Source organism: Salvelinus alpinus, chromosome 28 (assembly GCF_045679555.1).
Source record: "Salvelinus alpinus chromosome 28, SLU_Salpinus.1, whole genome shotgun sequence".
Classification (NCBI taxonomy): Eukaryota; Metazoa; Chordata; class Actinopteri; order Salmoniformes; family Salmonidae; genus Salvelinus; species Salvelinus alpinus.
Window position 1 is genome coordinate 33,270,225 of NC_092113.1, and position 288,358 is coordinate 33,558,582.

Sequence of the window (288,358 nt, forward strand, 5' to 3'; positions counted from 1 at the left end):
TGACACCACCAGGCTCCTGAACAGCTTCTATCTCCAAGCCATAAGACTGCTAAATAGCTAACTAAATAGCTAACAAAATGGCTACAATGGCTGCACTCTGACAGGGCCCAACACATTTTACACTGACTGACACTCCACCAAACACACAAACACTCACTCCATCATTTGCTCACACACACATAACACGCACATACATTTATACTGACTCTACACACCCGCACACCCACTCACATACAATCATTATATACTCTGCTGCTACTCTGTTTATTGTACACTGAGTGTACAAAACATTAGGAAGACCTTGTTAATATAGAGTTACCCCCCCCCTTTTCCCCCTCAGAACAGTCTCAATTCGTCGGGGCATGGACTCTACAAGGTCTCCACAGGGATGCTGGCCCATGTTGACTGGCCCAATGCTTCCCACAGTTGTGTCAAATTGGCTGGTAGTGGATCTCTACTCCGAATAGCTTGTTCCACCTCCTCCCACAGATGCTCAATTGGATTGAGATGTGGTGACTGGGCAGGCCACTGCAGTAAACTGAATTCTTGTGGCATTATCCTGCTGAAAAAATAAATGTGCAGATGTATACACTGCTGCCATGAAGGGATGCACCACCACCTCCAGCCTGCAATATTGACATGCGGCATGATGGATGCATGTACAGTACTCATCTCCATACCCTAGTCCTCCCATTAGCGTGAAACAGCAGGAACCAAGATTCATCAAACCAGGCAATATTTTTCCAATTCTCCAGTGTCCAATGTTTTCGCTCCTTAGCCCACTGCAAGCGCAGTTTCTTGTTTTTTGCTGAAAGAACTAGAACTATGTGAGGTGGTCGGCTGCCACACCCCCTTCGTGTCAAGGTACAACGAGTTTATTCTTTTATGGGTCTTTGGGCACCAACGTTGTACTGGACCGTCAGTTGACTAACTGTAGCCCGTCTGTTGCTCTGCACAATTAGTGTCAGCGTGCTTTATCCTCTTTCATCAATGACCCATTTTCAACTACTAGCCTGCCGTTGGCTGGATGTCCTTTGTGTGGTGGACCATTCCTGATGCACACAGGAAACTGTTGAGCACGAAAAACACAGCAGCATTGCAGTTCTTGACACACTCAAATCGTTGTGCCTGGCACCTACTACCATACCCCTTTCAAAGGTACTTAAATCTGTTGTCTTGCCCATTCACTCTCTGAATAGCACACATACACATAGCACACACACACATAGCACACACACACATAGCACACACACACATAGCACACATACACATAGCAAACATACACATAGCACACACACACATAGCACACACACACATAGCACACACACACATAGCACACACACACATAGCACACACACACATAGCACACACACACATAGCACACACACACATAGCACACACACACATAGCACACACACACATAGCACACACACACATAGCACACACACACATAGCACACATACACATAGCACACACACACATAGCACACACACACATAGCACACACACACATAGCACACATACACATAGCACACACACACATAGCACACACACACATGTTTCAATTGCCTCAATCATCTACAATGATTGAAGTGGATTTAACAGGTGACATCAATAAGGAATCATAGCTTTCACCTGGATTCACCTGGTCAGTCTTTGTCATGTAAAGACACCTGTCACCTTACACCTATGCAGTGCTTTCAGAAAGAATTCGGACCCCTTGACTTTTTACACATTTTGTTACGTTACAGCCTTATTCTAAAACTGATTAAATAAAAAAAATCCTCAGCAATCTACACACAATACCCCAAAGCGACAAAGCAAAAGCAGGTTTTTAGCAATTTTTGCAAATGTATTAAATATAAAAAGGAAATACCTTATTTACATAAGTATTCAGACACTTTGCTATGAGAATCGAAATTGAGCTCAGGTGCATTCTGTGTCCATTGATCGTCATTGAGATGTTTCTACAACTTGATTGGAGTCCACCTGTAGTAAATGAAATTGATTGGACATGATTTGGAAAGGCACACACCTGTCGTATATAAGGTCCCACAGTTGACAGTGCATGTCAGAGCAAAAACCAGGCCATGAGGTCGAAGGAATTGTCCAAAGAGCTCCAAGACAGGATTGTGTCGAGGCACAGATCTGGGGAAGGGTACCAAAAAATGTCTGCAGCATTGAAGGTCCCCAAGAACACAGTGGCCTCCATCATTCTTAAATGGAAAAGTTTGGAACCACCAAGACTCTTCCTAAAGCTGGCTGCCCGGCCAAACTGAACAATCGGGGGAGAAGGTCGTTGGTCAGGGAGGTGACCAAGAACCCGATGGTCACTCAGACACCTCACAAGTCCTCAACTGGCAGCTTCATTAAATAGTACCCGCAAAACACCAGTCTCAACGTCAAAAGTGAAGAGGCGACTCCGGGATCCTGACCTTGTAAATGTGGTACTGGAACTGACCCCGTATATAGACGTACTTACTTACTTACCTTCTTGTGTTTTTCTTATTTCGTTTTTAAATTTCTTATGTGTTTTTGTTCTACCTTGTGTTATTTTTAGTATTATATTGTTATTGATTATTGCATTGTTGAATTTAGCGCTGGCAAGATAGGCATTTCACTGTACTTGTGCATGTGGCATTAAAACGTTCAACTTGAACCAAATGACCTGGATGGTAGTTGAGATTACATTAAAAGTACATGGTTCAAATGATCAATGCCGTTCTAGATTCTGCACAGATTATTGTGAAGATCTCCACAAACTTGCGATGACCTATGCATGCTATCTTGAATATGCGTGCTTTATATGAATACATAAGAAGAAATGTATAGTTACAGTAACCTCAAAATGTGGTCATTGATGTGCGGAATTAAATGGCTAGGTGCGCAATTAAAGGGGAATTATACTCAAAAATTACATTGAAAGAAATGTGTTCATTTTCTTCCAGACCTAAAAAATTGTCTTCTGATGTGATTTAAGCATTGATGTCACATCCTGACCATAGAGAGTCCTTATTTTCTATGGTGGAGTAGGTCAGGGCGTGACTGGGGGGTTAGTCTAGTTATTATTACTATGTGGGGTTCTAGTTTTGTTTTTCTATGTTGGTGATTTTGTATGATTCCCAATTAGAGGCACCTGGTAATCGTTGTCTCTAATTGGGGATCATATTTAGGTAGCCTTTTTTCCACCTGTGTTTTGTGGGATATTGTATTTTGTATTTTGAGTTAGTGTATGTAGCACCTCTGTAGTCACGGTTCGTTATTTGTTTCTTGTTTTGTTTTATAGTTTCACTTGAATAAATTATGTGGCACTGTAATCCCGCTGCGCCTTGGTCCTTCTCTAATAACGACCATGACAATTGACATGGGCTCAGAACATCCAACTGTGTTTTTTCTCTATAAACAATTGTAATTTTGAGAGTGAAAAAATCTAAGAACAGGAAAAAATAAAACTGCGAGAACATAATTTGGGAAAATATAAAAGAGAGTTTAGGGGGGGGGAAAGCACACATTTTAATAGGGCACACCTTAGTCATTTATTAACCATTATTTTACCAGGCATATTGGCAGAAAACATAGTGCACTACATTCTCTTGTGCACTAAGGACCAGGGGAAGAGTTGACAACATAGTGCACTACTTTCTCTTGTACACTAAGGACCAGGGGAAGAGTTGACAACATAGTGCACTACTTTCTCTTGTACACTAAGGACCAGGGGAAGAGTTGCGGGGGAGAGGAGGAGAAAGTGCCTATTTAATAGAAAAAAAAAGAAAAACAATTGTAGCTTGTGACATGTTTCATTTTTCTTTAGTAGCTCTCATGCTAGAAAAGGCTGGAGACTCCTGATGCAGACAGATCCACTCTCCATTAAGAGGTGCTTCCCAGCATATCGTTTTTTTACTGATGTTGTTTTAAAGGTACTTTTTTCAAATCAACTGTATTTTCCACATAGATTCCACGTCACAATATGTTGACAAATTACGTTGAAACAATGTTAATTCAACCAGTTTGTTCCAAGTGGGTTATGCCCAATCCCTCCAACCCTCCCACACCTCACCCCACCTTACCATCAGCTCCCTAATCCAGGTCATGGGAATAGAGCATGCCTTGCCTGGGTTTGATATACTCAATCCATGTGTGCCAATTCTCTACCTTTCTCTCAAAGTGGGCACTCATACACTCCTTCCCACACGTTTCATAGCATTGAAACGTATCAGAAATGCAGAGACCTATAATCACCGCTGTTCTCACAATGGAATGAGACAATTTCCGTGCGGCAACAATAAGTAGAGGCATATTTGTGACATAATAATTATATTGATTCACTAAATAAAACATAATCACAAAACAAAAGAAACAGCAATAATACAGTGTGTGTGGTCATTTCCTGGTTATGAGTGTTACAGTTCTAGGTGCAGTATTCCCTAAATGACCTGCAGTTCAGTATGGAGAGAGATCAAAAACATCCCTCAACCAAGAGCCAGACATGGGTTTCCTTCTCCAAGAAAATCCATGGACAGAAAAAAACTGTCCCCACTAGATGACTTGTGGTTCTGATTCCGTTGGTAGTGGAAACACGTTGAGGAACTATCATGCCTGGTTCTCTTTAGTTCTGTTTCCTTAGTTCCTCCTGGTTCATGCAATGAAGAATTGGAATTAAAGAATTGAAACCCATTGGTCTTGAGGTGCAGGTGCAAAATATTCAATGAGTATAATCGTCCTCTGGAGTTCATTACCACATTCCATATCAGAACACGTGACATGACTTGTCTGTTTTCCAGCGTCCCACTGTTGTGTTCAGGCTTTGCTGACTATTACGACTTCAGCTCAATTTCACCATCCTGAGCAGAGAAACACTCAGTCATTGGGCCTCATATGTTCCTCTCATAAACTGGTGCCACACAGCAGATGCCAAGCAACGGAGTCTAAATAAATTCACACACCAAAATAATATACATTTTTCATGTACACAAAAACTGTACACTGTAATAGTAGCCTAGGCATTAGTTAGTTGAAATAGTAATGCCTTACTGCTGTTTGAGTGTTCTTTGTTTCTGAACAGAGACCAGGGGAGCGCAGAACAGAACAGCAGATGGGGTCCAGGGCATTCTGATTATCATGGCTGAAAGAGCTGCATCCAAACAGACCGAGGAAAGAAAGACAAATGACATGAGTCACCTCGTCTTCAATCTCTGACTTGGCATTTTGAGAATAACAACAGGCAACAAAGGGAAAATAGATCCCAGATGATGGAAAGAAGAAAAAAAAGAGGAGAAGAAGAAGAAGCGGGGGATAAACCGATTCTGTGGGAGACTTAACTGACGCAAAGAGAAACACAAACACTGAAATGAAAGGTTTGGTTGGGTGAATGTGTGTACATTGGACAGAGTTAAAGGGTGGATTTCGATTTTGCCATCCTGTGTCCTGAAAATGTCCAGGAGAAACCTGGAGGACAGTTGAGAAGAACATCAAAGACTGTGGTCTGACCAGGAACCCTTACCAAGATGGCTGCTAGTGCTGACTTGAAATAGTAGCACTCTTTCTCTCTTGTGGAGGCCCCATGCGTCCCAAAGCATTAAGATGATTAAGTAAGTAAGAGTCCTGGATGGGCCTCGTCTACCCATATACCAAATGAAAGGTTTAGTTGTGTCGGTTTATGTGTACAGGAGGCTACTGGTCTACTTACAAACGTTGACCCACTCAGTGACTCGACACTCCTCACAGAGCACGTAGCAGCACCAGTGGAAGCGGCAGTGGCACCTCTCACTACGTGTCTGCTTCAGGATATTGTGCCCTCTCCCGCAGCACAGGGACCCGCAGCTGTCCATGCTGTGGCTGGTCTTGTTGCAGATCCGTCCCTGGGTGCCCAAGGAGTCCAGGGACGGCTCCCGCTCACAGAAGTCTGGAGACTTCTCAAAGTAGACCAGCTCCCGTGACACACTCGGCTTCCGCCGACCCACATTGTTTGGGCTACCCACGCCCCCAGACCCAGATCTGGACCCCACTCCGGCCCCGTTCCTAACCCCATTCAAGGCTCCATTGCCAGCTGCGACCCGGGGGTTGAACACCCCGCTGTTCTTGTTCTGGGAGTTGATGAAGATGGCGGAGAGGAACTTATCCCTCAGCAGAGAACCCAGCAGCCTGAACTCAGGAGACACGTACCAGCAGGTCTTGAACTGGCAGCTGCCTGACGTGCCGTGGCACTTACACCTCCGCTTCATGTTGTCAGTCACAAGCTGTGCAGGGGGAAACAATCATGTCACTATCCATAGAAGTATAGAAGGCTTTTGATTGCAATGTACTAGGGTAACAATTATAAATGTATTTAAAGATACACTATGCCGAAATCGCTGAGCCATTTCCTGGTTGCTAAAATTCTAATAGTTTGCCTTATTTCAGTTTCTGTGACAAAACAAGCAAGAATAGCATAGAGAATCATTGTACCATCTAAACTGCTGTGAAACATATGTTCCATAACCAAAAACATTGTATTTTAAGCTGTTTGAAGCTGGTGTACAAAACCGAAAGTACATTTCGAAAAAAATCGAACTGAAAAACGGGAAGCATAGAAATAGCAGACATAGAACAGATCTACCAATTCTTAGACTCACTTTCAATGAAAATAACAGATCTATAACACACATTTCTATGTGGATTTGGTCAGGTCACCTAAAAAGTTACATATTGCAGCTTTAAAATGGTTCATACGTGTTTAATAAATATTTTATTGATTGTTTATGAATCTGTAATAAACATTTATAACTAATTCATTCAATTCATTATTAAATTACATGAATGTTAGAAAACTTGATGAATTCTATTGCGAAACCTTCACCAAATGAGAGCCTGAATCCTATCTGCAGTTATCATCTTGATAAAAATACAACAGATGAATCCTATCTGTCAGAGTCTCTGCTCACCTGTCGGCCCACCCTGTTGTTGTGGATCCTCATGCGGGCGTGGATATCCCTCGGAGTCCCCCGGGAGTCCAACCAATCTCTGGAGAATCTCTCACCGAAGCGGGTGTCATGGCTACAGCCCCCCCACTCCCAGGTTTCCTGCTGGGGGCTGAAGTCCTCTGGCAGGGGATTGAGGAGGGAGGTGGGGTGGGTAGAACCAGAACGCTGGCTGGCTGGCACATCTCTGAAATCCTGGGGGGCGGGGGGGCCTCCTCCCCCGCCCCCTCCCATGCCCGCTCTGGCCCCGCCTCTCTGTAGGGTCTGCAGCTGCAGTTGGGTGAGTTTGAGACGGATCTTGTCATCGTCCAGGCGACGCTTGGCCTCGCAGCCGCAGTCACGGAGTTTGCCCAGGCTGCAGGCAGAAGCCACGGAGTGTGCCACACCCGCTGCCAACAGGGACAGAGAGAAGGCAGTCTCCCTGAAGCCTGTGGGAGAGCGGAGAGAGACACATCAGAGTCATGATGTTATCATACTGGGTATAATCTAGATACCACAGGGAAGCTTCATATCCTTTAATTATTTTTATTCTATAAAAGAAAACATGCAAAGAAATGCTTTTATGTCAGCATCCTTTTTTTGTCCACTATCCCCACCTATAGGGCCTAAAAGTCTTCCTGACCAGGGACCTGGAGTTTTTTCTGGTCAGATCACATGGACAATATCCTGTCTGCATGTCCACCCTCCATCTTTCTCTGCCCCTGTGTCTCTCTCACCCCTGTTGAGGATTGCGCTCTGGTGGGGCAGCTTGTTGAGGCTCTCCAGGGCAGAACAGTTCCACCGCTGGTCTCTGAGCTGGTGCTGGCACTCGTGGATGGCCACCTGGGATGCACAGAAATAAATACCCCACCAGAATGGACATTGGCATTTTCAAATCAAATCAAATCAAAGTGTATTTGTACGTGCGCCGAGTACAACAGGTGTAGACCTTACAGTGAAATGCTTACTTACAGACTCTAACCAATAGTGCAAAAAAGGTATTAGGTGAACAATAGGTAGGTAAAGTAATAAAACAACAGTAAAAAGACAGGCTATATACAGCAGCGAGGCTATAAAAGTAGCGAGGCTACATACAGACACCGGTTAATCAGGCTGATTGAGGTAGTATGTACATGTAGATATGGTTAAAGTGACTATGCATATATGATGAACAGAGAGTCGCAGTAAAAGAGGGGTTGGCGGGTGGTGGGTGGTGGGTGGGACACAATACAGATAGCCCGGTTTGGCAACATGACTAAAATGAATCTTCATTCCAGGCCCTGATAAAATATGGTCAAATATTGTATAAAACAATTCATTGTATTATATATATATCTATCTATGACCTGTATGCCCTGCAGGGCTGAAGCCGTCACGTCGGGGCTCCGAACACACAGACGCATCTGACGCTTGCTCAGGCCCGCCAGCCGCAGGCAGACAGAGGTAGGGGTCAGCACTGGATCTCCTGCCACCTTCAGACCCAGGATGTCATTACACAGCACCCTGAGGTGAGGATACAGTGGAGGTGGCACAGGGTTCATCAGTCAACTCTAGAGCAATATCTATCTGTGAAGTGCCTGCTCCGACCCTCAGTCTAAGAATGAAAGTGTCATGTAATGAAATGAACATTCACAGAAAAGTATTTGCTGACGCAGCTTAACGCTAAATTCTGGGAAAATATGTATTTTCAAGGAAATAGAATGTTGATTATTATCTCTGGGATTACCATCATACTGTATCTACAGTAGGCCTATTTACATATATTCACTACTTACATTTAAGTTACACAAGTTCCAGTGAAGCACAGTATTGTAAAAAAGTGTGCAGTAGAAACCTGGATGGCATTGTTACTAAACCATCTCTGTTTTGCATGTCCTTAATCATTCAGTCTTCCAACTGTTGGTTCTGATTAGCGTGTGTGTGTGTGTGTGTGTGTGTGTGTGTGTGTGTGTGTGTGTGCGCGCGCGTGTGTGCGTGTGCGCGTGCGCGTGTGTGTGTGCGCGTGTGCGTGTGTGTGTGTGTGTGTGTGTGTGTGTGTGTGTGTGTGTGTGTGTCATTACACGGTTACAAACAAAGAAACATTTTGAAATCGTGATGTCAGCGGTAACAGCAGGCAGCAATAGGCATGTTAGTGAGACAGAGTTGAACGCAGACATCAAGGCATTGTAACATGTGCACCAACAAGTTATTTAACTAAAATATAATATTAGATCAACCTCAAGGAAATATCAGTAACTTTAACAAAATCTTCCTCTGACTTAACTTTTCGTTTTAATTATTTCTCATCCCCGGAATGCTCATAGAACATCATCAGCCCTTTATCAACTTCTCATCACTCTCTCAGGCTACTTACGTGATTGCAGGTGACGTAAGTGCCGCTGCCAAAATCAGGACAAGGTCCCAACTGAATTTATGTGATGTCTCCATTTTGGTAAGCGTCTTTCCCGACGTGACATTAAAACACTGGTGTGAAAATCGATTAAAAGAAAAATTGGACAAGAGTGGAGTAGATTATCGATGTGCCTCCAACAGAACGAGGAATGAAGAAAGAGAGCAGAATAGTTTGGGGCGAACGTGAAGGGGAGGGGGAGAGAAAATAAGGGAGGGGAGATGTCGCTACAGGCGGTTGTTTTCGAAGTATTGAGCTTCTGAGAAAAGCATCAACAGTTGACAAACCATTATGTGAATTTGACCGATAGCCAATAAGTGTCACAACATATCCAAAGATTTTTCGTGCAGGTACCATTTTCCTCACCAGCATCACCATCTGTGAGTGAGAAATTGTACTACCATATAATAATAGAACACACTTGTATATGTATCATCACTGATATGGATGTTTACTATTTTGTTGGATACAACTGACAGAAAACGGATGTATTCAGATGAAACCCAAGAGAAAAATTATTCCAGATATGTCTAGGAAATAAATGACTATAGTGTTGGGGGGAGGGGATTGGTTGGTTGCTGCTGGTTCCACTGTACGACAGGGAGCTAGAGGCAGCAGCAGGCAGGCGCGCGGCTCTCTTCGCAGCGCTCCAATGATACTTGGGTAAACAGTCATCTGTTACCCCTCTTCCTTCTCCCTTCCTCCACCTCAATCAGCTCGTCTGTTCTTTATTGTTGTGTTTGAAACAACTTCATCATTCCATAACAGTTTGATATTTTTTTTTCAGCGAATGAAATAAAACCCTTTCCATACAGTAAGGAGAGGCTATCTTTAAAGTAATTTGCAAACAAGTCATCAAAGTTTGAGTACAATTGACTTAAAGTTCAAATAAGTTATTGTTTATTGTCACACTTCATCAGTTTTCGACTTGTTTGATAAACTGATATTTTCACGCTTCATAACTTTTCCTAGAGGAAAGTGTCGCACAATACCAAAAATGTTTTCTCTCTGTCTTTTACGTTTGGCAAGTTTCCTTTAACATGTCTGTGCCAAAATAACACCCATCCTCTTGTCTGTCTTTTAGCCTTTGGAGACTATAGCTTCCCAAGAAATGACAAACGCACCAGATGAGATGCTGTGGCCTCTGATAAAGGTTTCCACCCAGCTGGTTTAGGGTGTTTGATATGTACTGCCCATGGGATATCCCTCAGGTTGACTCAAATGGAAATGAAGTCAAATAGGCTTTATATATCATGCACATAATTAGTTACTTGGCATAATACAATTATAATTTAATCAACAGGTACATCCAGATAAACTATCGAATTCCATTTCATCCTTGTTCACCATTCCAAATAACTAGGTATTATAACATAAAATTGTGTGATGTAGTTTCATTAAATGTAGTTAAAACCCCCCTTAACCGCCGCCGGTTCACATAGTGACACCAATTCTTCATTTAATCTCCTTCTATTCCCTAAACTCCGGCAATGAAAAGTGCATTAGCATTCTAGCTTGTCATGTATATCTAAGTGGCTTAAAATGTGATTTGAAGTTGATTTGTGCATAAAAGGCGTCGCTTTATCCGGATTGCGGGCTCTAATCTGCTCGGTGTCGCATGAGCGCCCCAGGAAGCCTGTTTGAGCAGCAACTTTAAGAAGCGGGAGTATAAATGACGTAGGATACCCCTCATTAAATCCTCTCGACAAAATAACCCTTCCTTCTGCTATCATGTCCTTAAACCATGAGGGGGGGGGGGGGGGGGGGGGGTTAGGCACGTTTGGTTCTTTGGGAGTTGTGGGAACGTGTGTTTTGGTTTCAAAGTTTGTGGGAACAAAGTCATATGTTTCCTTTAACAGAACGTTAAAGTAATGAATTAAGAACAAAATAATGTTTGTTTTTTGTCAAGTACAATGCCTTGTGCTGAGAATGTTCCAAAGACGGGCAACTATCTTGTACCATTCCCGAGAAAGTTGTGGGCAGATTTTATGCAAAATAACCATAGGACAACCATGCTCTCACCAAGCTCTCTAAGAAACATATGGTTCTCAGAATGTTATGTGCTAGCTGGGAGAGAATTATCAAATGCCATAATTCCTTGTGGCTGATCCTAGATACCTAAACAAGAAACTTAACTCCAACCACATACAGAAACAGATAGGACAGAATAAGGACACTATGTAGCCTGATTTCAATTAACTGTCTGTCTATGGGCCTATGGGGCATATTTGCTCATATTCCACCCAGTCTGTAGTAGATGAGGAGACGCCGCAATGTGGCTGACGATTACAAGCCACATGCGTCGAGGGCGGTCTGCAAGCCAGATGTTTTGGGAATTAGCTTTTCTTCTTGGGTGACATTTATGAAACCTTCTAAATCATTCAAAAATATGATTAATTTCAAATGTGAATAATTAAGAAAAATTCCCAAATTGATGAATCATCTTGAGGAATCAACTTTGGTCTTATTCATTTATAATGAATGGCACACATACACAATCCACGTCTTTATTGTCTCAAGGCTTAAAAAGCCTTCTTTAACCTGTCTCCTCCCCTTCATCTACACTGATTCAAGTGGATTTAACAAGTGCCATCATTAAGGGATCATAGATTGACCAGGTGAATCCAGGTGAAAGCTATGTCATGGAAAGAGCAGGTTTACTTCATGTTTTGTACACTCGGTGTATGATATCGGCTGATGGAAGGAGAAGGCAGAGAAATGTGACAAGCCACTGAAAACATCTTGAGAATGTAGGCTATACGAGAGTTTGATAAAGAAGGAGGAGACGCGGTTAAGGGAGTAATCCAACCAGCGGGTAAAAAGTGCTGTTTAGATGGCTCATATTCCGCTGTAACTGTACTGTACAGTAACACCGACCAACCTCGCGCATGCATCATAAATGGGAGGAGAAAACCAGGCTATGCGCACTCACAGCCACAGCACATCTCCACACACAGACACATACATCTCAGTGTTTTGACTTAATTCATGAAGACTGGATGTGGAAGACAGAGCATGAGCCTGTGGGAAAATACTACAAGCATTAATAGCCATAATTTCTTAAGAATCGGTGGATTATTTGATTACCGTGAGATTCCGTTAGTAATATGTGCAATTTACACTGGTGGATTGCCTTGGCTATTTTTTATTTTCCTTTCTCCTCCTTTCTGTCCGTTTTTGTTTTCTTTATTCATTGTGCCCTATGAAGGCAATTAACTATCCCTCCTTCCAATCCTATTGAAAAGAGGGCAGAAAAAAGGGACATGAGAGCAGCAAATCCCTTTTGATTCCTCTTGTAGCGCTCAATAAGAAAAGAATGTGTTGCCTATCACTCATGGAGGGGATCAAGTCTTCCGGACTGTCCCACGCGCTCAATGAGCTGCTGTTGTCCAGAGCATCCCTACAGAGATAGACGTAGAGCGCGTAAAGAGAACAGCCGCAGCATCCTGCAGCCGAGCCTGGAAAGACACTTCAGCTGCACTAGACAAGGACCCATTGAGCAACCTGTCTCCTCTGTCTGACTGTCTCCTCACCAGATTCATTATTATAGGAAAGGCTCCTCGTTGCTTTTTCCCCTCTAAAGTCCCGTTCTTTGGAATGTGGTGTGGTGAGTACACGTTGATACATTACCTGCTCGTTGATAACCTGCATGGGAGAATGACAGGGTATCAGAGAGATGAATAAACCTGTTGCCTATAGATCACTTTTATAATAGAGGGACTTCTGTAATACGAGATCTCATTATTCATTCTAAAAATAATTGGTTTATTTCCATGATCAATTCTTATGATGAGTTTTATTTATGGGTCATGGTTGGGGAGCAGGAGGCAAACAGATGTATATCTAGTAGACCTAGATTTATTTGTGCTTCAAAATAGAATTGTTATCATAATTAGAACCAGATATACAAAGTGCTTGGAAATCAGATGCGGAATTTTGACATTTGCCTGCTCTGTTTTCATATTCTAATTGAAGACATAATGAGGATCCTCGCACTGCTTCTGGGGATGAAAGCCGCGTGCATCCTGCTGGTTTCCTCGCGCTCAGGCACGGGGGCAGTCAACAACAGCGGCCGGTGGTGGTAAGTAGTTCAGTTAATGTGTGAGGTATTCATTCAATTAAATGCGCCTCCTAATGAACAATGCTCATTTCAACGAAGCCTGCAGCAAAGCAGTCAATGCGTGGTATGATGGTGTATTGCCTGGAATATGCAGTGCTCTGCTTCCAAATCAACTGAATCGACACTAAACCGTTAGGCCTGTTCCATGCTCGGAATAATCATGTGTTATTGTTGGCTCCAGCTTCATCATTTCTGTTCATTTCTGCTAGAAAACCAAGCATTAACCACAAGCCATTAAGATTTGAGGGTTTTAGGATGACACCTTCCTATTTAGAGCGAGTAGGTTAACTAACTCGATTTAGCCAGTTTTCAATCGAAAGGAATTACTTTCTCCATTAAATCTTTTGATATAAAGGAAGTATTATTTTTCAATATGATAACGATTTCGTTTTTTTGGGAACGGTTGCAGCCCATATTTATTCAATTTACTACCCCCCCCCCCCCCCCCCCTCTCCCTCTCTCTGTCGCTTGTAATTTTAATAGTGTGGCTTGAACGGGAGACAAAAAAATTCTGTCCCAATGTGGGATAAATTAAATATGGATTTATTTCATGGCAGAGAGCAGTTCCATTCCAGGTCGTATTCAGGGTCCTATATATTGTCATGGTCGTATTTTCCAAGTATGCTCAACATTCCACTCTATATAGGATAAACTATAGGATAAATATACATTCCCTCGCCAATGTCTGCATACATTTGTTATAAACTAGAAAGCCAGCATGCGAAATAGTGTGCCTTACACTAGCTTAAGTGGACAAATATAAATCACATTTTAAGTAGGCTTATAGACCATGGCATACTACGCATTCTGTCACTGCAAAGACATTAAGAGAGAACAGCTGCATGAATAATATTTAACTGAATAATCAAAATGATAACGCAGACCGCAATATAATTCGTTATGGAATATAGCAGCCTTGCAATGCCACTGGGGTAAGCTATACTTTTTATTTATTTTTGACATGGGTCTGACTTCTAAACCAATCCTTATCACTACAATAAGACAAGAACATAAAGAAAGAAGATACTCAGCGAGAGAGAAGAAAACTGGATTGAAATATTTATCTGAAGATGGGATAATAACGTTCCAAATCCTGGACCGAGCGCGTTATACTGTCTGCCCCGTGCACTCTTAGAACACAATATTCTGGATAGAACCAAAAAGGGTTCTATGCTTGCTTCATATATGGCACCCCTTAAGGTTCTATATAGAACCTAAATTGGTTCCATACAGAACCCTATATGGAACCCAAGGTTTCTATATGGAACCAATTTTGGTTCAGTAAAGAAGAACCCCTGGGGTTCTGATCAAATAACCCTACAGAAAGTTCTGTATAGAACCTTTAGGGGTGCCATATGAAAGGCATGCAATATAACCCTTTTTGGTTCTATCCAGAACTTTTTTTCTAAGAGTGTGGTCAGTCAGTTAAATAATGATGTGTCTTTCTGATTGCCAAGGGGTTGCAGGAGACACAACAATTAGGCTAAGTAACTGAAACCATAAATATAGTAGGCTGGCAATGCAATATGGCAGTCATACTGCAGCCAATAAATCGCAGCCATAATCACATCAGATAAAATAGACTGTATTGAAGTTGTTTGTTATTACTTATGTGGCTGATACTCAAATTCCAATGAAATGTTTCCATCACCCATTATGATCAGAATCCTATATTAATAAATATATTTGAACCGAATAGTTTTTGTTAAAGGTCAATACAATTTTTAAAGGTCAATGAAAGAAGAAAATGCACGAGCTTGTCTCTCTCTGACTAACTGATTCCACCCTCTCTTCTCTCTCTCCGACTAACTGATTCCACCCTCTCTTCTCTCTCTCTGACTAACTGATTCCACCCTCTCTTCTCTCTCTCCGACTAACTGATTCCACCCTCTCTTCTCTCTCTCCGACTAACTGATTCCACCCTCTCTTCTCTCTCTCTGACTAACTGATTCCACCCTCTCTTCTCTTTCTCTGACTAACTGATTCCACCCTCTCTTCTCTCTCTCCGACTAACTGATTCCACCCTCTCTTCTCTCTCTCTGACTAACTGATTCCACCCTCTCTTCTCTCTCTCTGATTAACTGATTCCACCCTCTCTTCTCTCTCTCTGACTAACTGATTCCACCCTCTCTTCTCTCTCTCCGACTAACTGATTCCACCCTCTCTTCTCTCTCTCTGACTAACTGATTCCACCCTCTCTTCTCTCTCTCTGACTAACTGATTCCACCCTCTCTTCTCTCTCTCTGACTAACTGATTCCACCCTCTTTCCTCTCTCTCTGACTAACTGATTCCACCCTCTCTTCTCTCTCTCTGACTAACTGATTCCACCCTCTCTTCTCTTTCTCTGACTAACTGATCCCACCCTCTCTTCTCTTTCTCTGACTAACTGATCCCACCCTCTCTTCTCTTTCTCTGACTAACTGATTCCACCCTCCCTTCTCTTAATCTCTGCCAGGGGCATTGTGAACGTTGCCTCCTCTGCAAACCTCCTCACCAACTCTAAGGACGTCCAGTTGGTACTGGATCCCAGCTTGGGCCAGCTGAACCGTCGCCAGCGTCGCCTCATCCGCCAGAACCCTGGGATCCTCCACGCCATCACAGCCGGCCTGCACACCGCCATCAAGGAGTGCAAGTGGCAGTTCAGAAACCGCCGCTGGAACTGCCCGACCACCCACAGCCTGGCAATATTTGGCAAAATCGTCAACCGTGGTGAGTTGTCTGTTGTCCTTCTGGGCCTCCTCACTAAGGCAACAGGTGGACTGTTTTGGTACAGAATGTCATGGAATCTTGGATTCTCTAGTAGGCCATTTGGGAAGGGAAAAGTCTATCTTAACATATCTTGAGATTTTGACATTTAAAATCGTAATTCAAAAATGCTCTGTATTCTATAGCGCTGAAGAGAATTTCTACTGTTGTTGTGTCAGGTTGCCGAGAGACAGCGTTTGTGTTTGCGATCACGAGTGCAGGGGTGACCCATGCGGTGGCCCGCTCCTGCTCCGAGGGGGCCATAGAGTCATGCACCTGTGACTACCGTCGTCGGGGGCCCGGGGGCCCTGACTGGCACTGGGGTGGCTGCAGCGACAACGTGGACTTTGGGCGGATGTTCAGTCGGGAGTTTGTGGACTCCAGTGAGAGAGGAAGGGATCTCCGATACCTCATTAACCTACACAACAACGAGGCAGGGAGAATGGTGAAGGAGACATTGTTGATTCACAAATAGCACTTCATGCTGTATGTTCACTCTCTCACTCTTTAGTGATTATCCGTTATCAACCTATTTTTTGAATTTCATCCATTTTCTTTCATGTTTATTCTCTTCATGTTCTTCCAAGATTTCTTTCCTCTTCCCTTTCCTCCATGTTTTATTTGCTCTTGATGTTCTTCCACCTTTTCTTTGCTCACCGTCTTCCACATTTTAATTTCTTCATCTGTAATCCTTTCTGCCTTCTCTCTCCAGACAGTGTCATCAGAGATGCATCAGGAGTGTAAGTGCCATGGCATGTCAGGGTCATGCACTGTGCGTACCTGCTGGATGCGTCTACCAAGCTTCCGCGCTGTGGGGGACTACTTGAAAGACCGCTTCGACGGAGCGTCCCGGGTCGTCTATGCCAACAAGGGTTCCAACCGCGCCTCTCACCGTGCCGATCCAAGCCATCTCGAACCCGAGAACCCCTCCCACAAACCCCCATCATCCAGAGACCTGGTATACTTTGAGAAGTCACCCAACTTCTGCACCTACCACGGCAAGACGGGTACCCACGGAACTTCAGGGAGGACCTGTAACAGCTCGTCTCCGGCGCTGGATGGGTGTGAGCTGCTGTGTTGTGGTAGAGGGTTCCAAACTCAGACTGAGAAGGTCACTGAGAGGTGTCACTGTACGTTCCACTGGTGCTGCCATGTCAGCTGCCTCAACTGCACCAGCACACAGACATTACACCAGTGCCTCTGATCACAGGAGAACCAGGACAGGGGCTCAGAGATGGAAACGGACAGGCTCTTTGGGCAGGTGGTGTGTAAATAGAGGAATGGTGTGGTAGAGAAGGGAAGGACTAACTCCTTAAAGGGGTAATTGGGGGGTTGAAAAGTGAATACAGGGAGTACTAGAGCTTAATCAATGTTTTTTTGTGAGGAAAGAAAAGAGAAAAGCACAACATTGATTACAGGGTGTAGAAGGAGGGTTTGTGTGTTTTGTGTGTGTGTGCTTCTGACGCCCTGCTGTAACAGAGTATGTTAGTGTGCTTACTGGGTATTTCAATGCTGTAGCTATCCAACCGTGTAGAATGGAATGGAAACCAATCCTCACTATGGCTTCCCAACACCAGTAACAAGACCAGAGGCAGATTGAGTTAAAGGAAGTACTTACAAAGGAAATAGATTTGTGGCTAGAGATAAACAACCAAAATTAGTCTGAGAGAGACGCTGGGATTTGAGTCTTTCACCCTCTCTGACCTTACAAGATACAACTAGTGTCTCTGTCCCCTCTCCATCTCTCCCCTCCACGGCAGAGAGATGTGATGGCAGAGGAGGAGAGGGGAGGGAGGAGAGTAACGGTTGCTGAACACAATGTCAGACAGATGTCTCTGTGGCGGGAGAACCACAAGCATGGTCTCTCATAAACCGGTGAAGAACTGTAACAAGAGGGAGGTTATTTTAAACATCACTGTTTTGTTTTCTTTTGCTGCAGTTCTACTTTTCTCACATACAATTGTGTGAAGTACATCTCCCAGGATGTGCTGTCTTCTCCCCCAATTGCTATGTACTTTGGTCCTGGACGTGGACCAAGCCGTTATGATTTCCTCTCTAACTCACCACACATGCCCTCTTTGTTTAGATTGCTCTGGAATCCGCTATACCTCAACCCGGAGTTACCGCGGTGATTTACTGCACCATGGTTACTGACGTTAAAGGACTGGACGTTATCCAAGGATAACACAAAAATATTCTACAGTTTTATAACAAACTGGAATTCACTATGGGAATCATATGTATGAATCATTTGACTGCAGTATCAATACACTGAATATTGGAGAGTATAACTAGATGTATGTGTAGGAGATAGATAGGGGTGCTTCTACATCCGCATTGCTTGCTGTTTGGGGTTTTAGGCTGGGTGTCTGTACAGCACTTCGAGATATTAGCTGATGTACGAAGGGCTATATAAAATAAACTTGATTGATTGATTGATAGGGGTGCTGCAAGAAACTGGGGTGACCTGCCAAATAGTGAGATCTGTAATATGGCAACCCTGTTGCTAAAATGGCAATGACCAGAGCAAAATTGTGAGACTAAACACATTGCCCTGCTGTGGAAAACTTGATAAGTGTGTAAAGATAATCCAACATCTTCCTTTCCAAGTTTACAGTGGACAGACAGAGGGTTTTACCATTCAATAGGAGCTGCATCTAGCTGTGAACTAGACTTTGAGGGAAAAACCTTGACTATACAGTCACTACTAAGGGAAACGTATTGTATATCAGCTCAGAGAATCAAAATGTTGTAAATAATATATATAGAAATATATATTTATGCTGAAGTTACTCGCAATTTTAGGGAAGAATGACTTGCGCACCTGTCGTACATAAGCCAATTGATGGAAGGAGAGAAAATATGCTATCATTAGTCCTACGTCAGGTCATGTTTTATTGTTAAACTGATATTCTGTTTATTTCCTTAATTTTTGTGGAGGGCAGGAAACCTGGCAGAGCATTCTGCTTTATTTCGTACTCATTTTCTCTTAACACTAATGTTTGTCATGTTTGTCATGCACTGAATATTACCATTTATGTAAATACAAACATATTTATTACTGTGAATGTTTGATACTGTTATAGAGAGAGAAGTAAAATAGTAAAACAAAGCATTTGAGATCTTTTTCCCTCAAAAATATAGCTTTAGCTTGTTTTGTATTGTATAATAGAACAATAAAGTTAATATTTTCAATGAAGTTGGCATGGAAATCAGCTCCTGACTGCCGGGTATTATACTGGCAGGGTATTATACTGGCAGGGTATTATACTGCAGGGTATTATACTGGCAGGGTATTATACTGGCAGGGTATTACACTGACAGGGTATTATACTGGCCGGGTATTATACTGGCAGGGTATTATACTGGCAGGGTATTATACTGGCAGGGTATTATACTGGCAGGGTATTATACTGCAGGGTATTATACTGGCAGGGTATTATACTGGCAGGGTACATTACTGGCAGGGTATTATACTGGCAGGGTATTATACTGGCAGGGTATTATATTGGATCTTAACTCCTTTCATTTCATCAGTTGATGTTATATGATGGTCATATCATTTCTGTGTTTGGGACGCTATGTGAGAATGAAGGCACCATCCTTGGGTTTCCCAGTATGAATCCCATTACTTAGAAAACACAGCAACAGGCACACACACTCTAACATACAGCCCTGCAACAATGCCTATCTACTCCCAAACTCCACTCCACACCACAGAAGGATCCCGATTCCCAGAGACCAGGCCACATAGCTTAACTATTACATAGGATTTTAACAGCACCACATTTTTTTGCTTCATTTACTTAAAGCAGGAGAAAAAAAAATGAAATAATAGAATAAATAATGAAAGCCTGCAGTCGTCCCTAAACCCTCGAGCCTCCCCAAACCCCCTGGCAGTCAGGCCTTTGCTCAACCACAGGAGTTTGGAAGGCACGCTGCTAGTTCCCCTTAGCCTAACCCAGCTCACCGCAGCACAGCTAGGAGCTACCAAGGGTCAGCCAGGCTGAGCGGCACTCAGCTGCACTCAGCCTGCAAACACAGACCCGCAGCCTAAAGGTCCAGCCATGAGAACACAGACCCGCAGCCTAAAGGTCCAGCCATGAGAACACAGACCCGCAGCCTAAAGGTCCAGCCATGAGAACACAGACCCGCAGCCTAAAGGTCCAGCCATGAGAACACAGACCCGCAGCCTAAAGGTCCAGCCATGAGAACACAGACCCGCAGCCTAAAGGTCCAGCCATGAGAACACAGACCCGCAGCCTAAAGGTCCAGCCATGAGAACACAGACCCGCAGCCTAAAGGTCCAGCCATGAGAACACAGACCCGCAGCCTGAAGGTTCAGCCATGAGAACACAGACAGTGTCACTGGAGGGACAGTCAAAGAGCGAGAGAGAGAGAAAGATAGAGAGAGCAAGAAAGAGAGAAAGAGAAAGAGAGAAAGAGAGAAAGAGAGAGAGAGAGGGCGAGAGAGAAAGATAGAGAGAGAGAGCGAGCGAGAGATACAGAGACAGACAGGGAGATACAGACAGACAGAAAAAGAAAGACAGAGAGAGAGAAAGAAAGAGAGAGCGAGAGAAAGAGAGCGAGAGAGAGAGACAGACAGAGAGATACAGACAGACAGAGAAAGAAAGACAGAGAGAGAGAAAGAGAGCGAGAGAGAAAGAGAGCGAGAGCAAGAGAGAGAAAGAGAGCGAGAGAGAAAGAGAGCGAGAGCAAGAGAGAGAAAGAGAGCGAGAGAGAAAGAGAGCGAGAGCAAGAGAGAGAAAGAGAGCGAGAGAGAGAAAGAGAGTGAGAGAAAGAGAGAGCGAGAGAAAGAGAGCGAGAGAGAAAGAGAGAGAGCGAGATAGAGAGCGAGAGAGAGAAAGAGAGAGAGAGAAAGAGAGCGAGCGAGAGAGAGAAAGATTTATAACAAAACATTGCACGACTGATCATATTTACACCCTACACAAATAAACATAGATAAACATGTCCACCAAAATAATACCAAAATATACGCTTGCTTTATCGACTTCCAAAAAGCATTTGATTCTATTTGGCATACAGGACTGTTCTACAAAGTTATTGAAAGTGGTGTAGGGGGTAAAACATATGACATAATTAAATCAATGTATACTGGCAATACGTGCAGCATTAAAATTGGCAAGAAAATAACAGAATTCTTTAACCAGGGGCGGGGCTTTCGCCAGGGTTGCATTCTGAGCCCTGCACTCTTCAATATTTACATCAACGAATTAGCCACTATTCTAGAAAAAAAACACAACCCCTGGTGTTAGTCTCCACAATTCAGAGGTTAAATGCCTACTCTTTGCAGATGACCTATGCCTGCTGTCACCCACAGCACATGGCCTACAGCAGAGCCTGGACCTGCTAGAGCAGTACTGCCAGACCTGGGCCCTGGCAGTAAACCCCAAAAATACTAAAATAATGATTTTCCAGAGAAGATCCAGATCTCAGGGAATTAGACCAAAGTTCTCAATTGGTACAAAATATATAGAGTACTGCACACACTACAATTACTTAAGTTTAAAAATAAGCTCAACTGGACACCTTAATGAGGCAGTGAATGAACTGAGAAAGAACGCAGGGCATTCTATGGCATTAGAAAACAAATTCAAATTGAAATACCTAAAATTAAAATTTGTCTAAAACTAATTGAATGTGTCATTGAACCAATTGCACTTTATGGCAGCGAGGTGTGGGGTCCACTTGCGAAACAAAATTTCATAAAATGGGACAAACAACCCATTGAAACCCTGCATGCAGAGTTCTCTAAGATTCTCCTACATGTCCAGAGGAAAACTACAAACAATGCATGCAGGGCAAAATATCCCAATATCCACTAATAATAAAAACTCAAAAAAGAGCAATTAAGTTTTGGAAACATCTAAAATACAGTGACCCCCTCTCATATCATTTCCAAGCCCTGCAATGCCAAGAGCTGAGCAAAGAAAAGAGTCCCCTCATCCAGCTGGTCCTGGGGCTGAGTTCACAAACTTGTTCTACTAACACACCTCAGGACCAGAACATCCAATCAATCAGAATAAACCAAATTATAACACAGTCAAAACAAAACTACATTGCTTATTGGGAAGCACAAGCACAAAGCAAAATGCAGTGCTATCTGGCCCTAAATCGACAGTACACCGTGGCTAACTATTTGACCATGGTTACTAACCAAAACCTTAGAAAAACCTTGACAAAGTACAGGCTCAGTGAGCACAGCCTTGCCATTGAGAAGGGTAGACACAGGAAAACCTGACTCACTGTAGAGAAAAGGCTGTGCAACCACTGCACAACAGCAGAACCTGAGACAGAGCTGCATATAAATATAAAACAATTAGAGAGTGTCGTTTCCCCAAATTTGAAACCCTTATTCAAGGTTTCAAAGACCTCTCCGATGAGAGTAGGCTACCCGTCCTGTTGGGGGAGGATGCAGAGAGCTGTGGGTTGGCAGCGCACTACATTGCTGCCTGCCATAAGATGAGGGGCAGTGTCTGACAGACCAATCAACCTGCACATGTCCTCTACTGTATGCTTATTGTTATTGTTCAATGTATGGTTATTTTGACCCTTGGTTATTGTTGTTACTGTTGTCCCGTTGACAATTTTGATTCTTATTATTTTCATATTGTAAATATCCAAAGTAAGCTTTGACAATATGTACATTGTTACGTCATGCCAATAAAGCAAATTGAATTGAATTGAGAGAAAGAGAGAGAGAAAGAGAGAGATAGAGCAAGAGAGAGAAAGATAGAGAGTGAGAGAGAGAAAGATAGAGAGAGGAGAGAGAGAGAGAGAGAGAGAGAGAGAGAGAGAGAGAGAGAGAGAGAGAGAGAGAGAGAAAGAGAGACAAACAGAGAGATAGACAGAGATAGACAGAGAGACAGACAGACAGACAGACAGACAGACAAACAGACAGACAGACAGACAGACAGACAGACAGACAGACTCCCATATCTATTGGATGGAATACCACAGTGTGCAATCACAGCAGCAAGATTTTTGACCTGTTGCCACAAGAAAAGGGCAACCAGTGAAGAACAAACACCATTGTCAATACAACCTATATTTATGTTTATTTATTTTCCCTTTTGCACTTTAACAATTTGCACATCATTACAGCACAATATACAGACATAATATGACATTTGAAATATTCTATTGGAACTTTTGTATGTGTAATGTTTATTTTTTATTGTTTATTTCACTTTTGTTTATCTAATTCACTTGCTTTGGCAATGTAAACATATGTTTCCCATGCCAATAAAGCATGGAAAATTGAATTGACACAGAGAGAGAGCGACAGAGAGAGAGCGACAAAGACAGAGAAAGATAGATAGATAAAGATAGAAAATAGAGAGAGAGAGAGAGAGCGAAAGATAAAGAGAGAGAGAGCAAGAAAGAACAAGAAATAGAGAGAGAGAGCAGGAAATAGAGAGAGAGAGAGAGAGAGAGAAAAAAAAAATGCCAGAAAAAAAGGCAGGCAGGGCTTAACTCCCAGGCCAGTTGTGAGATGGGAGGTGGTGGGAGAAGTAGTGGTGGGTAGGGGTCTGTCATTGTGCGAGTGCTGAGGAGTCAGTGGTAATTAGCTCAATTAGTGACAAAGGCAGTGTAATAAATAGCGACTTAGTGTCTGGGTCCCTGCTGGCCTCTCCCCGCTCCGCCTGCCATGCCGCCCTGGCCTGACTGACAATTCATTAAACCGACAAAATACCCCAGCGTCCAGGCGTGACGCAGCGAGTTAGCCCCCTACCGGCCCGACCCATTGTTCTAATTGTCTAGGCTGGAGTCACTTTGTGGTTCTCCTCCTCCTCATCGCACTCTCCCTAACACGCTACCTCTCTCCCCTTCAGAAAACCCATAGTTAATGCCCTCTACCTAACTCTCTAGATGTACGTGATCGGCAGGTTGTGAAAAAAAGAGGAGTTTCTGTGGATCTGCTGGGAGGGAGTGGGGGAGTGGGGGGAACAGGGGGTGGAGGGGTGGAGGGAGGTTGCCTGGGATTGCTGGGAGCAGCAGCGATCGGAATGCAGGAGAGATGAGTCCAGGAGCCTCGGATGCGGGACAAAGCGAGAGTTAATAAGGAAAGATTGAAGGGGTTTGACGACAATGGGCCGCCACCCGAGTCGAGATAAAATTGCTTCCGCGGATTATTGGGGAGAGGGTGTGAGCGTTGAGGGTTGATCGTTTGTGTTGTGTTGTGTGTGTTTGTGTGCGTGTGTTCCTGTGTGTGCATGCGTGTTTGTTTGTGTTTTATTCAGAGTGTCTTGGATTGATGGCTGCCCCTCTGGTTGGGTGGGGACCCGGGGACCCGGGAGAGGATAGCCGGCTGTTCCCACAGTCTGTTCTGCTCTAACCACCTTTGACACATGACTCAGGGCTGTGCCAGGCGGGCGGCGAGGAGAGAGCATGGTGGGAAACCAACACTCTTCTCAGGCACAAACAACAACAACAGCTTAACAGCTGCTTGCACAATATGCAGCTGAACAGACCAGGCAGCCAGGGTAGGAAAGGCAAGAACACTGGTTCAGCACAAACAACAACAACTCAACAACTTCACAATATTAGTGGACTAGCATCTCTCTAAACTCAAGAGAGAGGAAGGAGGGGGAAAGGCTTGAGGGGAGAAAAGAAAGAGTAACAGGAATACGGAAGGTAGAGAAGGGATAAAGGACACAGGGTAGAGGAGTGTATCAGAGCAATTTACATGTACCCATGATCCTCTTGATGGAAGTAACTCCTTTTTTGACTGTCACTTCAATTAGTGTCCCAATACCTGAGGTTAACTAATGACTTTAGTGTCCCAATACCTGAAGTTAACTAATGCATTTCCTGTCTGAATTAATCTATTTCCCATTTTATCCATAACTTAATTCAAACAATGTGCTAAAATGCCTTTACTGTATATGACCCTCAACTCCGGGGAACAACTTAACCGACAACACTAGGGCCAAGAGCCGTATAAAGTCAATTGAATAATGGCACTAATTAAGTAACTTGATAATTGGCCAAGACAAAACCACACTGGTCTGGGATTGTCCAATAAGGAGGACTGACTGAGTGCCACTTTTTAAGAGAAGGGACTATTTTCAAACAGAGCACCTCCACCGCTGAATTGTGTGTGTGTGTTTGTTTGTGTGTACGTGCGTACGTGCGTTCGTAAGTGAATTAGCTCTTTTTCACTGTACCATGATTGTGTTCTCTGACCTGGACAGTAACAGGTCAATTACAGAGATTATTTTGTGGAGAAGAAGATCTACTGTATCTTATAAAACACAACAGCTAAGGTCAGGGCTTCTTGTAAAAATTCCAGCAAAATTGCAGAATAATATTTTCCCTGCGTAGGACTACGGCTTATATATTACTGTTGATTATTAACCCCGCAGATATACAGACCATGACCCCTTGATTATCTCTGTTGGCTTGACGGGACGGGCTGCTCCTTCCCAGTTGGCCTGATAGCATCTCATTCAGACTAAATCATCTTCTAAACCACAGGACTGCAGCGCAGATAGAGTCCTCAATGACAACATAGCCATGCTCGCTGAATAGGCTACATGTAGCCTGCCTTGATAGGGAGGAATAGGAGCCACCTTGGTATTGTTTGGTGTAAGAACAGGAGTGATGAAGCAATAATGAGAGGATTCCCGACATTGTAATAACAAGATAAACATCTAAACAAAACAATTGTAATGTGAACTATCAAAAGGCAGGTTTCTATACCTTTATCTAATAGGAGCATTTATAAATGTCTTAGAAGAGGAAAACAGGAACTATGCCTCCAACAGTAAAACAAAACTATACATTCTAGAGATTCTCTGGTATGCTATCAATGTTCTGTAATGGAAGGGGATTCCATGTGCGTTAGTTTGCATTGTTCACAGACATCTGAAAGAACTGTTAAATCTGTTTGTTAAATCTGAGCACTGAGTGGTTCGAGTCCATATGAACTACAGTATCTACCTATAACCATATGAACTACAGTATCTATCTATAACCATATGAACTACAGTATCTACCTATAACCATATACACTACAGTATCTATCTATGAACATATGAACTACAGTATCTACCTATAACCATATACACTACAGTATCTATCTATGACCATATGAACTACAGTCTCTACCTATAACCATATACACTACAGTATCTATCTATGACCATATGAACTGTCACGTTCGTTGTATGGTGGAAGAGAGGTGGACCAAGGCGCAGCGTGAAGTGAATGCATTCTTCTCTATTTATTTAACGAAAACGAAGAACTAAACTAAACAAAACAACAAAACGAACGTGAAGCTATATACGAAACAGTGCAGACACAAGCAACTATCACATAGACAACAACCCACAACCCACAATACAAAACAGGCTACCTAAATATGGTTCCCAATCAGAGACAACGCAAAACACCTGTCTCTGATTGAGAACCATATCAGGCCAAACAGAGAAATAGAAAACATAGAAATACAAACATAGACTGCTCACCCCAACTCACGCCCTGACCAACTAAATAAAGACAAAACAAAGGAAATAAGGTCAGAAACGTGACAGTATCCCCCCCCAAGGTGCGGACTCCGGCCGCAAAACCTGAACCTATAGGGGAGGGTCTGGGTGGGCGTCTGTCCGCGGTGGCGGCTCTGGTGCTGGACGTGGCCCCCACTCCACCATAGTCAATACCCGCTTCCGTGGCCTCCTAGGAACGGCGACCCTCCTAAATGGCCCCACTGGACTGAGGGGCGCCTCCGGACTGAGGGGCAGCTCCGGACTGAGGGGCAGCTCCTGACTGAAAGGCAGCTACTGACTGGCGGGCGGCTCTGGCGGCTCCTGACTGGCGGGCGGCTCTGGCGGCTCCTGACTGGCTGGCGGCTCTGGCGGCTCCTGACTGACGGACGGCTCTGGCGGCGCTGGACAGACGGGCAGCTCAGGCGGCGCTGGGCAGACGGGCAGCTCAGGCGGCGCTGGGCAGACGGGCAGCTCAGGCGGCGCTGGACAGACGGAAGACTCTGGCCTGCTGAGGCGCACAGTAGGCCTGGTACGTGGTGCCGGAACTGGTGGTACCGGGCTGGGAACACGCACCACTGGGCGAGTGCGGGGAGCAGGAACAGGGCGTACAGGGCTCTGGAGACGCACAGGAGGCTTGGTGAGTTGTGCCGGAACTGGTAGTACCGGACTGGGGACACGCACCACTGGGCGAGTGCGGGGAGGAGGAACAGGGCTTACAGGGCTCTGGAGACGCACAGGAAGCCTGGTGCGTGGTGTTGGCACTGGTGGTACTGGGCTGGTGCGAGGGGCTGCCACAGGCGGACTGGTGCGTGGAGAAGGCACCGGATAGACCGGACCGTGGAGGCGCACTACAGGTCTCGAGCACCGAGCCTGCCCAACCCTACTTGGCTGAATACTCCCCGTGGCCATGCCAGTGCGGCGAGGTGGAATAAGCCGCACTGGGCTATGTACACGTATGGGAGACACCATACGTAGGGCTGGACCCATGTACCCCGGCCCAAGGAGACGCACTGGTGACCAGATGCGTAAAGCCGGTTTCATGGCACCTGGCTCGATGCCCACCCTAGCCCGGCCGATACGAGGTGCTGGAATGTACCGCACCGGGCTATGCACACGCACCGGGGACACCGTGCGCATCTCTGCATAACACGGTGCCTGCCCAGTCGCTCTCTCTCCACGGTAAGCACGGGGAGTTGGCTCAGGTCTCCTACCTGGCTTAATAACACCACTCCCCGTGTGCCCCCCCCAAGAAATTTTTGGGGCTGCCTCTCTGGCTTCCAGCCGCGCTTTCGTGCAGCCTCCTCATACCACCGCCTCTCCGCTTTCGCTGCCTCCAGCTCAGCTTTGGGGCGGCGATACTCACCAGCCTGTGCCCAGGGTCCCTTGCCGTCCAGTATTTCCTCCCAAGTCCATCTCTCCAGATAACGCTGGTTCTCCTGCTGCTGTTGCCTGTTACCACGCTGCTTGGTCCTTGTTTGGTGGGTTATTCTGTCACGTTCGTTGTATGGTGGAAGAGTGAAGTGAATGCATTCTTCTCTATTTATTTAACGAAAACGAAGAACACTTAAACAAACTAAACAAAACAACAAAACGAACGTGAAGCTATATACGAAACAGTGCAGACACAAGCAACTATCACATAGACAATAACCCACAACCCACAATACAAAACAGGCTACCTAAATATGGTTCCCAATCAGAGACAACGCAAAACACCTGTTTCTGATTGAGAACCATATCAGGCCAAACAGAGAAATAGAAAACATAGAAATACAAACATAGACTGCCCACCCCAACTCACGCCCTGACCAACTAAATAAAGACAAAACAAAGGAAATAAGGTCAGAAACGTGACAGTACCCCCCCCCAAGGTGCGGACTCCGGCCGCAAAACCTGAACCTATAGGGGAGGGTCTGGGTGGGCGTCTGTCCGCGGTGGCGGCTCTGGCGCTGGACGTGGCTCCCACTCCACCATAGTCAATACCCGCTTCCGTGGCCTCCTAGGAACGGCGACCCTCCTAAATGGCCCCACTGGACTGAGGGGCGCCTCCGGACTGAGGGGCAGCTCCGGACTGAGGGGCAGCTCCTGACTGAAAGGCAGCTACTGATTGGCGGGCGGCTCTGGCGGCTCCTGACTGGCGGGCGGCTCTGGCGGCTCCTGACTGGCTGGCGGCTCTGGCGGCTCCTGACTGACAGACGGCTCTGGCGGCGCTGGACAGACGGGCAGCTCAGGCGGCGCTGGACAGACGGGCAGCTCAGGCGGCGCTGGGCAGACGGGCAGCTCAGGCGGCGCTGGGCAGACGGGCAGCTCAGGCGGCGCTGGACAGACGGAAGACTCTGGCCTGCTGAGGCGCACAGTAGGCCTGGTACGTGGTGCCGGAACTGGTGGTACCGGGCTGGGAACACGCACCACTGGGCGAGTGCGGGGAGCAGGAACAGGGCGTACAGGGCTCTGGAGACGCACAGGAGGCTTGGTGAGTTGTGCCGGAACTGGTAGTACCGGACTGGGGACACGCACCACTGGGCGAGTGCGGGGAGGAGGAACAGGGCTTACAGGGCTCTGGAGACGCACAGGAAGCCTGGTGCGTGGTGTTGGCACTGGTGGTACTGGGCTGGTGCGAGGGGCTGCCACAGGCGGACTGGTGCGTGGAGAAGGCACCGGATAGACCGGACCGTGGAGGCGCACTACAGGTCTCGAGCACCGAGCCTGCCCAACCCTACTTGGCTGAATACTCCCCGTGGCCATGCCAGTGCGGCGAGGTGGAATAAGCCGCACTGGGCTATGTACACGTATGGGAGACACCATACGTAGGGCTGGACCCATGTACCCCGGCCCAAGGAGACGCACTGGTGACCAGATGCGTAGAGCCGGTTTCATGGCACCTGGCTCGATGCCCACCCTAGCCCGGCCGATACGAGGTGCTGGAATGTACCGCACCGGGCTATGCACACGCACCGGGGACACCGTGCGCATCTCTGCATAACACGGTGCCTGCCCAGTCGCTCTCTCTCCACGGTAAGCACGGGGAGTTGGCTCAGGTCTCCTACCTGGCTTAATAACACCACTCCCCGTGTGCCCCCCCAAGAAATTTTTGGGGCTGCCTCTCTGGCTTCCAGCCGCGCTTTCGTGCAGCCTCCTCATACCACCGCCTCTCCGCTTTCGCTGCCTCCAGCTCAGCTTTGGGGCGGCGATACTCACCAGCCTGTGCCCAGGGTCCCTTGCCGTCCAGTATTTCCTCCCAAGTCCATCTCTCCAGATAACGCTGGTTCTCCTGCTGCTGTTGCCTGTTACCACGCTGCTTGGTCCTTGTTTGGTGGGTTATTCTGTCACGTTCGTTGTATGGTGGAAGAGTGAAGTGAATGCATTCTTCTCTATTTATTTAACGAAAACGAAGAACACTTAAACAAACTAAACAAAACAACAAAACGAACGTGAAGCTATATACGAAACAGTGCAGACACAAGCAACTATCACATAGACAATAACCCACAACCCACAATACAAAACAGGCTACCTAAATATGGTTCCCAATCAGAGACAACGCAAAACACCTGTCTCTGATTGAGAACCATATCAGGCCAAACAGAGAAATAGAAAACATAGAAATACAAACATAGACTGCCCACCCCAACTCACGCCCTGACCAACTAAATAAAGACAAAACAAAGGAAATAAGGTCAGAAACGTGACATGAACTACAGTATCTATCTATGACCATATGAACTACAGAATCTACCTATGACCATATGAACTAAAGTATCTATCTATGACCATATGAACTACAGTATCTATCTATGACCATATGAACTACAGTATCTACCTATGACCATATGAACTACAGTATCTACCTATGGATCTGTCTACCTGTCTACCTCTCTACAGTATCTACCTATGGGTCTGTCTACCTCTCTACAGTATCTACCTATGGGTCTGTCTACCTCTCTACAGTATCTAACTGTGGGTCTGTCTACCTGTCTACCTCTCTACAGTATCTACCTATGGGTCTGTCTACCTGTCTACCTCTCTACAGTATCTAACTGTGGGTCTGTCTACCTCTCTACAGTATCTACCTATGGGTCTGTCTACCTGTCTACAGTATCTAACTGTGGGTCTGTCTACCTGTCTACCTCTCTACAGTATCTACCTATGGGTCTGTCTACCTGTCTACCTCTCTACAGTATCTACCTGTGGGTCTGTCTACCTGTCTACAGTATCTAACTGTGGGTCTGTGTCCACCTGTCTAGCTGTAACATATCTTATCTCATCAGTAGGGATCACACAAAGGCTGGGAACATTGTAATATCAGATATTAGTTGGCCATTGTCTAAATTCATCCCACTGCAGAATGTAGAGACAAAGAGGGAAAGTGGTGTGTTTTTGGTTTTAATTACTGACCGGCAGTGTTTTACAGCAACGATGGTGGGCGAGGGCTCAACTCTGACACACCAGCACAGGAATGTTTATTTGCTGCAGTTTAGGAGCAATGGTGGCTTACAGGAAATCTGACACATTCCTGTGTCCCTCTCTCTATCACACACATGTGAGTGTGCACACACACACACACACACACACACACACACACACACACACACACACACACACACACACACACACACACACACACACACACACACACACACACACACACACCCGACTCTTCTTGCTCCTCTTCATGTTCATTAACACACACCTAAACACCCAATAAACGTTGCATCTCAGACATTAGACATTTCTACCATCGTCATTATCCAACATAGCCAGGAGGACAACACCATGAACCCAGGCGGGCCAGGTCATGTGACATGATACTGTGACTGACTTCCCTAGAAGACGCTAGCACAGGAATGATTCAGTGAGAGACACTTGATGTATCATATCATTGAAGTGTTTCCCCTAGGATTTTTTTCACAAGTGGTGGCAAGACTGTTCTATGAGCGGCTGCGAATTTGATGGCAAGCAACTTTTTTATCAGTTAGTCAAAGTTCTCTGGAGCCATTTCTTCGTTCCCTCCCAGAGTCTGGCAGCCGGACCATGTAAAGAAGACATTTCTTCTTCCCCTCCCAGAGTCTGGCAGCCGGACCCTGTAAAGAAGACATGTCTTCTTTCCCTCCCAGAGTCTGGCAGCCGGCCCCTGTAAAGAAGACATTTCTTCTTTCCCTCCCAGAGTCTGGCAGCCGGCCCCTGTAAAGAAGACATTTCTTCGTTCCCTCCCAGAGTCTGGTAGCCGGCCCCTGTAAAGAAAACATTTCTTCTTTCACTCCCAGAGTCTGGCAGCCGGCCCCTGTAAAGAAGACATTTCTTCGTTACCTCCCAGAGTCTGGCAGCCGGCCCCTGTAAAGAAGACATTTCTTCTTTCCCTCCCAGAGTCTGGCAGCCGGCCCTGTAAAGAAGACATTTCTTCGTTCCCTCCCAGAGTCTGGCAGCCGGTCCTGTAAAGAAGACATTTCTTCGTTCCCTCCCAGAGTCTGGCAGCCGGCCCCTGTAAAGAAGACATTTCTTCTTTCCCTCCCAGAGTCTAGCAGCCGGCCCTGTAAAGACGACATTTCTTCGTTCCCTCCCAGAGTCTGGTAGCCGGCCCCTGTAAAGAAGACATTTCTTCTTTCCCTCCCAGAGTCTAGCAGCCGGCCCTGTAAAGAAGACATTTCTTCGTTCCCTCCCAGAGTCTGGCAGCCGGCCCCTGTCAAGAAGACATTTCTTCTTTCCCTCCCAGAGTCTAGCAGCCGGCCCTGTAAAGACGACATTTCTTAGTTCCCTCCCAGAGTCTGGTAGCCGGCCCCTGTAAAGAAGACATTTCTTCTTTCCCTCCCAGAGTCTAGCAGCCGGCCCTGTAAAGAAGACATTTCTTCGTTCCCTCCCAGAGTCTGGCAGCCGGCCCCTGTAAAGAAGACATTTCTTCGTTCCCTCCCAGAGTCTGGCAGCCGGCCCCTGTAAAGAAGACATGTGTTCTTTCCCTCCCAGAGTCTGGCAGCCGGCCCCTGTAAAGAAGACATTTCTTCTTTCCCTCCCAGAGTCTAGCAGCCGGCCCTGTAAAGAAGATATTTCTTCGTTCCCTCCCAGAGTCTGGCAGCCGGCCCTGTAAAGAAGACATTTCTTCGTTCCCTCCCAGAGTATGGCAGCCGGCCCTGTAAAGAAGACATTTCTTCTTTCCCTCCCAGAGTCTGGCAGCCGGCCCCTGTAAAGAAGACATTTCTTCTTTCCTTCCCAGAATCTGGCAGCCGGGCCCATGTAAAGAAGACATTTCTTCTTTCCTTCCCAGAGTCTGGCAGCCGGCCCCTGTAAAGAAGACATTTCTTCTTTCCCTCCCAGAGTCTGGCAGCCGGCCCTGTAAAGAAGACATTTCTTCGTTCCCTCCCAGAGTCTGGCAGCCAGTCCTGTAAAGAAGACATTTCTTCTTTCCCTCCCAGAGTCTGGCAGCCGGCCCCTGTAAAGAAGACATTTCTTCTTTCCCTCCCAGAGTCTAGCAGCCGGCCCTGTAAAGACGACATTTCTTCGTTCCCTCCCAGAGTCTGGTAGCCGGCCCCTGTAAAGAAGACATTTCTTCTTTCCCTCCCAGAGTCTAGCAGCCGGCCCTGTAAAGAAGACATTTCTTCGTTCCCTCCCAGAGTCTGGCAGCCAGCCCTGTAAAGAAGACATTTCTTCGTTCCCTCCCAGAGTCTGGCAGCCGGCCCTGTAAAGAAGACATTTCTTCTTTCCCTCCCAGAGTCTGGTAGCCGGCCCCTGTAAAGACGACATTTCTTCGTTCCCTCCCAGAGTCTGGCAGCCGGCCCTGTAAAGAAGACATTTCTTCTTTCCCTCCCAGAGTCTGGCAGCCGGCCCTGTAAAGAAGACATTTCTTCTTTCCCTCCCAGAGTCTGGCAGCCGGCCCTGTAAAGAAGACATTTCTTCTTTCCCTCCCAGAGTCTGGCAGCCGGCCCTGTAAAGAAGACATTTCTTCTTTCCCTCCCAGAGTCTGGCAGCCGGCCCTGTAAAGAAGACATTTCTTCTTTCCCTCCCAGAGTCTGGCAGCCGGCCCTGTAAAGAAGACATTTCTTCTTTCCTTCCCAGAGTCTGGCAGCCGGCCCTGTAAAGAAGACATTTCTTTTGGCACTGGGTTTTTAACGGCAGTGATACAGGGAACAGCCAACCACAGGAGCCACACATCATCCAGTCTGCATGCATGCTGAGAACTGCTGCTAACGGGCCCTCTCCAATACACACACACATGTACAGGAACATGTACACACACACACACACACACACACACAGAAGTAACGTGTACACACACACACACACACACACACACAGACGGAATGTGTAAACACACACACACACACAGAAGGAACATGTACACACACACACAGAAGGAACGTGTAAACACACACACACACAGAAGGAACGTGTAAACACACACACACACAGAAGGAACGTGTAAACACACACACACACAGAAGGAACGTGTAAACACACACACACACACACACACAGAAGGAACGTGTAAACACACACACACACAGAAGGAACGTGTACACACACACACACACACACACACACAGACGGAATGTGTAAACACACACACACACACAGAAGGAACATGTACACACACACACAGAAGGAACGTGTAAACACACACACACACAGAAGGAACGTGTAAACACACACACACACAGAAGGAACGTGTAAACACACACACACACAGAAGGAACGTATAAACACACACACACACACACACAGAAGGAACGTGTAAATACACACACACAGAAGGAACGTGTAAACACACACACACACACACACACAGAAGGAACGTGTACACACACACACACACACAGAAGGAACGTGTACACACACACACAGAAGGAACGTGTAAACACACACACACACAGAAGGAACGTGTACACACACACAGACACTGGATCTGGTGGCCCTAGCCTTTTCTCACTGCTCTGCTCACCCAACTCTGTAATCGCTTCCAGAGGCAGAATTGTCCTGACTTAGACTGTCAGCCAATCAGGTGACGTCCCAAAAGGTACCCTATTCCCTACATCGTGCACTATTTTCGACCAGGGCTCTGTAGGCCCTGTAGTCTCTGGTCGAAAGTAGTGCACGATGTAGAGAATAGGGTGCAATTTGGGACGTCACCTATGGCTTGCACCCTCCAAATCTGTCCTCTCTCTTCCACCAACTTTATCAGGATAACAGTCAAGTTACTTTTATGTTATTGATGATAGCCAACTGAGCCCAGTAATAGTGTGATATGTCATCATTGCAATGGCCTGCCTAGCCTTAGGTCTAACTAGTCCTGGCCTTAGTGTGAGGCTGTCTCAAATTTAAATCCTTTAAAAAACGGTTAAAAACAGTATAAAATTGTAGCCAAAGCAATTCCCATGTAAAACGCTATTCCCCCCCTAGGTCATCTGACCAGTAACCCTCCACCTCCATGTGAATCAGAATAAGAATCAATTTATTCGCCAAGAACATTTACACTTACAAAGAATTTGACTAAGTGAATAGTGCTGCCAGCAAAAGACAAATGTGCAGATAGAGTATAGACAAAGGGATTTAGAGTCTCTAGAAGTGTCTTTGCCTTTGTGCAAAACGAGTAAGAATCATCACCAGACACACAACACATGAAATTAGCACATAAACAGGCCTAATATGCCTGTACGCACAAAAAGCTTATTTATCTCAAACTTTGTGCACAAATTTTCATCCCTGTTAGTGAGCATTTTATCCTTTGTCAAGATAACCTATCCACCTGACAGGCCACTAAAATGTGCTGTTTTTTCACACAGTACAATGCCACAGTTGTCTAAAGTTTTTGGTGAGCGTGCAATTTGCATGATTACTGCAGGAATGTCCACCAGAGCTGTTGCCAGAGAATTGAATGTTCATTTCTCTACCCTAAGCCATTTTAGAGAATTTGGCAATACGTCCAACCAGCCTCACAACCGCAGACCACGTGTACGGCGTTGTGTGGGCAATTGGTTTGCTGATGTCAATGTTGTGAACAGAGTGCCCCGTGGTGGCAGTGAGGTTATGGTATGGGCAGGTATAAGCTACGGACAACGAACACAGTTGCATTTTAATGCACAGCTCCATGTCGCAAGGATCTGTACAAAATTCCTTGAAGCTGAAAATGTCCCAGTTCTTCTGGCCTGCATACTCACCAGACATGTCACCCATTGAGCATGTTTGGGATGCTCTGGATCGACGTGTTCCAGTTCCCGCCAATATCGAGCAACTTCGCACAGCCATTGAAGAGGAGTGGGACAACATTCCACAGGCCACAATCAACAGCCTGGTCAACTATATGCAAAGGAGATCTGTCTCGCTGCATGAGGCAAATGGTGGTCACACCAGATACTGACTAATTTTCTGATCCACGCTCCTACCTTATTTTTAAGGTATCTGTGACCAGCATTAAGGTATCTGTGCATATATGTATTCCCAGTCATGTGAAATCCATAGATTAGGACGTAATTAATGTATTTCAATTGACTGATTTCCTTATATGAACTGTAACTCAGTAAAATCTTAAAAATTGTTGCATGTTGCGTGTATATTTTTGTTCAGTATATAAAAGAACAGCTGTACAAACTTGATCTCATAAACGGGTCAATAGTGACATCAAGTGGACGTCTAAACAAAACGCACATTGGGTTTGCACATGCGCATTGATCTCCTGTCAGACGGAAGACATGAATTCTCCTCCCATTTCCGGCTGGTTCTCTTTCCACCCTTACGTGACACGATGGTAAGCGCTTCTCTGATTCTTCTACAGGCCCATTCTGTTGAAATGAAATAAACACACGAAAATACACCACTGGATTGGTCGTTTATGTATAGAAAAAAGTAATATGTAATACATTTTTCAGATGTAGTGTTTAAAATGTTTTTTCTAGCTAGGAATGATGTCAAATATGGTTAGCTAGTTAGCCGCATGCTGCCACAACAGGGCACGCGCTTGATTTGTGTCGCTGTTCAACCGGGGTCGTCTATAGTAATGCTTTGATATAAATTGTCAACCAGGTGATCGGCGCCAAACTGCATATTCAAGCAGAATAATAATCGGTTAGTCTGTCGACACAGTTGGTTGGATAGCTAGTTAACAGATCAACAGCAATAATAGATTGACGTTGGTTGGTTGGCTAGCTAGTAGTAGTTTAGCTTGGAAACTAACTAAGTTAACACATTCATGTTATCTAGGCGCAAACACTTTTGGTGTTTTCATTATCAGAATGATGTGGCACAGATGAATAGGGGAAATCGATTATATAAATGCATTGCGTTGAATTTGTATTACCGGATCAGTTCAGGAACGTTGTAAGCCAGGTCCCGAGACTTGGCTTGTTGCCGGCTGTCACATTGGTTTTATAGTGTTAAATCTAACTGGCTCCATCTCAGTGCTAGAGGCGTCACTACAGACCCTGGTTCGATACCGGGCGGTATCACAACCGGCCGTGATTGGGAGTCCCATAGGGCGGCGCACAATTGGCTCAGCGTCGTCCGGGTTAGGGGAGGGTTTGGCCCGGATGGGCAGTCATTGTAAATAAGAATTTGGTCTTAATTGACTTGAATAGTTAAATAAAGGTTAAGTAAATAACTGATATCTTCTCCCCAGACTAAGAAGAGAAGGAACAATGGCCGTGCCAAGAAGGGACGTGGACATGTTCAGCCCATCCGCTGCACCAACTGTGCCCGGTGTGTTCCCAAGGACAAGGCCATCAAGAAGTTTGTCATCAGAAACATTGTGGAGGCTGCTGCGGTGAGGGACATCACAGAGGCCAGTGTGTTCGATGGTAAGGAGCTGCTGAATGTCAATAAAAACACTTAAAAAATATTGAAGTATCCAGTATAAGGATGGTGTAATGTCAGTCTCTTCAGAGTCTGAAATCGGGTTTTTGGAAGGCACATTTCATTTCACATTTCATTTTTTATTTTTTATTTTATTTACATCTGTCGCTTTGGGAAGATTTTACTGGATGAAATGTGAAAGTATCATGAGCTCTGATGCATAAAAAATACCTTTTTCCCTGTACACATGTTATGGCTGGATTGAATGCCTCTGTGACCTAGACTACAATGGCTTAATGGCTACTGTAGTATCAATATTCTGGCCTAACTGTGAGGGGCCATTGATCTAACCCTGCCTTTATTGTTATCTGCCCTCTCCAGCTTACGTGCTGCCCAAACTGTATGTGAAGCTGCACTACTGTGTGAGCTGTGCCATCCACAGCAAGGTGGTGAGGAATCGCTCCACCGAGGCCAGGAAGGACCGTACACCACCACCCCGCTTCAGGCCCAGTGTAAGTTATAGCACTGTGTATTGGCAATGCCTTTTAACTCCTAGTGAAGTTAATCGTCCCAATAATGCTCGTCCCTTTACTCAATGTGATTGCATAGATTCTGGAAGAGCGTGTTGGGTGGGCTTTCAATCCAAAACCATGTAGTCTAAGAATGTCAAGTTAATTTGACATTGACTAGTCAATTCGCAAAATCAACTTATTGATTACAAACCTGAATGCATGATCTGAATCTATTTAAATGAACCTAGTCTGAATCCTGAAGCTCCTATAAGGACAGGAAGTTAAGGGAAAGTAGATTAAAATCATGTTCTGAATATTTAACTAAATATGTTTTTTCTCCCTTCTAGGGAGGTGCCCCAAGACCTCCTCCAAAGCCCATGGGTTAATGTCATTGACCATCCTAGGGATCACTATCATTTTTATGTCAACAAATAAAAGTGATTTAACTGTATGTCAGAAGTGTTACATTTGTATACCGACTTGGTAGAAGAGCCATATCAATATCTGCTTTATATTGAATGTCACATTAATGAGAACAAAATGTCCAATCAGAACATTACATGTATTTTTATTGGACATGTGTTACTTGAACAGAGTTAGGTTGCACACCATAAAAGCACTTGATACCAAAAGTAACTTATTTCAAAGAATGAGGCAGTTTCGTGTCTCTGTTATCTTGAGGTAAATAGTTTTTTCTTTGTCATGTTACATTTCTTCTCACAAAATATTTCTACAACATTGCAATTAAATTAAAGCCTAACTATGACAGGAACAACTATCCTTGAGGTTACTAACCTGCTGCTTGAAGATACTTCACAGTTCATACAGAATTCATTTGTCATCACACAATTTTTACATTTTAATAATTTAGCAAACTCTTATCCAGAGCAACTTACATGCGCAATTAGGGTTAAGTGTCTTGCTCAAGTGCACATTGGCACATTTTTTCCCCTTAAATACTGGACCAAAGCGCTTAATTAACTGCTAGGCTACCTGCCACTGGAAAGGATAAATAAGAATCTGATAATTACATTTTCTCACTCATATGTCATAGAATTATCCTATGTACATCAAGTGCATTCATAGTACAATAGATATTAAGATATTCATTTGTTCACATGAGGATGCAAACACAACATTTCACATAAAATACTGAATTTGGTCTCAAACATTGTTCACCAGTCCCCACACTGCGACGGGAAACAAATACGTTTAGAGGTTTTTGGTTGCTTTAAAATCACAGGAGGTAACCTTTTCTGGACCAATGGGTTGCTTGTGCTGTGGCTGGACAAGATTTGGGATATAGCTGAAGCTGACCACATCTACCAAGGCTATGCTAAATGTGTCACACTACAACATATAGATATTCACATAACTATACAAAAGTGATAAACTTCATAAAAAATGATCTTTGATAGGCTGAAATATTTTAAGTACTATTCTCAGTGTCCATTTGTGCAACTGGAGTCAACCTATCAAGACGTTGTCCTTGTTTCCTGAACCATTCAGTGCGAAATTACACAATTCTGTGGATGTTCACATCTGAGTCACCTCTAAATTAGGATGGAGATAACCTTAGTCACAATGGTTAGGGCCCTGGGTTTTGGTTAATCATGTCACATGACCTGGATTTTAACCTTTATTTTAAGCCTTTTCCAGAAATTAGAATTAGATGACAATTGTCTGAGGACAGTGCTGGACCATCTGACATAAAAGAAAAGGGACAGTTTGATGAAAAAGCTTTAAATAAAGGTCATGTGACATGATTAACCAAACAAGGACCTAACAATGGTCAATTCAGCACCAATTTGAAGTGTAGAGGGACAGACCAATTAGAGGACCCAGTTCTGTAGATGGCCCCTTTTCATAAATAAAACCCTATAAAAATCCACTGTTCATCTGGTGTGAAGAGCATTCTTCCTATACAAAGTCATTATTTTTTTAAAGCATTGCATTGTCATTTATCAGTGCAATCTCAGGAGGAAAAATAGATGAACATATCAAGAAGATTTCATTGACATTTTTTTTCCATCTTCGTAACATTGTAAAAATCTGAAACTTTCTGTCCAAATACTATGCGGAAATGCTAATCCATGCTTTAGTCACTTGTAGATTAGACTACTGCAATGCTCTACTCTCCGGCTACCCGGATAAAGCACTAAATAAACTTCAGTTTGTGCTAAACACGGCTGCTAGAATCTTGACTAGAATCCCCCAAAATATATCATATTACTCCAGTGCTAGCCTCTCTACACTAGCTTCCTGTTAAGGCTGGGTTGATTTCAATGTTTTACTGCTAACCTACAAAACATTACATGGGCTTGCTCCTATCTATCTTTCCGATTTGGTCCTGCCGTATATACCTACACGTACGTCACAAGACGCAGGCCTCCTTATTGACCCTAGAATTCCTAAGCAAACAGCTGGAGGCAGGGCTTTCTCCTATAGAGTTCCATTTTTATGGAATGGTCTGCCTATCCATGTGAGAGACAGAGACTTGGTCTCGACCTTTAAGTCTTTATTGAAGACTCATCTCTTCAGTAGGTCCTATGATTGAGTGTAGTCTGGCACAGGGGTCTGAAGGTGAACGGAAAGGCACTGGAGCAACGAACCGCTCCTGCTGTCTCTGCCTGACCGGTTCCCCTCTCTACACTGGGATTCTCTGACTCTATTATGGGAGCTGAGTCACTGGCTTACTGGTGCTCTTCCATGCCGTCCCTAGGAGGGGTGCGTCACTTGAGTGGGTTGAGTCACTGACGTGATCTTCCTGTCTGGGTTGGCGGCCCCCTCGGGTTCGTGCCGTGGGGGAGATCTTCGTGGGCTATACTCAGCCTTGTTTCAGGGTAGTAAGTTGGTGGTTTGAAGATATACCTCTAATGGTGTGGAGGCTGTGCTTAGGCAAAGTGGGTGGGGTTGAACATCTTGGCAATGTACTGTTATAATCTCCACCCGGCACAGCCAGAAGAGGACTGGCCACCCCTCAGAACCTGGTTCCTCTCTAAGTTTCTTCCTAGGTTCCTGCCTTTCTAGGGAGTTTTTCCTAGCCACCGTGCTTCTACATCTGCATTGCTTGCTGTTTGGGGTTTTAGTCTGGGTTCCTGTATAGCGCTTTGTGACGTCGGCTGATGTAAAAAGGGCTTTATAAATACATTTGATTGATTGATTGAATACCCTCTAAAGCTAAAAGTATTTTTCACGTCACGCTATTATCACATTCAAGCCAATAATCTAGAAGTGCAATCCTCCATTAGATGTAGCAGCCTCGTCTACCTGACCACCTCAGTCGAGTCCTATCCTTCACTGGACATGGGTCAACAGTCTGATCTGCACCAGTATTATAAGGCCCCTATTAGCTTTCTTCTTAATCTCCATGGTTAAAATCTGTAACCATCCACAGTGAAGGATCCACATCACCTAAGGCAGGATATTTCATGTTCATAAATGTCCTTTACACATGATCACATACTCCATCATTACATTAACAGTTGTAAACAATATGCCTTCTCTCAGTCACAGCAAGATCATCCTGGGTTACTTCTATGTAACAGTTAAGGCAATGGGTGTCTCTCTGTGTGTAATCTGGTGCAGAACAAGCAGCCCATGTCACCTCAAAGAAGCAGACACCCCTGCCTTTCCCTCGCCCCACCCACCCCCTTCACCCCCAGCCGGTCTCAATTCACTCCCACTCCCTTGTAATGTGGACGCAATACAGTGAAATCTCCACCACTACACTGGTTATACCTATCCAGACCCTTTAGATCCACCACTACACTGGTTATACCTATCCAGACCCTTTAGATCCACCACTACACTGGTTATACCTATCCAGACCCTTTAGATCCACCACTACACTGGTTATACCTATCCAGACCCTTTAGATCCACCACTACACTGGTTATACCTATCCAGACCCTTTAGATCCACCACTACACTGGTTATACCTATCCAGACCCTTTAGATCCACCACTACACTGGTTATACCTATCCAGACCCTTTAGATCCACCACTACACTGGTTATACCTATCCAGACCCTTTAGATCCACCACTACACTGGTTATACCTATCCAGACCCTTTAGATCCACCACTACACTGGTTATACCTATCCAGACCCTTTAGATCCACCACTACACTGGTTATACCTATCCAGACCCTTCAGATCCACCACTACACTGTTTATACCTATCCAGACCCTTTAGATCCACCACTACACTGGTTATACCTATCCAGACCCTTTAGATCCACCACTACACTGGTTATACCTATCCAGACCCTTTAGATCCACCACTACACTGGTTATACCTATCCAGACCCTTTAGATCCACCACTACACTGGTTATACCTATCCAGACCCTTTAGATCCACCACTACACTGGTTATACCTATCCAGACCCTTCAGATCCACCACTACACTGGTTATACCTATCCAGACCCTTCAGATGTGTAAACATTGAAGGGGAAGTGCTAAGGGGTAGGGCAGTTGGGACCGGCTCTCCCCCTTCACTCCCGTCCTCAGCCCACCTGGTGCTCCCGTCCTCAGCCCACCTGGTGCTCACCGCGGATGATGTGCGAGGTGAACTGGTAGCGGTCGCAGCTGCAGTGGCCACAGACGTTGCACTGGAAAGGCTGGTGGAATCCGTGGCAGCCCATGTGGATGGTGAACATCACGTGATCCAGGAAGAACATGCGACAGTGCTCACAGTGGAATGACCGCACCGCTCGTCCCTCCCCGTCCACCACCTGTACCTGTATAGAAGCTTCCCCGGAGATGGATGGTGACCCTGGACCAGGGCTCCCCGATCCCTTCACAGTGGTGGGGATAGTGGTGTCGGTGTACCCTCTCTCCCTCTCTATATCTGGGTCTTGGGCGTGTCTGGGATTGGGGTTTGGACGGCGGTCGCGGCGGCTGCTGGGCAGGGCTGGGGCTACGTACTGTAGGTTAGGGAATAGGTGGTGGTTGTTGGAGTTGCTGGTTGGAGCTGTAACACTGGTGCTCTGCTGCTCCTCTGCTGTGCTCTCTGTGTCGGACTTGTCTTTGAAATCATGGCAGCCATTGCTGGGGCCCTTGCTGTAGCCATTGCTGACCGTGGGGCTCTGACCTGAGGGTATGTCCTTGTGTCCCTCGCCTGCTTCCCGTCCAGCGAGCTCCACAAACCTGGCCGCTACCCCACCTCCACGCCCACCTACGGCTCCATTGACCTGGGGACCCAGAGGAATCGGGTGGCTGTAAACAGAGCTGATGACTGGGCTGGGGTCAGACAGGCAGGCAGAGTAGGGCAGGGCCAGCTGAAGGGGCTCAGACCCAGGGTCCTCATCACCTCCATACCTGTGGAGATACCTGCCCCCCATCCCCACTAACCCTGCAGCACCAGCCTCTCCCTCAAGGTGAGAGTTGGGTGCAGAGTGCAGATCCCCATCCTTTTCCTTTTCAGGACCAGGGGACAGTTCAGAAGTTATATCAGGCTCGTTGAGCCTCATGTGCTTTTCTCCTGTAAAGAAAAGGGCACATCAGTGTTGACAACCTCAGATTCATAAGACTATCATCATGTTATAGCACTGTTGGGTTTCAAGACCTTCAGGAACATGGACATATATAAACAGGAGAAAACTCACCCAGAAACTTCTGTGGAGTGGACCTCTTGCGTTTGGTGATGGTGTTCACCAGTCTGTCTATAAAAGACAGTTTCTTAGTGGACGGCTGGAGGACAGCCTGTGGCTCAGACATCGGCTCCATATCTGGGGACAAAACACAACAGACTCTGTTCAAATACACATTGACATCATAATGCAAAAACAGATGTGTGTTTTCTGGTTCACAGTGACTTTGTCCAGTGAGCTCAGACTGAACTAACACAACATGAAAGAGCAAAGTGTATTTCTGTAATCTTGTGTTTGTGTGGATGATGACAGTCAATGTGTGTTACCCTGTACATTTGACATTAGGAGTCTGTGTGTATGTTACCCTGTGCAGTGTGTTCAGTGCTGAGTGCTGGCTGATGGTTCTGTAGACTCTTTAGGTAGTTCTGGCAGCGTTCAAGGTGTTCTTCCAGGGTGATCCGTTGCTTGTAGCTACGACCACAGTAACTGCACTTGTAAGGTTTACCCACTGTCAGAGAGGGCACTGCAGCCCAGAAACACAGCAATTCATGGGTCAGTTAATGGGTCACGCATGCTTCTCTTTTGGTCTGTTTTGGTCAAATGAGATCTACAAAATATGACCAGACTATTGATATTGTGTCCTAGGAAAGTTTGTTATTTCTGAAAGTAAGTCAAATAAAAAGTTACATGTAGTTGTGCATAATTTAAGTTTTATTACACCCTTTAATACTTGTTCATGACCTAGACGTTAGCCTACCATATGGAAAAGAAGCATGAAAATACAATATGAATCTTGTATGGCAGAAGTAGATTATTTGCACAAAAATCTAGTAAGAATCAGGTAAGATACAAATACATTGTTTGTATGTACAGTGGGGAGAACAAGTATTTGATACACTGCCGATTTTGCAGGTTTTCCTACTTACAAAGCATGTAGAGGTCTGTCATTTTTATCATAGGTACACTTCAACTGTGAGAGACGGAATCTAAAACAAAAATCCAGAAAATCACATTGTATGATTTTTAAGTAATTAATTTGCATTTTATTGCATGACATAAGTATTTGATCACCTACCAACCAGTAAGAATTCCGGCTCTCACAGACCTGTTAGTTTTTCTTTAAGAAGCCCTCCTGTTCTCCACTCATTACCTGTATTAACTGCACCTGTTTGAACTCGTTACCTGTATAAAAGACACCTGTCCACACACTCAATCAAACAGACTCCAACCTCTCCACAATGGCCAAGACCAGAGAGCTGTGTAAGGACATCAGGGATAAATTGTAGACCTGTACAAGGCTGGGATGGGCTACAGGACAATAGCCAAGCAGCTTGGTGAGAAGGCAACAACTGTTGGCACAATTATTAGAAAATGGAAGAAGTTCAAGATGACGGTCAATCACCCTCGGTCTGGGGCTCCATGCAAGATCTCACCTCGTGGGGCATCAATGATCATGAGGAATGTGAGGGATCAGCCCAGAACTACACGGCAGGACCTGGTCAATGACCTGAAGAGAGCTGGGACCACAGTCTCAAAGAAAACCATTAGTAACACACTACGCCGTCATGGATTAAAATCCTGCAGCGCACGCAAGGTCCCCCTGCTCAAGCCAGCGCATGTCCAGGCCCGTCTGAAGTTTGCCAATGACCATCTGGATGATCCAGAGGAGGAATGGGAGAAGGTCATGTGGTCTGATGAGACAAAAATAGAGCTTTTTGCTCTAAACTCCACTCGCCGTGTTTGGAGGAATAGAAGGATGAGTACAACCCCAAGAACACCATCCCAACCGTGAAGCATGGAGGTGGAAACATCATTCTTTGGGGATGCTTTTCTGCAAAGGGGACAGGACGACTGCACCGTATTGAAGGGAGGATGGATGGGGCCATGTATCGCGAGATCTTGACCAACAACCTCCTTCCCTCAGTAAGAGCATTGAAGATGGGTCGTGGCTGGGTCTTCCAGCATGACAACGACCCGAAACACACAGCCAGGGCAACTAAGGAGTGGCTCCGTAAGAAGCATCTCAAGGTCCTGGAGTGGCCTAGCCAGTCTCCAGACCTGAACCCAATAGAACATCTTTGGAGGGAGCCGAAAGTCCGTATTGCCCAGCGACAGCCCCGAAACCTGAAGGATCTGGAGAAGGTCTGTATGGAGGAGTGGGCCAAAATCCCTGCTGCAGTGTGTGCAAACCTGGTCAAGAACTACAGGAAACGTATGATCTCTGTAATTGCAAACTAAGGTTTCTGTACCAAATATTCAGTTCTGCTTTTCTGATGTATCAAATACTTATGTCATGCAATAAAATGCAAATTAATTAATTAAAAATCATACAATGTGATTTTCTGGATTTTTGTTTTAGATTCCTTCTCTCACAGTTGAAGTGTACCTATGATAAAAATTACAGACCTCTACATGCTTTGTAAGTAGGAAAACCTGCAAAATTGTCAGTGTATCAAATACTTGTTCTCCCCACTGTATATTCTATATCAATATTGAAATGGTGTATGTTTGGCCTTGTATGACATATGAAAGTGGCCACTTTCCTACATGGATATTGTATGACATATGAGACAAAATATGACTTATATAAGTCATCTATGAATTTTATAACAAAAGTGTATTGTTTTTATACACTGAGTATGCCAAACATTAGGAACACCTCCCTAACATTGAGTTGCACCTCCCCTCAATTCAACAGCCTCAATTCAACAGCCTCAATTCAACAGGGCATGGACTCTACAAGGTGTTGACTAATGCTCTTATATCTTTTGTCTTACCCATTCACCCTCTGAATGGCACACATACACAATCCACATCTCAATTGTCTCAAAGGTTAAAAATCCTTCTTTAACCTGTCTCCTCCCCTTCATCTACACTGATTGAAGTGGATTTAACAAGATACATCAATAAGGGATCATAGCTTTCACCTGGCCAGTCTATGTCATGGAAAGAGCAGCTGTTCTTCATGTTTTGTATACTCAGTGTGCATTTTCAGGTATGAGTTTCCATGGTTAAGTCTGTGCAGCACCTCCTACTGGACATTTGATTAATCTACAGCTATGCCTTTGTCTCCCATCCAGGGTTTTTACCAAGTCCAGCCCTGCTTAACTTTAAAATCTGTCACTGACTATTACCAATGTTCTATTGTGAGAATGATTATTGAGTGAGCCATTGTAAAGGGTAAATTAAATCTAACTATACTTTACAAGTTATGTATCATCAATTATACTATTTATACCTAGATTTCCCTCCCCCTTCTCATCCCCCTCCTTCTCCTGCTCCTCCCTCCACTCCTTCTCCTCCTCCCCTCCACCTCCTGCTCCTCCCTCCACTCCATCCTGCTCCTCCCTGCTACTGCCCCCCCCCCCCCCCCCATCCTCCACCTCCTCCTTAGAAAGCTTACCTTACATGTCTCTCGTATGTGTTTTATATTTCTGTCTAAAGGTTACCCACCCATATAAGTCAGATATTACAAGAATCTTCTATTCATGTTGTATGTGTATTTGTTGCCAAGTTCCAGGTAGAAGATAATCATCTTGTTAGATTCTTCTATATCTTTTCCATATGGGACAATGTCTCTCGTATGTTAAAAAAAAATAACTGAACTAAATGACTACCGCCCCGTAGCACTCACTTCTGTCATAATGAAGTGCTTTGAGAGACTAGTCAAGGATCATATCACCTCGACCTTACAGGCCACCCTAGACCCACTTCAGTTTGCATACCGCCCAAACAGGTCCACAGACGATGCAATCGCCATCACACTGCACACTGCCCTATCCCATCTAGACAAGAGGAATACCTATGTAAGAATGCTGTTCATTGACTACAACTCAGCATTCAACACCATAGTACCCTTCAAGGTCATCATCAAGCTGGAGGCCCTGGGTCTCAACCCGCCCTGTGCAATTGGGTCCTGGACTGTCTGACGGGCCACCCCCAGGTGGTGAAGGTAGGAAACAACATCTCCACTTCGCTGACCCTCAACAGTCGGGCCCCACAAGGGTGTGTGCTCAGCCCCCTCCTGTACTCCCTGTTCACCCACGACCGTGTGGCGACACACGCCTCCAACTCAATCATCAATTTTGCAGATGACACAACAGTAGTGGGGTTGATTACCAACAACGACGAGACAGCCTACAGGGAGGAGGTGATGGCCCTCGGAGAATGGTGTCAGGAAAACAACCTCTCACTCAAAGTCAACAAAACAAAGGAGATGATCTTCAGGATGGAACTTCAGGAAACAGCAGAGGAGAGGGAGCACCCCCCTATCCACATCGAAGGGACAGCAGTGGAGAAGGTGGAAAGTTTTAAGTTCCTCGGCATACACATCACAGGCAAACTGAAATGGTCCACCCACACAGACAGTGTGGTGAAGAAGGCGCAACAGCGCCTCTTCAACTTCAGAAGACTGGGGAAATTTGGCTTGTCACCCAAAACCCTGACAAACCTTTACAGAGGCACAATCGAGAGCATCCTGTCAGGCTGTATCACAGCCTGGTACCGCAACTGCACCGCCTTCAACCGCAGGGCTCTCCAGAGGGTAGTGAGGTCTGCACAACGCATCACCGGGGGCAAACTACCTGCCCTCCAGGACACCTACAGCACCCGATGCCACAGGAATGCCAAAAAGATCAAAGACAACAACCACCCAAGCCACGGCCTGTTCACCCCGCTATCATCCAGAAGGCGAGGTCAGTACAGGTGCATCAAAGCTGGGACTGAAAGACTGAAAAACAGCTTGTATCTCAAGGCCATGAGACTGCTAAACAGAAATCACTATCTCAGAGAGGCTGCTGCCTACATTGAGACCCAATCACTGGCCACTTTAATAAATGGATCACTAGTCACTTTAAACAATGCCTCTTTAAATAATGCCACTTTAATAATGTTTACATATCTTACATTACTCATATGATATGTATATACTGTATTTTATACCATCTATTGCACCTTGCCTATGCCGCTCGGCCATCGCTCATCCATATATTTATAAGTACACATTCTTATTCACCACTTTAGATTTGTGTGTATAAGGTAGTTGTTAGGAAATTGTTAGATTACTTGTTAGATATTACTGCATTGTCGGAACTAGAAGCACAAGCATTTTGCTACACTCGCAATAACATCTGCTAACCATGTGTATGTGACCAATCAGATTTGATTTATATAATACATGGAACATTTTTTTTAATGTGTAAATGTTACCCACCCATATAAGTAATATATTACAAGAATCTTCTATGAATTTTCTCAGTGTATTTGCTGCCGTATCTATTACTAACATGTTCCAGATATATATATAACCTATATAAGAATCTTGTTTAATGTGTGTGTATATATATATATATATATATATATATATCTCTTTTCCATATGGGTATGGACTCCCCCTTCTCTGTGAATTCCAGAAATTGTTCTCTGTTCCACACCTTTGACGTTTTAAAACACCCAACTTGTCACCGCAATGTTCCACCTTTACCGAGCAGTCAGAGACTGACGTCATTTCGCCGAAATCTGAGGTTTGCAAGTTTGCTTTTCTTTGAAACTGAAATTATTTGTTCAGAACAGCAGGCCCACCATGCTCTGCCTGTCTCTATCAACACCTGTTGAATGCATGTCTTCATTAAATTGAAAAACACCAACAGGACATCCTGTTTTGAATACTTTTAAATGTCATATTTTGCACGTGTGGTAAAGTACATTCCTGTAAAGACAATAGATATTTGTCTATTTCCTCTGAGCCCCACTCTAGAGAGATGAATGGACTTTTTTGCAAGAAATATATGATTTTGTTGTTCTAAATCCAATTGGACCCCAAAAAATTATTGAATTGAAGACACTGTGAAAACAGATGACTCGCTATTACAATACATTGTAATTACACAACACAGTGGGACTGCGGCTGGTAGCAGCTCTATTCCCCATCTGGTCCCACTGAGCCCACTTAGAGCCCAAATGGTCTTACCAGTTTCCTGGCTTGATATTAGAAAGCAGGCTACTGTGTCTTACCAGTGTGTGTGCGGATGTGTCCAGAGAGTGCGTCCCGGCGGCGGCAGGCATAGTTACAGAAGGGACATTTAAAGGGTTTCTCTCCAGAGTGCAGCTTTATGTGACGCAGCAGGTTCCCCTTCTGGGTGAAGGAGGCTCCACACTGGGTGCACTGGAACGGACGCTCACCTGACAACAACATGGGCAGTCTTTTTTTCCAAATCCTACTATCACCTTGGAACAAAGCAGTGGAGCAATATTCAGTCAAAATGTATGGACCATATAGACACCATGTAAAGAAAAGTCAAAGGGTTCATGTTGATGAGGAACACAAAGACCTCCTATCAGGGTTGGGGTCAATACAGTTTTCAGTTCAGGAAACTGAATAGAAACTTGCCCGTTGTTTTCTAGGGGGATTTTTCAACCTACTCTGCTGTCTGTTTATCTGGCCTCACCTGTGTGGATGCGCTTGTGCACCATCAGTACATTTGGCCCGATACAGTTCATTCCACACACGTCACATTGGAGCTTCCCATTGGGCAGTCGGATGGGACCAGGGGACGCAGGCTGAGGACTGGCCAGCTCCCCGTAACCACTTCCTGCACTCCCTGGACCCACCCTTCCTCCCAGCTCTCCACTCCCTTCTTCTATTGTGTCCTCTCTGTCATCTCTCTCTCCTTTTCTCCTCTCTGGCTGTAGAGCACCAACAGGCTCATTGTCACTGTCCTCCTCTACCTTAATAGAGTTCACTGGGTAGAGTGGAGACAGGGGAGAGACACTTTGTTCAAAACCTTCATCATAACTTAGCATATGGAACGGTATAGGGAAAGGGATGGGAAATGTATTTTGTTTTATTGCAATGAAGTAAATCTTTATAAATTGAAATACCAAAATGTATCATATGGAAATAATTCCTCAAGTGAGATAACTGCTGGTGTTCTTTATAACTTTCAGTCAGTTTTGCATGTGATATATTATACAGTACATTCAATAGGTTATATACTGTAGATCACAGATAAGAGACTTAAAAAGATGACTGACCACTGAGAGATTGGTTGAGAGAGGACTGTTGAGTTCTCACGGCCAGAACCCTCAGACCTCCGCAGAAATCACCATGCTCCGTCGCTGTCTCTCCTCCACTGGCTGTGAAGTGAACACAATGTAATGTTGGGACATTTGATGCCGTTTTATGTCATTATACTGGATACACTGCCTGTCCTTTAGGACACCTACAACACCAGGTGTTGCAGGAAGGCCAAGAAGATCATCAGCGACCCCAGCCACCCGAGCCATGGCCTGTTCTCCCCGTTTCCATCACTCAGACGTGGGCAGTATAGGAGCATCATGGCAAAAACTGTCACTCTGGCCAATAGCTTTTACCCCCAGACCATCAGGCTGCTGAATAGCCACCACTAGTCAGCTACCTGCTCTCCCTGTCCCCATCATTACATTGTTAATATGTATATATTATTACTTATATTATTATCCATTTTTATTATATTGGTAATGTTTTATTTCATTTTGTCCTGCATTGTTGTATCTCGGAGGTCAATAATTTCACTGTACCCTGTAATTACATCTGCAACCCTGTACATGTGACTATTAAACTCTCTAATCTATCCAGTCTTTAAAATACTTTTAGTTTTCTGCTTACCTGACATATATGAATGTCCATTGCAGTCATCAGCATTCATTCTCTCACCAGCTGCCTGTGGCACAGAGACAAAAACAGACAAGTCAGAGCAAAGATATGGTCCAACTCATGAGATATCCTAGCATACAACAATCTTCATCTTATCTTAAGTACACCCACCTGTTTTAAAACAAAACAAAAAATGCCATTTTGGATACCATTGTATGATGCTCACCATGTTAAATGTATCCTTTGCAGTATATTTATTTTGGTTCAAATATGTCTGAAGCCCAATGTAAAGCTGCAATAAATGCAGTATTAAATTGTTTCACACGAGTCTTTGTATTGTGTGTCTAACTGGTACTTTGCTCTAGTCTATCTAGATTCACCTATCCTCAGTTGCCAGGAAATGCACATATGAGAAGATCAACATTTATAGTCAGTAACTGCTTGAACTGCCCTCCCTCCTACACCTACACATACCCAGGAAATGTGGGGTATATGTTTGATCACATTTCTCTGGTTTATCATCATGGTAGGTATATCAATTATAACATTTCATTAGTTTCATATATTTTAAATATTGCATGGATATTCTAATCAGAAACAAAGGTAACATTTTGGTTACTGAGTGAGCCTGACGGGGCCATCGTAAAACCAATCATCCATTAGCAAAAGTAGACATTGGAGCAGTAGACAAAAGGGGCATAGCCGCAGGAAGATGTTTTGAGTTTCGGGGCGAGTTGGGGACAGAATCTATAATCACATTTGAGTAGTGACATACAGTTGAGCAGACACATTTTTAGGATTTCCACAGGCCTTTTATAAATGCATTTCATGCTATTCTATGTCATTTACATGATAGAAGACATTAGTAGAATATTTTTTCATACCACACAAATGACCAAATGCAAGTAGGATACAATTTTTTAACTTAATTTTTAGTTTTTCTTATTTATAATAATTTGTTTTATCATTATTATTATTGTATATCATTGTTATTATTGTAGGCCTGTTTATTAATCTAAACCAGTTTTTTAAAATATGCAAAACATAATTTGTTTTTGTTGGCATTTTTGTTGTCTAAATTAAGTTAAATCTGTATTTTTAATTGTGTGCCCCGTATTTAGTTTTAGTTATAAGTAAGCCTTTTGTAAAATAAATATCATTAGCCTATTGCTATCATTTATTGGGTTACAGTTGGCACTAGTCTTTTTTGGTTGTTGCTGCAATCTAGCCTGTTCAAAACTTTTGTGAAGGTTTAAACCAGTTCGCAAGTGTTTGGTTTCATTCTGTTGAGCCATTTGCTTTGGCCAAATTAAGTTCCAACTGTAACGTTGTGTTTGCTGTTATACAGTAATATCCTGCTCGTATTTTCTCTATAAACAATGGCTTGACTTCCTTTGATATTACCCTAATAAAGTTTAGAAACTTTTGTGAAGGTTTGGTGTGGTGTGGCTTTTAGCTTACACTGCAGGCCTATGATATGAAGACATTGTGCACCAGCAAACAATATAATGCTTATCTTTCAAAAAATATTTGGATAAAAAAAATTACGAAATAGCCTCCTTCTGTATGTCTATATCTGTTTAGCAGATATCTGTATAGCCTATCTGACAAGGATAAAGAAACGCATGTTGGTGTTGTAGCATGCTGCCGGTCTCTCTCGCTCTCTCTCTCTCTCTGGGCCTAAGCTTCTCTTTGTTTATATTTGTTTTATAGTAATATCATACAGCCTATAGGCCTATGCATACAATGCGCTGATGCATTTAGTGCTCAAATCTCTGACAGCTGAACAGTGAGGTGGACAAGTATTGTTTTAGGAAAGTAAAAACCAATAAAACAATAGGCTATAAAGTTTTGCATATGCTACACATCGAAACACAAGGAATAGTGTTTTTGTAATTTGTTATAGGCTGTTTTTAAGAACATGTAAATGTGGCTCATTTGGCCAAAATCCTAATTTATTGATAGCGTGTCAGGCGCCACATTTTACAAAAGGAAACACACACACATATACACACACATATATATAAGTTAATTTTATAGACTAGTACATACACAGTATAGGCTGCACTAGTCTATTAACTTTCCAGTGACACTGACTCACCCAATGATGAAGATAAAGCATAGGCTACTCACCTGTGCTGACAAATGAGCTTGTGCCAATATCTCAAGATAACCTACTTTGAAAAACAGTGCTGTTTGCTCAGAATCGGCCTTCCTGACAGTAAGTGCTTGTGATAAAACTTAACCCACAGGTTAACCCACCCTCAAATTGTATTTGTTACATTCTCCGAATACAACAGGTCTGTAGACCTTACAGTGAAATGCTTACTTACAAGCCCTTAACCAAGAAGCTAGACGCTATTGATCCTCTGTATATAAATGATGCTCTCGGGTGTAGTATTTTGACATTTTTATTTATGTCTGTCCAGACAGGAGTAATACCATTTTGGGGGGAATAATTTTTTATAAGAAAATTTTGCCAAAATTATTTCAATTTAACCCGCAGCACCGCTAGTTCCCGCAGATATGAGCAGGGGCGGTACAGAAGCTACAGGCGCCTGTACCGCCGCTGCGGTGTGCCAATCATATTCATGGGAGACATTCGTCTCGTTAGATGGGAACTTCCCCATCCGAAAATGACACGTCAAGCTAGCAATACTGTTTCTTCTGAGCCGTTGCTATGGCACCCACCACCCGACAAATGCCATACATCTAAACTAGTCCGAAACACATCCTTGCCAAAATGTCACTTTTCATGTCATACCTTCATTGTTAGCAAATGCATCACTATCTTCCTTACCTGGTGAAAGACTATTTTGTCGTTTTTAAATGTCAGAATATCTGTTTGTTGATATCTTTGACGACGGCAGCATATCCGGAATCTTCTTTTACCTGGGAATCCCGGTCGTCACTAGTTAACACAGCCACAAAGTCATACATCCCGCCTATTTCTACAATATATCTATTTAAGATCAGATTTTAAACATAACCGTAACCACATAGTAACCTTATGCCTAACCCTAACCTTAAATTAAAAATAAAAGCACATTTGTATTTTCATAAATTTTTACGATATAGCCTTTGTGCCTGTGTTATCTAGTGGAAATCGGGAATCCCAGACAACTTCCGGGCCCATGCTGGGATAGTGTTTCCACTAGTTACTACAGCCACAAAGTCAAAAGGGACTATCGTAAAAATTCATAAAAACAAATATGTGCTTTTTGGTCTTGATTTAAGGTTAGGGTTTGGTATAAGCTTAACAGTGTGATTAGGGTTTGGGTTAGGTTTCAAATCCGATTTTGTGTGTAGTTTGTGAGATGTGTAAATACTGTTTTTTGCATTTTGTTGTGTTGCTTTTTGTGCTATTGCTGTCTGTCTGCATGCTACGGGTTGCTTGTCATATGTTGCTCTGCATGTGCTCACTGCTCATTGTTTGTTTGTATTGTTATTGTAATTATTTAAATAGCTTGCCAAGGGACATGGGGTTGAAAATTAGCCGGCTGGCTAAAACCGGCACTTTTACTGAAACGTTCATTAATGTGCACTGTCCTTGTAAAAATAAACTCAATGAAGTAAAGTAGAAATATACCGGGTTTAAGACTTTGGGGCTGTGGTAACTAGTGACGATCGGGATACCGGGCGAAAATACAACAGATAACCTGATCATCAGCCAGTGATTGCCGAAAACATAGATGCGTAATAATGTGAGAAACAGCTGATTTATTCAGCCACCAAAAACTAGCCTAAATATTTGTGCATCAACCATGTGTGGTGTGGTTGGTAATGCAGCACTTTAAGCTACTACTAGTGCATTCATTGTCAATCATTAGGGTGATGCAATTGATGATAAAAAAGGAGGCAGGTAATTGACAACAGATTTGAATGAAAGGTAATTAACTGTGTGAATGTACTTAATAATTTATACTGTGAAGAGTGAAGCATTCCCAATCCATAGGTGTTCTACCAGAAGATGGCAGCTAACACCACCAAGACTACCCCCTACACAATGTATGTTCTGTGAGCTGCTCTGGTGTTCAAATGAAGTATACTAGTCATGTTACAACTCCCTGTAAAGTATGTTCATCCATATATTTGGTACATTTCATGACTCGAATAACGGGCTGACTGTAGATCCTTTTAGTGAAACCAGCTATAAGCCACGTCATTGGCATTGCAGGGTTGACAAGGGTCGAGGAGGAAAATCACTTATTTCAATAGAGGCTTCTGAGCAGAATCTGATAGGCTTCCTGGATCTGTATAAACACATTCTGGGACTTTTCCATCTTGCTGCCAGGGATACGTGTAGTTAATTGTTATCTCCTCCATAAAGCTGCCTCATTCACTGATAACAGCTGAAACGCAAAACATTTACATAGTATGAGGTGGGCACAGAAGGGCATGCTAATTGATATATGGCAAATAGAGCCAACCAGCAGCATCAACAGTATATGACGGGAATGTATGTATGCTATTGTAACGCTATTGTAACTGCCCCAAAGGCAGACACATCAATAGTATCTTACAGTGGCTTGCGAAAGTATTCACCCCCTTTGTCACGACTTCCGCCGAAGTTGGCTCCCCTACCTGTTCGGGCGGTGCTCGGCGGTCGTCGTCACCGTCCTACTAGCCGCCACCAATCCCTTTTTCGTTTGTCTGTTTGTTTTGTCTTATTAGTTTCACCTGTGTTCTGTTTTCGGTTAATGAGCTTCCCTATATTTAGTAGGTAGACCCGCCCTTGTTTTGTGCGGGATTGTCTTTATTTTGTTACGTGTGTGCATTGTAGGCTGAGGTGTAATTTTCTTTCTTACACTTGACACCCTGTGGTTTTTGGGTTGTCAAGTTGTATGTTCTGCGCCCTGTATTGTTGGGCTTCATTTTTGTGTGTGCCTTAGTAAAGAGCACTATACCCCAGTGGAACTCTCTCTGCGTCTGATTCCTGCACCCACCTAGTCCCGCGTGACAGAATCCCGCACCACAAATGGAATCAGCAGGAGCAGCCGCATCTCCTCTCCCATCGATGGAGAAAAGGGTCCTCCATCATACCAGTGTTCTCCACAGGATTGGTTCTGCTATGGATCAAATGATGGAGAGGATGGATCGATGGGAGAGGAGTGGCCTTCCCACCTCATCTCCAGCACCCCCTCCTCCAGCACCTCCTGTTCCTGCTACCGCATCCGGCTCCGGGGCTCTTCGGCTGGCGCTCCCACGGGAGTATGATGGAACGGCGGCTGGGTGTCAGGGTTTCCTTCTACAACTGGAACTTTACCTGGCGACCGTTCGTCCTACTCCCTCTGGAGAGGAGAGTGTTCCTATTTTGTTGCCTTACAACCTGGAATTAAAATAGATTTTTTGTGGGTTTGTATCATTTGATTTACACAACATTCCTACCACTTTGAAGATGCATTTTTTTTATTTATTGTGAAACAAGCGAGAAATAAGACAAAAAAACAGAACTTCAGCGTGCCTAACTATTCATCTTCCCAAAGTCAATACTTTGTAGAGTCACCTTTTGCAGCACTTACAGCTGCAAGTCTCTTGGGATATGTCTCTATAAGCATGGCACATTTAGGCACTGGGATTTTTGCCCATTCTTCAAGGTAAAACTGCTCCAGCTCCTTCAAGTTGGATGGGTTCTGCTGGTATAGAGCAATCTTTAAGTCATACCACAGATTCTCAATTGGACTGAGGTCTGGGCTTTGACTAGGCCACTCCAAGACATTTAAATGTTTCCCATAAACATCTTGAGTGTTGCTTTAGCAGTATGCTTAGGATCATTGTCCTGCTGGAAGGTGAACCTCCATCCCAGTCTCAAATCTCTGGAAGACTGAAACAGGTTTCCCTCAAGAATTTCCCTGTATTTAGCGCCATCCATGATTCCTTCAATTCTGACCAGTTTCCCAGTCCCTGCCGATGAAAAACATCCCCACAGCATGATGCTGCCACCACCATGTTTCACTGTGGATGGTGTTCCCAGGGTGATGAGTGGTGTTGAGTTTGCGCCAGACATAGTTTTTATCTTGATGGCAAAACAGCTCAATTTTAGTCTCATCTGACCAGAGTACCTTCTTCCATATGTTTGTGGAGTCTCCCACATTCCTTTTGGTGCACTTTAAACAATGGCTTTTTTTCTGGCCACTCTTCTGTAAAGCCCAGCTCTGTGGAGTGTACAGCTTAAAGTGGTCCTATGGACAGATACTCCAAACTCCGCTGTGGAGCTTTGGAGCTCCTTCAGGGTTATCTTTGGTTTCTTTGTTGCCTCTCTGATTAATGCTGTAACGAACATCGTCGGGAGAAGGAGAAGAGGACCATCGTGCAGCGTGGTAAGTGTCCATATTACTTTTAATAATACGAAACACTTGGAACAAAAACCAACAAAACGACAAACGAACAGTTCTGCAAGGTATACACACAAAACAGAAAACAACTACCCACAATCACAGGTGGGAACAGGCTACCTAAGTATGGTTCTCAATCAGAGACAACGATAGACAGCTGCCTCTGATTGGGAACCATACCAGGCCAAACACATAGAAATACAAAACATAGAACAACATAGAACACCAAACATAGAATGCCCACCCAAACTCACGCCCTGACCAACCAAAATAGAGACATAAAAAGGATCTCTAAGGTCAGGGCGTGACAAATGCTCTCCTTGCCTGGTCTGTGAGTTTTGGTGGGCAGCTTTCTCTTGGCAGGTTTGTTGTGGTGCCATATTCTTTCAATTTTTTAATAATGGATTTAATGGTGCTCCGTGGGATGTTCAAAGTTTCAGATATTTTTTTATAACCCAACCCTGATCTGTACTTCTCCACAACTTTGTCCCTGACCTGTTTGGAGAGCTCCTTGGTCTTCATGGGACCCCTTGCTTAGTGGTGTTGCAGACTCTGGGGCCTTTCAAAACAGGTGTATATATACTGAGATCATGTGACAGATCATGTGACACTTAGATGGCACACAGGTGGACTTTATTTACAGTTGAAGTCGGAAGTTTACATACCCCTTAGCCAACTACATTTAAACTCAGTTTTTCACAATTCCTGACATTTAATCCTCGTAAAAAGTCCTTGTCTTAGTTAGTCTCACCACTTTATTTTCTGAATTTGAAATGTCAGAATAATAGTAGAGAGAAGGATTTCTTTCAGTTTTTATTTCTTTCATCACATTCCCAGTGGGTCAGAAGTTTACATACACTCAATACACTTAGTATTTGGTAGCATTGCCTTTACATTGTTAAACTTGGATCAAACGTTTTGGGTAGCCTTCCACAAGCTTCCCACAATAAGTTGTGTGAATATTGGCCCATTCTTCCTGACAGAGCTGGTGTAACTGAGTCAGGTTTGTAGGTCTCCTTGCTCGCACACGCTTTTTCAGTTCTGCCCACAAATTTCTATAGGATATGAGTCAGGGCTTTGTGAAGGCCACTCCAATACCTTGACTTTGTTGTCCTTAAGCCATTTTGCCTTTGGAAGTATGCTTGGGGTCATTGTCCATTTTGAAGACCCATTTGCGAACAAGCTTTAACTTCCTGACTGATGTCTTGAGATGTTGATTCAATATATCCTCATCAGTTTCCTGCCTCACGATGCCATCTATTTTGTGAAGTGCACCAGTCCCTTCTGCAGCAAAGCACCCCCACAACATGGATGCTGTAACCGTCGTGCTTCACGGTTGGGATGGTGTTCTTTGGCTTGCAAGCCTCCCCCTTTTTCCTCCAAACATAACAATGGTCATTATGGCCAAACAGTTCTATTTTTGTTTCATCAGACCAGAGGACATTTCTCCAAAAAGTACAATCTTTGTCCCCATGTGCAGTTGCAAACCGTAGTCTGGCTTTTTTATGGTGGTTTTGGAGCAGTGGCTTCTTCCTTGCTGAGTGGCCTTTCAGGTTATGTCGATATAGGACTTGTTTTACTGTGGATATAGATACTTTTGTACCTGTTTCCTCCAGCATCTTCACAAGGTCCTTTGCTGTTGTTCTGGGATTGATTTGCACTTTTCGCACCAAAGTACATTAATCTCTAGGAGACAGAACGTGTCTCTTTACTGATCGGTATGACGGCTGCGTGGTCCCATGGTGTTTATTCTTGCGTACTATTGTTTGTACAGATGAACGTGGTACCTTCAGGCGTTTGGATATTGCTCCCAAGGATGAACCAGACTTGTGGAGGTCTACAATTTGTTTTCTGAGGTCTTGGCTGATTTCTTTTGATTTACCCATGATGTCAAGCAGAGGCACTGAGTTTGAAGGTAGGCCTTGAAATACATCCACAGGTACACCTCCAATTGACTGAAATTATGTCACTTAGCCTATCAGAAGCTTCTAAAGCCATCACATAATTTTCTGGAATTTTCCAAGTTGTTTAGGCACAGCCAACTTAGTGTATGTAAACTTCTGACCCACTGGAATTGTCATACAGTGAATTATAAGTGAAATAATCTGTTCGTAAACAATTGTTGGAGAAATTACTTGTGTCATGCATAATGTAGATGTCCTAACTGACTTGCCAAAACTATAGTTTTTTAACAAGAAATTTGTGGGGTGGTTGAAAAACGAGTTAACGACTCCAACCTAAGTGTATGCAAACTTCCGACTTCAACTTTATGTAAATTGTCACAGCTGTTGAAGGAGGAGGACCAAGGTGCAGCGTGGTGAGCGTACATTTTCTTTTATTGAATAAAAGATGACACCGAACAAAACAATAAACACTACAATAAACCGTGAAGCTAAAGGCTATGTGCCCTAAACAAAGTCAACTTCCCACAAAGACAGGTGGGAAAAAAGGCTACCTAAGTATGGTTCCCAATCAGAGACAACGATAGACAGCTGTCCCTGATTGAGAACCATACCCGGCCAAAACATAGAAAATCATAGAAACACAAAACATAGAATGCCCACCCCAACTCACGCCCTGACCAAACCAAATTAGAGATATAAAAAGGATCTAAGGTCAGGGCGTGACAGTACCCCCCCCCCCCCCCCCCAAAGGTGCTGACTCCGGCTTCAAAACCTAAACCTATAGGGGAGGGTCTGGGCGGGCATCTATCCGCGGCGGCTCAGGTGCGCGACACAGACCCCGGTCAACCGCTGGCTCTCCCCACTTTGGTGGCACCTCTGGTGCGGGAACCCTCGTACCGAACTGGGCGCCCTCGTTGCGGGCCCCGGACTGGGCACCCTCGCTGCGGGCCCCGGACTGGAGGCCGTCGCTGGGGACCCCGGGCTGGAGGCCGTCGCTGGAGGCTCCGGGCTGGAGGCCATCTCTGGAGTGGAGAGACACACAGGAGGCCTGGCTCTGGGAGCAGGCACAGGACTCACCAGGCTGGGGAGACATACAGGAGGCTTCTTCCTTGGCCGAGGCACCGGATACACTGGGCCGTGGAGGCGCACTGGCGGTCTCGAGCGCAGAGCTGGCACAACCCGTTCTGGCTGGATGCCCACTTCCACCCGGCAAATGCGGGACGCTGGCACCGAGCACACCGGCCTATGAATGCTCAACCGAGACACAGTGCGCATCACCCCATAGCACGGGGCCTGACCAGTCACATGCTCGCCACGGTAAGCACGGGGAGTTGGCTCAGGTCTCCAACCTGACTCAGCCACACTCCCCGTGTGCCCCCCAATTTTTTTTTGGGGGGGGGCTGCCTCTCGGACTTCCTTGCCAGCCGTGTTCCCTCATAACGCTGCCGCTCCGCCTTAGCTGCCTTCAGATCCTCCCTTGTACGGCGATACTCCCCAGCCTGCCTCCAGGGTCCCTTACCATCCAGGATCTGCTCCCATGTCCAGGAGTCCTCTCTACCACGCTGATTGGTCCTTTGGTGGTGGGAAGTTCTGTCACGGCTGTTGAAGGAGGAGGACCAAGGTGCAGCGTGGTGAGCGTACATTTTCTTTTATTGAATAAAAGATGACGCCGAACAAAACAATAAACACTACAAAAACAAACCGTGAAGCTAAAGGCTATGTGCCCTAAACAAAGTCAACTTCCCACAAAGACAGGTGGGAAAAAAGGCTACCTAAGTATGGTTCCCAAACAGAGACAACGATAGACAGCTGTCCCTGATTGAGAACCATACCCAGCCAAAACATAGAAATAGAAAATCATAGAAACACAAAACATAGAATGCCCACCCCAACTCACGCCATGACCAAACTAAAATAGAGACATAAAAAGGATCTCTAAGGTCAGGGCGTGACATAAATGTTAAGTTGTCTGTTGTTTTTGTCTATTTGTGTTTTTGTTTATTGTCAAAGGAAGTGGAAGTGTTATTAGCGTGTCGCCGTTATTATCACATGGAGGAGTCAAAGATGTTCTACTATGTTCTCTCATCTATCTGTGGAGGAGTTTTTGGAAACATTCCATGCGCAGTTTCAGCTACTCTAGGAAGGGACATTGCAGGCTAGCTCAGTACTGCCAACCTCTCATTGAGTATCTCAAGTTGAAGGCCGACCGAGGTACTGCAGGCTACAATTAGCAACAAAATTATCCTTATAACTTCGTCTGTGTGTGATTTTAAAGTAATCGGTTCAAGGACATACATCTGGGCCCTGTTTCAGAAAGCGGGTTTAGTGAAAACTCAAGAGTTAGTCGACTCAGAGTTGAAGGAAACTCTGGGTTTTCGGTTTCACAAAACCAGTTCAGTTTAACGCTGAGTCAGTTACTATGGCAACATACTCCGTGAAGCTAACCTGCTCGCTGGCAGGTTTTCTTCAACTAACCCTGAGTTTCTCCTCTTCTTTAGCTGAAGCATGCAGACTGAAGGTGTCAGACATGCAGACTGAAGGAGGTGTCAGACATGGCGTGTCCTTTTCTTGAAGAGCCAGTTGATATTTAAGCACAAATACTCCGCAGAAATCTCAGTCGGGAGAGGGTGATCAGATCCCGCTTGGATGTTTTATCATTCCCTGATGATTATCTGTTTGAGCATTTCCGTTTTTCTGCACAATCGATCATTCACCGGAACAATATTCCCAGCCCTCATATCATTCATATGACACAGTTCGGAAGAAATACTTTTTGTTGCACTTCGTTTTTTTTCGACAACAGGAGTTTTCTATATAACATCAGTGACGCTGAGCATATTTCCAAGGCAACCGTCTGTCGGGCTGTCAGAAATGTGACTCTTGCACTGAAACGTTTACTGTACACGTGTGGTGTTCCCAAGTCACAGACCCACAAGACTCAAAGAAGAATTCCATAGAATTGCAGGTATCAGTCTAAGCAATAATTTATTTAGTATGAAGCTTTGAGACTTGAAGCACTAATCAGTTCATGTGATATATTTTAGGGTTTCCAGGTGTGATTGGCTGCATAGATGGCACTCATATTCCTATCACAGCTCCTTCAGTAAATGAAGGAGATTATGTGAATAGGAAGTCTTTCCACAGCATTAATGTGCAGGTAGGCCTAAATATTATCCTTTAGCATTCCAAATGAAAGATACTTCACAATACAGTTAATTACTGTTCTGCACTGAGAAGATCATGTGATGGAGCCCACATCATCAGCAACATGGAAGCAAGTGGCCTGGGTCTGTGCATGACTAGCACATTTTTTGTGAGTTTACACTGAGCGCTAGATTTGCCCGTGGTGAGTTTATATACGTATATACAGTGGGGAGATACACTGCCGATTTTGCAGGTTTTTTAAAAACTTTTCCTCAATATTTTGAGGACGACCATCCTACTCTACTTCTCTGCCATGTACAGTGGGGAGAACAAGTATTTGATACACTGCCGATTTTGCAGGTTTTACTACTTACAAAGCATGTAGAGGTCTGTAATTTTTATCATAGGTACACTTCAACTGTGAGAGACGGAATCTAAAACAAAAATCCAGAAAATCACATTGTATGATTTTTAAGTAATTAATTTGCATTTTATTGCATGACATAAGTATTTGATACATCAGAAAAGCAGAACTTCATATTTGGTACAGAAACCTTTGTTTGCAATTACAGAGATCATACGTTTCCTGTAGTTCTTGACCAGGTTTGCACACACTGCAGCAGGGATTTTGGCCCACTCCTCCATACAGACCTTCTCCAGATCCTTCAGGTTTCGGGGCTGTCGCTGGGCAATACGGACTTTCAGCTCCCTCCAAAGATGTTCTATTGGGTTCAGGTCTGGAGACTGGCTAGGCCACTCCAGGACCTTGAGATGCTTCTTACGGAGCCACTCCTTAGTTGCCCTGGCTGTGTGTTTTGGGTCGTTGTCATGCTGGAAGACCCAGCCACGACCCATCTTCAATGCTCTTACTGAGGGAAGGAGGTTGTTGGCCAAGATCTTGCGATACATGGCTCCATCCATCCTCCCCTCAATACGGTGCAGTCATCCTGTCCCCTTTGCAGAAAAGCATCCCCAAAGAATGATGTTTCCACCTCCATGCTTCACGGTTGGGATGGTATTCTTGGGGTTGTACTCATCCTTCTTCTTCCTCCAAACACAGCGAGTGGAGTTTAGACCAAAAAGCTTTATTTTTGTCTCATCAGACCACATGACCTTCTCCCATTCCTCCTCTGGATCATCCAGATGGTCATTGGCAAACTTCAGACGGGCCTGGACATGCGCTGGCTTGAGCAGGGGGACCTTGCGTGCGCTGCAGGATTTTAATCCATAACGGCGTAGTGTGTTACTAATGGTTTTCTTTGAGACTGTGGTCCCAGCTCTCTTCAGGTCATTGACCAGGTCCTGCCGTGTAGTTCTGGGCTGATCCCTCACCTTCCTCATGATCATTGATGCCCCACGAGGTGAGATCTTGCATGGAGCCCCAGACCGAGAGTGATTGACCGTCGTCTTGAACTTCTTCCATTTTCTAATAATTGCGCCAACAGTTGTTGCCTTCTCACCAAGCTGCTTGCCTATTGTCCTGTGCCCATCCCAGCCTTGTGCAGGTCTACAATTTTATCCCTGATGTCCTTACACAGCTCTCTGGTCTTGGCCATTGTGGAGAGGTTGGAGTCTGTTTGATTGTGTGGACAGGTGTCTTTTATACAGGTAACGAGTTCAAACAGGTGCAGTTAATACAGGTAATGAGTGGAGAACAGGAGGGCTTCTTAAAGAAAAACGAACAGGTCTGTGAGAGCCGGAATTCTTACTGGTTGGTAAGTGATCAAATACTTATGTCATGCAATGAAATGCAAATTAATTACGTAAAAATCATACAATGTGATTTTCTGTCTCTCACAGTTGAAGTATACCTATGATAAAAATTACAGACCTCTACATGCTTTGTAATTAGGAAAACCTACAAAATCGGCAGTGTATTAAATACTTGTTCTCCCCACTGTATATAGCTATATCCTATTATAATCAATATTTTGTTTCCTCTTACTGCAACTGAATCCTCGTATTATCATAGGAGAGTTTGATGGTTACCTGCTCGGTGACAGAGGGTACCCCTACCAGCCCTATTTGCTTATCCTGAGTCCGGCCTGCAGCAACATTATAACTTGGCTCACTGCAGGACACGAGCCAGGGTAGAGATGACCATCGGGATGCTCAGGGCCCAGTTGCAGTGCCTTCGTAGGGTCAGGGTCACCCCAGAAAGGGCATGTGACATTATTGTGGCTTGTGTGATTCTCCACAACATTGCCACAATTAGAGAACAATGTCAACCAGTGAACGATCCTGACCACCCCGCTGACACACCAGATGGAAGAGCAGTATGCTACCATCATCACCTCCCCAGTGTCAAATAAAGACAATATGCCTTTCTTTTTGTAAAATCTTCTTTATTTCCTGCAAGTACAAATGCAGTACAGTAGTTTTCTTTTTCTTTTGTTCAAACAAGTAAAGTCATCCATCTGTGGGCATCTCACACACAAATAACTGATGTTCCAGCAGTTGTATTTCTATTTGTATCTTTTGCATCTGCAGCCTTATGTGGTCAATTTCTAAATTACATTTTTCAATTTGTTTCTCTAAGTACACCCACAGCTGTTTCACAGGGAGCTATAGGGACACAAAAAAATGACATTGAATTTCACAGTGCTTCGTTTCATTGCAAGTCATGGGCCAATGCTGTAGCCTCATATTTTGGGGTGGCGGGTAGCCTAGTGGTTAGAGCATTGGGCCAGTAACCGAAAGATTGCTAGATTGAATCCCCGAGCTGACAAGGCAAAAATCTGTCGTTCTGCCCCTGAACAAGCCAGTTAACCCACTGTTTCTAGACCGTCATTGTAAATAACAATTTGTTCTTAACTGAATTGCCCGGTTAAATAAAGGGCAAAAAAAACAATGCTGAACAAGTTGTGCTGTGGAGGTGGATGGACTCTCTTCCTCATTGTAATTTCATTGCTCTGTTAGAGAAAAAGAAGGTGGAAGTTTTATTATGGTACAACACTATCATCAACTGTTAGATGTTATTTTTAAGGTGTAAACCTCAATAGGCCTCTCTGCGGCAGCTGACAAGGCGTCTTCATCCTCCTGTAATGAAAAGTAACAATTTTGGTGTTCTATGGAATAAACTTGAATTTTTTATTTTTTAATTTTACCTTAATTTATACCGTTTTTTTTCTTCTCATTGAGATAATATCTCTTTTCCAAGAGAGACCTGGAGGAACAATGTTTCAGACAAAACAACTTACATACACTAACACAATATTAAACAAAACTATAAACACACATACAGTACAAAAAACACAAACATCTTGACTTAAAACAGCTGGCCTAAAAACAATTACACTCTTCTGTGATATATACATCGATCAAGTGTTTAAACTCCACCAACGAAACTAGATTATCACATTTTAAAATGTTCAGGAGAGAATTCCAGGACCACGGTGCTAAGTAACTAAAACTATTTCTACCATGACCTGTTCTAATTTTTGGTACTGTTAGAAGCAAATCAGAATGGGACCGTAATTTATATTTATTTACCGACCTGACTAAAAATAACAGAGATAAATGGCATTTCACCCAATATGGCCTTATAAATCAGTGTATACCAGTATTTAAGCCTACGCAAGGTCAATGACGACCAGCCAACAGCGCTGTAGAGATCACAATGATGTGTTAGAGGTTTCTGATTTGTAATAAACCTGAGGGCTGCATGATACAGTGAATCAAGTGCTCTCAGGGTAGTGGCTGAGGCCTGCATATGTATAACATCACTCAAATCTAAAACCGACAGTAATGTACATCGTACCAGCTCCTTCCTGGCCTCAAAAGAAAAACAAGCCTAATGCCGGTAATAAAATCCTATTTTCAGCTTGAGCTTCCTTATCAAGTTCTCTACATGCACAGTGAAGCTCAGCTTATCATCAACCCACACCCAAATATTTGTACACTTTAACTTGCACTATAGTATGCCCAGCCAATGTAGCAATGACATGATTTGTAACATGCCTGGCATTTGAAAATACCATGCATTTTGTTTTCCCCAAATTTAGAATCAGCTTTAAATCATACAGATTCTGTTGTATGATGTTAAATACTATTTGGGCATTTTCAAAAGCTAAAGCTAAACTACTACCACTTGAATAAAGAACAGTATCATCTGCATAAAAATGAACATCCGCTGTTTCAATAAGATCCCAATGTTGTTGATATACAAAATGAACAACAGTGGGCCCAAATTAGAACCTTGCGGAACACCTGAGCACACCTCTATGGCCATTACACATTGTGTACGATTTGATAGGTAATTTATAAACCAATCTAGAGCATGACCAGTAATTCCACAACATTTTAACCTTTGCACTAACACAGCATGTTCCACGGTGTCAAAAGCCTTCGACGAATCAATAAAAACAGACACACAATGTAACTTCTTATCAAGAACACAGTGGATGTCATTTAAAACTTTCAATGTTGCTGAAACAGTGCTGTGGCCAGACCTAAAACCTGATTGTATTCCATTTAAGATGTTGTTTTCTTGGAAGTAGGTCTTTAGCTGCCTACTAACTAAGGACTCCAGTACCTTTGACAGTACAGACAATTTTGATATGGGTCGATAGTTGTCAAGTAGCGAAGGATCTCCACCTTTCAGGAGAGGCAGTACAAAAGCAGATTTCCATAACTTGGGGATTTCCTTAACATCAAGCGTAAGGTTAAAAATACATGTTAAGGGGGGAGCAATGATGTCTGCAGGTAGATGTAGGAGGCGGGGGTCTAGTTCATCAGGGCCAGGGGATTTTTTAAAATCAATTTCTTTCAGGGCTTTACACACTTCTGAAACAGAGAAGGATGAAAAGGAGAACCTGGTGAAGGACTGCACAGGGGTGTCAGGTAAATTTATAGGGGGCTCAATTATACCTTTGACCTTTTCAAATAAACTGCCTGCATCTAAAAATTGCTGGTTCAAGGCTTTCAGAATGGAGGTTCTCTCAGTTACAATCTGTGTGTCGACCAACAATTGTTTAGGAAGCTGTGTATCTTTTCTGCACTCCAAACCTTTCACTACTTGCCAAAATTTGGATGGATTATTTAAATTTTGTGAAGTAGATTTCAGGTAGTGGTCTGCTTTCAATTTATGGATCATAGCCACGCCCATAGCCACACTGTTATGGCAGAAGGCTCAACCAGACAGATTACACCATCAGTAACTGGTAGAAGATTAGACAGTTAAATTATAACTTTACCCAGAAAAGTGCCCCACCTAATTTTAATTTTACAACAGTGTGCAGGCCAAATATATAACTCTGAGTCACCTTAAAGTAGATTATGTCTGAAGGGCAACTAAGAATCTGAAAAAGTAACAGCAGTTAATTACAAAGAATTGTACCGATACAATAAAATCAGTGTGCAAAGTTGTGTCTAAGATGGATGTGTGGGCGTCACTGAGGTAACACTGGCTAAAGGATGAATGTACATATATCATGAATTTGAATAACTAACCTCTTATGTAGGCCCTTGTGTCCTGGGGGGTGGTTAGGTCAGAATAACGAGCCCTTTCCTCTCCTGTTGCCATGATGAATCATGTTATCTGCGTTCCATTGATGAGGGCTTTTTATCTCCTCATGCATGTGCTTTACTCAGGGTTAACTTAACTCAGAGTTGATTGAACTAAGTTCTACAAAATGTCCATCAACATGTTAAATGTGCAACCAGAGGAAAAAAAATTCTAGATCACCTGTACTCCACACACAGAGACGCGTACAAAGCTCTCCCTCGCCCTCCATTTGGTAAATCCGACCACAACTCTATCCTCCTGATTCCTGCTGACAAGCAAAAATTAAAGCAGGAAGCACCAGTGACTCGGTCTATAAAAAAGTAGTCAGATGAAGCAGATGCTAAACTAAAGGACTGTTTTGCTATCACAGACTGGAACATGTTCCGGGATTCTTCCGATGACATTGAGGAGTACACCACATCAGTCACTGGCTTTATCAATAAGTGCATCGAGGACGTCGTCCCCACAGTGACTGTACGTACATACCCCAACCAGAAGCCATGGATTACAGGCAACATTCGCACTGAGCTAAAGGTTAGAGCTGCCCCTTTCAAGGTGCTGGACTCTAACCCGGAAGCTTATAAGAAATCCTGCTATGCCCTGCGACGAACCATCAAACAGACAAAGCGTCAATACAGGGATAAGATTGAATCATACTACACCGTCTCCGACGCTCGTTTTATGTGGCAGGGCTTGCAAAATATTACAGACTACAAAGGGAAGCACAGCCGCGAGCTGCCCAGTGACACGAGCCTACCAGACGAGCTAAATCACTTCTATGCTCGCTTCGAGGCAAGCAACACTGAGGCATGCATGAGAGCATCAGCTGTTCCGGACGACTGTGTGATCACGCTCTCCGTAGCCGACGTGAGTAAGACCTTTAAACAGGTCAACATACACAAGGATCACCAGGACGTGTGCTCCGGGCATGTGCTGACCAACTTGCAGGTGTCTTCACTGACATTTTCAACATGCCCTGATTGAGTCTGTAATACCAACATGTTTCAATCAGACCACCATAGTCCCTGTGCCCAAGAACACAAAGGCAACCTGCCTAAATGACTACAGACCCATAGAACTCACGTCCGTAGCCATGAAGTGCTTTGAAAGGTTGGTAATGGCTCACATCAACACCATTATCCCAGAAACCCTAGACCCACTCCAATTTGCATACCGACCAAACAGATCCACAGATGATGCAATCTCTATTGCACTCCACACTGCCCTTTCCCACCTGGACAAAAGTAACACTTATGTGAGAATGCTATTCATTGACTACAGCTCAGCGTTCAACACCATAGTACCCTCAAAGCTCATCACTAAGCTAAGGATCCTGGGACTAAACACCTCCCTCTGCAACTGGATCCTGGACTTCCTGACGGGCCGCCCCCAGGCGGTGAGGGTAGGTAGTAACACATCTGCCACACTGATCCTCAACACTGGAGCTCCCCAGGAGTGCGTGCTCAGTCCCCTCCTGTACTCCCTGTTCACCCATGACTGCATGGCCAGGCACAACTCCAACACCATCATTAAGTTTGCAGACGACACAACAGTGACACAGCCTGATTACCGACAACGACGAGACAGCCTATAGAGAGGAAGTCAGAGACCTGGCCGTGTGGTGCCAGAATAACAACCTATCCCTCAACGTAACCAAGACTAAGGAGATGATTGTGGACTACAGGAAAAGGAGGACCGAGCATGCCCCCATTCTCATCAACGGGGCTGTAGTGGAGCAGGTTGAGAGCTTCAAGTTCCTTGGTGTTCACATCAACAACAAACTAGAATGGTCCAAACACACCAAGACAGCCGTGAAGAGGGCACGACAAAGCCTATTCCCCCTCAGGAAACTAAAAAGATTTGGCATGGGTCCTGAGATCCTCAAAAGGTTCTACAGCTGCAACATCGAGAGCATCCTGACTGGTTGCATCACTGCCTGGTACGGAAATTGCTCGGCCTCTGACCGCAAGGCACTACAGAGGGTAGTGCGTACGGCCCAGTACATCACTGGGGCTAAGCTGCCTGCCATCCAGGACCTCTACACCAGGCGGTGTCAGAGGAAGGCCCTAAAAATTGTCAAAGACTCCAGCCACCCCAGTCATAGACTGTTCTCTCTACTACCGCATGGCAAGAGGTACCGGAGTGCCAAGTCTAGGACAAAAATGCTTCTCAACAGTTTTTACCCCTAAGCCATAAGACTCCTGAACAGGTAATCAAATGGCTACCTGGACTATTTACATTGTGTGCCCCCCCAACCCCTCTTTTTACGCTGCTGCTACTCTCTGTTCATCATATATTCATAGTCACTTTAACCATATCTACATGTACATACTACCTCAATCAGCCTGACTAAGCGGTGTCTGTATGTAGCGTCGCTACTGTATATAGCCTGTCTTTTTACTGTTGTTTTATTTCTTAACCTACCTATTGTTCATCGAATACCTTTTTTGCACTATTGGTTAGAGCCTGTAAGTAAGCATTTCACTGTAATGTCTACTACACCTGTTGCATTCGGCGCACGCGACAAATAAACTTTGATTTGATTTGATTGATTTAAATTTATCATATGTTCTGAAACCAAAAACTCTTGAGTTTGACAGCCTAGAGTTAGTCAACTCAGAGTTCAGGTTTAAACTCAGAGTTTGTTAAACCTGCTTTCTGAAACAGGGCCCTGGTAAAATAGAAGCAATTATGATTGTGTTCGAGAAAAAAAAATATATACATCCACGAATAAAAACGTACTGAACGCAGCCCAGGTAGCGATACATCTAACCACCACCCATTCTCCGGGATCGCCCGCCCAGTCTCCACCCCCTTTGTGTAACGCGCACGGAGGACGGTTGCTTGCTAGTGGAGTTTAAACGAAACAGGGTGCGCGACCGTAGCTTTGTCGTTAGTTTGAGAAGTTTAGGACAAATGTAGTTCGCTTGCCACACTGTTCTAACCAGAGAGAGATGTTTTGTTGTTTTACTATACTACCATCCCGTCCCAGCGCTTTTAGCCACGTTTTATCATATTTTAACCCCTGCGTCATGGTTTCGTAGGATGGAAGTAGACGACGTGTCGGTTAGAGAGCAACTTTTCCACAACAAAGTGCGAGAGACTTTTGTAAGTACTTTAATGCTCTTTGTTTATAAACCTCAACGTACATAACAGCGAGATATTAATCCGTGGTGCATTTCGGGAAGTGGCTGTATTATGTTCATACAAGTTTGCATACTGATAGTGATGTTATCGTTAATTCCTCTACTGAAGTTCTGTGATTACTGTAGCCTATAACTTATTACAAGGGAATCTCTTTACAGGGGTGTGTGTGTGTGTGTGTGTGTGTGTGTGTGTGGTCATTAATGTGGCTGAGACACAGAAGGGTGACCCAAGGAGCCTTTTCTTCCACCTTGGGCCTCCATCCATATGCATTTATGTATGTCCCTATGTTTCTTCTTGTAAAGTCTTGGCTGTAGACTATCATGGTTGTGTGTAATGAGAGCCATGCATAACTTATAGTTGTATAGATTCCATTCAGTATACAAAACATGTACTTTAATGAATGGCTATATGTAATGATTTTACCTGAACTGTTGCCACCTGGTTCCACCACATTGACTTCTATATGGGATGTTACGCTGGGTTGTGTTCAGTAGGGCACACTGTAGCAAAACGTTTCGCAACATTAAATGTATATCTGCATTCTATTTGGACAAGTTTTGGTGGTACCTCTTTCACTCAGTTTTTTAAAACGTTTTGTCCTTACTGAATACAACACTGTACTGATGGCACAGAACAGCTCCTGTTGAACTTCAGACCTGATTAGTATTGCTTCAACAGGGCACATCGAGATGACCCTTAACCCCGCAACGCACAGCAGTTCTCATGTAGACTTAGCTACAGCAGAGCACGCCTTGTTCCATGAGCCAAAAAGATAACAGCACTGTACTTTAAAGACCACATCTAATCTTGCATTTTGTAGGCCTATTCTGTGAGTCAGAAATGATGACAACATTGCAAAACGCCAAGACCCTCGTGATGTGAAATTGTATTTCAGTATCCAGACTAGAGGTCGACCGATTATGATTTTTCAGCGCCAATACCGATTATTGGAGGACCAAAAAAAGCCGATACAGGTTAATCGGCCGATTTAAAAAATAAATAAAAATAAATAATAATAATAATAATAATTTAAAAAAAATATATAATAATAAAATGTATACGTATATATACATATATTTGTAATAATGACAATTACAACAATACTGAATGAACACTTATTTTAACTTTTAACTTCAATTTAGTCTCAAATAAATAATGAAACATGTTCAATTTGGTTTAAATAATGGAAAAACAAAGTGTTGGAGAAGAAAGTAAAAGTGCAATATGTGCCATGTAAAAAAGCTAACGTTTAAGTTCCTCGCTCAGAACATGTGAAAGCTGGTGGTTCCTTTTTAACATGAGTCTTCAATATTCCCAAGTAAGAAGTTTTAGGTTGTAGTTATTATAGGACTATTTCTCTCTTACCATTTGTATTTCATATACCTTTGACTATTGGATGATCTAATAGGTACTTTAGTATTGCCAGCCTAATCTCCGGAGTTGATAGGTTGAAGTCAAAAACAGCGCAATGCTTGAAGCACAGCGAAGAGCTGCTGGCAAATGCAGGAAAGTGCTGTTTGAATGAATGCTTACGAGCCTGCTGCTGCCTACTATCTCTCAGTCAGACTGCTCTATCAAATCATAGACTTAATTATAATAACACACAGAAATATGAGCCTTAGGTCATTAATATGGTCAAATCCGGAAACTATCATTTCGAAAACAAAACGTTTATTCTTTCGGTGAAATACGGAACCGTTCCATATTTTATCTAACCGGTGGCATCCCTAAGTCTAAATATTGCTGTTACATTGCACAACCTTCAATGTTATGTCATAATTATGTACAATTCTGGCAAATTAATTACGGTCTTTGTTATGAAGAAATGGTCTTCACACAGTTCGCAACGAGCCAGGCGGCCCAAACTGCTGCATATACCCAGACTCTGCTTGCACAGAACGCAAGAGAAGTGACACAATTTCCCTAGTTAAAAGAAATTCATGTTAGCAGGCAATATTAACTAAATATGCAGGTTTAAAAATATATTCTTATGTATTGATTTTAAGAAAGGCATTGATGTTTATGGTTAGGTACATTGGTGCAACGACAGTGCTTTTTTCGCGAATGCGCTTGTTAAATCACCCGTTTGGCGAAGTAGGCTGTGATTCAATGATAAATTAACAGGCACCGCATCGATTATATGCAACGCAGGACAAGCTAGATAAACTAGTAATATCATCAACCATGTGTAGTTAACTAGTGATTATGTTAAGATTGATTGTTTTTTATAAGATAAGTTTAATGCTAGCTAGCACCTTACCTTGGCTCCTTGCTGCACTCGCATAACAGGTAGTCAGCCTGCCACGCAGTCTCCTCGTGGAGTGCAATGTAATCGGCCATGATCGGTGTCCAAAAATGCCGATTACCGATTGTTATGAAAACTTGAAATCGGTCCTAATTAATCGGCCATTCAGATTAATCGGTCGACCTCTAAACTAGACATACTCCTTATGTTACAGCAGACTATAATGGGTAGAAATATACAAAGATGAGGTGTGAGGAGGGACGTGATGCCGCGGAGCTGAGCAGACGTTGACAAACCGAGCTCTTCAAAGTTATTCTATTATTACCTAAATAACAACGTTGAAACAATATTCTAACATCGGCTGATAAATTGTCAAGTACTTAACTTCCCAAAGAGCCATGGACCGCCGACCGAGAGGCAAGAAGAACGACCAAAATGTCGTTGATTCCCAAGATAACGATAACGCTAGCAAGATTAGCATTAGCCCTCATAACTCAAACGACAGTTCCAGACTGTTGCTCTCGGCCCCTTGCGAGCCTGCCGACATGCTGGCTACTCTCCTCCGGGAAATTCAGGACGGTAACAAAGGTCTTTCTATGAAAATCGATAAGAGAACGGCTGAACTCCATTCTTCCATCGACGACCTGAAATCCTCCATGAATGATCTCCTTTTGAGAACGACTGAGGCAGAGTTGCGCATTAGCACAGTTGAAGACACCATCGCTCGACATGACCAGGTCTTGATACAACTGCAAAAGGACAATGCCTACCTCAAAAACAAGGTAGATCAGATGGAGAACCAGAGCAGACGTAGTAATATCCGTGTGGTGGGATTGAAAGAGGACAGCGAGGGCCGTGACCCGGCCCGTTTCTTCACTCAATGGATCCCGGATGTCCTAGGCACAATCAACTTCACCAAGCCACTGGAAATCGAACGCGCCCACAGAACATCAGCGCCGAAACCCCGGCCAGATGAGCCCCCACGGGCCGTCCTGATCAGGTTCCTCCGTTTCCAAGACAGAGAGAAGGTACTGCAACTCGCAAAAGCCAAAGGGGACATAACCATTGATGGCAAGAGGGTCAGCCTTTTCCCGGATATGAGCGCGGATCTCGCAAGACGTCGCAAGCAGTTCAGACCTGCCGCCAAAGCACTGAAGGAGAAGAACATCATCGGCTACCTCATCCACCCTGCGCGGATGAAAGTTCAGTACAAAGGCCGAAGCCATCTCTTCAACACACCGGGAGAAGTGTACACTTTTCTCAAAGAACTGAGCAACGTCTGAGCCAGGACGGTCTCTTTGGGGGATAAGATGCAGTTTGTTTGTTTTCTCTTATCCGGACTGAACCGCTGATATCCTCCGGTCGCTATAATTGATTTGTACATTTTCAACTAACCGTATCTTTCCGGGGTGAGTTCTATTACATTTACAGGAGAGTATATTTTGGTTTAGTCCATATCACTGGGCGAAGCAAATAAGTGGGTTTAGGCCCACTGCTTTCCCCCTCATTTATGTTAATCTTTCGAAAAGAGACTCAAGCAGCCCTTACCGTGGGCAGTAAATATTCAGCCATAAATGTCTATTCACAACGTTTGTTTTCAATTTAGAGAGCTCGCAGGTTTTAGTTTACGCCAAGGTTTAGCTAGTAAGAGCAAGATGGAAAGCGAGCAGCAACGTATCTCTACAAGTGTATTCATGTTTGATTGTTGGGATTGTGGTTTTAGTCTAACAATCGGGGTGGGTGGGATTCTTAATTTTTTTCCCCTTTTTTCTATGTTTATTGTTTCCTTCCTAAAGAGACACATAGGTCACTTCTGTGTTCAAACCAAAGTTGAAACATTTCCTAACTATCTACATATGATAGAATTCCATTCAGTTACATATTTGAAACCCAACTATGCTTAATCCACTAAAATATGTCACATTCAACGTAAAAGGTCTTAACAGCCCGATTAAAAGGAAGAGAGTCTATACATACCTTAAGAAATTAAAGGCTGACATTGTGTTTTTACAAGAAACACATCTCACAGCCAGTGAACACAAGAAATTGAAGAGGGAATGGGTAGGACAAGTTTTTGCGTCCTCTTTTAACTCCAAAGCAAGAGGAACTGCAATTTTGATAAGTAGACACATCCCCTTCTGCGTCAACAACACCATCTCTGATCCCTCTGGCAGGTTTGTTTTGGTGCAGGGGCATATGTTTTCAGAGTCTTGGACCCTATTGAATATCTATGCCCCTAACTTCGATGACCATATGTTTATTCAGAATGTCTTCCTTCAGGTTGCTCAAGCACCACCAGGATGGTTACTGGTTGGAGGAGATTTTAATTTTTGTTTAGATACAGTTCTTGATAGGTCCTCTGATAAACCCTCACTTCTTACCAAAGCCGGCAAACTCACCATGTCATTCATGAAAGATCTCAATTTACTAGACATCTGGAGACAGTTGCACCCACAGGATAGGGACTACTCTTTTTATTCACACCCACATAAGACACACACACGCATAGATAACTTTTTAATATCGACACAACTGTTTCATAGAGTGTTAGATGTCGAGTATCTCCCCAGATTGCTTAGTGACCATTCTCCCCTGGTATTATCAATCTCCATTCCTACCAAGGTAAATGGAGCATATAGATGGAGACTAAATTCTACACTCCTAAAGCAACCTGAATTTTGTGCATTCATCAAAGAGCAGATCAATATTTTCACTTTGACAAACAAACCCTCCGCTCCTGACAGTTTCATTCTTTGGGACACATTGAAGGCCTATCTGAGGGGACAGATCATTTCCTATACTAAAGGGCTGAAGAGAAAACACGGTGCGGAACTGAGTGCCCTTGAATCTGAAATCTCAGAGCTAGAGAAAACCTACCAAAGAGGCCCGACTAAAGATCTATACAGGCTTTTGGTAAATAAAAAACTGAAATATAATATTCTGAACACATATCAAGCTGAGAGGGCCATCACTAAATCAAAACAGCGTTATTACGAGCTTGGAGAGAAAGCTCACAAAGTATTGGCATGGCAACTGAAAGCAGAGGAAAGTAAGAGGACAATTAATGCTATAGAAACTCTTACTAATGAGATATCTTTCGACCCTACTGAAATTAATAATACTTTTAAGAAATACTATGAAGACCTCTACACTTCCCAATCAAGCGATGATCTATCAGAGATTGACTCCTTTCTCTCCTCTCTCAACCTCCCATGCCTGTCAGGGGAAGACAGCGAGCGCCTGAGTGAACACTTCTCAGTTCCTGAATTGTTGGAGGCCATTAAATCCTTACCTTCTAATAAATCTTCTGGGGAGGATGGCTTCCCTCCAGAGTTCTATAAAGAATTTAGGGAGCTGTTGGTCCCCTACCTTATGGAGGTACTTAAAAAAGCCAGGGAAGACAACTACTTTCCAGAGTCTTTCTCTCAAGCAGTGATTACTGTAATCCACAAGAAAGGGAAAAATCCACTAAAGTGCGCCTCATATAGACCAATCTCTCTCCTTAACACAGATTGTAAGCTGGTCACCAAGATGCTATCTAAGAGACTGGAGTCATGTCTTTACATTACATTTACATTTAAGTCATTTAGCAGACGCTCTTATCCAGAGCGACTTACAAATTGGAAAGTTCATACATATTCATCCTGGTCCCCCCGTGGGGAATGAACCCACAACCCTGGCGTTGCAAGCGCCATGCTCTACCAACTGAGCCACACGGGACCATAGAGTGTAGGACTTGGTCAACCCAGATCAGACTGGCTTCATAATTAATAGATTGTCCTCCAATAATCTCAGAAGGTTCTTTGATATAATTCACCTTGCTAACAAAAACAAAATACCTAGTGTCGCAGTCTCCCTCGATGCTGAAAAGGCCTTTGATAGGGTTGAATGGCCATACCTCTTTCGCGTCTTGGAAAAGTTTGGTTTAGGCACCGTGTTTGTAAATTTGATAAAATCACTCTACAAATCTCCTAAAGCTAGGATTGCTACCAACGGGATTACTTCCTCCTCTTTCCCTCTCTATAGGGGGAACAGACAAGGTTGCCCAATTAGCCCCCACCTCTTTGCCCTCGCCATCGAACCGTTGGCTGAGGCTATTAGAACGTGCCCTGACATACATGGCTTTGAGGTGGGCCCCCATACCCATAAATTATCACTCTTTGCGGACGACCTTATCTTATTTCTAACAAACCCAGAACACTCCCTCTCTCACTTGCAGATCCTGCTACAGTGTGTTAGTTCTTTCTCTGGATATAAGGTCAATTTAGATAAAAGCGAAATCTTACCGTTGTCTGTCTTTGACCATCATACCATCAAGCACAAGTTTCCTTTTAGATGGTCGCCTATGGGCTTCACATATTTGGGCATAATGGTGGATGGTAACCTGAACAACCTCTATAAACTCAATCTGGCCAGTTTGTTACAAAAGGTGGAGGGTGACCTTTGTAAATGGATGGACTTACCTCTCACTCTACTGGGTAGAATCAATGTAATTAAAATGAATGTCCTGCCCAGATTTCTATATCTGTTTCAATCTCTCCCTATCCCTGTCCCCGCAGCATTCTTTTCCTCTCTCGACAAGATGACCAGACGGTTTATCTGGCACGGCAAAACCCCTAGGGTTGGCCTGGATAAACTGACCCTGGATTACAGTCAAGGAGGCTTAAACCTCCCCAATTTTAGAATGTACTACTGGGCAGCACAGTCGAGGTTTCTGGCTCAGAGGTTTGATAAGGGTCCCTCTCCCTCATGGTTGAACATTGAAAAGCTTGAGGTAAACGATGACACTGGGGCAGAATTGTTTTACAAATGGGACAGAAAATCTATTAAAACCATCACAGACAACCCTTTAATCATACATTCTGTCCTGACATGGTGCAAACTGCAAGAGCTGTTCGGACGAGGGGGATTCCTTTCCCCTAAAACCCCTTTACGGAACAATAGATTGATTCCTATGTTTTTCCAGAATGGTAACTTTAGACCATGGTCTGATAAGGGGATCACTCTTCTGGAACATTGTTACGAGGAGGGAGTTCTTATGTCTTTTGATCAGCTGAAACAGAAATACCACTTGCCTAACAGGGACTTCTTTAGCTACCTACAACTACGAAACTTTATTAGGGTGTCTCTCAAGGGACAATGGAACCTACCTAAGATGTCACCTATTGAACAACTCTGCCACGCAGACCAACCACTGTTCAAGACCATTTCCCGTGTTTACGATGCTCTTATGTCAGGACTAACACTGACCGGGCTAGATAAACCCCGACTTAGATGGGAAAAAGATCTGGGTATTGATCTTGATGAGGGTCTATGGAGTGACCTATGCAGGAATGGTGTTACATCCACACTGAACTCCAGATACAGACTGATCCAGTTTAATTTCCTCCATCAGCTCTATATCACGCCATCTAGACTGCACAAGTTCAACACTGATATCTCCTCCCTATGTTTTAGATGTGGCTCAGATGAAGGAACATTCCTCCATTCCACTTGGCAGTGTTCAAAACTACACGGTTTCTGGCAGGGGGTATGCGATACCATATCCTCAATTCATGGGGTTGCATTCCCTTTAGACCCGGAGGTCTGTCTACTGGGCAACTTTACTAACACCAATCTTAGGCAAAGCCATACTATAAAGCTAACAGAAATATTGCTAGCGATTGCCAAGAAATGTATTGCCTTGAAATGGAAATTGGATTCCCCCCTGCCAGTTGCAATGTGGCTATCAGAAGTTAATAGTTGTATCCCACTGGAGAAAATCACTTACCGCTTGAGGAATAAGTTAAATACATTTTACAGAATTTGGCAACCTTTTATTGACTATATGGAGAATCTCCCCCCACATCACATTGAATGAATCTCTATATTATCCTTATATAATGTTTCACACGTAATGTATAATATGTAACCTACGGCAGGTGACCATATGATCCAATGTCTCATTATAATCTTTTTTTATTGTATGTTTGTTTGTATATATAATTATAATTTGTTTGATTTTTACTTTTTGTTACGCTCATCTGTTACTGTCACTTTGTCCTATTGTTGTCTAATATCTTTTCACGTTTGTCTTGAATGTTGTTAATTGGAAAATGCAAAAATAAAATATTCAAAAAAAAAAGATGAGGTGTGTATCATGTATGGTTCACAGCTCATATGGTCTTATGGGTCCTTAAAATGTCATCATGATAACAAAAATATGTTTGATACAAATGTAAAAGCATGTGAAACGCCCCCCCCCCAAAAGAGTTTTAATATGTGAGAATTGCCAGAACAATCTGAGATGCCAAAAATACTTTCAGGCTACGCTGGTGTGGAATCGCCCAATAGGCTTAATACTAAAAAGATGCTTCAATTCCCAAAGCGTATCCTGACATTGCCCGTTTCACCTAGGCCAAATGTTTCTCAAGTACCCCAGCCCTTGCTTAACCTTTTAGCTAACATACAGTCCTTATTTCTTCACTGTTTGTTCTCTCTCACACATGGTGTAATCATTTTGACCTCTGGTCATTAAAGAGGCTTTAGCCTTGGTTTATCATCATTGACCCTGATACAAGCCCCTCTCATCTTGCTACCTTAAATGACTTGGTAGTTAACGTTTCAGTAATCTTGTGACGTCATCCTTCCAAAGTGTTATCAGAGACCAGAAGGTGTTTTGTCCCACATCAGTATTGATCTGTTATTCAACTTCCTCTCGATAATGTGAAATATTTGGACTATTATTATAAGGACATGCAGACTTTTCGTGTTCCATACCATTTGTTGATTGTTTTTGGCTGTTGGCCATCAGTTAGATCTATCCTCTTGTTCCACTTGTAAACCTAGCATTGTACAAACTCCTCAATATGTTGGCATGAAAGCTGCTTTGCAAGCGAGGTAGCTGCAGCTTTTCTTTTTACTCTGCCGCTGTCTCCATCTGTACAGAATGGGTTTTTACTCTGCCGCTGTCTCCATCTGTACAGAATGGGTTTTTACTCTGCCGCTGTCTCCATCTGTACAGAATGGGTTTTTACTCTGCCGCTGTCTCCATCTGTACAGAATGGGTTTTTACTCTGCCGCTGTCTCCATCTGTACAGAATGGGTTTTTACTCTGCCGCTATCTCCATCTGTACAGAATGGGTTTTTACTCTGCCGCTGTCTCCATCTGTACAGAATGGGTTTTTACTCTGCCGCTGTCTCCATCTGTACAGAATGGGTTTTTACTCTGCCGCTGTCTCCATCTGTACAGAATGGGTTTTTACTCTGCCGCTGTCTCCATCTGTACAGAATGGGTTTTTTCAGGGCATTTTAAAAAAACAACGTTGCGCCCACTTTCTGCACCGCCTTCAATACAAAAGCCCATCATTTGGCTGTTAAACCCAAATGAAGCCCTCTTGAAACTCCAGCTCCTTGTTCTCAAATGCCTGGCCAACTGGGCAGTGCCTTCAACACAAGCTCAGGCAGGCAGTGACCCTGGCCAGTAGACACACTCTAAACTCTAGCTCCTCGGCCTATTCTCAACAACCAGGTTCATGTTGGGGCAGGAAGTGAGCAGTAGAACACCATGCATGAAAGGGTTTATTCATTTTAAGTTTGCCAAACTTTCTACCACCACCTTCCACAGAAGCCCAGCCTCCGGCCGTTAAAACCCATTCTAAGCCCAGCTCCTTGTTTAGAACTGCCTGGACAGAAAGTTGCCTTCCTCCAGTTAGAACTCAACATGTGTTTTTCACCTACAACTGCTGACTGGTCTCTCGGTCTGTCCCTGTCTCTGTCTGTTGGCAAGGTCTTTCACCCCCATGTGATCCCCCTCGTACCTACCGGTACTTTCTCTTTGTGGGATACAGCAGACTTATTGCGAACACAGCACATTGAAGCATTTCCTCCACAGTTTGTTGGCTAATTTTGATGCTGAGCATTTGTAGCGTCATTGTTTTGTTGCGACATGCATTTGACATTTTGCGGTACCAGGCTAGCTATACGTCACGATTGGTAAGAATTTCTCAACAAACCTACAAAACCATAACGCATACGCCAAGTAGCCTGTGTAAGGAACAGTGAATGGGAATGATTGTGTCACCAGTCATGTCTGTAGAGAAGGCATTGTTTTGTGTCGCATTCAGTTCATGTTGGGAAAACAAAACATTGTAGACTGTCTCAGATACCTGTCCCGTTAGCTGGAATCTATTTTCCAAGTGCTAAATTGTCACTGTTGGGGACATCAGCCCAACCAGGCTATAGTGTTGGATCTATTCTCACTGCCTCAATGAGAAACCATCCTGGAATGGCAGCGATTTTAGGAACTTCACTGTGTTTAGGGCCCAGTTGTAAATATGGGTGATACAACCACTGGGTTTCCCCAAATCTCATTGTTGCCATCCTATAAAGGGGGTCAGGGACATCGCCTGTCCCACCCATGGATTGGAGGAGGAGGAACCCCACTTTGTCACTATACCATATGTCCTCATCTTCCGTTGTTAAATGTACTTTGTATGTCAGAGTAATGTAGTGTCTAGGCATTGATATGAAGGTGGGTGCGTGTGCAGATGTGTTTTCCTCTCCTTAAATGTTATTCTACAGTGAAGAATAGAACAAGAAGTTGTTGACCTTCTACTGCAGTGAAATAATGCCCTAGAAACGTGATCGTATGTATTGAACAAATAGGCCTACAATTGAATAAGAGGAATGCTATCATATTTCAGTGGATTGATTGTCAAAGGTACCATTTTATTTAGTTCACAAGGACAAGATGTGCTTGGGTAAGCATTATTCAATCTACAGGAAACAGTCTTTTGCCAGGCAGTGGTAGCCATTTTGTCACGTTTCTGCCACTCTCTCAGGATGAGGTAACTTTCTTTCTCAACTATTGTTTTCTGCAGTTGATGTCACCTCAGGGTGAACTCCTGAATCCTGCTACCATGGCCTCTCTTCCTCTGGGCTGGAGAGAGGATGTTTGTCTAGGCCTAGCCTTAAATGTTGTGTTTTATGTGTGTCCTTGGTTGTCTCTCTGAATAGTTCCAGTTAACTCAGCACTTCCTCCAACACCAATGGTGAAACTTATTCATCTCTCACCACATCCTGTGATTTTAGAGTTGAAGCTATGTGAATATAGTTGTGAACAGTTGACCACTGATTTAGTTTCAAGAGGCACATTCTCAGATTTTTACCCCAGACGACCAGGCTGGCAGACAGCTATTAGACTGTATCCGATTAAATGGGATTAATCAATGTTCAGTTGGTCAAGGAGTCCATTCTCTTACAGAAGACAATATCCCTGGATTCATTGAAGCTGGCTGTATGTTGACCCAAATAGGGGTTTAAGGTCTGTCTAGTTGCACACTTTTCCTTCCCGTCCTAACCTGATCCCAGTACCCCACTCACCCTGTTTCTCCCGCTCTCTTCATCTGGCTAAACTGGTATATCTAATCTGCAGACTCCATCTGTTTCTCTTGGCCTAATGACCTTGTCTTGCATGTCTCTGTCACCATCTCACTATACAGGCTGGGTCATTTCAAAACCCACGGCACCGTTGACAGTGGATAGTAATGCATTGTGATGGAAGAAAGAAATCCTAGCTTATTGTGACCTGAAAAGGTTTGCTTCAAAACATTGACTGGGTGAGGCTTCCTGAGTCCAACCCACACATCTTGACTAGATAGCTAGTTACACAACTGTGCCAGTCAGAAAGGAGAACAACCAGACTATCTATCCTCGTCTGTTATCTAGCCCCCTGCTATCCTGTCCAGCCAGCTGTATCCTCTCTATCCTCCTCTGTTATCTAGCCCCCTGCTATCCTGTCTAGCCCCCTGCTATCCTGTCCAGCCCCCTGCTATCCTGTCCAGCCAGCTGTATCCTCTCTATCCTCCTCTGTTATCTAGCCCCCTGCTATCCTGTCCAGCCAGCTGTATCCTCTCTACCCTCCTCTGTTATCTAGCCCCCTGCTATCCTGTCCAGCCAGCTGTATCCTCTCTATCCTCCTCTGTTATCTAGCCCCCTGCTATCCTGTCTAGCCCCCTGCTATCCTGTCTAGCCCCCTGCTATCCTGTCCAGCCAGCTGTATCCTCTCTATTCTCCTCTGTTATCTAGCCCCCTGCTATCCTGTCCAGCCAGCTGTATCCTCTCTATCCTCCTCTGTTATCTAGCCCCCTGCTATCCTGTCCAGCCAGCTGTATCCTCTCTATCCTCCTCTGTTATCTAGCCCCCTGCTATCCTGTCCAGCCAGCTGTATCCTCTCTATTCTCCTCTGTTATCTAGCCCCCTGCTATCCTGTCCAGCCAGCTGTATCCTCTCTATCCTCTGTTATCTAGCCCCCTGCTATCCTGTCCAGCCAGCTGTATCCTCTCTATCCTCCTCTGTTATCTAGCCCCCTGCTATCCTGTCCAGCCAGCTGTATCCTCTCTATTCTCCTCTGTTATCTAGCCCCCTGCTATCCTGTCCAGCCAGCTGTATCCTCTCTATCCTCCTCTGTTATCTAGCCCCCTGCTATCCTGTCCAGCCAGCTGTATCCTCTCTATCCTCCTCTGTTATCTAGCCCCCTGCTATCCTGTCCAGCCAGCTGTATCCTCTCTATCCTCCTCTGTTATCTAGCCCCCTGCTATCCTGTCCAGCCAGCTGTATCCTCTCTATCCTCCTCTGTTATCTAGCCCCCTGCTATCCTGTCCAGCCAGCTGTATCCTCTCTATCCTCCTCTGTTATCTAGCCCCCTGCTATCCTGTCCAGCCAGCTGTATCCTCTCTATCCTCCTCTGTTATCTAGCCCCCTGCTATCCTGTCCAGCCAGCTGTATCCTCTCTACCCTCCTCTGTTATCTAGCCCCCTGCTATCCTGTCCAGCCAGCTGTATCCTCTCTACCCTCCTCTGTTATCTAGCCCCCTGCTATCCTGTCCAGCCAGCTGTATCCTCTCTATTCTCCTCTGTTATCTAGCCCCCTGCTATCCTGTCCAGCCAGCTGTATCCTCTCTATCCTCCTCTGTTATCTAGCCCCCTGCTATCCTGTCCAGCCAGCTGTATCCTCTCTACCCTCCTCTGTTATCTAGCCCCCTGCTATCCTGTCCAGCCAGCTGTATCCTCTCTATCCTCCTCTGTTATCTAGCCCCCTGCTCTCCTGTCCAGCCAGCTGTATCCTCTCTATCCTCCTCTGTTATCTAGCCCCCTGCTATCCTGTCCAGCCAGCTGTATCCTCTCTATCCTCCTCTGTTATCTAGCCCCCTGTTATCCTGTCCAGCCAGCTGTATCATTTCTAGCTCCCAGTCAGCCTGTCCAGCCAGCTGTATCCCTTCTAGCCCCCTGTTATCCTGTCCAGCCAGCTGTATCCTTTCTAGCTCCGTCAGCCTGTCCAGCCAGCTGTATCCCTTCTAGCCCCCTGTTATCCTGTCTATCCTCTGTTATCTAGCCCCCTGCTATCCTGTCTAGCCCCCTGCTATCCTGTCCAGCCAGCTGTATCCTCTCTATTCTCCTCTGTTATCTAGCCCCCTGCTATCCTGTCCAGCCAGCTGTATCCTCTCTATCCTCCTCTGTTATCTAGCCCCCTGCTATCCTGTCCAGCCAGCTGTATCCTCTCTATTCTCCTCTGTTATCTAGCCCCCTGCTATCCTGTCCAGCCAGCTGTATCCTCTCTATCCTCCTCTGTTATCTAGCCCCCTGCTATCCTGTCCAGCCAGCTGTATCCTCTCTATCCTCCTCTGTTATCTAGCCCCCTGCTATCCTGTCTAGCCAGCTGTATCCTCTCTATCCTCCTCTGTTATCTAGCCCCATGCTATCCTGTCCAGCCAGCTGTATCCTCTCTATTCTCCTCTGTTATCTAGCCCCCTGCTATCCTGTCCAGCCAGCTGTATCCTCTCTATCCTCCTCTGTTATCTAGCCCCCTGCTATCCTGTCCAGCCAGCTGTATCCTCTCTATCCTCCTCTGTTATCTAGCCCCCTGCTATCCTGTCCAGCCAGCTGTATCCTTTCTAGCCACCAGTCAGCCTGTCCAGCCAGCTGTATCCCTTCTAGCCCCCTGCTATCCTGTCTAGCCCCCTGCTATCCTGTCTAGCCCCCTGTTATCCTGTCCAGCCAGCTGTATCCTGTCTATCCTCTGTTGTCTAGCCCCCTGTTATCCTGTCCAGCCAGCTGTATCCTTTCTAGCTCCCAGTCAGCCTGTCCAGCCAGCTGTATCCCTTCTAGCCCCCTGTTATCCTCTCTATTCTCCTCTGTTATCTAGCCCCCTGCTATCCTGTCCAGCCAGCTGTATCCTTTCTAGCCCCCAGTCAGCCTGTCCAGCCAGCTGTATCCCTTCTAGCCCCCTGTTATCCTGTCTATCCTCTTATCTAGCCCCCTGCTATCCTGTCTAGCCCCCTGCTATCCTGTCCAGCCAGCTGTATCCTCTCTATTCTCCTCTGTTATCTAGCCCCCTGCTATCCTGTCCAGCCAGCTGTATCCTCTCTATCCTCCTCTGTTATCTAGCCCCCTGCTATCCTGTCCAGCCAGCTGTATCCTCTCTATTCTCCTCTGTTATCTAGCCCCCTGCTATCCTGTCCAGCCAGCTGTATCCTCTCTATCCTCCTCTGTTATCTAGCCCCCTGCTATCCTGTCCAGCCAGCTGTATCCTCTCTATCCTCCTCTGTTATCTAGCCCCCTGATATCCTGTCCAGCCAGCTGTATCCTTTCTAGCCCCCAGTCAGCCTGTCCAGCCAGCTGTATCCCTTCTAGCCCCCTGTTATCCTGTCTATCCTCTGTTATCTAGCCCCCTGCTATCCTGTCTAGCCCCCTGTTATCCTGTCCAGCCAGCTGTATCCTGTCTATCCTCTGTTGTCTAGCCCTCTGTTATCCTGTCCAGCCAGCTGTATCCTGTCTATCCTCCTGTTATCCTGTCCAGCCAGCTGTATCCTGTCTATCCTCCTGTTATCCTGTCCAGCCAGCTGTATCCTGTCTATCCTTACTCTGTTGTCTGGCCCTCTGTTATCCTGTCCAGCCAGCTGTATCCTGTCTATTCTCCTGTTATCCTGTCCAGCCAGCTGTATCCTGTCTATCCTTACTCTGTTGTCTAGCCCTCTGTTATCCTGTCCAGCCAGCTGTATCCTGTCTATCCTCCTGTTATCATGTCCAGCCAGCTGTATCCTGTCTATCCTCCTGTTATCCTGTCCAGACAGCTGTATCCTGTCTATCCTCCTGTTATCCTGTCCAGCCAGCTGTATCCTGTCTATCCTCCTCTGTTCTCTACATTCCACTGTTATTACTGTTGTGATTTTCTTTAGTTTTTTTAATGTTAGTTAAGATTTCTATTTGAAATTCAGTTTCAGTTTTTTAGATCAGATTGAGTATTTTTTTTACATTTGTTTTAAGTTTGCTATAAAAAAAATATATACTACTTCTGTTTTTCTATTTATTTTTAGGGGACGAAGTAGCCTATGCTTGGGAGGCTAGGAGCCATGCATGTATTTGTATACGTTCTGGGATGTCACTTCTTGCCATTGTGGAGCAGTATTGCATAAAGTGATGGGTCAGGTTATAGATTAGGTTTGAAGGTAGACTCAGCGAGGTGATGTAGATGCACCAAGTAAACAGTAGTAGTGGGTCGATTTCCGCCGCAACCAGGAGCGTTGATGCGTGAGGCTAAACTTCTCTGCTGTTTTGGTCCTGTAGCTACAGCTACCACTTGTAGCACAGCGCGATGACTGTGTGAGAGAGGTATTGCATGGCGCTCATGTCAATATCTGCTGTGCTGCTGGTGGAAATGTCATCTTGCCGAGTATTACTTGATCATTTAACGGTAATCTCCATGTGACCTGTCAGAAGCATGAAAATCCCATTAGAAAAAAAGCTTGAAAACCCCATTTGATTTTTGTCCTAAATTTAGAATAAAGAAACTTAACATAATTCATGGTGGATTTTAGTTAGTTTTGGAGTCAAAGATAATAGTTTATTTCAGTTTACTAAATAGTTTTTTCATTTAGTTTAGTTAGTTCATTTTATTTTTCGGTTTACTATAATAACCTTGGTACAGTCAAAGTATGTCTGCACACTCAAGGACCCCCAACCTTGTCAAGCTTCTTCGATAATCACTTACACAGCAATTCATGTCAGCCATAATGAGTACAGCTCCTAGTGATGATGACCAACATAACATGGTCCTGTGTGGATCAGTTGGTAGAGCATGGCGCTTGTAATGCCAGGGTTGTGGGTTCGATTCCCACTGGGGACCAGTACAGAAAAGTATACACTCACTACTGTAAGTCGCTTTGGATAAGAGCGTAGACCTGCGAAATGACTCAAATGTAAATAAAGATGATAATCAACTGTCAGAGAGAGTCTGAGTTTAAACCAAACGACCTAGGTGACTTGATCTGTTGTATGTGCTGATCTGAAGATATTATCTCAACATTTACCTGATATTTATTTAGACTCTTTTTAGAATGGCTCCTAGACTGAGGTTGGGATTATTGAACTGAGCTGCATATTTTCCAAGAAAACAAAAGATGTCTTTCAAGTAAAATCCTGGTAATATGCAATGATCTGTATTAGCCTAATCTTTTGGTCTTTTGTTTATTTCCTCTGTCAAGATCTGTGTCCTCCTCTTCACCTGCCTCTATATACTGTCCTACCTCATCCTCACCCACTTCAAGAAGAATGCAGACTATATCACCACTGGTGAGTATGGAAGTCTGCTTGCCTGGCTGAAATGACTTGAGGGATTATGTTAAACACATCCATCCATCAAACTAAACTAACAGTCCATTAGAGGAAATGGAAGCTGTTGAAAAACCTCTAGATGACTTTTGGAATGTTCTTGTAGTGTTATGTTTATGGAGACCACACCTTCCCTTGTGTGCGCAGCAGAAACCTATTGTTCAGACCTCTTTGACTGTGTTTACACAAGCAGCCAAATTCTGATTTATGGAATTGGTCTTCTGACCAATCAGACTAGCTCTGAAAAATATCTGATGGAATTGGTCAAAAGACAAATTAGATGGGAAAAAAATATTAGAATTGGGCTGCCAGTGTAAACAGCCTTGGATGTAGATTAAGTGAAATCAGTTCATTGGTTTCTTTGAGTTAGTCTATTGTAAGTGTTAGGCTGCTAGAATACTGTACATGGTTTTGCTCTAGGACGTCCACAAGCCTCAAGACTCGCCTGAAGGCAGTACCAGTTTTAAAAAATTATGGAAGTATGTATGGAAGTTGTTTATCCCCCCCACAAATGGGGGTTGAATATGTGTTAAATGTATTTTATAAATAGTTTCCTGATCTTTCTTATATCTCTCAGATATAGGACAGACACTTAAAAACCAACTTCCTTTAGTCCCCCCAAAATGTCTGTTATTCAATGCATTTCTATGGGCTAATGGCAGTAAGGCCAGATCAATGTTCCAGTAAATATGTTTTTGACAAAACAAATATTAAAAAGAAGATGGAGAACAAGCTATGAACAAAAAATACTGACGTTTTGGTACAGCCAACTAGCTAAAAAATAATATTGTGATATTGTCAAAACAATACCATACATTGTCAATGTATGCAGTGATGGAGGTGTTACTCTAGCACTGCACGCTGACACGGTCGCCAGGTGTACGGTGTTTCCTCCGACACATTGGTGAGGCTTACTTCTGGGTTAAGTGAGCAGTGTGTCAAGAAGCAGTGTGGCTTGGCGGGGACGTGTTTCGGAGGACGCTTGGCTCTTGACCTTCGCCTCTCCTGAGTTCGCAAGGGAGTTGCAGCGATGGTAGTTACAGTCTTGTCCCAATTGGATATCATGAAATTGGAGTAAAAAAAAGTAATAATATCTCAACATTTAACTGTATAGACCCCCCATCACTACTTTAATGTGTGTTTTGCACGTTTCCCTACCAACCTGTACATGTGGAGGTGTAGCAGCTATCTATCTGGGCCTATAGCTGTGGACCTTGGCCAGAACACACAGGGCCCTATACTGCTGCAGGAGGTTGTTATGGAAACACCTCAGGCTTGTGGGTCAGCTGGGTGGGAGGAATGTTCCTTTTAAGATAACACGTACCCTGTCCTTTCCAAGTATGACCATTTTATAATTGAATGTACGGTATGTTGCTCTCAAGTGAACACAAAATGTGGATGTGCAAATGCAATTGGTTATGTGACTTTATGTAATCACTCCAATAAGGTGTGGTTATAGGTTATAGCTGTAGCACCTCCTATGTAACATAACGTATCCTTCTGGCAGAGGTTTGGTAGTGGGCCAGCCCACAGCCTACCCAACCAGTGTGTTTTGGAAAGGTGGACAGCTAAACCTGCTCTGCATTAGCAATACAGTGTTTTTGAATGCAATGAATGTCAGCAGTCAGTCAACACCACCAGCAGGACGTTTGTGCCTCACAGCTTTAATTGAATAGTGGGGTGTTGAAGATGGTCTGTGAATCAATTGGTATGCTACTAACTGGTTTGTCTTGCACTCAGACCGTGTTTTTCCAAACTCTTCTGTTCCTCTTCTTGACTCATACAGGCATACCAGAGATGTTTGTTCTTTGGAGCTTTTGAACATGGTGTATTCTGTATCTCCGTTGTTGAGGCCAACTCCTTATTTCCCCGCCATCCGTTTTGATCAGTGCTATCGTAGTGTCTTACCGATTTATCGCTCTGTTTTTAGAATCTTCCTCTCCTTTACCTCTTCATCGCCTCTACCTCTCTTTACCTCTTCATCGCCTCTACCTCTCTTTACCTCTTCCGCGCCTCTACCTCTCTTTACCTCTTCCGCGCCTCTACCTCTCTTTACCTCTTCCGCGCCTCTACCTCTCTACCTCTTCCGCGCCTCTACCTCTCTTTACCTCTTCCGCGCCTCTACCTCTCTTTACCTCGTCCTCGCCTCTACCTCTCTTTACCTCTTCCACGCCTCCCTCTCTCTTTACCTCTTCCTCGCCTCTACCTCTCTTTACCTCTTCCGCGCCTCTACCTCTCTTTACCTCGTCCACGCCTCTACCTCTCTTTACCTCTTCCACGCCTCTACCTCTCTTTACCTCTTCCACGCCTCTACCTCTCTTTACCTCGTCCTCGCCTCTACCTCTCTTTACCTCTTCCACGCCTCTACCTCTCGTTACCTCTTCCACGCCTTTACCTCTCGTTACCTCTTCCACGCCTCTACCTCTCTTTACCTCTTCCACGCCTCTACCTCTCTTTACCTCTTCCACGCCTCTACCTCTCTTTACCTCTTCCACGCCTCTACCTCTCTTTACCTCTTCCACGCCTCTACCTCTCTTTACCTCTTCCACGCCTCTACCTCTCTTTACCTCGTCCTCGCCTCTACCTCTCTTTACCTCGTCCTCGCCTCTACCTCTCTTTACCTCGTCCTCGCCTCTACCTCTCTTTACCTCTTCCGCGCCTCTACCTCTCTTTACCTCTTCCGCGCCTCTACCTCTCTTTACCTCTTCCGCGCCTCTACCTCTCTTTACCTCGTCCTCGCCTCTACCTCTCTTTACCTCGTCCTCGCCTCTACCTCTCTTTACCTCCAGGCTCCATCAACATTCCTACCATTATCAGTTCTCTTATCTGTCTGGTTTAGAGCTGTCTGTTTTCCAGGTTTCCTTCAGTTGCCAAGATGCTCATGTTCCTTTAGTCAGTACTAGGTTGCCTTACTAGCATGTTGGTAGAAATGTCAATCACTCACTCATATGTTTTTCGCCATTTTTCAGATGACATTGAAGATGCAACCGTCAACAAAATTGCGTAAGTAAAGAGCGTAAGGCTGAACAAACTGACTTGGTAGCAGTCTGCAGCACGTTGACTCAGTCACTCACTGTGTCAGTGTGAGCAGAGTGTTTGAGCTAGTATCTGAGTCAATGTGACCAAATGAAATGACACCACCACTTGGCTGTAGTTTTATCAGTCTGCCCGGTGTAACTGTTAATGTCCTTCCTACCCTTTGTCATACCAGTTGGCACTATACTGTCCCCTTCCCTTCTCACAGAGAAGCTACAGGAAACACACACTCCAAAATGCTTTATTGTCCATTTCCATAAAAATTCATTTCTACACGGTCACAGAAATGCTCTCCCCCTCCAGGCTGTGGCTGTGTACATTCACCCTCTCTGTGGCTGTGTACATTCCCCCTCCAGGCTGTGGCTGTGTACATTCACCCTCTCTGTGGCTGTGTACATTCCCCCTCCAGGCTGTGGCTGTGTACATTCACCCTCCAGGCTGTGGCTGTGTACATTCACCCTCCAGGCTGTGGCTGTGTACATTCCCCCTCCAGGCTGTGGCTGTGTACATTCCCCCTCCAGGCTGTGGCTGTGTACATTCACCCTCCAGGCTGTGGCTGTGTACATTCACCCTCCAGGCTGTGGCTGTGTACATTCCCCCTCCAGGCTGTGGCTGTGTACATTCACCCTCTCTGTGGCTGTGTACATTCCCCCTCCAGGCTGTGGCTGTGTACATTCACCCTCTCTGTGGCTGTGTACATTCCCCCTCCAGGCTGTGGCTGTGTACATTCACCCTTTCTGTGGCTGTGTACATTCCCCCTCCAGGCTGTGGCTGTGTACATTCACCCTCTCTGTGGCTGTGTACATTCCCCCTCCAGGCTGTGGCTGTGTACATTCACCCTCTCTGTGGCTGTGTACATTCCCCCTCCAGGCTGTGGCTGTGTACATTCACCCTCTCTGTGGCTGTGTACATTCCCCCTCCAGGCTGTGGCTGTGTACATTCACCCTCTCTGTGGCTGTGTACATTCCCCCTCCAGGCTGTGGCTGTGTACATTCCCCCTCCAGGCTGTGGCTGTGTACATTCCCCCTCCAGGCTGTGGCTGTGTACATTCACCCTCTCTGTGGCTGTGTACATTCCCCCTCCAGGCTGTGGCTGTGTACATTCCCCCTCCAGGCTGTGGCTGTGTACATTCACCCTCTCTGTGGCTGTGTACATTCCCCCTCCAGGCTGTGGCTGTGTACATTCCCCCTCCAGGCTGTGGCTGTGTACATTCACCCTCTCTGTGGCTGTGTACATTCCCCCTCCAGGCTGTGGCTGTGTACATTCACCCTCTCTGTGGCTGTGTGCGCTGTGCTGCTCCTCCCCATCTCCATCCTGTCCAATGAGGTGCTGCTCACCTTCCCTCACAGCTACTACATGCAGTGGCTCAATGGATCACTCATCCACGGTACTGTACCTTGTCTATACTACAACCAACACAGCATTTCATGTCTACACCATAACGCACTCACTCTGTACTTCTATAGCCTTCTGTTTTAAACCATATTTAAATCCTAAGTATCGATAGTCAATGAGTTGAAATCAATTGTTATATAGGACAAAACACACATCGCGACAAGAGACAACACTACATAAAGGGAGACCTAAGGCAGTAACACATGACAACACATCATGGTAGCAACATAGTAGCAGCACAAAACATGGTACAAACATTATTGGGCACAGACAACTGCACAAAGGGCAAGAAGGTAGAGACAACAATACATCACACAAAGCAGCCACAACTGTTGCCTTTGGTTTTATGGCAAATATAGTGTGGTGTTTGGAAAAGGTGAGTCATGTTATCCTTTCACAGTAATTAAACAACAAGCGGAAGTGGGCCCCATATGTTAGCTCTTGGTGTGAATAACAAGGAGCACTGTCAACTCCAACTCACTGAGCCCTGTAGCTTATTGCCATAGATCCCTACAGATGTTAGTGGACTGGACTGTATGCCCCCCAAAAGTGTTGGGGGGCATACATTGCTGCGCCTCATTGTGGCTGACTGTTGTACTGTTAACAGTCAAATGTAGTTCCCCTTTGGACCTGTTCCTAATATCTGCTAATAGATTGTTCTATCTATTTGCTTGTGTTTCATAACGTTCTAATCTGTAATGTTTGGACCATATCTCCATCAGGCTTGTGGAACCTGGTGTTCCTCTTCTCCAACCTGTCCCTGGTCTTCCTCATGCCCTTCGCCTACTTCTTCACTGAGTCTGAGGGCTTCGTGGGCTGTAAGAAGGGGGTGATGGCGCGGGTGTATGAGACGGCGGTGGTGCTGCTGCTGCTCACTCTGCTGGTGCTGGGCATGGTGTGGGTGGGTGTTGCCCTGCTGAACAACACAGCCAGGGAGAGCCTCTACGGTCAGTTGATCTTTGACTTTGCTATTCATATAAGCCATTTTGCTACTGTTCGCAATGGGTATTTTGAAGATGGGTATTTTGAAGAATTGAATTGGAGTCCTTTATTTTTGAGAACCATATATAAAAATCCTTTCTCTGGTGACCTTTTGATATCCCATCTCAGACGTGTGGGAGTGCTACCTGCCATACCTCTACTCTGCCATCTCTCTGTTTGGAGTGCTCCTGCTCCTGTGTAAGTAGCTGACTAACTTGTGATCAGTTGGTCATGGTCAGATATTTTTTGTATTATATTTTAGTAATTTAGCAGACACACTTATCCATAGCGACTTACAGGAGCGATTAGTGTTAAGTGCCTTGCTCAAGGGCACATCAACAGATTTGTTTTACTTAGTTGGCTCTGGGATACGAACCAGCGACCGTTCAGTTACTGGCCCAACGCTCTTAACCGCTAGACTATCTGCCACCCTACCACTTCCTTTCTCCCTGCAGTGTGCACTCCCTACGGGCTGTCCCGCATGTTCAGTGTCACTGGGAGCCTACTAGTCAAACCAGGGGTGAGTGACAATCCACATACTATACCCCCATATACAGACAATAACAACACTATACCTTTGTTGTAACTTGATGACATCCATCCCCTGTGTTTCTTCAGCTGTTGGAGAATGTGGAGGTGGAGATGAACTGTGCTGTGTTCGAGGAGGCTTCGCTTTCCAGGAAACTCAACAGTGAGTTGACTACCGTGTGCTAGAGTACACCGACGGGATGCTCACACTACACCATGCTATTATGACTCATCCTAGAGAAGGTGGTGTTTGTGTTGACCTTGCTCTGTTCCTTGTAGGCGGTAGCACGTCATGCAGAATCAGTGTAAACGTGGAGCCTTTGAGGATGCAGTTCCTCAGCGTCCAGGCCAAACGCATCGCCCTCCGTAAGACCAAGATGTGTATATAATAGTACTGTGTTTTATTACCTTCTGTAGGTATTGACTGATTTAGGGCTGCAGCATACAGGGATCACTGTGGGGATACTAGGGTTGGATAGTATTCAAGATTATTATTATAAAAGTACAACATTGTTTGATTTCATTCAGACATTATAAAAAGTCCAGGAATAGCTACACTATACCGGGAGACAGACCGCATTGTTTACAATGGTTCTCATCTCTCTCTCTCTCTCCCTCCCCAGAGATGCGGAGGAGAGCGTCACCATGGCAGCGGAACCTGTTCTACCCTCTGGCCATGCTGCTGCTCCTAGCTCTAACGGTGGTGTGTGTGTTGATGGTGTGTTTCCACGTTCTGGAGCTCCTCTTCGACGAGACGGCCATGCCCAGAGGAATGGGGGTGAGGACTCTACCAAGGGGAATAAGGGGATGTGTGAGCTGGTAGGGGCTTTGTATGGATTATTGGCTTTTATAGCATCAATGCTAGACCACGTGCTGTTAGTCTTCTTGTAGGGCTGGGCGATATGGCCGAAAACTCTTATCTCCATTTAATGTTGTTTTTCTTCATACGTATGAGTGAGTCCTTCAAATTAGTTTCTGACTGCTGTATAAAATCAAGCACACAGCCATGAAACCTCCATAGACAAACAATGGCAGTAGAATGGCCTTACTGAAGAGCTTAGTGACTTTCAACGTTGCACTGTCATAGGATGCCACCTTTCCAACAAGTCAGCTCGTCAAATTTCTCCCCTGCTAGAGCTGCCCCGGTCAACTGTAAGTGCTGTTATTGTGAAGTGGAAACATCTAGTAGCAACAACGGCTCAGCCACGGAGTGGTAGGCTACACAAGCGCACAGAACGTACCGGCAAGTGCTGAAGTGCGTAAAAATTCTGTACTCGGTTGCAACACTCACTACCAAGTTCCAAACTGCCTCTGGAAGCAACGTTGGCACAATAACTTAATCGAGAGCTTCATGAAATGGGTTTCCAAGGGTGAGCAGCCGCATACAAACCTAAGCTCACCATGCAAAATGCCAAGCATCAGCTGGAGTGGTGTAAAGCTCGCTGCCATTGGACTCTGGAGCAGTGGAAACGGGTTCTCTGGATTGATGAATCACGCTTCAACATCTGGCAGTCCGACGGGTGAATCTGGGTTTGTCGGATGCCAGAAGAACGATAGTGCCAACTGTAATGTTTGGTGGAGGAGGAATAATGTTCTGGGGATGTTTTTCATGGTTCGGGCTAGGCCCCTTAGTTCCAGTGGAGGGAAATCTTAACGCTACAGCATACAAGGACATTCTAGACGATTCTGTGCTTCCAACTTTGTGGCAACAGAAATTATTTGTTGAGATCGGTGTGGAAGAACTTGACTGGCCTGCGCAGAGCCCTGACCTCAACCCCATCGAACATATTTGGGATGAATTGGAACGCCGACTGCGAGCCAGATCTAATCGCCCAACATCAGTGCCCAACCTCACTAATGCTCTTGTGGCTGAATGCTGCAGGGACTTGCTTCCAATGTTCCAACATCTAGTGGAAAGCCTTCCCAGAAGAGTGGAGACTGTTATAGGGAGGACCAACTCCATATTAATGCCCAACTGCTTGTTCAACAAGCAGTTGTCCACATACTTTTGGTCATGTAGTGTATGTTGAATTCTAACTGTATATTGCCACTGTTGCTCCTGAATAGCCTGTTCTATCCTATATGAAGTCACTGAGGACCATTTATATGTTATATTGATTTAAGACTACACAAATACAAGGAACATGCGGAGGAGGGAGGGTGGGAACATTTTACAACCAATTGGCATTAACCGTGTGTTTCCTCTGCGTGATAGGACCCTCGTCTGGGGACAACTTCCTTCTCCATGTTTGGTTCTCTGGGAGCAGCAGTGCAGGTGGTCCTCATCATGTACCTGATGGTGTCGTCTGTGGTGGGCTTCTACAGCTCTCCTCTCTTCACCTTCCTGCTGCCCCACACTCAGGACACCAACCTCACACAGATCATTGGGAACTGTGTCTCTCTTCTGGTCCTCAGCTCAGCACTGCCAGTCTTCTCTCGTACTCTAGGTAAGGGCTCTCCCCTTTCCCCTGGTTGAGTTTCTATATTCTTGTTTCATATGGTTGAACAAAAAGTGACTCATTGCCTACTGTTATTAGACAGAGCTTCTGGTTGCATTATCATTTCTGACCAGAAGAGGGCGTGTCTATGCAGTCTATTCACTATGAACGCTGTGTGACCTTGGCCATGTTCAAGTACTGCGCTTCACAAATACACCCTCACCAGTCAGAGGATCTGAACTTTGTCCATCCATGATGAGCAGTTACAGAGCGTCAAACCTAACCACATTCTATCTGTTCTTCAGGCATCACACGCTTTGACCTGCTGGGAGACTTTGGGAGGTATAACTGGCTGGGGAACTTCCACATAGTGTTCCTGTACAACGTTTTGTTCGCTGGCCTCACCTCTGCTTGCCTCATCAACACTCTCACCTGGACTGTGCAGAGAGAACTCATACGTGCCTTTGGTACTTACATCAATCAATCCAAATGTATTTCTAAAGCCTCTATATACATTACACAGTACTTGACAGGAAGATATGTCTATGGACCTGTTACCTGATTTTTCTATATGTTGGCTCTTTATGTTTTGTTTTTAAAATAATAATGCTTTCATGTAACTTTACATCTTTCAATTTAAAGGGATGTTCCACTCCAAATACAACCTTACATGATTTGTCCACTTACCTTGGCTGCAGCTGAATCCCCTCATCAGCTATTGAATATATATTTGATTAGTCATATTGTGTTACTTTCATTATGCAGTAGAAGGGCTGTGCTAGCTGCTAATGGTCAGTGTGTTTTCAGAGTGACTGAACTGGCCCAGCTTTGGGCCTGGCCATGTTTCCCAATGGGCTGCTCTCCTTTCCTCAGATACAATGAAATATCAGTTAAAGGCCTATACAATTCTCTCAGGAAAGTGAGAGGGGAGTAGGAGTCCCCTGGGGGTCTGTAGATCTGGCTGCTGGGCACACTCCCCAGCCCCTCACACACACACACACACACACACTCCCCAGCCCCTCATACACACACACACACACACACACACACTCCCCAGCCCCTCACACACACACACACTCCCCAGCCCCTCACACACACACACACTCCCCAGCCCCTCACACACACACACACTCCCCAGCCCCTCACACACACACACTCCCCAGCCCCTCGCGCGCGCGCGCACACTCCCCAGCCCAACAAAAACAACAGTTCGGAGTGTAGAGCCATATATATATATATATATATATTACACACACCCCCCTTACTGGGGTGGCATCTGATGGCATCTCTCCTTTCCTGCTTCCTCCCCAACTGCTTTTGTTCTGTTTTGTGACTGATGGACTTTCTTAGCACACACTCTATCCCTCTCTTTCCTTTGCTCACCGTCTTTCTCTCTTGCTTGTGATCTCTGTGTGTGTTGGCGGTAAACGTGCCATGTCGTTACACCTTTTTAACCGTATGTGTTATGTCTCCGCAGGTCTCCACAAACTGCCTCTGACCGTGTCCCGCACCACCATCCCCCTCAAGCTCCTCCTGGCCAATGGCCTGTCAAAGATCCAGTGACTGACATTCCCTTGACCAATCAACTGTCATCTCTAACACCTGACCGGGACCTAAGCCTCCTGAAGAGCATTCCCATTGGAACAAAAGGCACCTTGTCTTCAGTCCTCCAGCCTATCGGTGTCTGGATCACCAGAATGAAAAGACAGAAGTGGAGGATTAGAAGTGCAGTTTGGCCAATGGTGCAGTAGAGTGCTGCTCACTGACTAATCCCCAATCAATACAAGTTGACCTGGGGAATCAATTTAAATAGTCTCAGACTACAATACTGGGGTTATATTGGAATCATTGTGCACAGTAATCTGAGCCAAAAACGAGATGTTCTGGAACCAATGAAAGATTCTGGAACTGAAAAAGGGCTTTAATCTGTATGAGGGTTCTTGTTGACATTGTGACATCATACAGAGCACCCTGGATGTCCTAATGCCTTGTGAGAAACTCTGTGGGTTTGAGAGGTTGAGCTGGGACTGACTGACTTTACTCTTTGGACACACGTGTCAAAGCTATTTTGGAACATTACGTTGTGACTGACTGACATTTCCTTTTCCTGCTCTGGGGTTCAGCGTTTGAATTGTCTCTCGCTCGCTGCCGCCTCCCCCTCCCCCCTCATGTTAAACCACTATTTTTGGGCCTCACTCATCCTGTGAATCCCACTTCCATGTTTTGTAAGACGTCTGTCTGTAATGGTGTTGTGTTTGTTAATGAGAGGAGGATGTTTTAAAATTGAGGGTTGAGGGATTACTCACTCTATTCTACATACCTTGACCTTCATATCGTGGAGGAAGAGAACAGGACAGGACAGGGTTGTGTTCATTAGGTTACATTTGAAAACTTTTTCCAACAGAAAAAAAGTTTGCGTTTTGGTCTTATTTTTTTTTTCATGTGGTGCCTAATGAACACAACCCATGACTTGTTTTTAAATTATCACTTGGAATAACGGAATGATACATGAAAAGATACCTTAACACATGATTTTATTTCTTAATGAGGTTGTGTTATTGGTCGTATAATGGCATTGCTGTTTACTTATTCTCATGGGTTTCTAACCCCCTAAAGAGGAGCTTCCTAAATGCAAAGTGACGCTCACTAGTTTTGGGTGTCCTGCCTTGGACCAGTCTTACTGTGAATGTTTTTAACGTTTGTTAATATTAACCTAAGTGCAATACTGGTTACTGTCCACTGCCAATTCCAGATGTTTTTTTCTGTTCATTTTGATATTGGAATAGTCTAAATGATCTGTGGCTTTGTTTTTATTTGTGTCATGGTTCTCCTTTGCTGTATCAGCATGTTAAATTGTAGTAGTATTCTTTATTATTAGCTGATAGTCAGAGTTCTGTTCCGTTCATCACCAGCAGGGGGCAGGGTCTCCAAATTCACTCAACTCACCTGGCAGCCTGCTGAACGTTTACCTGAAGTTCTGTTTTCTGGTCAATCATTAAAGTTGACTAATTTCACTAGCCTGGTCCCAGATCTGTTTGTGCCATCTTGACAACTCCTTTGCCACTCATTGTCATGCTAAACAGCATTAAAATTCCATAAGAATTTTAGGAGAGCAGCCCATTGGCAAGCGAGCAGAAACAGATCTGGCACCCATCAATTCAATATATTCTTTGGGGTGCACAATGTTTGAGTGGGCTGGTTACTTAGGGGTGATAATGTTAGTGGGACTCTTTTTATTAGTCAATCAAGGGCATTTTCTACTGTGAGAACCTCTAACCTGGGAGCTGATGGACATTTTATTTCCTATTGTTTAAAAACGCTAACGTAATGAGAATGTGACCGTAGGTGTTGAAAGCAATTAAATATATTTTTATGTACTAGGGAGGAAAAAGGACAAATGTATTGCATTTTCCTATACATAGTCTGTCATCTGGATTGGTATGAGTAATAAGACTGTTTACAGTGCAGTTAGATCTAGTATACATCTATAAATCATCGGGTCTCATTGTCCAGCCCATCCCGGTTCCGGGCTGTGTGATTGCGAGTGTCGGCCCATCCTGTGCCAGTGTGTCTGTCTTCTGAGTGTCGTGTGCGTGTCTGTCCTCTGTCCCGCCACCCTTAGTAGCCTTGCTTTAATCAGGCCCAGAACAAAGCTGTTGTATTTTGTCCTGTCTGTCATCAGAGGCCGTCCCTGACGCCGCTACAACCCAAGCCCACACACAAATCAAGAGGAGAGGAGACTCGTGCGCGCTCTCCTTCACCGCCACCCACCTAATCCTCTTTTCCTCCACCAGTTTTCCTTTCATATTATTCATTTCCTCTTGGAAGGAAGAAAAATAAATCCCGGTTTCTCCTTGATTTTTGTTTGCGTTTCTTTCTTGTTTTCTTTTGTTGGATGTTGGATGTTTGATTTGTCTTTTGTTTTGTGTTGCCTTTTCCTCCGCAAAAAGGGAGTGTCTAAATGTTCGCGGAATGCTACTTCCTGTGAATCAAATTTTATTTGTCACATGCGCTGAATACAACAGGTGTAGTAGACCTTACAGTGATATGCTTACTTACAAGCCCTTAACCAACAATGCAGTTTTATGGAAAAATAAGTGTTATTTAAAAAATAAAAGTAACAAATAATTAAAGAGCAGCAGTAAAATAACAATAGCGAGGCTATATACAGGGGGTACCGGTACAGAGTCAATGTGCGGGGGCACAGGTACATATTACCTCGACTAACATGTAGAGTAACTAAAGTGACTATTCACTATAAACAGAGTAGTAAAAGTGGGGGGGCAATGCAAATGGTCTGGGTAGCCATTTAATTAGTGGTTCAGGAGTCTTATGGCTTGAGGGTAGAAGCTGTTAAGAAGCCTCTTGGACCTAGACTTGGCGATCCGGTACCGCTTGCCGTGTGGTAGCAGAGAGAAGTCTATGACTAGGGTGGCTGGAGTCTTTGAAAATGTTTGGAGTCTTTGAAAATGTTTAGGGCCTTCCTCTGACATGGCCTGGTATAGAGATCCTGGATGGCAGGAAGCTTGACCCTAGTGATGTCCTGGGCCGTACGCACTACCCTCTGTAGTGCCTTGCGGTCAGAGGCCGGGAAGGTGCCGGTCCAGACATTGACGCAACCAGTCAGGATGCTCTCGATGGTGCAGCTCTCGATGGTGCAGCTGTAGAACTTTTTGAGGATCTGAGGACCCATACCAAACATACAAATGTACATATCAGAGGTTTGGTTCGCCCTGTGGGCTGTAGGCACACACACACCGCCTAGACATGGCACTTAATGAATACAGGTGTGTGTGTGTCAGAAACAAGTGCATCTACGTGTTTGAAACTTTCAGAGCAATTGACATTTCAGTGACACCCCCCCCCCCCCCACCACTTAACCTAATTATTTTAGTGAATGTGCAAACTGGCCTAGTGAAATTAGTTCTGTTTTATCACAATAAGGCTTTTGAGTGCCTGTGTTAATTTCTTAGAATGAATCTTCTTATGAGAGGATTGGATAGTTAACAAGCGCCTTGAGAATGAGGTGGCATTTGTATTACAACAATGTCATAACTTGTCATAACTGACAGGGAAGGAAAGCAATAGATCAATGCTCTCTAAGTGATCCTGCAAAAAAAACATCACATTCAATAGTGATGCCTTTCAATTTATCCATTTAAAAACTGGACAATTTAGTCTATATTCATTATTAAAGGTCCAATGCAGCTGTTTTTATTTCCATATCAAATCATTTCTGGGTAACAATTAAGAAATCTTAGTTTCATTTGAGGATAAATGTTGACAGCGGTGCCATGCAAGTTGTGAAGAGATTTGATGTGCCGACTCCATGGCACATGGTTTATGAAGAAACTACCCAAATACAGGTGTGCCAAGCTTGTAGCGTCATACCCAAGAAGACTCGAGGCTGTAATCGCTGCCAAAGGTGCTTCAACAAAGTACTGAAATAAGGGTCTGAATACTTATGTAAATGTGATATTTCAGTTTTATTTTTAATCAATTTGCAAACATTTCTAAAAAACTATTTTTGCTTTTATGCGCTCCAATGAACATGTCCCCATTCACTATTCCCTGAACTTAAACCTCACCTTTATATGTAAATAAACACAGCTAGAACTACATCATGAGGTCTAGGTCTATATCAATTATTTTTCAAATACTCTCTTCTGTTTACTGAAACACTGGGGGAAGATGAACCCTGGGAGTTGGTGTTTTATTTGGATGAAGGCTACGAGTTAAAGATTGGTGGTTACAACGCTGGTCCTAAAAGTTCACTGCAAGAGAGACGAGTGTGCGCCGTTCATTTTTTATTCTCTTTTTTTGTGGTGTCACAGACAAGAAGTCCAGTAGGGTAACTAACACACGCAAGGACACCATCTGACTGGTAGTTCAGTGTCCATATCAGAAACGAGGCAGGAGTTGGGAGACAGCCAGCATGTATTGTAACGGGATGAGATAGGTTATCTTTATTGTCAAAACACAAGAATCAAGGGGAAAAAAGACACAGACTAGCTTTCCTGACAGCTGGCCATTTGAAGTGTGTGCCAAAGTGCATTAGGGTTCTATTCTTCCCGCTGTTAGCTGACTGGCAACACACAGAGCTGCTCACAGGAAAAGGCGAGACTTTCTAACTAATCAACTTATAAAGGCGGTCACACTGTCCGTTTGCCCCGGGGACGGCAGGGCAGGCGGACCCCCACCCTGCCTACACACTCACGGCACACTTGCTTCACACACTGGGTGGACTAGGCTCAGCAGGCAGACTCGCAGGGCAGTCCTCTGATCTCTCTATACACCCATAAAACAGGCATTACACACATGAGAATCCAATAGAAATGGACCCATCAGACAGGGCCTCACACAGAAAATGAAGAACTCCGATACCCTTTTCACACTACTGAGCCCAGCTGTACTGTGATGGTCTGGAACCATAGTTGTTGGAACTGTCCTGGAAATATCAAAGCCAGCCCAGTATTGTTGAAAGTGTTAGAAACTAGTATAAGAACACTTGAAGTGGGAAGCAACACACACACTCTGTTAATATGACGGCCCTCTGACATCAGCCATATCTAAATGATGAAGCAGTGTGGGGTGTTGTCATACATCTGTAAATGGGATATGCATGTTGTGGAGGATATATAAATCTAGTACAGTAGCAGATTCAGTATCAGAGGTACAGTAGTGCTATGGTTGACCTCTGACCTGTTTGTTTCAGACCAGGAAGTTCCACCCTGGTCCACTATTGTCCATTTGACTGACGCATCAACTCCCAACAGGTTATATATATTTTTTAAAGATACTGTGTGTGTGTGTGTGATCCCCTATTGGTGAGTACATACTATTATAGGGTGAGTGAAGGGACTGTACTGAAATCTGGACTTAACATGTTGATGTACACATGACGTTATGACACGTAACATGGCTATGTTGCTTTACATATACAGCTAGGACACATACAGCTTCACCGCACAGGCCTCTTTATCAGGGTGATTCAGAGATCTGGAGCCAGAAACCATTCAGCCTCTCTGTACTGTAGCATCTCTCTTGCTCTCTCCAATACATGCTTTATTGACATGAATGGGTGGTTGCAGCTGTTAACCAAAGCCTATATATGAAGTATTACATAAATGAACAATATGTTTGAGCAACAAAAACAATCATACATTGAAAATACTTACACAAAAAAGAAAAACATTTGAGAAATGAAATCTACGAGGGCTCATGTGTATGACATGTTGGGATCTACTGTCTCTTTCATATTATGACAGACCATAACATCATCTGTAGCAAGATCTACTGTCTACGTTTTATCCGAACAAAATGGAGATTTTCCCTCAACAGGCAGTTTAAGAAATCCTGCAATTCTTTCTTTAAACTTCACCTGACCCACAGTACTTTCAAAGTCTCTCCTCTCTGACCTTCCATGTTTTTCTATGGCGTCCTGTCTCTATTCCCAGGCTATGGTCACTGAGTCCGTGCATTGTTAATGTCTTCCTTTGTTTTAATTTTTTGATTTTGACAAGATGTGTTAATTTGATATCTCTATTTAGAATTTGGTAACATTGAAGTTTGTGATTAAATTGAATTTTGTTTTGTATGTATGTATTTTGGTAACTGTTGAGTTCTTATATCCTCCTGGATTTGAATCTCTCTCTCTTCTCTCTCTCCTAGACACACCAGCATGCCTCTTCCTGACACTGATAACAGGCCAGGGTGAGAGAGACACACCACTCCCAACGGCCTCTGTCTAAGGAAGTGGATCCTGCAGATTGTCTATTCAGCTCTAAAAGACAAAGGCTTTTTAAAGATGTCAAACCAAGCATTGTTCATAAAACAGAACTACTGCTGCTTTACACTAACTACATTACAAACCCTGAAAGTTATATTACAGAAAGAACTCTTAACCTCACAGTACAGTTACGACTCCATTAAGTACCAAAATCTGCCAATTGTGGACATGTGAGAGCAATATTTTCCTGCCAGTGTCACTAACAGCTTTAGACAAACCAGAAAAGTGACAGCGTGACATGATTGTAGTAAAACAGAAAAGTGACATGATTGTAGTTTACTTTGACCGTGAGCCAACCTTTATTTAACTAGGCAAGTCAGTTAAGAACAAATTATTATTTACAATGATGGCCTAGGAACGGTGGGTTAACTGCCTTGTTCAGGGGCAGAATGACAGATTTTTTTTACCTTGTCAGCTCGGGGATTCGAATAAGCAACTTTTCGGTTACTGGCCCAACCACTAGGCTACCTGCCGCCCCTACAATTGGCACTCTATTCCCTATATAGTGCACTATTTTTGACCTGGGCCTATAGGGCTCTGGTCAAAATTAGGGCACTAGATAGGGAACAGGGTTCCGTTCTGGGACGCAGACCCAGCCTTCCCAGGCAGGAAAGATCTCGTTTTCTGTGCTGTGGCTGTGCAGGAAACTCAGCCATTCACCCAGACATATACTCCCATCCTGGACTGGGTGCTGTGGGAGTGATCGATCCTGTTAAGAGTCAGGAGGAGGGAGGGAGGGGTATAGGCTGCATCACCATCCCCCAAATAATAAGAATTACTTTATTTCCATCTTAAACACATAGACGTTAGATTCCTTCCTCTCTCTTTAATGTCTGATGAGATGAAATCTCTCTTTTCTTCTTTGTTGCCTGTCACATCCATTTAAAAAATAACAATATCAATATCACTGATTGTTTCGATTCATGTGAAAGGAGTTTCTTATTTTGATTGAGCTGGACCATGGCGTTCCCTACATTTGTCATTATGTACTATGATATATCTCATCTGAGTCTCTGCCCTCACGGCCCTGACACCCTTCCCTCCCTTCAAAATCTTCTCCTACCTTCCCACAACCCCCCATCGCTTTTCCTCTTTGGCCTGTATCATCTCAGTATTCTCTCATGTCCATTTTGATTATTCAGAGAAATAACAATTTGACTATATTCACTATTATGCTATGACTGTTTTACCTCTGGCTATGAATAATGTTATTCCTGGTGTCTTCTCAGACTGATATAGATATATATATGGTTGAAACAACATTGGAATACAGAGAAAGAATGAGGGAGATGTGAGAGTGATGTATCAACATCTATGGGGTCACAATGTATCATAGGCTGAAGGGCTAAAGAGTTCTCCTAAAAGTGTGAATTGTTTTTAGAGGCAGCACAAGACTTTGTAGTACAGTAGTATTGTACGGCCAGTATATTGTATCCACTGGCAAACAGACAGTGTTCAGGAGATATCCAGGAAGCTAGAAGAATCGGATGACAAACGTTTACCTCTGACCTCTCTGTTTATTTAAGCCTCTATAAATGATAAGAAACATCAGACTCCTGGAGACACAGATTCTTAATTACCCCTTTCATTGTGACATAATATTTCCCCTTTTTATGACTCTCTCAAATCTCAGCTATTGTTCTGAGACGAATACACATAATATGTTGATAGAGCCAGAAGTAGCTGGCGGGGTGTTTCCAGCTAAGAGGTATTGGGTGCGCTGGGTTGATGAGGATCAGGGGGGGGGTTAAGGGCCAAGGTGTCAACCTGGGTCTCCAGAAAACAAAGGAACGCAAAGCTGGAAGTCAGAGAGAGACAGTAGTGTGTGTGTGTGTGTGTGTGTGTGTGTGTGTGTGTGTGTGTGTGTGTGTGTGTGTGTGTGTGTGTGTGTATGTATGTGTGTGTGTGTGTGTGTGTGTGTGTGTGTGTGTGTGTGTGTGTGTGTGTGTGTGTGTGTGTGTGTGTGTGTGTGTGTGTGTGTGTGTGTGTGTGTGTGTGTGTGTGTGTGTGTGTGTGTGTGTGAGAGAGAGAGAGAGATAGGGCTGGAGTAGCTCTTTACTGAGCAGGAAGCTCTTACACAGCCTTTCTGTCATGGACCCTCTTCACCTTTTATCTATTAATAAATGAATAACAGTAGTGGGGAATCCCTCCAAGTAGGAATGATCTGTGGACAAGGGCATACAAAGTTCAGAGGGATATCAGGATGTTTATTGGTGTAGGAACTCAATTCATTTCTAACCAACCTGTTAAATGTGTAACAAAGTATATTTTATTAGGTTAGACAATAAACTCCAACCATTTGCCTCTTTTTATACTGTGGCAAGAAAAAGTATGTGAACCCTTTGGAATTACCTGGATTTCTGCATACATTGGTAATAAAATGTCATCTGATCTTCATCGTATCACAACAATAGACAAACACAGTCTGCTTAAACTAATAACACACAAACAATGATTCGTTCTCATGTGTTTTTTGAACACACTGTGTAAACATTCACAATGCAGGGTGGAAAAAGTATGTGAACCCTTGGATTTAATAACTGCTTGACCCTCCTTTTGCAGCAATAACTTCAACCAAACATTTTCTGTAGTTGTGGATCAGACCTGCACAATGGTCAGGGGGAATGATAGCAAGCTGTCCAGGCCACAAAGCAGCCCCAAACCATGATGCTCCCTCCACCATACTTTACAGTTGGGATGAGGTTTTGATGTTGGTGTGCCTTTTTTTTCTACACATAGGGTTGTGTGTTCCTTCCAAAAAAACTAAACTTTCTTTTTCATCTGTCCACAGAATATTTTCCCAGTAGCGCTGTGAAACATCCAGGTGATATTTTGCGAACTTCAGACGTGCAGCAATGTTTCTTTTGGACAGCAGTGGCTTCTTCCGTGTTGTCCTCCCATGAACACCATTCTTGTTCAGTGTTTTACGGATTGTAGACTCGTCAACAGAGATGTTAGCATGTTCCAGAGATTTCTGTAAGTCTTTAGCTGACACTCTAGATTCTTCTTAACCTCATTGAGCATTCTGCGCTGGGCTCTTACAGTCATCTTTGCAGGACGGCCACTCCTAGGGAGAGTAGTAACAGTGCTGAACTTTCTCCATTTATAGCCAATTTGTCTTAGAGTGGACTGATGAATATCAAGGCTTTTAGAGATACTTTTGTAACCCTTTCCAGCTTTATGCAATTCAACAATTCTTAATCTTAGGTCCTCTGAGATCTCTTTTGTTCGAGGCATGGTTCACATCAGGCAATGCTTCTTGTGAATAGCAAACTCAAATTTTGTGAGTGTTTTTAATAGGAGGAAGGAGGGCAATCTTAATAGCAAACTCAAATTTTGTGAGTGTTTTTAATAGGGCTGGGCAGCTCTAACCATCTTCAATCTCGTATCATCCAATTAGCTTTTGGAGAAGTCCTTAGCCTAGGGGTTCACATACTTTTTCAAACCTAGACTGTGAATGTTTAAATTATGTACTCAATATAGACAAGAAAAATACAATAGCTTGTGTGTTATTAGTTTAAGCACAATATGTTTGTCTATTGTTGTGACTGAGATGAAGATCAGATCACATTTTATGACCAATTTATGCAGAAATCCAGGTAATTACAAAAGGTTCACATACTTTTTATTGCCGCTGTAAATCGTTCGTATCCCATGATTCTCTGTTAAATGAGTTGTCAAGTAGGTTAATAGTTCCCCTGGTCGACCTCTCCAAATGTGTGTGTGTAATAAGACTTACCAACATCACCATAATGCGTAATCCGGTTATCTTCACCTCTGCCTCTTGGGAGGGAAAAAGACCGGTCACGTCCTACTGTATAACAACACAAAGTCCGGCAATAACGTAAGTGGAGGCGTGCGCTGTCGCGGTGGGAGCGTGTATAGGAAGGAGGGCAATCTTGTCCAGACTCTAATAAGAACCCAATGGCTCGCGCACGGCGGGCAGGAGCGCGTCAACACGACACGAGACACAAGTGGACGGACAAAACATCTCGAGACGCATTGCTGGAGGCAGGAATGGGATGAGATTCTGAGAATGCGATCAGGAGAATTCGTAGACGAGATATTTCACAGAGACGCAACAGTGAGGTAGGTGCGCGTCAGGTTTGCTATTGCTGAACTGCCCGGTGACTGGAGAGAGAGGCGGTAGGTAGGTAGGCGACTGGAAGCTCGAGAAACACCTGCAAAGACTGAGAACTATTTATTTTTCATTTATTGTGAACAGCATAAAGAATGATACATCTTAAACATTCTGGAAAGGAAAATAGTTTTCAAGTGTCATAAATTATTAAGGGAGTAATCAAAACATTAAAATACATAAGCAAGAGGATATAACAATACAGTAGAGATTAAAGTTCATTTTAAAGGGTCAACATGGATTTTTACAGAAGAACGCCGTCCCTGTACTTCCAGTGTGGATTTTGATCCATAATGGCCAACCTTGCTCTATAGAAACATTAAAACTCATTTACAACTCATGATCTGGAATGGACCACCACCAAGATTTAACCCCCATCATTCAAATGCATTTAAGTGCCCGAGACAGGGCTTGCTTAGTGGGCACAGTGGATCATTGAAGGTGTCCCCAATGAAGGTGTCCTCCTGGTGGGAAAGCCTGGCACGGCTTGGCCTGCTCGCTATCTTCACGTGGAGCTCCCTGGTCCAGGGGTGCGGGCCAGGCCCTGGGTACGGCAACCGCCCTAGGCCCAGGAAACTCACCCCCATGCCTTACAAGACCTCCTTCCCCAAACTTTCAGAGAACAACCTAGGTGCCAGCGGGAGGGTGGAGGGCAAGATCACACGTAACTCAGAACGCTTTAATGAACTGGTGTGTAACTACAACACCGATATTATCTTCAAAGATGAGGAGAAAACCCTTGCTGACCGCTTCATGACCAAGGTAAGACTGGTTGACAGACTGGGTCAGACAGTGTTTGTAATGGCTAATCAAGTACAATTATCTCCAGGTTTCAGTTTGATTTTGTAGGACATTTACTGTGTGACAACGTCAAGATCCCATCGACCCACTTGGTGCCCTTTCCATTGACCTGTTTAAGTCACTGGTCAGTCATGACAGTAATATAGTTACTATTAGACAAGCCAGTAGGTCCCTAGTATAATACCATAGGAGGATACTCTTTCAGTGCAGGGAAACGGGTTCTCTGTGCTAGCTCATAAGGGGAATCGCTCTGCTGGATGATTGATGAACTGCAGCAGGTAGTGGTATACATAGATTTTTAAAATCACTATTGTGACATTTTCAGGATTCATTTTCTCCAATCCACAACTTCAACTTGATAAACTGATGTTAATTCATTAATCACTTTCCCTGCATTTCCTATTTTGTTACTTGATAAAAGGCAATCAAATAAATAGTGGGCTGGATAGTTACTCACAAGGTGCTAAACCATAGAAACTTCAGTAATGGACAGTTTACAGTCTCTGGTTGAACTATTTTGGTGTGAACTTCTTGTTTAATCAAATAATTCTGTCCCAGGTGTCTAATTTTCCGGATGTAATTCAGGATGTAATTTAATATGACTCTGGGAGAATGTGTTCCAACTTGTGGGGATCATGTCCTCTCAATCTTTAACCAAAGTCTTTGTTGCTTGGTAATAAAACGATTCCTCTGGTTCTACTGCTCTGTGTGTGCATACTAGGAGGGACTCGTAGGTGAGGCCAGGCAGGTAAACTTGCATTAGAGTCAGGTTTGCCACATGACTAGGATTGCAAAGTTCCAGGAACTTTCAATAAATTCCCTGGTCATTCAGAAATCCTGGTTGGAGGATTCCAGATTTCCTGCTTATTCCCTCCTGATTCCGGGAATCCTCCAAACGGATTTAGGGAAAATCAGGGAATTGATTGAAAGTTCCCAGGATTTTTAAACTCTACATATGACCATTCAAATATGATCAGGAATTGAGGAGTTACGAAACAGGCACATCAGCACAGGAACACGGACCTCTCACATATGTCACATCTGACCTCTTTAGAATATCAAGGAAGCCACAGTGTGATGTTAGCATTTTGATTTGAGGCCGTGGAACAATAAACGTATTGTTATTTCTCTCAAATGGCTGGTATTCTCAACTTCTGATGTCAAGGGAGAATCGATCCATATACAAGAGGCATGTAATCTTGGACATGGGATATTTAAGACATACAGTAGGCCTACTGTAATCTTCAAACTAATTGTCAGATTCTTAAAATTCACCATCATTAGTAACATCAAGACTATCCTTCACAATTGAGCATAACAACATTTCTTCTGTAAATGCAGGCTACTCATGTGGTGATGCTTGGAGTTCAGTCTGTGTTCTTTCTTTTTTTTGAAGGAGTGTACAGTATGTGATGGAAATCTGTGGTTGAGTGTGTGTATGCCCTTTTGATTCCCAGTCTGAGGACCAGTGTGTATATGCGTGCATGTACCAGTGTGTGTGTGTGTGTGTGTGCAGTATGTGTGCATGTGCCCCTCTCTCTGGCCAGATGTGAAAGACGTTCTTTGTGTAGGGTTTGGACACTCCAAGGGGTCGCCTATACAAAATTCTCGCCTGCTGAAGTAATGGCACCGTCGGAAAAACCGACTATTGTAGTTCAATGACAATGAAACGCCTCTCTTCAATGGCATGGCGAGAAAAATGTAGGCAGTTTGTTTTGTATCCCTAGTTCTTTTCTCACTCTGGCTGAGTGCATGCCCATGCATTCCTCCCATCTGTATCTCTGCCCTCTCACTTAGCCTGGACCTGGCCTCTTAGCTGCTCTGCATCTCTCTTGCCAAGTCTCTCTCTCTCTGAAATATGGTTAACAAACTCTGTTCCAACCACAGAGATGTATAGAGATTGCAACGTTGTATCTGTGCCATTGTGGCATCTGTGACATCATCCATTTTAACGTAGTACAATTTTCTTCTTCTTTTGATGTTTAAAAAAAGTGTCAAGCTAATATTGGTGACTTACCGCCCCGTGCAGTGCTGGAGTCTTTCAATGATCTCTATACATCTCTATGGTTCCAATTCCTCGGGAATTGGGAATTTCAGGAGGCAATGCTTAAGAGCCTCTTAAAAGTTTGCCTCAGTTTGATGGTCTGTACAGTTAACCTATTACCTGTGAGAGTGTTATGTTGTATTAACCAGAGTACAGAGATTTAGGCTCTGACACGACATATTGTAAACTGCTATTGTGTGATATTACATTTTACATTTACATTTTAGTCATTTAGCAGACACTCTTATCCATGGCGACTTACAGGAAAAATTATGGTTAAGTGCCTTGCTCAAGGGCAGACAGATTTTTCACCTAGTCGGCACAGTGACCTTTCAGCGACCTTTCAGTTACTGGCCCAACGCTCTTATCTGCTAGGCTACCTGCCGCTACCTACCTACCTACCTGTGACATTCAAACATAATACAGTATGTATCATTGCAGCCCAGTAGTGGGTGTATATCTGGTGTTCACATTTCTGATAAAATGTCTCAGAGGTGCCACTGACTCACTGAATGGCCTTAATTATTCCCTCACCCAGCAGAAAAGGCCAAGGAATGTTCTAGAATGGCTACAGTAGCTTTGTGTTCTTATGTTCTGATTGTTTGAGAAAGGTTGGAGAGGGTGGCAATGGCCTTTAGTAGCTCTGAATACAGACAATTTAAATCTGATGATGTCAATGGAGAGACAAATTAGCCTGGTTCCAGATCAGTTTTTGTTGCAAGGTGGCATGATAGCAAAAAATGTTGGGGGACCAGGCTAGAGACAAATAACCTAGCGGGGATAATAGGAGGAATACAGTTAGTTGCAGTAGTGTTGTGGTTTTAGGTATTGAGTTACAAGGGGTTGAATGAGACTGTGAGTGAATGAATATATGGTCATTGTGGGTGAGGTAGACAACAGGCTCATATATACTCTCTGTCTCAAGCGGTTCCTTTTCCCTCATTAATGAATGATTAAAACAGTCTCTGGTACCTCCCCTCTCTCTAAGGGGGTTCATACACGTCAATAGTCCTGGAGTTGCTATCGACAGACCCGCCTATAATGCTGACAATACTTGCCAATTGCCTAATAATTCTCACGAGAATATGAGGGCTAATTTAATTGAGAGCAAATGAATGACTCTATTGGCATAGTAGATACATTATGACAGCATAGTTCAATTGAATGGTATCATATCATATTGTATGAATGAAATCTCTCCACCCCTCTCCATGTCCCTCAGCGCTGTAAAGACTGCCTCAACAAACTAGCCATAGCGGTGATGAACCACTGGCCTGGGACGAAGCTGAGGGTGACAGAGGCCTGGGATGAGGACGGCCATCACCCCCCTGACTCTCTTCATTATGAGGGACGGGCTGTGGACATCACCACGTCAGACCGCATCCCAGACAAGTACGGCATGCTTGCCCAGCTGGCTGTGGAGGCTGGCTTTGACTTTGTGTACTATGAGTCCAAGTACCATGTGCACTGCTCTGTCAAAGCTGGTAAGTCAAGTGGATATTAACTGGTATATTTAATACATGACAAATACATTATTTCCAGTGATTTGCCTTTGGATGTATTTTACATTTATTCCTGTCATTATTTTCATACATTCATGCATATCTTATGTCATATTATACCATATCAATGTTATTAACAAAATATAGTGTTTTAGTCATCTTACAGTAGGTCCTTCTCTATTGATTCCCCCCTCAGATCACTCTGTGGCGGTGGAGAAGGGGGGCTGTTTCCCAGGCTGGGCCCGGGTGACCTTGGCCGGAGGGGGACAGAAGACCCTGGCCTCCCTGGGGCCTGGAGACAGAGTGTTGGCCCTGTCTGGGTCAGGACACATCGTCCTCAGCCGCGTCCTTCTATTCCTACACCAAGACCATGAGAGCAGGTCCACTTTCCTGGTCCTGGCCACAAAAGATGGCCGCCGCCTAGCCCTCACTCCCCACCACCTGGTCTTCCTCGCACCCCATCACAAACTCCACTACAGTGAGTACAAGGCTCAGTTTGCCAGTAGAGCCAAACCGGGGGACTATGTACTCGTCCATGGAGCGGACGGCCGAGTACAACCATCCAGGATCGCATCTGTATCGCAGGAGGAAGGGATGGGTGTATACGCACCCCTGACTGAACACGGCACTCTGTTTGTGGATGGGGTGCTCGCATCCAGCTATGCACTTATAGAGGACCATAGACTGGCACACTGGGCGTTTGGGCCTCTGAGACTGCTGCTGTCATTCACCCAGCTGGTTAGGGGGGAGGGCACACTGGGAGCGCAGGTCACAGAGGCAGAGAGAGAGCACACGAAGAAGCCCACTCACTGCAACACTCAACACATTTGTGTGAATCAGACACTCAGCAGCCCAGGCGTGTATGTGAATACAAACACTTCAGACAGACAAAGCAGTTGGGCTGCTGTACCCATAAACAGAGACATTGAGGGGGGACACTGTGACTCTGTGCGAGAAAAGGTTTTGAGTGTGCACTGGTATGCTAGGCTGCTACACAGGCTTGGACAGTTCTTTCTAGACCCAAAGACATTTCATCATTAGGCTAAAGGCACTATAGGTTCAACTCTGGTGCCTGTATACTACTGATAATTGCTACTGTACTGTTACATTTCCACAGTGTCCTACTGATAATTGCTACTGTACTGTTACATTTCCACAGTGTCCTATAGATAATTGCTACTGTACTGTAACATTTCCACAGTGTCCTACAGATAATTGCTACTGTACTGTTACATTTCCACAGTGTCCTACTGATAATTGCTACTGTACTGTAACATTTCCACAGTGTCCTACAGATAATTGCTACTGTAACATTTCCACAGTGTCCTACAGATAATTGCTACTGTACTGTTACATGTCCACAGTGTCCTATAGATAGGGGGCGGCAGGTAGCCTAGTGGTTAGGGAGTTGGGCCAGTAACCGAAAGGTTGCTAGATTGTATCCCCGAGCTGACAAGAATCTGCCGTTCTGCCCCTGAACAAGGCAGTTAACCCACTGTTTCTAGGCCGTCATTGTAAATAAGAATTTGTTCTTTACTGACTTGCCTAGTTAAATGAAGGTTAAATAAAAAAATTGCTTCTGTTACACTTCCACGGTGTCCTACAGATAATTGCTACTGTACTGTAACATTTCCACAGTGTCCTACAGATAATTGCTATTGTACTGTTACATTTCCAGTGTCCTATAGATAATTGTTATTGTACTGTTACATTTCCACAGTGTCCTACAGATAATTGCTATTGTACTGTTACATTTCCACAGTGTCCTATAGATAATTGCTATTGTACTGTACCAATTCCACAGTGTCCTACAGATAATTGCTATTGTACTGTTACATTTCCACAGTGTCCTACAGATAATTGCTATTGTACTGTTACATTTCCACAGTGTCCTACAGATAATTGCTATTGTACTGTTACATTTCCACTTATGCTCCTATTTTTTCTACTGCCCTGTCTTTTACTAAAATGTTCAACCTTATGCACCCCGAAAGAGTATATTTGCATTTTACTCACCGGTAATTGCATTGTAATGTATTTATGTATTAATATTGTATTTCCTCTTTTACTTTCAGTAAATGTGTTGATGGTTGGTTTGGGTGCATGTAGAATCGGACTATGTCTTCAAAGATAATGCGTTCTAGAAGGCTTTTATACAAGTTCATTCCTGAGAGAAATGGACGCCATAATAACGGAATCATCATGTGTATTGTCAAGAATCTATTGCATGTGTATTGTCAAGAATCCATTGTATATGTGTATTGTCAAGAATCCATTGTACATGTGTATTGTCAAGAATCCATTGTACATGTGTATTGTCAAGAATCCATTGTACATGTGTATTGTCAAGAATCCATTGTACATGTGTATTGTCAAGAATCCATTGTATTTGTGTATTGTCAAGACTCTATTGTATGTGTATTGTCAAGAATCCATTGTACATGTGTATTGTCAAGAATCCATTGTACATGTGTATTGTCAAGAATCCATTGTATATGTATCTTATTTAGATAACATCTACAGTATAAGCCAACATAAAATGTGGGTTTCCTATATGCTTTATTATTCTAAAACAATGAGGAAATATGAGTATGTGCCAGAACAAATAAAAGCTTTATTTTTGTACCTTCTGAATCATAATATATAAATGTAGCAATTTATTGTAATTATTATAACTATGGCCTCATTTGTTATGTTGTCTTTTAAAAGTGTAATTAAACAAATAATAATGCATTATTGTGTAAGGTAAACCCTGCTTGTGTTCCTGTTTTACATGTAGATTCTTGCTGTTAAATCGTTCTGTCTCTCCTAGGGTTTGGGTTTGCAAATGACATTTACAGAACAGAAGATGTTTAATGGATGTAGTTCTGTCCTTGAACTGTTCTTGTCTATTAATGTCCTGTATTATGTCATGTTTCATGTGGACCCCAAGAAGAGTAGCAGCTGCTTTCACAACAGCTAATGGGGATCCTAATAAAATACCAAAAAGACTACATGAAAAACTTGAGAAATCTGACCACGGCCTATAGTCATATCTGGAGCCTCCGAATTACAGTGGGAGCTGTCTTCTTGGTGCATGTGTACTGTAGCAGAAAAGGTTAAAACTCAGACATCCAGCAGAACTGGTGGCCCAGTCTACAGTAGTTAATAAGATACCCAGACTTAATATTCTCCCTTGCTGCCCTATCTCTCTGTGTTTATCTTAATCATGTTCTCCATCCCGGCTCCTGAGTAATGGAATCTCTATGCTCTGATTCTCCAAGTATTTCACAAGTGTATTTGCAACATAGCTTGTTAATGGTGACCTGTACTGTCATTGACACTTCCTTTCTGTTATTAACCTAAACGAACAATGCCTTGTTGTCTCTGTTTTGTCACATTTATTTATTCAATTCAATTTTATTTTATATAGCCCTTCGTACATCAGCTAATATCTCGAAGTGCTGTACAGACACCCAGCCTAAAACCCCAAACAGCTAGTAATGCAGGTGTAGAAGCACGGTGGCTAGGAAAAACTCCCTAGAAAGGCCAAAACCTAGGAAGAAACCTAGAGAGGAACCAGGCTATGAGGGGTGGCCAGTCCTCTTCTGGCTGTGCCGGGTGGAGATTATAACAGAACTATGCCAAGATGTTCAAAAATGTTCATAAGTGACAAGCATGGTCAAATAATAATCATGAATAATTTTCAGTTGGCTTTTCATAGCCGATCATCAAGAGTTGAAAAACAACAGGTCTGGGACAGGTGGCGGTTCCATAACCGCAGGCAGAACAGCTGAAACTGGAATAGCAGCAAGGCCAGGCGGACTGGGGACAGCAAGGAGTCACCACGGCCGGTAGTCCCGACGTATGGTCCTAGGGCTCAGGTCCTCCGAGAGAAAGAAAGAGAGAAGGAGAAAATTAGAGAGCGCCAAGATTTTCAAAATGTTCATAAATGACAAGCATGGTCAAATAATAATCAGGAATAAATCTCAGTTGGCTTTTCATAGCCGATCATTAAGAGTTGAAAACAGCAGGTCTGGGACAGGTAGGGGTTCCGTAACCGCAGGCAGAACAGTTGAAACTGGAATAGCAGCAAGGCCAGGCGGACTGGGGACAGCAAGGTGTCATCATGCCCGGTAGTCCTGACATATGGTCCTAGGGCTCAGGTTCTCAGAGAGAAAGAGAGAACGAAAGAATTAGAGAGAGCATACTTAAATTCACACAGGACACTGGATAAGACAGGAGAAGTACTCCAGGTAACTAACTGACCCCAGCCCCCCGACACATAAACTACTGCAGCATAAATACTGGAGGCTGAGACAGGAGCGGTCAGGAGACACTGTGGCCCCATCCGAAGAAACCCCCGGACAGGGCCAAACAGGAAGGATATAACCCCACCCACTTTGCCAAAGCACAGCCACCGCACCACTAGAGGGAAATCCTCAACCACCAACATTACAATCCGGAGACAAGGCCGAGTATAACGTTCTCCTCTCAGCTCCTTTATCCTCAGATTTACCCAGTGTGTACATCCTGTGACGTGTAATACAAGGTTATACACCCCCTTGTGGAGTACCTGACATCATACTTGTGGATTATATCTACGTTTGGGTCTTTGCAGATATTGCTCCTGTGTAATAATGCAGTAATTATTGCAGTAAACAAAAGTAACTAACAACACTTTATTGATGCTATTATTAACATAGAAATGTATATACAAATGTAGTAATTGAATGCATAGTAATGAGTTATCCAGTCCAGGTAAGTGTTCCATCTTCCCATAGTACCTTCATTCTGGATACTCAATAGGTCGTAGAAGAAGGAATAGCCTGATTGTTGAGAGAGGGAGACGATACTATATTCTATCAGCTCCATATTTTGTAAATCATTCAAAGATTACATTGAACCTGACCAGTGTTGTGTGCAGAATAGGATCATCAGGCACATTGGAGAAGAGCAGAATAATAGCAGTGGGTGGGGGACTTGAAATGCGTACAAAATCAAATACATAAAACATTAAAATAAAAAGGAAACAAACTGAATGTCATTGTTCCAGTTAGCATTGTGTAGTAGACAGCTCACAGCTGTGGAGGTATTCCATCCAGGAGATTATCCTTGAGATAGAAGGGGCAGATTGGAATGCACACACTCATCAAGTCAGACCAATGGGAGAAGCCCAACAACATAATACCACCCACCTTTTACCATCTTTGACCAATCACAGCAGTGTCAGATTGTCAGAGAATCCCGACCATTCCCTGCCCTCAAAAATCCAATTCAATCCTGCTAAAATTGAGTGGGAGTTGGGTAATCCTGTCAGGGCAACCAGTATCTTAATCGCCTTTTTCGTTATGAAAACCAAACCAGCACAACCAACCATTTATGGTTAGTTAGTTCATAGCCAGAAAAACTCTTCTTCTGATCTGGGAGAGATCTCTGAGAGCAGATCTTTGAATAGAAAGTTGAACAGTCTGTACCGGTGTAGGCCCCATAAATCTTGATTCAATGTGGACAGACAGATGGACAGACATGTTTTCATCAATTAAAAATTGGGGTCAAATTCAGTATGGTGAACGGTTGTGAGACACGTACATGTTTTGGTCCTGGATGTGACAAAGTCAGGACTCAGGAGTGAATGTTGAGACATGTTTATTGTGTACAATGTTGCAAAACATTGTGCAACATTGCATTGTTGAATATGCATAATTTTTGCTCAACCAATGTATACTCTTACCCACAGATATCCAGCATAGGTACGTATCCAGCGTATGAAGTGTCACGTATGAGTGTGTCTCAATCAAAATATAGCATCAGGGCCTTGAATTTGATTCAAGCATTAATGCACACATCCAGAAAAGAGGAATCAGAGATGCCTAATATCCTACCTAGAATTAGGCCTAAGTACAACAATAACTAAATTGCCAGAAGAAGCATTCTGGATAGGGAGAATACATTATTGGTCCAAGCATGTAAATGATAGTCAAAAGGGAGTTGCAGTGGTGTAGACCAAAGTGAGAGAGCACCTGATCCTACTAGGAACTCAACTGTACTAGTAACTAGGAGGATGTGGGCAGAATGAGGTTGATTGATTCCTCTGAAAAACATGCAAGATCAGCGGGACATGCTGCCATGTTCTCAGATAAGGGCATGGTAGTGCATAGCCAGGAGACAGGAGTCACCATGGAGCTGCAGGCCATTATGGGCCAGTGCTATAGAATGGGAAAGTAACATACTAGGACTCTGGGAAGGGTGAAGGGGTCATTCAAGGCAAGAAGCCTACCGGTTCAATAGGAGTAGGACTGAATCTGGGCATGTGTGAGAGAAAGAGGCAATTATAGCAATGAATACCATAACCTCTCGAATGTCACACGATAGCCAATGTATCCTCCTAAAATCTAACATACAATAGAGGCATCCAAATCCAATCATATTCCATTATTGTTTCATGCGCTCTTCTATACACAACGTGCATGGACATTGACGAGTCACAGTTTTGCCTTGTTTATGAATTTGCATTGGGCTCAGTCTGATGATCTGACATATGGTGTAAAGTTCAAAATCAGAATATGCTATCCACTAAAATATTATAACCCTGAAAAAGTTAAGATAGCTTATTGGCTTTGAGCTGAACTAGTTAGCTAACAACTTGGAGAGGCGCGTACAAAATGCTCCCTTGCAGACATGAGAAATGTTGTTGTTTTAGCGACTTGACGGAACATACACACCGACACACTCGTGGTGGTGATCCGGACAGGAATAGCTCGCTAAAGTTAAGACGTTAGGTGTCGAAAACATTGTTTCAGATAATGCCTGAAAGTTTAATGTTAATAAATTGAGATATTACCCAATTTTGGGTCGAATATCGGATGCCAACTTAATACAACTCCGAACCAGTAAAATGCAGAGAAGCTAGTTAACTTGTGCCGTTAGTTAGCTAACGTTATCTATCTAATTTAGTTACCATCAACTACTAAACATTCCCCTATGTTTCGGAACATTGGGCTATCGATCGTGCATTTTTATGGAAGATTGGCTATAATTTTATACTCGTCGACCATTGCTTTTTGTTTAACAATTTTCACGGCGTGTTAGCAACTGGCCATCAACTCTTGTCTTTCGAGCTCCGTGGCTGGCTAGCTAGCTACGCTAGTTATCCAGCCTGTCACACTCCGTGCACTTCCCCCACTCACCTCATTCTCCAGCCGGCAAGCCCGCTAAGTAAAATGAGGCAAGCATCAACCATTTAACTGTGTAGACTGCTACACATATGGATTGTTTGGATGTATGAGGACACAACCATCTCATTGTAAGGTGAGTCGTTTGGTTGAATAACATCACTAACGAACTTATTTGATGAATCAATTTCTCTGACCTTTAAGGCTAGCTAGGTTGTAGCTAGCTAACGTTAAGTTAGTTGATCTGGATGGCTAACGTCTAGTTAGCTAACGACACTAAGTTAACTAGCTACTCCGACTGGCTATGGATTTAGCTAACGAATTCATATAAGAATTCACTCAAATTACATTAGCTAACGTAAATGTAAGCTACATGTTTAGCTAAACTGAACACCCTTATTATTTAAACTGCGTAGCTAGCCAACTTTGTGATTGCCATAGTTGGCAGGCGACCTAACTAGCTAACTATCTTGTTTCCTAGTTAGCTAGCTAACTAGCATGTAACTTCGCTAGGGAGTTTACCTAACGGTTAATGCCAACAAGTTTTGGAGTTGCCGTTTTGGACGCATTGATTTGAGCTAGCTAGCAATCAAGTGGAGTTCTCTGATTATAAGTGTGTTGTCAGTGGCTTTCAGTTATGTGGTCTGAGTTTACAGTAATCATCATAGTGATCGCTGATAGATTATAGCTAGTTATTGGGTTTGGTTACATGACGGATAACTACTAGCTAGTTACATGGCTGTGTAGTAACGTTAGGTAGCAGTGGAACATTGTACTGTAATAGTCTCCCTTCAGTGCAGGGGAAATGGACTAGTCCCCCAAACACATACATTATATTCAGAGTTATTTCAATCGCACAGTTTGAATCATATAGCTAACGTTACTACCTACATTTCATGTTGATGTGTAAATCGCATTCTGCTCATTTTCATGGCAAGATGTGCAAATTGTGATCTGAACACAACCAACTGCATTGGAACATATTGTCACGCAAGTAACTAACCATGGCTTGCTGTAAACACTGGTAGCCTATACCACTGGGATTTGTGAGTTTCTGCTACAAGGCCCAATTTAGTGAAACATTTGTTGAATGGGATACTCCAAAGTAACCCTCCATGTGGCTACCCATTGTGCACTACACTACACGCATACAAGTGTACATTACATCATTAGGTGGAGTCGAGGTACATTTGATTTGTTGTTAGTGTTTCACACTTCACAGTAGAGAAGATTAGGACATATTGTCTTCTCAACTCTCATCCAATCCCCTGTATTTCATTCATTTTAGGGTTAAGGCATAGCTGTGCACAACAAATAGTGTGGACCATTTGACATAAGACCACTTTGAAAACGTCAGGCAGACTTTGATTTTGGAATAAACTGTTGTTGGGCTCATTCGGGCTGCAGCCATTACTGGAGGTGTTATGGGCTCAATGCTTTCCTGAGTTTTTACAGAAAGTTGTGTGACTAGAACTGGTTTAAACTCTCTCACTAAATCTGTCATATTGCTACATAGTTGGAAATTTAGTTTTTTCATCGTTAACATATCACAAATCTATTACTCATACAATTGTAGATTTTTTTTATTAATGTACCTTTAGTCCGTATAATTTAGTCGGAACTATGCTGCACAGTGGTAGGGTTTTAGCACGATTTTGACAGTTGCAACAGGAAGTAATGTACAAGGAAGTTGTATTTTCTTTGTGTATCTCGGTTTAGGGTTGTTTTATTTAACGAAAACAACATTTCAGTTCCTATATTTTGTTATTTTTCCATACATGACTTGTGTGGGTTTGGATTACGCATTTCTGGCAAAACGAAGATGGAAATGTCTTCAAACATGTATTATTTATTTAGTTAGCTAGTCACTGACACGCTATTTTCATGCAGAGTTTGCGAATCCCGAGCAACGTTAGCGAGCTACTTTGTTAGCAAGAATGCTACCAGTTAACGACGTAACTAACGTTAGCTAGCTTGCGGTTTCAACTAAATTGAGGACATAAACAGCCATATTCATTCATCTAGATTGGATCGCGGTTAATCAATTACGTGTTTCAGAATTATGCATTTAGTATCCCATGTATATAGCTAAAGGTTTGTATTAAATACGCTTCTTGCTAGCTATATTTATTATTTATACAGTTCTTGTGAATTTGTCACGTCTGAGGTTATACGCTAACGTTAGCCAAATCAGCTAGCTGACGTCGGCTATCTATTTTAATCTAGCTGTTATACTGCAGCAATGTGAAATATCGGGCTTTTGCCGGGCACAAAGGGAAATTGAGCCTCGCTGGATTTTGCGATTGGACGTCAGATAGCATAAATGTGACTACCGGTAGTTGTTTTTTCCCGCGTAAGACTATGTGGTAATTAATGTGTATATTTAATGTTTTTGTTAATTTTGGTAAATTATGATGTGCCTTACCTCTAATATTATTCGGCAACTTTGTTTACGTTTCAGGCCTCTGTCAAGGAGATCAGGAGAGGGGATGGACGAGCAGAAATCAAACTGCGAAGAAAATGACTCTGAACCGACAGGTACAATAACATACCTGCTGTGGTGTCAGAAAAAAGTAGTTGTTGCTAATTATAATAATTCTTTCTTTTTCTTTTTGTTGCATCGATTTTCGTACAGTAGCTTATTGGAATGTTCTTTAAAATTGAAGACAAATATAGGTTAAATTGGTAAGTCCTAAAACATGTGGACTAATGCCTTTCCCAGCTGATGACAGCGCCCCTATGGAGCAGCCAATCCCCTCAGAGGGGGAGTCAGAGGCCCCTCTGGCTGCAGAGGACAACTATGAAACTGTTGCTGCCGCTTCCAGCACAGTCCAGTAAGTCCCTTCTCAGATACCCTAACAAAGGCATAGTGCTGGGAAAAAAATAGATTTTAGTCAACATTTCAAATTATATTTTTTGGCAATACCTATATGTTAACAATTCATACCCATATAACATTCACCACAAAATATAGATTTTTCAAATGAACTTCCACTGTGCTGCCAAGAGTTGCTGAATATCCTCAGATCATGAGGGCCGTAGTGCACTGCCCAGCATTACATGGGATACATGCAGTCAGAGGTGTACTCCCAAATAGTCTTAGCTGGGTTTATATTGTCTGTGTTTGTTCATGTTGGAGGAGTATAATTTATGGAGTATAATATGGAATAGAATTGAAGTGAGTGCTTTAGTAATTTTACTTCTTGATCCACAAGATAGACCTTTTTTGGATCCATTTACCTGCATGCTGTCTGTCTAATACTGAGTCTCTGCCTGCACAGGGAGAGCAGTGTAAGGGTCTGTGCTCTATGTAACTGTGTGGAGCGCAGCCTGCACGGACAACGGGAACTCAGACATTTTGGGCCATTTTCCTCCCGGCCCACCCTGGAGCCCTCCGCTTCCTCACTGCCAGGGCCCGGGAACGATGACCTGTCTTCCATCGGATTCTCAGACTCTGACGCATCCTGTCTGGCAGCACTCTTTGATGACACAGGTGGGATGCTGCTGCTACTCTCTGTTATCGATGCATAGTTACTTTAATAACTCTACCTACATGTACATAAACTGAGCAAAAAAAGAAACATCCCTTTTTCAGGACCCTGTCTTTCAAAGATAATTCGTAAAAATCCAAATACTTCACAGATCTTCATTGTAAAGGGTTTAAACACTTTCCCATGCTTGTTCAATTAACCATAAACAATGAATGAACATGCACCTGTGGAACGGTCGTTAAGACACTAACAGCTCACAGACGGTATGCAATTAACGTCACAGTTATGAAAACTTAGGACACTAAAGAGGCCTTTCTACTGACTCTGAAAAACACAAAAGAAAGATGCCCAGGGTCCCTGCTCATCTGCGTGAACGTGCCTTAGGCATGCTGCAAGGAGACATGAGGACTGCAGAAGTGGCCAGGGCAATAAATTGCAATGTCCGTACTGTGAGACGCCTAAGACAGCACTACAGGCAGACAGGATGGACAGCTGATCGTCCTTGCAGTGGCAGACCACGTGTAACAACACCTGCACAGCATCGGTACATCCGATACCTGTCTGCGGGACAGGTACAGGATGGCAACAACAACTGCCCGAGTTACACCAGGAACGCACAATCCCTCCATCAGTGCTCAGACTGTCCGCAATAGGCTGAGAGAGGCTGGACTGAGGGCTTGTAGGACTGTTGTAAGGCAGGTCCTCACCAGACATGTTGTTGCCTATGGGCACAAACCCACTGCCGCTGGACCTGACAGGACTGGCAAAAAGTGCTCTTCACTGACGAGTCACGGTTTTATCTCACCAGGGGTGATGGTCAGATTCGTGTTTATCTTCGAAGGAATGAGGGTTACACCGAGGCCTGTACTCTGGAGCGTGATTGATTTGGAGGTGGAGGGTCCGTCATGGTCTGGGGCGGTGTGTCGCAGCATCATCGGACTGAGTTTGTTGTCATTGCAGGCAATCACAACGCTGTGCGTTACAGGGAAGACGTCCTCCTCCCTCATGTGGTACCCTTCCTGCACGCTCATCCTGACATGACCCTCCAGCATGACAATGTCACCAGCCATACTGCTCGTTCTGTATGTGATTTTTGCAAGACAGGAATGTCAGTGTTCTGCCATGGCCAGCGAAGATCCCGGATATCAATCCCATTGAGCACGTCTGGGACCTGTTGGATCGGAGGGTGAGTGCTAGCGCCATTCCCCCCAGAAATGTCCGGGAACTTGCAGGTGCCTTTGTGCAAGAACTGACAAATCTGGTGCAGTCCATGAGGAGGAGATGCACTGCAGTACTTAATGCAGCTGGTGGCCACACCAGATACCGACGGTTTACTTTTGATTTTGATCCCCCCCCTTTGTTCAGGGACATATTATTCAATTTCTGTTAGTCACATGTCTGTGGAACTTGTTCAGTTTGTCTAAGTTGTTGAATCTGGTTATGTTTATACAAATATTTACACATGTTAAGTTTGCTGAAAATAAACGCAGTTGACAGTAAGAGGACATTTATTTTTTGTTGAGTTTATTACTTCATTTACCTCGACTTACCGGTGCTCCCGCACATTGACTCTGTACCCCCTGTATATAGCCTCGCTATTGTTATTTTACTGCTACTCTTTAATTATTTGTTACTTTCGTTTCTTTTTTTATGTATTTTTCTTAACTGCATTGTTGGTTAAGGGCTTGTAATTAAGCATTTCACTGTAAGGTCTACACCTGTTGTATTCGGTGCATGTGACAAGCACAATTTGTTTTGATTTCAAACATCTCATCACATTTTGATTAATTTTTTTACTCGAGTTGCCTTCTTGGTCAGGTCTCCTTTGAGAAAGAGGTATTTTGACCTCAATGGGACTACCTGCTAAAATAAAGGTTAAATTAATATACCTTATACCCACCGTTTATATTATACACAGTGTGCACCCTGCACAGTAAACCTATCCCAAAACCATATTAGAAAGGGTTTAATCAAAATTCTATAGGCATTTGTTTTAGATCAAATCCCATTTCACCTTCCATTTTTTGTTGTTTTAAAGCAAACTGATTGTTCCAGAAGAGATAGAATCCTGATCAGAAGCGAGGAACCATACAGATGAGAAGTGTCTAATTGTGTGTTGTGGTGAACAGGGGGCTGCTGGGTGCATCACTGGTGTGCGGTGTGGTCAGAGGGAGTGAAGCAGGTGGAGGAGGCTGAGGAGGAGCTGGAGAATGTGGACAAGGCCGTCATCTCAGGGACACAGCGGGTAGGTTAAACAAATGACATCTCTGATAGAAATCTGTGCAATTGGCGATTTGTTCTTGGAACAAACATGTAGGCACCCTAGAGTGGTACAGTTGAAGAACAAAATATATATACACCATCTGGAAGTAATAGTTAAGAATTTTTATTAATTTCAATTGTGGGGTTCTGAAATTCTTCCTATTGGCATTGTCTTTCACCCGTAACCCTGTCTTTGAACCTTCCTTTTAGCTGTGTGAATATTGCAAGCGTCTGGGTGCTACCATCCGCTGCCATGCTGAGGGCTGCTCACGGTTCTACCACTTCCCCTGCTCTGCTGCCAGCGGCTCCTTTCAGTCCACGAAGCAGCTGGCTCTCCTCTGTCCAGAGCACGTGGACAAGGCTGAGGAGATGGGTAAGGACACCTCCCAATCGAGTTGAGGTCAAAGCCCAAACTCGATTATTAGGTTATGCTTTGTAACAGTGAGGTGTGTGTCCTCTGTGCTTTGTGTAACGATTTGGTCACTTGGTCGTTTGGTTTGCTAACTATGGTTTGTCTGCCCTCCAGCGGGTGAGGAGGCGTGGTGCGCTGTCTGTGATTCTGCGGGGGAGCTGCTGAACCTGCTGTTCTGTACAGGCTGTGGGCAGCACTACCACGCCTCCTGTCTGGAGATCAGCGCCACGCCCATACAGAGATCAGGGTGGCAGTGCCCAGAGTGTAAAGTGTGCCAGACATGCAGGTGAGTGTCTCTTTGCTGCCCAATCTCACATGTTACACATTTTTTGGTAATATATTTTTGTTTAAAATGGGTAAAGCTCTCAATTTTTTACTTCTAAAATACATTTTTTGTTCACTGAATTGATGTGGGATTTGGGAGACTGTGCAGCGCTGTTCCTGAACACTACCTTGACCATCTACTACCACATGCTCCCAATCAGTGGGGGCAGGGGTTTCCCTGATCATGTGACATACCAGTTGTCAGTCTATTGGGTCTTAGAAACGAGGCATGCAGCTGTCATTGAATAGGTAGACTCTGGAGGGTAACATCTGTGTTCTCATTTTCCAGGCAACCAGGGGAAGACTCCATGATGTTAGTATGTGATGCCTGTGATAAGGGCTATCACACCTTCTGTCTCCAGCCAGCCATGACCTCTCTTCCCTCCGACACATGGAAGTGCAGAGTAAGAGCATGTCTCACCTCCACTGACGATAGTCTCCTCTGTTAGGAAAGAAGGATAATGGTGCACTATAATTGAAGTCCTTGCCCATATGTTGACCATGTCTTACTGTAAATGGTTCATGTTATTACTTTGTTTTTTGTTTTTGTAGAGGTTTTCAATGGAAACATTTTAATGACAATTACTTCTGTAAATTAAAATAAGGGTATGCAGAAATATAACCTTTTTCTAATACGTGATAAATTCTGAAAATGTAGCAGTTTGTGTGTTTCCTGTGTGAATAACTAATTTAATTCCCCCATGTATTCCTCATATCAGAGGTGTCGGGTGTGTGTGGACTGTGGTGCTCATGGTCTGACGCTGCCCGGCTCAACCCACTGGTTTGACAACTATGCCGTGTGTGAGGGCTGCCAACGTACCCGCAGCTCTATGTGTGGTGTCTGCAGCAAAGCCTCGGAACCACCAGTCATGCTGCCGCGCTGCATCAGCTGCCTCAGGTATGTCTCCTGCCTCAGGTATGTCTCCTGCCTCAGGTATGTCTCCTGCCTCAGGTATGTCTCCTGCCTCAGGTGTGTCTCCTGCCTCAGGTGTGTCTCCTGCCTCAGGTGTGTCTCCTGCCTCAGGTGTGTCTCCTGCCTCAGGTGTGTCTCCTGCCTCAGGTGTGTCTCCTGCCTCAGGTATGTCTCCTGCCTCAGGTATGTCTCCTGCCTCAGGTATGTCTCCTGCCTCAGGTATGTCTCCTGCCTCAGGTATGTCTCCTGCCTCAGGTATGTCTCCTGCCTCAGGTATGTCTCCTGCCTCAGGTATGTCTCCTGCCTCAGGTGTGTCTCCTGCCTCAGGTGTGTCTCCTGCCTCAGGTGTGTCTCCTGCCTCAGGTGTGTCTCCTGCCTCAGGTGTGTCTCCTGCCTCAGGTATGTCTCCTGCCTCAGGTATGTCTCCTGCCTCAGGTATGTCTCCTGCCTCAGGTATGTCTCCTGCCTCAGGTATGTCTCCTGCCTCAGAATGATTCAATTGGCAAGTTAATAAACCTTTTTCATCAAGTTGTCACACTGTATTTTACAGTGACCCGGCCTAGACACCAGCCTATAGAGCAACAGCAGAAATTGATAACTACCACTATTTATGTAGCATTTGGCCCACTCTCATTCATCCATTCTTGACCAATCCTCTATCATCTCCCTAGGTGGGTTCACAGTGGATGCTCCTCTATATCAGAGCCACCTGAGGAAAAGTGTATCTGTTCGCTCTGCCGAGACAGAGAGCCTCCGGCAGACCCTGTCACACAGACAGACATGGTGGAAATGCAGATGACAGAGAACGACGGGTCTGAGGTGACGATAGAAGGACAGACGGACACATTGGCTGAGATGACACTCCAGACAGAAGCGGCGGGTGAAGTTACGATAGAAGGACAGACGGACGTGTCCAAGATGACCGGGGTACAGACGAAGTCGGACGAGGAGGTGCCCATGGAGCTGGGTACGTTGACTGGACTGCTTTCTGTTGTCCTTGATAAAAGGGTCTACAGATATTGATAGAAGGGTAGAGTTGACTGCTCCATCTTTGACAGAGCAAAATGATTAACTCTACCCACGTTTATCTTATCTAAGCCACCCTGACTCAATGTAATTTCTGGGATGCACTAAAGAATGGTATAGAATCTGAGTGTATGGTGTTAGTGGTGTGATGAACCTGATTTTGTTTTTTCAACAGGGACGGGGGCTGAAGTGGTAGAAACGGCAGGGGTAGAGGAGGGGCCTCAGCTGGGAACGGAGGAAGTCCCTGCAGAACAGCCCATGGTCCAGGCTGAGGTTACAGAACAATGTGAAACAACAGAACAACAGGAGGCTTCTAGTTTACCTGTGGCTGTTGTGGATGAGAGGCCAGAGAAGGCTCCTAGCCCGCCACCCCAGGTCAGCCATGTCCCTGTCCTTGAGTCTCCGGAGTCACCAGAACAGCAACCACCACAGTGGCCAGAGCCAGCAGCAGTAGTAGAGCTAGGCCCTGTGCACAGAAAGGAGAAGAATGGGGAGAACCAGGAAGAGAAAGTCAAACCCTCAACACAGCAGCAGTCCAAACTGGAGGAGAAGAGAAGCAGTGAGGGCATGTCTACCACCTCGCCAGAGTCACCAGCCCCTCCCATCTCCACGCAAGAGGTGGAGCATGTTTCCGTGGACACAGATGAGGTGGGGCTAAAGGAGGAAGCTGCAAGGAACCCAAAGCAGGAGCGCTCAGGGTCTCCTCCTGCTCCACATGCCGACACACAGGAGGCTGCTCCTTCTACTGTGGACATGGAGGTCAGGGGTACTCACTCCGAGGAGGAGGAGGAGTTTGGAGAACAGGAGGAGCAGGGGAAGGATGCAGACAGAGAGGGTCAACATAGTCATCACAGAAGGGTCAAGATCAAGCAGGAACCCCAGGAGCAGAGGAAGCCTGATCAGCTCCTCCTGGATGAGATGTCCAATCAGAGCCATCCGAGTCACGGGGACGAGAGCAGTTCTGGCTTCCTGGGCTCCCCGACCGAAGGGGAGGCAGAGCCCGATGCACAGCTCTCCATGGAGCTCAGCCTCATACCCACCGAACGCTCGCGTTCCGACTCCCTGCTCACTGAGACGGACGATTCGCTGCCCTTTGACCCCCTGAAACCAGACGGGGAGAAGAAGAGGAGAGGCTCGCCGGGACGCTCCAGGGTCAAACAGGTAAGGTTCAATAACAGGTCATAGACAGTTAGACTTTGGGATGAGTGTTAACTGCTATAGAGCAGAAGGCCATTTCACAGTGAGCTTTCAAAACTGTCTCTGCAAACGCTTCTGTGTTGGGCGATGGCTAGATTTAGTGGTTTACAGTATGTGAGGTACTGGCATGGTTGGTGTTGGTCTTTTCAGGGGCGGGGCAGCAGCAGTTTCCCGGGGAAGCGGCGGCCTCGTGGTGGTGGTGGTGGCGGCGGCGGTGGAAGGGGCCGTGGCGGTAGGAACCGCCTCAAAGCAATGGCCTCCTGCATCGACGCGTTCCTGGTGAGTTGAACTGACCGGCGATACATAAACATTCAGACATTTAAACACTTTTATCCATCCATCCATCATCCATCCACTCACTCATTGGATCGTGTCATCAAACGTTGACATTGAACTTTACAGTATATACAACCCACAGCAGCAATTTATCACAGAGATCTTGAATGTTTGGAGCTTGATCTCTGTCTAAAGTTCATTCGACACAAACCACTTGATTGGAACTTGACTGTATCAGAATGTAATACATTCTATGTATAATACTTTCCCAGTGGTGGAAAAAGTACCTAATTGTCATACTTAAAAGTAAAGATACCTTTTATACAAAATGACTCAAGTAAAAATGAAAGTCACCCAGTAAAATACTACTTGAGTAAAAGTCTAAAAGTATTTGGTTTTAAATATACTTAAGTATCAAAAGTAAAAGTATAAATCATTTCACATTTCTTTTATTAAGCCAATCAGACGGCACAAATTTTTTCTTTTTTTTACGGATAGCCAGGGGCGCACTCCAACACTCAGACATAATTTACAAATGAAGCGTTTTGTATTTATTGAGTCTGCCAGATCGGAGGCAGTAGGGTTGACCAGGGATGTTCTCTTGATAAGTGCGTGAATTCTTGTCCTGCTAAGCATTCCAAATGTAACAAGTACTTTTGGGTGTCAGGGAAAATGTATGGAGTAAAAAGTACATTTATTTTCTTTAGGAATGTAGTGAAGTAAAAGTTGTCAAAAATATAAATAGTAAAGTACAGATACTACTTAATTACTTTAAAGTATTTTTACTTAAGTACTTTACACCACTGTTCCTTTCCCCAGCTGAGCATGACAGCAGCAGACACTGGACTGAGTAAGGAGGAGGAGGAGGGGGAGGAAGATGAGGCTATGCAGAACACAGTGGTGCTCTTCTCAAACACTGATAAATTTGTCCTGCTTCAGGTAATGGCTTCATGCTTTTCCGTTTGACATTTTCCAGTTACCCTGTGGCATTTACCATGTCAGATAGTCTTAGACATTTAACAACCTCTGCTGTAACACAAGCTGACTTTTTCTTCTCTCTCTTTCTCTTTCTCTCTCTCTCTCTTTCTCTCTCTCTCTCTTTCTCTCTCTCTCTCTTTCTCTGTCTCTCTTTGTCTCTTTCTCTCTGTCTCTCTCTCTCTCTCTGTCTCTCTGTCTCTCTGTCTCTGTCTCTCTGTCTCTCTGTCTCTGTCTCTCTGTCTCTCTCTCTCTCTGTCTCTGTCTCTCTGTCTCTCTCTCTCTCTCTGTCTCTCTCTCTCTCTCTGTCTCTCTCTCTCTCTCTGTCTCTCTCTGTCTCTTTCTCTCTCTCTCTGTCTCTTTCTCTGTCTCTTTCTCTGTCTCTCTCTCTGTCTCTCTCTCTGTCTCTTTCTCTGTCTCTGTCTCTCTCTGTCTCTTTCTCTGTCTCTTTCTCTGTCTCTTTCTCTGTCTCTGTCTCTGTCTCTTTCTCTGTCTCTTTCTCTCTCTGTCTCTTTCTCTCTCTCTCTGTCTCTTTATTTCTCTCTCTGTCTCTTTCTCTCTCTCTCTCTCTCTGTCTCTTTCTCTCTCTGTCTCTTTCTCTCCATCAGGACATGTGTGTGGTGTGTGGCAGTTTTGGGAAGGGTGTGGAGGGGCAGCTTCTGGCGTGTGCTCAGTGTGCCCAGTGTTACCATCCATACTGTGTGAACAGCAAAGTAAGCATTCAACCTCTTTATTCTTTAGAACTTCTTACTTAAGCAGACGCCTTAGCCACGGATAGTTTTCCTAATAATAAAACATATCATTATTATAGCGCGTTTTGCATACCTATAGATGCTTTACAGTAGGCCACTATAAGAAATCAAGGGTTCAAGTGTTGCAACAACACATCTGGCTTCCTCATGACATTTTCAGGAATGAAACATGTAAATCTCTTTTTGATTTGCCCCTCTTGTCCCCCCTCCTGCAGATGACTAAGATGATGCTGCGTAAGGGCTGGCGTTGTCTGGAATGTATCGTGTGTGAGGTGTGTGGCAAAGCCTCAGACCCGGCCCGCCTGCTGCTCTGTGACGACTGTGACGTCAGCTACCACACCTACTGCCTGGACCCACCCCTACACACTGTACCCAAGGGCGGGTGGAAGTGCAAATGGTAAAACTCTTTCATTCATCTAACCTTTATTTATGCAGGTTATTCTCACTGAAAAATAAAATATATTTTACAAGAGACACCTGTTCGAGACGGCAGCCAACTCTCACCATCCATGACACTCCCTGTTCAGTCATTTTGGGTCTGAAAAGGTACAGATATAAATGAACTGAAATGGGGAGTCTGCATGATATGCATAAAAGTCCTGCTGCTAAGCTTGAAAGTTCAGTCCTCTGTCTCACTCTGTCCATAACATCCTCTTCCATCTCTGGATTTCACCTGAGTCTTTACTTGGTCTGATAGCTAATGTACTTTAACCTGATGGCTCATTGGCCTATTTGCTATTGTCAATCAAATGTACTTATACGCCCCTTTTTTAAAAAGGTTGTTTCATGATTTATTGATTCAATAATTGGTTGTCTGTTCCCTGTTTAGGTGTGTGTCCTGTATGCAGTGTGGTGCCAGCAGCCCGGGGTTCCACTGTGAGTGGCAGAACAACTACACCCACTGTGGCCCCTGTGCCAGCCTGGTCACCTGCCCTGTCTGCAGGGAGAACTTCATGGAGGAAGAGCTGCTGCTGCAGTGCCAACACTGTGACCGGTGGGTACCACTCATTACAACTACACAAACATACACTAGTTATGTGAAAGATTGTTTCCGGTCTCGTACTTCTCATCTGTGGGTTGCGGCTGTTTACGCAGAGCCCTGTGAATTCTCTCTGAACACTGCTTCAGGGAATACTTTTCTGGCTGCATGTAGTGCTGAAAGGTGCTGCCCCCCCATGGACTCACACTGGTCCCTTCTAGTGCTGGTGGTTTGTCAACCAGTACAGAGGGAAGATTAGGGTTCTGCCTGAACACTAGTTGGTATGTGCTGTAGCCTTGAACATTGGGCTTTGATGGCAAAAAGAAATGTAACAATCTATGGCTGTTTTTCAGTCACATCCATTGTCTTGCTTCACTTTTAGCATAATCTGAGTGTTTATGTCTCTCCAGAAGTCCATTGCTCCATGGACTGTATGCAGCAGTTGTCTCTACTTCCATGTTGAATTTCTCTGCGATTTCTCTTAATTCATTATTATTGAATTCTCTTCCATTGTCACTGTACAATTTCTGGGGCAGGCCATGCACACTTATCCAGGAATGAATGGAGTGCTTGACGATGTCACTGGGTTTCTTTATATTCACAATGCTTCCAGCACTGAAGCATGTGAAGTGGTTGGTTATGTGAAGGTACCACACACTTGGTCCCAGCTCATGTAGATCTAAAGCCACTGTTTCATTGTACTTGGAAGCCAGTGGCAAACTAACAGCTGGTCTGGGCTTACCTTTGCTGTATTTCTGGCATGTGTCACAACTGTTCACTATCTGCCATAGAATGGAAATACTCTTTTCATTATTCCCAGAACTGCTGATTCATTTCTGAAGTCTGTATATTGTAGAATGTCCAAACTGTTTGAAGTTTGAACAATACTTTGTGTTTTTCCTATGTGTTCATGTGCTCTGTGTTGGTCAGAATCTCCATGTTCTCTGTGTCCATCAGAATCTCATTTTTACTTGAACTCTGTCTTCTCTTTGTCTAAAATGTTTAAACAATAGTGGCCTGAGGTAGTAAGTTCAAGGGTCACTGGTTGTTTAAACATCACTGCCTTGTCATTTTTTATGTCAAGTACAGCCCCTGCCTTCTTGAGGGAAGCTTTGCTTAATAGTAAGGGGATATCTGTAGGGACCACCTTTGTTTCAATGTAACACTTAGTCTGACACATGTTTGCTGGTATCTTGACTCTCTTGGTAGAATGGACGATTCTCCCATCTCCAAATGTGGAAGCTCTGTTGTTTGGTGTGTCATTCATATTTTGTACTTTTTTCATATTTAGTTTACTGACATGGCTATCAAGCCATTTTGCACCACACACTGTCTGTGTACACGCAGTATCAATCACAGCAGGTCCTAAGGATTCAACTATAAAGATCTCAGTATCAGAAGCAGATTCATTTGAAAACAGTGTAATGTTACACTGCTCTATCTCTGTGTTTACATTTTCCTCCGTTAGTTTAACTTGTTCATCTTTATGAGGGCAGTCTTCAACACAATGGTAAGTGCTTTGACAAATAGCACATTTTGATCTCCTTCCATACCGGTCCTGTGGATTCGTCTGGTTTTCTTGAGAACGTGACTTGTTGATGCCTTTTCTCTGCTGCTCAGTGTAATATGCCGCGTCACTCACTTGCATTCCATCTGTTATTGGCCCGACAGACGTATTTTTACCAAAAAATGTTTATAGTGCCGACAAAAGTCAGCATAGTACAAGCAGTCAAAGCCAACTGTTTCTCCCTACCATCCAGACAGGCAGTATCTAGCAACTTGAAAGCTAACACTGCATCCGGGAGAACCATGTCTCTACCATCTAGACAGGCAGTATCTAGCAACTTGAAAGCTAACACTGCATCTGGGAGAACCATGTCGTACTTGTGCATCCTATTGTACCTCTGTTCAAAATCTATGATGTAGTCTGTCATTGCAACCTGGAATACCTCTAGTAACACTGTCAAAGTTTGAATATGCCTCGTTGGCACGGTCTTTCTCTTCTTTAAGACACAGAATCCAGTCCTCTGATCAGTTCTCATACCATCATCCTTGTTCAAATCCTCAGGGGTTATTTCCAGTGCTGTATCTCTCGCTCTTCCCTTGAGCGATAATACCACCGCTAGTGCTGGCTTTTTCTCGTCCAGATTAGTAACCCGTGTTCAGATTCCAAGTCCAACTTTCGTACGACCTCTTCTCGTCAAGGTGAGGGGGCCCATTGTAGTTATTAGACATCCTCTGCTACCAATGTTATCTTCAAATGACACAACAACTAGCTTCCAGTTTAACAACGTTTACTTCCCCGTATTTCCACAGTACATAGTCACCTTCACACTCCAGCCAGGTCCATCTCCAGTGAGACTACGGCGCAGGCGTACTAATAACAGAGTGATAGCACCGTAATAACAGAAATATAGGGATACTTAAAACATGAACTTAACACATGGTTCTTGAAGTTTCAAACCATATTAATGTTTTATCAGAATAAGAGCTCTATCCTGCATTGTCTCTCTTCATGCAGGTGGGTGCACGCTGTGTGTGAGAGTCTGTACACTGAGGACGAGGTGGAGCAGGCCTCTGATGAGGGCTTTGCTTGCACATCCTGCACTCCCTACGTCCCCAAACCCATAGGCAAGTCTATCAACTTAAAACATATGAATAGAAAAGGTGAACATTCAGTGACTTGTGGATTTCTCACACTGCTTCTCTGTCTGCAGTAACGGTGGATTCAACCTACATGACAGCCATGAAGATCAAAGAACCAGGTACGTTTTTGCCTCCTCCGTTTGTAATTCAGCTAACGTAAACTCACTCACTTTTGTACATCGCCTTGGTCCGTACAATTGACCTTATTTTAGCGCCCCAAAAACGTAATACTTCCAGATCAACTGTAATGTCAATACCATTGTAAAGCACAATTTCTCCCCTTTCCAACAAAATCCATGCCGAGACCTCCACGCTGCCCGTTTCTGCATGATTCAAGAAGGCAATGAGCTCCGTTGGGTCTTTTTAAAAATGGCGGGTGGGGAAGCGAAACTAATGCGTGGTAGTGAGAAGGAGAGATGTCGTGTGGGGAAACAGCTTTTTTTCACTCGATCTGTCCTACTTATCACCTTATCGCCTCTAAAATGTAAATAAAACACTATAAAGAGTTTATATACTGTGTCATTACATACCTATTTGAAGGTTTGTGTCGAATTTGAATCGGGTTTTTAGGGTGAAGTGATCTTCAGAAGTTAACAGCGGCTTTTGAGAGTCATGATCGTTTGCAGTGGTGACGCAAAAAATGACTAGGTATCCCCCCTTGCCACTGTCCATTTCTTGTTTTTAAATGATGAGAGAAGTGCTACACCTGGTGGAGAGAGATTGTAAGACAGAAATAGTTGCTTTATGTGTGCTGTACGTTACGGCATGACACGTCACGATGTAACAGAGGGTCAGTTTATTTAAACTTTTCTCCAATACTATAGAACCATCACCATGTCGATCAGCGCTTGAATAGAAACGTAGTTCACACCCCAGATGTTGAAGTCAACACAGTCGCTACAGTCCCATTCGTTTTCTTTGTAGCCTCGTTTGAATGTCGCGGTTACGCACATTTGTACGGAATGGGTTGAGTTTACGTTAATCTTACTTGCAATGACAACTTGGCATTGCATATTCACTGTTTGTATAGTTGCATATCACTCAATCTCCAACCCCCCCCCGTCTAGAGCCTCAGTTCTACCGGTTGGAGGGGGTGTGGCTGACCGAGACGGGCATGTCCCTGCTGCGAAGGATTTCCATGTCTCCCCTACACAAGAGACGGCAGCGGCGCTCTCGCCTGGGCATGCTGTGTGGCGACGGAGGACCCGACAGCATGGAGCTAAAGGACGGGGACGAGGGAAAAGGTGGGTGTTGCCATTTCTTTCTCCTCTTTCCACGATTTAACTGTCCAAGTGACGGGGGTTGTAAAGGAGAAGGATGAAGTCGGTTGCCCTTTGATACTGATCTACGGTCAGATTTGTATTTTCCCCCCTAATGGATAAGAGTAGGGTTTGGTAAGCTAGCTGATCCCAGAACTGACCAACTTCTACCCACTGTGTCTACTTGCTTTAACAGGTCTGCTTGGATACACTACATCAGGCATGTATTTGACTACCCACCCTGCCTTACCCTCTGAATTGACCTTTAATCCCGATCTGTTGTTCAAGGCTGTGGGGAGCCCATGGAGTGTGAGCCAGGAGTTCTTGGTGTAAAACAGGAGCCTTCAGGGAGCCCAGACAGGGAGCTGGGAGCAGAGGGAGGTGCTGAGGGTATGGAGGAAGGCCTCCTCAAAGGAGGAGTAGAGGAGACGGACGAGGGAAAGAAGAGGAAGAGGAAACCCTACAGACCAGGTCAGAGGTCAACTCTTATTAAACATCTTGGGTAAAATAGTATTTGTTTTCTTTGATTTGCTTGATTTGAGTTTGCCTGGTCTAATGAAACGTCCTGAAAGTGCAGGTCTGGCACTCCACATATTTGAAAGAAAACAGCTACTGTTAGAGCCCGGGTCTGTCCAACAGGCCCCTGTAGTGAGAGGATATAATTTGTCACTGCTCTATGACGGTCACATTCAAGCCAACTGCAATTCAACGTTTTGAAATTGACTTTTTTAAAACATTTTTATCTCCTGCAGGGATCGGTGGCTTCATGGTGCGTCAGAGAAAGTGTCACACACGGATGAAGAAGGGTCTGTTCCCCCATCTGTCTCATCTGGCTGGAGACGGAACTGTTACGACAGACAGACCGATAAGAGAGAAGCCTGCCCTAGAGGAAGGCAAGTTACAGTTACAGAAGCCATCTTAGTCAGAACATTTCAGTGTTCAGTATCTGTTAGAGGTCACATTCTAATTTCGTCAAGGAATATGACGACCACTGCGTAAATAAGTGTTTTCATTCATGTGTTTTAATGTGTCATCCTCCGGGATTCAAATGTTTATCGTGTGGATGTATGATTTATTTGTAACCAATGTTCCCTCTAAGCTGCGCGCAGTAGCCCCGAGACTGCCACGCAGAAATATCAGCCCACAGAGACAAGCACGAGATTCAACTTCACTCAACTTTCTAGAGCAGTGGTCACCAACCGGTCAATTCCAGTCGACTGGTCGATCTCCAAGGCATTCCTAGTTGATCTCCAAATATTTCTGTTAAAAAAGCAACGATAAAGCCTTGTTCTTATTTTTTGTTTTATTCGTCTCAGTCTGGCAGGAGGTGCACCTGATTCAGCTGCCCTGCGCACCGGGTAGGCCAACTGTTGCCTTTTTGGAACTATTTCATGTGTCTGAAGGTACAAACTCTGCCTTCCCGGTGGGCGCAGATATCAAATCAGGTGCACTATAGGCCTAACGCTGGCCAATCAGATGTCTCAGATGACCGTGTCTTCAGTAACGTAGCAGGCATTAAGGAAAAGCTACAGCAAAGTTGATACTGTGAGATTTCAAAACGTTTAAAACAAGGCTAGAGAGAGACTGTCAACGAATACAGTAAAGAGCTGCTGTTTTTTATGAGTGAGTTCATGTTTAAGTTCTTACTCGGCACTCTCAACACTTTGTATTCAACACTTTTATAAGACATAAAATGTGTGTTCTTCCTATTTCCACACAGCGCTACAACAAGCACTGCAGCAGTAATGAATGAGTAGGAAGGTCTATCTTTAGGCTAGCGTTGATGTTATTATTACCGGCTTGGGTCTTTTTCAGATATCGAGGAATAATATTTATCTGTTCATAGGAGTAAACACATGAATTTGTGCATGAGGCAGAAATAATGCCGTGTGACTCGAGATTGGCCATCAGCTGGAAGACCGTCCCTTTTTGGTCAGTGTCAGTGGAGGAAAGGGAGACTGGAGGGATGTTGACAGGTGGACCCTCAGTCTGCTGCTCTCTCCCTCTGCTGAGACTGAACATCAGATACAGGCACCATCAGCCCAGTAAAATAAAAAGCAAATCATTTAAATGTATACTCACTCAGCTGTGCCTCACAAGTAATACAACAACGGATCTATTACCGGTGTGATCATAAAGCCTACCTCAAATGTAGAAATATAATTTATAAAACATTCCTGAACAGCAATATATTGGCAGGGCAATTCAAGCAAAGCCAATATGTGGTGATTATGTATTGGGCCTATAGCTTACTGCACAAACCTCATTTCTACAGTACTGTTTTTATTGGTTAATGTTGCATAGGCTTACATTTTGACTCAGTGATCTTGACTCAGAAAATGTTGGTGACCATTGTTCTGGAGTTTTCCCTGTTAACACTATCAACGTTTCCCTTTACTGAGGCAATTGTGACACGCAATATTATCCGCTTTCAATGCAACATCCCGAAACAAAAAGAACTATGCAAGAGGTTTTGTTGTAGGCAGAAAGCATCGGAGTAGGATTCTATCTCATTGACCCGCACTACTCAGGCCGTACTCTACACAGACCAGTGTGGGATAAACAATCAGAGCTGCAGTAGACCTATATGCAAATAGACCATTGCCATATATGGATCTGTGCCATTTATTTTGAACTGGACTGTGTTTACAGTATGAGCGGTTGTGAGTAGATGCGCTTGTTTTGAGATCAAAGCGAGAGCTGCATGTGGCCATGTGTGCACATTTTGTTCATATCCTTTGCTATTTAGTGTGTTATTAGCCCAGTTATAGATCATTTGTAGTCATCAATAGGAGTGATTGTTTCCTACAAGAGCACAAAACGTGTATATCTTTGAAAGCAAGTCAGGTAAAGATAAAAAAATGTTGGTCTTCAAGGGGCAGTGAGATGGGCTTGAATAAGCTAAGTAGCCAATAGGCAGAGGGTAGCATAATTTGTCTGATTCTCTGTAATAATGGTATGGGAATAATAATGCTTTTTATTTTGTAAAGTGGTTTCTTGAATCAAACCACACATTTTCAGTCACCTCCTTTATTTTTTATTTACCTTTATGTAACTAGGCAAGTCAGTTAAGAACAACTTCTTATTTTCAATGACGGCCTAGGAACAGTGGGTTAACTGCCTTGTTCAGGGGCAGAACATCAGATTTTTGCCTTGTCAGCTCGGAGATTCGATCGATTCGATCAAAGTCCAACGCTCTAACTGCTAGGCTACCTGCTGCTCCGTCCTTGTCTGAAGGACAAGTGGATAAACAGGTTAATTTATATATTTTTTAAGTCTCATGGAATGTAGGTCTTACAATGAACATCGCACATTGGCTGCTGCTGTAGGCTGAATGATAGAACAGCTATTTCCATGTTAAAATGTGATGGGATGCATTTTCTCCATTGTTGACGGTAGGCCACTCTGGTAGGCCTACAGTATGATCAAATAGCTACAGTAGCCTACTTGGCCACTGTTAAAACTGTAACTTAAAGCAGGTACAGCCTTAATATTCACAGTAAACGCGCACTGAAAGTTGCACATCATTTTCACAATGTTCAAATTTCTGCTCAGCAAACCAGAAATTTGCTCAGTGCCTAAAAAAGTTGTACGAAACATGGTTTGTAACCCAAAATAAAATTGAATAAAATTCAGTTCCAGCTATCAAAATTGGCATTCTGAACATCTGAAATGACACCAGGTTGTGTTCGTTGACAGGACCTCACCCAGACACACCTATAGAGGGTGCCCCGGAGACTAAGCCAGCCGAGGGAGAAGGGGAGCAGGCCAAGAAACGACGAGGCAGGAAGAAGAGCAAACTGGAGGACATGTTCCCAGCGTACCTGCAGGTACGTTCTCGCTCACCACTTCTCACCATGGGCTATTCTAAGGCCTTCATATGGCAACCTAAAGGACCAGTTTCCCGGATACAAATTTAGCCTAATGGACTACAAAGCATGCTCAATTGAGATTCTCGAATTAAGTTGCTTCTTAGTCCAAGGCTAGACTTAATCTGTGTCTGGGAAACCAGCCCAGAATGTCTAGTGACCATTCAACTCCATATAGGCTAACATCATCATTCTCTCTCTGTCTGTGTGTGTAGGAAGCATTCTTTGGGAAACAACTGATGGACCTAAGTAAAAAGGCTCTCCTGGTTACCCCAGGACAGAGACATCATGGGGCCATGGGTCTCCTACGTCCTCCACTGCCTCACGCACGGGGGGCCAGACCCACCGCTCCTGACACAGTGGAGGTCCGGGGGCGAGCGATGGGGGCTGGGATGCACCTGAAGCAGGAGGGGGGTGAGGGATCACAGGCTCAGGTCGAGGGATCAGTGCTGTCTTCAGCTGTCAAAGATCAGGATCCTCAAGGCTCCGAAAAGGAGAAAAATGAAGGTAAGAGATCAGAGATGCTAAAATGTTGCCAATTTTAATAAAATTGACACTTCAAGACTTTCTTTTCTACTAACTTACAGGAATTGTGTTTTGACATACTATCAATTTGGTCTTGGTGGATGTTTTTGCCCACTGTCCTACACTCGTGTTTTTTCTCTCTCCCAGGACTTCCTGAGGGCATGGAGAGTCAGGACTCTGAGCAGTTCTTCAGGAAGGTCCTGGGGTCATCAGAGGGAGTGTCTCTAGGAGGGTCCCTACAGAGCAGCATGAGGCCCATCCTAGAGGGAGGAAAGGGGGAGATGAACTGCAGCAGTCTGCCACAGAGGAGCCTTCTCACAGGTAGTGAGTGGTACAGACCTGAGCGCTGCTAGGGGGAATCGATACCCTTTCACACTATCATACCTAGAGAGCGCACTTTTAGAGGAATTAGAAATGAGTGTGATGTTGAACTTAGACATCTGACTTAGAGAAATGACTAGAAAAGGCGAACAGTGTGATGCTATATGGAGCAATAGTTTGTTGTTGTAAAGGACCCTTTATGTTCAGGAACCGCTCATGGCCGTTCAAAGGTCATGGTAAAACAGGACATGTCTTTCATACAAGCTGATCTCTTTCAGGATCCCTGCCCTCCGCTGGTATGATGGACTCCTTCCCTGGACTTTCTCAGTCTCCCTTCTTTGACATGCGGGAAAGGGGTGGCCTGTTCAGTCCAGATGGTGGAGAGGAGAGCCCGTGGGCCAACCCCTCCACCCCAGCCACCCCCTCCACCCCTCCTACCCCGACCGATGCAGATGGAGACGGGCTGTCCTATAACCAGCGCAGCCTCCAGCGCTGGGAGAAGGACGAGGAGCTAGGAGAGATGTCCACCATCTCCCCTGTACTCTACGCAAACACAAACTTCCCCACTCTCAGACGGGACTACCCAGGTGAGTTAAGAGTCAAAATAAAATACTATGAAAACGTGGAATATTCTAGTTTTGATGTATTTGTTTGCTCTGAAAGAGATGGTGCTTCCAGAGTTCTAATGAAACAAACTTTTGTTATCGCTGAAAATGAACCAAATATCAAATGTTTTGACTTCAGTTGACTGGAATATAAATAATGTAAATTGTGATCCTCTCTCCTCCCTGACAGACTGGTCCAGTCGCTGTAAACAGATCATGAAGATCTGGAGGAAGATTTCAGCTGCTGACAAGGTTCCTTTTCTGCAAAAGGCCAAAGACAATCGAGCGGCTCAGCGGATCAACAAGGCACAGAAGGTGAGAGTTTAGGCCAGAGCATTGATTCATAGGGCCAGCTTCATTGACCCAGATCAACCCCACTCCTAAACTAAGTCCACTTGAAGTCTTCATCTTCAGGAAACCAGCCCAAAGCATAAGGTTGTCACTGTATGCAGCCTCATTGCTTCTCTCCAACTGTCTCTTCTCATTCCACAGCAGGCAGAGAGCCAGGTGTGTCGGCCTATCAAGACAGAGGGGGGTGGAGGTGGTGGTATTCGGGTCAAAGGTGAACGTCCCAACCTGCACCTCCAGATCCCCCCGCCCTCAGGTTCCGTCTCCACCTCCTCCCAACCCAGCTCGGCGGAGAGCCCCTTCCCTTTCCACCTTGACTCGGGATCCTCTTCCACCTTCTTCCCTGACGGTCCTGTCAAGACCCCGGGCTCGGCATCGGCAGATATGCGGACAGATCCCTTTGCCAAGCTGCCTCCCCAGTCCCCCCACCCCTCCACCCCATACTCCTCCCATCAGACCGCCTCCAGCCCCATGCAGGGCCAGGCCTCTTCCTCAGGTTACCCCCACCCCGGGCCACAGGCCCCTCCTCAGGGACACCCGGCTAACCTTGGCCCCTTCGACATGCAGCCAGGGAATCCCCGGCGGGCTCAGCAGGTCGACCCCTTCTTCAGGCCGCAGCAACAGCAGATCCAGGGTCACCTGCCCCAGTCACAGCAGGGCTCTCAGGAGCACTTAGGCCCACCAGAAAGCCCTCGGTCCAGGGGTGGAGGGCCCGGGGACTCTCCTCTCTTCTCCCCGCCCCACACCACCCACTATGGAGACCCGTTCCGAGGCCAGCAGCAGGGGATGGGGCGTCCAGAATACGGTTCCTCCCCCTCCCAGGTGTCCTCGCCTTCTGGGATGGGACATGGGCAGTACAGGGCTGATATGAGCGGGGGACCCTCTCCCCGCTCTTCCTCCACGGGACGCCAGGACCTGAGTAACACGGGCTCCCCTGCAGGGATGCTGGACTCTGGGGATGGCTTGTTTAAGGCTCCCATGACACCACGGATGCACCAAGGAGAGGGTGGGGTGGTACTCCATCCCGGAGCCTCACCCAACCACCCCTCTGAGGGCTACCGCCAGTCCCCTTCCACCCCGTTCCAGGACCCCTATGCCCAGCCTCCCCTCACCCCAAGGCCATTGTCTGGGGACAGCTGCTCCCCCCTCCCCCAGCAGAGGCACCCCCAGACTCAGCAGGAGTCCTGCCCCAGGGTCCCCTCCAGCCCCCAGTCCCAGGGCAGCTCCCTCTCCCCCCTCACTCCTGGAGCCCCCTCCAACGACGCATTCTCTGTCCAGTCCCCAGCTTCCACCTCCCGCTTCCAGTCCCCTGACCCCTACTCCCGCCCCCCCTCGCGCCCCCAGTCCAGGGACCCCTTCGCTTCTCTGCACAAGCCCCCCCGGCCCACCTCTGCTGCTCCCGAGGGCACCCCCAGTTTTAGAGGCTCACCTCACCCCAACCAGCCTCCCTCACTCCCCCCGTCGTCCACCCCTGTGGGGGACCCTCTCTCTGGGAAACCCTCTGGACCGCATGGGTTCAGCCGGGGCCCCAACATAGCCTATCAAATGGCCCAGCAACAGCAACAACTCCTCCAACAACAACAGCAACAACTCCAGCAACAACTCCTCCAACAACAACAACAGCAACAACTCCAGCAACAACTCCAACAACAGACTCAGACTATAGGTGCCGACTTCCACTCCAGGATGCCCCCCCTACAGGACCCCACAGCCCCCCGCCCCCCGGAGGCACCTCACCCCCCGGGGGCTATGCCCGGTGCCCAGGAGATGCCCGACATGTCAGCAGTTCAGGATCCTTCACTACTGGGCCTCAGCCCCTCTGAGTTGGAGAAGCACAGACAGGTACATGCTCTATTTGATGAGGATCTCCTTTATTCCACCACAGGGCTTCTGAATCTTTCAACATCTACAGGTAAATATTTGTCATTTTTTTGTCCTGACGACCTTTGGCCTGTATTTCTTATTTTCCTCTGATAGCGACAGAAACTGAGGGAGTTTTTGATCCGGCAGCAGATGCAGCGAAACTCAATCCGGCAGGAGAAAGAGGCCGCAGCAACCAGCAGTGCTGCCACCGGTTGGCCTGGAGGAGACATGGCAGCCTATCAGCAAGACAAAGCCCACCGTGCTCCACCACCCTACCCACAGGTACACTGTTCTATGTCAAACAATGTCTGAAATCAACTTGGGTTGTGTTCAAAAATGTTTTGAAACTGGGAGGCAGTACCTGTCCAATAAGAATGCTTTTTTTGTCCTTCCCCATTGCAAAACGTTTTGATACAGTTAGCCCTACTGAACCCTTCTCAGCGGGTTCTTAGTATTTTGTTTTAAATGCTCCTGAGGGGATTGATAGTTTTTGAATTAATAGTAGGTCCTTGTTGTTTGTCCCTGTAGGACCGTGCAGTTACTGCTGCTGGTGCCCAGGCATCATTGGCAGGGAAGATGCCCCATGCTGTGGGTCCCATGGATGTTGGCTGTCCGCCACCCCCAGGGACCCCTGCCATGATGGACCCCAACCAGCTCAGGTATGCACTCAAACCCCCCCCCCCCCCCCCCATTCTTACTTCTCTTTACGTCTATTTCTTAAATGCACACATAGTTGTACATTGAAATAAATGCCATCAGGAGTTGTTTTCAGCAAAGATAACCTTTGTGCACAATACTTAGTCTCATTAGCTTGCTGTACATGTTTTGCATTTGTTGTCTGTATTTGTCTTTTGTAGACAACCAGGGCCACCCAACCACCAAGGCATGTATGGTCGTCCTCAGTTCCCTGGGCAGTGGCAGCAGGGCCCAGGTCCCCGTCACTTCCCTCAGCCTGGCATGGAGGGTGTGGGCCCCAGGCACCACCTCAACGCTCCCCTCAACATCCAGCAGGCCATGCAGCAGGGTATGGCTAACCCCCGTGGCCTGGTGCCTGGCCCTGGAGGGGAACCCATGCAGCCAGGCATGGACCCCGGAGGACCCCCACCACAGTTCATCGAGCTAAGGCACAACTCCCAGAGGCTGCCCCTGGGGCCCCAGATTCCCCAACGAGGGCCCCAGCAACGGCCCTGCCTCTACATCCCCCAGCAGCAGGAAATGGCCCCCAGCCAGTTTGTTCAGCATCCAGTGCCTCAGGGTATGGACCCTCAGACAGATGGGGTCAGAGACTCACGGCTGGGGCTACAGCAGGGTAGTATGGGTCTATTAATGCCACAGCAGAGCACTGGCTCTTCGCAGCAGCAACAACAACCCCATCTCCAATCCCAGACAGGCACTCCTCAGACCCCGAACACTCTCAGCTCTCACTCTGGGCAGCAGCACCAGACCTCCACAGAGACCCAGGCTGGAGCTCCAGGGGAATCTAGTGTTGATCTTCCCGAGCACGACCTGGAGGACCCGTTTGCCCCCAAAGGGCTAGGAGATGCCCCCGGGGATGGAGGAGTGGAAGATGAGGATGACCTGGCTCTGGATCTAGACCCTGATAAGGGTGACGATGACCTGGGTAATCTTGACAACCTGGAAACCACAGACCCGCACCTAGATGACTTACTCAACAGTGACGAGTTTGACCTGCTGGCTTATACGGACCCCGAGCTGGACCAAGGGGACCCCAAGGATGTGTTCTCGGACCAGCTGCGGTTGGTGGAAGCAGAGGGTGAAACTCCAGGTACCTCTGGGGCTCAGGACAACAAAGTGGAACAGAAACCAAAAGTTGAGCAAAACCTAACACCAAACACAGGGGGTTCCATGTCCTCCTCAACTCTCCATCCTTCCTCCTCTGAGTCTGCCGGCATCTCCAGGATAAAGCTGGAGCCAGGCCAAGATGTGGTGAAGGATGAGATGGGAGATGCTGTCTCCATGCTCCTTCAAACAAACAAACCCTCCACTCAACCAGAGAACCAGGGTGCTTCACTGAGCTCCGTGCGGTTAGGAGGGCTCCCATACCCTCTGCCGGGTCCGGCTGATTCATTATCCTCCCTGGGGGAGGACCCCCTGGGGCTGCCCGACGGAGGGGGACAGCACTCCCCTGCCGTGGATCTAGACAAAGTCGAGAGCTCCCTTGAAGCCAGCGAGCTTCCCTTGCTGATCCAGGACCTGCTGGAGCACGAGAAGAAGGAGCTGCAGAAACAGCAGCAACAGCAGCAGCTCAGCTCCCTCCACCAGGGGGTGATGGGAGGCCACCCCAACCCCCAGGGGGGTCCTGGACATATCATGCTGCCCCAGCACCACTGCCCCTCACCCCAGAGCATGATGGGACTGCCAGGTATGGTGCCACGCCCTCCACACCTTTTGCAGCAGCAAAGGCTCATGGGACAACCCGGGATAGCGCCGCAGCACATGGCTGCCATGGCTCAGCAACAAGGAGTGATGAGGGTTGGGCAGCCAGGAGGCATTCACCCAGGACTCAACCCTCAGCCGCAGCAGATGGTCAAACAGTCAGCTCTGGCTAATAACTTCTTCCCTGATAAAGGTAAATACATAGAAGTTCTTGAGATTGTTTTAATCATGACTCTTGTTTGAATCATGACGCTTTGCTTTCATATATTTGGTGTTTCTGCTTGCTCACAGATCTAGACAAGTTTGTGACGGACGACATCATGGATCCCATCGCCAAGGCGAAGATGGTGGCACTGAAGGGCATCAAGAGAGTTTTGGCACAGGACCCAATGGGGGTTCCCTCTGGCATCAACAGGCAACAGGTCTCTCTGTTGGCCCAGAGACTAGCTTCAGCACCAGGAACAGGAGACACTCAGGGTCAACTCACATCTGGCCCATCTAAGGTACAGTGTCACTTGTCCAAACATAACCAGGACAGTATGTGTTCACAATATTTATTTTGTAAAGCAGATCAATTGCTATGGGATCTTCATAACACAATCACTTGATTCGTTTAGCGGATTTGATATATTTTGACTACTTTTTATTTTTAGGAAGGGGAATGCAGTGACCCAACACAATCAAGACCCAACCCTCCCCAGTTTGTACAAGGGATCATCAGTAAGTTCTACAAATGTTTAATCTTTATAATACTTAAATGTATTTCAGTTAGTTGATGTAGTCCAGTGTTTCCCAAACCTCTCCTTGAGTACCCCCAGCCATTGCACATATTTGATGTAGTCCAGTACAAGCCAACCTGATTTGAATTGGTCAACTAATCACCCCCTGTTCTCCCTACCAGACGATGCAGAGCAGCACCAGTATGAAGAGTGGCTCCTGCACACCCAGCAGCTGCTGCAGATGCAGCTGAAGTTCCTGGAGGAGCAGATCGGAGCTCACCGCAAGTCCCGCAAGGCTCTGTGTGCCAAGCAGCGCACTGCCAAGAAGGCAGGCCGCGAGTTCGCCGAGGCTGATGCAGAGAAGCTCAAGCTGGTCACTGAGGAGCAAAGCAAGATCCAGAAACAGCTGGACCAGGTGGGGAAGAAACTCTGAAAATCCTTACCCTCTCCATCCACCCACCCTCATGTTTCCAGTCTTAAGATGGTATTAGGCACCTGTTAACCCGTATCTCTTGTTGTGTTTCAGGTACGAAAGCAGCAGAAGGAACACACCAACCTGATTGCAGAGTACAGAAGCAAGCAGCAGCAGCACCAGCAGTGCTCTGGTCTCCTGGCCCCAGGGCCCTCTACCCAGGGACCCCACAGTCTCTCCAAGATGCCTGGGCAGATGATGGGCCAGCAAGGGGCTCCTGTGATGAGCCAACCTCCAGGAATCCCGCCCCAGGGAGGTATGCCCGTCAGAATACCCCCACAGGGGCAGCAGTTCCTAGGAGGAGGCCAGCACCTTGGAACTCTGGGAGTTAGACCCCCTGGTCCTCCTGGTGGTCCACCTGCAGCGTTCTTCCCCCAGGGTCCAGGAGGAGTCCAAGGAGCAGACCCAAGACTTCTCCAGGAGAGACAACACAGGATGCAGATGATTCAGAAATTACAACAGCAGCAGCAACAACAGGCGATGATGCAAGGCCAGCAGCCCATACTACATCCAGGTGGCCAAGCAGGTATGTTGCCACAATCACAGCCAGGCATCATGGGTAACCCTCTGATGGGTCAACAACCAAACCTCCAACAGGGAATGATGCCCAACCAGGCCATGTTGCCCCAGGTTACAGTACCAGGCCAGGCTGTGCCCCAGCCACCTCAGACCCTGATGGGAGGGCAGCCTATGAACCAGCCTTTAGGCATGACGGGGGCCCAGACAGGTATACAGCAGCAACAGAGACCTCAGGTCATGATGGGTGAGCAGGGAGTAGTGGGATCCCCTCAGCTCCACGGACTCAGAGGACCTGGCCAGGCCCAGCTCACACCTCAACAACAACAAATCCTGGCTCAGCGCATGTTGGCGCAGCAGCAACTGAAGCTACAGCAGCAGCAACAAGTGGCACAACAACAGCTCATTCAACCACCACCACAGGGCTTCATCAGCCAACCCAACCAGTCTCAAGACTCCCATGGAGGACTCTCTCAACCTGCCACCCCAGGTCAAATGGGCTCTTCTCCAGCTTCAGCAGGGGGGAGCACTCGTGTCACCCCTCAACCAGCTGAGGGGCTGCAGCAGGGGGAGGGTGGCATTCTTAGTCCTATCTCTAGGACCCCTCCACAGCAGGGTGGACCTGGACCTTCAATCCTGGGCCAGATGACCCAACCAGGGGCTTCTGGAGAGCAACAGGCAGCAGTAGGACAACAGCAGCAGTACATGGCCCAGCAGCAGCAGCAACCGGCATTACAGCAACAACAACAACCTCCTCAAAATACTCAAGCTGGACTTCAACAGCAAGCAGTTTACCAACAGGCTGGCATGCATCCCCAAGTACAACAGCAGCAGCAACAGCAGCTTCATCAACAAACCTCTCTACAGCGACAGAGTTCCCTCAATGCTGATCCCTCAAAGTCTGGTTTGGTCACCGTCAAGCAGGAAGGACAGCAGATGTGTTTCATGGCCCAACAACAGCAACAACAACAGCAACAACGACAACAACAATTACAACAACATAATCTTATGCAGAAAGCCCAAGACACAATTGGACAACAGCAACAACAACATGACAGTATGGGCCAGATGCAGAATGTGATAGGTCAACAGAACCACCCTGGTCAGCCTCAGCCTTTCCCTGGTATGCCAGGCCACCCTAGTCCCCAGCAACAGGCCCTCATGGCACAGCAGGCCCAGCAGCAGAAGCAGCAGGCCATGATGGGCATGCTTAGAGCCCAGCAGCAGGTCATGATGCCTGGCCAGAGGCCTGGAGGTCCACCTGGTCAGATACGCACACCAGTCAACATCCAGGCTATCATAGCCCAGAACCCCCAGCTCCGACACCTCACCCCCAACCAGCAGATCCAGCACATCCAGGCCATGGTCCAACAGCGCCAGCTCCAACTGCAGCAACAACAACCGGGCCAGATGATGAGGCTCCAGGTGTGTCAGGGACAGTCAGGGCAGATGAGGCCCCAGGGGCCCCCTGGTCTAGGGCAGCAGGTGGGACAGGTCCAGAGAATGCCTGGAGGTCTGGAGGCCCAGCAGATGCACTATGGAGGAGCTCTGGGGAAACCAGGGGGATTGGGCTCCCCGCAACAACCAGGGATGATAGCCCCCGGCCAACCACCGGGCGTGGTGACTCCTCAGATGCAGCAGCAAGGGATCATGGGACCTGTAGTCCAACAGCAGCAGCCAGGAGCCTCGCCTCAGTACGCCTTGAGTGTCCAACAGCAGCAGATGATGCAGCAACAGGCCCAACAACACCAGATGAGAGGCCAGCTGCCCATGACTCGCTCCCCCGTGGGTCAGGTACGTGGTGGGCCCCCCCAAGGCTGCCAGATCAGGCCCATGTCTCCCCATCAGCCCCTGGCCAACTCCCCAGGAGACCCCCAGCGGCATGCCATGACACAGGGTTTGGGGATGCGTCAACCCAACCCAAACCAAGTCATGCAACACCAGCAACAACAGCTCCACATGGCTCAAAAACGCTTCCAGGGCTCTCCCTCCCACGCAGGCTCCCCTGCAGGATCCTCAATCCAGAAACAGGAAGCAGGCATGAGCCCAGCTACCCCAGGTACGCCACACTCCACCCACGTTGCCTCTCCGTCTGTAACCGACGGGGCAGCTGGGAAAGGTAGTCCTTACAGTCAGATAAAGCCCTCTCCTCTCAGGTCGCCTGGAGCATCCAAGAGTCCCCTGGACTACCCTGGGCTTAAGGCCGAAAGTGGCGACACAACCCAGAGCCAAGTCCCCCCGAATAGGCTTTCGCCTCAGAAGGGTGAGAGTGGACCGAAGAGCCAACAGCATCCACAACAGTGCTCAGTGAACCAGGGTGGTCCTCAACCTCCACCAGGCTCCAGAGAGGGAACTCTATGTAAGATGACCCTACAGAACATCAAACAGGAGCCCAGGGAGTTGACCTGTGACGGGGAAGGAAGTAGTGGTCCTCACTCTGGGGCCATCAAAAGGGAGGTGACTGGGGAGCCGGTTGGAGGGTTTGGTAACAATGGTCCTGGACTAGGAGGGGACCCTGGAGCCCACGTCCCCAGGACTGAGACAGGACAACAGCTACTGCAGAAGCTCCTGAGGACCAAGAATCTGCAGCTGGCCGCTCAGAGGCCCTCTGACGGCATCCACAACGAGATAAACGGACACATCAACAGCAAGCTGGCCATGCTGGAGCAGAAACTACAGGGGACTCCACGCAATATGGAGGTGAGTTGGATATATCCTGTCCATTACAGATGTCTTTCTTCTCCATGTTGAAAACTAGTAGGTACTAGTCATAGAAATAGACCTAAGCCCTAATTGGACAGGATTAGTTTTACTGGGGGAGGTCGGGTAATGTAATTACGTTCACAAAAGACCACATCTGTAAATTTTGTCCGGTCAGAATCTGCCATGTCAGTCATTTTTACTTGGCATGGAGGTTATTATTCCCCAAAAATGCTATTGTTTTTAATCAAACTCCAAGGTCCTTATCCCGTCCCTGTGTTTTGAGGGATATTTGAGTTTAACCGGTGTTGCACACAGTTTGGGTAAGAACATGGGAACAAATTGATGCTGAAATAAAAGTGCTATGGATGCCTACAGATCTACTTCTCTTTTAAAAGTTGAAGTGGATGAATTTGTGCCAATGAATTGATGAATTGCCAACTATGTTAGTTAATTAAATGTCTCAATGCAGTTCATGGTTTTTATTGATATTGTTTTGACTTTCTTTGAACTGAAAGCCAATGTAAGGCTATCCCTAGACAAGTTGAAATATCTTCACACCTAGAACAGCCTCCAGGCTTCCATCATAACGGTCAATTTTGAATGAGAAAAAACAAACAAATTTACAGGGGGCAGTTTGGTAAAACTAATCCCGTCAGATTAGTCGACTGGAAAAACAGACATGCTGGGGTAGTAATTACATAAGACGTTCTATAGTAATACGAGTCCCGTGCAAATAGGGCTTTTAGAATGTTTTAGAAATTGTATTTTTTTATGGTAGTAGTCCTCTCAAATGGAATGATCTTAATTCCTTGCTTCATTGCTCTTGTTTGTCACAGGATCTGCAGTCCATCACAAAGAGGGCTCCTGTTGCCAAGGCAAAGCGGTCCAACAAGCCTGGAGAACGAGCGCCCCAGTCCCGTAAGAAGAAGAAAGAGGAGGTTGGGAAGAGCACTGAGGCCCTGATGAAACAACTGAAACAGGTGACACCTTGTCTCACTGAAACGTAGTGTGACACTTGAATTTAATGAAAGGGTGTAACTGAAACATTGATTTGAATGTTTTCGGTTTTTCTTTTCTTCAATTAATGTGTGATGAAAATCACTTTATTTACACAGTGCATGTTTGGTAGGATGCCACTGTTGACAGTCATTTCGTAATGTGGCTTGTTTTGTTGCTGTGACAAAAACGTAACAATTTTGTCATTATTTTCTTCCAGGGTCTTTCTCTCCTTCCCCTGATGGAGCCCTCCATCACTGCCAGTCTGGACCTGTTCGCCCCCTTCGGCAGCAGTCCAGCCAACGGCAAGGCCCAGCTCAAGGGCTCCTTTGGAAATGCGTTACTGGGCAACATCCCAGACTACTACTCTCAGCTGCTCACCAAGGTATGTTCCGTTAAGCAACCTGATGTGTACAGCATGGACTTACTGTTGTGGTCCAAATTTCCAGCTACATATTGCTCTTGATGCAGGAGTATTAGTGTGTATACTGAACAAAACTATAAAAGCAAAATGCAGCAATTTCAACGATTTTACTGAGTTACATTTTATAAAAGGAAATCAGTCAATTTAAATAAATTCATTAGACCCTAATCAATGGATTTCACATGACTTGGCAGGGGCAGAGCACATGGCTGGGCCTGGGAGGTCCCTACCACTGGGGAGCTAGGCTCAGCCAATCAGAATGAGTTTTTCCCCACAAAAGGGCTTTATTACAGACAGACATACTCCTCCGTTTCATCAGCTGTCCTTGGAGGCTGGTCTCAGACCATCCTGCAGGTGAAGAAGCTGGTTGTGGAGGTACTGGGCTGGTGTGGTTACGCGTGGTCTGTGATTGTGAGGCCTGTTGGATGTACTGCCAAATTCTCTAAAATGATGTTGGAGGTGGCTTATGGCAGAGAAATGAACATTCAATTCTCTGGCAACAGCTCTGGTGGACATTCCTGCAGTCTGCATGCCAATTGCATGCTCCCTCAACTTAAGACATCTTTGGCATTGTGTTGTGTGACACAACTGCAGATTTTAGTGTGGCCTGTTATGGTCCCCAGCACAAGGTGCACCTGTGGAATGATCATGCTGTTTAATCAGCTTCTTCATATGCCACAGCTCTCAGGTGCATGGATTATCTTGGCAAAGGAGAAATGCTCACTAACGGGGATGTAAACAAATTTGTGCACCAAATTTGAGAGAAATATGACACATTTCTGGGATCCTGTATTTCAGCTCATAAAACATGGGACTTACACTTTACATGTTGCGTTTCTATTTTTGTTCAGTATATATTCACTCGCCCAGCAACTAAGTTTAAGAAGATGTGCATATGACTTCATGCACTTTTATTGCTCTCAATTATCCCACTGTCAACTGTGTAACCTTGGCTAACCCTATATCCTAACAGAGTAACCTTAGTAATCCACCGACACCCCCGTCTTCCCTGCCCCCCACACCACCCCCCTCGGTGCAGCACAAATTGCTCAACGGGGCTACAGCTGTGGAGGAGCTGACTGAGGAACAGGAAACAGAGAACACAGAGGACACTATGGGTAAGAAGAGGCTTTTATTTTTATTAAAAATAAAATCACACTTAGTCTCCCTTCTGAACGTCTGTAGGGTTTTGTACAGCCACCCCAAAATTCAGGTAGTGAATTGTGTAATCTAAAACCCTCAGCAATTTCGTGGTCCTTTGAGCCGGATGTGTACAATGTAAGGATTTTGTAGAGTGCAGTCTGACTTGATGAGCAGCTGAACAGTATGTTAACAGTTGTATCTCTATAATTTGTCTGTAGATTCTGTGACTGAAGAGGTGAAGAGTGTGGATATTTTAGCAGCGCTCCCCACCCCACCTCACAACCAGAACGAGGACATCAGGTATGATACGGAGCCTGTCTGAATCCTGCGTCTCTGCGTGACATGTACTGTATCAGTGACGGCTGTGTTAGTGATTTAAAGCGTTTTGGAGGAGGATGGGTGAAAATACATTTGAGAAAAATAACTTTTTAAATAGCCTAAGCCAATGGGATGACATGCTTTTATTGGGATCACATTGCTGTTACTGTTTTAAACTTTTCCTCAATATTTTGAGGACGACCATCCTCCTCTACTTCTCTACCATGTATATTACCTCCCATTATATTACCCAGTGTGGCCTTCAGACTGACCAACTGTATTTTCCAGGATGGAGAGCATCAATTTTGCTCTCAATACTAAAGAAGTACTCCAATAATAATGAGTAGTTATTTAGTATGAGGTTAATCTCAGACATGACCTGCATCTTTCAGGATGGAAAGTGATGAGGACAGCGGTCCAGATAGTATCGTCCCAGCATCCTCTCCTGAGTGTGACTTAGGTGACGAGGCGCTACGCTTCCCTCGCTTCCGAGAACCCAAAGAGGAGGAGACGGAGAGAACCATCTCCCCTACCATACCACTCATCCCCCGCACTGCCATCCCTGGTAGGACCACTATACAGGCATAAAAAATATACTTGTTGAAAATGCACTTATTGTAAGTGGTTCTTGAGCATCTAAGAGCATTGCTCAATAACTAAAATACTTTAAAATGTACATAAAAAAACGAATATTTGGACTATCACTTCTGAAATAACTTCTGAATTCCCTCTGTCTTGCCAGTCTACGTCACCTTTTTTCTGTCCTTGTCCAGTGTTTCCAGAGAACAAGCCGTTTGAAGCAGCTGATGGCAAGGCGGTGTCTACAACCAACCCCTGGGACAAAGCCAAGAGCAACGAGGTTGCTGTGACCTTATCACTGTCCTCCGCTGCAGCCAAGGTACTGAGCTAACCCCCTTCCATCCTTACACCCCTTTCCGACCCACTCTCACTTTCACTTCAACCCCTCTCCTATCTAGACTGGTCCCAGATCAGTTTGTGCTGTCTTACCAACTCCTATGGTAATTGTTGCGTCATGTTGGGCAATATGACACAAACCGATGTGGGACCAGGCTATCTCCTGTCTGAACTGAACCATGAACTGTGTCTCATTGAAAACAACCAAGATTTTGATTGATTGGTTGACGTATATTTCTCTAGAATCTGAACCATGTGATGGTGGTGGTGGCTCAGCTGCTGCACATACGGATGCCTGGTTCCTATGAGGTAGCTTTCTCTCCCAGCCCAGGCAGGGCAGGAGCCTCAGGACCAGGGAAAGAACCCGTACAACCAGGTACTGGACCTCCAGCTGACTTGTATTATATTTATCTTCACACTTAGAAAGTCCCAAATAGAATGTAGATACAATGTTGTTACCTACTAAATACTGATCTAACCAGAAACCTAAGGTTTAGCGAGGAGGATAAGCTGATCCTAGATCTGTGCCTGGGTTTTTAAAGTTTCTCCAGGTTGAATTTACCCCGTCTTACTTTTGAGAACATGGTTAGCTAGATAAATGTATTGCAGAAACAGAACATAAAATTGTCATATACATTTATTGATAAAACCAATCATGGTAACAGTGAAGTCTCCCCTCAGGTGCCCTGTGTGTGAAGACTGGTGGTATAGAAGGTAGTTCACCCAGCCAGAATGCAGAGTGGCTGAGACAGTTTGATATTTCTCTGCCAGGCTGCACTCTGAAGAAACAGGTGGACATCCTCTCACTCATCAAACAGGTACGTCCCACTGCATTCTATTTATTTCAGGAATGTGATATTTCCTGATTAATCAGAAAGGCCTACTTTTTTATATTTATTCTCCATTATAAGAGAATCAATCAATCACATGTATTTATAAAGCTATACAGTGTTATACAGAAACCCAGCCTAAAACCCCAAACAGCAAGCAATGTAGATGTAGAAGAGCGGTGGCTAGGGAAAACTCCCTAGAAAGTCAGGAACCTAGGAAGAAACCTAGAGAGGAACCAGGCTCTGAGGAGTGGCCAGTCCTCTTCTGGCTGTGCTGGGTGGAGATAACAGAACATGGCCAAGATGTTCAAATGTCCATAGATGACCAGCAGGGTCAAATAATAATTATCACAGTGGTTGTAGAGGGGGCAACAGGTCAGCACCTCAGGAGTAAATGTCAGTTGGTTTTTCATAGCCGAGTATTCAGAGTTCGAGACAGCAGGTGCGGTAGAGAGATTAGAAAACAGTAGGTCTGGGACAGGTAGCACATCCGGTGAACAGGTCAGGGTTCTATAGCCGCAGGCAGAACAGTTGAAACTGGAGCAGCAGCACGACCAGACGGACTGGGGACAGCAAGGAGTCATCATGCCAGGTAGTCCTGAGGCATGGTCCTAGGGCTCAGGTCCTCCAGGAGGAGAGGGGGAGAGAGAGAATTAGAGGGAGCATACTTAAATTCACACAGGACACCAGATAAGATAGGAGAATTACACCAGATATAACAGACTGACCCTTGCCCCCTGACACATGAACTATTGCAGCATAAATACTGGAGGCTGAGACAGGAGGGGTCGGGAGACACTGTGGCCTCATCTGATATCCCCGGACAGGGCCAACCAGGCAGGATATAACCGCACCCACTTTACCAAAGCACAGCCCCCTCACCACTAGAGGGATATCAACAGACCACCAACCTACTACACTGAGACAAGGTTGAGTAAAGCCCACGAAGATCACGAGCCCAAGGGGGCGCCAACCCGGACAGGAAGATCACGTCAGTGACGCACCCCTCCTAGGGACGGCATGGAAGAGCACTAGTAAGCCAGTGACTCAGCCCTCGTAATAGAGTCCGTTTAAATTGTCCGAGTTTAAAAGTAAAACTTTTACCGCCATCCACTTCCTTATGTCTGAAACACAGACTTCCACGGTAGGCAATTTTGGGGCTTCACCGTGTTTCATCGAAATGTACAGCTGTGTATCGTCCACATAGCAGTGAAAGTTAACATTATGTTTCCGAATGACATCACCAAGAGTTAAAATATATAGTGAAAACAATAGTGGTCCTAAAACGGAACCTTGAGGAACACCGACATTTACAATTGATTTGTCAGAGGACATACCATCCAGAGAGACGAACTGATATCTTTCCCGACTGATCAGATCTAAACCAGGCAAGAACTTGTCCGTGTATACCAATTAGAGTTTCCAATCTCTCCAAAAGAATGTGGTGATTGATGGTGTCAAAAACAGCTCTAAGGTCTAGGTGCACGAGGACAGATGCAGAGCCTTGGTCTGACGCCATTAAAAGGTAATTTACCACCTTCACGAATGCAGTCTCAGTGCTATGATGGAGTCTAAAACCAGACTGTTGAAGCGTTTCGTATACATTATTTGTCTTCAGGAAGGCAGTGAGTTACTGCGCAACAGCTTTTTCAAAAATGTTTGAGAGGAATGGGAGATACGATATAGGCCGATTTTAGTGTTTTTACATTTTCTGGGTCAAGGTTTGGCTTTTTCAAGAGAAATTTATTATTGCCTCTTTTAGTGAGTTTGGTACACATCTGGTGTATTGGGAGCCGTTTGCTATGTTCAACGTAGGAGGGCCAAGCACAGGAAGCAGCTCTTTCAGTAGTTTATTTGGAATTGGGTCCAGTATGCAACTTCAAGATTTAGAGGCCATGACTATTTTCATGAATGTGTCAAGAGATATAGAATTAAAAAACTTGTCTCCATTGATTCTAGGTCCTGGCAGTGTTGTGCAGACTCAGGACAACTTAGTCTGCAGACCTAACTCTACGCCAACATCCTTATCCTGATCACATCCCTGTACAGTCTCCCTATGATATAACCTGTATATTTATGATGTAGCTATATTTAAACAACAAGGCCAGAGGGGGTGTGGTATATGGCCAATATACCACGGCTAAGGGCTGGCCTTATTGCTATTATAAACTGGTTACCAACATAATTAGAACAGTAAAAATGTGTTGTCATACCTGTGGTATATGGTCTGATATACCACTGCTGTCAGCCAATCAGCATTCAGGGCTTGAACCACCCAGTTTATAATTATCATTATATTTTAGCTCAAGTTTTTAATAGTATGCTCATATAAATCTGTGCTTGTCTATACTTAACATTCAGAAAATGACCCTTTATCCCTTATGTCAAATCCTTTGAGCATCTGGAAATAGCTATATACAGTGCCTTGCAAAAGTATTCATCCCTCTTGGCGTTTTTTCCTATTTTGTTGCATTACAACCTGTAATTTTAAAGGGATTTTTATTTGGATTTCATGTAATGGACATACACAAAATAGTCCAAATTGGTGAAGTGAAATGAAAAAAATTACTTGTTTAAAAAAATAAATAAAAGGAAAAGTGGTGCGTGCATATGTGTTCACCCCTTTGCTATGAAGTGCCTAAATAAGATCTGGTGCAACCAGTTACCTTCAGAAGTCACATAATTAGTTAGATTACACACAGGTGGACTTCATTTAAGTGTCATATGATCTCAGTGTATATATACACCTGTTCTGAAAGGCCCCAGAGTCTGCAACACCACCAAGCAAGCGGCACCATGAAGACCAAGTAGCTCTCCAAACAGGTCAGGAACAAAGTTGTGGAGAAGTACAGATCAGGGTTTGGTTATAAAAAAATTATCAGAAACTGAACATCCCACAGACCACCGTTAAATCCATTATTTAAAACATGGAAAGAATATGGCACCACAACAAACCTGCCAAGAGTTGGCCGCCCACCAAAACTCACGGACCAGGCAAGGAGGGCATTAATCAGAGAGGCAACAAAGAGACCAAAGATAACCCTGAAGGAGCTGCAAAGCTCCACAGCAGAGTTTGGAGTATCTGTCCATAGGACCACTTTAAGCCGTACACTCCACAGAGCTGGGCTTTACGGAAGAGTGGCCAGAAAAAAGCCATTGTTAAAGAAAAAATAGGCAAACACGTTTGGTGTTGGACAAACGGCATGTGGGAGGCTCCCCAAACATATGGAAGAAGGTAGTCTGGTCAGATGAGACTAAAATTGAGCTTTTTGGCCATCAAGGAAAATGCTATGTCTGGCTCAAACCCAACACCTCATCACCCCGAGAACACCATCCCCACAGTGAAGCAACCTGTTGGCAGCATCATGCTCTGGGGATGTTTTTCATCGGTAGGGACTGGGAAACTGGTCAGAATTGAAGGAATGATTGATGGTGCTAAATACAGGGAAGTTCTTGAGGGAAACCTGTTTCAGTCTTCCAGAGATTTGAGACTGGGACGGCGGTTCACCTTCTAGCAGGACAATGACCCTAAGCATACTGCTAAAGCAACACTCGAGTGGTTTAAGGGGAAACATTTCAATTTCTTGGAATGGCCTGGTCAACGCCCAGACCTCAATCCAATTGAGAATCTGTGCTATGACTTAAATATTGCTGTACACCAGCGGAACCCATCCAACTTGAAGGAGCTGGAGAAGTTTTGCCTTGAGGAATGGGCAAAAATCACAGTGGAAAGATGTGCCAAGCTTATAGAGAGAGAGACACCCCAAGATACTTGCAGCTGTAATTGCTGCAAAAGGTGGCTCTACAAAGTATTGACTTTGGGAGGGTGAATAGCTATGTACGCTCAAGTTTTCAGTTTTTTTGTCTTATTTTTTGTTTTCAAAATAAAAAAATATTTTGCCTTCAAAGTGGTAGGCATGTTGTGTAAATCAAATGATACAAAATCCAGGTTGTAAGGCAACAAAATAGGAAAAAAGCCACTGTAAATCCAATCAATTACTATTAGTCAGGTTAGCTGGAGACCTTTGCACATGGCTTTCTTTTTGTCAGTGACCTGGAGATGATCCCTAAAAACACTTTCATTTCTCTCTCAGGAGTTGCCGGAGCAGGAGGACAAACCGGTTCAGCACTGTTATACAACTAACGTGTCTGACCTGGATGTACGCCACCTTCCCGTCATCCCTGTTGAAGACTCTCCGCCCTCCTCTCCTTCTCCTCCACCTCCTGCCCCTGCTCTTACTAGTGAGCCTGAGACTGAGCCTCCAACCCAGCCAGCTTCCCCCTCCACCACCCAGCCAGCCTCCCCCTCCACCACCCAGCCAGCCTATCCCTCTCAGCCAGCATCTCCCTCTCAAGCTCCCTCCAGCCATGCTCAGACCACCATTCAGGTCAAAACAGAGCCTGCCACCACCACCATTCAGGTCAAAACAGAGCCTTCCACCACCACTGTTCAGATCAAAATGGAGCCTGATGCTGAGGCCATCCTTCCTCCTCCTGATGCTAGTGGTGAGGCAGACTATGATGCCAAGCCTGCTGACCAGCCAGCCCCCCAGCCCCAGGACATCCCCACCTCCCCAACCCCTAGCCTGGAGGTGATCTCCCCCAAGGTCAAACACCGTAGCAGGCCCCTCTCTCCCGACCCTGAGGAGATGGTGGTCCGGCCCAAGGTGAAAAAGTGGAAGGGCCTCCGCTGGAAGCGTCTCCAGATCGTCATCACCATCCGTAAAGGAGGCTCCAAGAAGGAGAGCAGCCGCGGGGTCTCAGAGCTCATGGAGCGTCTCCGCATCACCCTGAGGCCTGACAAGCTGCCCCGGGACAAACGCAAGTGCTGCTTCTGCCACGAGGAGGGCGATGGCGCCACGGACGGCCCCGCCAGGCTCCTCAACATCGATGTGGACCTGTGGGTTCATCTCAACTGCGCCCTGTGGAGCACGGAGGTGTACGAGACGCAGGGAGGCGCGCTGATGAATGTAGAAATGGCGTTGAGGCGCGGTCTCCGCACCCGCTGTGCCTGCTGCCAGAAGACTGGTGCTACCAACAGCTGCAACCGCCTGCGCTGCCCCAACGTATACCACTTCACCTGCGGCATCCGGGCCCGCTGCATGTTCTTCAGGGACAAGACCATGCTGTGCACCCAACACAAACTGAAAGGACCCAGCGAGGAGGAGCTGACGGGCTTTGCCGTGTTCCGACGCGTTTACATCGAGAGAGACGAGGTCAAGCAGATCGCCAGTATCTTACAACGCGGCGACCGCATCCACCTGTTCCGCGTTGGGGGCCTCATCTTCCACGCCGTAGGTCAGCTGCTGCCATCTCAGATGCAAGCCTTCCACTCCCCGACCGCCATCTTCCCTGTGGGCTTTGAGGCTACCAGGATCTACTGGAGCACACGGGTGCCTAACCGCCGGTGTCGGTATCGTTGTCGTATCAGCGAGATGGAGGGAAGGCCGCTGTTCGAGGTACGGGTGCTGGAGCATGGACAGGAGGACCTGCACTACCGCGACACCAGCCCAGAAGGTACATTCTCAAAGTCTGTCCCCACACCCTGCTCTGGCTGCCCCTCTGTGTTGAAATGTGTAGTCACAGAACTGACAACAGTTCAGGTTAATATGTCTAAATTACCATTAATTCAGAATTGAATTGCAATCCCAGCCATTTCTGTAATTTAAATGGAATTGACTCCATCTCTGCTATTTACTAATCTGGTCTGTATCCATGTCCTGTGTTTCCTCTAGGTATCTGGGACAGAGTGGTTCAGTCTGTAGCTAAGCTGAGAGAAGAGTCTGCCATGCTGAAACTGTTTACTGATCACGTGAAGGCAGAGGAGATGTACGGCCTCACTGTCCACGCCGTGCTGCGCATCACTGAGTCGGTAAGAAGTCCTTTGGGAAAGCAGCATCGGCATCGCGTTTTGTTTTTCCCCTCTGCTCTCATTTGTTTCCATAATATCAATGTTTGTGTCTCCAATGTCACCCTATTAAGCCATACAGTGCCCTACTTTGAGTCCTTTCGGCCAGAGTCACCATGACTCTGGTTAACAGTAGTGCACTGTAGAGGAAATAAGGTTTCATTTGAGAGATAGACAATGTTATTTCATTGTTAACTTCACTAACATCCTGTGTGTTACATTATCAGTTGCCTGGAGTGGAGAACTGCCAGAACTATGTGTTCCGTTATGGTCGCCACCCTCTGATGGAGCTGCCCCTCATGATCAACCCCACTGGCTGCGCCCGCTCCGAACCCAAGATCCTCACACACTGCAAGAGGTAAGAATGCAGTATAGTCCTCCACAGATATTGTTATTGTACTGTAGAGAGAAACTGCAGGTATGATCAAGATCCTCTTGCACTGCAAGAGATAAGACTGCAATATAGTATTCCAAATAGATCTATAGTAATAGTTTTATTATCAACTGGGTCGCCCTGAATGCTGATTGGCCGAAAGCCGTGGTATATCAGACCTTATACCGCGGGTAGGACAAAACATGTATTTTTACTGTTCTAATTACAGTGCATTCAGCAAGTATTTAGACCTCTTCCCCTTTCCCCCATTTTGTTACGTTACAGCCTTATTCTAAAATGGATCAAAAATTATCATCAGTTCACACACAATACCCCATAATGACAAAGCAAAATGTTTTTTTTGCAAATTTATTAAAAATAAAGGTACCTTATTTACATAAGTATTCAGACCCTTTGCTATGAGACTCGGAATTGAGCTCAGGTGCATCCTGTTTCCATTGATCATCCTTGATGTTTCTATTGCTTGACTGGAGTCTACCTGTGGTAAATTAAATTGATTGGACATGATTTGGAAAGGAACACACCTGTCTATATAAGGTCCCACAGTTGACAGTGCATGTCAGAGCAAAAACCAAGCCGTGACGTTGAAGGAATTGTCTTTAGCGCTCTGAGACAGGATTGTGTCGAGGAAAAGATCTGGGGAAGGGTACCAAAACATTTCTGCAGTATTGAAGGTCCCCAAGAATACAGTGGGCTCCATCATTCTTAAATGGAAGAAGTTTGGAACCACATAGACCCTTCCTAGATCAGGTAGGTGACCAAAACCCCGATGGTCACTCTGACAGAGCTCCCCTGTGGAGCACTCAATCAGGCCTTTATGGTAGAGTGGCCAGACGGAAGCCACTCCTCAGTAAAAGACACATGACAGCCCGCTTGGAGTTGTCCAAAAGGCTACTAAAGGACTCTCAGACCATGAGAAACAAGATTCTTTGGTCTGATGAAACAAAGATTGAACTCTTGGCTTGAATGCCAAGTGTCACGTCTGGAGGAAACCTGGCACCATCCCTACGGTGAAGCATGGTGGTGGCAGCATCATGCTGTGGGGATGTTTTTCAGCGGCAGGGACTGGGAGACTAGTCAGGATCGAGGGAAAGATGAATGCAAAGTACAGAGAGATCCTTGAAGAAAACCTGCTCCAGAGTGCTCAGGACTGGGGTGTCCTGTCCAACAGGACAACGACCCTAAGCACACAGCCAAGACAACGCAGGAGTGGCTCCGGGACAAGTCTCAATGTCCTTGAGTGGCCCAGCCAGAGCCTGGACTTGAACCCAATCGAACATCTCTGGAGAGATCTGAAAATAGCTGTGCAGCAATGCTCCCCATCCAACCTGACAGAGCTTGAGAGGATCTGCAGAGAAGAATGGGAGAACCTCCCCAAATACAGATGTGCCAAGCTTGTGGTGTCATACCCAAGAAGACTCCAGGCTGTAATCACTGCCAAAGGTGATTCAACAAAGTACTGAGTAAAGGGTCTGAATACTTATGTGAATGTGATATTTCAGTTTTTCATCTGTAATACATTTGGAAAAATTCCTAAAAACCAGTTTTTGCTTTGTCATTTTGGGGTATTGTGTTTTAGATTGACGAGAGGAGATGAATGTTAATCCATTTTAGAATGAGCCTGTAACGTAACAAAATGTGGAAAAAGTTAAAGGGTCTGAATACTTTCCGAATGCACTGTACGTTGGTAACCAGTTTATAATAGCATTAAGGCACCTTGGGGGTTTGTGGTATATACCCCGCGTTGTGTCGTGCCTAAGAACAGCCCTTAGCCGTGGTACATTGGCCATATACCACACCCCCTCATAATGTGTTTCATCAAATGTTGTCATACTGAGCAGTGAAACTAGTAGTAAACTAACAAGTCTAAACTGAATGATTGACATGATGACTGTGCAGACTGACTCTGATCTAGTTCTGTGTCTCTCTCTCTTAGGCCTCACACCCTGAACAGTACGTCCATGTCCAAGGCCTACCAGAGCACCTTCACCGGCGAGATCAACACCCCCTACAGCAAGCAGTTTGTCCACTCCAAGTCCTCCCAGTACCGGCGTCTGAAGACAGAGTGGAAGAATAATGTCTATCTGGCCCGGTCCCAAATCCAGGGCCTGGGGCTGTACGCTGCCAAGGACCTGGACAAACACACCATGGTCATCGAGTATATAGGAACCATCATCCGCAACGAGGTGGCCAACCGCCGCGAGAAGATCTACGAGGAACAGGTGGGTGGCTCTTGAATAGTAGTCTAGGTAGTTGACTAGTAGTAGTCTAGGTAGTTGACTAGTAGTAGTCTAGGTAGTAGTCTGGTAGTAGTCTAGTAGTAGTCTAGGTAGTAGTCTAGGTAGTTGACTAGTAGTAGTCTAGGTAGTTGACTAGTAGTAGTCTAGGTAGTTGACTAGTAGTAGTCTAGGTAGTAGTCTGGTAGTAGTCTAGTAGTAGTCTAGGTAGTAGTCTAGGTAGTTGACTAGTAGTAGTCTAGGTAGTTGACTAGTAGTAGTCTAGGTAGTAGTCTAGGTAGTTGACTAGTAGTAGTCTAGGTAGTTGACTAGTAGTAGTCTAGGTAGTAGTCTAGTAGTAGTCTAGGTAGTTGACTAGTAGTAGTCTAGGTAGTTGACTAGTAGTAGTCTAGGTAGTTGACTAGTAGTAGTCTAGGTAGTTGACTAGTAGTAGTCTAGGTAGTTGACTAGTAGTAGTCTAGGTAGTTGACTAGTAGTAGTCTAGGTAGTTGACTAGTAGTAGTCTAGGTAGTTGACTGGTAGTAGTCTAGGTAGTTGACTGGTAGTAGTCTAGGTAGTTGACTGGTAGTAGTCTAGGTAGTTGACTGGTAGTAGTCTAGGTAGTAGTCTGGTAGTAGTCTAGGTAGTAGTCTGGTAGTAGTCTAGTAGTAGTCTAGGTAGTTGACTAGTAGAAGTCTAGGTAGTAGTCTGGTAGTTGACTAGTAGTAGTCTAGGTAGTTGACTAGTAGTAGTCTAGGTAGTTGACTAGTAGTAGTCTAGGTAGTTGACCGGTAGTAGTCTAGGTAGTTGACCGGTAGTAGTCTAGGTAGTTGACTGGTAGTAGTCTAGGTAGTAGTCTAGGTAGTTGACTAGTAGTAGTAGTCTAGGTAGTTGACTAGTAGTAGTAGTCTAGGTAGTTGACTAGTAGTAGTAGTCTAGGTAGTTGACTAGTAGTAGTAGTCTAGGTAGTTGACTAGTAGTAGTAGTCTAGGTAGTTGACTAGTAGTAGTAGTCTAGGTAGTTGACTAGTAGTAGTAGTCTAGGTAGTTGACTAGTAGTAGTAGTCTAGGTAGTTGACTAGTAGTAGTAGTCTAGGTAGTTGACTAGTAGTAGTAGTCTAGGTAGTTGACTAGTAGTAGTAGTCTAGGTAGTTGACTAGTAGTAGTAGTCTAGGTAGTTGACTAGTAGTAGTAGTCTAGGTAGTTGACTAGTAGTAGTAGTCTAGGTAGTTGACTAGTAGTAGTAGTCTAGGTAGTTGACTAGTAGTAGTAGTCTAGGTAGTTGACTAGTAGTAGTAGTCTAGGTAGTTGACTAGTAGTAGTAGTCTAGGTAGTTGACTAGTAGTAGTAGTCTAGGTAGTTGACTAGTAGTAGTAGTCTAGGTAGTTGACTAGTAGTAGTAGTCTAGGTAGTTGACTAGTAGTAGTAGTCTAGGTAGTTGACTAGTAGTAGTAGTCTAGGTAGTCGACTAGTAGTAGTAGTCTAGGTAGTCGACTAGTAGTAGTAGTCTAGGTAGTCGACTAGTAGTAGTAGTCTAGGTAGTCGACTAGTAGTAGTAGTCTAGGTAGTCGACTAGTAGTAGTAGTCTAGGTAGTCGACTAGTAGTAGTAGTCTAGGTAGTCGACTAGTAGTAGTAGTCTAGGTAGTCGACTAGTAGTAGTAGTCTAGGTAGTCGACTAGTAGTAGTAGTCTAGGTAGTCGACTAGTAGTAGTAGTCTAGGTAGTCGACTAGTAGTAGTAGTCTAGGTAGTCGACTAGTAGTAGTCGACTAGTAGTAGTAGTCTAGGAGTAGTAGTCTAGGTAGTTGACTAGGAGTAGTAGTCTAGGTAGTTGACTAGGAGTAGTAGTCTAGGTAGTTGACTAGGAGTAGTAGTCTAGGTAGTTGACTAGGAGTAGTAGTCTAGGTAGTAGTCGACTAGTAGTAGTAGTCTAGGTAGTAGTCGACTAGTAGTAGTAGTCGACTAGTAGTAGTAGTCGACTAGTAGTAGTAGTCGACTAGTAGTAGTAGTCGACTAGTAGTAGTAGTCGACTAGTAGTAGTAGTCGACTAGTAGTAGTAGTCTAGGTAGTCGACTAGTAGTAGTAGTAGTCTAGGTAGTCGACTAGTAGTAGTCGTCTAGGTAGTCGACTAGTAGTAGTCGACTAGTAGTAGTCGACTAGTAGTAGTAGTCGACTAGTAGTAGTAGTCGACTAGTAGTAGTAGTCGACTAGTAGTAGTAGTCGACTAGTAGTAGTAGTCGACTAGTAGTAGTAGTCTAGGTAGTCGACTAGTAGTAGTAGTCGACTAGTAGTAGTCGACTAGTAGTAGTCGACTAGGTAGTCGACTAGTAGTAGTAGTCTAGGTAGTCGACTAGTAGTAGTAGTCTAGGTAGTCGACTAGTAGTAGTAGTCTAGGTAGTCGACTAGTAGTAGTAGTCTAGGTAGTCGACTAGTAGTAGTAGTCTAGGTAGTCGACTAGTAGTAGTAGTCTAGGTAGTCGACTAGTAGTAGTAGTCTAGGTAGTCGACTAGTAGTAGTAGTCTAGGTAGTCGACTAGTAGTAGTAGTCTAGGTAGTCGACTAGTAGTAGTAGTCTAGGTAGTCGACTAGTAGTAGTCGACTAGTAGTAGTCGTCTAGGAGTAGTAGTCTAGGTAGTTGACTAGGAGTAGTAGTCTAGGTAGTTGACTAGGAGTAGTAGTCTAGGTAGTTGACTAGTAGTAGTAGTCTAGGTAGTTGACTAGTAGTAGTAGTCTAGGTAGTAGTCGACTAGTAGTAGTAGTCGACTAGTAGTAGTAGTCGACTAGTAGTAGTAGTCGACTAGTAGTAGTAGTCGACTAGTAGTAGTAGTCGACTAGTAGTAGTAGTCTAGGTAGTCGACTAGTAGTAGTAGTAGTCTAGGTAGTCGACTAGTAGTAGTCGTCTAGGTAGTCGACTAGTAGTAGTAGTCGTCTAGGTAGTCGACTAGTAGTAGTAGTCGACTAGTAGTAGTAGTCGACTAGTAGTAGTAGTCTAGGTAGTCGACTAGTAGTAGTAGTCGACTAGTAGTAGTCGACTAGTAGTAGTCGACTAGTAGTAGTCGACTAGTAGTAGTCGACTAGTAGTAGTCGACTAGTAGTAGTCGACTAGTAGTAGTAGTCTAGGTAGTCGACTAGTAGTAGTAGTCTAGGTAGTCGACTAGTAGTAGTAGTCTAGGTAGTCGACTAGTAGTAGTAGTCTAGGTAGTCGACTAGTAGTCTAGGTAGTCGACTAGTAGTCTAGGTAGTCGACTAGTAGTCTAGGTAGTCGACTAGTAGTCTAGGTAGTCGACTAGTAGTCTAGGTAGTCGACTAGTAGTCGACTAGTAGTAGCAGACAATAGTCTTTGTTTTCTTAGTTTATTTGGATCCCCGTTAGCTGTGATCAATTGTTTATTGATTTTACACACAAACCTAATAAGAGGGTGAAAAGGCATAAGGTATCAGTGGATCGGAAACGTTTATATGACCTCTCTTCCTGCTTCTTTTCTTCTAGAACCGTGGGATCTACATGTTCCGCACCAACAACGAGCATGTGATCGATGCCACTCTGACCGGCGGCCCTGCTCGGTAAGTGTTGGGTCTATTTTCTCTTTCATATTATGCTTGTTTGTCCCTGTCTCACTCTCTGTTTTCCTCTTCAGCTATGTCAACCACTCCTGTGCGCCCAACTGTGTTGCCGAGGTGGTGACGTTTGACAAAGAGGACAAGATCATCATCATCTCCAGTCGCAGGATTCCCAAGGGAGAAGAGGTGAGACAGAGCCCTGGGCACCATCTACATGTCCATTTATAGTTTTTGTACATACGCAGTATACCGTTTTTGTACCACTGTGTACATAATATACAGTTTCCTTCACTGATTTAACCTCTCTGGGGTAGGTGGGACGCAATCGTCCCACCTGGCCAATAGCCAGGGAAAATACAGAGCGCCATATTCAAATAAAATGATATAAAAATCTAACTTTCATTAAATCACACATGTAAGATACCAAATTAAAGCTACGCTCGTTGTGAATCCAGCCGACATGTCAGGTTTCAAAAAGGCTTTTACGGCGAAAGCATAAGATGCTATTATCTGATGATAGCACAACAGTAAACAAAGAGAGTAGCATATTTCAACACTGCAGGCACGACACAAAACGCAGAAATAAAAATATAATTCATGCCTTACCTTTGACGAACTTCTTTTGTTGGCACTCCAATATGTCCCATAAACATCACAAATGGTCCTTTTGTTCGATTAATTCCGTCGATATATATCCAAAATGTCAATTTATTTGGCGCGTTTCATCCAGAAAAACACAGCTTCCAACTTGCGCAACGTCACTACAAAATATATCAAAAGTTACATGTAAACTTTACCAAAACATTTCAAACTACTTTTGTAATACAACGTTAGGTATTTTTAAACGTTAATAATCGATCAAATTGAAGACGGGATGATCTGTGTTCAATACAAAAAGAAAACAAACTGACGCAACTTTTCTGGTAATGTCCCTCAAACAATTTACTTCAAGTGACCCTCATTTAAGATGGCCGTACTTCTTCATTACACAAAGGAAAAACCTCAACCAATTTCCAAAGACTGGTGACATCCAGTGGAAGCGGTAGGAACTGCAAACAAGTCCCTTAGAAATCTGGTGTCCCAGTGAAAACTCATTGAAAAGACAGTGACCTCAAAAAAATTATAATTCTGAATGGTTTGTCCTCTGGGTTTTGTCTGCTACATAAGTTCTGTTATACTCACAGACATGATTCAAACAGTTTTAGAAACTTCAGAGTGTTTTCTATCCAAATCTACTAATAATATGCATATCTTATATTCTGGGGATGAGTAGCAGGCAGTTGAATTTGGGCATGCTATTTATCCAAAATTGAAAATGCTGCCCCCTACCCCGAAGAAGTTTAAAGTCGTTTAAATCTTAACTGGCTCTTTAGGGGGTCTTGATTGTGTTACTGTAAAGCATGTTTGGACAACTAAACCAGGTTTTATGAATACATGTTACAGCAGAGTGTTGTTATTGACCTTCTCTGTTTCTTCTCTTAGCTGACGTACGACTATCAGTTTGACTTTGAGGACGATCAGCACAAGATCCCTTGCCACTGCGGAGCCTGGAATTGCCGAAAGTGGATGAACTAAACTAACTGGGAGAAATGGAGAGGAAAAAAATATGGATGGAATGAGAGAGTTCCTCCTTTCTCCCGGGTGCCAGAACACTACTGCGCCAAAGCCTTTAGAATATTACTACTACTACTACTACCCAGTTCATAAGCTGTTCGTAAGCTGTTCATAAGCTGACGAACGAGGAGGGAAACTGACCTCCAAAACAATAAAAGACTCAGACGTTTGCATTCACACCTGTAGCCAAAGGTTTGAAGAGCATTATGGATATAAAAGCAAACAAACCACCTCTATTGACATCCAACTGAATGATGGGACAGTCTTTTTGTGGATGAACTGTGTCCTCTGCCAAAAGCAACTCTTTCCTCTACCTACTGCTCGCCCTTCAGTAACTATGGATGGAATACAATCCTCTCCACATCTACCAAATGTTCAGATTCTATGTGATATCAATACTCTTAGGGCAGACCTTACCTTGAGCTTTGAAGAAAGAAGACATTTTAAGTACTAAGAAATAACTAATGCATTTTGTTTTTAAAGGCAGACCTATCCTCCTCCTGCACACCCCCCCCCCCCCCTTCCTACCCCCAAGGAAAATACAAGTTCCCATCGTCATTGGTGAAGATTGACTTCCCAACGTGGATATTATTGGCTAGCTAGACAATCCTGAAGACAGTGGCTCTGAGTAGAGAATAACTATGTATCGTTGAGAGGCAGAAGAGAAAGATGTCAGATACTATAAAAGTTGACCTGTGGCTCCAGAGGCACCAGACAGAAAGACAGGTGTTTTATTATTGTTCTGACTGACTAAAGGAGTTTAAAGGTGGGTTAGTTGGATCCTCAGTCTACCTCATTAATCTAGTGGGAAGTGACTGCTTACTTTGTATAAATACTGTTAACTGCTACTTGTGGAGGGGGGAGAGAATGTTGTTTTCATTAGGCTAATAGTATATAGCCTTCTCGGACAAGCAGGGAAACTTTAACTAACACCAGGTTTGTTCTCTGTTCTATGCTGATGATCATTTTACAATAATGAGCCAACAATCCTATTATTAATTAATGATGTATACAGACAGAATGAATTATATGATCGTTTATTGGTTAAGCCATCGCATTAATATCAATCACAAGCTTAACAGGTGTCTTTAAATGACTCCTGATCATCCTGGATTTTATGTATCGACTTTTATTGTTTTTCCATTCTCTGCGTGTGGGAATTGACACAATAACAGTCACCCATGTGTTGCTGAGGACTGAGAGGGAGAGATAGGTGTGAATGATTGTTGCTTACACAGCTTCAGTATGTAAAGTGAAGCAGGATCACACCGCTAATTGAACAAGTCTTTGGCAAGACGATCAAGTCCAACTAATGAGTGAAGGAAATGTAATGTACGCTTGCTGCTTAATGCCTTTAAGTCACACATTAAGCAGAAAGCTTGCTGGTAATGATGCAAGACTACTATCCCATTTGTTTTTCACCTTTTAGTCCTTCAAATCCCATCTGCATTTTGATCTTTTCTTTTCTCGAATGACATCAATCATGAATCTAGCCTCTTCCTCTCTTTATCATGTAGTGGACTGTTGTAAACTTTACTGTAGTGGGTCTTTCTCTGCCTGGCCCTGCCTGTCTAACCACACCACAGCTAGGTGTATTTATAAAGGTCCCTGTATTGTGGTTTTCTAGTGGTAGTACGGTGTTCTATACTGGAGGCTTGAAGAAATGGCAGGGGAAGACTTGTTTAAAAAAAAAAAAAAGGGCATTTTTCTTTTTTTATGAAAGTAAATAAATCTGTAAAGAAAGTGTGTGGGGGTTCTGAAGTCTCCATGACGACGTCTCCCTTCTACTTGTACTCCTCTACCTTGACCTCACGTAAGAAAAATGCAAAAGTGTACAAACTGTATATTATATACTATAGGGGGCAACAAACTATCAACCCCTTTTTAATCAATAAAAATCTAAAATTGTAGAGAAATAAAGTTGATTTAAAAAATCTACCACTGGATATCATTTTATGAGATTAAGCTGTGTGTATGTATATATATATAAATATAAATAGCGAACTATGTAATATCTATGTATATGAACCAGTGTTTTTGCATTTACCTGTTTTTCTATTAGCGTTTTTTGCTATAAGATGTCAGTTTCTTAAAATAGGTATGTGGACACGGCTGGTCTTCTCCAATGACTTGGACGAGAAGCCACTGGGTCGAGAAAGTTGATCCATTATGGAAAGTTGTTATGATTATTACATGAGAAATCACTTCCTGTGTAAAAGGAGTACAACGGTGCATTTAGTTTTTATTTATGCTACTGCTTGTCGTTTTACCAAAACCTATCTATACCTTGGTCATCATTGGATTTAAAATTAAATGGAAAATCTTACTCTTCCTTGACTGAGATATTAGTTATTAAATATGATTGGTGTTTTATTTTTATCTTCCCTATAGAAGTGAATGTGTTTGTATATCTTGTGAAAACTGCTACTCGGCCTGTATGTCATGACTAAATATTCAAAGTGAACCCCGTACTTCCGTACCTGAGAATGAATTGCACTCTCAATAGTAAATTAATGGAGTAATTCTCTAAAAGTTGTATGAGGCAGTGATTGCTATTTTTTTCTTGGTATGTTTATATTTCAATGAAAGACCATGAGACATTTTGCCGCTCACTGGATTTCAGCCTAAATAATTTCTTGAATATCTTATGATTTAAATAAAGATTGCAAAAAAATGTTTTTTACCTAACCTTTTTAAAAATGTTTGTTACAGCAGCGCTTTTAGGGAATATAAACAAAAGAAGTTTGTGGCATGTTTTGTATGACTATAATTTTGAATTGTAATTTGTTTTGACGACGGCAGAGGTTGCATCTCAATACAGCTCTCCTCATTTCTTTCTCTGCTTTTTTTTTTTCTTGTAAAGGAAAATAAAATGCATTTGAAATATAATCTTGGATCTTAATATTTTTTATAAAACAAATGCAACTTAAAATTGGTTCTGAAGTTAAAGTAGGCTAAATCTAAGTGACATTGACTCAAATTAAAACTATCACCTACAAACTATTCTGGAAAAGATTGGTTTAACATGGTTTTTGAAATATTGAAGGTGTATACAGTATGAACAGGATGTTTGATAAAACTAATTCCCATGACAGACCAAAATATGGACAGGAATATGATATTAGGTTCTATTGACAACCATTTGTTCCTCAAAGCTCATGAAATACCAGGATTGACCCCAAAGTACTTAAATCAGTGGTATAATCCTTTCCAATATTATAGTACCAGCAACATACATTTATTGGTATACACACCCTATATCAAAATGAAAAACAAATAGAATGCATCTTTACCTCTGAAAAGATGGAGATCCCAATGTTGAGACAGCATGCAGAACAAGGGAAAGGGGGATACCTAGTCAGTTCAACTGAAATGTGTCTACCACATTTAACCCAACCCCACTGAATCAGAGGTGCCGGGGTCTGCCATAATTGACATCGTCTTCGGCGCTCAGGGAACAGTGGGTTAATTGCCTTGCTTAGGGGCAGAACAAGGGAATATCAGAACATGTCCTGTTTCAAAGAGCCTAGTTCCAAGTGTTAGCCTAATAACCATTATATAATGCACATCCAACCTATTCTTGCCTTGTTCGATCAAAATTAAAACCAATTCTGAAAATAAATATGGGGAGATAGTTAACTATTCCAGTGCCAATAAAAGGGAAAATAGATGGCTACAACTCAAAGGACAGTGTTTTGCTCTACTTTCCTTTGAGTTCTGCATCTCAGAGAAACTGAAAGTACCACTGAAGATGTTGCTGAAAAATGACTACACCCCCAATGAGAAAACATATGTTTATATACAAATTAAAACAGATCCATCAGTAGTGTATAATAAAACAGGATTTTCATTGCCACCGTTTTGCCTCGTTTGCTCAGTGTATTGGCCACTAGCACTACCCCCAGGTGAAATGAGGCCATTTTGTTAGAATGAACATGTGAAAGCCGGTAGTTATCGAGGTTGGAGCTACCCCAGCTAACTTATCACATGCAGAATTAAAAAGATGTTATATATCATCTGACTGGCTGAGACATTGGCTTCCTCATCACATCAAATATCAGTGTATTCATCAAAATATGAAATAATACAACTATTAACAAATAAATAAAACCCTTAAAACATCCCTGCCAGATTTAAAACATTCAAATAAAAATAAAAAACTGGACCAAATGTAAAATTGGATACATGTAGGAGTCACGTACAAGGAGGAGTGAGTCACAGACTGAGTGCAACATGTTTTCTTGTGGAGTATTCAAGTAGCAGAATGCACACTACATCGGTTTAAATAAAAACACAATGTTAAATGACCAATGGGAAATGTTGTCCAATAAACTACATGCTATTCCAGGCTTCTGAAAGCAGTATAGGAATGGCTGCAGTCTACTCTCCTGATATTGGGACATGCCTGTAGAAGTGCCTTATATGGTAGGTTGGTTTCATCCTGAAACAGACGGTGGGGGACAAAAACAGTGCTTGTGCTACTCTCCCACATGCAAAAGCAAAACATTGCCATGAAAACAAACAAGTTATAACACAATATTCTAACTTAAAAATGTGGGCATGAAGTCACATCAATGAGTTTTCAGGATGTAGCGAGTCCGTTGAAGGGAAATCTTGTTTTTCTTAAGATGTATTTTTTTTTTTAAATTTTCAAACAAAATTCCTGTCACTGTACAATAGTAATAATTCCTGCCTCAGAACACAAAACAAACTGAACAGGGCAGTTTGTATTGATAATGGTAGTATTAACAGCTGTAGTGTTGTAGTGAGGTGAAAAGGGAAGGAGAGGAGGGTGGGTTAACATGGTGAAGGAGAACAAAGGGAGGAGGAGAGAAGGGGCAGAAGGGAATTTCAGTAGTTTTGGATAAAAAGTTGAGGTAGGCCTTGTCACAACTTGGAGAGTGGCTTTTAAACTGGCAGGATTTGGTCTCAGTCCTTTCTTTCCCTGTGTAGTGTCAGTCCTCTGTAGCCTGGTCCCAAATGGCACTCTAGTGCATATATAGTGCACTACTTTTGACCAGAGCTCTATAGGCCTTGGTCAAAAGTAGTGCACTACACTGGGAATAGGGCGCCCTTTGGGACACAATTCATGTCTTCTGTAGTTGTGAGTCTCCAGCGAGCTACATGGCTCTGCCGTCCGTCCCACACCGAGCTTACATCTTGATGTCCTCTTCGACACTGAGCTGAGCCAGGGTCTTCTTGATGCGTAGAGCTGTGAGGCGGGCTGCGCCGTTAGAGTACCAGCACTCCCTCATGATCTTACCCATCACACGCAGAGACTGGAGGAGAAGAGTGAGAGGGTTCCATTCGGTCAACACGCAATCAACCAACTACACACAAAGGAAATGTCTAACGATTTGCCTTGTATGAATAAAGTACAATAAAAATTAAGATTTTTTGTTTCCACCATATCTACATTTAAACGCTCAGTCAAATGCAATAACTTAAGTCAACAAACACAATGTTTCTGTCCAGCGGTGTTTGTATATGTGCTCTCTCATTACCTCGTAGCTCTGCCACCAGTTGGGTACGTTAGGCCTCAGCCTCTGGTCACACACTACTTTCCTCATCTCATCTATGGAAGGGTCAGAGGGCACCAGGTCAAAGTAGGGGAGCTGGTACTCTTCATGGATACCTATAGGGGGGCAGAGGAGCAGCCAGGTCACTCATGAACACATATCAGAACATCTGTTCATATTAATGTGGTTCCTGAGAAGTTACAGGGTGTTTGAAGGGATCGGTTTGAGCAAGCTGTGGCGCAGAATCCCTAATGTTAACTCATAATGACTAGTTATTATTTGGGGCACAAGGTGATTTGTAGATCAGTGAGTCTATGCAGTTTGTCATTTAATCAATCTCAAGCGCGTACAAACCTTCTCCAGGCGTTGTGAGATTTGATCATCTGTGCAACACGACTCCAAGAAAGACTTGAAACCCAGTCAGTGTCTTACCTCCAGTGTTGCAGCGGCGTGCGATCTCCCAGTACACCAGCCCCAGGGCGTAGATATCAGCACACTTAAATGAGTCAAAGTGTTTCATGTTGATGGTCTCTTCCAGGACCTCTGGAGCCATATACCTGGAACAGACAGGATTGAATTAAAGTTACTTTTAAAACCAATTTAAAAATTGAAAAGAAGTGTGTGTGTGTGAGATATGTGATGGGGCAACCAGTGGTCTCAGTACCTCTTGGTGCCAACGCGCTGGTTAGGGGCGATGTCTATAGTATCAGAGATGGACTCGTGGCGTACTGCCAGCCCCAGGTCAGCGATGGCACACATGCCATTCTTCTTCACCAGAATGTTCTTAGACTTCAGATCCCGGTGGGCGATGCCGGGCTTACCTAGAGAGGAACACACACACCGAGTTGGAATACTGGAATGGAGGGAGCACACAATATTGCAACCAGGTCAATTAATGTCTGTACTGTCTATTTTGTTAAAGGTTTGTAATGTCTACTACTATGTAAACAGTCAAGTATTTTGTCTGTAATGTATTTTTAGTTGTGTGTTGGACGCCAGGAAGATTAGCTGTCGTCAAGGCATCAGCTAATGAGAATCCTTATAAAATTCAAAAGGTAGGGCAATCGGTGCAAGCTATGGCCATGGTGAGGGGTGTAACATGCAAAGTGATGAAAAACTATTAAAACCAGCAACAACAAAAAAAGATCTGGAATCCCTTATATTTACATATAGCAGTTCTGGCTCGGACAAGGCTAACTTCCTTACTAAATCAGTTAAAAATATCTGGAATATTTTAACAAGAGAGGAGCTGGCTAAACCACCAATCGTTCTGGTTACCTGGGCCACGTTCAGTTGCCAAACATTGCAGATAGAAATGGCATGAATAGAGCCGACATGATTCCTTGTTCTACATGTCAGAGGAATGTTTGTTGTACGTAACATATTTCTATCTGAATGTTCCAAAACTGCTGAACGCGCCCTAGTCTATGAATGTAAACACGTATGGGCTGAGTGAACGTGTATGGTCCGTATAATTCATCTCCCCGCTGTGCTAACCCTGCGTTCCAAGTATCTCCATGTGCAGGTGAGCCAGGCCGCTGGCAGCAGACAAGGACAGTTTGATCATGCCCTCGATGGTCACAGAGTAGTGGTTCAGGTAGTCAAACAGAGAGCCGTGCTCGTGGTAGTCTGACACCAGCCACAGCTGAGTCCATGTGCCGTTATCTGGAGAGGGAGAGAAGACAGAGACAGAAGGGAGGGAGAGAGGAGAATTCTACAGTCAATAAAAAACTACAGCCAGTAGGTGCCCTATTTTGAAATGCACCTACATAACATCAGAGATACAATGCCTTCAGAAAGTACTCAGGCCTCAATTTTTTCCACAATATATACACACATATATACAGTGGGGAGAACAAGTATTTGATACACTGACAATTTTGCAGGTTTTCCTACTTACAAAGCATGTAGAGGTCTGTAATTTTTATCATAGGTACACTTCAACTGTGAGAGAAGGAATCTAAAACAAAAATCCAGAAAATCACATTGTATGATTTTTAAGTAATTAATTTGCATTTTATTGCATGACATAAGTATTTGATACATCAGAAAAGCAGAACTGAATATTTGGTACAGAAACCTTAGTTTGCAATTACAGAGATCATATGTTTCCTGTAGTTCTTGACCAGGTTTGCACACACTGCAGCAGGGATTTTGGCCCACTCCTCCATACAGACCTTCTCCAGATCCTTCAGGTTTCGGGGCTGTCGCTGGGCAATACGGACTTTCGGCTCCCTCCAAAGATTTTCTATTGGGTTCAGGTCTGGAGACTGGCTAGGCCACTCCAGGACCTTGAGATGCTTCTTACGGAGCCACTCCTTAGTTGCCCTGGCTGTGTGTTTCGGGTCGTTGTCATGCTGGAAGACCCAGCCACGACCCATCTTCAATGCTCTTACTGAGGGAAGGAGGTTGTTGGTCAAGATCTCGCGATACATGGCCCCATCCATCCTCCCCTCAATACGGTGCAGTCGTCCTGTCCCCTTTGCAGAAAAGCATCCCCAAAGAATGATGTTTCCACCTCCATGGTTCACGGTTGGGATGGTGTTCTTGGGGTTGTACTCATCCTTCTATTCCTCCAAACACGGCGAGTGGAGTTTAGAGCAAAAAGCTCTATTTTTGTCTCATCAGACCACATGACCTTCTCCCATTCCTCCTCTGGATCATCCAGATGGTCATTGGCAAACTTCAGACGGGCCTGGACATGCGCTGGCTTGAGCAGGGGGACCTTGCGTGCGCTGCAGGATTTTAATCCATGACGGCGTAGTGTGTTACTAATGGTTTTCTTTGAGACTGTGGTCCCAGCTCTCTTCAGGTCATTGACCAGGTCCTGCCGTGTAGTTCTGGGCTGATCCCTCACATTCCTCATGATCATTGATGCCCCACGAGGTGAGATCTTGCATGGAGCCCCAGACCGAGGGTGATTGACCGTCATCTTGAACTTCTTCCATTTTCTAATAATTGTGCCAACAGTTGTTGCCTTCTCACCAAGCTGCTTGGCTATTGTCCTGTAGCCCATCCCAGCCTTGTACAGGTCTACAATTTATCCCTGATGTCCTTACACAGCTCTCTGGTCTTGGCCATTGTGGAGAGGTTGGAGTCTGTTTGATTGAGTGTGTGGACAGGTGTCTTTTATACAGGTAACGAGTTCAAACAGGTGCAGTTAATACAGGTAATGAGTGGAGAACAGGAGGGCTTCTTAAAGAAAAACTAACAGGTCTGTGAGAGCCGGAATTCTTACTGGTTGGTAGGTGATCAAATACTTATGTCATGCAATAAAATGCAAATTAATTACTTAAAAATCATACAATGTGATTTTCTGGATTTTTGTTTTAGATTCCGTCTCTCACAGTTGAAGTGTACCTATGATAAAAATGACAGACCTCTACATGCTTTGTAAGTAGGAAAACCTGCAAAATCGGCAGTGTATCAAATACTTGTTCTCCCCACTGTATGTATTTTTTGTATTGTTTTAAGATGCACATTTACTGAGGAGTGGCTCCTGTCTGGCAACTCTACCATAAAGGCCTGATTGATGGAGTGTTGTTGCAGAGATGGTTGTCCTTCTGGAAGGTTCTCCCATCTCCATAAAGGATCTCTGGAGCTCTGTCAGAGTGACCATTGGGTTCTTGGTCACCTCCCTGACCAAGGCCCTTCTCTCCTGATTGCTCAGTTTGGCCGGGCGGCCAGCTCTAGGAAGAGTCTTGGTGGTTTCAAACTTCTTCCATTTAAGAATGGAGGCCACTGTGTTCTTGCGGAACTTCAATGCTGCAGAAATGTTTTGGTACCCTTCCCCAGATCTGTGCCTCGACACAGTCCTGTCTTGGAGCTCTACGGACAATTCCTTGGTTTTTGCTCTGACATGTCCTGTGAACTGTGGGACCTTAATATAGACAGGTGTGTGCCACCAAATCATGTCCAATCAATTTAATTTACCACAGGTGGACTCCAATCAAGCAGTAGAAACATCAAGGATGATCAATGGAAAACGGATGCACCGGAGCTCAATATCAAGTCTCATAGCAAAGGGTCTGAATACTTATGTAAATAAGGCATCTGGTTTTATTTTTCTGAAAACATATACTTATTTGTTTGAAACCTGAACGTCTTGCTTCAGATGAGGCAAGTCATACCTCGCTTCAAATTTAAATCCAACCATAGAGGCAATTATTTTATAATGATTTCCATATACCATTGAAACCAGTAGCCTATTTCTTTCATGTTCTCTTGGTTTTCAAATCAACTTTCTTTCATTGTCCATTCGCCAAAGGCACAATCCTAGTCATATTAGTAACCCATGCTAGTTGTTGCATCTTCAGATCTCCCATCTTTCTAGATTTCTAACGGATATTTTCATCTCCGTCACATGAAACTGCTCGCAGGTGCGGTGCCCTTTTGACAGCGTTATCCCACTAATTGCATTATGGAACAAACATTTGCGCGTAGCCTACTGCTTTGTGCACATTGCTGCGCTTATAATGTGAGGAACTAATAGTTTACTGGTTGTATGAATGTGGGATCTATCATCCCACAACAGTTCCAGAGTCTATTTGGAACAGGCTATTTCTTTCATGCAGAGAACAACAAGCTGACCAATAGAATAGGTACACTTTTCTACTATGGGGGATATTAGATTGACATAGGCTAGCGATGTTGCTGTTCATTACTCGTCTTGCTGGCTGAGGAAAAGTAAACAATTATCCTAACATCTTCAAAGTGAGCATCGGAATTTCGTAAGAATCATTGAAAGTCATTGAAAATAAGAATTTGTTCCTAACTGACTTGCCTAGTTAAATAAAGGTAAAATAAAAAATTAAAGAAAATCAGGTTACACATGCAATGCATATGGGTCCAGTACATTTCTAAAATGTCTTGTAAATAAATGCTGCTGGTCAAACGCCCAGCGCTACAACGGAAACCCTGCCCTATTGTGTGTGTGTGGTGAGAGAACGCTCACCTTTATTGTCTGCGGCGATGAATCCCAGAATGTTCTCGTGTCGCAGCATGACGGTCTGGTAGATCTCAGCCTCTCTGAACCACGAGCGCTCCTCCCGGGAAGAGAAGATCTTCACCGCCACGTCTCCTCCACGCCACTTCCCCCGCCACACCTCTCCAAAGCGGCCTTTCCCTATGATCTCCTGCAAAACAATGGTCCTGGCTACGGTACGCTGCACAAACAGGGGCAGGCCTGCAGCGGGAAGCAGAGAGAAGAGCAAATAGTGTACTCTTGGCTGATGCCATTTGGCTTTTACCTAAATACAAACTTGTATGCATCTACTATATTCCTTATGGAAAAGGCTAAAGGATATTCTTAACATTGAACAGCAACACCTAGTGTAATATACCCTCTGCTTGCAGGAGAGGGTAGAGGATACTGCTCAAAAATAAGCATGCTTTGCAGTTCCATATCTAGAACCTTTTATTCAAACAGTGTAGGCTCAGTCTACTCACCAGAACCAGACCCGGAAGTGGACATGTCATAGATGAGATCCTGCAGGGTCTTGTCCTTGGCCAGGTAGAGGTGTTCACAGGAGGGGTCCTCCACCTCCAGCCTCTGCCTGTGGCTGTACCAGAAGAGAGATTTATTGTCTCTATGGTGAGAACTTGAAATGCACCTTCTGGTCATCTCAACCCACCCAGATCTGATACCAGCAGCCCTCCAGTTGCCAGGTCAGTTCCCACCCAGGGCTTGAACTAGCAACCTTCCAGCTACTGGCCCACCTCTCTAACCTCTAGGCTACCTGATGGACCATCTGTAGGGCCCTCCCATCACGCAGTGCCAACTCACCTGTAGGGCCCTCCCATCACGCAGTGCCAACTCACCTGTAGGGCCCTCCCATCACGCAGTGCCAACCAACCTCTAGGGCTCTCCCATCACGCAGTGCCAACCAACCTGTAGGGCCCTCCCATCACGCAGTGCCAACTCACCTGTAGGCCCTCTGGTGGTGTTGGAACAGGAACACTCCCACCAGCAGCAGCATGCACAGAAGGAAGACTGGCCCTGCGATCACAGCCACAAGCTCCACCGGCCCCCAGGGGCCACCAGAGCTCACTGGGACTGGAGAGGGAGACATTGAGAACAGGGCAGTGGTATTACCATCTTTCCGGTTTAAACTAAACACAAAGGGTGCATCTCAATAGTCCAAAGTGGCTTCCTCTCATCACCTCTCCCTTAAATGCACTGAAATGAAAGCATTGGAGGGGTAAAAGCAACATGGTGAATGTCTACACGGGGGTGGCCTTCACCAGTCCTGTTCTCTCAAATAACTGCAGATAAAGGAGACGATGACAGGAAGTTATTCTGGTGGAATGCACATGCAATACACGGCTGGTGTAACTTCAGCGTTACTCACGCGAGGGGACCTTGAGGTCAACGCTGTTGCAGAAGTCAGTGTAGCAGCAGTGCGTGTTGAGCAGTCCCTCAGCACTCAGACAGTAGAAAGGTTGGCCAGGGGGCACAAGGCTGTCTCTGGTAATACAGATCCTTACATGCTGCTCATGCCCCTGGATGAAGGACGTGGAGGCCATGCAGGCCCCGTCCGTCTCACACTCATAACCAGACTTCACACAGTTGGTGCAGTTACACCGCAGGGCTGGGGAAAAGAGAGAGGAGGTTAGAAAAACTGCCAATTGATAAAGATTTGTTATTTGGTCAGTAAAAACAAATTGTGATCGGGATTGCGAAGTCAGACATTTCCGTTGTGGTCTGAGGAGCATCATGAGAGCTTGAATCAGAGACCAAGATAACAGACATGGAGAGAGCTTCAGAAATTTCCATAACAGAATGAGATGAACTGTCATTGATGGCCTTGAGCAATAAACCTACAGTCCTGTCCGTAAGCGGAAAACAATTGACTTACTGCAGTGACCACATTTTTTCCAGCAGAGGGCATCCTAAACCAACTAAGAAAAACATGCATACATTCCATCTAAATGGACTACCCAGGACAGTCCCAATCAGAATAGACTCAACACACCCAGTGGAGTGGGGTTCGTGCAGACAGCCCTGGCTGAAACCAGATCCACCACTGCAGATGAACCCAAAACACACAGGAGAGGAAGGGAGAGGACACTGTCCTGGGAGCTTACAATGTAGAATTTTAGCAACCAGGAAATGACAGCGCGATTTCTACATTGGCCGCATGACCCAATTTCCACTATTATAAGACAGCAAAAAATAGATGCCAGCCCGGTAGGAGAAATAAATAAAAAGGTGAATATCACAGCCAATCACAACACATCCCTACAGGTAGGGATGGGCGATATGGCCTAAACATAAAAAAAAAATGTTTAAACTTATTGTTGAGATACAATACATGACCATAAGTATGTGAACGCCTGCTCGGCCAACATCTCATTCCAAAACCTTTTCCCTCATGCAACACGACATCTCCTTCGAAAAGAGCTGATCAGGCTGTTGATCGTGGCCTGTTGTCCCACTCTTCAATGGCTGTGCGAAATTGCTTGAAACTGGAACAGTGTCGTACACGTCGATCCAGAGCACCCCAAACATGCTTAATGGGTGACATGTCTGGTGAGTATGCAGGCCATGGAAGAACAGACATTTTCAGCTTCCAGGAATTGTGTACAGATCCTTGTGACATGGGGCCGTGCATTGTCATGCTGAAACATGAGGTGATGGTGGTGGATGAATTGCACAACAACGGGCCTCAGGATCTCATCATGGTATCTCTGTGCATTCAAATTGCCATCGATAAAATGCAATTGTGTTCGTTGTCCTTGGTTTATGCCTGCCCATACCATAACCCCACCACCACGGGGCACTCTGTTCACAACATTGACATCATCAAACCCCTCGCCCACACAACGCCATACACGTTGTCTGCCTTCTGCCCGGTACAGTTGAAATCACAATTCATCCGTGAAGAACACGAGAGACGGTGACCATTTGCCGACAGAAGTCAGTTACGACGCCAAACTGCAGTCAGGTCAAGACTCTGGTGAGGACGAGCATGCAGATGAGTTTCTTTAAGACGGTTTCTGACAGTTTGTGCAGAAATTATTGGGTTGTGCAAACCCACAGTTTCATCTGCTGTCTGGTCTCAGAACATCCCGCAGGTGAAGAAGCCGGATGTGGAGGTCCTGGGCTGGCGTGGTTACACGTGGTCTGTGGTTGAGGCCGGTTGGACGTACTGCCAAATTCTCGAAAACAATGTTGGAGGCGGCTTATAGTAGAGAAATGAACAGTCAATTCTCTGGCAACAGCTCTGGTGGATATTCCTGCAGTTAGCATGCCAATTACACACTCCCTCAAAATAACAAGTGTTTTGTGCGTATGGAACATTTCTGGTATGTTTTATTTCGACTCATGAAACATGGGACCAACACTTTACCTTACTCACTCACCACATGCTATTGAGTAGCTCGCTAATCTTTATATTTCAAGTTTAGCCAACTTGGATCTATTTGTTAGGTAAAACAGATGAATTGTTATGAACACCCCCTTCTGTCCATCTCCAATGGTTTTAACAGCATGCATTCCTAGCCTGTGCACTTTGTTCAGATGTTGAAATCAAGTAGCCTACCTTTTTCTCAGAATGAGAACGAGTTGCCAATTCCTTATACAACTACGCTTTATGCTTATTGCCCATTTCTAAAACAGACTAGACAAGCTAGTATAACAGTCTGACTAAACTGCTGCTAGTGGTACATGGTACCACACTGTGCGTGCGACAGACTGGGCAATCATTTTCCAGATTCAATGTTCATCGATACTCCTCTTTTAGTAGTGCCTGCTCTGCGCACAATATGAGGAGTTGAGACAAACCGGGTATCGTTATAAAGGTTAACCTCTATTACAGTAAAACAAATGTTGATGTCTTTCGGTGTCCATATGACCGATTCTGTTGGACCAAACCTCAAATGCAAATAGCAAGTTGAAACCGCTCGTCAGAGAGGAAGAAGTGATCTCATCTTTGATGTGAGTGGCAGGGGGAGGGGCTTGGTGTGTGGGGTGTCAATCTACCATGTAGGTTCTTAACTCTGGGCAACATGGGCCTGGGAGGCTCACAGGGATATTGGTATCCACAGTACTCTACCAATTATACATATTTTTTGTTCAGATGTTGAAATCAAGTGGCCTACCTTTTTCTCAGAATGAGAACAAGTTGCCAATTCCTTATAAAACATCTGAACAAAACCTTTAACGCCAACCTTTTATTCCAAAACATATTTTTCTTTTTTTACTTACATAAATACAGTACTATGCAGAAATCGCCTCACCATTTCCTGGTTGCAAAAATTCAAATAGTTCGCCTAATTTCAGTTTGTTACAAAACAAGCTAGTGTAGAGAATCATTGTACCATCTAAACCTCTGCAATATATTTTCCTTAACCAAAAACATTGTTTGAAGCTGGTGTACAAAACCAAAATGTAAGAACGGGAAACATAGAAATATAGAGCACAGAACAGATCTACCGTTTCTTAAAATTGCTTTCAATTAAGATGACAGAACTTACATTTCTGGGCCTTTAAAGTGTTATTTCCCAGTGCCCGAGGGACCTGGTTCACCCGGCCATGCACAGCCGAAGTCACAGTAACACTCCTTGTTGTGTATTCTTTTTATCTCACTTGAGTTGTGTTCCGATTATGAGGAGGTCCCTGATGAATTTGCTGTTACAAAAGGGCTCCCTGGTCCCAAAACGTTTGAGAGCTGCTGCCCTTGAGTCATGAATTTCATAGTAAATTGGAGCGCAGTTAGGCTACTGCTTTCAATACTAGTAGAAAAATTGGCAAAAATGTAGTTACATGGTCCGACATTGACAGTATATTACAGACCGTAGTAGGGGGTTCTTCAGTCACATTAGTTACCTTGTCAATTAGGGACAGACGTCAGACCTGAAATTTTAAGTGTGACCACTAATTGCAGTCTCAGACAGTCTGGCCTCTCACAGACCTGTGGACATGATCACTGCTCTCACAGGAGTAGTGTAGAGTATTCCTCATCACTCGGAACAACTAGTTCCACCTGTCTGGGTCCTTGGCAGTTTATTTCCTCAAGCATGTTAGTTGGGCCTACTCTTAGTTGGAGTTCAGAATGCACACCTGGAATATGATGATTAGGTGGGCATTCATATTACAAATGGATTTCAAATACTAGGCCTGTCCTGAGCTCTGTCAAAATTAAAAGGAAGCACTGGTTGTGGCAACAACATTTTATTAATTCCTTCCTTCACTGTGTTACGTTCCAAATGGCACCCTATTCCGTATTTAGTGTGATACTGGGGCTCTGGTCAAAAGGAGTGCACTACATAGGGAATAGTGTGCCATTTGGGACCGTATATGTCTGTCTGGCCGGAACACAGCAGGAATGATAGGAACTTCACACTTTCTTGCAGCCAAAACAGCTCCATCTATCCAGCGTTCAAGTCTTATTGTTTTTAAGTCAAAGTCTAGACTGGCTTTTAATGACTGAATGTCACAGCTGCTTGCTCTAGCTAGCTGTAGACCTCACAGCTGGGGGGATGCATAAGCCCCTGCCCCCCACCACCACCCTTATTGTCTCCTCCCATCATATCAGTTCTCCACAGAAGAGAACATTTTCAGACAATCTTTATAGGACATTAGAAGTTTGCATCAAAAATAGATTTATTGTTCAAAACCAACACGTTTCATCAAATGCCGTCGTCATGGTATTTGATCTGTAATCTCTATCCCCAGAGCACAAGGTCTGGTGAGTGTGTGACCCACCCGCCACGCCGGCTGCCCCTCCCCCATTCACCCTCTCCATGCTCTTTGTTGGGCACAGGGCCAGTGCAGTCGCTCCTCGTTTCCCTCTAATCTCAGCACAAAGGACCAGTGTAAGGACACCAATTATGTGGACTGGATACAAGAGCAGAGTTCACCCAACCAACTCAAACACCACACTGTGCCTGACTGTCCTTCCCACGGGCCATTCATATTTAGATATTAGGCCTACTCAATTCTGTTTCAAAAAGTCAAGGAAATTAAATCATGAACAAAAATGTTGTTCTCTGACGGCTCTCTTTATTTTGGGCACTGATGGGTCGTGGTAGTTCCCCCGCCCCTCATTCTCAGTTTGAGTACGTTGGTACATCAGTCATTTTTTCTTTCTTCAAATCTATGTTCAAGTGTAGTATGTTTCCATCTAGGTTTTTTAATTGAGCTTGGAGAAATTGTGATCTTTTCACACTTGTACAGCTGTTGTGCAGCTCAAGGTCCAGATCAGATCCAAAGCCATAATAACCATAAGGACTAACTGGCCACAACCCAAGGCTCTGGTAGGCCACAGACCACACAGTGACCAGTCAATAACTACTTCTAGGAACGGCTGCTGTGCTGTGTTCAGCCATGTTGGTTTTCCTTCCTCAGTTGCTGGGGTACTGGTTTTCTGTCTATGTACCCAGAAAGCACTATCACCTCTATTGCCCAGCTCACAGACAAGATAGAGGTGTGTTTGAATACATTCAAACACACTGAAAATATGTTCAAGATTGATCTGACCTCTAAGGAATGGCCACATTGACATTCTCTGATGTCTTCAAGAAGACTTCTGTTCTCCAGTCATCATAAGGCTAGAGGGAGTCTGTAGCATAGCAGACTCTCCTTGTACCTCTCTCTTAGTTCAAGGCTGATCCCCTCTGTTATGGACACCTTCCCTGAGGCTTTGAAAACTTCTGTAAACTGTGTGTGTTGTCTGGGCCAATCGCCAGGCTATAGAATGTCTGCAGCAGCCTCTCTGCCTGCGTCTTTCTCCCTGTCATATGTAGCTAAACCATGTTCTCTATACAGCTTCAGATTAGACTGGCTTGTTTTTCTTCCTTTGTCAGAGCCTGCTGCTTCACCGCTGTGTAATCTGCAGGAAATGTGTGTGAACTTTATTGAACATGAACACGCTCCACTAGGAGTTACTTACTGGCATTTTCCCGGTCAGACCGACATACTGCTGATGAGATGTAGCAAGACATCATAGACTCACTCCACTTAAAAAAAAAAACACTGTTCCAACAACACACATGCAAATGTGAGCACACACCCACACATTTAAAAACACACACACCCACACAGCAGCTGTTGAACTGTGGGAATCGCTCCCAGGACTTGGGTGGGGTGGTTTGGCCACTTGCATGTCACTGTCACTCATCATGATGGTGCAATGTGTGTGTGTGTGTGTGTGTGTGTGTGTGTGAATGCGTAAACCTGGGAAGTGGGTTGAGTAAGACCGAGGGGAGAGGGAATAGTGTAACAAACTCAGAGAAAGATTAATGGATACCAAGGAGAGATGTGGTGGTTAACCTTTTTATGCAGGTTTTATGTAAATTCTGTTGCTGTTGAAAGTCCAAACCTAGAGGTAGTCCTAAAGCGTGTACTGACATGGCTTGCCAGTGAGTTGGATAGACAGACTAGTGCTAACAGGAGAGAGCTCAAGGCCTGTTTGAAAAGCCTCCAGAACAGGGAAAGGATTAGCAGAAAGCTTCAGAGTAAATCCCCCTTTTTTCTCCATCCGGAAGACGTTGGGGTCTGTCTTTAGTAGGTACCAAGCCTGAATCCATCCAGTCCCCTCAGGGTTGGAATGCATTCTAAAGCCACAGTGATTGGGCAGCTATTGTAGCCAGGTTAAAAACAGTATGAACCCTGTATTCACCATTGAGCACAGCGTTTAGTCTGGTTTAACCAGGCTACTGCGCCATTGTCCTTGGATCAGTTCTTAAGCTGCCACTCTTCACTGGCACCCCAGTCTGTTCCTCCCCTAACTGACTGGGGATCAGTGTGTTGTCCCCATCTGTGAATACCGGTCCTGCTGATATAGCGTAACAAATCTAAAGAAAGTATTTTTCATTCATATCGGAATCAGATTACTTCCTGGGCTGCAGCAACCAAACAGGCTCCTTATCTAGTTCCATGTCTTTGTAAGAGTTGAGTCTGTCAGATTGGAATATCGGTCTTAATTTGAATGTTTTAGTGCAATATTACATATGCCTGTATCGCAAGAAGCAAGTATATTTTTTATTTTTATGAGCGTCTTTTTAACACCCGCCTGTTCTCGCGGCGTCTTCTTGGTCTCCTTCTGCGGTGACACGGCACCTGCCCCTTTACGCCCCACACACCAAGCCCCTCCCCCTGCCACTCACATCAAAGATGAGATCACTTCTTCCTCTCTGACGAGCGGTTTCAACTTGCTATTTGCATTTGAGGTTTGGTCCAACAGAATCGGTCATATGGACACCGAAAGACATTGCAACATTTGTTTTACTGTAATAGAGGTTAACCTTTATAACGATACCCGGTTTGTCTCAACTCCTCATATTGTGCGCAGAGCAGGCACTACTAAAAGAGGAGTATCGATGAACATTGAATCTGGAAAATGATTGCCCAGTCTGTCGCACGCACAGTGTGGTACCATGTACCACTAGCAGCAGTTTAGTCAGACTGTTATACTAGCTTTCTAGTCTGTTTTAGAAAAATGGGCAATAAGCATAAAGCGTAGTTGTATAAGGAATTGGCAACTCGTTCTCATTCTGAGAAGTAAGGTAGGCCACTTGATTTCAACATCTGAACAAAAAAATATGTATAATTGGTAGAGTACTGTGGATACCAATATCCCTGTGAGCCTCCCAGGCCCATGTTGCCCAGAGTTAAGAATATACAGTTTACATACACCTTAGCCAAATACATTTAAACTCAGTTTCACAATTCCTGACATTAAATCCAAGTACAAATTCCCTGTCTTTAGGTCAGTTAGGATCACCACTTTATTTTAAGAATGTGAAATGTCAGAATAGAGATTTATTTCAGCTTTTATTTATTTCATCACATTCCAAGTGGGTCAGAAGTTTACATACACTCTATTAGTATTTGGTAGCACTGCCTTAAAATTACTTAACTTAAATGTTTTGGGGAGCCTTCCACAATAAGTTGGGTGAATTTTGTCCCATTCCTCCTGACAGAGCTAGTGTAACTGAGTCAGGTTTGTTGGCCTCCTTGCTGTCCTTAAGCCATTTTGCCACAACCTTGGAAGTATGCTTGGGGTCATTGTCCATTTGGAAGACCCATTTGCGACCAAGCTTTAACTTCCTGACTGATGTCTTGAGATGTTGCTTCAATATATCCACATAATTTTCCTCTCTCATGATGCCATCTATTTTGTGAAGTGCACCAGTCCCTCTTGCAGCAACGCAACCCCACAACATGATGCTGCCACCCCCATGCTTCACGGTTGGGATGGTGTTCTTCGGCTTGCAAGCACTCCCCTTTTTCCCTCCAAACATAACGATGGTCATTATGGCCAAAGAGTTCTATTTTTGTTTCATCAGACCAGAGGACACTTCCCCAAAAAGTACGATCTTTGCCCCCATGTGCAGTTGCAAACCGTAGTCTGGCTTTATGGCGGTTTTGGAGCAGTGGCTTCTTCCTTGCCGAGCGGCCTTTCAGGTTATGTCGATATAGGACTCGTTTAACTGTGGATACACATACTTTTGTACCCGTTTCCTCCAACATCTTCACAAGGTCCTTTGCTGTTGTTCTGGGATTGATTTGCACTTTTCGCACCAAAGTATGTTTATCTCTAGGAGACAGAACGCATCTCCTTCCTGAGCGGTATGACGACTGCGTGGTCCCATGGTGTTTATACTTGCGTACTATTGTTTGTACAGATGAACGTGGTACCTTCAGGCGTTTGGAAATTGCTCCCAAGGATGAACCAGACATGTAGAGGTCTACAATTTTTTTTCTGAGGTCTTGGCTGATTTCTTTTGATTTTTTCATGATATCAAGCAAAGAGGCACTGAGTTTGAAGGTAGGCCTTGAAATACATCCACAGGTATACCTGCAATTGACTGAAATAGTGTCAATTAGCCTATCAGAAGCTTCTAAAGCCATGACATCATTTTCTGGAATTTTCCAAGCTGTTTAAAGGCACAGTCAACTTAGTGTATGTAAACTTCTGACCCACTGGAATTGTGATACAGTGAAATATAAGTGAAATAATCTGTCTGAACAATTGTTGGAAAAATGACTTGTGTCATGCACAAAGTAGATGTCCTAACCGACTTTCCACAAATTTCTTATTAACAAACTATAGTTTTGGCGTGGTTGAAAAACGAGTTTTAATGACTCCAACCTAAATGTATGTAAACTTCCGACTTCAACTGTACATGGTAGATGAATAATAGGACATTGTATTACACACTTTAAAACGTATTCCACAAATCCTTTGGCCGAAAGTCATTGAATATGTTGTTAGTAATAATCATTTAAAAAAATAATGAAATGCAGTACCTCCACGGACCAGACCCCACTCTGAGAACCCCTGGACCCCAATAATTTGTTTCCTAAATAGCTTCTGAAGTTGTATAATTATATTCATTCATGGAAAATCCCCAGCCCCCCAATTTACTGAAAGGTTTGTTTTGGAGATGAGGTTTTCATCCAACAGCAACAATACCATAGCGATCATGTCCATGGGTCAATGAGAGGCCAGAATGTCTGCAGCTGTAATTAGCCATCCAGAGCGTTCTCGGTTGACGGAGGTCATTAGAGGGGGCCGGGTAATTAAAGGGGAAAGCTACACTCATCCCCAGCAGACCCAGGCTACAACATTCACCACACAGAGAGAAGAAGAGGTTATTAGCCAGGTTGTTAAAGGGATAGTTCTGGATTTTGGCAATAAAGCCCGACCTGCTGGCGGCTCCAGAGACGGGCTCCAACCACCACCAACTGTATATGTGCACGCAGGAAAATAGGTCATGCTGCAGGCAGCACATAGAGAAGGAAAATAACTGATAATTGATCACATGGTGTAAGAATGAATGCAACGAATTGATTGAGTTTTATTGATGGACAGCCTTGTAGAACCAAAACACAGCCTGCCTCCGATCAACAAACATGGAAGGCTCAAGCATTCCGACAAGAGCCGTTCACAATCTAGTCCGGTTGCAGCTACAACTAGACCTTGTTTCAAAAAGGTATCAACAACTAGATTTACATCCAACTGGCAACAGATTCACATGCAAATTTATTTTAAAAATCTGTATAAAAACAATATGTTTTGACTTGTTGCAAATTAAAAGGCTATACGTGATGAAGTTGTGCACAAAATGGGTTTCCATCGCATTTTCAACTCTACTGATGGTTCTCTCACAAACAAATGTAGGGTTATATGGTTGTGTGACGACTCTGGTATTGGCATGTGAGCTCTAGCCAACAGACTGCAGATAAGTATAGAGCGCACATGTTGCCTACATCAGATTATTATGGACAAAAGTCCGATTTTTTCTCTCTCAAAGCGTCAATAATCATGTCACCAGAACAAGACCCTCAATATTTTATTGGATAGGAGCATCAAGCTCATCACTGTGCATTTTCACCACAACTTATTTCATCTGTAGCATAATAAACTGCATACTTTCCTGACGAGTCATAGTGGGAGGACCACACATCATGTCATTACGTGACTCAAAGTTTACTTCAATATGTTATATCAATATTTGCGCATAGTCACGTTTCCACCGACATTTCTCGCGTAATTCATTTTACCTACACAAAAACATCCCACCTTGTCTAGTGTATTTTGTTTTGTCGACATTTGGAAAGTTTAATGAAAAATTCTGTTTCCATCAGGCCATTTTATATCCCACATGTACTTTACCCACATAGAGGTTGGATGGAACCTGGTTAATAAATAACCATATTTGTATGCATAACAGTCTTCAATGGAAGCACCAATAAGCCCCCTGTGGTGAATGAGAAGCTTGTAGAATCATGATTCTTTAGGCAATGCTCTAGGCATTACTGAATCAAACGAACGAAATTAGTAGAAAGATCTGTTCTTTTCACTGAACGAGTTGAAAAAAAAAAAAAAAGCCATTAAAAAGAGTCCAACTTCACATCACTTGTGACTCCCAGGCAGCTCTGTTCCTGTACATTCCCCTGACTCTGATCTGGTAGACAGGCATGCACATGTTGGAATCTGACTTGATGCGCTCCTTTTCATTTCCACAACATCATTAGGACATGAAACAGCACCACACCAGCACCTGTAGGGATAGTTCAGCAGCACACAGAATCATACTCTGTTTACAGTTCAGCCAAGGAAAAGGGGTATTTTCTTGTCTTTATTAAGTCATCTCTGATTACATGAGATCTGATTCTGAACACGCGAGGCAACGACAGGCAGTGGCTACAAGAGCAGTAGCCGTGGCTGCATAATACAGCAGCAATGCAGCAGGCTAGTTAGAGCTATTAAACCACAGAGCTTCCTTTACCGACAAGGAAACAGAACCCAGACTAGATATATGCCTATAGGTTACTGGCAGAGGGGGCAGAGGAAGGAAGCATAAGTGGGACGACAGATAAAAGTCTGATGGGACAGCCAGGTCCAATATAGGATTTGTGAATGTGACACAGGAGATAGAGAAAGCAACAGAAAGAGAGTAAAAGGGGACCGAGAGAGATGAAGAGGAAGACGGCAGAGAGAGACAGGAGAGAGGAAGAGAAAGACATCAGACCTGAGGCTGAATGGACCTGACAACAGACCCCAGTTCTAGACCTGGATGCTCTTCTGGTTAACCAATAGATCTTTATAGATTGGCTAGGCCTTCTAAGGCAATAAATTCACCTTATTAGCGTAAAATAAATATATTATAGGCTATGCAGAGCTGTGGTCGGGTCCATTTGGGACTAGGCGATATATCTAATCATTATTATGAGCATGTGTCTTTTTGGTCTCGTCTCCTTAACTCATTCTGTGCGCTGTCTGCTTAGCTCCTTCCCACTCGTACACACAGACACCAAGTCCCTCCCCATGCCACTCATAACAACAAAGATGAAAGATAACTGTTGTCAGAGGAAAAGTTTCAACTCACTATTTACATTTGAAGTTTGGTCCAACAGAATCGGTTGATTCTCCTAACGATACATTTTCATGACTCAATTGCCAACATTTAGAACAGAGAAGAGCCTACTTGGCAACTCGTGCTCATTCTAAGTAATAAGCATCACCTTATCCAGGTAGCCCACTTGATTTCAACATCTAAACAAAGTGAACAGGCTGTTGTTTAAGCAGTTGGAGACAGACAGGAGGGTGTATTCATAACAGTTCAACTGTTCTACCTTGTTAACAGACAAATAGATCCAAGTTGGCTAGACTTTAAATATACAAACTAGCTGGCTACTCGCTAGCGGTGGGCTTGTGCTTGTGAAACTGTTTGAAACCTGTGTTAATGTTCTATAAAGACTGCTACCAGACGTTGTTCATTATTAGTGGATGTGCATGGTTCTGGTTTTCCATTTCCATTTTCATAGACTTGAAAGCCAGATCGGTGATTGAAAAAAAAGCAGGTTAAACTATTTTGATAAAATAATGTAATTATAGGTTGGTCTTATGGTTGTTGAAGGCTTATATTTAGCCTAGGTATACTTTTATAAGCCCTGAACTCATTAGATTATTCCTGACTGTTTGAAAAGCAGTGTATTGACCTTTAATTGTGCACCAAAGCTTAGAAGAAAAAAAAAAAAAAATCGATAGATACACAAAAATAAGTTACGTCACAAAGGCATGTAGGCCTCATGATGACTAAGCTAATGACTAGTAAGTTCAATTGATGCCATCAACAGGAGACGAAGCTGGCGTCCTGTGAGCCATGACGATCCTGTGAGTAAATTAATACAGTCACAGACCAGACCCCCAGGGCCTACAGTAGCCCAACAACTTTTTGTTTTTAACCGCACTAGCTAGGCTACTTCTGGGTCCATCTGGTTTCAGCTTTGCCATGGCATAATCCATTATGTGGTGTGAAACTGTGGCTCCAGAGCCGCGTGGGCCCCTCTTCATAAAGCAGCCCCAGCCCAGCTGGACAAGCCCAGTCTGTCTGCTTGGCCTGAGAAACCAACCTCCTCCGCTCTCACTGGTACTAGAGGACTACATTACGCTGGAGTGTGACATTTGGCTAACCCAGTCAAATGGTCAACTCATGTACATCCCAGCCAGTCCTAGATATAGTTTCGCATAGAGTTTCAACCCTGTAGTCTAGGCTGCTTTCACCACCCATCTCACTTCAACACTGTCCACTTGAAAATACTAAAATGTGAGCAATCACAGTGCATCATGTCCTTATCTAAAAACCATCCAGACAAGGGAGGAATGCAATGTTGCTCTCTGATTCTTGGAAGTTGAATGAGTCACTTAATTTAGTTATGTTAACAGGTGGCAGCAGACTTGAGGTTATTGACATTGGCAGATATGGGTAACTTTCTCAGTCTCTCCATTTTAAACTGTTTTTGTGAGTGGCAAGTTGCAACGGGGAGATTTTATATTTATCAGGATCCCCCTTAGCCGACGCCAATGGCGACAGCTAGTCAGTTACACATTCACACAACAACTAGGTCACATGGGAAAGGGGGATACCTAGTCAGTTACACATTCACACAACAACTAGGTCACATGGGAAAGGGGGATACCTAGTCAGTTACACATTCACACAACAACTAGGTCACATGGGAAAGGGGGATACCTAGTCAGTTACACATTCACACAACAACTAGGTCACATGGGAAAGGGGGATACCTAGTCAGTTACACATTCACACAACAACTAGGTCACATGGGAAAGGGGGATACCTAGTCAGTTACACATTCACACAACAACTAGGTCACATGGGAAAGGGGGATACCTAGTCAGTTACACATTCACACAACAACTAGGTCACATGGGAAAGGGCGATACCTAGTCAGTTACACATTCACACAACAACTAGGTCACATGGGAAAGGGCGATACCTAGTCAGTTACACATTCACACAACAACTAGGTCACATGGGAAAGGGCGATACCTAGTCAGTTACACATTCACACAACTAGGTCACATGGGAAAGGGGGATACCTAGTCAGTTACACATTCACACAACTAGGTCACATGGGAAAGGGGGATACCTAGTCAGTTACACATTCACACAACAACTAGGTCACATGGGAAAGGGGGATACCTAGTCAGTTACACATTCACACAACAACTAGGTCACATGGGAAAGGGGGATACCTAGTCAGTTACACATTCACACAACAACTAGGTCACATGGGAAAGGGCGACAGCTAGTCAGTTACACATTCACACAACAACTAGGTCACATGGGAAAGGGGGATACCTAGTCAGTTACACATTCACACAACAACTAGGTCACATGGGAAAGGGGGATACCTAGTCAGTTACACATTCACACAACAACTAGGTCACATGGGAAAGGGGGATACCTAGTCAGTTACACATTCACACAACAACTAGGTCACATGGGAAAGGGGGATACCTAGTCAGTTACACATTCACACAACAACTAGGTCACATGGGAAAGGGGGATACCTAGTCAGTTACACATTCACACAACAACTAGGTCACATGGGAAAGGGGGATACCTAGTCAGTTACACATTCACACAACAACTAGGTCACATGGGAAAGGGCGATACCTAGTCAGTTACACATTCACACAACAACTAGGTCACATGGGAAAGGGCGATACCTAGTCAGTTACACATTCACACAACAACTAGGTCACATGGGAAAGGGCGATACCTAGTCAGTTACACATTCACACAACAACTAGGTCACATGGGAAAGGGGGATACCTAGTCAGTTACACATTCACACAACAACTAGGTCACATGGGAAAGGGCGACAGCTAGTCAGTTACACATTCACACAACAACTAGGTCACATGGGAAAGGGGGATACCTAGTCAGTTACACATTCACACAACAACTAGGTCACATGGGAAAGGGGGATACCTAGTCAGTTACACACTCACACAACAACTAGGTCACATGGGAAAGGGGGATACCTAGTCAGTTACACATTCACACAACAACTAGGTCACATGGGAAAGGGCGACAGCTAGTCAGTTACACATTCACACAACAACTAGGTCACATGGGAAAGGGCGACAGCTAGTCAGTTACACATTCACACAACAACTAGGTCACATGGGAAAGGGCGACAGCTAGTCAGTTACACATTCACACAACAACTAGGTCACATGGGAAAGGGGGATACCTAGTCAGTTACACATTCACACAACAACTAGGTCACATGGGAAAGGGCGACAGCTAGTCAGTTACACATTCACACAACAACTAGGTCACATGGGAAAGGGGGATACCTAGTCAGTTACACATTCACACAACAACTAGGTCACATGGGAAAGGGGGATACCTAGTCAGTTACACATTCACACAACAACTAGGTCACATGGGAAAGGGGGATACCTAGTCAGTTACACATTCACACAACAACTAGGTCACATGGGAAAGGGGGATACCTAGTCAGTTACACATTCACACAACAACTAGGTCACATGGGAAAGGGGGATACCTAGTCAGTTACACATTCACACAACAACTAGGTCACATGGGAAAGGGGGATACCTAGTCAGTTACACATTCACACAACAACTAGGTCACATGGGAAAGGGGGATACCTAGTCAGTTTTACAACTGAATGCATACAACTGAAATGCATCTTTGGGATTTAACCCAACTGAATCCGAGAGATGCGGGGGCCTGCCATAATCGCCATCCATGTCCTCGGGGCCCGGGAAACAGTGGGTTAATTGCGTTGCTCAGGGGAGAACAGATTGTCAGGTCAGGGATTCGATCCAGCAACCTTTCGGTTACTGGCCCAACGCTCTAAACACTAGGCTACTTGCCGCTCAGTGGAGAGGCGTTGTGCATTGAGGTATTGCTTTATTTGTTTTGTGAAACCAGGTTTGCTGTTCACTTGCGCTATATAAGATGGAAGGTTCCACGCACTCATGGCTCTGTATAATACTGTATGTTTCCTTGAATTTGTTCTGGACCTGGGGACTGTGAAAAGACCACTGGTGGCATGTCTGGTGGGGTAAGTGTGTGTAAGTTGACTATGCAAACAATTTGGAATTTCCAACACAATGTTCCGTATAAAAACAAGAAGTGAAACAGTCAGTCTCGCCTCAACTCTTAACCAAGACTGGCACGCCTAGTATTAATATTAGCCCTCCAATTACAATGAAGGGCAAGACGTGTCGCTTTGTTCTGGGCCAGCTGCAGCTTAACTAGGTATTTCTTTGCAGCACTGGACCGCATGAATGGACAATAATCAAGATAAAACTAGAGCCCGCAGGACTTACTTTGTGGAGTCAAAAAGCATATCTTTACTACGGACACACCTCTCCCCATCTTTACAACCATTGAATTTATATGTTTTGACCATGACAGTTTACAATCTAAGGTAACACAAAGTAATTTATTCTCCTCAACTTGGTCAACAGCCACACCATTCATTACCAGATTCAGACGAGGTCCAGAACTGAATAAATTATTTGTACCAAATACATTGCTCATAGTTTTAGAGATGTTCAGGACCAGTTTATTACTGACCACCCATTTCAAAACAGACTGCAACTCTTTGTTAAGGGTTTCAGTGACTTCATTAGCTCTGGTTGCTGATGCATGTATGGTTGAGTCATCAGCATACATGGACACACATGCTTTGTTTAATGCCAGTGGCAGGTCATTGGTAAAAATAGGAAAGAGTAGAGGGCCTAGAGAGCTGCCTTGCAGTACACCACACTTTACATGTTTGACATTAGAGAAGCTTCCATTGAAAAAAAACCTCCTGAGTTCTATTATATAGATTGCCATATCGTGGATTCAGAGCTGAAGTTGAAAAGCCATAACACAGGTTCTCAACAACAGGTCATGGTCAATAATGTCAAAGGCTGCACTGATATCTAACAGTACAGCTCACACAATTTGGCTTCCCTCCAGGCCTGAGGACAAAGATTTTCCTCTAGGCTCAAATTAAAGACATGACAGATAGGAGTGGCTATAGAGTCAGCTACCATCGTCAGTAACTTTACATCTAAGTTGTCAATGCCAGGAGGTTTGTTATAATTGATCAATAATCACTTCTCCACCTCTACCACACTAACGTTACAAAATTCAAATGTTTTTTTATTTTATCCCTTTTTCGTGATATCCAATTATGATCTTGTCTCATCGCTGCAACTCCAACGGGCTCGAGAGAGGCGAAGGTCGAGTGATGCGTCATCCGAAATAAGACACGCCAAACAGCACTTCTTAACACCCGCCCGCTTAACCCGGAAGCCAGCCGCACCAATGTGTCGGAGGAAACACCGTTCAACTGACAATCATAGAAAGCCTGCAGGCTCCCACCCCACCACAAGGAGTCGCTAGAGCATGAGGGCCAGCATGAGGGCCCCCCCCCCCCCGGCCAAACCTTCCCCTAACCCGGACGACGCTGGGCCAATTGTGCACCACCCTATTGGACTCCAGGTCGCAGGCCGGTTGTGAAACAGCCTTGGAACTAACCTGGGTCTGTAGTGACGCCTCAAGCACTGTGATGCAGTGCCTTAGGCTGCTGCCCCACGCGGGAGGCCACAAAGTTCAAACTTGCAATGTCTTATATTGTCCATATAGAGAACAAAGTATCACACAGAGGAAAATAACTACACACTCCCAGCCCTTCTCTACAATGCCTCAAGTGGAACAATAATGTTCAAATGATTTTGAATCTGAAATAAACTTTTAAACAGTTTTAAAAAAAGTGACAAATCTGGCTTTTTCAGTAAGTTTAACACAACCAGGCGGTGTAACCAACAACACAAACAAGTCTAGCTAGTAGCTATATAGACTAAAGACACCATATGCCAAATTCAAATCAATATTAATTAATTTATAATGCCTTGGATCTGGTCATCAGCTTCTCTGAGCAGAAGGGCGCTGTGGGAGGGGGGGGGGGGGGGCATAGCAGGAGTCTGTAAAGACCCCCATTCGCCACATTTCCATCACAAAGAACCCAGACTTCAACTTCGACATCTGTCTGGGTCGGCTGAATGGACGGCTGGTGTCGCACCACTGCCAGTTTACACTTGGCTAGCGTAGTGGTGGTCACAAAACACATTTTTTACTCCGGAGATTAACAATTTATTTACTTCTTATGTATAATTTTTTTTTTTTTTATAGCACCCCCTCTGAGGAATAAATAGTCTGGATTCCTGTATCCAGTTCTTGGTTAAAGGATATACATTATTTCAGTTGAGATAGCTATTAGAGACACATACAATCACAAAAACCTCTAAACGCGTGACTATGAGTCTTTCACTTTCTTGTTATATGCGGAAGAGCGCCCCCCCTTCCACATCTAGCCTATTCTAATCACGAGCCGCCAGTCGATTGTTTAGTAAACACAAACGCATAACACCGCCGCTCACAGATAACTGTAGCGTTAACGTCAACAGAAACGCGTGGCTTCATTTCAAGACAAACATGAAGCAATGTTGAAATGCACAGACTACATTGTTAGCCTGGTCCCTTTGTGCACACCTGATTAGCAAACTAGCCAAGCAGCTACAGTAGCTCGAAACAGACGCAAACATGTTTTGTTAGCTAACGTTTCGTTAGCGAGCTACATCGACTCACTCACACGCTAATCACATTTTCTATTTATATAATCAGCTAAGCAAACCAGATGCATGGATTACAGAAATAGACGTGCCATGTTTCACCGGCTGTGTTATTCAACGAGTTTAGCAAGTAGTACTAGCTATAAGGTGTTTGCGGTTTACAAATTCTAGACAGGCAGCGCCATGATGATCGACAGGCGATGCCAGCCAAGCCATTCTCCTTCTCATCAAACAAACAAAACATACACGAAGACAAAAGCCAAAGGGGCCACACGTAACCATTTCACTTACCATCACCGATGGCTACTAACCCAAACAGGGTCAGTAACGTGAGAATGATTTGTTTTAAAGCCATTTCGTCAGCATTCCCATCGCATTCGGAGTGTGGTATTGTAAACACCACCGTCAGACCTAAACACACCACAAACCATACAGCCACCGCCAGACAGACAGACAACCAGCCAGGCGAAGTCTTCTTCTTTGGGTTTTATGGAGAACTACAAGCAAAAAGGTGTATTGTCGCCTCCAAACGTGTGGGATGAAAATAAAATACAAAAAGCCAGGCGAAGTGATGCAGACAGCGTAGTTAATTAAATGGGTGTGCGGTTTTCGGTTTTAAAGGGGTGCGCTCTTTCTGGTTCCAGCCCCTTTCTTATGGTAGACGCGACGCTAGAACGATAGGATTGTCTGTGATGCAAATGAATATTCTGACTGCACTGAATTAATTTTGATCATTTCTACACGATTTAACATTTCGCGGTATAGGATTCAGATATATTACCTGACTGGACTATTTGTCACATAATGTATCAGGGCATTTACTGTATCTTTTAGTAGTATTTTAGGTTATTTGCCCTCATGATGAAAAAGCCACTGTGAAAAAAAATAACATTTTGGGCAAGTACCTATTAGAAGATTTTGTGAAAGATGATTTAGTCAAATGGAGATAGTCTACACTTTAATGGGCTCCCAAGTGGCGCAGCGGTCTGAGGCACTGCATCTCAGTGCTAGAGGCTGTCACTACAGACCCTGGTTCGATTCCAGGCTGTATCACAACCGGCCATGATTGAGAGTACCATAGGGCGGCGCACAATTGGCCCAGAGTTGTTAGGGTTTGGCCGGGGTAGGAAGTCATTGTAAATAAGATTTTGTTCTTAACTGACTTCCCTAGTTAAAGAAATAAAAGAAACATGTTCAGGCTCATCAGAGATACATTTGGCAGAATGGTATAACTCTCTCTCTCTTCTGCTGTTATCTCCTGGCCCTTTGCTAGTGCTCTCTCTCTCTTGCTGCTGTTATCACCTGGCCCTTTGCTAGTGCTCTCTCTTCTGCTGTTATCACCTGGCCCTTTGCTAGTGCTCTCTCTTCTGCTGTTATCACCTGGCCCTTTGCTAGTGCTCTCTCTCTCTTGCTGCTGTTATAACCTGGCCCTTTGCTAGTGCTCTCTCTTCTGCTGTTATTACCTGGACCTTTGCTAGTGCTCTCTCTTCTGCTGTTATCTCCTGGCCCTTTGCTAGTGCTCTCTCTTGCTGCTGTTATCACCTGGCCCTTTGCTAGTGCTCTCTCTCTCTTGCTGCTGTTATCACCTGGCCCTTTGCTAGTGCTCTCTCTCTCTTGCTGCTGTTATCACCTGGCCCTTTGCTAGTGCTCTCTCTTCTGCTGTTATCACCTGGCCCTTTGCTAGTGCTCTCTCTCTCTTTTGCTGTTATCACCTGGTCCTTTGCTAGTGCTCTCTCTCTCTTGCTGCTGTTATAACCTGGCCCTTTGCTAGTGCTCTCTCTTCTGCTGTTATTACCTGGCCCTTTGCTAGTGCTCTCTCTTCTGCTGTTATCTCCTGGCCCTTTGCTAGTGCTCTCTCTTGCTGCTGTTATCACCTGGCCCTTTGCTAGTGCTCTCTCTTCTGCTGTTATCTCATGGCCCTTTGCTAGTGCTCTCTCTTCCGCTGTTATCACCTGGCCCTTTGCTAGTGCTCTCTCTTCCACTGTTATCTCATGGCCCTTTGCTAGTGCTCTCTCTTGCTGCTGTTATCACCTGGCCCTTTGCTAGGGCTCTCTCTTGCTGCTGTTATCACCTGGCCCTTTGCTAGTGCTCTCTCTTCTGCTGTTATCACCTGGCCCTTTGCTAGCTCTCTCTCTCTTCTGCTGTTATCACCTGGCCCTTTGCTAGTGCTCTCTCTTCTGCTGTTATCACCTGGCCCTTTGCTAGTGCTCTCTCTTGCTGCTGTTATCACCTGGCCCTTTGCTAGTGCTCTCTCTCTCTTGCTGCTGTTATCACCTGGCCCTTTGCTAGTGCTCTCTCTTCTGCTGTTATCACCTGGCCCTTTGCTAGTGCTCTCTCTTCTGCTGTTATCACCTGGCTCTTTGCTAGTGCTCTCTCTCTCTTGCTGCTGTTATCACCTGGCCCTTTGCTAGTGCTCTCTCTTCTGCTGTTATCACCTGGCCCTTTGCTAGTGCTCTCTCTTCTGCTGTTATCACCTGGCCCTTTGCTAGTGCTCTCTCTTCTGCTGTTATCACCTGGCCCTTTGCTAGTGCTCTCTCTTGCTGCTGTTATCACCTGGCTCTTTGCTAGTGCTCTCTCTTCTGCTGTTATCACCTGGCCCTTTGCTAGTGCTCTCTCTTTTGCTGTTATCACCTGGCTCTTTGCTAGTGCTCTCTCTTCTGCTGTTATCACCTGGCCCTTTGCTAGTGCTCTCTCTTCTGCTGTTATCACCTGGCCCTTTGTGCTCTCTCTTCTGCTGTTATCACCTGGCCCTTTGTGCTCTCTCTTCTGCTGTTATCACCTGGCCCTTTGCTAGTGCTCTCTCTCTCTTGCTGCTGTTATCACCTGGCCCTTTGCTAGTGCTCTCTCTTGCTGCTGTTATCACCTGGCCCTTTGCTAGTGCTCTCTCTTGCTGCTGTTATCACCTGGCCCTTTGCTAGTGCTCTCTCTTCTGCCCTGAAGTCTAATAGTGTCTGCTTGGTCTCTACAGACAGCAGTTGTATATCTAGCCGTTATCAAGCTGTCCCAATTAATCTGCTCATTTCTTCAGTGCACGCACGCTAGCGTCTGCTGGTCAAATCCTCCTTCTATCTAAGCCAGCCAAGCCATTTGGAATTGGACAGGGAGGAAGACATGAGAGGGGCTCAGCTCACTCTCTCTCTCAAAAGGAGAGCAGGGCTTGGCCTTTGATACTTGAACAACCCCCTTCTACGGTGTTAAAAATAACCAGCTCTTCATCTGACTGCATGGCCAGACAGACAGACTGGAGTTTGGTCAACACCAGCCAGCCAGACAGATAGAGCAACACACACACAAACACCCACACACACACAGGCTGAAGAATGGATATTGTAGATGAATGGACAGATAGACTGGAATCCATTTCCGTCCACACTCACACACAGTGTTCTAAGCTCATGTTGAATAGACACTGATTAACTTTGAAAACCTTTACTTGTCTTCTCTTTGTGGAAATAAAAGGAGAGCCTCCAGACGTAATACAAACATATGCTGGCCAATTTAGACCTGCTTCCTTCACTCTTCACTAACACCACACTTTGCCATTTTGTAACTAGGTCAAAACAGAAGATATCTGTGAGAGAAATGCATCTCTCATTGTAACACAAAGAGATACAAACACGGCCACACACACACACACACACACACACACACACACACACACACACACACACACACACACACACACACACACACACACACACACACACACACACACTAATGCATGCATGCATGCACACAATCAAAAGTTTGGACACACCTACTCATTCAAAGCTTTTACTTAATTTGGACTATTTTCTACATTGTAGAATAACAGCGAAGACATCAAACTATGAAATAACACATATGGAATCATGTAGTAACCAAAAAAGTGTAGGTGTGTCCAAACTTTTAACTGGTACTGTATGCCTATGTGGGTGCATGTATATAAGAGTATTTGTTTATGTATGAGGAGGAGCAGGAGTTTGTCCCATTCAAATTCCCATTATGCATTTCTCTGGAAAAGTTCTGTGTGATATGTATTCACATAAAAGTAAATATACAGTAGGTCTGGGTGAAATAGTCTGGGTGTATTCTCCTTCTGAAATGTGATTGACAGATCTGAAATATCTGCTGATAGCTCCTTGTAGAGTGGCATCCTGCCCCGGCAATTAAGACTGATATAAAACCAGGCATTCACAGTGCCAACTGACACTTACAAATAACATCTGAATAGAACAAATTAAAATCAAAGACAAAGTGAATATGCAAAATGTTGACAATATTTTTGTAGGCCCATGCTGAAAAACATAGCTGAAGACTACTCCACTGAACCAAAGGGATCATTCATTTGATTCAAAGATGATCTATAAAGTGTTTGGTGCCCTCTGGTGGACAATTGTGCCCTTTTCCCTACCAGCATAACAGCTAATCTTTTAGTAGCCTAATTCAAATGTAATTTCAGTGTGTGGTGAGCAGCATACAAACCCATTTCAAACATTTTTAGTAGGTTAATAAACATGTATCTATGGATAAATGAAATACCCTGTAATCGATGTAATGTTTTTTATTCCCTTAATGTTGAATGGTAGTGATGATAATGATAGTATTTCTACACTGAAAGTATTGCATATATAATTTCAGATAAAAGACAAATAGAAATACATAAATATCATAATATACATAGGTACTTTAACTTTGAACAGCTTTTACAGTAAATCCAATGCTGGTGAAAGATACGTTATTCTATTGCTAGATACAACTAATTCATTAGCTCTGGGCTTATACTATGATCATGAGTAACACCTTATCAGGGTTCTGTTTATGGTCAGCTCTAAAGGCTTCCAGGATATACAAAATGTATACTGCATCAAAACAAATAAGGCACTAGCAAGACATTAACGGCCGCTTGTAGTGATCATTCTGATCATACATCACAAGGCCTCACTGATCCAAAGGCAGCACAGCACGTCCATCCCCAAAGCATCACAGGATAAGGCTATAACAAGGACCAAACTCTGATGATCTCTCAATCCTGTGGGCCGCTAGGAGAAAACAATGTCCATGTTCTATGGAAGTCCTTTCAGTAAACTCTTCTAAAATCCAAGTCCTTATTTGTCAATGCTTATGCTTGTCTCATTCCAGATCTCGCCAAATTAATATGCCAAAGCAAATACATCAAATTCTTCTATCGTATTCCTGATGAAATGATCCAGGCAGTATACGGACGGTTGGTGAGGGCCTTTTAGGAAGAGGCACCAGAAATATGGGACACTGAGAGTCTTACATAGTAGCAAAGGATATCGATAGTCTCTATACAAGACTATCAGCCCTAATGTTGGTGTGCTGGTTGTAGTCTTATGTTAAGGCCTAGACGTCCTGCTTGTCTAGACGTCCGTCCTGCTCTGGAGTTGAGGCCTACAGATCCATTTTGAGTTTCTCTGTGGGGTAGTCATGGTCCTGGTCCAGCTTGGAGAGGGTCTTCCTGACACGGAGAGCTGTTAGGCGGGCTGGAGGGCTCTGGAACCAACACTCCTTCATTATCTTGGTAATGGAAGACAGGATCTGTACACAAAGAAAGAGAGAGAGAGAGACCCACCATAAAATCACACTGTTCTATCACTGTACGTACATTAGAAAGTCACTATTATACCTTTACTATTGACGGTGTGTGTGCGCGTGTCTATACACTGACTGTACAAAACATTAGAAACACCTTCCAAATACTGACTTGCTGTCACGCCCTGACCTTAGAGATCCTTTTTATGTCTCTATTTTGGTTTGGTCAGGGCGTGAGTTGGGGTGGGCATTCTATGTCTTGTGTTCTATGTTTTCTTTTCTGTGTGTTTGGCCGGGTGTGGTTCTCAATCAGAGGCAGCTGTCTATCGTTGTCTCTGATTGAGAACCATACTTAGGTAGCCTTTTTCCACCTGTGTGTTGTGGGTAGTTGTTTTCTGTTTTGTGTTGTTGCACCAGACAGAACTGTTTCGTTTCGCTCACTCTCTTTGTTGTTTTTGTTGTTTCAGTGTTCAGGTTATTTATTAAATTACAATGAACACTTACGACGCTGCGTTTTGGTCACCTTCTTTCCAGGACGATCGTTACAGGACTACCCACCACCAAAGGACCAAGCAGCGTGGTGGAATGGACTCCTGGACATGGGAGGAAATCTTGGACGGCAATGGACCCTGGGCACAGCCAGGAGAGTATCGCCGTCCTAAAGAGGAGCTGGAGGCAGCTAAAGCGGAGCGGCGACGCTACGAGGAGTTGGCTCGAAGAAACGTGCACGAGAGGCAGCCCCAGAATGTTTTTTTTGGGGGGGGGGCACACGAGGAGATTGGCGGAGTCAGGTAGGAGACCTGAGCCAACTCCCCGTGCTTACCGTGGCGAGCATGTGACTGGTCAGGCCCCGTGCTATGGGGTGATGCGCACGGCGTCCTCAGTGCGCACTCATAGCCCGGTGCGCTATATCCCAGCTCCTCGCATCGGCCGGGCTAGAGTGGGCATCGAGCCAGGACGGAGTGTGCCAGCCCTGCTCTCCAGGCCTCCAGTGCGTCTCCTCGGCCCGGGTTATCCTGCGCCAGCCCTACGCACGGTATCCCCGGTTCGCCAGCACAGCCCTGTGTGGCCTGTTCCAACTCCCCGCACTACAGGGGGGATCCAGCCAGGACGAGTTGTGCTAGCTCTGCGCTCGAGACCGCCAGTGCGCCTCCACGGCCCAGTGTATCCGGTGCCTCGGCCAAGGAAGAGGCCTCCTGCATGTCTCCCCAGCCTGGTGAGTCCTGTGCCTGTGCTAAGCCCTAACTCTCCTGCATGTCTCCCCAGCCTGGTGAGTCCTGTGCCTTCTTCCAGAGCCAGGCCTCCGGTGTGTCTCTCCACTCCAGTGGTGATCCATGGCACGAAGCCTCCAGTGATGATCCATGGCAAGAAGCCTCCAGTGATGATCCATGGCACGAAGCCACCAGTGATGATCCATGGCAAGAAGCCTCCAGTGATGATCCATGGCACGAAGCCTCCAGTGATGATTCTTGGCACGAAGCCTCCAGTGATGATCCATGGCAAAAAGCCTCCAGTGGTGATCCATGGCACGAAGCCTCCAGTGATGATCCATGGCATGAAGCCTCCAGTGATGATCCATGGCACGAAGCCTCCAGTGATGATCCATGGCACAAAGCACCCAGTGATGATCCATGGCACGAAGCCTCCAGTGATGATCCATGGCACGAAGCCTCCAGTGATGATCCATGGCAAGAAGCCTCCAGTGATGATCCATGGCACGAAGCCTCCTGTGTGTCTCTCCACTCCAGTGACGCCCTTCAGTCCGGAGCCTCCAGCGACGATCCCCAGTCCGGAGCCTCCAGCGTCGATCCCCAGTCCGGAGCCGCCAGCGTCTGCCTCCTGTCCGGAGCCGCCAGAGTCTGCCTCCTGTCCGGAGCCGCCAGAGTCTGCCTCCTGTCCGGAGCCGCCAGAGTCTGCCTCCTGTCCGGAGCCGCCAGAGTCGCCCTCCTGTCCGGAGCCGCCAGAGTCGCCCTCCTGTCCGGAGCCGCCAGAGTCGCCCTCCTGTCCGGAGCCGCCAGAGTCGCCCTCCTGTCCGGAGCCGCCAGAGTCGCCCTCCTGTCTGGGGTCGGCGGCAAGGGTCACCGTCCCGTGCCAGAGCCGCCACCGCGGATAGATGCTCACCCAGACCCTCCCCTATAGGTTTAGGTTTTGCGGCCAGAGTCCGCACCTTTGGAGGGGGGGGGTACTGTCACGCCCTGACCTTAGAGATCCTTTTTATGTCTCTATTTTGGTTTGGTCAGGGCGTGAGTTGGGGTGGGCATTCTATGTCTTGTGTTCTATGTTTTCTTTTCTGTGTGTTTGGCCGGGTGTGGTTCTCAATCAGAGGCAGCTGTCTATCGTTGTCTCTGATTGAGCCTTTTTCCACCTGTGTGTTGTGGGTAGTTGTTTTCTGTTTTGTGTTGTTGCACCAGACAGAACTGTTTCGTTTCGCTCACTCTCTTTGTTGTTTTTGTTGTTTCAGTGTTCAGGTTATTTTATTAAATTACAATGAACACTACTGCGTTTTGGTCACCTTCTTTCCAGGACGAACGTTACACTTGCACTCCCTTTTGCCCGCAAAACAGCTTCAATTCGTCGGGGCATGGACAACAAGGTGTCGAAAGCGTTCCACAGGGATGCTGGCCCATGTTGACTCCAATACTTCCCACAGTTGTATCAAATTGTCTGGATGTCTTTTGGGTGGAGGACCATTCTTGATAAACACAAGAAACTGTTGAGCATGAAAAACCCAGCAGCATTGCAGCTCTTGACATTCTCAAACCGGTGCGCCTGGCACCTACTACCATACCCCGTTCAAAGGCACTTAAATCTTTTGTCTTGCTCATTCACCCTCTGAATGGCACACATACACAATCCATGTCTCAATTGTATCAAGGCTTAAAAATCCTTCTTTAACCTGTCTCCTCCCCTTCATATACGCATATAAGCATTTCGCTACACTATAAGCATTTCGCGACACTCGCAATAACATCTGCTAACCATGTGTATGTGACCAACCAAATTTGATTTTGATTTGATTAAAGTCGATTTATCAAGTGACATCAATAAGGGACCATAGCTTTCATCTGGATTAACCTGGTCAGACTATGTCATGGAAAGAGCAGGTGTTCCTAATGTTTTGTGCACTCAGAGTATGTGCATGTGTGTGTCTCACCGGGTGGGAGTGCAGCCTGTTGTGCATACAGGGTCTTTGCTTGTCCACACACACCACCTTCTTCATCTCCTCAAAGCTGGGGTCAGAGGGCACCATGTCAAAGAAGGGCGGACGGTACTCTTCCACTATCCCTGGAACAACAAACACAATCACACCTGAGGAACATGTTACATATACAGTCAGTACCAGTATATCTACGTCTTCATTCCAAAGGAGTCAGCCAACATTCCATCTTACATAATGATGACTGAGGTGGCAAAGATTTGGTGGGAAAACTACAAACATCATGACACTACAGACATCATGATACAACAAACATCAGGACACTACAGACATCATGATACAACAAACATCATGACACTACAGACATCATGACACTACAGACATCATGACACTACAGACATCATGATACAACAAACATCATGACACTACAGACATCATGATACAACAAACATCATGACACTACAGACATCATGATACTACAAACATCATGACACTACAGACATCATGATACAACAAACATCATGACACTACAGACATCATGATACAACAAACATCATGACACTACAGACATCATGACACAACAAACATCATGACACTACAGACATCATGACACTACAAACATCATGACACTACAGACATCATGATACTACAAACATCATGACACTACAGACATCATGACACAACAAACATCATGACACTACAGACATCATGACACAACAAACATCATGACACTACAGACATCATTATACAACAAACATCATGACACTACAGACATCATGACACAACAAACATCATGACACTACAGACATCATGACACCACGACAATATACAGACACAACGACACTACAGACACCACGACACTACAGACACCATAGTGTCGTGGCAGAACGACAGATGTTTAACCTTGTCAGCTCGGGGGATCCAATCTTGCAACCTTACAGTTAACTAGTCCAATGCTCTAACACCTGATTACATTGCACTCCACGAGGAGCCTGCCTGTTACGCGAATGCAGTAAGCTAAGGTAAATTGCTAGCTAGCATTAAACTTATCTTATAAAAAACAATCAATCAATGACTGTCATTGCTCCAATGTGTAATTAACCATCTTAAAATCAATACACAAGTATATATTTTTAAACCTGCATATTTAGCTAAAAGAAATCCAGGTTAGCAGGCAATATTAACCAGGTGAAATTGTGTCATTTCTCTTGCGTTCATTGCACGCAGAGTCAGGGTATATGCAACAGTTTGGGCCACCTGGCTCTTTGCGAACTAATTTGCCAGAATTTTACGTAATTATGACAAAACATTGAAGGTTGTGCAATGTAACAGGAATATTTAGAATCATGGATGCCACCCGTTAGATAAAATACGGAACGGAATAAACTTTTTGTTTTCGAGGTGATAGTTTCCGGATTAGTCAAAGGTATATGGTTTAGAGAGAAATAGTCGACTCGTTATAATTCCTGTAATAACTTGCGGCTGAACTTGAAAGGGGTTCCTTCGTTATTTTACCGTTCATGTCTTCCATAGAGAATGTCTTGATCTACTTCAAATAAGGTCTGTGTTTCGAGGAGGAGCAGACTGACAGGGGACCATGCAGACAAGCTCTGCTTTCTGCACTACAACCCAAAACTTCTTAACTGGGAATATTGAAGACCCATGAAAGCTGGTGGTTCGTTTTAACATATGTTCTCATGTTATTTGAGACTAAATTGATTTTATTTATGGATTATAGTAAGTTAAAATAAAAGTGTTCATTGTTCACTCAGTATTGTTGCAATTGTCATTATTACAAAAATGTGTGTGTGTTTATTTATATATATATATATATATATATATATATATATATATATATAAATACATATATATATACAGTGGGGAGAACAAGTATTTGATACACTGCCGATTTTGCAGGTTTTCCTACTTACAAAGCATGTAGAGGTCTGTAATTTCTATCATAGGTACACTTCAACTGTGAGAGACGGAATCTAAAACAAAAATCCAGAAAATCACATTGTATGATTTTTAAGTAATTAATTTGCATTTTATTGCATGACATAAGTATTTGATCACCTACCAACCAGTAAGAATTCCGGCTCTCACAGACCTGTTAGTTTTTCTTTAAGAAGCCCTCCTGTTCTCCACTCATTACCTGTATTAACTGCACCTGTTTGAACTCGTTACCTGTATAAAACACACCTGTCCACACACTCAATCAAACAGACTCCAACCTCTCCACAATGGCCAAGACGAGAGAGCTGTGTAAGGACATCAGGGATAAAATTGTAGACCTGCACAAGGCTGGGATGGGCTACAGGACAATAGGCAAGCAGCTTGGTGAGAAGGCAACAACTGTTGGCGCAATTATTAGAAAATGGAAGAAGTTCAAGATGACGGTCAATCACCCTCGGTCTGGGGCTCCATGCAAGATCTCACCTCGTGGGGCATCAATGATCATGAGGAAGGTGAGGGATCAGCCCAGAACTACACAGCAGGACCTGGTCAATGACCTGAAGAGAGCTGGGACCACAGTCTCAAAGAAAACCATTAGTAACACACTACGCCGTCATGGATTAAAATCCTGCAGCGCACGCAAGGTCCCCCTGCTCAAGCCAGCGCATGTCCAGGCCCGTCTGAAGTTTGCCAATGACCATCTGGATGATCCAGAGGAGGAATGGGAGAAGGTCATGTGGTCTGATGAGACAAAAATAGAGCTTTTTGGTCTAAACTCCACTCGCCGTGTTTGGAGGAGGAAGAAGGATGAGTACAACCCCAAGAACACCATCCCAACCGTGAAGCATGGAGGTGGAAACATCATTCTTTGGGGATGCTATCTGCAAAGGGGACAGGACGACTGCACCGTATTGAGGGGAGGATGGATGGGGCCATGTATCGCGAGATCTTGGCCAACAACCTCCTACCCTCAGTAAGAGCATTGAAGATGGGTCGTGGCTGGGTCTTCCAGCATGACAACGACCCGAAACACACAGCCAGGGCAACAAAGGAGTGGCTCCGTAAGAAGCATCTCAAGGTCCTGGAGTGGCCTAGCCAGTCTCCAGACCTGAACCCAATAGAAAATCTTTGGAGGGAGCTGAAAGTCCGTATTGCCCAGCGACAGCCCCGAAACCTGAAGGATCTGGAGAAGGTCTGTATGGAGGAGTGGGCCAAAATCCCTGCTGCAGTGTGTGCAAACCTGGTCAAGAACTACAGGAAACGTATGACCTCTGTAATTGCAAACAAAGGTTTCTGTACCAAATATTAAGTTCTGCTTTTCTGATGTATCAAATACTTATGTCATGCAATAAAATGCAAATTAATTACTTCAAAATCATACAATGTGATTTTCTGGATTTTTGTTTTAGATTTCGTCTCTCACAGTTGAAGTGTACCTATGATAAAAATTACAGACCTCTACATGCTTTGTAAGTAGGAAAACCTGCAAAATCGGCAGTGTATCAAATACTTGTTCTCCCCACTGTATATATATTTTTTTATCGGCCGATTAATCGGTATCGGATTTTTTTGTCCTCCAATAATCGGTATCGGCGTTGAAAAATCATAATCGGTAGATCTCTACTACAGACACCACGACACTACAGGCACCACGAACACAACAGACACCACGAACTACAGACACAACCGACATCACAACACCACAGACACCATAAACAACAGACACCATGACACTACAGACATCATAGCACCATGACACTACAGACACCATGACACTAAAGACACCATGACACTATAGACATCATCACACTACAGACACAACATACACCATGACATTACAGACAGCATGAACTACAGACACCGTGACAATACAGACACCATGCCATGATAGACACCATGAATTACAGACACCATGACACTACAGACATCATGATACAACAAACATCATGACACTACAGGCACCACGGCACTACAACCCCATGACCACTACAGACACCACAACACTACTGACACCACGACACTAGACACAATATGACACTACAGACACCATGGCACTACAGACACCACAACACTACAGACACCACCGACACCATAAACAACAGACACCATGGCACTACAGACGTCATGGCACCATGGCACAACAGACACCGTGACATTACAGACACCATGACACCACAGACTCCATGAAACTAAAGACACCATAGACATCATCACACTACAGACACAACACACACCATGACATTACAGACAGCATGAACAACAGACACCATGACACTACAGACACCATGATACGATAGACACCATGAATTAAAGACACCATGACACTACAGACATCATGATACAACAAACATCATGACACTACATGCACCACAACACTACAAGCACCATGACACCACAGACACCATGAACAACAGACACCATGACACTACAGACACCATGACACTACAGACAACATGACACTACAAACACCATGACACTACAGACACCATGACACCACAGACATCATGACACTACAGACACCATTAACCACAGACATCATGACACTACAGACACGACAACACTACAGACACCATGCCACTACAGACACCATGACACTACAGACAACATGACACTACAAACACCACGACACTACAGACACCACGACGCTACAGACACCACAACACTACAGACACCACAACACTACAGGCACCATGACAATACAGACACCACAAACTACAGACACCACAACACCACTTACACCGTAAACAACAGACACCATGACACCATGACACTACAGACATCATGGCACCATGACACTACAGACACCATGACATTACAGACACCATGACACTAAAGACACCATGACACTGCAAACACCATAACACCAGGACACTATAGACATCATCACACTACAGACACAACATACACCATGACATTACAGACACCATGACACTACAGACACCATGACACTACAGACACCATGACACAACATACACCATGACACAACATACAAAATGAATTGCAGACACCATGACACTACAGACATCATGATAAAACAAACAGCATGACAATACAGACATCATGACACTACAGACATCATGACACCACAACAATATACAGACACAATGACACTACAGACACTTTCAGGTACCATGACACTACAGGCACCATGGCACTGGAGAGAACATGACACCACGCCACTACAGACACCACAACACTACAGACACCATGACACCACAGACACCATGGCACTAAAGACACCACAACACTACAGACAGTTCAACACTACAGACAGTACAACAATACAGACACCACGACACTGCAGGCACCATGACACTACAGGCACCACGACACTACAGACACCATGACACCACAGTCGCCATGAACCATAGACACCACAACACCATGACACCACAGACACCAGGAACTACATACACTACAGACACCACAGACACCATGTACCACAGACACCATGAACTACAGACACTTCAACACCACATACATCATGAACTACAGACACCAAAGACACCATGCCATGACAGACACCATGAACTACAGACACCATGACACTACAGACACCATGCACTACAGACACCATGACACTACAGACACCATGACACTACAGACACCATGACACTGCATACACCATGACACTACAAACAACATGCCACTACAGACACCACAACACTACAGACACCACAGGCACCATGACACCACATACGCCACAACACGACAGGCACCATGAAACAACAGACATCATGGCACCATGCCACTACAGACACCATGACACTACAGACACCATGACATTACAGACACCACGACACTACAGACACCATGACACTACAGACACCATAACACCAGGACACTATAGACATCATGAAACTATGACACCATGACACTACAGACACTGTGGCACTACAGACCTCCCGACACCATGACACTACAGACACCATGACACTACAGACACCATGGCACTACAGACATCTTGACACCATGCCACCACAGACACAATGACACTACAGACACCATGACACTATAGACCCCACAACACCACAGACACCATGACACCACAGACACCATGTACTACAGACACCACATCACTACAGACACCATGAACTACAGACACCATGACACCACAGACACCATGTACTGCAGACACCACATCACTACAGACACCATGAACTACAGACACCACCACAGACATCATTAACTCCAGGACCACCCTGACACCATGAATTTACAGACACCATGAACTACAGACACCATGACACTACAGGCACCATGACACTACAGACACCATGACACTAAAAACAACATGACACTACAGACACCATGACACTACAGACGCCACAACACTACAGACACCACAGGCACCATGACACCACATACACCACAGCACTACAGGCACCATGACACTACAGACACCACGAACTACAGACACCATGCCACTACAGACACCATAACACCATGCCACAACAGACACCATGGCATTAAAGACAGCCCGGCACCATGACACTATAGACACCATGACACTACAGACACCATGGCACTACAGACATCTTGACACCATGACAATAAAGACACCATGACACTACAGACACCATGCCACTATGACACTACAGACACCATGACACTACAGACACCATAACACTATAGACATCATGACACTACAGACACCATAACACTATAGACATCATGACACTACAGACAACATGGCACTACAGACACCACGACACTCAGTGACATTGGAATAACAATCAAGATTCTAAGACAGACAAAACAGAAATGAGATAGAGTGATGATCTTCTCTTGGTTTAGATTTGGGTTGTACAGGTGAAGTCGAAAGTTTACATACACCTTGGCCAAATACATTTAAACTCAGTTTATCCACAATTCCTGACATTTAATCCTAGTAAAAATTCCCTGTCTTAGATCAGTTAGGATCACCACTTTATTTTAAGAATGTGAAATGTCAGAATAATAGTAGAGAGAATTATTTATTTCAGCTTTTATTTCATTCATCACATTCCCAGTGGGTCAGAAGTTTACATACACTCAATTAGTATTTGGTAGCATTGCCTTTACATTGTTTAACTTGGGTCAAACGTTTCGGGTAGCCTTCCACAAGCTTCCCACAATAAGTTGGGTGAATTTTGGCCCATTCCTCCTGACAGAGCTGGTGTAACTGAGTCAGGTTTGTAGGCCTCCTTGCTCGCACACGCTTTTTCAGTTTTGCCCACAAATGTTCTATAGGATTGAGGTCAGGGCTTTGTGATGGCCACTCCAATACCTTGACTTTGTTGTACTGAAGCCATTTTGCCACAACCTTGGAAGTATGCTTGGGGTCATTGTCCATTTGGAAGACCCATTTGCGACCAAGCTTTAACTTCCTGACTGATGTCTTGAGATGTTGCTTCAATATATCCACATAATTTTCCTCCCTCATGATGCCATCTATTTTGAGAAGTGCACCAGTCCCTCCTGCAGCAAAGCACCACCACAACAGGATGCTGCCACCCCCGTTGGGATGGTGTTCTTTGGCTTGCAAACCTCCCCTTTTCCCCTCCAAACATAACGATGGTCATTATGGCCAAACAGTTCTATTTTTGTTTGATCAGACCAGAGGACATTTCTCCAAAAAGTATGATCTTTGTCTCCATGTGCAGTTGCAAACCGTAGTCTAGCTTTTTTATGGTGGTTTTGGAGCAGTGGCTTCTTCCTTGCTGAGCGGCCTTTCAGGTTATGTCGATATAGGACTCGTTTTACTGTGGATATAGATACTTTTGTACCTGTTTCCTCCAGAATCTTCACAAGGTCCTTTGCTGTTGTTCTGGGACTGATTTGCACTTAAGCGCCAAAGTACGTTTATCTCTAGGAGACAGAACGCGTCTCCTTCCTGAGCGGTATGACGACTGCGTGGTCCCATGGTGTTTATACTTGCGTACTATTGTTTGTACAGATGGACGTGGTACCTTCAGGCTTTTGGAAATTGCTCCCAAGGACAATTTTTTTTCTGAGGTCTTGGCTGATTTCTTTAGATTTTCCCATGATGTCAAGCAAAGAGGCACTGAGTTTGAAGGTAGGCCTTGAAATACATCCACAGGTACACCTCCAATTGACTCAAATGATGTCAATTGATGCCAGCTGTCAGAGCAGCTCACAGATCACTGCACCTGTACATAGCCCATCTGTAAACAGCCCATCTATCTACCTACCTCATCCCCATACTGTATTTATATATTTATCTTGCTCCTTTGCACCCCAGTATCTCTACTTGCACATTCATCTCCTGCACATCTACCATTCCAGTGTTTAATTGCTATATTGTAATTACTTCGCCACCATGGCCTATTTATTGCCTTAACTCCCTTATCTTACCTCATTTGCACACTTGTTTTCTACTGTATTATTGACTGTATGTTTTGTTTATTCCATGTGTAACTCTGTGTTGTATGTGTCGAATTGCTATGCTTTATCTTGGCCAGGTCGCAGTTGCAAATGAGAACTTGTTCTCAACTAGCCTACCTGGTTAAATAAAGGTTAAATTAAAAATAAATAAATAAAAACTTAGAAGCTTCTAAAGCCATGACATCATTTTCTGGAATTTTCCAAGCTGTTTAAAGGCACAGTCAACGTAGTGTATGTAAACTTCTGACCCACTGGAATTGTGATACAGTGAATTATAAGTGAAATAATCTGTCTGTGAACAATTGTTGGAAAAATTACTTGTGTCGTGCACAAAGTAGATGTCCTAACCGACTTGCCAAAACTATAGTTTGTTAACAAGAAATTTGTGGGGTGGTTGACAAACGAGTTTTAATGACTCCACCCTAAGTGTATGTAAACTTCCAACTTCATACACATACGGTATTCATATTTAACTTCACACAGGACTGAAACAGTACTGAAACAGAGAGAGAGAGAGAGAGAGAGAGAGAGAGAGAGAGAGAGAGAGAGAGAGAGAGAGAGAGAGAGAGGGAGAGGGAGAGAGAGAGAGAGAGAAAGAGAGAGAGAGAGAGAGAAAGAGAGATAGAGAGAGAGAGAGAGAGAGAGAGAGAGAGAGAGAGAGAAAGAGGGAGAGAGAGAGAGAGAGAGAGAGAGAGAGAGAGAGAGAGAGAGAGAGAGAGAGAGAGAGAGAGAGAGAGAGAGAGAGAGAGAGAGAGAGAGAGAGAGAGAGAGAGAGAGGGAGAGGGAGAGGGAGAGGGAGAGAGAGAGAGAGAGAAAGAGAGAGAGAGAGAGAGAAAGAGAGAGAGAGAGAGAGGTAGGTCACGATCAGATGAGCTCCTGCATTTTTCAGCATTTTCTTTAAAAAATATAAATTTAGAGTTAGATAAACTTGGATTTTTTGTCAGGAACCCATACAGGATGCTACCCTCTACAACATAACCTTCACTTCAAATCAAAACTCAAAACCTACAACCTGATTTTGGACGGATTTACGGAATCACCTGGAAGGTTCACATCTACCAAGGATTAATTATTATATTCAGCAAATCCTCTGGAAAACAACAGAAACCTGAGAACACCACCCAACCTGGAACTGAGTGAGTAATGTTTAGTCTGAAACTATATTTGATTTCCAAAAGCCAAGAAGAAAAATACATGACACTACTTTATAAGGACTGAATAGTAATATAATTCTGCCAAGCTTGATACAGCTTCAACTAGCACTTAAGTGTCAAGTGAGAGGTGTCAAAGCCCATTAGCCCAACAATGGCAGGAGAGTCGAATAGTCTACCCCAACCAAATGGAGAGGCCTTAGAAGCTCCCTCCTGCTGTTCAGAGGTAATTAAAATACAGTACCCTGTGCATGTAAAAAATGACAAGACAAGAAAAGATCACAAAATGAAGCTCCTTATGGAAAATCAAGAGACACTTTTTGCTGACTATTACAAAAATGGGAACATCAGCAACCTTATCTTCCACACAAACCATCCCCAGGCATGGCACAGTGCTATATTAGCACACTACCCCTCTGTTAAGAGAGGGGGGGTTAACGAGGGGTGGAAACTCAGGATTCTTGACAATGAGGACGAGGAGTCAGCTAATATAAATCTCTATAAGTCTGGAACAGTATTGGTACAGGGCAACCACAAACAGTTTCAGCTGGACTTTCACCTAATCAAAGAATTAGCCCAGCAGGAGAAGCTCTCCCTTGATAAAGATACCCCCACCCCAAGTGGGTCAGACCAAACCTCTTCACCATATAACCCCACAGACGAGCAACCCTCAGCAGACAGTCAACCTCCCAGTACAGAGTACTTCTCCCTCATTGAAATGAAGGATAAATTCACCCAGCTGGAGGTAAGGCAGGTGGAGCTGGAACAGCAGGTGATCACACTCCAGTCAGCACAGACCCAGACAACAGTCCAGCACAACAACACCCCCTTAACCAGACCTGGAGAGCTGGAGGTGGAGAAAGACATATCTGCACTATGGACAGTGGTGAGACAACATCAACAGGAGAAAGAGCAGGAGCAGGAGAAGAACAGAGCACTAGAGGAGAGGATCAGACTACAGGAGGAGAGGGAGAGGGGGATGGAGGAGAGGATCAGACTACAGGAGGAGAGGGAGAAGGGGATGGAGGAGAGGATCAGACTACAGGAGGAGAGGGAGAAGGGGATGGAGGAGAGGATCAGACTGCTGGAGGAGAGGTTGAGGGGGATGGCATGTGACAGAGAACAACCCACTAGGGAGGTGGCCATCCCCACAGAGACGCCAGCAGAACAGCCCACCTCAGCACCCGACAAAAGTCTCGACACCACAGCAGAACAGTCCACACCAGACCCTGACCATAGAAACGACATCACAACAGAACAGACAAAAGAAAAACCCCAAGCCCAGCAGCTCTCATCCCCTCTGAGCACCCCCCCTGTCAGCCACCCTGATAGCCCTCCTGACAACCCCCCCACACCCACTGAGGACAAACACAAGACACAGATTGTCCTTCTTATGGACTCAAATGGGAAATATATAGAAGAAAAAAAACTTTTTCCCAAACACAGTGTGTCTAAACTCTGGTGTCCAAACACCCAGCGCGCCCTAGACCTTCTGTCTGAGGACAAACTAGGCTCACCTAGCCACATAATAATACACACAGGCACAAACGACCTGAGAGCACAGCAGGAAAGGGTGGCCACAGCACTGAAGGGAGTGATTGAAAAAGCTTCTTCTACTTTCCCCAACGCACAAGTGGTCATCTCCACCCTGCTACCACGAAAAGACTTCCACCCTGCTACAATACAGCGGGTAAACGCAAGCATTTCCCGTGACTGTGCCTCAAAACCAAATGTTTTTCTGGCCCACCACTCCACCCTGGACTTGAACAGCCTCTATGACCAGGTCCACCTCTACAAGGCAGCAGTGCCCACCTTTGCCCGGACTCTAAAGGACATCGCTCTCAAACGAAGCCCCAACACTTCACACAGGAGCAACAGATCAATAGACACCCCACCCAGACCAGCGAGACACCCTCCAAGACCTCCAGGACCCCCCCCTGGACCTACACACCCCCCCCACATCAACCATGCCCACACCCAATTTAGGCCCCCTCAGATCAGACCCATGCCACTCCTGCCCACCCCATGCACCCCACCCCCGCAAAGAGGGCATCAACATGGAAGTCACACATACGCCCAGGTAGTGAGCGGGCAAACAGGCCCAACCCCCACTCTTACACTCGCCCAAGCCAACGGCATGTACCAGATGCTCAGCAGGCTCTGCTCACACTTACTGGCCTGAGGCCAAACCCCGACCAACAACATTGGACACTTTATGGAACAAAAAGCCTTCACTATATCATCCTGGAATATCCAAGGTCTGAGGTCATCTGCCTTTGGCCTAAAGAGCAGGAACCCGGACTTCACCAAAGAAATCGGTAATGCAGACATTGTCATCCTGCAAGAAACATGGTATAGAGGAGACGGACCCACTGGTTGCCCTCTAGGTTACAGAGAGCTGGTAGTCCCATCCACCAAACTACCAGGTGTGAAACAGGGAAGGGACTCAGGGGGAATGCTAATTTGGTATAGAGCAGACCTAACTCACTCCATTAAATTAATCAAAACAGGAACATTTTACATTTGGCTAGAAATTCAAAAGGAAATTATCTTAACAGAGAAAAATGTCCTCCTGTGTGCTACCTATATCCCCCCACTAGAATCCCCATACTTTAATGAAGACAGCTTCTCCATCCTGGAGGGGGAAATCAATCATTTCCAGGCCCAGGGACATGTATTAGTCTGTGGCGACCTAAATGCCAGAACTGGACAGGAACCTGACACCCTCAGCACACAGGGGGACAAACACCTACCTGGAGGTGACAGCATTCCCTCCCCCATATGCCCACCTAGGCACAACTATGACAACATAACCAACAAAAACGGGTCACAACTCCTGCAGCTCTGTCGCACGCTGGGTATGTACATAGTCAATGGTAGGCTTCGAGGGGACTCCTATGGTAGGTACACCTATAGCTCATCTCTTGGCAGTAGCACTGTAGACTACTTTATCACTGACCTCAACCCAGAGTCTCTCAGAGCGTTCACAGTCAGCCCACTGACACCCCTATCAGACCACAGCAAAATCACAGTCTACTTGAACAGAGCAATACTCAATCATGAGGCATCAAAGCCAAAGGAACTGAGTAACATTAAGAAATGCTATAGATGGAAGGAATGCAGTTTGGAAACCTACTAAATAACAATTAGGCAACAGCAAATTCAATCCCTTTTAGACAACTTCCTGGGTAAAACGTTCCACTGCAATAGTGAAGGTGTAAACTTGGCAGTAGAAAATCTTAACAGTATTTTTGACCTCTCAGCTTCCCTATCAAATCTAAAAATCTCAAATAGAAAACCGAAGAAAATGAACAACAATGACAAATGGTTTGATAAAGAATGCAAAAATCTAAGAAATAAATTGAGAAACCTGTCCAACCAAAAACATAGAGACCCGGAAAACCTGAGTCTACGCCTTCACTATGGTGAATCACTAAAACAATACAGAAATACACTACGGAAAAAGAAGGAACAGCACGTCAGAAATCAGCTCAATGTAATTGAAGAATCCATAGACTCTAACCAATTCTGGGAAAATTGGAAAACACTAAACAAACAACATGAAGAGTTATCTATCCAAAATGGAGATGTATGGGTAAACCACTTCTCCAATCTTTTTGGCTCTATAACAAAGAATAAAGAGCAAAAACATATACATGATCAAATACAAATCCTAGAATCAACTATTAAAGACTACCAGAACCCACTGGATTCTCCAATTACCTTGAATGAGTTACAGGACAAAATAAAAACCCTCCAACCCAAAAAGGCCTGTGGTGTTGATGGTATCCTTAATGAAATGATCAAATATACAGACAACAAATTCCAATTGGCTATATTAAAACTCTTTAACATCGTCCTTAGCTCTGGCATCTTCCCCAATATTTGGAACCAAGGACTGATCACCCCAATCCACAAAAGTGGAGACAAATTTGACCCCAATAACTACCGTGGAATATGCGTCAACAGTAACCTTGGGAAAATACTCTGCATTATCATTAACAGCAGACTCGTACATTTCCTCAATGAAAACAATGTACTGAGCAAATGTCAAATTGGCTTTTTACCAAATTACCGTACAACAGACCATGTATTCACCCTACACACCCTAATTGACAACCAAACAAACCAAAACAAAGGCAAAGTCTTCTCATGCTTTGTTGATTTCAAAAAAGCCTTCGACTCAATTTGGCATGAGGGTCTGCTATACAAATTGATGGAAAGTGGTGTTGGGGGTAAAACATACGACATTATAAAATCCATGTACACAAACAACAAGTGTGCGGTTAAAATTGGCAAAAGACACACACATTTCTTCTCACAGGGTCGTGGGGTGAGACAGGGATGCAGCTTAAGCCCCACCCTCTTCAACATATATATCAATGAATTGGCGCGAGCATTAGAACAGTCTGCAGCACCCGGTCTCACCCTACTAGAATCCGAAGTCAAATGTCTACTGTTTGCTGATGATCTGGTGCTTCTGTCACCAACCAAGGAGGGCCTACAACAGCACCTAGATCTTCTGCACAGATTCTGTCAGACCTGGGCCCTGACAGTAAATCTCAGTAAGACCAAAATAATGGTGTTCCAAAAAAGGTCCAGTCGCCAGGACCACAAATTCCATCTAGACACCGTTGCCCTAGAGCACACAAAAAACTATACATACCTCGGCCTAAACATCAGCACCACAGGTAGCTTCCACAGAGCTGTGAACGATCTGAGAGACAAGGCAAGAAGGGCATTCTATGCCATCAAAAGGAACATAAATTTCAACATACCAATTAGGATCTGGCTAAAAATACTTGAATCAGTCATAGAGCCCATTGCCCTTTATGGTTGTGAGGTCTGGGGTCCGCTCACCAACCAAGATTTCACAAAATGGGACAAACACCAAATTGAGACTCTGCATGCAGAATTCTGCAAAAATATCCTCCGTGTACAACGTAGAACACCAAATAATGCATGCAGAGCAGAATTAGGCCGATACCCACTAATTATCAAAATCCAGAAAAGAGCCGTTAAATTCTACAACCACCTAAAAGGAAGCGATTCCCAAACCTTCCATAACAAAGCCATCACCTACAGAGAGATGAACCTGGAGAAGAGTCCCCTAAGCAAGCTGGTCCTAGGGCTCTGTTCACAAACACAAACACACCCCACAGAGCCCCAGGACAACAGCACAATTAGACCCAACCAAATCATGAGAAAACAAAAAGATAATTACTTGACACATTGGAAAGAATTAACAAAAAAACAGAGCAAACTAGAATGCTATTTGGCCCTAAACAGAGAGTACACAGTGGCAGAATACCTGACCACTGTGACTGACCCAAACTTAAGGAAAGCTTTGACTATGTACAGACTCAGTGAGCATAGCCTTGCTATTGAGAAAGGCCGCCGTAGGCAGACATGGCTCTCAAGAGAAGACAGGCTATGTGCTCACTGCCCACAAAATGAGGTGGAAACTGAGCTGCACTTCCTAACCTCCTGCCCAATGTATGACCATATTAGAGAGACATATTTCCCTCAGATTACACAGATCCACAAAGAATTTGAAAACAAATCCAATTTTGATAAACTCCCATATCTACTGGGTGAAATTCCACAGTGTGCCATCACAGCAGCAAGATTTGTGACCTGTTGCCACAAGAAAAGGGCAACCAGTGAAGAGCAAACACCATTGTAAATACAACCCATATTTATGCTTATTTATTTTAACTTGTGTGCTTTAACCATTTGTACATTGTTACAACACTGTATATATATAATATGACATTTGTAATGTCTTTCTTGTTTTGAAACTTCTGTATGTGTAATGTTTACTGTTAATTTGTATTGTTTATTTCACTTTTGTGTATTATCTACCTCACTTGCTTTGGCAATGTTAACACATGTTTCCCATGCCAATAAAGCCCCTTGAATTGAATTGAATTGAATTGAGAGAGACAGAGAGAGACAGAGAGAGAGAGAGAGAGAGAGGGAGAGAGAGAGAGAGAGAGAGAGAGAGAGAGAGAGAGAGAGAGAGAGAGAGAGAGAGAGAGAGAGAGAGAGAGAGAGAGAGAGAGAGAAAGAAAGAGAAAGAGAGAGAGAGAGAGAGAGAGAGAGAGAGAGAGAGAGAGAGAGAGAGAGAGAGAGAGAGAGAGAGAGAGAGAGAGAGAGAGAGAAAGAAAGAAAGAGAGAGAGAGAGAGAAAGAGAAAGAGAAAGAGAGAGAGAGAGAAAGAGAGAGAGAGAGCATCTGGTCTATGTGAGGTGGGATAGTGCTGACACCAGATAAGAGTGTTTATAATTACTAGAGGGCTAATCATGGGAGAGGATAGAGACAGACACAGACTGCCAGATAGAACATCCTACACTGCTCAACTGCATCCCAAATGGCATCCTCTTCCCTATATAGTGCACTACTTTCGGCCAAGACCCAAAGGGGTCAAAAGCAGTGCACTACATAGGGAATAGGGTGCCATTTGGGATGGAGGCTACATGTTCTAGAGGTCCAATAGTCCTGGTTGGTGCACTAGTATTTAGACAACTGAAATTCTACTCTCAGTACTATGCTTGACTGGATGTTGTGGTCCAGTATGTAGGTAAGTGTAGGTCCCTTTGGTTAGAATGGCTTCATATGCATTCAGACAGAAGATTTTATACAGAGAGTACAGCACACGTTTATGTGATCCCTGCGGGAATTGAACACATGACCTTAACGTTACCAGCACTACACTCTTACCAACTGGACCACAGTCCATGTTTCAATTAAACACAACAGAGCATTTTTGTTGACCTCATAGTTGCATGTGTGTTCCTGTGTGTGTGTGTGCATGCGTGTGTGTGTTACCGTTTACAATGGTCCTTCTGGAAATCTCCCAGAGGACTAGGCCCAGGGCCCAGATGTCTGTCTGCTTGTACGACTCAAAGATGTCCATGCGGATGCTCTCGTCCAGGACCTCTGGGGCCATGTAACGTTTGGTTCCCACTCTGGGGTTGTTCCCCACATCCAGATAGTCACTGGTCTGGGAATGCATCACAGCCAGACCTGGAGACACAACAGGGTCATATTCACTGGGGAGAAAACATTTTGAAACAGGGAGGTCATACCTGAATTTGCACAATAATAACAGATTTTAGTTCTCCTAAAAAGCCCTCTCTCCTTCTAGCCCTCTCTCCTCAAGCCCTCTCTCCTTCTAGCCCTCCCCCCTTCTAGCCCTCTCTCCTTCTAGCCCTCTCTCCTCTAGCCCTCTCTTCTCTAGCCCTCTCCCCTCTAGCCCTCTCTCCTCTAGCCCTCCCCCTTCTAGCCCTCTCTCCTCTAGCCCTCTCTCCTCTAGCCCTCTCTCCTCTAGCCCTCTCTTCTCTAGCCCTCTCTCCTCTAGCCCTCTCTCCTTCAGCCCTCTCTCCTCTAGCCCTCTCTCCTCTAGCCCTCTCTTCTCTAGCCCTCTCTCTTTTAGCCCTCTCTCCTCTAGCCCTCTCTCCTCTAGCCCTCTCTTCTCTAGCCCTCTCTCTTTTAGCCCTCTCTCTTTTAGCCGTCTCTCCTCTAGCCCTCTCTCCTTCAGCCCTCTCTCCTTCAGCCCTCTCTCCTCTAGCCCTCTCTCCTCTAGCCCTCTCTTCTCTAGCCCTCTCCCCTCAAGCCCTCTCTCCTCTAGCCCTCCCCCCTTCTAGCCCTCTCTCCTTCTAGCCCTCTCTCCTCTAGCCCTCTCTCCTCTAGCCCTCTCTTCTCTAGCCCTCTCTCTTTTAGCCCTCTCTCCTCTAGCCCTCTCTCCTTCAGCCCTCTCCTCTCTATCCCTCTCTCCTTCAGCCCTCTCCTTTCCTCCCACCTCATCCTCCTCTCACCCAGGTCAGCGATGCAGCACTGTCCGTTCATCTTGACCAGGATGTTTCGGCTCTTCAGGTCTCGGTGGGCGATGGCGGGTTTGCCCTGGCAGCTGAGTATCTCTGTGTGAAGGTGGACCAGACCACAGGCTACAGACAGGCACATCCTTAGGCAGCCCTCTGGGTCCACGCTGCTGCACTGGAGGAAGTCGTAGAGACTACCCAGCTGGTGGAAGTGGGTGATCAGCCACAGCTGAGTAGTGGAGTTCTGAGAAGTCATGTCAGATGCTATGAAGCCTGAGGGAGAGAAGACAGAAGGTATTGTGATCGTCAGACCAGGCCAGGCAAGCTAAATCAAGTGTACCTGAACTCATTGAAAGAAAACAAACACTATTTTGATTCCAGGGGAATTGTTAGAAATGTAGGACTTGTTCTAAAAGTGAACTAACAGGATTACGCTGACTCACCCAGGATGTTGTCATGTCTGAGCTGTACAGTGTTGTAGATCTCTGTCTCTCTGAACCAGGACTGCTCATCTCTAGAGGAGAAGATCTTCACTGCAACACTCTCTCCCATCCAGGTGCCTCTCCACACCTCTCCATACCGGCCCTTACCTGGGTAGAGAGGGACAGAGGAACAGGCACACAGCAGAGATGGGGTGGGTTGGTGTAATGATGTCATCACACTAGTAAGACTGGAAATGAACCCAAAGGGTCCATGAACTCCATAACATATTGGTACATAAACACCATAGCATATTGGTACATAAACTCCATAACCTATTGGTACATAAACACCATAACATATTGGTACATAAACTCCATAACCTATTGGTACATAAACAACATAACATATTGGTACATAAACTCCATAACATATTGGTACATAAACTCCATAACATATTGGTACATAAACTCCATAACATATTGGTACATAAACTCCATAACATATTGGTACATAAACTCCATAACATATTGGTACATGAACACCATAACATATTGGTACATGAACGAGTGAGTTTGAGTAAGGCACTGAGAGACATAAAGGAGGGAGTGAGAATGAAGAAGAGTATTTTACCGATGCACTCGACCAGAGAGATCTGTCGAGCCATGGTCCTCTGTACCAGGTATGGCAGACCAGTCCCACTGCCTGAGGTACAGAACTCATCAAAGACATCCTGCAGACACAGAGAGAGTCACACACATCAAGGATCACAGTCACCTGCCACTTGTTGTCATGTAGCAATTTCATAATATACTTTAAGTACCAATATTATTGCTAAAGGGGCAGTGATCTTGTTACTGATTCTGTGACATCTACATGTCCTCTTGTGTATCAATACAATTATATTCAATTTCATTCAATTCCATTCTTACCCCATAGGTGGGATCTGCCCCACTGGGGACCTTGAGCATGGTGATGGCACGGTCCTTGTTGTAGCCAAGCCTGTGGTGATGTGATCTGGAGCAGAGCCACAGCACCAGGCCACACACACCCACAGAGAGGAGCAGCAGCAGGGGGACAGCCACCAGCAGAGTCATACCGTTCCCCTCCCCCGTAGGCTCAACTGCTGGACAGTCGACACACACACAGAGTCATACAGGTGAGAGGGAATAGCAGAAAGACAAGATGATTTTGATATAAAAGCCCACCAACAGCCACCAGGGGGAACCAGAGGCCTGTATGACACTGCCCTGTTAGTCAGACTCCCAGAGAGTTCTGTATGACACTGCCCTGTTAGTCAGACTCCCAGAGAGTTCTGTATGACACTGCCCTGTTAGGCAGACTCCCAGAGAGTTCTGTATGACACTGCCCTGTTAAGCAGACTCCCAGAGAGTTCTGTATGACACTGCCCTGTTAGTCAGACTCCCAGAGAGTTCTGTATGACACTGCCCTGTTAGTCAGACTCCCAGAGTTCTGTATGACACTGCCCTGTTAGTCAGACTCCCAGAAAGTTCTGTATGACACTGTCCTGTTAGTCAGACTCCCAGAGAGTTCTGTATGACACTGCCCTGTTAGGCAGACTCCCAGAGAGTTCTGTATGACACTGCCCTGTTAGTCAGACTCCCAGAAAGTTCTGTATGACACTGCCCTGTTAGTCAGACTCCCAGAGAGTTCTGTATGACACTGCCCTGTTAGTCAGACTCCCAGAAAGTTCTGTATGACACTGTCCTGTTAGGCAGACTCCCAGAGAGTTCTGTATGACACTGCCCTGTTAGTCAGACTCCCAGAGAGTTCTGTATGACACTGCCCTGTTAGTCAGACTCCCAGAGAGGTCTGTATGACACTGCCCTGTTAGGCAGACTCCCAGAGAGGTCTGTATGACACTGCCCTGTTAGTCAGACTCCCAGAGAGTTCTGTATGACACTGCCCTGTTAGTCAGACTCCCAGAGAGTTCTGTATGACACTGCCCTGTTATGCAGACTCCCAGAGAGTTCTGTATGACACTGCCCTGTTAGGCAGACTCCCAGAGAGTTCTGGATGACACTGCCCTGTTAGTCAGACTCCCAGAGAGTTCTGGATGACACTGCCCTGTTAGGCAGACTCCCAGAGAGTTCTGGATGACACTGCCCTGTTAGGCAGACTCCCAGAGAGTTCTGTATGACACTGCCCTGTTAGGCAGACTCCCAGAGAGTTCTGTATGACACTGCCCTGTTAGTCAGACTCCCAGAGAGTTCTGTATGACACTGCCCTGTTAGGCAGACTCCCAGAGAGTTCTGGATGACACTGCCCTGTTAGTCAGACTCCCAGAGAGTTCTGGATGACACTGCCCTGTTAGGCAGACTCCCAGAGAGTTCTGGATGACACTGCCCTGTTAGGCAGACTCCCAGAGAGTTCTGTATGACACTGCCCTGTTAGGCAGACTCCCAGAGAGTTCTGTATGACACTGCCCTGTTAGGCAGACTCCCAGAGAGTTCTGTATGACACTGCCCTGTTAGGCAGACTCCCAGAGAGTTCTGTATGACACTGCCCTGTTAGGCAGACTCCCAGAGAGTTCTGTATGACACTGCCCTGTTAGGCAGACTCCCAGAGGAGTTGTTCCATAATAGAACTACTGAAATATGAGCCTCAAGTTTGACTGCTGGTCTCATTTTCTGCCTGGTAGTTAATTGATTGATTCAAGTCACTGACTGACGAGAGAGTGTTTCGGGTCTGAATCAGTCCCTGATTCTAAAGTGGAAGTATGGACCTCATATCAGACCAGACATGCCATAAGGGGTTCTACACTGCTGGAGAGGCTTCTAGAGTAGATGCAGTGTTCTGACCTGGGTTTGGTGGAGCGGAGCTGTTGACATTACAGAGAGAGGGTTCTAGACTAAAGAACATGTTTCTCCAGTGTTCTGACCTGGGTCTGGTGGAGCGGAGCTGTTGACATTACAGAGAGGGGGTTCTAGACTAAGGAACATGTTTCTCCAGTGTTCTGACCTGGGTCTGGTGCAGCGGAGCTGTTGACATTACAGAGAGAGGGTTCTAGACTAAAGAACATGTATCTCCAGTGTTCTGACCTGGGTTTGGTGGAGCGGAGCTGTTGACATTACAGAGAGGGGGTTCTAGACTAAGGAACATGTTTCTCCAGTGTTCTGACCTGGGTCTGGTGCAGCGGAGCTGTTGACATTACAGAGAGAGGGTTCTAGACTAAAGAACATGTATCTCCAGTGTTCTGACCTGGGTCTGGTGGAGCGGAGCTGTTGACATTACAGAGAGGGGGTTCTAGACTAAAGAACATGTATCTCCAGTGTTCTGACCTGGGTCTGGTGGAGTAGAGCTGTTGACATTACAGAGAGAGGGTTCTAGACTAAAGAACATGTATCTCCAGTGTTCTGACCTGGGTCTGGTGGAGCGGAGCTGTTGACATTACAGAGAGGGGGTTCTAGACTAAAGAACATGTATCTCCAGTGTTCTGACCTGGGTCTGGTGGAGCGGAGCTGTTGACATTACAGAGAGGGGGTTCTAGACTAAAGAACATGTATCTCCAGTGTTCTGACCTGGGTCTGGTGGAGCGGAGCTGTTGACATTACAGAGAGGGGGTTCTAGACTAAAGAACATGTATCTCCAGTGTTCTGACCTGGGTCTGGTGGAGCGGAGCTGTTGACATTACAGAGAGAGGGTTCTAGACTAAAGAACATGTATCTCCAGTGTTCTGACCTGGGTCTGGTGGAGCGGAGCTGTTGACATTAAAGAGAGGGGGTTCTAGACTAAAGAACATGTATCTCCAGTGTTCTGACCTGGGTCTGGTGGAGCGGAGCTGTTGACATTACAGAGAGAGGGTTCTAGACTAAAGAACATGTATCTCCAGTGTTCTGACCTGGGTCTGGTGGAGCGGAGCTGTTGACATTACAGAGAGGGGGTTCTAGACTAAAGAACATGTATCTCCAGTGTTCTGACCTGGGTCTGGTGGAGCGGAGCTGTTGACATTACAGAGAGAGGGTTCTAGACTAAAGAACATGTATCTCCAGTGTTCTGACCTGGGTCTGGTGGAGCGGAGCTGTTGACATTACAGAGAGAGGGTTCTAGACTAAAGAACATGTTTCTCCAGTGTTCTGACCTGGGTCTGGTGCAGCGGAGCTGTTGACATTACAGAGAGAGGGTTCTAGACTAAAGAACATGTATCTCCAGTGTTCTGACCTGGGTCTGGTGGAGCGGAGCTGTTGACATTACAGAGAGGGGGTTCTAGACTAAAGAACATGTATCTCCAGTGTTCTGACCTGGGTCTGGTGGAGCGGAGCTGTTGACATTAAAGAGAGGGGGTTCTAGACTAAAGAACATGTATCTCCAGTGTTCTGACCTGGGTCTGGTGGAGCGGAGCTGTTGACATTACAGAGAGGGGGTTCTAGACTAAAGAACATGTATCTCCAGTGTTCTGACCTGGGTCTGGTGGAGCGGAGCTGTTGACATTACAGAGAGAGGGTTCTAGACTAAAGAACATGTATCTCCAGTGTTCTGACCTGGGTCTGGTGGAGCGGAGCTGTTGACATTACAGAGAGGGGGTTCTAGACTAAAGAACATGTATCTCCAGTGTTCTGACCTGGGTCTGGTGGAGCGGAGCTGTTGACATTACAGAGAGAGGGTTCTAGACTAAAGAACATGTATCTCCAGTGTTCTGACCTGGGTCTGGTGGAGCGGAGCTGTTGACATTACAGAGAGAGGGTTCTAGACTAAAGAACATGTATCTCCAGTGTTCTGACCTGGGTCTGGTGGAGCGGAGCTGTTGACATTACAGAGGTTCTTGGTGCAGCAGTGGACGTACAGTCCCTGGAAGCTGGTGTAACACTGTTCCTTGTAATGGTCCCTCTGGAAGCAGCCCCTCTCCTCTCTGCCATGCACCCTGGTGTAGAAGCAGTAGTCACCCCTACAGGTGCCGTTCCTACACGTCCCCTTGTTGTTCTCACATGTACACAGAAGGTTGGCGCTGTCGTCAGGGCCTGGGGGAGAGGGAACCATTGAGTGTGTGTGCTGTGTAAGTATGCACAAACACATGCTCGCACACACACAAGCACACACAAACGTAAACATAAAGGCACAGGACAGATTTATAATAAACAGTAACACAGCTCTATAGAGTAACTGTGGTTCACAATATTACACAGAAACAAATTTACCCTCTGATGATGACCCCACGGATGACTGATCTGCAAAATATAAAAGACAGTGGTGAGAGAAAGTCCAGGTTTGGTGGGCATGAGGCTGAGGCTAGGCCTGGGCCTGAGGCTGGGTTTCTCTCTCCCTGGGGGGGGGGTTTCTCTCTCTCCCTGAGGGGGGTTCTCTCTCTCCCTGAGGGGGGTTTCTCTCTCTCCCTGGGGGGGTTTCTCTCTCCCTGAGGGGGGTTTCTCTCTCCCTGAGGGGGGTTTCTCTCTCCCTGAGGGGGGTTTCTCTCTCTCCCTGGGGGGGTTTCTCTCTCTCCCTGAGGGGGGTTTCCCTATCTCCCTGGGGGGGTTCTCTCTCTCCCTGAGAGGGGTTTCTCTCTCTCCCTGAGGGGGGTTTCTCTCTCTCCCTGAGGGGGGTTTCTCTCTCCCTGGGGGGGTTCTCTCTCTCCCTGGGGGGGTTTCTCTCTCTCCCTGAGGGGGGGTTTCTCTCTCCCCCTGAGGGGGTTTCTCTCTCTCTCCCTGGGGGGGTTTCTCTCTCTCCCTGAGAGGGTTTCTCTCTCTCCCTGAGGGGGGTTTCTCTCTCTTCCTGAGGGGGGTTTCCTCTCTCTCCCCGAGGGGGGTTTCCTCTCTCTCCCCGAGGGGGGTTTCTCTCTCCCCCTGAGGGGGGTTTCTCTCTCTCCCTGAGGGGGGTTCTCTCTCTCCCTGAGGGGGGTTTCTCTCTCTCCCTGAGGGGGGTTCTCTCTCTCCCTGAGGGGGGTTTCTCTCTCTCCCTGAGGGGGGTTTCTCTATCTCCCTGGGGGGGGGTTCTCTCTCTCCCTGAGAGGGGTTTCTCTCTCTCCCTGAGGGGGGTTTCTCTCTCTCCCTGAGGGGGGTTTCTCTCTCCCTGGGGGGGTTCTCTCTCTCCCTGAGGGGGGTTTCTCTCTCTCCCTGGGAGGGTTCTCTCTCTCCCTGAGGCCAACAGGTCAGGGGTCTCAGCAGCATCACTCGTACACGGACAAAGCAGGAACACCCACACTTCCTTTCTCTGTTGTTTCTCATCTACAGTACACACACATCTGCAGCCAGCTGATTCCCCAGCAGCAACACACTCACTTACACTCAGATACACATAAACACACTAAAGGACAGACACAAATACACAAAGATTTTAAAAAACACACAAACACACTTGTGATTATGTAAGCTAGCACACCTAAAGATACAAACACACACACATCACCTTTGTTGAATTACCTGCATGAGCGGTGGAGGTCCACAGGCACATCCCAGCTAGCACCACTGTGAGCATGGCAGCACCCCCCATCTCTGTCAGAGAGACAAGACAACAATTAGAGCTGCAGTGATTATGCTTTGTTTAAGGCTTTTAGAGACTCAAAGAAAGAGTCTTGGAACACAGTTCTCTCTCACATGCAGTTTCATAAGCTCCTACGCAGCTTCACAATGAACGTCAACTTCTAGGTTTCCTCTCATATCCCCTCTCTCTCGCTCTCTCTATATCTATCTCTCTATTCTCTCCTCTCTCACTCTCTCTCTCAGTCCTCCCACTCTCTCTGTCTGAGCTGAGTGGGCATGTCTGCCAAAAAGAACACCAAATGGAACCCGATGCAGCCAGATCCATGCAGCTCTAGCCCAGCAAACAGTCAACTTTCCTACAACCTTCCAATGGAGTCCCCAATTTGGTTTCCAGCGAACGTTATGACAACATGGGCCCCAGCTGGTGGTCGGAGTCATACAGCACCAGTCTGTCAGCAGAGGAAGTTGTGAGGTCAAAAACAATAACAGAGCGAGTGCCAGGCCCAGGGTCCAGTCAGTCTGACCGCTCTGTAATTACAGTAGGTGATGGGAGAGGGGGCTTTGTGTGTGTCCAGCCCCTGTGTATGTGTGTGTGAGTGTGTCTGTCTCTCTGTGTGTGTGTCTATGTGTGTGTCTCTGTGTGTGAGTGTGTCTAGGTGTGAGTGTGTCTAGGTGTGTGTGTGTCTAGGTGTGTGTGTGTGTGTGTGTGTGTGTGTGTGTGTGTGTGTGTGTGTGTGTGTGTGTGTGTGTGTGTGTGTGTGTGTGTGTGTGTGTGTGTGTAACTACCCCGGCCCAGACACAGGCCAGTCAGTTGCAATGCTTGCTGCCATTGAGAGGCCACACCCTGGCTGGCCCGCCACAGAGGGAACTCAGGTCGGCTCATTGTGTGTGTGTGTGTGTGTGTGTGTGTGTGTATGTGGGGGGATGCTCATTGTTCAGGTCTGCATTTCTGTGGGTCACGCAAGCTAGAGAGGCTAGAGGCTGGAGAATGGGTTTCTTTGGCCTGTCACGTCTGGAGGAAACCTGGCACCATCCCTACGGTGAAGCTTGGTGGTGGCAGCATCATACTGTGAGGATGGTTTTCAGCGGCAGGGACTGGGAGACTAGTCAGAATTGAGGCAAAGATGACTTGTAGAGTCATACCCTAGAAGACTCCAGGCTGTAATCGCTGCCCAAGGTGCTTCAACAAAGTATTGAGTAAAGGGTCTGAATATTTATGTAAATGTTTGATATTTCATTTTTTAAATTTGTAATCCATTTGCAAAAATGTCTAAAAACCGGTTTTTGCTTTGTCATTATGGGGTATTGTGTGTATGTAGATTGATGAGGAAAAAATAGAATTTCAACAATTTTAGAATAAGGCTGTAACATAACAAAATGTGGAAAAAGTCAATGGGTCTGAATATTCCGGACTCTGACATTGCTTGTTCTGATATTTCTTAATTTAAATTTGTGGGATTTGTGTGTATTGTTTTGTATTGCTAGGTATTACTAGAAACACAAGCATTTCGCTGCACCTGCGATACCATCTGCAAATATGTGTACGCGACCAATAAATAATTAGATTTGATCTGTGGGGCTCCAGCTCAACTCAAACACCTTCATATGATAAAAATCCAGTAATGTCAATTCTAGAACACCAAGGAGTTCCGGTTTGGCATTGAGGTACAAGGCCACAAAGGGTTCTTAGTTCCACAGCCCTCCCACAATACTCCAAGCCAATCCGTGGTGCATTATTACACACTGATTAGCAGAGAGTTTGTTAGCATTTCCTGTATGATGCATCCCTTGAGAAAAGCCCAGCAGTTGAAACTTCAGGGCTACTGTATATTTAACTGATTAGTAACTGTTAAGTGTTTGGGATATGCATGCACCCCATTCTTCACTGTATCATGCAGCAGCCAACATGTCAGCTGTGTTTTAATCTGAGGGCCCTTAGGAAGACAATTATTGTGTAAACACAGCTCCACCCATTGAATTGGCCTATTCTCTATGGAGGAGCACTAACCCTACTGTCTCTGATTCCTTCTCTAGTTCAGATCTCCCTCCTCCACCGCAGATAGGCAGAGGTAGGCCAGTCACACACGCAAGTCTGTTTTACTATCCTAAAATAGCCTTTTTCCTTGTGGGGACCGGCGAAATGTCCCCACTTGTCTGAATTGTCCTCATTTTACTATCCTTGTGAGGACTCTGGTCCCCACAAGGAAAACACAGCCCTTGTCATCTTTTCACTCTCATCTGAAAAGCATCTCAGTCCCATCTCTCAATCCCTCTGGATTACATAGATGTTGTGGTGGTGGGGGAAGGAAGGTTCCCTCTGGATTACATAGATGTTGTGGTGGTGGGGGAAGGAAGGTTCCCTCTGGATTACATAGATGTTGTGGTGGTGGGGGAAGGAAGGTTCCCTCTGGATTACATAGATGTTGTGGTGGTGGGGGAAGGAAGGTTCCCTCTGGATTACATAGATGTTGTGGTGGTGGGGGAAGGAAGGTTCCCTCTGGATTACATAGATGTTGTGGTGGTGGGGGAAGGAAAGTTCCATCTGGCTTCAAATAAAATAAAATGTTAATTGTCACATGTTTCTTAAACAACAAGTGTAGACTAACAGTGAAATGCTTACTTACGGGGCCCTTCCCAACAATGCAGAATACAATGCATTTTTTAAAACAATAATAATGCAGGAAAAAATGTAAGCACAATAAATAAATACAAAGTCAATGATAGCTTGACTATATACATGGGTTACCAGTACCAAGTCAATGATAGCTTGGCTATATACATGGGTTACCAGTACCAAGTCAATGATAGCTTGGCTATATGCATGGGTTACCAGTACCAAGTCAATGATAGCTTGACTATATACATGGGGTACCAGTACCAAGTCAATGATAGCTTGGCTATATACATGGGTTACCAGTACCAAGTCAATGATAGCTTGCCTATATACATGGGTTACCAGTACCAAGTCAATGATAGCTTGGCTATATACATGGGTTACCAGTACCAAGTCAATGATAGCTTGGCTATATACATGGGTTACCAGTACCAAGTCAATGATAGCTTGGCTATATACATGGGGTACCAGTACCAAGTCAATGATAGCTTGGCTATATACATGGGGTACCAGTACCAAGTCAATGATAGCTTGGCTATATACATGGGTTACCAGTACCAAGTCAATGATAGCTTGGCTATATACATGGGTTACCAGTACCAAGTCAATGATAGCTTGGCTATATACATGGGTTACCAGTACCAAGTCAATGATAGCTTGGCTATATACATGGGTTACCAGTACCAAGTCAATGATAGCTTGCCTATATACATGGGTTACCAGTACCAAGTCAATGATAGCTTGGCTATATACATGGGGTACCAGTACCAAGTCAATGATAGCTTGGCTATATACATGGGTTACCAGTACCAAGTCAATGATAGCTTGCCTATATACATGGGTTACCAGTACCAAGTCAATGATAGCTTGGCTATATACATGGGTTACCAGTACCAAGTCAATGATAGCTTGGCTATATACATGGGTTACCAGTACCAAGTCAATGATAGCTTGCCTATATACATGGGTTACCAGTACCAAGTCAATGATAGCTTGGCTATATACATGGGTTACCAGTACCAAGTCAATGATAGCTTGGCTATATACATGGGTTACCAGTACCAAGTCAATGATAGCTTGGCTATATACATGGGTTACCAGTACCAAGTCAATGATAGCTTGACTATATACATATGTGTGAGTGTGTGGGTAGAGTAGAGTGTGTGTGCATAAAGTCAAAAAGCGTCAATACATAGATGTTGTGGTGGTGGGGGAAGGAAAGTTCCATCTGGATTACACAGTGTAGATGTTGTGATGGTTGGGGAAGGAAAGTTCCATCTGGATTACACAGTGTAGCTGTTGTGGTGGTGGGGGGAAGGAAAGTTCCATCTGGATTACACAGTGTAGATGTTGTGGTGGTTGGGGAATGAAAGTTCCCTCTGGATTACATAGTGTAGATGTTGTGGTGGTGGGAAGGAAAGTTCCATCTGGATTACACAGTGTAGATGTTGTGGTGGTGGGGGAAGGAAAGTTCCATCTGGATTACACAGTGTAGATGTTGTGATGGTGGGGAAGGAAAGTTCCATCTGGATTACACAGTGTAGATGTTGTGGTGGTGGGGGAAGGAAAGTTCCCTCTGGATTACACAGTGTAGATGTTGTGGTGGTGGGGGAAGGAAAGTTCCCTCTGGATTACACAGTGTAGATGTTGTGGTGGTGGGGGAAGGAAAGTTCCCTCTGGATTACACAGTGTAGATGTTGTGGTGGTGGGGGAAGGAAAGTTCCCTCTGGATTACACAGTGTAGATGTTGTGGTGGTGGGGGAAGGAGAGTTCCCTCTGGATTACACAGTGTAGATGTTGTGGTGGTGGGGGAAGGAGAGTTCCCTCTGGATTACACAGTGTAGATGTGGTGGTGGGGGAATGAAAGTTCCCTCTGGATTACACAGTGTAGATGTTGTGGTGGTGGGGGAAGGAAAGTTCCATCTGGATTACACAGTGTAGATGTTGTGGTGGTGGGGGAATGAAAGTTCCCTCTGGATTACACAGTGTAGATGTTGTGGTGGTTGGGGAATGAAAGTTCCCTCTGGATTACACAGTGTAGATGTTGTGGTGGTGGGGGGAGGAAAGTTCCACACCTGCCTCCCTGGTATAGTTAACCACACCTGGCTCCTTGTCACAGTTAACCACACCTGCCTCCCTGTTACAGTTAACCACACCTGCCTCCCTGGTACAGTTAACCACACCTGCCTCCCTGGGACAGTTAACCACACTTGCCTCCCTGGGACAGTTAACCACACTTGCCTCCCTGGTACAGTTAACCACACCTGCCTCCCTGGTACAGTTAACCACACCTGCCTCCCTGGGACAGTTAACCACACCTGCCTCCCTGGTACAGTTAACCACACCTGGCTCCTCTACTACAGATGGCCTGCACCATGGCTCATCATAATAGCCCACACAACACCTTAAAAGATTACTGATGATGGGAAAGATGAAGTGTTGAGTAGGAGTGATGATCAAGGAACAGTTTAGATCTTAATGAATAAGATTACATGGACGGGAGACCTGATCCTAGATCAGCACTCCTACTCTGAGACGCCTTATGAATGAGGCCATTGATCTAGGATCATGTCCCCCGTTCATATTCATTATTATCTAAAAGGCAAACCTGGTCTTAGATCGGCAGGACTGTTACTCTGACACTGCCTTATCAATATGGGCTCTGGGTTTTGCTTTCAATAGATTCAATAACGGCCCATGTTTTGCAATGTTCTATTCTGTAACCTGAACCGTGCTTTATCTTGGTATGAATAGTTAACATGTAGAAGTCATGTTTATTTTACACATTTCTTCTCTGCTTCTTTGTCCTCCACTCCTTTAATTCGAAAGAGAAGTTCTCAAATAAATATTTAGTTCTCAAAATATATTTCCAGATGTTTTTGAAATACTGAGAAACTGGTAAATGTCCAACTATATTATTAAAGTATGATAACATGGTTGTATCAGGACTTTTTTCTTAATTTAAAAGCCCGTTTGTACACTAACTTAGCCCATAAATGAAAAGGATACTGCTCAATGTCACTACTGGAGACATTCTAGAGTGGAAACATTTGAAGGTGTTCTATCCAATAAGCGCCGCTGTGGTTCAGAGTTGTCCGTTGTGGTCCAGGTGTGACATATGTCAGTTAGGCATTATAAACCGGGTGGTTTGAGCCCTGAATGCTGTTTGGCTGAAAGCCGTGGTATATTAGACCTTATACCACGGGTATCACACAAAATTACTTGTTTACTGTTGTAATTACGTTAGTAACCAGATTATAATAGCAATAAGGCACCTTGGGGGTTTGTGGTATATGTCCAATATAGCACGACTAAGGGCTGTATCCAGGCACTCCTGCGTTGCGTCGTACATAAGAACAGCCTTTAACCGTGGTATATTGTCCATATACCACACCTCGTCGGGCATTATTGCTTAATTAGAGGTAGGCTACGTGATTTACCAGCATCCACCTGTTCATTCTCACACTTGTAATAACTAAATGCTCCCAGTTATTAGAAAAGCAATCCACACCGAGACAAAAATGTAAACGAATAGGCAACAGCTGTCACAAATGTCAGATTGAATGTGACTTTTACCTGGTTTTTCCTTCTATGCGCAGCTCTCTTTCCTCTTGCTTTTCACGAGGAAGCCAACTGCTGTACCATGGAAATGCACCACGTTTGTCCCATATTAAAAACGAAATATATATTTGAAAGTATTAAAAGACACCCAAAAGTCATGTATAGATACGTCTTCAATCGTGTGTCAACCTTTGAGTTCAGTGAACGCTTTTAGTTCCAAATGTTCAAACCTAAAATCTCCCCACATCCTTTCCCCTTTCGATGCTGATCAGCCACTACATCGACTGTTCTTCTCAACCTTTTCGGTCTCTTAAAACTATGTCACACATCCAATAAAAACGATTCTAAACTGAAACTCCAAAATATCTGACAAAAAATTAGCGATCCTTATGTCCGAGATATAGTCCGTCCAAGTTGAACATATTTGTCTCGTCTGAAGCGCAACACAATGACCCTGTATCTCGGGCTAAAATCTTCCACTGATAAACCGAAAACACGAAACTCGAGCATAGACTACTAGACGTCAGTCTTCTGCTTTTAAAGAACTTAACGAACACAATAAAAATAACTTCTCAAACAGCTAATATCTTCATCTCGATAAAGTATCCTACGTAGAATGCCTAGGAACCTAACTTTGCTCTGTTCCTGATTCATGCGTAATATCAAGCCTACAGAGATTTTAAATACACAATTTTGTCCCACCCCTCATTGTCCTGGAAGGGATCTGGCTGGAATGTGCTCTCAGAGCAGTTTTCCTGTTTCTGGCAAGCATCTACTTTTTTCTTCTGGTTTTCGCACTTGTAGCCTGGCGTCTCTGAATACTGCAATTACAGAGTTACAGATGTGGCTTTGGGTCTGCACTATATAGGGAATAGGGTGCCATTTGGGACACATACTGTACATTTGCTCCCTACCCCTACTGCTACCTCCATGGATGATGATGTCAGTGGTATTACAGCTGGTATCCGGCCTCCTTCCTCTGTTGTGTTACAGCAACAAATACTATTTTTGAACACACATTGTATTGAATATGTTACTATATTAGGCTCATGTCCTCCTCAAAAGGACAGTCGGAGCTCTAGTGGAATATTTCAATATTTTAACCAGGTCACCCTAGCTAACAAAAAAGCCTGAGTGATATCTCTCTTCATTGGTGTAATATAAATTCCCTTCCTTGTTCGCATGGATGGTCCTTAATCTATCTGTTAGGCCTATGTACAGCTGCTACACAGCTGGGAGGCCTCACACCAACAGTCTAAGGGAAGATAGAGCAATATGCTCTTCTTCTTTTCATCAGCAGCATGTATTTTTCCTTCCACACATTACAATTGTGAGAGGTTGAGATCCAGGTTGTTCTCAGCATTCTTTCAGAGCCAGGTAACACCACAGAAATCAGAAGGACATCTCATTCTATTTCTTTGGGCTGCCCAGTTTGTCTCTTTTCTTTCCAGGCTATGCTGAAAGTCTTTGTTATTTGTGCAATAATCGCACAGAGAGAGGATGAGAAGAAAACCTGTTTATATGATGAACTTCAATAGAAGTCTGAGTAATCTGTTTTCCTTTGACAGCCAACAGCCATTTCTTTCCAAAGAAGTTGAGTACTTTTCTAATTTTAAACTAAAGACCACATCCTGAATGAAAACACCTGTCATAAATAAATATGCTTCTGTACAACCATTTTTCTGAGTTATAAAAAAACATGAGTCATCATGGAAATGCATAAACAGTCTGTGATTTACAGTATGTACATCCTGTCTGAGGACTCCCAATCTCTTGTGCATCACAAATGGCACCCTATTCCCTATTGAACAGGGCCCATAGGGCTCTGGTCAGAAGTAGTGCACTACATAGGGAATAGGGTGCCATTTGGGAGGTATCCTCAGTCTTTAGTCACAGGTGTTTGTCTGTTTGTTTGTCTGTTTGTTTTTCCTAATTGGTCTTGTTTGTTTATTTTATAGACTGATATTTATGGTCTGGAGATAGTTCTTCGCATCTAATAAAAATAGCTTTATTCATAATTTATTCAATCAAACCCTTTCTATTTTTTCTCCTTCTTATGACACAGCTCGGAAGTAACTGGACTTTTACGTCCACTGGTCCCAAGTCAGACGTAAAACCCTGAATCCTAAAATCTTTCCTCATCCTTTACTCTTTCCATGGGGATCAAGCTCAGTGGGCTATTTATGCTTTGGTGCTCCTCTTAACTGTTTGTTAAAAAAAGACTGTTCTGCTCCAATAAAAAAACCTCTAAACTGAATATCCAAGAAACTTTGATGGGAACCCTCCTAAATATGTCAGAGATACGTTCCAAGTTGACCAGATTTGTCTCGTCTCAAGAGCGGCGCAGTGATGCTTTATCTCGGGCAAAAATCTTTCACTGAAAACCGAAAACACTAAACTCGTGTCTGGAACACTAGGCGTCAGTCTTCCACTCTGAAATAACTTCCCAAACAACCCCATCGCCCCCTCTCAATAAAGTACGTAGCCTGCCTATGAACCTAACTTGTTCCTGATTCAAGTGTAAGATAAACCCTACAGAGATTATCCCACCCATCGTTGTTTTGAACAGAGTCTGGCTGGAACTTACTCTCATAGTGGTTTTCCTGTTTCTGGCAGACCTCTGGTTCTCCCCATGTAGCCTGGCTTCTCTGAATACTGCAATTAAAGGGTTACAGATGTGGCTTTGGTGTCTCTCAGTGTGGGAGTTGAAGATAGACTGTTGGAAATGCTATAACTACAGCACATAATAAAGCATCAAGCAGACAACATTTTTGCTCTTGAACTTAAATTATAACTTGATTATTAGGCCTATGTGTGTGTGTGTGTGTGTGTGTGTGTGTGTGTGTGTGTGTGTGTGTGTGTGTGTGTGTGTGTGTGTGTGTGTGTGTGTGTGTGTGTGTGTGTGTGTGTGTGTGTGTGTGTGTGTGTGTGTGTGTGTGTGGGGTAATGCTCACTGTCTTTTTACCGTTAACAAAGTAATACTGACCTGAGGTTGCTGTCCCAGTGGGACGTTAGAAGAGCAGCTGTCCAACAGCATGGCGCTTCCTGAGGACGCTGACTGGACCCCAAGACAGACAGAGGTCCATCCCAAATGACACCATATTTGCTATGTAGTGCACTATACTTTTGTGTATAGGGTACTTCTTGCCCATTGAGCAAGTAGTGGAATATATAGGAAATAGGGTGCCATTCAGGACGCAGCTCTGACTGAGACAGCCAGTCCCACATCGATCCCTACTCTTACCCACTGGACGTAACCCTTCAGTGGTTGCAGATCTGACTCATGGGCGATGACACACTCACTGTCCATGGTATTGCAATTGGTATCCGGTCACCATCCCCTTTAGTGTTACAGAAACAAATATGAAAACTATTTTTGAACACACACTGTTTAGGCCTATACTATAATTAAGCAATAAGGCCCGGGGGGGTATGGCCAATATACCGCGTCTAAGGGCTATTCTTATGCACGACGCAATGCGGAGTGCTAGGACACAGCCCTTAGCCGTGGTATATTGGGCATATACCACAAACCCTAGAGGTGCCTTATTGCTAATATAAACTGGTTACCAACATAATAAGAGCAGTAAAAATACGTGTTTTGTCATACCCATGGTATACGGTCTGATATACCACGACTGTCAGACAATCAGCATTCAGGGCTCGAACCTAGAGCTATGGGAAATATTGCACCATTTTGGCCAGCTTTGGTCATTATGAAATATCCTAGAAAAGGAAGTCTGCAAGGCCTACAGTCTAAATCTAATAAATGTAGCTATCTAGATCCAGTGGAACACTTTATCTAATACTGAACTGTTGATCTCCCACCATGATCCAAATATGGCTGCCTCCTTTATGGGAACGCTGAATTACACTGAAGCGTGGGTGAGATATTTTCTTCTCAGTAATGTGAATTTCTTGTTCTCATGGCCCTTAATCTATCCTCTTCGGCTGTGTACAGATACACACACAGCTGGTAACCCTCAAATCAACTGTTTTAGCAAAGAGAGAGCAAACTGTTATTTTTGATCAGCAGCATGTATTTTTCCTTCCCAAAATTAATCTGTGAGATGTTGAGATCCGGGTTGTTTCCGACATTCTTTCAGCACCAGCTAGGCAGCACCGGCTAGGCAGCACCGGCTAGGCAGCACCAGCTAGGCAGCACCAGCTAGGCAGCACCGGCTAGACAGCACCGGCTAGGCAGCACCGGCTAGGCAGCACCAGCTAGGCAGCACCAGCTAGGCAGCACCGGCTAGGCAGCACCAGCTAGGCAGCACCGGCTAGGCAGCACCGGCTAGGCAGCACCGGCTAGGCAGCACCGGCTAGGCAGCACCAGCTAGGCAGCACCAGCTAGGCAGCACCAGAAAAATAGAATGATATCGTTCTATTTCTAAGGACAGCACAGTTTGTTTTGTTGTTGTACAATAATCTCACAGAGAGAGGAAGGAGAATTAAAACCTGTTTAGGATTTTATTCAATAGAATAGAGAGACAGGCAATGTCTGCTTCTTAAAGAAGTTGAGCACTTTTCAAATGTTAAGCTAAAGAGCACATCCTGAATGAAAATACCTGTGAAAAATAAATGTGCTTTTGTACAGTATCATAATGTGCCTTGCAGCCATTTTTCTAAGTTATAGAAAACATGAGTCATCATGGAAATACATAAACAGTCTGTGATACACAGTATGTATCTCCTGTCTGAGGACTCCCAGTCACAAATGGCACCCTATTCCCTATTGAACAGGGCCCATAGGGCTCTGGTCAGAAGTAGTGCACTACATAGGGAATAGGTTGCCATTTTGGAGGCAGACTCAGTCTTTAGTCAAAGGTGCTACTATGGTCTCTCTCTGACCTCCATAGGGCGTTTATTTTGATGTAGACTGTATATTGACTAGTTCCCCAACTGCAGAGGGGAACTGAGACAAATATTGTAGAGATACTTTGGGAAAGTTTCACTGGGTCCATCTTGGTAGGTTGATCTACTGACATGAAAAGTTGATGAGTGTCTTTTGGAAATGTAGAAATTCTTGCTTTAGTTTTGATCTTATTCCTCCTATTTGTCTGTTTGTTTTTCCTAATTGATCCTGTTTGTTTATTTTATAGACTGATATTTATGGTCTGGAGATAGTTCTTCGCATCTTATAAAAATTGCTTTATTCAAACAAATCATTCCTTCTTATGATAGGTCGTAAGTAACTGAACTTTTAGATCTGACTTGGGGTCAGTGGAGGTTAAACACTGGCTGCTGGAGGTACAGGTACCTTTACCCAAACTGACGAAAATCCGATCTAAAACACGAAGTCTCCTGAGTGGCGCAGCGGTCTGAGGCATCGCAGTGCTTGAAGCATCACTACAGACCTGGGTTAGATCCCAGGCTGTGTCACAACCGGCCGTGACCGGGAGTCCCATAGGGTGACGCACAATTGGCCCAGTGTCATCCGGGTTAGGGGATGGTTTGGCCGGGGGGGCTTTACTTGGGGCGTTTCCTCCGACACATTGGTGCAGCTGGCTTCCGGGTTAAGCGGGAGGGTGTTAAGAAGCGCGGTTTGGCGGGTCATGTTTCAGAGGACGCATGACTCGACCCTCTCCCGACCCCATTGGGGAGTTGCAGCGATGAGACAAGATCGAAATCATGAAATTGGGGAGAAAAAAGTGGGTAAAATACAAAAAAGCCCCATTAAGTATTACAAAAGAGATCTGCACAATGACTTGGAGAATTATTGGCCGAGTGGACATTACCCCTCCCATGTATTGCGTCCTTTGGGTTATGCCGCTACCTATGGTTAGGTCGTGTGGTTACGCCCCATGGTTACAGACATATCTATAGTTAGTTGCTATGGTTACAGACGTATAGTTAGGCTGTATGGTTACGCCCCATGGTTACAGATGTATATATATATTTAGGCTGTATGGTTACGCCCCATGGTTACATATGTATATATATTTAGGCTGTGTGGTTACGCCCCATGGTTACAGATGTATCTATATTTAGGCTGTATGGTTACTCCCCATGGTTACAGATGTATCTATATTTAGGCTGTATGGTTACTCCCCATGGTTACAGATGTATCTATATTTAGGCTGTATGGTTACTCCCCATGGTTACAGATGTATCTATATTTAGGCTGTGTGGTTACTCCCCATGGTTACAGATGTATCTATATTTAGGCTGTATGGTTACTCCCCATGGTTACAGATGTATATATATTTAGGCTGTGTAGTAGATGGCAAAAAAAATCCAACTCTGAATATACCTTTGAGCATGGTAAAGTTAATAATTACACTTTGGATGGTGTATCAATACATCCAGTCACTACAAAGATACAGGCGTCCTTCCTAACTCAGTTGCCAGAGAGGAAGGAAACCGCTCAAGGATTTCACCATGAGGCCAATGGGGATTTTACACGAGTTACAGAGTTAAATGGCTGATATGAGAAAACTGAGGATGGATCAACAACATTGTAATTATTCCACAATACTAACCCAAATTACAGAGTGAAAAGAAGGAAGCCTGTACATAATGCAAATATTCCAAAACATGCATCCTATTTGCAATAAGACACAAAAGTAATACTGCAAAAAATGTTTCAAAGAAATTAACTTTGTTCTGAATACAAAGTGTTATGTTTGGGGCAAATCCAACACAACACATCACGGAGTACCACTCTTCATATTTTCAAGCATGGTGGTGGCTGCATCCTGTTATGGGTATACTTGTCATGGACGTTTTGTAGGATAAAAAGAAAAGGAATAGAGCTAAGCACAGGCAAAGTAATAGAGGAAAACCTGGTTCAGTCTGCTCTCCACCAGACACTGGAAGACAAATCCACCTTTCAGCAGGACAATAACCTAAATCACAAGGCCAAATACACACTGGAGTTACTTACCAAGATGACATTGAATGTTCCTGAGTTGTCTAGTTACAGTTTGGACTTAAAACATATTGAAAATCTATGGCAAGACTTGAAAATGGCTGTCTAGCAATGATCAACAACCAACTTGACAGAGCTTGAATAATAAAAAATATACAATCCAGGTTTGCAAAGCTTTCAGAGACTTACCCATAAAGACTCACAGCTGTAATCGCTGCCAAATGTGATTCTAACATGTGTTGACTCAGGGGGTTGAATACTTTTCTAATCAAAATATATCTGTTTTTCTCACCCCACAATTTTTTTTAGAATTTTTCTTCCACACTGACATTACAGAGTATTTTGTGTAGATCGTTGACAATTTTTTTTTTACTATTAAATCCATTTGAATCCCACTTTGTAACACAAAAAATGTGAAAAAATTCAAGGGGTGTGAATACTTTCTGAAAGTATTGTATAGTTAGGCTGTATGTTTACACCCCATGGTTACAGCTGTATCTATGGTTAGGCTGTATGTTTACACCCCATGGTTACAGCTGTATCTATGGTTAGGCTGTATGTTTACACCCCATGGTTACAGACACATCTATGGTTAGGTTGTATGGTTACGCCCCATGGTTACAGACGTATCTATGGTTAGGCTACATGGTTATTGTCTGATCTGACTGGGACTATAATAGCACCAGTTAACAAGCTCACACACTAACCCAGCTTAGCCTATAGCCAAAGCTGCTAAATCTATCGGATATAGTGGGAAGAAGGATCATCACTAAGTCACATGGATGTTGTGTTTTTAAACGTTTTAATGTTTGGTTTTGTAATAGAGTATTCATTAGGCCTATCGTATCTTTTCATATTGTAGGAGCCGTATCTGACGCATCAATGGTTTTTGACTGGCAATAGCCACTACACATACGATTTTCTGGATCTTTGACGAGGATGATGGTGTTATTTAAAAATAACCATCACATACTATTAGGACAGAAGTTGATTCCTACTGAATAACATACTTCAAATTTCAGCTCCATCACAACATGTGAACCGGATCAACAAACAATTTCTTCTAACTGAGCAGGTTGGTGCACCGTAATAATAAGCCACTCAGGTTGATCTTTAAGTACCTGAGCCTCATCAAAACTGAGGGGATCCCTGATATTATATTACTACTCTTGATAAAAGTCAAAAGTCCTCTCACCGGTAACAGTGTCAAATCTACTTCTTTTGGAAGACAGCTAATTGGAGTACATAGGAAAACAAAGCATAGAGCAGATTGGAACTCAGATGTGCGTTGTGGTCAGACCTGGGTTCAAATACTATTCAAAATGTTACAAAAACATTCAGCGTTTGCTTTAGCTTGCCTGGAGTGCCAGGTGGGTGTGGTTTGCACTTTTGGGACTTTTCTATTGTTTCCATATCAACAGGCAAGCTCTCTCAAGCACAGCTGAAACATTTGAAATGCTATTAAATTGTATTTGAACCCAGGTCTGGTTGTGCTATATCTGACCATGAGGTTTATCAAACAGGCAACTCTGAAACCTTGTTCATAATCCTCCCTCATCATTTGCCTAACTCATGTTAATGTCCTGTTTCTTTTTCAGGAAGTACCTTGCTTATCAGAAATTAGATTTCTTTGCTATGGCTCTGGTTCCTTCACAGTTTCGATTGGTTAGTTAAGAACATGGAAGACCAAACAAACTCTACTGATCTTTTTAACGACTGAACTCTCAAAAATAAATAAATCAACAAAATAATTTAAAACAGAAAAAGAGAATTCCACATGAAAGTACATGAATAATAATGTCTAGGGATGTCCAGGCCATTGCAGTCCTTACAGCAGCACATTTCAGCAGAGAGGAAAACAACAGTCCATCCATTAGACTTAGTCCGGCTCAGATGCTAGTTTCCACCCATGTTATTGGAGGCCCCACTGTAGGGCTGCAACTGGGCCTCCATGATGACCCCAGGCAGGTGCCACCACAGGGGAGCCGTCCCCTTGTCCGTCTTATGACATCATCACAGTGGATACAATGGAGTTAGTAGGAGATGACAGCAAAGATGGTGGATAAATCAAGATAGTTCTCTCAGGCTGTTTATCATTGAAAAAAATTGTCTACTTAACAGGGGTGGGTCTCCCATAGACACCAATGCAATAGCAGCTGGGTCTGGTCTACTTAGTTCATTGACTTTCATTCAATCAATAAACAAAACTGCGAGTGGGGTGTCTCGCTTCCTCTTCTGTCTGATGACAGCACAGAGGTCGCTCTATTTTCCCAGGGTTCTGTGCTCCCACTCTGTGGCACTTTACAGACAGCAGTTTAACTTGCCTTGGCAGGCTCCTTTCACTTGGCCGCCGCCTTGGCTGCCTTCTTCTTAGCTTTCTTAAGTGCCTTCTCTTGCGCTCGCTTCTCTTCCTCCAACTTTTCCTTTTCCTTTTTCTTCTCCTGCTTCGCCGACTTGTACTTCCAGACCGGAGGCTCCAGGTGGCCCTTGTGCCTCTTCGCCTTCTTCGCCTTCTTGGGTGTTTTGTCCTGAGACTTGGTGAAGGTGATCTTGGGGATGCAACCAGATGGGAATACAGAGTTCCGGTGGGCCATGGAACAAGGGATGAAGTTCCGGATGCCGCTGGCAGCCATTGAGAGAACTCTATCCCTCCGCTCCGCGTTCGAGCAGCAGTTGGCGAGTGAGAAGGAGCTCGACGACGCTTGTGCAGGCGTGAATGAACATTTCACACCGTTACTATGACACACAGAGCTTTCCTCCAGGTCCTTGCTGCTGTGCTTCTCCATCAGCTCCGGCACGGCCAGGCGCCGCTTCCCGAGCTCTGGGGGGCTTGTGGGGCAGAGGGGCCGGCAGCCAGTGGAGACTAGAGGGCTGTGGATGGATGTGGTTATCTTCACCAGGTGGTCCATCACTCCGTTGTCCTGAGGGTCCTTGGGTAAGCTAATGGTCAGGCTGTCCTTCAGACGTTGAGTCAGTGTTTTGGGGATCATGGCTTTAGAAGAAGACAGAAGATAGAAGATTACTTCTATGTAGAACACCTTGTAACATTTGTTGCATTGCAATACAGTTTGATTCAGATTTATTGTCACAGAGACACACTACAGAGAAACACACATAGCCTACGTACGCCCAATGGAGAGGTTGGATAAATGGGTCAGCCGCAGTGCAGCGCCCTTGGAGCAGTTTATAGGTTACAACAGCAGGCTACTGGACCACTGCCCACCAGCTTTTTCCCAGCCGGGGCAGGGATTGGAAACGGCAACCCTCTGGTTGCTTGCCGGCCTCTCTAACCTTTGGCAACCAGCTCCTTCAGCTCGGGCCACTCAATCACGTAGCTGTCGCAGAACTGCTCGGCGATGGGGTGCGCCTGGAGAACACGGAGACGCTGCAGGACCTCGAAGCGACCCGTCTTCAGGGCCCAGTCCGTGATGCTTTTCCCTCGGACCTCATCCACTACATTGATATCTGCACCTGGACATTGGGATAGGCAGGGAGACAGAGAAACATGAACGCACATCCAAAATGATCACAGGAGCTGGCAACAAGGTTAGGCACTAAGGAAATGAGGGAAACTGATCAAGATTAGATTTTTATAATGTAATGTGTGTGGCATGTTCTCTGACAGTTCAAAGAAAATTCAAGTCAATGTCATCGTCCTACTTAGTGGCCAGTGAAGGAACTGTAAAATGTGGAGGGAGATAGTGTATTGCTGTTTATGTTTATATCCTCTATGAGGTGGGCTATTCAATTCTGGTTCTGTAGGTTTGAAACACTTCCATTTTTCACCTCCTTATAATCAGGGACCAATTCAGACCTGGGACACCAGGTGATTCCAATTTACTACCAGGTAGAAACAAAAAAACATAAATGTTTTGGCCTGCCAGGGCCGGAATTGAATAGCCCGGCAGCTACGGAGAGGAGAACTGTCACTATTTGATTGGCTAATAATGAGACAGTATGTGTTTATGAACATCTACAGTATGAAGCAGGAGATTCAAGAGTTTCAATTAAAGGGACAATCAGCAGTTGAAACAATGTGTCTAGTGTTGAAAGCCACCTTTAGGTTATTTGGTTAATTAGTTCTTAATTATTTAATTGGATGCATTATTGGATGGAGACGGACTCGCACTAGTGTCTATGTCAGAGGCTTGTCCTCAAGCATTTACTCAGCTGAAAAGGAATGCATTATAAGGCATGTGGACGTAACACAAATTACACCATACCCAAAGCTGTTTTTTGTGCCTACAGATCACATTGGCACCTTAATTAGGGAGGACGGGCTCATTGTAATGGCTGGAACGGAAATAATGAAATGGTATTGAACACATCAAACACACGGTTTCCATGTGGTTGATACCATTTCATTCACTCCATTCCAGGCATGATTATGAGCCGTCCTCCCCTCAGCAGCCTCCTATGGTACAGATAAGAATAGGTAGTAGGGTGACTTGATGGTGACCTGTCTTGACTTATGTAGCGTTAATAGGTGTTACCACAGCCATGTCTATATCAGTCCTGGTAAATCCACACAAAGCTAATCCAGCCTGCAACCCAACACAGCTAGTCCCAGATTAGACATGAAGATGAGAATAGAAAACCAACGTCCTCAGATTTGACCCTTGAACTCAGATGTGCGTCATCATCCTTCTCCACCTAAATGGCTGTCATAATCATACACTTGGTCTGTGTCTGAAATAGCACCCTATTCCCTATATAGTGCACTACTTTTTCCCCCTTCTTTAACACATTCACGGTAACCATAGAAACATAATGAATAATACAATAGTCATTCTAGTTCTATGATGATAAGTTGATAACCCATTTCACCATAGTAACTGTGCTTCTACTGATTCGAGAATAAACATAACATATCAGTTAGGAAGTTGTCAGTATGGAGAGGGAGGATTTGCGTCACTTGGAAAAGGAAAACCCATGGAAATAGTCTTTTCCAACCCTGCACTCAAAGATTTCTGTTCAATGACTACTCCAATTCTTGATTTTGCTGACTATAGCCACTTACCGGCCATGAGGAGGGAAGACACACAGTCTACCCTGCCTTGCATGGCTGCCTTGAGGAGGGCAGTGAAGCCCCGGATGTCCCTCACCTCCAGGTCTATCTTAGGGTAGTAGTTCAGGATGAAGTTTAGAATGGAGATGTAGCCTGGGTGGAGAGAGGGGCTGTTATTAGGAAGGTTTATCACCAGTGGAATTGGATGCTGTGACCCCGACCAGATCATGGAATAGGTGCTTCTATTGATATGATATGATATGCTCACCAAAGCTAGCCAGCATATTATTGCAATGCTTACCGGCCTGGGCAGCGATCATCAGTGCTGTGTTGCCATCATTGTCCTGATGGTTAATGTCGATCAGTGGACACGTGTGTAGACCGTAGACCATGTCCACATAGCCTCTGGAGACAGCAAGCATCAGACCATTCTGACATGGAAACAAAGCAGAGCCCAGATGTGGTCATTCAATATGCTCTAATGCAGTGTTTCTCCACCTTTTATGTACCAGAAACCGGCAAGCTTTTGTTCATCCTCCTTATGGGACCTCTTACATTAAAATTAACATTTGAGTAACTCACTAAAAAAGTGTAAGCCAACCATCTCAAAGACCAGTCAGTATCATCCCAGGAATCATTGCCAGTCCGCAGGCCAATGGTTGAGAAACACTGCTCTAAGGCAGAGTTTCCCAAACCCTGTCCCAGGGCATCCCCTGGCTGTACATTTTGGGTTTTGCCCTAGCACTACACAGCTGATTCAAATCATCAACTCATCATCAAGGGGTTGGGCAGAGTTTGGGAAACCCTGCTCTAAGGTACAACATCTGAGGCCATAAGATTTTCTTAGAATAGTCCCATCCTACGCTTCAAGTATTTGAAAGAAATCAAATACTTATTGAACCCAGAACCACCTGAGGGAAACATGACATAGTCCTTACCATGCCATTGATGTCCAGCTCCATAACCTCTTCCTTAGTAACCCCCCTCTCCAGGACCCTCCGTAGCATCAGCGCCTCGTTCCTGTTACAGGCCTCGTACAGCGTAGAGGTGGTGCCTCCTCTACCCCGCTCCATCTCATAGTCTGGCATGATAGAGTCCTCCGACACCAAGCTCGCCGTTTCGGACTCATTCTCAGAGAGTTCAGAATCCTCGGACGGGCCAGCGCCTAGTTGGGGATCATCCTGTGCATGAGCCATCACTGGATCTCCAGGTGGACCACCGAGAGGAGGGGATCACACCCGACCAAGAGGCCTACTCTGCCCACGGGAGGATGAGATGTGGCGAGGACCCTGCCTGGACCCTGTTGATGATTACCACATCCCAGCTGCTCCCTGTAAGAATAGACACAGACATACATGACTGGAGGGACACAGACAAACACACAGACACACAGACACACACACACACACACACACACACACACACACACACACACACACACACACACACACACACACACACACACACACACACACACACACACACACACACACACACACACACACACACACACACACACACACACACACACACACACACACACACACACACAGAGAGAGCTCTAATTCAATTACACATTGTGAAACAACTGGCAACTCAATTATGGATGTGATGAATCAAATGTCCTGTTCGTACCCTATTTTGGTTCCCTTCTCTTCCATTTCCCCAAGATATGATCCTTTTTTTTTTTATCAAAGAGTGTTTATCAATAGCTCATAGAGCGTCTCTAAACCTTCTCTGGCTCACAGTAAACCAACTGAAATAAACCAGCATGGATCTAGTTTGCATGAAACATGCATATATTGCATAAGAATAGCCATCAAACAATCCTTTAGAGTCTGTATTTACACTACATTCAATTACCAATGTGACAAAACATTTTATAATCATTAGCCTACATGGTTGGTTGACCCTCTCATCTCCACATCTTTCAGTCGATGTTGATCTGTCAAGAAAGTTGCTCCTGAACCAGCCTCCTAAGGTTCCCATTGACCTGAGACGGCACGGTCGCAACTCCTATGTTTTCTGTTTCCAGCCTGGTCTGAATGTAAGGACTGGTCCACTGATTGGTCTTAGTCAGTGTGAGTGAGGTTGTAAAGTAGATGAGCCTCCATCCCCCCAGTCCTGAGGAGAGCCTTAAAGACCGATTCACCTTCTAGGGCCGATGCAGCCTGTATTGTGTTCGCTCCGATGTGTTCTTTTTTACGTTGTCCTTTTCAGCACGGTTCTATCAACTACGGGGGATTCGTAACCAGGCCAGCCTAGTACAGCTCGGCTAGGGTTGGGTAGCTTAGGTCCTATAGTGGGAATCAGGCTGAGGAGAACCTGAGGAGAACCTGAGGAGAACCTATCCTCTCCCAGCCAGGTGTGGTTGACAGGAGGAGGTATTGTAATCTGAACAATTACAGCAGTCAGAAATAATCTGCCCTCTCAGCCTCGTCACGGTGCAACCAACGTGCTACAGATAGACGTTTTGTAACTGGATTGAGGCCAGGACACCAGGACACCCTACTGGACACCAGGACGCCCTACAGGACACCAGGACGCCCTACCGGACACCAGGACGCCCTACAGGACACCAGGACGCCCTACCGGACACCAGGACGCCCTACTCGGAGACACACTGAATGTGACGGTCTAGTACTAGACCGCTACCTTGCACAAAGGCGGAGGTAGCGGTCCTGCTGCTGGGTTGTTGCCCTCCTACGGCCTCCTCCACGTCTCCTGATGTACTGGCCTGTCTCCTGGTAGCGCCTCCATGCTCTGGACACTACGCTGACAGACACAGCAAACCTTCTTGCCACAGCTCGCATTGATGTGCCATCCTGGATGTCAGTTATATATATATATATACATACACACACACACACACACACACACACACACACACACACACACACACACACACACACACACACACACACACACACACACACACACACACACACACACACACACACACACACACACACACACACACACACACACACCATTCACACACACCATTCACAGAAATCACACTCAAATTGAATCCTTTTCTCTTTAAAGAAAAAGTAGTAATAAGATCTGCCATGTAAACGTTGCTCTAGATTACTGTACATAAGGTATTTACATTCCTGGTCATGAAGTAAAACGCCATGGTGCATGAAAAGATGTGCCATGTAAATGTTACTGTACAATGTTACCAACTGCACTGGTAACAATCAGCAACACTGTTACCAAATGCACTGGTAACAATCAGCAACACTGTTACCAAATGCACTGGTAACAATGAGCAACACTGTTACCATCTGCACTGGTATCAATCAGCAACACTGTTACCAAATGCACTGGTATCAATCAGCAACACTGTTACCAAATGCACTGGTAACAATCAGCAACACTGTTACCATCTGCACTGGTAACAATCAGCAACACTGTTACCATCTGCACTGGTAACAATCAGCAACACTGTTACCAACTGCACTGGTAACATCAGCAACAATGTTACCAACTGCACTGGTAACAATCAGCAACACTGTTACCAACTGCACTGGTAACATCAGCAACAATGTTACCAACTGCACTGGTAACAATCAGCAACACTGTTACCAACTGCACTGGTAACAATCAGCAACAATGTTACCATCTGCCCTGGTAACAATCAGCAACACTGTTACCAACTGCACTGGTAACATCAGCAACACTGTTACCATCTGCACTGGTAACAATCAGCAACACTGTTACCAACTGCACTGGTAACAATCAGCAACACTGTTACCATCTGCACTGGTAACAATCAGCAACACTGTTACCATCTGCACTGGTAACAATCAGCAACACTGTTACCATCTGCACTGGTAACAATAAGCAACAATGTTACCAACTGCACTGGTAACAATCAGCAACACTGTTACCAACTGCACTGGTAACAATCAGCAACACTGTTACCAACTGCACTGGTAACAATCAGCAACACTGTTACCAACTGCACTGGTAACATCAGCAACAATGTTACCAACTGCACTGGTAACAATCAGCAACACTGTTACCAACTGCACTGGTAACAATCAGCAACACTGTTACCAACTGCACTGGTAACAATCAGCAACACTGTTACCATCTGCACTGGTAACAATCAGCAACACTGTTACCATCTGCACTGGTAACAATAAGCAACAATGTTACCAACTGCACTGGTAACAATCAGCAACAATGTTACCAACTGCCCTGGTAACATCAGCAACAATGTTACCAACTGCACTGGTAACAATCAGCAACAATGTTACCAACTGCACTGGTAACAATCAGCAACAATGTTGGTAACTGCTCTGGTAACAATCAGTAACAATGTTGGTAACTGCTCTGGTAACAATGTTGGTAACTGCCCTGGTAACAATGTTGGTAACTGCCCTGGTAACAATCAGTAACAATGTTGGTAACTGCCCTGGTAACAATGTTGGTAACTGCCCTGGTAACAATCAGTAACAATGTTGGTAACTGCCCTGGTAACAATCAGCAACAATGTTGGTAACTGCCCTGGTAACAATGTTGGTAACTTCCCTGGTAACAATCAGCAACAATGTTGGTAACTGCTCTGGTAACAATCAGTAACAATGTTGGTAACTGCCCTGGTAACAATCATCAACAATGTTGGTAACTGCTCTGGTAACAATCAGCAACAATGTTGGTAACTGCCCTGGTAACAATGTTGGTAACTGCCCTGGTAACAATGTTGGTAACTGCTCTGGTAACAATCAGTAACAATGTTGGTAACTGCACTGGTAACAATGTTGGTAACTGCTCTGGTAACAATCAGCAACAATGTTGGTAACTGCCCTGGTAACAATGTTGGTAACTGCTCTGGTAACAATCAGCAACAATGTTGGTAACTGCCCTGGTAACAATGTTGGTAACTGCCCTGGTAATAATCAGCAACAATGTTGGTAACTGCTCTGGTAACAATCAGCAACAATGTTGGTAACTGCCCTGGTAACAATGTTGGTAACTGCCCTGGTAACAATCAGCAACAATGTTGGTAACTGCTCTGGTAACAATCAGCAACAATGTTGGTAACTGCCCTGGTAACAATCATCAACAATGTTGGTAACTGCCCTGGTAACAATCAGCAACAATGTTGGTAACTGCTCTGGTAACAATCAGCAACAATGTTGGTAACTGCCCTGGTAACAATCAGCAACAATGTTGGTAACTGCTCTGGTAACAATCAGCAACAATGTTGGTAACTGCCCTGGTAACAATGTTGGTAACTGCCCTGGTAACAATCAGTAACAATGTTGGTAACTGCCCTGGTAACAATCAGCAACAATGTTGGTAACTGCCCTGGTAACAATGTTGGTAACTTCCCTGGTAACAATCAGCAACAATGTTGGTAACTGCTCTGGTAACAATCAGTAACAATGTTGGTAACTGCCCTGGTAACAATCATCAACAATGTTGGTAACTGCTCTGGTAACAATCAGCAACAATGTTGGTAACTGCCCTGGTAACAATGTTGGTAACTGCCCTGGTAACAATGTTGGTAACTGCTCTGGTAACAATCAGTAACAATGTTGGTAACTGCACTGGTAACAATGTTGGTAACTGCTCTGGTAACAATCAGCAACAATGTTGGTAACTGCCCTGGTAACAATGTTGGTAACTGCTCTGGTAACAATCTGCAACAATGTTGGTAACTGCCCTGGTAACAATGTTGGTAACTGCCCTGGTAATAATCAGCAACAATGTTGGTAACTGCTCTGGTAACAATCAGCAACAATGTTGGTAACTGCCCTGGTAACAATGTTGGTAACTGCCCTGGTAACAATCAGCAACAATGTTGGTAACTGCTCTGGTAACAATCAGCAACAATGTTGGTAACTGCCCTGGTAACAATCATCAACAATGTTGGTAACTTCCCTGGTAACAATCAGCAACAATGTTGGTAACTGCTCTGGTAACAATCAGCAACAATGTTGGTAACTGCCCTGGTAACAATCAGCAACAATGTTGGTAACTGCTCTGGTAACAATCAGCAACAATGTTGGTAACTGCCCTGGTAACAATGTTGGTAACTGCCCTGGTAACAATCAGCAACAATGTTGGTAACTGCCCTGGTAACAATCAGCAACAATGTTGGTAACTGCCCTGGTAACAATCATCAACAATGTTGGTAACTGCCCTGGTAACAATGTTGGTAACTGCCCTGGTAACAATGTTGGTAACTGCTCTGGTAACAATCAGCAACAATGTTAGTCACTGCCCTGGTAACAATGTTGGTAACTGCCCTGGTAACAATCAGCAACAATGTTGGTAACTGCCCTGGTAACAATCAGCAACAATGTTAGTCACTGCCCTGGTAACAATGTTGGTAACAATCAGCAACAATGTTGGTAACTGCCCTGGTAACAATCAGCAACAATGTTGGTAACTGCCCTGGTAACAATCAGCAACAATGTTGGTAACTGCCCTGGTAACAACGTTGGTAACTGCCCTGGTAACAATGTTGGTAACTGCCCTGGTAACAATCAGCAACAATATTAGTCACTGCCCTGGTAACAATGTTGGTAACTGCCCTGGTAACAATCAGCAACAATGTTGGTAACTGCCCTGGTAACAATCAGCAACAATGTTGGTAACTGCCCTGGTAACAATCATCAACAATGTTGGTAACTGCCCTGGTAACAATGTTGGTAACTGCCCTGGTAACAATGTTGGTAACTGCTCTGGTAACAATCAGCAACAATGTTAGTCACTGCCCTGGTAACAATGTTGGTAACTGCCCTGGTAACAATCAGCAACAATGTTGGTAACTGCCCTGGTAACAATCAGCAACAATGTTAGTCACTGCCCTGGTAACAATGTTGGTAACAATCAGCAACAATGTTGGTAACTGCCCTGGTAACAATCAGCAACAATGTTGGTAACTGCCCTGGTAACAATCAGCAACAATGTTGGTAACTGCCCTGGTAACAACGTTGGTAACTGCCCTGGTAACAATGTTGGTAACTGCCCTGGTAACAATCAGCAACAATATTAGTCACTGCCCTGGTAACAATGTTGGTAACTGCCCTGGTAACAATGTTGGTAACTGCCCTGGTAACAATCACCACCTTCCGGAGACAATTGAAACCCCACCTCTTTAAGGAATACCTAGGATAGGATAAAGTAATCCTCCTAACCTCCCCCTCCCCCTTAAAAGAGTTAGATGCACTATTGTAAAGTGGTTGTTCCACTGGATATCATAAGGTGAATGCACCAATTTGTAAGTCGCTCTGGATAAGAGCGTCTGCTAAATGACTTAAATGTAAATGTAATGTAAATGTAACAATCAGCAACAATATTAGTCACTGCCCTGGTAACAATGTTGGTAACTGCCCTGGTAACAATCAGCAACAATATTGTTTGAGAAAGTTATCTGTAACTTCTCACGTTGCATAAAACAAAATTCCCAAATGCATCTCTGTGCTCAGACAGAAAAAGAATGGCTATTTTGCGCCAAGGACTGACTGCTATATTTAGCAATCCTTGATGCTGCTTCTCTGTCTTTTGCTGACAGAAAAACAATGTGTTTATATGTGTGTGTGTGTGCACGCCTACTTGTGTGTGTGTGTGTGTGTGTGTGTGTGTGCACGCCTACTTGTGTGTGAAGGGGCAGGGATGGGAAAACCTTATTTTTCACCGCAACATAAACAAAGCTGTCGTCCACAGAGGGGCATTGATGTGATTTTATCTCTCTAGCTGCTTGACTTGGCCCTGCTTTTCCCTACAGAATCACATAGCAACGTTTTCCAATCTCTTCCCAAAGAATTAGCCTTACCACTTGTTTTTAACTACCTACATGACTACAGCTTAGCCTAATCATTAGTCTAAAAGCTCCCTTTAAGTAGGATCATGTAGGATCTAGTTTAAACACAGATAGGAACACTCAAACTCTTAAAGTCCCACAAGCCTTTGTTTTCATTCCTTTGCTGTTCCTCTTAGAAGAATGAAGATTGATATCACTACAACGTGTCCTCTCTGTCTCTTTCTCTTCTGTTTTCCTCTGCCTGGCTGCACAGCCATGTGTTTCTTCCTCTAACTTCCCCGGCTTAGACAATATACTACTGAGCAGTGGAGGCTGCTGAGGGGAGGACGGCTCATGATAATGTCTGGAACGGAGCAGATGGATTGTCATCAAACACATTGAAAACCACGTGTTTGATGTATTTGATACCATTCCACTTATTCCGCTCCAGACATTACCACAAGCTCATCCTCCCCAATTAAGGTGCCACCAACCTCCTGTGCTACTGGGTCACATTACAACAACTTGTTCTCTAACAACTTCCCCTGAACATCTGATTTCACAAGTCTCTGTTGTTTCTCCGAACAACAAACTGTGGAAGGAGAACATTATTAAAGGTGCTATCAATCCACAGCATGTGCCTCTGATAAGATCCTGTACAGAAAGTAGTGGGACCATGAACTTTGACAGTTACAAACCCATACATGCCAATAAGTCTCACCATAAAACGGTTGTCTATCCAATGGAGGGTATTGTCCTCTTCTCTTTCCCTCTGTTTACTCCCTTTCTCCGTCTTCCTGGGTCAATACAGCATACGCATCCCCTCTTCCTCTGTTCCTCTGTTCCTCTGGGTTTGTCTGGCTAAGTACCAGCAACAACAGACCCGTGCTGCTCCAGCTAACGTGTTCTAACCCCCTCCTTACAGTGTGCCTAGGCTGTCCGATAGATCACCACACCATCCTCCTCCCAGGTCTTTACATAGACAATGAACGCAAAGTCAGGCAGCAGGTTTGTCAGGAGGCAGCATGCTCTCACCCGATTACAGGAGATTTACAGGAGGATTAGAAGGCAAGAAACAGCGGAAGGAGAGCATTTCACCTGACAGGCTGGCTAGAAGCTGAGCAGGAGGGACTGCTCTCTCCCTCCCTCTGTCCCTCCAAGTCATTCTCAATCTCTCTCGTCCTCCCCCTTTCTCTGTCTTTCTCCCTCCTCTCTATCTCTCTCCTACTCTTCTACCTCTATCAGTCATTTTCCATATATCTTCTTCTGTCAGAGCCAACCTCTCTAAAGGTCTAAGATTAGTCCTATGATTTAATCACACATTATGTAAGTCAGTCAGTCTGTTGTAGTGGAATGGACCCGGTGTGTGTGTGTGGGTGTACGCCCCGATCCCCTGCCCCCCTGTCCGGTTGTATAATCCCACTCCCAGTCTTTTTGTGACTGTGAACAGCTCCAGAGAAGTACACACAGCCTGGAGCCTGTTAGCCGAGCTGTTTTACCATGTAAAGCCATTGGAAGGGAAACAACCTAACCTGTTACTGAGAGACAGGGGCCTAGTCAGTTAATTGTTCCCATGATGGCATGTAAAGGACACACACACACACACACACACACACACACACACACACACACACACACACACACACACACACACACACACACACACACACACACACACACACACACACACACACACACACACACACACACACACACACACACACACACACACACACACACACACACACACACACACACACACACACACACAGAGGAAGGTAGAGGCACATGTCCGTCCACATTCACACACAACATGTTCACATAAAGACATCTTTAGACATCTCAATGTGTAATCAGGGTCAGGCCCGGCCCTAGCCTTTTGGGGGCCATAAGCAAGATTTGGTTGGAAGAACCCCCTACCTCGCGGGAAATACATTTTAGTGGCCCCTCTCTTGATGACGGAGAGAAATATTTTAGTTTTAAAGGTAATTCCCTGCAATTCTACACATTTTGCCATGGGGCAGGGACAAGTTTTTGTAATTTTATGACACATTTCCTGCCATTCTACCCATTTTGCCATGACTTATGCCATGATAATGATATCTAAGTGAGAGTCACTAACAAAATCAATGGGGGCCTCCTGGAGGTCAGGGCCCCTGGGCACATGCCCTGTGTGCCCAGTCGGTATTCGGCCGACTGGGTAGACAAACTGTCCAATCTAAAGATTGTTAGCCGGTATGGCGAATTGTGTGACTGTCAGTGACTGACATAAGAGAAAAACTGCTGATGCACAACCACATTTTGAAATAGCACCTGGTGTATTCTACTATTCTAACTCTCAACAGTAAGTTGAGATGCGACTGAGTTCTTTAGCTTTATGCCTTATGCCCTGATCAGGGTTCACACCAGCTTAGCACAGAGCTCCAGTTACCAAGTAACGGAGAGAGAGAGCAGTCTGACCCCTGCTGGTTTTAAAGAGAATCACTACGTCTCCAGGACAGTCCTGTCCATTATATCAGGTGCTACAGGTGTTCAAAGTACATGCCGTATAGCAGACACTTTTATACAAAGCGACTAACAGCAGCACATGCATACATTTTTGCATGGGTGACCCGAGAGGGAATTATACCACAATCCTGACGTTGAAAGTGGAATATTCTACCAACTTTACCATACAGCAACAGAAGGGTCCATGTCTTAGGATAACTGAAATATACTGAGTGTACATTTCAGAGCACTGTTAAGCTGAGCCTTTTAAAACAGGCCTAAGGACATTAGCCACAACCGAAGGTACCTGTGCTCTCTGAGCTCTCTGCCCCTCCTCTCACTGAGGTGACCACGTGGACAATACGAATGCACCAACAACTACATTTACATAACTATGCCTATCATAGAGCGATGGAAGGGCAAAGCTTTTCCTTTTCAAAAACCCTGTAGCTATACTCATAAAATGAACAATACAAGTATGTCAGATATCGCCAATTGAAGCCCCTGCTCTAACAACCTGTCAACACAGTGACAGGTTGAGATCTGTCAGTTGATCTCGTATTAAGAATTAATTAGACTGACAACTGCTGACGCTAGCATCACCCCACTGCTGTTTCTGGCTTCCCTGTCAATACTATCAAATGTCATTCGCCCATTTTTAAAAATGTATTTCACCTTTATTTAACCAGGTAGGCTAGTTGAGAACAAGTTCTCATTTGCAACTGCGACCTGGCCAAGATAAAGCAAAGCAGTTCGACACATACAACAACACAGAGTTACACATGGAATATACAAACATACAATCAATAATACAGTAGAAAAAGTTTATATACAGCATGTGCAAATGAGGTAGGATAAGAGAGGTAAGGCAATAAATAGGCCATGGTGACAAAGTAATTACAATATAGCAATTAAACACTGGAATGGTAGAATGTGCAAGTAGAGATACTGGGATGCAAAGGAGCAAGATAAATAAATTAACACAGTATGGGGATGAGGTAGTTGGATGGGCTATTTACAGATGGGCTATGTACAGGTGCAGGGATATGTGAGCTGCTCTGACAGCTGGTGCTTAAAGCTAGTGAGGGAGATAAGAGTCTCCAGCTTTAGTGATTTTTGCAGTTCGTTCCAGTCATTGGCAGCAGTGAACTGGAAGGAGAGGCGGCCAAAGGAAGAATTGGCTTTGGGGGTGACCGGTGAGATATACCTGCTGGAGCACGTGCTATGTGTGGGTGTTGCTATGGTGACCAGTGCGCTGAGATAAGGCGGGGCTTTACCTAGCAGAGACTTGTAGATGATCTGGAGCCAGTAGGTTTGGTGAGGAGTATGAAGCGAGGGCCAGCTAACGAGAGCGTACAGGTTGCAGTGGTGGGTAGTATATGGGGCTTTGGTGAGTAGAGTGTTGGAGGCTAATTTGTAAATGACATCGCCGAATTCGAGGATCGGTAGGATGGTCAGTTTTACGAGGGTATGTTTGGCAGCATGAGTGAAGGATGCTTTGTTGTGAAAGAGGAAGCCAATTCTAGATTTAATTTTGGATTGGAGATGCTTAATGTGAGTCTGGAAGGAGAGTTTACAGTCTAACCAGACACCTAGGTATTTGTAGTTGTCCACATATTCTAAGTCAGAACCGTCCAGAGTAGTGATGCTAGATGGGCGGGCAGGTGGGGGCAGCGATCGGTTGAAGAGCATGCATTTAGTTTTACTTGCATTTAAGAGCAGTTGGAGGCCACGGAAGGAGTGTTGTATGGCATTGAAGCTCGTCTGGAGGTTAGTTAACACAGTGTCCAAAGGGCCAGAAGTATACAGAATGGTGTCGTCTGCGTAGAGGTGGATCAGAGAATCACCAGCAGCAAGAGCGACATCATTGATGTATACAGAGAAAAGAGTCGGCCCAAGAATTGAACCCTGTGGCAGCCCCATAGAGACTGCCAGAGGTCCGGACAACAGGCCCTCCGATTTGACACACTGAACTCTGTCTGAGAAGTAGTTGGTGAACCAGGCGAGGCAGTCATTTCAGAAGCCAAGGCTATTGAGTCTGCCGATAAGAATGTGGTGATTGACAGAGTCAAAAGCCTTGGCCAGGTCGATACAGCTGCACAGTATTGTCTCTTATCGATGGCGGTTATGATATCGTTTAGGACCTTGAGGGTGGCTGAGGTGCACCCATGACCAGCTCGGAAACGAGATTGCATGGCGGAGAAGGTACGTGGGATTCGAAATGGTCGGTGATCTGTTTGTTAACTTGGCTTTCGAAGACCTTAGAAAGGCAGGGTAAGATAGATATAGGTCTGTAGCAGTTTGGGTGTAGTGTGTCTCCCCCTTTGAAGAGGGGGATGACCACAGCTGCTTTCCAATCTTTGGGAATCTCAGACGACACAAAAGACTGGTTGAACAGGCTAGTAATAGGGGTTGCAACAATTTCGGCGGATAGTTTTAGCGAGGGTCCAGATTGTCTAGCCCGGCTGATTTGTAGGGGTCCAGATTTTGCAGCTCTTTCAGAACATCAGCTATCTGGATTTGGGTGAAAGAGAAATGGGGAGGCTTGGGCAGGTTACTGTAGGGGGTGGGGGGGGGGGGGGGCTGTTGATCGGGGTAGGGGTAGCCAGGTGGAAAGCAAGGCCAACAGTAGAAAAATGCTTATTGAAATGTTCAATTATAGTGGATTTATCGGTGGTAACAGTGTTTCCTAGCCTCAGTGCAGTGGGCAGCTAGGAGGAGGTGCTCTTATTCTCCATGGACTTTACAGTGTCCCAAAACTTTTTTGAGTTTGTGCTACATGATGCAAATGTCTGCTTGACAAAGCTAGCCTTAGCTTTCCTAACTGCCTGTGTATATTTGTTCCTAACATCCCTGAAAAGTTGCATATCACGGGGGCTATTCGATGCTAATGCAGAACGCCACAGGATGTTTTTGTGCTGGTCAAGGGCAGTCAGGTCTGGAGAGAACCAAGGGCTGTATCTGTTCCTGGTTCTACATTTCTTGAATGGGGCATGCTTATTTAAGATGGTGAGAAAGGCATTTTTAAATAACAACCAGGCATCCTCTACTGACGGAATGAGGTCAATATCATTCCAGGATACCCGGGCCAGGTCGATTAGAAAGGCCTGCTCGCTGAAGTGTTTTAGGGAGCGTTTGACAGTGATGAGGGGTGGTCGTTTGGTCGCAGACCCATTACGGATGCAGGCAATGAGACAGTGATCACTGAGATCTTGGTTGAAAACAGCAGAGGTGTATTTGTAGGGCAAGTTGGTAGGATGATATCTATGAGGGTGCCCGTGTTTACGGATTTGGGGTTGTACCTGGTGGGTTCATTGATCATTTGTGTGAGATTGAGGGCATCAAGCTTAGATTGTAGGATGGCCGGGGTGTTAAGCAGGTCACAGTTTAGGTCACCTAGCAGCACGAGCTCTGAAGATAGATGGGGGGCAATCAATTCACATATGGTGTCCAGGGCACAGCTGGGGGCAGAGGGTGGTCTATAGCAGGCGGCAACGGTGAGAGACTTGTTCCTGGAAAGGTGGATTTTTAAAAGTAGAAGCTCAAATTGTTTGGGCACAGACCTGAATAGTAAGACAGAACTCCGCAGGCTATCTATGCAGTAGATTGCAACTCAGCCCCCTTTGGCAGTTCTATCTTGTCAGAAAATGTTATAGTTAGGGATGGAAATTTCAGGGTTTTTGGTGGACTTCCTAAGCCAGGATTCAGACACGGCTAGGACATCCGGGTTGGCAGAGTGTGCTAAAGCAGTGAATAAAACAAACTTAGGGAGGAGGCTTCTAATGTTAACATGCATGAAACCAAGGCTTTTACAGTTACAGAAGTCAACAAATGAGAGCACCTGGGGAGTAGTAGTGGAGCTAGGCACTGCAGGGCCTGGATTAACCTCTTCATCACCAGAGGAACAGAGGAGGAGTAGGATGAGGGTACGGCTAAAGGCTATCAGGACTGATCGTCTAGTGCGTTCAGAGCAGAGAGTAAAAGGAGCAGGTTTCTGGGCGTGAGAGAATATATTCAAGGCATAATGTACAGACAGAGGTATGGTAGGATGTGAGTACATTGGAGGTAAACCCAGGCATTGAGTAATGATGAGAGAGATATTGTCTCTAGAGACGTTTAAACCAGGTGAGGTCACCGCATTGAAGACATTCCACGGCTTATAAAAAGCTGCCTTTGCTGTTCTGTCAGATCAATTTTGCGGTACCAGTAAAATTATCTTTCAAAATAACATAATGCTGTTATTTTCACTAAACTAAAAATTCCATACCACAATAAGAGGTAGTCCCTATGGACAGAGGTACCATTTGGATACTATCATCTCACCAACTGGTTCTATGGCATAATAGTTAGAACTATGGACTCTGAATCTAGAAATCCGAGTGCAAATCTAGGTAGGACCAGCCTGGCTTTTGCATCTAATGAAGTGGGAGCAGTGAAGTGGCCAAAATACACATGAATTGAGTCCCTATTCACTACATACTGCAGTTCCAACCAGTACCAGATGGTGGCAGCAGTGTATGGTCCACCTGCACCAACCATATAGTCTATGGCTGCGACAACAGTTGGTTAGTAAGGATATGTTTACGTTTTCACAGTGGAAAGTAACTGAAAATTGGGGATTTTACTGGTTGAGAAGAAAATTAAATAAAGTTCAGCATGTGAATTCTATTCTATATTTTTCCATTTTTGCAAACATCTTCCAAACCAGATATTTCCTGATGTTCCCATCCATGCAGATTCAGTTGTCTGGATGCAAATTCTTTCCAGAGTCCTAATGAATATTGAGGTTACAAAATAGAAGGAGACGACAGAGAGAAGGGGAGGGATAGAAGGAGGCGACAGAGAGAAGGGGGGGGGTAGAAGGAGACGACAGAGGGAGGGGGAGGGATATAAGGAGACGACAGAGAGAGGGGGAGGAATAGAAGGAGGCGACAGAGAGATGGGGAGGGATAGAAGGAGGCGACAGAGGGAGGGGGAGGGATATAAGGACACGACAGAGAGAGGGGAGGAATAGAAGGAGGCGACAGAGAGATGGGGAGGGATAGAAGGAGGCGACAGAGGGAGGGGGTGGGATATAAGGAGACGACAAAGAGGGGGAGGAATAAAAGGAGGCGAGAGAGAGAGGGGGAGGAATAGAAGGAGGCGACAGAGAGATGGGGAGGGATAGAAGGAGGCGACATAGGGAGGGGGAGGGATATAAGGACACGACAGAGAGAGGGGAGGAATAGAAGGACGCGACAGAGAGAGGGGGAGGGATAGAAGGAGGCGACAGAGAGAGGGGGAGGGATAGAAGGAGACGACAAAGAGGGGGAGGAATAAAAGGAGGCGACAGAGAGAGAGATAAAAGGAGGCGAGAGAGATAGAAGGAGACGACAGAGAGAGGGGGAGGGATAGAAGGAGACGACAGAGAGCGGGGGAGAGATAGAAGGAGGCTACAGAGAGAGGGGGAGGGATAGAAGGAGGCTACAGAGAGAGGGGGAGGGATAGAAGGAGACGACAAAGAGGGGGAGGAATAAAAGGAGGCGACAGAGAGAGAGATAAAAGGAGGCGACAGAGAGAGAGATAGAAGGAGACGACAAAGAGAGGGGGATGGATAGAAGGAGACGACAAAGAGAGGGGGATGGATAGAAGGAGATGACAGAGGGAAGGGGAGGGATAGAAGGAGGCGACAGAGAGAGGGGGAGGGAAAGAAGGAGACGACAGAGGGAAGGGGAGGGATAGAAGGAGGCGACAGAGAGAGGGGGAGGGAATGAAGGAGGCGACAGTGAAAGGGGGAGAAATAGAAGGAGGCGACAGAGAGAGGGGGAGGAATAGAAGGAGGCGACAGAGAGAGGGGGAGGAATAGGAGGCGACAGAGAGAGGGGGAGGAATAGGAGGCGACAGAGAGAGGGGGAGGGATAGAATGAGACGACAGAGGGAGGGGGAGGGATATAAGGAGACGACAGAGAGAGGAGGAAAAATAGAAGGAGGCGACAGAGAGAGGGGGAGGAATAGAAGGAGGCGACAGAGAGAGGGGGAGGGAAAGAAGGAGGCGACAGTGAAAGGGGGAGAAATAGAAGGAGGCGACAGAGAGAGGGGAAGGAATAGAAGGAGGCGACAAAGAGAGGGAAGGGATAGAAGGAGACGACAGAGGGAGGGGGAGGGATATAAGGAGACGACAGAGAGACGGGGAGGAATAGAAGGAGGCGACAGAGAGAGGGGGAGGGATAGAAGGAGACAACAGAGAGAGGGGGAGGGATAGAAGGAGATGACAGAGAGATGGGGAGAATATAAGGAGATGACAGAGAGATGGGGAGAATAGAAGGAGGCGACAGAGAGATGAGCAGGAATAGAAGGAGACGACAGAGACAGGGGGATGGATAGAAGGAGGCAACAGAGGGAGGGGGAGGGATAGAAGAGGGGATTTGGGATGGGAGAACTAAGTTTAGTGTCACAGAACTGGTTCTTAAGAGAGCCATGTGCAGGGCTAACATTAGACTCTTGGCAGTGTCCAGGACCAATCTTAACTCTGCTTGCCTCGGGCTTCCAGGGATCTGCTAGAGTATTTTCAGCTATGTGCCTGGCTGACAGACTCCCCCTTTCTCTTCTCCTCTCCTCACCCACATCTCTCCTGTCCTCTCCTCCCCTTCTTTTCTCCTCTCCTTACCCACATCTCTCATCCTTCCCTTCTCTTCTCTTCTCCCGATCCCCATCCCCTTCCCTCCTTTACCCTCTCATCCTCCTCCCTTCACCTTTCTCCTCATCCCACTCTTCCCATACTCTCCTTCTCCCCTCCCCTCCTCATCTTCCTTCCCCTCCACCGTCATAACTCAGCCTCTGGTTCTGAAGAGCAGAGCCACAAGTTCAGTGTTCTACAGCATCACCAGTGGAGAATCGGTCTGTTAGAGAAATCAGACCCAAATTTGTCAATGCCAAGGAGGCTCTGGCAGTGGAAGGGTAATGTGAACAAACTAGGGTTTTGGAGCTCTGTGTCTGTGTAGAGTTATGTGAGGAAGTATGTGTCTTCCTGACTCCAGCCCAGATGAAAAGAGGAGGGAATCAGCGATGTGACATACATTTGGATAGTCATCAAGCTATTAGGAGTGTGTCTGTGTGTGGAGGAGCGGATGTCATCAACCTTCTTTTCAACGTGGTTGACAAAGTTGTCCACAATGAGGGAGGAGGGAGGGGGAGGATGATTAAGGAGGGAGGAGAAGGTGGAAAATAGTTTCCTAGGGTTAGAGGCAAAAGCCTGGAATTTAGAGTGATAGAAAGTGGCTTTAGCAGCAGATACAGAGGAAGAGGAGGTAGAGAGGAAGGATGATAGGATAGGTCCTGAATGGATGATAGGTCCTCTGGAAGATTCGTTTTCCTCCATTTCCGCTCAGCTGCACACAACACTGTTCTGTAAGCTCGGAGCACGGGGCAGCTACAGAGCACGGGGGAGGGCCGAGCCAGCCCGGGAGGAAAGGGGACAGTACGAGTCATAGGATGCGAAAAGGGAGGAGAGTAGGGTCGAAGAGGCAGAATCCGGAGACAGGAGGGAGAAGGATTTAGCAGAAGGCAGAGATGATAGGATAGAAGAGGAGAGAGTAGTGGGAGAGCGAGAGTGAAGATTGTGATGACACATGACCATCTGGGTAGGGGCTGAGTGGTTAGGGTTGGAGGAAAGGAGACAGAGAAGGAAACAACATGACCATCTGGGTAGGGGCTGAGTGGTTAGGGTTGGAGGAAAGGAGACAGAGAAGGAAACAACATGACCATCTGGATAGGGGCTGAGTGGTTAGGGTTGTAGGAAAGGAGACAGAGAAGGAAATAAAGTAGTGATCAGAGACCTGGAGGGGGGTTACAGTGAGATTAGTTGGAGAACAGAGACCTGGAGGGGGGTTACAGTGAGATTAGTAGGAGAACAGAGACCTGGAGGGGGGTTACAGTGAGATTAGTTGGAGAACAGAGACCTGGAGGGGGGTTACAGTGAGATTAGTAGGAGAACAGAGACCTGGAGGGGGGTTACAGTGAGATTAGTAGGAGAACAGAGACCTGGAGGGGGGTTACAGTGAGATTAGTAGGAGAACAGAGACCTGGAGGGGGGTTACAGTGAGATTAGTAGGAGAACAGAGACCTGGAGGGGGGTTACGGTGAGATTAGTAGGAGAACAGAGACCTGGAGGGGGGTTACAGTGAGATTAGTAGGAGAACAGAGACCTGGAGGGGGTTTACGGTGAGATTAGTAGGAGAACAGAGACCTGGAGGGGGGTTACAGTGAGATTAGTAGGAGAACAGAGACCTGGAGGGGGGTTACGGTGAGATTAGTAGGAGAACAGAGACCTGGAGGGGGGTTACAGTGAGATTAGTTGGAGAACAGAGACCTGGAGGGGGGTTACAGTGAGATTAGTAGGAGAACAGAGACCTGGAGGGGGGTTACAGTGAGATTAGTAGGAGAACAGAGACCTGGAGAGGGGTTACGGTGAGATTAGTAGGAGAACAGAGACCTGGAGGGGGGTTACAGTGAGATTAGTAGGAGAACAGAGACCTGGAGAGGGGTTACAGTCAGATTAGTAGGAGAACAGAGACCTGGAGAGGGGTTACAGTCAGATTAGTAGGAAAACAGAGACCTGGAGGGGGGTTACAGTGAGATTAGTAGGAGAACAGAGACCTGGAGAGGGGTTACAGTGAGATTAGTAGGAGAACAGAGACCTGGAGGGGGGTTACAGTGAGATTAGTAGGAGAACAGAGACCTGGAGAGGGGTTACAGTGAGATTAGTAGGAGAACAGAGACCTGGAGGAGGGTTAAAGTGAGATTAGTAGGAGAACAGAGACCTGGAGGGGGGTTACAGTCAGATTAGTAGGAGAACAGAGACCTGGAGGGGGGTTACAGTGAGATTAGTAGGAGAACAGAGACCTGGAGAGGAGTTACAGTGAGATTAGTAGGAGAACAGAGACCTGGAGAGGGGTTACAGTGAGATTAGTAGGAGAACAGAGACCTGGAGGGGGGTTACAGTGAGATTAGTAGGAGAACAGAGACCTGGAGAGGGGTTACAGTGAGATTAGTAGGAGAACAGAGACCTGGAGGGGGGTTACAGTGAGATTAGTTGGAGAACAGAGACCTGGAGGGGGGTTACAGTGAGATTAGTAGGAGAACAGAGACCTGAAGGGGGGTTACAGTGAGATTAGTAGGAGAACAGAGACCTGGAGGGGGGTTACAGTGAGATTAGTAGGAGAACAGAGACCTGGAGGGGGGTCACAGTGAGATTAGTAGGAGAACAGAGACCTGGAGGGGGGGTTACTGTGAGATTAGTAGGAGAACAGAGACCTGGAGAGGGGTTACAGTGAGATTAGTAGGAGAACAGAGACCTGGAGAGGGGTTACAGTGAGATTAGTAGGAGAACAGAGACCTGGAGAGGGGTTACAGTGAGATTAGTAGGAGAACAGAGACCTGGAGGGGGGTTACAGTGAGATTAGTAGGCGAACAGAGACCTGGAGGGGGGTTACAGTGAGATTAGTAGGAGAACAGAGACCTGGAGAGGGGTTACAGTGAGATTAGTAGGAGAACAGAGACCCGGAGAGGGGTTACAGTGAGATTAGTAGGAGAACAGAGACCTGGAGGGGGGTTACAGTGAGATTAGTAGGAGAACAGAGACCTGGAGGGGGGTTACGGTGAGATTAGTAGGAGAACAGAGACCCGGAGGGGGGTTACAGTGAGATTAGTAGGAGAACAGAGACCTGGAGGGGGGTTACAGTGAGATTAGTTGGAGAACAGAGACCTGGAGGGGGGTTACAGTGAGATTAGTAGGAGAACAGAGACCTGGAGAGGGGTTACAGTGAGATTAGTAGGAGAACAGAGACCTGGAGGGGGGTTACGGTGAGATTAGTAGGAGAACAGAGACCTGGAGGGGTGGTTAAAGTGAGATTTTTAGGAGAACAGAGACCTGGAGGGGGGTTACAGTGAGATTAGTAGGAGAACAGAGACCTGGAGAGGGTTTACAGTGAGATTAGTAGGAGAACAGAGACCCGGAGGGGGGTTACAGTGAGATTAGTAGGAGAACAGAGACCCGGAGGGGGGTTACAGTGAGATTAGTAGGAGAACAGAGACCTGGAGAGGGGTTACGGTGAGATTAGTAGGAGAACAGAGACCTGGAGGGGGGTTACAGTGAGATTAGTAGGAGAACAGAGACCTGGAGGGGGGTTACAGTGAGATTAGTAGGAGAACAGAGACCTGGAGAGGGGTTACAGTGAGATTAGTAGGAGAACAGAGACCTGGAGGGGGGTCACAGTGAGATTAGTAGGAGAACAGAGACCTGGAGGGGGGTTACAGTGAGATTAGTAGGAGAACAGAGACCTGGAGGGGGGTTACAGTGAGATTAGTAGGAGAACAGAGACCTGGAGGGGGGTTACAGTGATATTAGTAGCAGAACAGAGACCTGGAGGGGGGTTACGGTGAGATTAGTAGGAGAACAGAGACCTGGAGGGGTGGTTACGGTGAGATTAGTAGGAGAACAGAGACCTGGATGAGGGTTACAGTGAGATTAGTAGGAGAACAGAGACCTGGAGGGGGGTTACAGTGAGATTAGTAGGAGAACAGAGACCTGGAGGGGGGTTACAGTGAGATTAGTAGGAGAACAGAGACCTGGAGAGGGGTTACAGTGAGATTAGTAGGAGAACAGAGACCTGGAGGGGGGTTACAGTGAGATTAGTAGGAGAACAGAGACCTGGAGGGGGGTTACAGTGAGATTAGTAGGAGAACAGAGACCTGGAGAGGGGTTACAGTGAGATTAGTAGGAGAACAGAGACCTGGAGGGGGGTTACAGTGAGATTAGTAGGAGAACAGAGACCTGGAGGGGGGTTACGGTGAGATTAGTAGGAGAACAGAGACCTGGAGGGGGGTTACAGTGAGATTAGTAGGAGAACAGAGACCTGGAGGGGGGTCACAGTGAGATTAGTAGGAGAACAGAGACCTGGAGGGGGGTTACAGTGAGATTAGTAGGAGAACAGAGACCTGGAGGGGGGTTACAGTGAGATTAGTAGGAGAACAGAGACCTGGAGGAGGGGTTACAGTGAGATTAGTAGGAGAACAGAGACCTGGAGAGGGGTTACAGTGAGATTAGTAGGAGAACAGAGACCTGGAGGGGGGTTACGGTGAGATTAGTAGGAGAACAGAGACCTGGAGGGGTGGTTACGGTGAGATTAGTAGGAGAACAGAGACCTGGAGGGGGGTTACAGTGAGATTAGTAGGAGAACAGAGACCTGGAGAGGGTTTACAGTGAGATTAGTAGGAGAACAGAGACCCGGAGGGGGGTTACAGTGAGATTAGTAGGAGAACAGAGACCCGGAGGGGGGTTACAGTGAGATTAGTAGGAGAACAGAGACCTGGAGAGGGGTTACGGTGAGATTAGTAGGAGAACAGAGACCTGGAGGGGGGTTACAGTGAGATTAGTAGGAGAACAGAGACCTGGAGGGGGGTTACAGTGAGATTAGTAGGAGAACAGAGACCTGGAGGGGGGTTACAGTGAGATTAGTAGGAGAACAGAGACCTGGAGAGGGGTTACAGTGAGATTAGTAGGAGAACAGAGACCTGGAGGGGGGTCACAGTGAGATTAGTAGGAGAACAGAGACCTGGAGGGGGGTTACAGTGAGATTAGTAGGAGAACAGAGACCTGGAGGGGGGTTACAGTGAGATTAGTAGGAGAACAGAGACCTGGAGGGGGGTGACAGTGATATTAGTAGCAGAACAGAGACCTGGAGGGGGGTTACGGTGAGATTAGTAGGAGAACAGAGACCTGGAGGGGTGGTTACGGTGAGATTAGTAGGAGAACAGAGACCTGGATGAGGGTTACAGTGAGATTAGTAGGAGAACAGAGACCTGGAGGGGGGTTACAGTGAGATTAGTAGGAGAACAGAGACCTGGAGGGGGGTTACAGTGAGATTAGTAGGAGAACAGAGACCTGGAGAGGGGTTACAGTGAGATTAGTAGGAGAACAGAGACCTGGAGGGGGGTTACAGTGAGATTAGTAGGAGAACAGAGACCTGGAGGGGGGTTACGGTGAGATTAGTAGGAGAACAGAGACCTGGAGGGGGGTTACAGTGAGATTAGTAGGAGAACAGAGACCTGGAGGGGGGTCACAGTGAGATTAGTAGGAGAACAGAGACCTGGAGGGGGGTTACAGTGAGATTAGTAGGAGAACAGAGACCTGGAGGGGGGTTACAGTGAGATTAGTAGGAGAACAGAGACCTGGAGGAGGGGTTACAGTGAGATTAGTAGGAGAACAGAGACCTGGAGGGGGGTTACAGTGAGATTAGTAGCAGAACAGAGACCTGGAGAGGGGTTACAGTGAGATTAGTAGGAGAACAGAGACCTGGAGGGGGGTTACATTGAGATTAGTTGGAGAACAGAGACCTGGAGGGGGGTTACAGTGAGATTAGTAGGAGAACAGAGACCTGGAGGGGGGTTACAGTGAGATTAGTAGGAGAACAGAGACCTGGAGGGGGGTTACAGTGAGATTAGTAGGAGAACAGAGACCTGGAGGAGGGTTACAGTGAGATTAGTAGGAGAACAGAGACCTGGAGGGGGGTTACAGTGAGATTAGTAGGAGAACAGAGACCTGGAGGGGGGTTACAGTGAGATTAGTAGGAGAACAGAGACCTGGAGGGGGGTTACAGTGAGATTAGTAGGAGAACAGAGACCTGGAGGGGGGTCACAGTGAGATTAGTAGGAGAACAGAGACCTGGAGGGGGGGTTACTGTGAGATTAGTAGGAGAACAGAGACCTGGAGGGGGGTTACAGTGAGATTAGTAGGAGAACAGAGACCTGGAGAGGGGTTACAGTGAGATTAGTAGGAGAACAGAGACCTGGAGAGGGGTTACAGTGAGATTAGTAGGAGAACAGAGACCTGGAGGGGGGTTACAGTGAGATTAGTAGGCGAACAGAGACCTGGAGGGGGGTTACAGTGAGATTAGTAGGAGAACAGAGACCTGGAGAGGGGTTACAGTGAGATTAGTAGGAGAACAGAGACCCGGAGAGGGGTTACAGTGAGATTAGTAGGAGAACAGAGACCTGGAGGGGGGTTACAGTGAGATTAGTAGGAGAACAGAGACCTGGAGGGGGGTTACGGTGAGATTAGTAGGAGAACAGAGACCTGGAGGGGGGTTACAGTGAGATTAGTAGGAGAACAGAGACCTGGAGGGGGGTTACAGTGAGATTAGTAGGAGAACAGAGACCTGGAGAGGGTTTACAGGGAGATTAGTAGGAGAACAGAGACCCGGAGGGGGGTTACAGTGAGATTAGTAGGAGAACAGAGACCCGGAGGGGGGTTACAGTGAGATTAGTAGGAGAACAGAGACCTGGAGAGGGGTTACGGTGAGATTAGTAGGAGAACAGAGACCTGGAGGGGGGTTACGGTGAGATTAGTAGGAGAACAGAGACCTGGAGGGGGGTTACAGTGAGATTAGTAGGAGAACAGAGACCTGGAGGGGGGTTACAGTGAGATTAGTAGGAGAACAGAGACCTGGAGGGGGGTTACAGTGAGATTAGTAGGAGAACAGAGACCTGGAGAGGGGTTACAGTGAGATTAGTAGGAGAACAGAGACCTGGAGGGGGGTTACAGTGAGATTAGTAGGAGAACAGAGACCTGGAGGGGGGTTACGGTGAGATTAGTAGGAGAACAGAGACCTGGAGGGGGGTTACGGTGAGATTAGTAGGAGAACAGAGACCTGGAGGGGGGTTACAGTGAGATTAGTAGGAGAACAGAGACCTGGAGAGGGGTTATAGTGAGATTAGTAGGAGAACAGAGACCTGGAGGGGGGTTACAGTGAGATTAGTAGGAGAACAGAGACCTGGAGGGGGGTTACGGTGAGATTAGTAGGAGAACAGAGACCTGGAGGGGGGTTACAGTGAGATTAGTAGGAGAACAGAGACCTGGAGGGGGGTCACAGTGAGATTAGTAGGAGAACAGAGACCTGGAGGGGGGTTACAGTGAGATTAGTAGGAGAACAGAGACCTGGAGGGGGGTTACAGTGAGATTAGTAGGAGAACAGAGACCTGGAGGAGGGGTTACAGTGAGATTAGTAGGAGAACAGAGACCTGGAGAGGGGTTACAGTGAGATTAGTAGGAGAACAGAGACCTGGAGGGGGGTTACGGTGAGATTAGTAGGAGAACAGAGACCTGGAGGGGTGGTTACGGTGAGATTAGTAGGAGAACAGAGACCTGGAGGGGGGTTACAGTGAGATTAGTAGGAGAACAGAGACCTGGAGAGGGTTTACAGTGAGATTAGTAGGAGAACAGAGACCCGGAGGGGGGTTACAGTGAGATTAGTAGGAGAACAGAGACCCGGAGGGGGGTTACAGTGAGATTAGTAGGAGAACAGAGACCTGGAGAGGGGTTACGGTGAGATTAGTAGGAGAACAGAGACCTGGAGGGGGGTTACAGTGAGATTAGTAGGAGAACAGAGACCTGGAGGGGGGTTACAGTGAGATTAGTAGGAGAACAGAGACCTGGAGGGGGGTTACAGTGAGATTAGTAGGAGAACAGAGACCTGGAGAGGGGTTACAGTGAGATTAGTAGGAGAACAGAGACCTGGAGGGGGGTCACAGTGAGATTAGTAGGAGAACAGAGACCTGGAGGGGGGTTACAGTGAGATTAGTAGGAGAACAGAGACCTGGAGTGGGGTTACAGTGAGATTAGTAGGAGAACAGAGACCTGGAGGGGGGTGACAGTGATATTAGTAGCAGAACAGAGACCTGGAGGGGGGTTACGGTGAGATTAGTAGGAGAACAGAGACCTGGAGGGGTGGTTACGGTGAGATTAGTAGGAGAACAGAGACCTGGATGAGGGTTACAGTGAGATTAGTAGGAGAACAGAGACCTGGAGGGGGGTTACAGTGAGATTAGTAGGAGAACAGAGACCTGGAGGGGGGTTACAGTGAGATTAGTAGGAGAACAGAGACCTGGAGAGGGGTTACAGTGAGATTAGTAGGAGAACAGAGACCTGGAGGGGGGTTACAGTGAGATTAGTAGGAGAACAGAGACCTGGAGGGGGGTTACGGTGAGATTAGTAGGAGAACAGAGACCTGGAGGGGGGTTACAGTGAGATTAGTAGGAGAACAGAGACCTGGAGGGGGGTCACAGTGAGATTAGTAGGAGAACAGAGACCTGGAGGGGGGTTACAGTGAGATTAGTAGGAGAACAGAGACCTGGAGGGGGGTTACAGTGAGATTAGTAGGAGAACAGAGACCTTGAGGAGGGGTTACAGTGAGATTAGTAGGAGAACAGAGACCTGGAGGGGGGTTACAGTGAGATTAGTAGCAGAACAGAGACCTGGAGGGGGGTTACGGTGAGATTAGTAGGAGAACAGAGACCTGGAGGGGTGGTTACGGTGAGATTAGTAGGAGAACAGAGACCTGGATGAGGGTTACAGTGAGATTAGTAGGAGAACAGAGACCTGGAGGGGGGTTACAGTGAGATTAGTAGGAGAACAGAGACCTGGAGGGGGGTTACAGTGAGATTAGTAGGAGAACAGAGACCTGGAGAGGGGTTACAGTGAGATTAGTAGGAGAACAGAGACCTGGAGGGGGGTTACAGTGAGATTAGTAGGAGAACAGAGACCTGGAGGGGGGTTACGGTGAGATTAGTAGGAGAACAGAGACCTGGAGGAGGGTTACAGTGAGATTAGTAGGAGAACAGAGACCTGGAGGGGGGTTACAGTGAGATTAGTAGGAGAACAGAGACCTGGAGGGGGGTTACAGTGAGATTAGTAGGAGAACAGAGACCTGGAGGGGGGTTACAGAGAGATTAGTAGGAGAACAGAGACCTGGAGGGGGGTTACAGTGAGATTAGTAGGAGAACAGAGACCTGGAGGGGGGTTACAGTGAGATTAGTAGGAGAACAGAGACCTGGAGGGGGGTTACAGTGAGATTAGTAGGAGAACAGAGACCTGGAGGGGGGTTACAGTGAGATTAGTAGGAGAACAGAGACCTGGAGGGGGGTTACAGTGAGATTAGTAGGAGAACAGAGACCTGGAGGGGGGTTACAGTGAGATTAGTAGGAGAACAGAGACCTGGAGGGGGGTTACAGTGAGATTAGTAGGCGAACAGTTATCTGATCAAGGTTTGTCGCGTTTACACACGGTATTAAAATATAATTGTTGCCGCATTCACATGCTAGTTGAAACTAGGAACCTCTGAAGTGCCTCCGTCCACTCTCTCTGCATTGCGACCAGATTTCCTGGTCCCTCCCTGGACACACCTACTCATTCAAGGGTTGTTCTTAAATTTTTACTCTTTCCTACATTGTAGAATAATGGTGGTTTGGTTACTACATTATTCCATGTGTGTTTTTTCATAGTTGATGTCTTCAATATTCTACAATGTAGAAAACAGAACAAATAAAGAAAAACCCATGAATGAGTAGGTGTCCAAACTTTTGACTGGTACTATATTTTAAGACACATATTGAGTCCAGCGTTGGGGACAATTCCATTTAAACTCCAGTCAATTCAAAAAGAAAATCAAATTCCAATTCCACATTTTCCTCATTGAAAATAATTTGGAATCGGAATTTCAGTGTAGGCTACTTCTTGAATTGTCTGGAATTTAAATGAAATTGACGCCAACCCTGATTGGTGCTATATTGGGGGGGTCTATAAAAAAATCATATTATTCTTTCTTTCTCATGGCTACCCATGTATTTCCATGGAAATATAACGATTATTTGGAAAGTAATAAATGTGTAGATATTTTTTTAAAGCATTCATGATTTCTGTAAATTTAATATACTAACTATTACTCTTGTTAAAAATATGAAATGCTACTCCATTTGGTGAAGAGCACATTATGACTTGTTTAGGACTCGAAAACTCAAAGTTGTGGACTTGGGACTTGACTTGATCCTTGTCGGTCTTGACTTGAGACTTGACTCGGACTTGCCTGTCTTGACTTGGGACTTGACTTGGGACTTGAGGGCTAAGACTTGAGACTGACTTGTGACTTGTAAAACAATGACTTGGTCCCACCTCTGCCAATGACTCTCTTTCAGGGCCTGTTTTAAGAAATAGAAAAGCACAGTGAGAGACCTGGCCAAGATGCTCATTGTGGATTACAATTCAGTCACTGCTACATTTGGGGAAGTAGTTACAGCAGTGCTCTTTTTTATGACTCTGCCTGTAATGGTAGCCAGTGACGAGCGCTCCTTTTCCAAACGGAAAATAATTAAATCGTACCTGAGGAGCAGCATGGGACAGGAGAGACTGAGTGAGTTGTCCATTAAAACACCAGGGCCAGGACCATGGATATGAATGCCCTAGTCAACGACTTCGCAGAGCGCAAGGCCCGTCGAACACCAATCAAATTAATCAGTAAGCTTATATCTTTACAGGGCAGGCTACCCAGACAGCCTATATAAATCAAGCTTTGAGATTAATTTACATGAATTGACTTTGCTTGTCAATCTACGACTATGTTCGATCTGTCTTTGGAAACCATGTCCTGGTGCACGGCCGCTGAGCCATTTCATTGTCATCATAGCCTATACGTTTAACTAGGCTGTAAGAATAACAGTAAGCACATACGCATCATATACTGTTAAAGGCATGCTGCCATTTAAGCAATCTGTTTGAATAGTCCACTTGATTGATTTACTGGTGGTTCTGCTATAGGCCTCTGTGGGAGGCAGATACATTGAAATACCTGTATGTCAGTTTTGCCGCCTTGTATAACTTCAGCGAGCATGTTGGCTGGTCGTCATTGACCTTGCGTAGGCTTAAATACTGGTACACACTGATTTATAAGGCCATATTGGGTGAAATGCCATTTTATCTCTGTTCTTTTTTAGTCAGGTCAGTAAATAAATATAAATTACGGTCCCATTCTGATTTGCTTCTAACAGTAGCAAAAATTAGAACAGGTCATGGTAGAAATAGTTTTAGTTACTTAGCTCCGTGGTCCTGGAATTCTCTCCTGAACATTTTAAAATGTGATGATCTAGTTTCGTTGGTGGAGTTTAAACACTTGATCGATGTATATATCACAGAAGAGTGTAATTGTTTTTAGGCCAGCTGTTTTTAGTTAAGACTTTTAACGTTTAATGAAAAATGTTTTTGTTGTACTGTATGTGTGTTTATAGTTTTGTTTAATGTTGTGTTAGTGTTTGTAAGTTTGTGTCTGAAACGTTGTTCCCCCTGTGTAACGGCCATTGTTGCATGAAGAAGTGGACCAAAGCGCAGCGTGGTAAGTGTTCATGATTTATTCATAAAACTGAACACTGAATAACAAAAACAACAAAGAGAATGAACGAAACCGAAACAGTTCTGTCTGGTGCAGACACAAAACAGAAAACAACTACCCACAAAACACAGGTGGGAAAAGGCTACCTAAGTATAGTTCTCAATCAGAGACAACGAGAGACAGCTGCCTCTGATTGAGAACCACACCCGGCCAAACACACAGAAATAGAAAACATAGAACACAAAAACATAGAATACCCACCCCAGCTCACGCCCTGACCAACCAAAATAGAGACATAAAAAAGGATCTCTAAGGTCAGGGCGTGACACCCTGCTGCTATTGGACCAGGTCTCTCTTGGAAAAGAGATATCTCAATGAAAAAAACCTGGATAAATAAAGGTGAAAAAAAATAATGTACTGGGTCATTAGCTGTGTTTCGTTGTTTCTGTCAAGAGATTGATCTATATATTTATGTTTTATAATATAGGCTATTGCCTATTATTTGCAGATAAAATAGGATGTTTTTTGGCTGCTTTGTGCTTTCCGTGGTGCTGATCGACTTATACGGGTTAATTTCTGACCGCCGCCCATGGTGCTGAATCTATTGGCTATATTGCGGATTCTCTGGTAACAACTTCAAATGTGCCCTTAGATTAGGTTCTACTCTGCTGTTACAATGCTTAGTAATATTAACACACAGCCTTACCAACTATATTATTTTAATTTGAAGGGAAATATGGGTGGAGATAGGGGCCCATAGTTTTTTTGGGCCCCTGGGCCGTCATGATTAAGCTACGCTACTGGTCCTGGGCCTGGGTTTCCGACGGCGATGTAATTCAGGCTTAGTAGTGTTTTAACATCTTTCCTACAACAGCTGAAGATGTTAAATGCGTTTTCCAAAGCAGCAAGCAGAGAGAACGGTCGCTAAGTGTGTCGTTGGAACATGTGTTGATACTGATAGGATCGAAAGAAATGCAGCACTGCTCTCAGATCAGCTTTCTCCATTCACATCTGACCTTAACATTAGAATGATTTCACAATACTGACGATGGATCAGCTCCTAGAGACATATTACCACCTACGGCTGCAAATATTGAGGTGGCTTATTCTAATGCTTACCCAATAAAAATGCCCCAAATCACAGATTTGCAATCATGTTAGCCGACACGTTATGAAATATAGTGAGACAAATTATACAGTAGCCTACAAGTAGCAAAATACAACTCAATATTATTGAAGTAGATCCACTTTATTCATGTTTGAAAGCAGTCATCTCGGTTTTCATTTGAACCGAGGAGGCTGGTGGGAGGAGTTATAGGAGGACGGGCTCATTGTAATGACTGGATGAAATGGAACGGAATCAAACATGTGGATTTCTATATGTTTGATGTGTTTGATACGTTCCATTATCAGCCAATCTCCTCTCACTGTAGAATAACAAGAACACTAGGCTACTGCTTTTCCCTGCCTGGGAATCACTTATCTGAGGACACGTCTGGGGTTGACTAAGTACCTGTGTGTGTGTCTGCAGAGTGAATCCATTGTAACTGTATAATCAGTGACTGTCTAATGTAAATAGAGTCCTGCACTGAGGGCAGAGGGATGCAGTCCTTATTTGGGCCTGTCCTGATCCTTACAGTTCAACCAAACCATGTGTCACTGCCTCAGACAAGGGTAGAGATAAAAACAGAGGGAGAGATGGACGACGAGAGAGTATATGATAGAGATGATGAGAGAGAGAGCGGGACAAAGCGAGAGAGGGGTTGTTAGACTGTCAGGAACAGTAGGGAAACTGAGAGAAGAGGAGGAGGAGAAAAGAGGGGAGAGTGGAGAGAGTTGGAGGAAATTAGGTATTGAAGTAGTTAGGGGAAGTGTCAAACTCTAGGAAGTGAAATGGAGGAAGGGAAGGATTAGAGAAGAGAGATTGATGGGAAGAGGGAGGAGAAGTCTGGGGAGGTGATCGCAGATAGCCAATGATAAGGCAGGAGAATGTGGTCAGACCTCACAGAAGGGAAGTACATGTCAGGGCTTCAGGGCAGTACATGTCAGGGCTTCAGGGCAGTACATATCAGGGCTTCAGGGCAGTACATATCAGGGCTTCAGGGCAGTACATATCAGGGCTTCAGGGCAGTACATATCAGGGCTTCAGGGCAGTACATATCAGGGCTTCAGGGCAGTACATATCAGGGCTTCAGGGCAGTACATATCAGGGCTTCAGGGCAGTACATTTCAGGGCAGTACATATCAGGGCTTCAAGGCAGTACATATCAAGGCTTCAGGGCAGTACATATCAGGGCTTCAGGGCAGTACATATCAGGGCTTCAGGGCAGTACATATCAGGGCTTCAGGGCAGTACATATCAGGGCTTCAGGGCAGTACATATCAGGGCTTCAGGGCAGTACATATCAGGGCTTCAGGGCAGTACATGTCAGGGCTTCAGGGCAGTATATGTCAGGGCTTCAGGGCAGTATATGTCAGGGCTTCAGGGCAGTATATGTCAGGGCTTCAGGGTGGTATATATCAGGGCTTCAGGGCAGTATATGTGGCTCAGACCAGGACAAAACCAGGCTGTGTCTCCAAACTCTAGCACCATGCTTTAGGTGTCACGGCTGTCGTAGGAAGAGGACCAAGGTGCACCGTGCTTTAAGAGAGAGGTGAAGGAGAAAATAGAAGGAATCATGGAGGAGAGAAATAGTGACAGACTGGAGGAGAGGAGGAGAGAAATATTGACAGACTGGAGGAGAGGAGGAGAGAAATAGTGACACTGGAGGAGAGGAGGGGAGAAATAGTGACAGACTGGAGGAGAGGAGGAGACAAATAGTGACACTGTGGATGAGAGGAGGAGAAAACAAGAGAGAATGAATGAGGAAAGAGATGGGCAACAACAGAGTGAGGACTTTCAGGAGGAGAAAGGAAGTACGAGGGAGAAGTAGAATAAGAGAGGTTTTGGAGGAAGGATGAACGCTCTTCAGAAGAACCAGGGACGGACACACCAGATGTTGGGTGCTGTGGCTGAAATGCTGACTTACCTGGCATTGCCCAATCAACAGTGGGTGAGTGACACAAAGTTTTGGTTTTTGCAGTGTTGTTAATTGATGTTTTATTTTGTTGAATTCGTCTCTTCACATTCAGCACTTCTTTGGTGCATCCTAGAGAAGGTAGAATATACATTTATTAAATAGATGTGTTTTAGTCCAGCAGAGCACAGTTATAATGGGATATTTGTTTCTTATGGTTTTGGAAATATCTGTCGTTCTATCTTAAAATGACCGACTAGGTTATACAAGCTCATCAAAAGACAATAAAGATGAGGACTTCACTGCTTTCATATCAGAAACATAAAACCCCTGTTCATGTGAAAGGAGATAACAGTGTAGACTTTATTTATAACAGATGAGATTGTGTCTCTGACCCCATCAGGATCAGTCAAAGACATCGGTCATATTACATTCTCAACAGGAACATCAAGCTAAAATTAGACATATCATAACTCTAGTCAAACAACCAGAGAGAGAGAAAAGAGAGCGAGCAGAGAGAGAAGAGAGGGACAGAAAGAGAGAGGGACAGAAAGAGAGAGGGAGAGAGAGAAAGAGAGGGAGAGAAAGAAGAGAGAGAGAGACAAGAGAGGGAGAGAAAGAGAGAGAGAGAGAGAGAGAGGGAGAGAAAGAGAGAGAGAGAGAGAGAGAGAGTGAGAGAAAGAGAGAGGGAGAGAAAGAGAGAGGGAGAGAGAGAGAGAACAGAGGGAGAGAAAAAGAGAGAGAGAGAGAGAAAGAGAGAGAGCGAGAGAGCAGAGAGAGAAGAGAGGGACAGAAAGAGAGAGGGAGAGAGAGAGAGAGAAGAGAGAGAGAGAAGAGAGGGAGAGAAAGAGAGAGGGAGAGAAGAGAGGGAGAGAAAGAGAGAGAGCGAGCAGAGAGAGAAGAGAGGGAGAGAAAGAGAGAGGGAGAGAGCGAGCAGAGGGAGAAGAGAGGGAGAGAACAGAGAGAGGGAGAGAGCGAGCAGAGTGAGAAGAGAGGGAGAGAACAGAGAGAGGGAGAGAGAGCGAGCAGAGAGAGAAGAGAGGGAGAGAGAGAGCGAGAGAGAGAGGAGAGGGAGAGAGAGAGAGAAAGGGCAAGAGAGACTGAGAGCGCCACTGGACGGAAGGGCGCCTCTGGACTGAGGGGCAGCTCCGGACTGAGGGGCATCTCAGGACTGAGGGGCAGCGCCGGACTGAGGGGCAGCGCCGGACTGAGGGGTAGCTCCGGACTGAGGGGTAGCTCAGGACTGAGGGGTAGCTCAGGACTGAGGGGTAGCTCAGGACTGAGGGGTAGCTCAGGACTGAAAGGCAGCTCCGGACTGAAGGGCAGCTCCGGACTGAGGGACAGCTCAGGACTGAGGGGTAGCTCAGGACTGAGGGGTAGCTCAGGACTGAGGGGCATCTCCGGAATGACGGGCAGCTCCGGACTGAAGGACAGCTCAGGACTGAGGGGTAACTCAGGACTGAGGGGTAGCTCAGGACTGAGGGGCAGCTCCGGACTGACGGGCAGCTCCGGACTGAAAGGCAGCTCCCGACTGGCGGGCGGCTCTGGCAGCTCCTGACTGGCGGGCGGCTCTGGCGGCTCCTGACTGGCGGGCGGCTCTGGCGGCTCCTGACTGACGGACGGCTCTAGCGGCTCAGGACAGACGGGCGGCTCAGGCGGCGCTGGACAGACGGGCGGCTCAGGCGGCGCTGGACAGACGGGCGGCTCAGGCGGCGCTGGACAGACGGGCAGCTCAGACGGCGCTGGACAGACGAACAGCTCAGGCGGCGCTGGACAGACGGGCAGCTCAGGCGGCGCTGGACAGACGGGTAGCTCAGGTGGCGCTGGACAGACGGGCAGCTCAGGCGGCGCTGTACAGACGGGAGCAGGAACAGGGCATACTGGACCCTGGAGGCGCACAGTAGGCCTGGTACGTGGTGCCGGAACTGGTGGTACCGGGCTGGGGACACTTCTTTAAGGCGCCAGTCCCCCCCCCCCCCACCCCCACACACAGATTCATCAAGTACTGTTTTATGAGGGTGGAAGTGAAGTCCTGAAATAGTCTTGTGATGCTAACAAGGCAGATAATGAGCAGAAAAGGAGATAGCTGAACACTGTAACTCCGATGCTATACAGTCACCTCCACAATTATTGGAAAGGAAAGGGAAAGGGGGATACAAAGTCAGTTGTACAACTGAATGCCTTCAACTGAAATGTGTCTTCCGCATTTAACACAACCCCTCTGGCACCCTTGATAAAGATTAACCCCAAAAAATACAACATACACTGAACAAAAATGTAAAGTGTTGGTCTCATGTTTCATGAGCTCTCACATTTTCTGAACAAAGTTGTTTACATCCCTGTTAGTGAGCAGTTCTCATCCACCTGACAGGTGTGTCATACCAAGAAGCTGATGCAACAGAATGATGATAACACAGGTGCACCTTGTGCCGGGGACAGTAAAAGGCCACTTTAAAATGAGCATGTTTGTCACAAAACACAATGCCACAGATGTCTCAAGTTTTGAGGGAGCATGCAATTGGCATGCTGACTGCAGGAATGTCCACTAGAGCTGTTGCCAGATAATTAAATGTTAATATCTCTATCATAAGCCATCTCCAACGTCTTTTTAGAGAACTTGGTAGTACGTCCAACAGGCCTCACAACCGCAGACCGTGTGTAACCACGCCAGCCCAGGACCTCCACATCCAGCTTCTTCACCTGCGGGATCGTCGGAGACCAGCCACCCGGACACCCGGACAGCACAACCAAAGAATTTCTGCACAAACTTTCAGAAATCGACTCAGGGAAGCGCATCTGTGTGCTCGTCATCCTCACCAGGGACCTGAATGCAGTTTGGCATCTTAACCGGATTCAGTGGGCAAATACTCACCTTCAATGGCCACTGGCACGCTGGAAAAGGGTGCTCTTCACAGATGAACACCGGTTTCAACTGTACTGGGCAGATGGCAGACAACGTGTATGGCGTTGTGTGGGCGAGGAGTTTGCTGATGTCAACGTTGTGAACAGAGTGCCCCATGGTGGTAGTGGGGTTATGGTATAGGCAGGCATAAGCTACGGACAACAAACACAATTTAATTTTATAGATGGCAATTTGAATGCATGAGATACCGTGACGAGATCCTGAGGCCCATTGTCAGGCCATTCATCCACCACCATCACCTCATGTTTCAGCATGGCAATGCACGGCCCCATGTCACAAGAATCTGTACAAAATTCCTGGAAGCTGAAAATGTTACCCATTGAGCATGTTCGCGATGCTCTGCATCTAAGTGTACGACAGCGAGTTCCAGTTCCCACCAATATCCAGCAACTTCGCACAGCCATTGAAGAGGAGTGGGACAATATTCCATAGGCCACAATCAACAGCCTGATCAACTCTATGCGAAGGAGATGTGTCGCGCTGCATGAGGCAAATGGTGGTCACACCAGATACTGACTGTTTTCTGATCCGGGATCCTGCTTTTTTAAAAAGGTATCTGTGACCAACAGAATATCTGTATTTGTCACGCCCTGATCTATTTCACCTGTCCTTGTGCTTGTCTTCACCCCCTCCAGGTGTCGCCCATCTTCCCCATTATCCCCTGGGTATTTATACCGGTGTTCTCTGTTTGTCTGTGGCCAGTTTGTCTTGTTCGTCAAGTCAACCAGCGGTTTTTGTATCAACTCCTGCTTTTCCCCAGTCTCTCTTTTCTTGTCCTCCTGGTTTTGACCCTTGCCTGTCCTGACCTTGAGCCTGCCCGCCTGACCACTCTGCCTGCCACTGAACCTGAGCCTGCCTGCTGTCCTGTACCTTTACCCCACCTCTGGATTACCGACCTCTGCCTGACCTGACCTTGCTTACCTTTATCCTGATAGTACGAACTGGCCATGATTGACCCAGCAGACTTGGACCAGCTCCGCAACACCATCTCCTCCCAAGGTACCCTCATTGGTAGACACGAGGAGTTGCTTCGCGGTCTGATGGAATGGTTCCAGGATGTAACCCAACATCACGACCTAGCATTGGACGCTTTGCGGGAGCAATTCTGTGGGTTGCCTACTAGGCAGCCTACCATGACGGTAACCTCCCAGTCCCTCAGTAACCTGACTGGTAGCAGCGCAGTCACCCTGGTTTCCCGGGAACCCCGCTTACCTTCTCCGGAGCGCCATGGTGGTGATTCCAGAACCTGCTGGGCCTTTCTCTCCCAGTGCTCCCTTGTTTTCGAGCTGCAGCCTTCTTCATTCCCCTCGGACAGCTCGAAGATAATGTACATTATTACGCTGATATCCGGGAGGGCACTCGCCTGGGCCACGGCAGTGTGGGAGCAACAATCCGCCATCTGCCTCAGTCTGGAGGTATTCGTGGCGGAGGTGAGAAAGGTTTTTGAGGCTCCGGTGTTTGGGAGAGAGGCTGCCCGGAAGTTACTCCAGCTTCAGCAGGACTCCCTCAGTGTGGCAGACTATGCGGTGGAGTTCCGCACGCTGGCAGCGGAGGGTGCCTGGTACCCGGAAGCACTGTTCGACACGTTCCTGCACGGATTATCGGAGGAAGTAAAGGACGAGCTTGCAGCCCGGGAACTACCGACGGATCTCGACTCACTCATCGCCTTAACCATCCGGATTGATGGACGGTTACCGGAATGTAGGATGGAGAAGAGGTCTGATTGCGGTCCCCATCGCTCACTCAAGGATCCCACCTTGCATCTGATGAACTCCGGAAGTCCCCGGCGTCTTCGTCCCCGAGAGAATTCGAGCTTTCCCAAGTTCCTCCAAGAGCATCCGAAGACTACTGATTTGCTCCTTCACAAGCCGATGCAGCTCGGCAGGGCTAGGCTGTCTCCAGCCGAATGCCTACACAGACTTAACACCCAGAATTGTCTGTATTGCAGTACTGCCGGTCATTATGTGTCTACCTGTCCCTTCAAGAGAACTAGCTCATTGATAGGAACGAGTACTCTGGTGCGTCTTAAGGATAATGTTGCTGCTCTTCTTACTCACCCCCCTCTCCATACCACCCTAATGTGGGGCGGCCAGCCCAAGTCTCTCCAGAACATCATCGACTCAGGGGCAGATATGACTCTTATGGACGTTACCCTGCCGTCCGAGCTGGGCATCCCCACTCAACCCCCCTCCATCCCCATGGATGTTAGAGCGCTGGATGGGCGCTCTATAGGCCAGGTCACCCACCATACCACCCCCATCAACCTATGAGTGTCGGGGAACTCCTGCTGGAACTCCTGCTAACAGTCCAATTCCTGCTAATTGAGTCTCCTCTGTGACATTAATGCCAGTACGAACTTGGACCCAGGCGCAGAGAAACACAGGAGGCAGAGGTAAGGGTAAATCCAGAATGCTTACTTAAGGTCTTCATAGCAAAACAATAAAGCAAGGGCACACGAGAACACTGAACACAACATGAGACCTAAGCAACTGGCCCAGTCCACAGAGGAACCTAAATAGTCATCCAGCATGTGATCCCAATAACCCCAATCAGGGTCACCTGGATACTAGAAATAACCCAAGGGTGCTCTCCAGTGGCAACCTCAGGTAGTACACTCAAGGGAGAAAATCTGACCTCTGACAGCCACAGGTTCCTGTGGTATTGGGATTCTCTTGGCTTCAGCGACACAATCCCTCAATTGACTGGTCTACTGGTGCCATCGTGGGCTGGAGCCCGTTCTGCCACGCTCATTGCCTGAAATCAGCTCTGCCGGCCCTGGGACGTCTTCCTGGGGGCTTGGAAATTGCCCCGAACGTATCCGCCATTTTAGCGGATCACCAGGACCACCGGGAGGGTGGGGCACCAGGACCACCGGGAGGGTTCAGTAAGGCCCGGGCCACTTCGCTTCCGCAACACCGACCGGTACCCATGGAGGAAAAGCCGGATGCGCTGGCACGCCTCTATAGCCCCGCGGCTTCACCCCCAGAAGCTGAGATCTTTCCCCCCTGCTCCAAAATCATTAGCCCCTCTGCTGTTCGTCCTCTGCCCCGTACCCTCCATATACTTCCTACTTTTCATGTGTCTAGATCTAAACCCATGTCTCACAGCCCTTTGTCTCCTGTTTTTGACCCTTGCCTGTCCTGACCCTGAGCCCGCCCGCCTGACCACTCTGCCTGCCCCTGACCCTGAGCCTGCCTTCCGTCCTGTATCTGTTGCTGTAATAAACATTGTTACTTCGACACGATCTGCAACTGGGTTTTACCTATATCCTGATAGTATTCCCAGTCATGTGAAATCCATAGATTGAAATTGTTGCATGTTGCATTTTTTTTCTTTCAGTCTAGTTATCTTCCACTTTGACATGACGGAGTATTTTGTGTAGATTATAGACAATTAAATACAATTAAATCCCCTGTTGGTGCTTTTAGGGGTTGAAATATGCGTTTTTTGGGTTAACATTCTGCTTTTTTAAAGTTAATCTCAGCCTAAGAGACTGTACTTTGGCCTTCCATGGCTTCCTGTTTCACTGAGATATAAAAATGAGGTAACACGCATGTCAATAATTAAGGGCAGTAAATAAATAAGAAGTTTTAAACCACTGGAACAGTGGTTAACCTGCCGGGTAGAGGATGCATCTGTATCTTCCCCACTCACAGTGAGGAAGATGGTTCTGGGGCCACAGTCGGAGAATTACAGAACTCGGTCGCATCTTGCCATCACCAAGTCTCTAAATCTACAGTTAAACTCATCAAAAAAAGAAACGTCCTCTCACTGCCAACTGCGTTTATTTTCAGCAAACTTAACATGTGTAAATATTTGTATGACCATAACAAGATTCAACATCTGAGACATAAACTGAACAAGTTCCACAGACATGTGACTAACAGAAATTGAATAATGTCTCCCTGAACAAAGGGGGGGTCAAAATCAAAAGTAACAGTCTTTATCTGGTGTGGCCACCAGCTGCATTAAGTACTGCAGTGCATCTCCTCCTCATGGA

General features: G+C 45.2%; 10 protein-coding genes and 1 long non-coding RNA gene across 21 annotated transcripts; 5 read left to right on the forward strand and 6 right to left on the reverse strand.

Annotated features, from left to right (window-relative positions):
* Positions 1–3,509: 3,509 nt before the first annotated feature.
* On the reverse strand, positions 3,510–9,490 carry LOC139557731 (protein Wnt-10b-like). Its single transcript, XM_071372865.1, has 5 exons — positions 9,288–9,490; positions 8,281–8,437; positions 7,672–7,777; positions 6,920–7,383; positions 3,510–6,235 (listed from the first exon to the last, which is right to left on the reverse strand). The coding sequence occupies exons 1-5, from the start codon at positions 9,359–9,361 to the stop codon at positions 5,678–5,680; spliced, it is 1,359 nt and encodes a 452-aa protein (XP_071228966.1). The 5' UTR covers positions 9,362–9,490; the 3' UTR covers positions 3,510–5,677.
* A 2,647-nt stretch (positions 9,491–12,137) lies between these two features.
* On the forward strand, positions 12,138–19,340 carry LOC139558005 (protein Wnt-1-like). Its single transcript, XM_071373376.1, has 5 exons — positions 12,138–12,930; positions 13,299–13,404; positions 15,900–16,153; positions 16,369–16,634; positions 16,902–19,340. The coding sequence occupies exons 1-5, from the start codon at positions 12,921–12,923 to the stop codon at positions 17,391–17,393; spliced, it is 1,128 nt and encodes a 375-aa protein (XP_071229477.1). The 5' UTR covers positions 12,138–12,920; the 3' UTR covers positions 17,394–19,340.
* Positions 19,341–36,314: 16,974 nt separating this feature from the next.
* LOC139558007 (small ribosomal subunit protein eS26-like) lies at positions 36,315–38,433 on the forward strand. The gene is made up of 4 exons (XM_071373378.1): positions 36,315–36,430; positions 37,298–37,475; positions 37,852–37,982; positions 38,330–38,433. Exons 1-4 carry the CDS (start codon positions 36,344–36,346, stop codon positions 38,366–38,368), a joined length of 435 nt encoding a protein of 144 aa, XP_071229479.1. The 5' UTR covers positions 36,315–36,343; the 3' UTR covers positions 38,369–38,433.
* Positions 38,434–41,657: 3,224 nt separating this feature from the next.
* LOC139558006 (zinc finger protein Eos-like) lies at positions 41,658–54,111 on the reverse strand. The gene is made up of 8 exons (XM_071373377.1): positions 54,013–54,111; positions 51,225–51,279; positions 50,612–50,713; positions 50,026–50,319; positions 49,592–49,759; positions 43,944–44,102; positions 43,595–43,717; positions 41,658–43,470 (listed from the first exon to the last, which is right to left on the reverse strand). Exons 2-8 carry the CDS (start codon positions 51,262–51,264, stop codon positions 42,518–42,520), a joined length of 1,839 nt encoding a protein of 612 aa, XP_071229478.1. The 5' UTR covers positions 51,265–51,279; positions 54,013–54,111; the 3' UTR covers positions 41,658–42,517.
* Positions 54,112–70,889: 16,778 nt separating this feature from the next.
* On the forward strand, positions 70,890–100,377 carry LOC139558012 (limb region 1 homolog-like protein). The gene is made up of 13 exons (XM_071373389.1): positions 70,890–71,209; positions 88,015–88,102; positions 91,111–91,144; positions 92,425–92,564; positions 93,295–93,519; positions 93,683–93,751; positions 94,009–94,073; positions 94,172–94,244; positions 94,361–94,447; positions 94,705–94,859; positions 96,297–96,528; positions 96,825–96,986; positions 97,997–100,377. The coding sequence occupies exons 1-13, from the start codon at positions 71,147–71,149 to the stop codon at positions 98,080–98,082; spliced, it is 1,479 nt and encodes a 492-aa protein (XP_071229490.1). The 5' UTR covers positions 70,890–71,146; the 3' UTR covers positions 98,083–100,377.
* A 7,737-nt stretch (positions 100,378–108,114) lies between these two features.
* Positions 108,115–114,384, forward strand: LOC139558010 (indian hedgehog protein-like). The gene is made up of 3 exons (XM_071373387.1): positions 108,115–109,208; positions 112,514–112,775; positions 112,990–114,384. The coding sequence occupies exons 1-3, from the start codon at positions 108,786–108,788 to the stop codon at positions 113,832–113,834; spliced, it is 1,530 nt and encodes a 509-aa protein (XP_071229488.1). The 5' UTR covers positions 108,115–108,785; the 3' UTR covers positions 113,835–114,384.
* A 1,778-nt stretch (positions 114,385–116,162) lies between these two features.
* Positions 116,163–122,512, reverse strand: LOC139558013 (uncharacterized). 2 transcript variants are annotated; one of them, XR_011671519.1, is made up of 2 exons: positions 122,373–122,512; positions 116,163–116,941 (listed from the first exon to the last, which is right to left on the reverse strand). It is a non-coding gene; the product is annotated as an uncharacterized lncRNA (long non-coding RNA). The 2 variants fall into 2 exon arrangements; XR_011671520.1 differs by lacking the exon at positions 122,373–122,512 and adding an exon at positions 119,963–120,098.
* On the forward strand, positions 119,945–171,050 carry LOC139558008 (histone-lysine N-methyltransferase 2D-like). Of its 7 annotated transcripts, none has more exons than XM_071373382.1 (49): positions 119,945–120,083; positions 122,409–122,485; positions 122,670–122,781; positions 123,229–123,440; positions 125,568–125,683; positions 125,911–126,073; positions 126,227–126,398; positions 126,726–126,840; positions 127,156–127,334; positions 128,021–128,316; positions 128,551–129,536; positions 129,723–129,851; positions 130,668–130,787; positions 131,432–131,536; positions 131,791–131,972; positions 132,405–132,569; positions 135,076–135,185; positions 135,272–135,319; positions 136,268–136,444; positions 136,748–136,930; positions 137,212–137,352; positions 140,159–140,289; positions 140,544–140,835; positions 141,001–141,177; positions 141,453–141,761; positions 141,970–142,094; positions 142,272–143,969; positions 144,105–144,272; positions 144,519–144,649; positions 144,848–146,580; positions 146,679–146,890; positions 147,041–147,107; positions 147,289–147,521; positions 147,633–150,794; positions 151,634–151,777; positions 152,014–152,178; positions 153,191–153,335; positions 153,579–153,660; positions 154,071–154,243; positions 154,452–154,576; positions 154,837–154,969; positions 155,275–155,411; positions 159,518–160,940; positions 161,159–161,295; positions 161,559–161,689; positions 163,641–163,947; positions 167,428–167,501; positions 167,576–167,684; positions 168,981–171,050. In XM_071373382.1, exons 2-49 carry the CDS (start codon positions 122,437–122,439, stop codon positions 169,071–169,073), a joined length of 15,576 nt encoding a protein of 5,191 aa, XP_071229483.1. In that variant the 5' UTR covers positions 119,945–120,083; positions 122,409–122,436; the 3' UTR covers positions 169,074–171,050. The 7 variants fall into 7 exon arrangements, with proteins under 7 accessions (XP_071229483.1, XP_071229484.1, XP_071229480.1 ...); XM_071373383.1 differs by lacking the exon at positions 119,945–120,083 and adding an exon at positions 121,640–122,041; XM_071373379.1 differs by lacking the exon at positions 119,945–120,083 and having other exon boundaries at positions 122,199–122,485.
* Positions 171,051–172,892: 1,842 nt separating this feature from the next.
* LOC139558011 (activin receptor type-1B-like) lies at positions 172,893–199,685 on the reverse strand. The gene is made up of 10 exons (XM_071373388.1): positions 199,351–199,685; positions 180,982–181,221; positions 180,557–180,686; positions 180,080–180,192; positions 179,586–179,816; positions 176,129–176,296; positions 175,296–175,452; positions 175,064–175,188; positions 174,617–174,747; positions 172,893–174,391 (listed from the first exon to the last, which is right to left on the reverse strand). The coding sequence occupies exons 1-10, from the start codon at positions 199,412–199,414 to the stop codon at positions 174,266–174,268; spliced, it is 1,485 nt and encodes a 494-aa protein (XP_071229489.1). The 5' UTR covers positions 199,415–199,685; the 3' UTR covers positions 172,893–174,265.
* A 3,902-nt stretch (positions 199,686–203,587) lies between these two features.
* LOC139557732 (activin receptor type-1-like) lies at positions 203,588–238,845 on the reverse strand. Of its 4 annotated transcripts, none has more exons than XM_071372866.1 (11): positions 238,112–238,845; positions 231,862–231,933; positions 230,644–230,673; positions 230,230–230,466; positions 226,420–226,613; positions 226,121–226,220; positions 225,511–225,657; positions 225,065–225,340; positions 224,076–224,273; positions 207,749–207,879; positions 203,588–204,600 (listed from the first exon to the last, which is right to left on the reverse strand). In XM_071372866.1, the coding sequence occupies exons 2-11, from the start codon at positions 231,929–231,931 to the stop codon at positions 204,454–204,456; spliced, it is 1,530 nt and encodes a 509-aa protein (XP_071228967.1). In that variant the 5' UTR covers positions 231,932–231,933; positions 238,112–238,845; the 3' UTR covers positions 203,588–204,453. The 4 variants fall into 4 exon arrangements, with proteins under 4 accessions (XP_071228967.1, XP_071228968.1, XP_071228969.1 ...); XM_071372867.1 differs by having other exon boundaries at positions 226,420–226,610; positions 238,112–238,842; XM_071372868.1 differs by lacking the exons at positions 230,230–230,466; positions 230,644–230,673; positions 231,862–231,933; positions 238,112–238,845 and adding an exon at positions 228,390–228,420 and having other exon boundaries at positions 226,420–226,610.
* A 3,697-nt stretch (positions 238,846–242,542) lies between these two features.
* On the reverse strand, positions 242,543–258,832 carry LOC139558014 (photoreceptor ankyrin repeat protein-like). The gene is made up of 6 exons (XM_071373390.1): positions 258,462–258,832; positions 250,914–251,306; positions 250,277–250,406; positions 249,988–250,128; positions 248,259–248,438; positions 242,543–247,959 (listed from the first exon to the last, which is right to left on the reverse strand). Exons 2-6 carry the CDS (start codon positions 251,169–251,171, stop codon positions 247,307–247,309), a joined length of 1,362 nt encoding a protein of 453 aa, XP_071229491.1. The 5' UTR covers positions 251,172–251,306; positions 258,462–258,832; the 3' UTR covers positions 242,543–247,306.
* Between the last annotated feature and the right edge of the window lie 29,526 nt (positions 258,833–288,358).

Excerpts from the sequence above, each read along its gene's own strand:
- LOC139558010 (XM_071373387.1), top strand. The coding sequence starts at position 108,786 with ATGATCTGGAATGGACCACCACCAAGATTTAACCCCCATCATTCAAAT. Across the intron at positions 109,209-112,513 it reads CTGACCGCTTCATGACCAAG|CGCTGTAAAGACTGCCTCAA; the intron begins GTAAGACTGGTT and ends CATGTCCCTCAG. Across the intron at positions 112,776-112,989 it reads GCACTGCTCTGTCAAAGCTG|ATCACTCTGTGGCGGTGGAG; the intron begins GTAAGTCAAGTG and ends TTCCCCCCTCAG.
- LOC139558005 (XM_071373376.1), top strand. Across the intron at positions 16,154-16,368 it reads TGGCAAAATCGTCAACCGTG|GTTGCCGAGAGACAGCGTTT; the intron begins GTGAGTTGTCTG and ends TTGTTGTGTCAG. Across the intron at positions 16,635-16,901 it reads ACAACGAGGCAGGGAGAATG|ACAGTGTCATCAGAGATGCA; the intron begins GTGAAGGAGACA and ends TTCTCTCTCCAG.
- LOC139557731 (XM_071372865.1), bottom strand. The coding sequence starts at position 9,361 with ATGGAGACATCACATAAATTCAGTTGGGACCTTGTCCTGATTTTGGCA. Across the intron at positions 7,778-8,280 it reads CAGCCCTGCAGGGCATACAG|GTGGCCATCCACGAGTGCCA; the intron begins GTCATAGATAGA and ends TGTGCATCCCAG. Across the intron at positions 6,236-6,919 it reads ACAACAGGGTGGGCCGACAG|CTTGTGACTGACAACATGAA; the intron begins GTGAGCAGAGAC and ends CCCCCTGCACAG.
- LOC139558012 (XM_071373389.1), top strand. The coding sequence starts at position 71,147 with ATGGAAGTAGACGACGTGTCGGTTAGAGAGCAACTTTTCCACAACAAA. Across the intron at positions 71,210-88,014 it reads ACAAAGTGCGAGAGACTTTT|ATCTGTGTCCTCCTCTTCAC; the intron begins GTAAGTACTTTA and ends TCCTCTGTCAAG. Across the intron at positions 96,529-96,824 it reads AGTCTTCTCTCGTACTCTAG|GCATCACACGCTTTGACCTG; the intron begins GTAAGGGCTCTC and ends TCTGTTCTTCAG.
- LOC139558008 (XM_071373379.1), top strand. The coding sequence starts at position 122,359 with ATGATGTGCCTTACCTCTAATATTATTCGGCAACTTTGTTTACGTTTC. Across the intron at positions 167,502-167,575 it reads CTGACCGGCGGCCCTGCTCG|CTATGTCAACCACTCCTGTG; the intron begins GTAAGTGTTGGG and ends TTTCCTCTTCAG. Across the intron at positions 167,685-168,980 it reads GGATTCCCAAGGGAGAAGAG|CTGACGTACGACTATCAGTT; the intron begins GTGAGACAGAGC and ends TTCTTCTCTTAG.
- LOC139558014 (XM_071373390.1), bottom strand. The coding sequence starts at position 251,171 with ATGGCTCATGCACAGGATGATCCCCAACTAGGCGCTGGCCCGTCCGAG. Across the intron at positions 250,407-250,913 it reads AGCTGGACATCAATGGCATG|AATGGTCTGATGCTTGCTGT; the intron begins GTAAGGACTATG and ends TTTCCATGTCAG. Across the intron at positions 247,960-248,258 it reads GAAGGAGCTGGTTGCCAAAG|CCATGATCCCCAAAACACTG; the intron begins GTTAGAGAGGCC and ends CTTCTTCTAAAG.
- LOC139558011 (XM_071373388.1), bottom strand. The coding sequence starts at position 199,414 with ATGGCTTTAAAACAAATCATTCTCACGTTACTGACCCTGTTTGGGTTA. Across the intron at positions 180,193-180,556 it reads CACCACCAGAGGGCCTACAG|CCACAGGCAGAGGCTGGAGG; the intron begins GTGAGTTGGCAC and ends CTTCTGGTACAG. Across the intron at positions 176,297-179,585 it reads CATCGCCGCAGACAATAAAG|ATAACGGCACATGGACTCAG; the intron begins GTGAGCGTTCTC and ends CTCCCTCTCCAG.
- LOC139557732 (XM_071372866.1), bottom strand. The coding sequence starts at position 231,931 with ATGGGGGGTGCTGCCATGCTCACAGTGGTGCTAGCTGGGATGTGCCTG. Across the intron at positions 224,274-225,064 it reads GTGCTGCATCGCTGACCTGG|GTCTGGCTGTGATGCATTCC; the intron begins GTGAGAGGAGGA and ends TTGTGTCTCCAG. Across the intron at positions 207,880-224,075 it reads CAGAAGGACCATTGTAAACG|GGATAGTGGAAGAGTACCGT; the intron begins GTAACACACACA and ends TTGTTGTTCCAG.
- LOC139558007 (XM_071373378.1), top strand. The coding sequence starts at position 36,344 with ATGCGCATTGATCTCCTGTCAGACGGAAGACATGAATTCTCCTCCCAT. Across the intron at positions 36,431-37,297 it reads CACCCTTACGTGACACGATG|ACTAAGAAGAGAAGGAACAA; the intron begins GTAAGCGCTTCT and ends TCTTCTCCCCAG. Across the intron at positions 37,476-37,851 it reads AGAGGCCAGTGTGTTCGATG|CTTACGTGCTGCCCAAACTG; the intron begins GTAAGGAGCTGC and ends TGCCCTCTCCAG.
- LOC139558006 (XM_071373377.1), bottom strand. The coding sequence starts at position 51,264 with ATGAATGCTGATGACTGCAATGGACATTCATATATGTCAG. Across the intron at positions 43,718-43,943 it reads CACTGAACACACTGCACAGG|ATATGGAGCCGATGTCTGAG; the intron begins GTAACATACACA and ends TTTTGTCCCCAG. Across the intron at positions 43,471-43,594 it reads CACTCCACAGAAGTTTCTGG|GAGAAAAGCACATGAGGCTC; the intron begins GTGAGTTTTCTC and ends TTTTCTTTACAG.